The 288,358-nt window shown below is 40.5% G+C and overlaps 15 protein-coding genes across 21 annotated transcripts; 7 read left to right on the top strand and 8 right to left on the bottom strand.

Moving 5' to 3' along the window:
* Positions 1–13,781: 13,781 nt before the first annotated feature.
* On the bottom strand, positions 13,782–14,852 carry LOC135475044 (carbohydrate sulfotransferase 11-like). The gene has a single exon (XM_064754783.1). The coding sequence runs from the start codon at positions 14,850–14,852 to the stop codon at positions 13,782–13,784; it is 1,071 nt and encodes a 356-aa protein (XP_064610853.1).
* Positions 14,853–24,950: 10,098 nt separating this feature from the next.
* On the top strand, positions 24,951–35,337 carry LOC135475491 (uncharacterized). Its single transcript, XM_064755417.1, has 11 exons — positions 24,951–25,771; positions 28,427–28,552; positions 29,119–29,239; positions 29,572–29,672; positions 30,177–30,297; positions 30,681–30,739; positions 31,291–31,365; positions 31,663–31,783; positions 33,186–33,286; positions 34,373–34,496; positions 34,949–35,337. Exons 1-11 carry the CDS (start codon positions 25,672–25,674, stop codon positions 34,971–34,973), a joined length of 1,074 nt encoding a protein of 357 aa, XP_064611487.1. The 5' UTR covers positions 24,951–25,671; the 3' UTR covers positions 34,974–35,337.
* An 8,411-nt stretch (positions 35,338–43,748) lies between these two features.
* LOC135475203 (plasmolipin-like) lies at positions 43,749–64,436 on the bottom strand. 2 transcript variants are annotated; one of them, XM_064755010.1, is made up of 5 exons: positions 64,246–64,436; positions 50,177–50,306; positions 47,957–48,130; positions 47,296–47,415; positions 43,749–45,967 (listed from the first exon to the last, which is right to left on the bottom strand). In XM_064755010.1, the coding sequence occupies exons 2-5, from the start codon at positions 50,267–50,269 to the stop codon at positions 45,818–45,820; spliced, it is 537 nt and encodes a 178-aa protein (XP_064611080.1). In that variant the 5' UTR covers positions 50,270–50,306; positions 64,246–64,436; the 3' UTR covers positions 43,749–45,817. The 2 variants fall into 2 exon arrangements, with proteins under 2 accessions (XP_064611080.1, XP_064611081.1); XM_064755011.1 differs by lacking the exon at positions 64,246–64,436 and adding an exon at positions 64,085–64,231.
* A 2,437-nt stretch (positions 64,437–66,873) lies between these two features.
* LOC135475239 (interleukin-6 receptor subunit beta-like) lies at positions 66,874–112,853 on the bottom strand. The gene is made up of 17 exons (XM_064755055.1): positions 112,535–112,853; positions 98,032–98,289; positions 95,820–95,946; positions 95,148–95,183; positions 91,783–91,970; positions 90,181–90,341; positions 89,113–89,269; positions 88,250–88,338; positions 84,963–85,170; positions 81,111–81,268; positions 80,695–80,848; positions 78,633–78,797; positions 75,366–75,521; positions 74,281–74,350; positions 72,814–72,859; positions 72,284–72,352; positions 66,874–70,546 (listed from the first exon to the last, which is right to left on the bottom strand). The coding sequence occupies exons 2-17, from the start codon at positions 98,090–98,092 to the stop codon at positions 70,019–70,021; spliced, it is 2,373 nt and encodes a 790-aa protein (XP_064611125.1). The 5' UTR covers positions 98,093–98,289; positions 112,535–112,853; the 3' UTR covers positions 66,874–70,018.
* A 12,628-nt stretch (positions 112,854–125,481) lies between these two features.
* On the bottom strand, positions 125,482–126,063 carry LOC135474703 (histone H1-delta-like). Its single transcript, XM_064754264.1, has one exon. The coding sequence runs from the start codon at positions 126,061–126,063 to the stop codon at positions 125,482–125,484; it is 582 nt and encodes a 193-aa protein (XP_064610334.1).
* A 2,467-nt stretch (positions 126,064–128,530) lies between these two features.
* LOC135474704 (CKLF-like MARVEL transmembrane domain-containing protein 7) lies at positions 128,531–152,287 on the bottom strand. Of its 2 annotated transcripts, none has more exons than XM_064754265.1 (5): positions 152,215–152,287; positions 141,988–142,157; positions 140,990–141,157; positions 134,864–134,962; positions 128,531–133,038 (listed from the first exon to the last, which is right to left on the bottom strand). In XM_064754265.1, the coding sequence occupies exons 2-5, from the start codon at positions 142,117–142,119 to the stop codon at positions 132,895–132,897; spliced, it is 543 nt and encodes a 180-aa protein (XP_064610335.1). In that variant the 5' UTR covers positions 142,120–142,157; positions 152,215–152,287; the 3' UTR covers positions 128,531–132,894. The 2 variants fall into 2 exon arrangements, with proteins under 2 accessions (XP_064610335.1, XP_064610337.1); XM_064754267.1 differs by lacking the exon at positions 152,215–152,287 and adding an exon at positions 143,231–143,369.
* LOC135474701 (uncharacterized) lies at positions 149,575–168,024 on the top strand. Of its 3 annotated transcripts, none has more exons than XM_064754263.1 (6): positions 149,575–149,593; positions 160,695–160,923; positions 164,664–164,802; positions 165,362–165,501; positions 166,440–166,617; positions 166,921–168,024. In XM_064754263.1, the coding sequence occupies exons 2-6, from the start codon at positions 160,715–160,717 to the stop codon at positions 167,548–167,550; spliced, it is 1,296 nt and encodes a 431-aa protein (XP_064610333.1). In that variant the 5' UTR covers positions 149,575–149,593; positions 160,695–160,714; the 3' UTR covers positions 167,551–168,024. The 3 variants fall into 3 exon arrangements, with proteins under 3 accessions (XP_064610333.1, XP_064610332.1, XP_064610331.1); XM_064754262.1 differs by lacking the exon at positions 149,575–149,593 and adding an exon at positions 155,267–155,423; XM_064754261.1 differs by lacking the exon at positions 149,575–149,593 and adding an exon at positions 159,366–159,423.
* A 4,693-nt stretch (positions 168,025–172,717) lies between these two features.
* On the bottom strand, positions 172,718–180,418 carry LOC135474828 (uncharacterized). Its single transcript, XM_064754438.1, has 5 exons — positions 180,216–180,418; positions 179,450–179,588; positions 175,952–176,157; positions 174,396–174,573; positions 172,718–173,948 (listed from the first exon to the last, which is right to left on the bottom strand). Exons 1-5 carry the CDS (start codon positions 180,416–180,418, stop codon positions 173,316–173,318), a joined length of 1,359 nt encoding a protein of 452 aa, XP_064610508.1. The 3' UTR covers positions 172,718–173,315.
* Positions 173,785–189,656, top strand: LOC135474829 (proteasome assembly chaperone 2-like). Of its 2 annotated transcripts, none has more exons than XM_064754440.1 (7): positions 173,785–173,891; positions 181,858–182,029; positions 182,425–182,483; positions 183,737–183,855; positions 184,528–184,725; positions 186,248–186,365; positions 187,223–189,656. In XM_064754440.1, the coding sequence occupies exons 2-7, from the start codon at positions 181,915–181,917 to the stop codon at positions 187,331–187,333; spliced, it is 720 nt and encodes a 239-aa protein (XP_064610510.1). In that variant the 5' UTR covers positions 173,785–173,891; positions 181,858–181,914; the 3' UTR covers positions 187,334–189,656. The 2 variants fall into 2 exon arrangements, with proteins under 2 accessions (XP_064610510.1, XP_064610509.1); XM_064754439.1 differs by lacking the exon at positions 173,785–173,891 and adding an exon at positions 180,751–180,854.
* Positions 189,657–193,684: 4,028 nt separating this feature from the next.
* On the bottom strand, positions 193,685–206,365 carry LOC135475016 (targeting protein for Xklp2-A-like). The gene is made up of 12 exons (XM_064754745.1): positions 206,173–206,365; positions 205,150–205,215; positions 203,436–203,535; positions 202,274–202,717; positions 201,182–201,479; positions 200,348–200,513; positions 199,876–200,023; positions 199,065–199,281; positions 198,333–198,608; positions 195,871–196,026; positions 195,127–195,238; positions 193,685–194,336 (listed from the first exon to the last, which is right to left on the bottom strand). The coding sequence occupies exons 1-12, from the start codon at positions 206,276–206,278 to the stop codon at positions 194,029–194,031; spliced, it is 2,397 nt and encodes a 798-aa protein (XP_064610815.1). The 5' UTR covers positions 206,279–206,365; the 3' UTR covers positions 193,685–194,028.
* A 324-nt stretch (positions 206,366–206,689) lies between these two features.
* On the top strand, positions 206,690–215,833 carry LOC135474897 (anamorsin homolog). The gene is made up of 7 exons (XM_064754565.1): positions 206,690–206,837; positions 207,379–207,550; positions 208,235–208,461; positions 210,892–211,051; positions 211,243–211,386; positions 213,375–213,511; positions 214,797–215,833. The coding sequence occupies exons 1-7, from the start codon at positions 206,763–206,765 to the stop codon at positions 214,908–214,910; spliced, it is 1,029 nt and encodes a 342-aa protein (XP_064610635.1). The 5' UTR covers positions 206,690–206,762; the 3' UTR covers positions 214,911–215,833.
* Positions 215,834–222,243: 6,410 nt separating this feature from the next.
* On the top strand, positions 222,244–232,929 carry LOC135475483 (malonate--CoA ligase ACSF3, mitochondrial-like). Its single transcript, XM_064755395.1, has 8 exons — positions 222,244–222,327; positions 223,439–224,217; positions 224,801–224,992; positions 229,874–230,052; positions 230,357–230,502; positions 230,709–230,828; positions 231,238–231,354; positions 231,806–232,929. Exons 2-8 carry the CDS (start codon positions 223,471–223,473, stop codon positions 232,186–232,188), a joined length of 1,884 nt encoding a protein of 627 aa, XP_064611465.1. The 5' UTR covers positions 222,244–222,327; positions 223,439–223,470; the 3' UTR covers positions 232,189–232,929.
* Positions 232,930–234,553: 1,624 nt separating this feature from the next.
* On the bottom strand, positions 234,554–240,751 carry LOC135475311 (programmed cell death protein 5-like). Its single transcript, XM_064755159.1, has 5 exons — positions 240,490–240,751; positions 238,670–238,775; positions 237,374–237,465; positions 236,748–236,819; positions 234,554–236,404 (listed from the first exon to the last, which is right to left on the bottom strand). The coding sequence occupies exons 1-5, from the start codon at positions 240,553–240,555 to the stop codon at positions 236,366–236,368; spliced, it is 375 nt and encodes a 124-aa protein (XP_064611229.1). The 5' UTR covers positions 240,556–240,751; the 3' UTR covers positions 234,554–236,365.
* A 60-nt stretch (positions 240,752–240,811) lies between these two features.
* LOC135475362 (cyclin-D1-binding protein 1 homolog) lies at positions 240,812–253,189 on the top strand. The gene is made up of 10 exons (XM_064755222.1): positions 240,812–240,890; positions 242,666–242,728; positions 243,964–244,043; positions 244,780–244,861; positions 245,929–246,022; positions 246,267–246,337; positions 247,299–247,375; positions 250,939–251,250; positions 251,844–251,890; positions 253,062–253,189. The coding sequence occupies exons 1-10, from the start codon at positions 240,812–240,814 to the stop codon at positions 253,165–253,167; spliced, it is 1,011 nt and encodes a 336-aa protein (XP_064611292.1). The 3' UTR covers positions 253,168–253,189.
* A 4,773-nt stretch (positions 253,190–257,962) lies between these two features.
* On the top strand, positions 257,963–286,083 carry LOC135474774 (terminal nucleotidyltransferase 4B-like). 2 transcript variants are annotated; one of them, XM_064754369.1, is made up of 11 exons: positions 257,963–258,425; positions 270,524–270,647; positions 271,974–272,020; positions 272,322–272,442; positions 272,872–272,967; positions 279,025–279,165; positions 280,890–281,103; positions 282,043–282,166; positions 282,681–282,854; positions 283,612–283,738; positions 284,917–286,083. In XM_064754369.1, the coding sequence occupies exons 1-11, from the start codon at positions 258,055–258,057 to the stop codon at positions 285,610–285,612; spliced, it is 2,235 nt and encodes a 744-aa protein (XP_064610439.1). In that variant the 5' UTR covers positions 257,963–258,054; the 3' UTR covers positions 285,613–286,083. The 2 variants fall into 2 exon arrangements, with proteins under 2 accessions (XP_064610439.1, XP_064610438.1); XM_064754368.1 differs by having other exon boundaries at positions 283,609–283,738.
* Positions 286,084–288,358: the final 2,275 nt, after the last annotated feature.

The raw sequence follows: 288,358 nt of genomic DNA, 5'->3' as shown, positions 1-288,358 counted from the left end.
ACTGATATACTGCAGCTTTGGGGAGCTACTTCCAGGTGGAGCAGAAGAAAGGATAGAGAGTAGCCTTCCATGACTGTGTTCCATCATTTACAGTTGTCTGGGATGGTGGGCGGTCCAGGTGTTAACGCCACAAGTACATCGTCTAAGAAGGTGTTGGACGGATAAACTTCTGTATAAAGGTGTACGGAACAGGTCATGTTTTATTTCAACGGCTGGCATGACACACTGTGCAGACAGTGGCAGTTTGAACACTAGTGTGAATGAGGGAAGTATCCAATATCACAAATCAAACTGTCAACCAGTAAAACAGTACCCCAAAATTCCTGAAAAGCGTTAGATAGAGTATCTTTGACGCACTAGTTTTGGAATCAATGACATGCGGACGTAGATTAAAATCATCACAATTTACACAGGATCTGTGTCACAAATGATACAGAAGCCAGCTATGTTTATTTATTTATTTATTTATTTATTTGATTGGTATTTTAGACCGTACTCAAGAATATTTCACTTTGGCCAGAATTATGGTGGGCGGAAACCGGACACAGCCCGGAGGGAAACCCACGACCATCCACAGGATGCTGGAAGAACTTCCCTCGTACGACCGGAGAGGAAGCCAGCATGAGCTGGACTTGAACTCACAGCGACCGCATTGGTGAGAGACTCCTGGTCATTACGCTGCATTAGCGCACTAACCAACTGATAGGTTAAAGGCCATTCTATCTAACCCTCCTATTTGACAGCTCCAGATTTCAGCCGTCTGTTTAAGATGGCAGTGGACACTAGTGACTTCGGAGTAGGAACTGTTTTACTCCAGGAAGGAGAGTATTAGATAGAGCAACCTGTGAGTTACTTCTCTAGGAAGTTAAATAAATATCAAAAGAATTCCACCACAGAGAAGGAGACCTTTGCTCTGGTGTGTGTTCATACATCCCTAGTAATGTCATTTTGTCATTATGTATATATGTGTTATAACTTAGTGATTGTAAAGATCACCGTACTTATGTACATCTATCTTTTCTTTGGCGAGGGAGTGTTACGAATCCCGTCTTTAAATATTATATTATATTTTTTATTTGTTCTTGAGCTTACCTGATCAGTGTCTGACCTAGATTTTTCCCTTCGTCTACTTTACAGACTGCGCTGTAATTCAATCGAGTGTTCTCGAGGCTTCGGTATTTATGAGTTTAGTGTCATTGTAAATAGAGTATACATTCTGGAAATATGTATCGGTGTTGTAAACATGTTTCCGATAAAACCATCCAAAACGGAGTTGCTTGCAATCATTTACTCAAGTCCACTTGAGAGCAGTCATTTAATCGAGTCCACTTGAGAGTAGTCATTTACTCGAGTCCACTTGAGAGTAGTCATTTACTCGAGTCCACTTGAGAGTAGTCATTTACTCGAGTCCACTTGAGAGTAGTCATTTACTTGAGTCCACTTGAGAGTAGTCATTTACTCAAGTCCACTTGAGAGCAGTCATTTACTCGAGTCCACTTGAGAGTAGCCATACTTATTGTCATCCACTGTCAAGGATTTTGATGGGTTTGGAGATATCGGCTTTAACGCCATTCTTCATTTGTACCCTATTTTCTGTACGTAACACTCTGTAAGCTTGTGTTTCGCCTCATGCTAATTTTTTGAGATCTTATTTTGGAGCTTGTATTGCTCGTTGTCTCTTTGTGCGATTACGTACATTTCATCCCAGTTTTCCATGAAAGTGACTTTGTGTATATTTCTGGGGGAATGAAACATATATTGCCAGCTCGGCATCACGAACGTTACTGTCAACCCCTCCTCCCTGAGAAGTTAAACCTTCAGAGGCAATTGGTGATAAACGTCTGCCTACTACATCCTCGTAACAGTGTATTCTATGTTACGTGCACTGATTTCCATTTGGAAGCGGGAATATTCCATCCGGATTTGTACGATGTCATCAGTAACAGACTATATATTTTGTAATCATTTGTATTGTTCTCAACATTATTGTCGAGTGTATGATTTGTCTGTTTTGTTCAAACATATGTATTTCATCTTATTCAGGCGTCCTCGTGTTTCTTTGTTTAATCTTGTGTATGGCCTACCGCTGATCTGAGAGTTGAACAATCCAGTCGTTTCCCTTCTTTACTCTACGATAGTGGTACCCGTATATTTTGGGGGCTTGTCTGAGAGCTAAAACCTGCTTGAGCTAGATTGTAACCCGTTATTTGTCAGATTGTTCAGCGGTATTTTGGTTTCTGTTATCTCAAACAGAGATTCACATTTTGTACAACTATTTACATTGTTTCTTTGTAAACTATAGTATGTCATTGTGACTGAAGAATTTAATGTAGATTCATTCCTTGATGGTGAGGATTTGTCAGTGGGTAAGCTGTCTGAGTGATTTAAGGCAGATTTAAGGAAAACAGCTGACAAATTTGAATTAGACTTATGCCAGAGTCCTAGAAAGAGTGAAATGCTGAATGCCATTAACAGACAATTGGGCTTAGGTAATACTTACCTGTTACGTGCCAAAGTAGTGACATTGAGTTGGCTAAGCTTTAGATAGAGATGGAAAAGTTGAAGTTGGAAAGGAAGAAAGAGAAAGAAAGAGAGAAAGATTTATTTGATTTATTTATGTGATTTTTTGTTTTACGCCATAAACAAGAATATTTCACTTATAGGAAGGCGGCCAGCATTATGGTGGGAGAAAACCAGGCAGAGCCTGGGGAAAACCCACGACCATCCGCAGGTTGCTGACAGACCTTCCCACTTACGAATGGAGAGGAAGCCAACAAGAGCTGGACTTGAACTCACAGCGACCGCATTGGTGAGAGACCCCTGGTTAGCGCGCTAACCAACTGAGCCACAGAGGCCCCAAGAGAGACAGAGAAATTTATGAACAGATATAGATCCAAATAAGATGTACCATCAGGACGATTTGTTGTCTCCTTTAAATCCAATGAAGGCGGATGGATTTCCTTCACCGCTTCAGCAATATGGGGGTTATTTAACGCCAGTAGATCATCAATATACCGCTTGGTAAATGAAAAGTATCGAGCTTTAAAGATATTACTTTTAAGTAATTTCTGCATATAGTCGTATTCATATGAAAACAGGTATAGGTCTGCCAAAAGACCCATTGGTCTGTTGCTAAATGGTATCCCCGAATTTCACATATATGTTATTGATGAGAAATTCAAGTAATTCAATAAATAATGTGATATCTCATGAGTAGTAACCTTTATAAATAGTAGAACTAAAGAAAGCCTTATTGCTTCTGACGTTAATGTAATGGTGATCTTTTTTAGTAAATACCGAGACAATTAACGACGATATTCTTTCAATAAGATCTTTGTGGGGAATTGCAGTATAGAGAGTAGAGAAATCTCATGTGGATACGTCTTTGTACGGTATATGCATAAGAGCATGAAGTTCTTCTGTAAGGCGTTTGGAGTTGTTAAGAATTTACATGCAGTTGACACCTTAGGAAGAGCATCAATGTCTATACGGTGTACAGCTAAACTAACCTGGAACTCCATGCTGAAGATGCCCGTTCCCACAGAGACTGTATCTGCAAGTTTATGGCCCTCAGAAACATTCAACCTTCAGAAAGAGAATCAGAAACTTATATCACTGATCTAGGACTTGAGGTTGTCTTCAGCTTCATGTTGGAGAACAAGCACAGTCTGTGGAATTCAGTTGAACTCTACGATGTCTACAGTAGTTGTAGTATTAAATCCTTGTCACGCCCAAGTGTCACTGAGAAGGTGAAGGAACGATTCTCTAATGATGTCATTATTTTGCCATCCCCTGAATATGCGAGTATCGTCGCATTCAAGAGCTGTGCTTCTTCTGTTTCGAAGACTGTAAAGGACGAGTAAAAACACGATAAATTGGAACACAGCAAAATTCAAGCAGCCGGTTGCATTGAACGGGAATGCGAGGAAATGAAATGCAAAAGAACACATCATGACCTTCACATTAACAAGTAAAAGACGGACGACATGGTTTCTCACACTATTCTCTCTGTTGTCCCTGGTCTCTCCAAAGTTGAATAAGACATTGCCAGTTGAAATGGTAGGGAATGTTGTTACCAGCCAGGTTACAAATCAAGCTACTGACCAACAGATTGCCTAGGTTTACTCACGCGGGATTGTGAAGAAGGTTGTGAACCAGCTGTATGACTATCGAGTAACCTGCAGCTATGATGAGGTTGTGAGATTTAAGAAGTCAACTCCACATGTTTCTAGTGCAGACACAAGTGTTCAGGGAATCTCTGACTCAAGTGAGGGCCTCATCCAGATCATTGCTGACAACTTTGATGCAGACATTTCTCCCCCCAATGGTAAGTTGTCAACCCACGCACTTGCAATGATGGCCATTCAAACTTAAGTATCTCAATCGTCAGAAAAGGCTGAGGAAGAACAGATCAGGCGAATAAAGAAAGAAGAGATGTCTCAAGAGCTTCCTGAATATGATGACCTTGTGAATGTGACCTACAAGTGTACACAAAAGCCAGCTATGACTGAATATAAGTATAAGCGTCATGTCCGACATTCATATACCATAAAAAGGCGTTCCAAGTCGATAATCGCAAGATCCATTTCCAAAACAACGTTTAACACCAGCTCCCAAAGACAAAGGTATTAAGAAATTATACAAATGAGAAATAAAGCCGGTAACACACAAGAGAGAAGCGGTCATCAGTTTTCAATGATGCCAGGGAGACAGTGAATATTCCAGGCATGAATTCCATATCAAAGTTCAAATTCGTAGTCCGTGAATGAGTGAATAAACTCCCATGCCTAAAGGTTTCTCAGAAGATGACACAGTTTCAACACGTCGCAAACTGAAGAGCTGAGGGAATGATCGTTATTTCTCTGAAAAATTGCCCTGAGTACAATGGTTTTAATACCAAGCTATGTCGGGAGCAAGAGCATTCCACGAAACCGAAAACCCAGGTCGTGTACTTACCTCTGATGGACAGTTCACCACCAGCCCCCCCAAAAAAGGATGACTTCAATCATGAAAGCCAAGAGGATTACAGCAGAAGATGGTCAAGATTTTGTTTTATATACTGCAGATCAGCAGCTGTACAGGGTAGCCCTTCATCACACTCGGGATAACCCTGACCTTTGTTACAATGTTTTCCTCAGACTGGGAGGTATACAATTCTTGGTGAGCTACATTGAATGTATTGGCTCTTTATTGGTTCAGACTGGCCTGGAAGAAGACCTGTGTCAGCAGATTGGCGGAGTGAAAAAAATATTGCTAGGCAAGAAATTTCCAGAGAATGTCCGTGCATTCAGATTACTACTTGAGGAGCCTCTTAAAGGATACAGCTGAAACCATGTATGATCTGAAAGCAGTCAAAAATCACCTGTCCTCAAGAAGCAGAACAGCAAGGCTCTGGATTGACTGCTTTGTGAAGCCTATGTTGAGTATTCTGAAGTAAGCTGGAAGATCACTTCATCAAGAGACAGCACACCATGCATGATAAACCTGGCATCTTCAATGGAATCTGGTCAGGCATGGCTATAGAGACAACCTACATGCGTAATGGGCATGGTCACAGCGGAATCATTGGCCTTACTATGAGACCAGAAACCCTGAAGACGTAGGCCATGAGTATCCACGCTATCAGCACAGTCATGTCTGATCTGAACACCACTGATGACAATAAAGTCGTTTCCTAAAGCTATCATAGGGAGGAATCCAAGGAGGATGACAGATGCCACCCACAAAAATGTTCTGAAGGAGAAGATCGACATGAGTATAAATCCCCTTGATCCAGAACAGCTACCTGAAGATGGCCTTGTCAACACAGTGGCCTTGTCAACACAGTGGTCAGTGATCCAAAGCTTAATGTCGACCAAGCCATTACCATCGCAACATCTGAAATAACCAGCTTTGAAACTGGGTGGCCGGCATCATTTCATGGCCCAGTTCAGAAGAAGGTCCACACGATGGCCAAAGCAGACAAGTATCACAATCCTGAGTAGAGGGTGGTTGATACAGAAACACTATATGCCAAAGTCATGATATTACATGGCAGATCAAATGACCTTGATATCAAGTCCTTGATAAACTACGAACTTGCCTCACATCCACCATCCATGTTTTCCAGTGATGGCCAAATGCGGGGATGCACATCAAAGCCCAACTTAAAGAATGCCATCACAGTTGAGACCCAAATTCAGACTCGCAACCTCACTACAGATGCAAGATTCCTTGGTGGATGTGCTGTCTTGTGGGTCGTGACCTGGCCAGTGTCAGGCACAGTGAAAGATTTTCTGGATGATCTGCTGACTACATCAGATGTTTATCTCATCTTCGACAGGTAGTTATTAATAACTGCACTATTATGTAGATTCAAATACACATTCTTGTTAAGACTAAATGACTCTATTATACATTCAGCTCTACAAAGGCCAGACAATAGAGAGAAGAGATCTGGAGACCACGCATAAAGAGGCTGATACCAATATTACCCACCAGTTGTCAGTTGTCAAACCACACTCAGCCTAGTGGTGGCAGACGACACAGCCTTTGTGCTGATATGTCACTTCTGTCATCCTGGGATGATCAATTCTCAGGTCTGGAGAGTGTCACCAATCAAAGGGCGGTGAGTGATTGACATCCTTGCATCTGTATCTAACAATGATGAGATTATGGAAGACCTTCTTCCAATGCATGGTTTGTCAGTATGTGACACAGTGGCACCATACTTCAGAATTGGAAAGGGAGTTGCCCTCAGAGTTCTATGAAGCCAAAAGCATTCCCTCAGTGTACTTGGTGAAGTCAAAGTGGAGCTGAAGCAATGTACACGCTTCGTCCTGGCTTGCTACGGAGGGAAGGACACTGATTTGGTTAGTGATGCTAGGTTTAAACTGTGGATGAAGGAAGTGAGCCAGAACATTGCCAATCCTCCCAAGCTACAATCTCTACCATCATCTTTGTCAGAATGTGGCCTCTGCTCACATCCAACTGGCAATTTGGAGGAACTTCCTGGAGCAAAATCCACCAGCAGTTGACCCAATAGACCATGGGTGGAAAATGGAGGATGGATCTAGGGGTGCACTCATACTGCCCCACAGCACAGCGCTGACTCCTCATGCCCTGCTCAAGGTCATCAAATATTCCTGCAAGGGGGAGAAACCTTGCAATACACAGAGATGCAGCCGTAGCACTTTAGGCATGACGTGTACGGTCTTTTGTCACTGCAAAGGGAATGATGAATGCTAGAATCATCACCCTAGGATACATGATGCAAAGGTGGAAAATGACTCTGATGACTATTGAGAAGCTTATGGTTATTTCACGTGATTACTATTTTGTTTGAGTGTCTGTTCAAACCTGTGATTTTCTAAATCATCATGTACCTGTATTTTAAATTACTGCATATAGTTTCCATGTTTCATGAGCATATTTTGCAGTGGAATGAAAGATTATCATTAGCACATGACTGAAATTATTTTTTTAAAACACTGATATTGTAGTTATGTAATTGTAATAGTAATAGGTTTGCAAGGGTATGTAATACGTAATTAATGGAATAGTGCAACATGCATATATACATTAAATTATACATACTGGTTTAACTTTGTTATTATCGTCATAACTCTTATTTATAGATTTGTTTATGTGACTTTCGAGAAGTGCTTGTCAATTTTAGAATCTTTCTGAAATTAGTTTTAAGTAGCAGATTGCAGAAATAATTATCTTACGATTGGTTATATTTATTTATTTAGTTAGTTGAGTTGTGTTTTACGCCGTACTCAAGAATATTTCACTTATACGACGGCGGTGGGAGGAAACCGGTCACAGCCCGGGGAAAACCCACGACCATCCGCAGGTTGTTGCCAGGCCTTCCCACGTACGACCGGATTTGAACTCACAGCGACTGCACTGGTGAGAGGCTCTTCGGTCATGACGCTGCGCTAGTGCGCTAACCAACTCAGCAAGTTTGGTTATAATATTGCATCATAAAGCTCATTTATGTTCTAAATCAACTGAGACACCTGTATTATGTATATTCTTGGGGGGAAATATTAAACTTTTAGAGCCAAAATTGAGTTTCTCACCTAATGAAATCCCTATTTTGATGTATCACATGCCTGACTAGCATAATTAGAAGGCACTATAGCAGTTTTTCTATAAGCGGAAGCCATATTGGCCGCCACCTGGAATTTCTAGAAATGCCCAAGGGTGAGAGTTTTACACCCACCCTAGGATGTTAACATATATCCTTTACAACAATAATCCACAGAGAAAAAAACTTTATCGGAGACTTTGAGGTTAGGGTAAAATTTATAGTTTGGCAGACAGACTAGAGGACCGCACCCAACCCGCCACACGAAGCGTCAGTATGGAGAACGAACGGTTTACTAAAGTCATGATAGGCCAGCATTTCCCCCTGGGCTAACGAGTCTATCAATGCCTCCAGAGTTTGTTGGTGTGCCTTTGTCCAGGCCACTGGAGTCTTCAAAGGCGTTTGCCCAAGTCACGTTTATTCTGCTTTAACTTTGAAGGTTTTCGTCTGTCAAGATTCTTACTACCCGGTGCGTTCAGAAAATCATAGATGACTTTTGCCTTTCTCGAAAAGTCACGAATGTATTTTCGGTAATATCCAATAAAACCCATTAAACGCCGCATATCGCCAACTGATTTCGGAGACATTTCCTTCAATTTCAATGTTTCCCAACAACTTCACTTCATTCCTAAAAAAAACTACACTTGGGAGATTTGCGTTTGATCCCCGCAGCTTTCAACCGCTGTAACACTGTCTGCACATCTTTCACATGTTGGTCAAAAGTAGGACTGAAGACTATGGCGTCAGCTATGTATGGTAAGCAGATCTTGTCTCTCAACTCTCCCAAGAAATCGTCCATGAACCGCTGAACAACTACAGGGGCGTTGGTTAAGCCAAATGGTATTCTAGTCCATTCATAAAGGCCCCAGAGAGAGACAAATGTAGTACCGGATGCTCGGTTTTAGGAAAACCCTGGTGGTAGGCCTTTCCCTGGTGTAGTACCGGCTCGAAGAACAGAACCATGCCTTCAGTCAAATCACCTAGAAGCGCATTACACTGTACCAACGCTGACCGGTTCGGTGGACTGCAAAGCGTGGTTACCTGTGATTTCTGTTCATTGACTTCTAAGGGTAGGGTTCTTTTTGCTGGCTTACTTTCCCTTTTCGCCCTTGTCTATTGTCTGATTGGTATGTGTTAAGTTGTATCTCACTTACATTGGCCTTTGTCCTAGTTCTGCATGATCCGATTTTCTGTTGGTGTTCTGTCTCACGCGTTACAATGTCATATAATCGCGCGATCAAGTCCCCATCGCCGATGGCCTCGTCGTCTAAGTACGGTCGCATTTCTTGACGTGTGATGCTGTCTCGAAAACCAGAAAGCACAGATGTGCGGAATGTGCTTTCGACCAAGCCTTCATCATGTTACAACGTTTTGCTCTCGATTAGAACCCATCACCATTCGCTGTCTGAGGTCCATTGCTCTGATAGTGAACGACTGTGGCCCTTGCCCTTTAGGGCTATAAAACACAGTTCATTATAAAGCTCCCGGGCACCCTTTGGCTTGTAGTATGACGTCAGCATGCCACGAATAGCTGCCGGGCTGACTTGCTTAACCTCGAAATAACATTTCAATCCCATTTCTGCTGTATCGAAGTATGGCCTGCACAATTTCATCTTCTGGGTAGCCCTGTTTCAACCATTGTCCACTTGAGAGTTCAAACGCATCAGACTCAGCAATCAAGGAATTTTTTCCAGTATTCTGCTCAATTTTGTTCGTCCCTTCTCAATTACATGTTTACCTGGAACACCTAGGTGTAAGTTGTATTGCTTCCAACTGTATTTACTTGGTAACATGCAAGAAGCATTTCTCTTCCTCCGACCATGACTGGGACCATTTCAGCATTCAGATAATAGAATCGGTTTATCCATCCAGACAGATGTCGAATTTGAACGTAAAATCCGTGACCTTTTCTGGATGCTAGAGATTGGTTCAGTCTTCCCGTAAGGGTTGAATGATAACGTTATGGGAATCGGCATTGTAACATCCAGCCAACCACATGACTCCATCATAACAAATTTATTCAAATACCATAAACATAGACCTCCCCGTCATGGTAGGAGGAAGTTCAATAGAAACATGATTCACAAACACGTTACAGTTAGCTATTTAGTAGGATTGTCGTATGACACCACTAGAATGGATGATCTACGCACAGTATTATATGCACTGACATTGAATTTGCTAAAACAGATAGTTCAAGACCTATCCAGTAGCATACACAATTTTAATGTTCCACCTCACCGTGTACGTTTGTGTCAAGACATATCGTATTTTCGATTGTATCGCCCTGTAACTACAATTGAAACTCAACACGATCGACTCTTTCTGAAGATAAAGTATTTAGACAGAGGCCTTGATTTAATTAACGTACCACGCATCTTTAATGAACCTAATGTTCGTAGTGCTGTGCCTAATTATTTTAATATCCAAGAGTCCCCTTGCATATTCTACGAGTATACAAAGTTTATCGCTTTATCGAACTATAAGGAGTTCGATTTCGCGACCTATACTTCTCGCGGCTATAACTGTGAATGTGAATCCTCAGTTTTTGCCTCCGACAAATGTAAACATGTCCTGACTGGTGACCTTAATTTTATTAAGAATCATGATCTAAGGAATCTCTTTGTGAGAGGTCCTAAATATACAGAAAAGAGAAATGTCCACATTAGATCGAACATGAAAAATATCATCACGGCGTTTGAAGAAAATGTTAAAAAATTTTCAAAACGGGAGAAAAGGGAATCTTCGGAACTTAACGATTGGCTGGAGACTGTCAAAAAGAGGGTTAGTTTAGCTATATACCGTATAAACATTGATGCTCTACCTAAAGTTAAACAGGCTCTGAAGGATCCCACTGTGCAAGAAACACTCGCTGAACTTAATAGCAAATTTGTCATCACTGTAGCAGACAAGGCTCCTAATAATGTCATCTTTATTTGCAAGAATTATTATTATCAAATTCTTATTCAAGAGCTATGTACATCTACGGCAACATCCACGTATTCTGCTACTACATGTACTTTGAAGGAACTACTTAATAAACACACAACCTTTCTTAAAGAAAGGCGCATAAATACCTACTCGTCATACAGAAATACCACAACTTTACTGGATTCCTAAAATGCATAAATCCCCACAAAAGGCTCCATTTATTGCGGGTTCAAGAAATTGTACCAACAAACTCTTGTCAACGGTACTTACGACAGCGTCACAAGAAGTAAAGTCATTTTGGAATAAGTATTGTTGTGCAATAACAAAAACTTTAGGTGTCAGCTGCATGTGAAGTCTTAACTACAAACGCCTTACAGAAGAACTTCATGCTCGTATGCATATACTGTGAAAAGACGTATCCACATACGATTTCTCTACTCTCTATACTACAATTCCCCACAAAGATCTTATTGAAACAATATCGTTGTTAATTGTCTCGGTATTTACTAAAACAGGTTACCGTTACATTAACGTCAGAACCAATAAGGCTTTCTTTAGTTCTACTATTTATAAAGGTTACCACTCATGGGATATCACATTATTTATTGAATTACTTGAATTTCTCATCAATAACATCTAACTTAAATTCGGATATACCATTTACCAACAGAGCATAGGTATTCCAATGGGTACCAATTGTGTGCCCCTTTTGGCAGACCTATACCTGTTTTTATATGAATACTTAAAAGTATGATAAAAGTAATATCTTTAAAGCTCGATCCTTTTCATTTACCAAGCGGTATATTGATGTTCTACTGGTGTTAAATAACCCCCATATTGCTGAAGCCGTGAAGGAAATACATCCGCCTTCATTGGATTTAAAGGAGACAACAGATAGTCCTGATGGTACATCTTATTTGGATCTATATCTGTACAAAGAGAAACAAGGTCTCCTTTCACGCCGCCTTTACGACAAAAGGGATAATTTCAATTTTGATATAGTAAATTATCCTTATTTGGATAGCGACATAACAAAGGGTCGTGCATATGGCGCAGACATACCTTGTAGCATTTGTCAGATCTTGTGTAAATTGTGATGAATTTAATCTGCGTCACCAAGCTGTTAGTTCAAAAACTAGTTTGTCAAGGATACTCCATCAAACGCCATCAGTCTAAGTTTCTCAAAGTTTACAGTGAGTATAACACTCTCATTGGCAGGTATGGACAGAGCATTCAGAATCTCTGGCGATCTGCATTGTGATCAACCACATAGACGGCGCTGTTATCCTTATGTACATATCTCCCGCGTACATGATATTTAACAACACGGATGGCGCTGGTGGCCGAGTGTAAGCGTCTATCTTGTTGACAGCTTTTATACAGACCAGCATCTCATGTGTAATATCATAGACGGCGCTTCTTGTAGTATGACATCCATACATATTAACGGGAAAGACGTAATCGTCCGTTACTTTTGAATCACAATCTGTTCCATTACGGTCTGTAGCGCCCGTCATTTTCGAACTGTATCTAACACCGCCAACTTGGTGTTAGGGAGCGTAAAGGCAGCCATGCTCATTACATCAGCATGATGCCTTTATGAACAATCAAAGCGCGACTGAGAGACTTTGTTTAATTGTTATTTGACCTGGAACTCATCCATGGACTACAAATTTAAACTTTGATATGGAATTCATGTCTGGTATATACACTGTCTGCCCGGCATCATTGAAAAACTGATGACCGCTTCTCTCTTGTGTGTTACCGGCTTTATTTCTATTTTGTATAATTTCTTACTTACCTTTGTCTTTGGGAGCTAGTGTTAAACGTTGTTTTGGAAATGGATCTTGCGATTTTCGACTTCGAACGCCCTTTACGGACTACGAATGGTATACGAATGTCGGACATGACGCTTACTTTTAACAGTTGGACAAGTTGTGGTGCGTCTAGCGAGTACACCCTGCTATCTGCACAACCCGTGAAGTCACAACTGCGGCATACAAGAGGTTCAGCTGCATTTTAATATATGACTTACGGTACTCTTGTATGCAACTTACATCTAGAATTTCAACAAAACCACAGTTCAATGCAACTCGGTTTAATGGAGTTTAACAGAAATTAAAGACATTTAACTGCTCAGATGTGAAGTTATATCCGTACAGAAACCATGTGTCGTGCACTCCATGAACTCATATGACTTCTTACGACATAAGTAAGTAGCAGTCGTGTCTACTGTTCCTGAGGTGATCGTTTAACATTTCCTCTGCATATTTAACTCATCAAATCACAGTTAACATACCTGTAACGAGAGGTTTATTCAAATAAATAGTGTGTAGACATCCCCATGCATCAGCTGTCTGCACAACCCGTGACGTCACAACTGCGGGTTACAACAAAAACCTGCGGCGTCAAACGGCTCATGAATAAACAACAAAACGAACACTATATATATATATATATTTATATATATATATATATATATATATATATATATATATATATATATATATATATATATATATATATATATATATACCAAAATTTGGTCCCAAATACCCACTTTACAAAAATTATTTTAAAGTGCCTTATTCTCCGTAAGGAAAAATTGAAAAAAATAGACCACATTTGGGAAGAATTATTCAAAGTCTTTCATCAGAACTTTATGTCATATTAATGTTTCCTCCACTTTTAAGTGTGAAAGTTAAGACGATTTTTTTAATGCTGTGATGTTCAGTCAAACTGGGATATACAAAGTGCGCTGATTTGTCAGCCAGAATTAACCATGGTCAAATAACCGTCTATTCTGGTAAAGATCTTTGGGGGTTGTGTTGTACCCAAAGAGCAAGAAGTCGTATTTGAAGGCTTCCCTCACTTTTATCATGAGTTCTGTAGGAATTTTACTATAAGCCCTACGCAAGGCCTCCCTACGTCTCCGGTGAAACTCTTGATGTTTAGGTGCTATATTTCGGAGAGAACGGACAACTGCTTTCATCTCGTTGAAGTCCGAAGGCCAAGGCACAGGAGAGGATATGTTCAACGGGAGATAACCCTGGAGTTTAAAGGCTGTCCACAACCTCTCCATGACCAGAGAGATGTTACGACATGGTGGTTTCGGTTGAAATGTCCATGCCACAAAGATCGATTGTTCCATACTGTCGACCATGACGTCTTCCCATGGCATCTCAGCCGGGCGAATGTCAGGTATTCCCAACCACTGTAGGATCCAATCCCGATCCGAGGAAAATGTCTCTTGTTTGCCAATTATGTCATATTTGAGAACACACGGGTGACAGAGTTTAAACGCCGGGTACCAGTGCTCATCACCCATAATGGCAAAATCCTGTTGAGCCTTGATCACAACACGCCTCAAGAACTCCTGGAATGTGACATCGTGTCCACACTGCAAGGCCCATGGGTCCGGGTTCCGGCGGTTCTGTTTAATGGTGTCCTTGCCGATATCGGTCCAGAACTCCGGTAACACAAGTTTGTCTACATACGCGGAAAACAGACGAGAATATGGGTCTCGAACAAACATCATTTTTGTGCTCTGGCTTATGACCTGATACTTCTCACCAAAAAAGGCGATGTCCCTTAGTCTCTGTAGAGGTTTGTAGTGGACCAAGATCTTATTTTTGAATATTTTTGCTGGAGAGGAATCATATTTGTCTCGAGACTGTAGAGTAAAGAACACTTGTTTCCAGAATGTACATCCGGTTTTTGGCACGTAGCACATAGCAATTTTCCTAGGCTGGTGGATAACGAACCTATACGAAAGATCGGAGTACTTGGGAATGGTATCGTTCACTGTCCGGCAGATGTTCTCCACAGTTTTCTTCCGCTGTATCATCTCACTGTAGACATCGGATTTCGCATTCTAGAGCAGAGATAAACCATACTGGAGTTACATGTGTAACATCTCTACAGGGTTCATGTTCATCCAACGCCTTAAGACTTACGTCCAAATTTCAAACACAGCTACAATTAGAATGTTTTGCATTGGGAAATTTGTGTAATGGTACCGATTCTGCAAAGTAATTTCTTACTTAAACAGCTTGTTACAATGCCTAGTTTTTGGACCCGCAAAATGAAATTCTGCAACATTTTTCTTAAAATAGCATTTATGAGAAAATCAAAATTTTAAGGCCCAAAAATACACCCTGGAAAATGTATTTCAAATTTTGTGACTTAATCAGAAATAGCTTTGTGAAATCGGCCCCTGATTCTTTACTGTACAGCAAAGTATCAACCACAATCTTTCCTGTTCTTAGTTTGGCTTTTTAGCACTAGCAATTGATGACTTAAGTGTTAAATTGCTTGAAATTTACGACCTATCAAAATTTAATTCTTCAAACTATACGTCATCAGTTGTATTAACTTATTACTTGATTGACTGGTTACATTATCCGAACAACTCCTCACCAGATCATTATCTGACGAAAGACGGTCTTCTTTCCATAGATCTAAAATTGAAGAAACGAAAATTAAGCAAGGAAACCAAAGTTAAAGGGACATAACTCTAACTTCATTGGTGCATATTTCTATATTTGATACCAATAAATAATTACATGTCACAAACATAGACTGAATCTAACTTTTTTTTACCTATTATAATCCATTTTATGTAAATATGAATAGGCTATAACCCGGGTCTATTGCTGTACGCTGTAGTGTACTATGCGTCGAGTGCCTGACTGACTTTACAGTAAATATGTAAAGCAAGAGAAATTACTCAAAACATGTCCACATGTGTTTCAAATTTCCACGAGGGAAGATGCATAATTAGAAAAGTCTCATTTTCACATGACATTGACATTACATCCCTTGTCGTTGTAATTACCCCAGGCGCTGACGCATGGAAACCAAATGCCAGATGAAGCGGAATAAGTCTCACATAATGAAAAAACCCCAGAGCCTGGATGTAGTGTGCATGAGCTTTTGACACTACTGCCCTGTATAACGTGCTGGACAGTCTATCATTTAGCCTTTAATTAGGTAAACAATTTAGCAACAACACTCAGATATATTTGTATGCGTTTTGGTCACGATTTAATCTGTCATATGTATGGAAAGTGACTGAATGTAAATTTCGAAATGCACAACAACATCTCAACTTATACCATGCAAATCGCCCAAATGGTATTGGTCTACATGTATTAATTACGATTATCACGACGCGTCATAGACAGCCCACATGCACGGTATTGGTCTACATGATTAATGACGATCATCACGACACGTCGTGGACAGCCTACGCGCACGGTATTATTCTACATGTATTGATGACGATCATCCCGACACGTCGTGGACAGCCCACGCGCACGGTATTGGTCTACATGTATTGATGACGATCATCACGACACGTCGTAGACAGCCCACATGCCCGGTATTGGTCCTCATGTATTAATGACGATCATCACGACACGTCGTGGACAGCCCACGCGCACGGTATTGGTCTACGTGTATTAATGACGATTATCACGATACATCGTGAACAGCCCACGCGCACGGTATTGTTCTACATGTATTGATGACGATCATCACGACACGTCGTGGACAGCCCACGCGCACGGTATTGGTCTACATGATTAATGACGATCATCCCGACACGTCGTGGACAGCCCACGCGCACGGTATTGTTCTACATGCATTGATGACGATCATCACGACACGTCGTGGACAGCCCACGCGCACGGTATTGGTCTACATGTATTAATGACGATCATCCCGACACGTCGTGGACAGCCCACGCGCACGGTATTGTTCTACATGCATTGATGACGATCATCACGACACGTCGTGGACAGCCCACGCGCACGGTATTGTTCTACATGCATTGATGACGATCATCCCGACACGTCGTGGACAGCCCACGCGCACGGTATTGTTCTACATGCATTGATGACGATCATCACGATACATCGTGAACAGCCCACGCGCACGGTATTGTTCTACATGTATTGATGACGATCATCACGACACGTCGTGGACAGCCCACGCGCACGGTATTGGTCTACATGATTAATGACGATCATCCCGACACGTCGTGGACGGCCCACGCGCACGGTATTGTTCTACATGCATTGATGACGATCATCCCGACACGTCGTGGACAGCCCACGCGCACGGTATTGTTCTACATGCATTGATGACGATCATCACGATACATCGTGAACAGCCCACGCGCACGGTATTGTTCTACATGTATTGATGACGATCATCACGACACGTCGTGGACAGCCCACGCGCACGGTATTGGTCTACATGATTAATGACGATCATCCCGACACGTCGTGGACAGCCCACGCGCACGGTATTGTTCTACATGCATTGATGACGATCATCACGACACGTCGTGGACAGCCCACGCGCACGGTATTGGTCTACATGTATTGATGACGATCATCACGACACGTCGTGGACAGCCCACGCGCACGGTATTGGTCTACATGATTAATGACGATCATCCCGACACGTCGTGGACAGCCCATGCGCACGGTATTGTTCTACATGCATTGATGACGATCATCACGACACATCGTGGACAGCTGAACTATATTTCCTGTTTTCTTATACATTCACATTTATACAAGCATATATTTTCTGGAAATGTCATGCATCAAGAACTGGAATACCTCTTACTGTTTCATTGCTTCTTCTCTGGCCGTACGTGGGAAGGTTTGCAGTAACCTGCGAATGGTTGTGCATAGCTTCCCCTGGCTCCGACCGATTTTCTTCTACCATAATGCTGGCTGTTGTCACATAAGTGAAATATTCTTGAGTACGGCGTACAACACCAATGAACTGAATAAATAAATACTGCCTTACACCTGTCTGCGGTATTTTCATGGGTGGTTATGCAAAAATGCGCCGACCCCAATAACTCATTTGGAAGAGCATCCGTTTCGGAGGCAGGAGGCCCAGGGTTAAACCTGGGTCGAGTCACACCTAAGACTTTAAAAGAGGGAGTTGTAGCTTCCTCGCTTGGCGTTCAGTATTAAGGGGATGTGCACAATTTGACCCGTATCAGTATAATGGCTTGGTTGAGGCGGCTTATTTTCCTTCGCGAAATCGTCTCAGTGAAGCAGCACTAGATAAAAAAGCGGTGGAAATCCTACATTTCATGCACTCCAAGGACTCTTTTGTCGTCGTATGACTGACAAATTGTTAAGCACGACGTTAAACCCAAAGCACTCACTCACTCAGTCACTCACTATACCAAAAACCCTCATTATAAAATGACCATTTCACGAAATGTTATGGTTCAAAGCCATGTTCTCATTTTTGCTTTCCACTTCGTTTCGTCAAGACAAAATACTACCGTAATGGCAACAAGAAGAAAATACTCTCGTAATGGCAATAAGAAGAAATACTCGCGTAATGGCAATAAGAAGAAAATACTCACGTAACGGTAATAAGAGCAAAATACTCACGTAATGGTAATAAGAACAAAAGACTCACGTAATGGCAATAAGAACAAAAGACTCACGTAATGGCAATAAGAACAAAAGACTCACGTAAGAACAAAAGACTCACGTAATGGCAATAAGAACAAAATATTCACATAACTGCAATTAGAACAATACTCACATAATGGTAATAAGGAAATCGTTGAAACAACCAGGCACAAGGCGACGAGGCATCGGAGTTTTTTTCGCAAGATAAGGGAGCTGAACCCGTGAATGGCCATTAGATGAACATCTTCAATCAGAGTAAACATGCTGCATCAAATAATACATCTACTGCATGTATGCAACGACGTCAAATTGGGAATTTTCATTTGGGAAATTGTGTGAAAGTGGCCGAATGTACATGTGTAATATCGCTGGCTTTTCAATAAACGATGCTGCATTTTTTTTCTGTAGTTGTATTAATAGTATATATTTAAGATTTTAGCGAAACGCAGGGCCAGTGCAATAGTCCCAAGCCCAAAAAACAACTGTTGATTTAGTTGTAGGACCCGTCGTCTACCGAGTGCATAACAGTCAAGCTGCTGGGATCCCTCCTCTACCGAGTGCACAACAAGCAGTCAAGCTACTAGGATCTCTCGTCTACAAAGTGCACAACAAACAGTCAAGCTGCTAGGATCCTTCGTTTACCAAGGGCACTACAAAGTCAAGCCGCTAGGATCCCTTGTCTACGAAGTGCTCAATAAACAGTCAAGCTACTAGGATCCCTCGTCTACCGAGTGCACAACAGTCAAGCTGCTAGGATCCCTCGTCTACCGAGTGCACAACAGTCAAGCTGATAGGATCCCTCGTCTACCGAGTGAGCAACAGTCAAGCTGCTACGATCCCTCGTCTACCGAGTGCACAACAGTCAAGCTACTAGGATCCGTTGTCTACCGAATGCACAACAAAGTCTGTTTCCATGGTCACGATGATAGATCATTCTGTTAGTGTAAGGATTTGATCAACATACCTTGTTCAACAAAGTTTCTTTACGACTGTCTTGCTCTGTTGACAATTTTAACGTAGTCTGTGTGCTCAGTACACAGGGGAAAACTCAGAGCTCTTCGATCAACAATAATACAGCAATTCAAACCGCTGACAGCTGCATCAACCTTCCCCCAGTGATGTTTTTGGTTACACGAATAACCCACATCGCGTTTATTAAAATGTTTATGCTAAGCCATCAAAAAATTCAGATAAAAGAAATAAAATTGTACACAGTACTCGTACTAATTTAACACTGCTTAATATGACTGACTTCTTTATTGCAAACTGTCTCGGTGATAAGGTACACGACTGCAGGGATAAACACAGGCTTTGTTATTGGAATTTCTAAATTCCCATGCTTTTATTGTTATTACAGCATTGGTGGTATTAAAGCGTGCCAACGACGGTCGTGTGGTTGACAACTCATTCAAGGGTTGGCTTTCTATTTGATAAATATTGTAGGAGGAAAAACATTATCCACGGGATATAGGGATTTAAACCCTGGGTGTGAAAATTTCACCCTCAGCCCAGACATTAAACATGTCTGTTTGTTTTGTTTCACTTTGAATGTTATTATCACACCAAAAACCATTCACAGCTTCCTGATTTAAATAGGTTCTCTCGACAATATGGCTGAGATATTGCTGACGTGGTGTTAACCGGTAATCAGTGATTCATTCTTCCAGAAACATGGCCCGCTAATTCTACGTCACACGTGGAAACGTTCGTATATGACTGGCCAAAGGTGACGGTTAGCCATGAGGGGCCTGGTTTTTGTTTCTGAAAAACAGGTACTCTCAATACAACTTTATTTAGAATTTCACCGCTTTACGTGCTGACAGGCAACTTTACTGTGAATTTTGTTCTCAAATCATGATTACTTACACATGTGCATTAAATAATAGAAATTCAAGTGCTTCACTTAAATGACTGGGTAGTTAGCATCATGCGATATAAAGCCAGCACCTCACCCACATCCGGAACCAAACAATACGACCCCCAGTAAGTTAAGTTAGTAGTGAACCTTACTCATGCGGTGAACACCGTATCTGTACGCTTGAGAAACCAGACCGGACATCCCGTTAGTAAAGTTTTTACGCACGTCCGCCACAAAGCAATAAAAGGCGAAAACAGTAAATCCTCACGAAATAACCTAACCTTTTTTAATCATTAAATTTGGTACATGCCGTTCATGGTTTGTATAATAACTTACTCAGAATTTACCTTGTCAAGCAATATTTTGACTTCGTTATGACAGAAACAAAAATTTTATAGTGATGTGAAATTTTGACTTAAGTCTGAGATCCCTTCGTGATCCCAGGGCCAGGCCTTCTACAGTATACACTCAAAGCTAGCAAAATACCGCACAGCTAAAGGATAGTGAAGTATGCTGGGAACCATGAGCACATTATAATTTATCACAAGACTGTGTGTGAATGTGGTAATGAGGCAGTTTCATAGAAATTACAGAACTGATACCAGGTTCGCTTGCATGATTTATTCATGAAAATGCAAAGCCACTGATTTAATAGAAAGGTTACGACAGATTGCTTGCGGAAGTGTGTAAAGTAGGCTTACCCCAGTCTTTCTCTTACTAGAATCGTGTATGCACACAGAAATTTCTTTATTTTGTTAACTGGTGTTTAATGCCGTAAAGGTTGTTTCGTATATATCGCGAAGTGAGTTTTATTTGTTGAGGAAGCCAGCGCGTGCCCTGGGTAATTCACCACAGTTTGTCATGTACAGATATAACCTAATCCTGGATGACCCTCCCCCTGAGCTTCGTCAATGAGCTCCGACTGGTGAGTTGGAAGGGAAATCACCGCTGTAGTTAAGTATGACGTTCGCGGCCCCAAAATAGCACAAATTTTAATAGCTTCTTGATTGATTTATTTATTTATTTGATTGGTGTTTTACGCCATACTCAAGAATATTTCACTTATACGACGGAAAAAATCATCCAGGAACGTACCTGTAATTAGTTGACACTGCATATGGCAATTCTGTTCACTATATACTTCATATGCGTATTAAAGTTTGTATTACCATATGCGTATGACAGTTTGTTATTACCATATGCCCATTACATCCTGTATTACCATATGCGTATTACGGTTTGCATTACCATATGCTCATTGCATCCTGTATTACCATGTGTTTGTATAACCACTACTAACGATGTATTTGGATTCATCTCTAGTACCGCAGGTAAATTTAGTAAGATAAACCTACACCTAACAAGTATGGGAAAGTAAGAATGTAATTTTCAGTCTTTCCAAGCTGAAAAATCATACACCTTACCTGTTGTAATACGGTTGTAAGTGTAAAGGCCCTCGGCAGATGGTAGCCCTCTAATCAGGTGTTGTTGCATCGCTAGACTGCATATGGGGGCTGTTCAGGTGACGAGATAAGCTACGGTTCTCAGAACGCCATCTGGTTATCTATCTCAGACGGTTAAAAGCATAGTTTAAACAAATATAACTGAATCAATAGTTCCATCCTTCATGGCAGTCACACGCGGTACTTTCCTTACACATTCATTTGAAATAATGAAACAAAGGAATATCAATCGCTCCACACCCCTTTGCACCATATGTTCAATGTTTGTTCATCCTATTCAACGTAAATGCGCTTGTTATGTGCAGACAGAGTTGAGGGATGCTGCTGGCACGTGAACAGGTCCGCCGTTTCCATCTGACCAAGAACTCTTGCGTCATGCCTTAGACCTAATACCGCCAAACGCAGCACATCGCTGGCGCTACCCTGCAGTGCATTGGGATAACCCATGGCAGCTTTCTTAAATGTAGAAAATGAACCTTTAGCAGATTCTTTTCCAACTGTAACTTTTTATAACCTCCCGTAATCTAATATTATGATACAGCTTGATGTTGGCTCTCCTGTTTTACTGCATTTAACATATTGTATCATTTTAACACTTAAAAACGGTGACATTTTAACACTTGTATTTTAAGTGTGAACGTTTGCATTTATTCACAAATGACTTCCTGTTCTCCCGTGTTGTCAGTGTTAATACCCCCTGTTTTTTGAAAGTGTGTGGCCGTGCAAACATCTCGCAGAACATTGCAATTTGTCTACGGCTCATGGCGTCTCTACGTTCCGCCAAGAGATTACCAACAGTCCCTACACGTTTATAGATAATCTCTGACTCGTCCGGAAAGATAATTCCTGTTTAACTTCAAGCTTGAAGAGCTCACATGAATACAAGTGTCCGTGTGCTCGGCGCTAAAACCCGTTATATCAGACCACGCAGCCGCCTCTGTATTAGTGTGTACCAGTGTGTTCTCTCGTTCTTCTTCCTTTACTACGGTGGCCTGTTAGAGCAATTCAAATTTTTAACATTTTCTAATGATTTACCGTGGTTCAAAGTTTTTCTAATGAAATCCTATAGTTATGAACAAAGCATTTAAAGTTCATTGAAAAGAGAACGCAAACACAAACAAATTTTGGACAAAATTGATAAATTCAAGTGTAAACTTCGAAAAACGGTTAAAAACGTTTCCACACATGAGAAAACGTTTCCGCCACAGAGAAAACTTTTCCACCGCAAAGACGGTTTAGACCGCGGAAGAAGGTTTGTAGTGGAGAAAAGGTTTACACCGCAGAGAAAACGTTTACAGTGCAGAGAAAAGGTTTGTAGTGGAGAAAAGGTTTACATCACAGAGAAAAGGTTTACATCACAGAGAAAACGTTTGTAGTGGAGAAAAGGTTTACACCGCAGAGAAAAAGTTTACACTGTGGAGAACACTTTTCCTCTGCTTTTTCGAAGTTTTTAGTTGAATTTATCAACTTTGTGTGAATTTTTTTTGTTTCTGCATTAATTTCCTTTTTCCTACACTACATGATAACATGATATGGTTTTCGAGTTTTTTAAAGGTTTAGTTCTTTTAACCGGTCTTAAACATATCTGTCTGTTTTATTTCATTTTGAATTTTCTCATTATCACCATTCACAGCTTCCTGATTTAAATATGTTCTCTTCACGGAAATATTTGTTGACATACCGTTAAGCCATGATCATTCATCATTCTTCCACTCCTAAATCTTAACGCTGCCAAATCAAAATGTTTGATTACGACGATAAAACGCCAATTAACGACATTATACTACAATTGAAATAATATAAAACAAGAGCCCATGTACATACCGTTATCGTTTCACAAGTGAACCAAGCAGTGGGTACCTACAAAACGGAAGAATAGATGTTTTCTACCCATAGGAAGGTTTATCTTCCATTTCCATTGATCAGTTAAACTTTTACTAAATATTAGTGCCAAGGTCTGACAGAAACCTTCAGACGGTCGTGCTTTTTTCAGGGCTCTGTCCGTTTTCATCCGACCATAATGCTGGCGCCTAGCGCAAAACACCCATAAATAAAAGAATAAGCCGACTTGAGCCTACAAATTGCTTAATTGTGAGACACAGGTAAATGCAATGGCTTTTGGTTAATAATGAAAATGTATTCACCTTTTACTTAAACACATTCTGAACTGATACAAACGGATTACTTGAGATACATATAAGTTCAATATCTTTATTCAATAATAGAGTCGAACAGAAAAAGTGTACACAGACTTGAATATACAAAAGAAATGACACAATTGTTTCGGTACATCTGCTCACAAGATGTTTAACTTCATGTGTTCAGAGTATTTAAAAAGTACAATTGAACACAATATTTATATCCACACATGTGCTGGAAAAGTGGTTGACTTTTTATAACAATAAGTCGTTGTTTATTTTTCTTGTGATAGTTTCCGTATATATAACGCCACTGGCTTGTTTGCACGTTTGGGCCGCAAATAGCTGTTTGACGTCATAAATAGGTCTGTGCTCATCTCAACCGTGACATGTGTTGCGTATATGGTGTGGGGAGGGAGAAATGAAAGCGGTTATTGGTGAGCAGAATCCAAGACCAAGATAAAATGTCTAGTGTCATTCACCCTTATTCCCGGATCTTCCTCATTCACGTAGTACCGTAACATTTTTCTAACATTTTTTTCAGATGTTTCCAACCATTAATATATTAATTAAATGGATTACTTTTGTATCTGACAATAAAGAGGCCTATGCTTTTCGCGCACACATACTTATGTGTGTAGATTATGTTTTGTATATTGAACGAACACAGTTCACGAGGTTGAGATAACCCAGCGCTAGTTTTTATTCCCATTAAACATGCTGGTGATGATTTATACTCATTTCAAACATAATACGGATTCAGTTATATTCTAGTACAGTTTACTTCCGGGTTGTGGTTACAGTTTTACCAGTCGCTTCACAAATATGCGTATAAAAATGATGAAGATAAATGCGTTAATTATTCTAATGACATACATCGTGACGTGTCCGGGACAAGAATTCCCCCCGAGGTAAACCCCGCACTTGTTGTGTATCCGACACGGACTCCACCAGCGAATATTCCGCTGACACTGCCCGCAATGTAGTGTTATGCCGCCACAATTAAGCCTACTTTTTGATCTGACTCATCTACAGCCGTTCCCAAACAGTGTATGATATTTGTGATACTCGGCTCCTTCGTGTACATATACATATAACACGCCCATACATGTTACTTTGGCTTCATTACAGATCTGTTCACCGTGAAAGTCAGCGGTTTCTGTCCAGATACCAGCTTATGCGAAAGAGAAACGTATTATTCTGAGCTTCGGCCAATCGTCATCATCACAAAACAAGACTAAGGCGTGATCGTCCTGTCCATATGATTACCAGTGTCAGCCCCACGGCCGGACGGATGTGCTAGTGGTCGAGACGAACAACCCCGCTGTCTCCCAAGAACAATTACTTGAGGGAGGTAAACTAAGAGCAGATTTTAAAAGCGGTTAATTTAACTGAAAACTGTCCTGGGCGAAAGAACGGAGCTGTGCCTCATATCCGCTGTCCCAGGGTTCGAGAGGAAACTTTCCCGACGGGACACTCAGCACTGGTTACCCTGTCCCTTGAAAATCAGAGTGAAAACAATCCAGAAAACCCAGGTGAAATAATTCTGAAAGGAAGGAGGTGACAGTGTTTCGAACGGAAGTGCATTACATCGGCTGGTTAGGGCTGACCCATATTTTCTCTATATATAACCCCCTTGACAAATCTTATTTTAACGTGCTCATTATTGCGTTCGTCAATCTTCGGTAAAACCGTATTTACAAGCGTCTAATCCGCTTAATCCGTATCGCTGAGCGCTGTTCCTACCAGGACCATGATGGCGGCGAACTTTCTCCTGACAGTGGCTATGGTCATCGCTACCGACCTATCCCGTGGACCCTGGGTTGCCGTGGCCGTGCCTGTCACATACACAGGTAAGTTAGAAACCACAAAAAACTTATTATTTACACCAATAACCTAAACAGCTTGAAAAACAGGGAAAGAGAAAAGATGTAAGGAATAATATAAACTAAAACACTGCTATTTGTTAGTTTTCCATTGATCTGCAGGGTAAAACAGGCTCGAAATGCGATTGATTTGTATCACGTGACAGCTTTCAAAGCTACTTGTTCAGCGTCGTATAATAAGTGAATAATTTTCATTTCAAAAAGGACATTTTGTATTATTTGCTTTTGTTCACCACTGTGCGTAATTTTATCATGATGGGTGAAATAAAACTTAATTATTTATATAGAGTTTCTTTCTTTATTGTGTACGTGTATGTATAGAATCCTCTAGATATGACATTAGAAGAAATGAATGAATGAACCAATATGTCTTCACACCACATATTACTGCTATATAATTATATAGTGGCGATATGACATTCGACTCGGATATATACAGTAATTATCACAGTGTTTCATTTACAAAGTATACCAGAAATATTTGGCCCAAAAAATATTTTTGCCAATCAAATCAAATTTTTGTATTTACCAAGAATAGCTCAAGTTGTTGTCTTTCAATAAATATCAGACTCGTGCCTGTAATATTTAGAGTGTAAACATGATTCTAATTTTAGAAAAAAAGTTATAATGAGAATAGCGTTATACATTTTGGGAACTTTTTTACCGATAATTATTTGAGAGGTAATTAATTTATTTTGTGAAACGTAATTATTAATAGCAAAAATTCCATAGCATTTGCACTGATCGATTTTCTTCCAAAGGTTTTAAATGCTCTTTAATTAAGAGCATCGTGGATAGAGTATTTCGGTTAAACAGGAGTCTTAAAGTTGCTCTAAAGTTAAATAAAGTTCAAAGTAGATCAGTGATAAGATTTTTTTAAAACATCTAGTTTTTATACATCCGTATCTTTTTTTTCTGCCAAGCGGCATGGCTTAGCTATTATTGCGGATCATGATTAATGATAATAAACGCGCAACATGACCAAACTGACTTCCTCCAAAAGATGAGTCTCATGGGTGGTAGGGGGCGTATACATTGCTACTATTTACACACATATATCAAACAGTCAGAATAGAGAAAAATTGACGAGAAGCCGGATTTCATAGCTTAGTTGTGAACATCTACTACGTACAATAACCCTCACCACCCCACCACCCCACACCCATCGCTCCTCTCGTTTTACTTTCTATGTTGTTAGAACCTATATTACTCAAACAATTGTAGTGATAAATGTTTTGTTGATGGAAACTGCCACAGAGCGCAATTCACAATTTAGCATGTGGAAACTATCTATCATACTTTGCAAGCACACATTTTATTCCGCTGTATTCGCCACGATATGACTGAAATATTGCCGGTGTGGCGTTAAGCCATAATCATTCATTCATTTATACCGCTGTTCCGTGTATGTCAACTACAAAAGCCACGAGCCTGAATTCTTGATGTGCTACTGTATACGCCAAAGAGGCGGTATATTGGCCTTGACATCCCACTTAAGCTTATGAGGTGGGATCGTGGTGTGTTCTGCTATGTGCACGTATTTCACTGTGGAGACGAATGCGGCTGACCTCAGCTGTGGTTAAGACTAAGCCTTACATTAACAGACTACAGGACTCGACGGTTTAAACCTGAGTGCTCTGTTGGGTCGGGGTCGTCATCAGTCAGGGTATTGCAGAGTACATTTGAACCACTATTAAAGCGGGGGTATGAGATGCTAGATGTTATCTCCACTCAGATTAACGCGGAATGACACAGTATAGACAAAGTGTGCACCAAAACCGTACACAACGAGTGCAGTCATGCTTAATCGCACGTTTTCGATTAAACCATAATTTCACAGCAAATTACAAAAAGAAAATTGGCAAGGAAAATTGATGAAATGAAGGATTGGCACCATATCTGGTGTATCTGGTAAATGATGACGTACGGCTATTTACCCAACTGCACATCTAGCTGTGTTAATTTCTGATGATATCTCAAAATTACCAGTTACCAATTAAGTAACTAGCTATAATAGTTGTAGGTGGTATATAGATCTGGCTTACATAATAGTTAGACTCAGTTTTCCAAATGTACACCCTGACACACAAGATTCACAGTAGGTTTTAGATGTTTTTATATTTTTACATTCTACTTAAGGCCTGGTGCGATTGGGCGTATCATTTGCTACTGTTTAGGTTGATTTAGATGAACAGGATGAAACCGTTATCTGAGGTAAACTGACGAGAGACCGGATTTCAGAGGTTACAAGTGACCATTTGTCAACTTTTACACTGTATAATCAACACTGATAAGCTTATTCCTGCTCAGGAATTGTTACAGAAATGAAACTGTAGTTATAAATATATGTATGCAGATTGGCCGGTTGTTTGTCTTCCTATCATGACCATATTTTACCTTTTATGTCTTTGCCACAGGTCACATGACTGACCCCGAAGAATCCAATGTTTCAAATGTTTCATCGGAAATACATGTGACTTTTGTGTTTTCATTTGCCTCTGAAGCTCTAAGTCTCAACAGTGATATCACCTTATATACATGTCCAGTTATTCTGGCAGTACACTCAGTAACAAATGCTACTGCTGCGATAAAATCTCTTTTTTTCTGTCTCCGTGTTTAAAGTTGAACCCCAACTGTCCAGTAGCGGAGATGTCATACCGGAAGTGGCCAGTAGCGGAGATATCGGAAGTGACGTCACTCAAGATTTGCGGGAGGGTGCTTTAGTCACAGATCTCCATCATCTCGGCGGTACGTTTGATTCGCAGATACCACCGCATTACACAAAAACGCATGGTCACTAAGCCTTTTCACTGATTTTTTTTAAAGTTTCTAGTATTTTAGTTCATTACAGAATCTGTTTCATTACAGACAGTTTGATTTTGATCATTTATCTAGATATTTAAAAATATGATATTTCATCTAAACAACCAGGGTCGGGGAGTAAGGAAACAGCAATTCACACAGGTTACTTCATCATTTTATTATTTTCGGATGACAACGTTGGAATATACATTGTTTTAATGTGCTGGTATATTAAATGTGATGAAAACACAGCATTTAAAGTAATTCTACACCAGTAAGTGTTGCAACTAACATCACTGCATTTTTACCTAATTCTGCCACTGTCGGATCGACCCAATCGGTTAGAATAAACTGAGGTAAACTGACAAGAGGCCGTGTTTCCCCAGTTAGGTGTAACCATTTGTCAACTATCACACTATGCTGTGGTTTTACTCTCAATGCTGTAAGTCTTTCGCATATTTCAAAAGATGTTGTTGTTTTGTATGTGGGTTTTGTTTTCATTACCTGTATAGGCTGCCTGGACAACACGGGAGAGGTTCACTTGACGGGAACGTCGTGGAACATCGGCTGTGATCAGACCTGTGAATGTGTAATTACACCGGAAGGACCCATACAGGATTGTTTTCCTCCACGGTATGTTTAGGGGGGGTTACGTGAAGATGTCACACATGTGCCAATACCTCTTTTCCAACCACGCAGTTTTCCACCCCGAGCCGAAATATGTATGTACGGTATGCATACAGTTCGTTCTTTTATGTTTTCTTTAGTTTTATTCCGTAGGTATGTGGATTTCACAAGAAGATCTGATTATTCATCACTCAATAATATTTCACTTATGCGACCAATTCAGCGTGACTGACAGCACGCAACTCGGCAACGCTGATATCAGCCTTAATTGTTGACTGTTATAACTTTTCCAGTGATGTGTCCATAAATTGCATATATAATTCTCTGTTTCTGGATAGATGTGCCATCCCTATGTTGTCTCCAGGATGCCAGCTAGTGAGGAATCCACAGCGGAACGACAGGACCGGGGAAAACTGCTGTGATGTGGTCGACTGCAAACGTTAGTAGAAACTAAAACATCTGCGCATGGCAGATCAAACCATGCAGCAGTTATGTATATAAGCTGCATAATATAATATCGAAGAGGGTTATAACGATCAACATTTTTGAGGTAGCGTCTAAATCTATCTAAAAATATTTCTGACTATTGCAGGATAAAGTAAGACTATTTTGGTGTAAAACTGGGGACAGAAAATAGATGAAGTAGTGATTAAACCATCAAGCACCTTAGATACACAAAAAACTTACGGCAGAGAGAGTGCGACCAGACAGATAGTGCTTACTCATACGTAAGCGGAGACATCCGGCCTCCTGTTAATTTACTTAAATAAGGGTTTTATTCCAACTGTTCATGTAAATGGTTAAACAGCACCCTATAGAAAGATACGTTAAGCACAATTACGAAAATAAAAAGTTACCACCACAATTTTTAATGTATGGGACCGAGTCATTTTAACCGTGTCCTATTTTTGCGCATGCCATAATATCTATGTTCTTCCTACAGCCTTACACTGTGTGGACAACAAGGGCGGAAAACACGAAGTCTACACCTCATGGACTGACGGCGAACTTGACTGCTTCTGTCAGTATAACTATCAACAGGACACAGTCGAGCCTTCTTGCATGTAAGTGGCTGCAAATGAATTGAATATGACCAACGAGGTGTCGGCTAAAGGCGGACAAATGAAATCCTTGCAAAGAGATTCAGGACTGAGCTGTGCTATCTTGTTCATTCTTACCTTTACAATGACATTTTGCTGCGCCGTACTCATTACTCATTCATGTCAAGAGAACAATGGTCAGTTTGGTTTGGATTGAAGTCGCCAGAGCACAGGACTAGGTATCCCATAGTACTGTTATGGAATATTTGTTCTTTTCCATTGACAGTGAATGGCATATTCACTGATGCAAAAATATAAACTTAAGAATAAAACCAAATCAAAGAGCAGCATTCACTTTGTTATATTTGCTTTGCTGTACTATATTTTTTGGATTTTCGTTTTGCCAGCTTGTTGCAGTCTGAAACTTCCGCCACGGTTCCTCCTGCCCCTCCCGCCCCTATGGAATGTAAGTGGTATCGAATCGTAGTTTTCTTAAGTTGAATTTCTTGAAGGTGTCCTTTCTTAGACCTAAGTCGGCATCCCAGTACCAATACCAGGTATTGTTACAGATTTAGTACTTTATACCGGATGAAGAAAGTTACACAAATAGAGGCTTGCAGGTGCATCTTGAAATATTGTTACTGCCATGTGTAGAACATAAATAAAACCCAACGCCATCTTTAAAATGAAAACTTTGGCAATGTGGTAATGTGGTTAAAAGGAGTAAATCTGTAGCTTCTACACTGGTTTTGACGCATCTGTTATTTTTGAGGCACATGGTGCCATGTATGGCAATTGTCAAGCACTGACTTTGACAGATCGTTATACGACATGCAAAAACTTGGAAATTCATATCCAAAAATGTCAGATGTAACAGTGGTAATTTTAGTATCTGTAGCCTAATTCATAAGAAAATGACTGTTCCTTTGTCTCACGACTTGATTTCAAACGATGATCATGCCATGCGATAATTTGTGTTTTTAGCTCAGTGTTGAAAATGCAATTATTTATTTACAGTACGTTATGAAGAGCAGCCTGTGTGGGAAAGGGAAAGTGAAAGTGGTGTCAACGAAACAAACGAGATAGTTGAAGGTAAGTTTATATATTTTTTAATTCCATTGAGTGCTTTCGTTAATCCTGACCATCAAGGTACATTGTACTGTATATGAATTGCTGTACGTAAAGTTATGCAAACTGATCACGTTTTTCCTGTGGGTTAGTTATCATTAAATAAGTAATTGGAGAGGTGGGAGGGGGGACAAAAACTAATATAAAGATGTCGGTGAAAGTTTTTACCATTTTACGTATATATAAAACCATGGTTAATCATGAGCATTTCTAATTCTCCAATACTTCTGGTAATGAACTTATTGTTTCTGTTTGCGTCAGTTTGCAAAGATAAGCAGCAAAATACGCACAGTGTAGGCCAAACGTGGAGAGTGGGTTGTGAGACAGAGTGTGTATGTGTTCAACAAGGGGAGATAACTTCAGCGCAGTGCTCACCAATACCGTAAGTATTCAGAAACTGCAAGACAATTGTCTATTTCTTTTAGAGAGTCGCCTAGTTTCAGCTGCCTACCAAAATTGCCTTTAGTCAGTGACACGTAACAACATAAGCTCTACACATTGATATGCTTGATGCTCATTGCGTGGAAAATGATGTTAGAACACTTTTTCTAATTCATAATGTTAAAGCCCATACGCCCCGTTTGGAGGGCAAGAGCCCGTTACTTCGAGTGACGATGTAATTATCAAAAACCAGTGGCATGCTGGGTATTCGGCCGAGTTCATCACGTTTTGATGGAGGACGACACCATTTTCCTAAACTGCTATCGACCTTACTTTAAACCCTGTTTCTGCTTCTGCCATATTTGAAAGTGTTTACACGTTTTAGTATAATATAACCTTAATAAATGAATATAATTTTATCCGTTGTAGTATATTATCTCTTGGCAGTATGGTTTTAAAGCTGGATTTATGGAAATTTTGATATAAAAAACAATGTGGTCTATTCGCTGAGGGTGTAGTGCAGGATGTGTTACTGCGTGGAGTTTGTTCTGATCGCATGTTGGTGCGCCTAATGTAAAACAAATTACTTTCCACGCCCACTTTTTTAATAATTATGACGTCATACAAGGCAATGGGCTCTTGCCGTCGAAACGGGGCTTATGGCGTTTAACATTATGAATTAAAAAATGTGTTCTAATTAGATTTTCTTTGCAAAATGTGAACTTCCAACATATCCATGTGTAGAGTGAGTGAGTGCTTGGGGTTTAACGTCGTACTCAACAATTTTTCAGTCATATGACGACGAAGGAATCCTTAGGGTGCATGTACGTGTAATGTGCCTCCTTGTTGCGAGACGGATTTCCACCGCTCTTTTATTTAGTGCTGCTTCACTGAGACGACTTACCGAAGGCAAGTAAGCCGCCCCGCCCGACCCATTATACTGATACAGGTCAACCAGTCGTTGCACTTTTCCCTTCATGCTGAACGCCAAGCGAGGAAGTTACAACTTCCTCTTTTAAAGTCTTAGGTGTGACTCGATCAAGGATTGATCCAGGATCTACCGGTCCCGAAGCGGACGCTCTACCAACTGTGCTATCCGGGCCGGTCCCATGTGTAGAGCTTGTGTTATTACGTGTCAGTAACTAAAGGCAAGTTTGGTAGCGAGTATGACTGATTTCACAAAGAGCTGAATATAGGCGACTCTCTAAAAGAAACAGACTATGAAATGCGTAGGTAAAGTTATATTCATGGTAATATATATGGTGGGATTCTTTGAGTTCTTGTCTCTTTACACCTTTCTTCTACACCTTTTTTCTACACCTTCTAATGATAATTTCACATAAATGACTAGCGATAATATATCCTACATGTCCTAATACTCTCTTACTGATTACCATTTACAGATGCCCTGTACCAGCCATTTTGCCTGGCTGCACAATTGTACCCAATCCTGACAGGGATGTCGCCAATAGTCTTAACTGCTGTGATAAAGTCGTGTGCCCACGTGAGTAACTCGTCATCTTGGGTTACAAACATCACAGGAACACTTGATCACAACGCCAACACCTGAGCGATCACCACACACACCCGTCAAATGATGGATTCTCACAAAAACAGAAACGATTACGTAGATGTTATTCCCAACCTTGAAACTACTCAAATTGCCTAGATTAAGCTGTGAGTTCGAGCCTCACACCAGCCACTCTACACTAATGTGTTTAATGAAGATGATAAGATTGAAATGAGTCGATATTTTGTAATAATTTTACATCTTGTTCCCTGCAAATACCGCATAAGGCAAATAATGTTGCAAAAAATCCACCTCCGAAGACCAGTATACATACCCTCCGCTACCCATCACTCAGCCGCCCCTCCCTTATCCATCACTCATCACCCCTCCCCTACGCACCGCTCACACGCCCCTCCCCATCACATATATATATCGGGTGGGCATAAAAAAATGGGCCGTACTTTGACACTCAATATCTCCAAAACCCTCTAAAACCCGTCAGCTTCGAAAAATTTACACACTCAAAACCCATTATGTCCTAAGGATACAGACCAAACTTAAATTTCATCCTTTAAGATTTCTGTTCATGGAACAAAAATCAACATAGAATCAAAAACGCATGTTCCGGACATTTCAAAATGATGTTCTACTTTGTTTTAATTGAAAAGGTGATCAATTCCTTGTCCGCCGCAGATGAAACCATCTTGATTCAGCAAAACTGGTGCCTATCTGGCAGAAGGGTTTCTCTGACACTAGAGCCAGACAATTTTTCCAGACGACACTTGATTGACGTGTGTCACACAGGTGCAGCGCGTGCTCTACTCATGACACCTGACAGGTGATGCAATGTGGGTCACCGGAACGTGTGTTTTTGAGGCTATGTTTTCATTTTAACCCTGTGTACATACTGCTCAAGCTATGGCCTTGAAAATTGGTCAGTATCTTATATCATGCCAATTGAATGTCAAGAGTTTGAAAGGGTTTGAACAAACGATAATGGAGCAATGCAGCATCAAAGTACGGCCCATTTCTTTATGCCAACCCGACACATGTACATTAGGAAATGTATTGTCGTTACAGATAAGCTATGTATTGGCGAGGATCAAATCCTTCGTGAACTGTACAGTGTATGGACTGAGAGAGGGCAGACGTGCACGTGTGCGCTGAACTATAACGTTAATCAGGCCATGAAGAAATGCGGCACGTAAGTACATATTATCAGCAACCTGGTTGCTTATCAACGAAAGAAGCTTTAGACGTATCGTCTAACCTACAAGTGTGTTTTTCCTAATACGAATTTAGGAGCAAGTGTAATTCTAACGTAGGCTGCATTGAATCTTTTCTATCATAGTTCCACCACGTCCCTAATCTGAAACCACCAATGACGAGTCGTGGGTAAGTTTATTTGTGCGAATTCATCTCCCGCTAGTTCCACCATTAAAGCTCGCCTGAGGTGTTTGCGACACTTTCCTTGGAAAGTAAGATGGTTTCTATCGGTTGCTTTTGGTATTCTCCACCAATGAACCAAACCGTCATTGTGTCAGTATAACATTCTTTGGTTCAGTACACAAACACCAAACAAACTAATTCACAACTAATTCTTGATTAATTTTTAAAGTCTCAACTGTTTGTTGTTTTTTTTTCTTGTACTTGCAGTGCTGAAGAAGTAGGATACCTTTAGTTTGTCACTGGACGTCCCGTGATCGGTGATGGCTCTCTCCATCGTCATTTTAAGCATCTGTAAATTTATCAGTATGCATCTGTCATACCGCTTTTTGTATTTAAATGGGTTGTTCGTATTTAAAAATTAAGTTGTATTAAACACACAGAGACACTATTATTTTTTGTTGATGCGTATTTCCATGGTAACATAGCTGAAGCCACATGGTTCATTTCACACCCAAACTCTAGTCCAAACTCTATTCCCATGTCCAGCGCAGTTGCTGATCAAACCATTTTCTCATTGGCTGTTGATCTATCTTTCGGAAACAGATTCTCTCATTGGCTCGATCCCGGTGCATCTGCCAGTATTATCAGTGCCAGACTTTGTCTTGACTTTGTTCTCAAAACGAAATATAAGACTCTTGTCAATCAACAAAGCAGGAAACGCAGAATTGTAAACTTGGCAGCTTTCCCCGAGAAAGCGAGTCGGCCTTTTTCAGCACAGGTATGATGCTTTGAGTGCAATCGCTTTTCTTAGCAGCTCTTGTCTCTGCATTTATGACCTCTGCCTGGTGCATTGGTGGCAAAATTTACTGAACCCGACAACAAGGGTCTACTAATTGCACTATTCACATGCGGTTGCTGTGATAAACTGCTGAGTGGTCGGATATGGGCCTCGCTGGTTAAAGTGGTAAAACCGCTGGCTCGCTGCTATTCCTTGACCAAAGAGGTCGAATGCTCGAATCCAGTCTTGGCTGTCTCAGAGACAATCGATGGTTTACTCCAGGCACTTCGGTCTTCTCCGGCCCTATACACCTGACCACAGTGAATAATGATCACCATGCGGTTACCTTTCAACAGACGGAGTGCGGGTTCAAACACGGTCTTGTACAAGGAATTTGAAGATTCCCTTTTCGTCACTGCTTTGGGGCCTAGGTAACAATAAAGTCTTAGACGATGCCGATATCGTCGTTTGCGTTGTCTAACGTTGGGTGAAGAACATTTGTTTCCCATCAGTGTGGTGTACATTTCTATTTGTGTGGCACATGTCGAAAAGTTCATCAGTAATTTGCCAAAGATTGGTGGTTTCCTCCAACGATAAAACCGATCGTCGTCATAAAGGTGAAAGGTTTTTGAATGTGACGTTAAATAACAATGAACTAAATCAATACATAAAACAAAGCACATCAGATATGTTAGCATTGTGAAGGTGTTAATGTCTTGCCAGTTCGAGATTTCTTTCCGTCTGCAAGTGAAAACCTAGTTCATCCAATCACAGCTACGTGATCAGACATAAAGTAAACTGATGTATACAGCTAATGACAGGCACACTCAATTCATATACCTGCCTGTCGTGAGGTGTATTTTCAGCTCTAATTCTTTCCCGGTATGCTAAGGTTTTGGCTCGAATAAACATAAATTCGAACGATGATTGTGGTATATTTACTTTATATTTATCTTTGTAACAATATTTACAAAAAGCCACTATGAGATTGGCTTTTGTAATAAATTCTTGGCCGGAATAAGTTATTACAAAAAACACTCTGGGAGTTGCAATATTGGAGTTTCAATTTTGAACCCTTTATCGATGAAAGTAGAAAAAGTCCAGCTGTATCAGGTGACCTGTCAAAAATATTAGGCAACTATTTTTGATCACATTTACTATAACATATGGGCCATGTTTCGTGAAAACTGATTTAGAGTAGACAAAGGCTGGAGGTAAATGTGGATCTGAGCGTTGGTGAACTTGAGAAGCGCGTAAAAGAAAATCATTTGTGCCTTTGGAAAAGGGTAAGACAGGTGATCAGTAAACTAATATCAGAAAAGGTGGCCTAACATTTTCACAAGTCACATCACACCGTAGGGCTGTTTGTAGGTTGATGACAAAAGGGTTCCAACTTAGAAATTGCCTTTTGTAATAATTCATTATTATTAATGAAAGCAACACCCTGAGTTATGTTCATACTGGAACCCGTACCTTTCATAGAATAATATGAGAGATTAGATTCATATATAGGCTTATTAAGATTGAAAATATGTCCTCTTGCTACATAATGGTTGACAGTAGACTGTTTAGACATATAACTAGTGAAACTTAATTGTTGATTTGTGATTTGTTCTGGATGATAGTAGAACCTGTGCGTCAGTAATAAGACAGAAAATACATTCAGATCAAAAAGAGGGAGGATTTGCATATCACGAAACAAAGGAGAGGTGTGGTCAAGGCGATTAGACAATGAGATGGCACCAGTGGAGCGCTTCTGGGCAAGCTGTAAGGGTTATAATGGATGGGAAATGTTTGCCCAAGATAGTGACTCCATAAGAAAGATAAGGATAAATATTACAACAATAAAGGATCAGTAGTGTTTTTTGTTTACACAGTATTTTGATTTATATTTTTTCATTAAAAATTATTCCGTGAAATTTAAATTTAGAAACTCTTTCAATCGTTGCACCAAGAATAGTAAGTTGAGGAAGCGAATTTTGCCTTAGTTTTGTTGCCGGTAGAAATAACATACGTTTGGTTTTGCATATATTCAAGGACAAACGGTTGTAAACAAAACCTGGTGTGGAGCTCGTCCAATTCTCTTGACATCGTACTGATAGAGCAGAGGCATGATTAGAAGAGCATATAGTACTAGTGACATCTGCAAATAAAATAAAAAGGAGAATACTACTAACGTTAGAGATGTTAAGATTAAGAAGGAAAAGAATGAGACCAAGAATAGAGCCTTGAGGAACACCATGTACTAGAGTTTCAGTTAGAGAGAGAGAGTGTCATTAAAAGATACTACTTGACTTCTGTTGCATAAATATCTCCTAAACCATTCACTGGACACCCCTCAAAATCCATTATGCTCAAGCTTACGTAAGACTACAGTGTGATTGACCATACCAAAGGTCTTGGATAGGTCTAGGATGGTGACCACGCTATATTGTTTATTTTCTTTTGCATTACTTAGTTTGCTGCAAAAGAGGTAGAGTGGTTGGATCTCAATCCATATACTGGTTCATGTTTCAAATAGTATTAATGTTGGTATACGTAAGTATTTACAGACTGTCATAATTTAAAGGACTTTAAAGCAGTGAGGAAAAGAACCTGTAGAGAATGAAGGATTAGCAATATGGGCTAATGTGACAGAGACGTAGTTGAATACAGTCTTGAGAATAAACATCCGAGATGCCATCAAGTCCAGGTGCAGCAGATGGTTTAAGAAATTGGATGACACGTTCAACATATGTTTGTGTTACAGGAACGAAATTTCTAAAGGAGCACCAAGGTAATCTGAAAAACTACTGTCAGTTATTGGGGTGTGGGAACCGAGGTCCATTGCTACATAACTAAAATACTTGTTGAATTGTTGGGCAATAGGTTCGGCGTCACCAATAGTGCAATTTATGCTGAAGGAGGAGGGCAATTTATATTTTGTCCCTACCCATTAGTTGGTTCAGAGTTTTCCATGTTTTTTGATATTATAATAATAATTAAAGTTTTCCTCAAAATATTTTTTCCTTGCGTAGTGCAAGGTTTTGTTTACCTTGTTCCTATATGTTCGATGCTGCTTTCGATTCTCGTAGGTGTTAATCTTAAGTCGCTTACGATAGGGACGATTTTTTTCATAAGCGGAAGGAAGAGGTTGAAATGTGGGAACCCCGTTGGGACCCCCATTGTCTACGCTGTGGTTTCCTCATTTTTGTTATAATGTTAAATTTGTTTAACTGTGCCAGTTATCTACGACAAGCATTATGATTTAATTTGTGTATGTGAAAATTGTAGTAAGAAGAGTGTGTGTGTGTGGTGGGGGGGGGGGGGATACACATTGTGCATTCTCTGTTTTGTCGCATGCCGATAAGTGGCTTGAAATGGCCTGTGCTCGTCGCCATCTTGCCTTCTTCCCGGATGATACACGATTCACACCAGCATGTATTTTGTTTGTCTCTTCTCCAGGTAAGCAGTTCCATGTATTGTATACAGCAAAGTAGATTGTTATTTCAGAAACATCCGTAAGAATCATATGTGCCAGATTCTGATAAGTCACAAATAACGGTAAATTGATGTTTCTGCGTGACGTCCACCCCCATATCGCTCCCATCACACAAACTGTACAAAAGTAGTGTGTACGTCATGAATCAGCATGTACAAGTAAAGATTGTAAAGTAGTTCATTCTCATTAACCCATTCAAAACTGTTAATTATTTAAATATCATAATGTAAGACCATTTATAAAGATAACAGTAGTTAAGTTATAGTCTACACACACACACACACACACACACACACACACACACACACACACACACACACACACACACACACACACACACACACGCACACACAGTCAGCACAAACGATTCACACATGCAGATCCTAGTGTAAGCTGTATGAAAAACAGTTGATAGATAACATGCATCAATTCCATAGTGGAATGCAAATTGCTTGAATGAGCATGAGCTGCTGTTGCTACTCACAAAAAAGAGTTGTTCACAGCAAAACATTCCACAACAAACGTACGTGGAAATAATAAAAAAAAGAACAAGACAGGTAGAGTGGAGGGGCTCTTTCAAAGAAAGCAGGCTTAGAGTTGAATAAATTGTCTCTACCCGCTCTACCAGCTGTGCTATCCGGGCAGGTACCAGTATAGAAATGATACATACAGGTACAGTACCAGTGTAGACGTGATACATACAGGTACAGTACCAGTATGGACATGGTAGATACAGGCATCGTATTAGTATCGACATGATAGATACAGATAGCACACTAGTATAGACATGATAGATACAGGTAGCGTATCACTATAGACATGATAGATACAGGCACCGTACCAGTATAGACATGATAGATACAGGCACCGTACCAGTATAGACATGACAGATACAGGCACCGTGCAAGTATAGAAATGATAGATACAGGTGCCGAACCTGTATAGACATGATAGATACAGGTATCGTACCAGTATAGACATGACAGATACAGGTACCGTACCAGAGAGCAGCTAGGTTTTATAAATACAAGCTACATCTGAACATATCACAAGACAGTTACTCAACAGTCATACATAGCACACATGGTTTACAAAATACAGAAGGTAAGGGATTTGGTCAGGATTCATGGGATATTCAAGGGAGGAAGTAGGGATGAAATGTCTACCCATCTGCATATGACTTATGACACTGTGAACTTCCTAACTTAAAGTCGAGATCGAACTTCCAAACTCAAAGCTGAGCTCGAACTTCCTAACTCAAAATCGAGATGGACCTTCCTAACTCAAAGCTGACGTCGAACTTCCTAACTCAAGGCTGACGTCGAACTTCCAAATTCAGTGTCAAGGTCGAACTTCCTAACTCAAAGCTGAGGTGGAACTTCCCAAAAACAAATCCGAGGTCGGGCTTCCTAACGCAAAGCTGAGGTCGAACGTCTTAACTCAAAGCCCAGATGGAACTTCCTAACTCAAAGACGAGGTCGGACTTCCTAACACAAAGCTGAGGTCGAACGTCTTAACTCAAAGCCCAGATGAAACTTCCTAACTCAAAGACGAGTTCGGACTTCCTAACACAAAGCTGAGGTCGAACGTCTTAACTCAAAGCCCAGATGGAACTTCCTAACTCAAAGACGAGGTCGGACTTCCTAACGCAAAGCTGAGGTCGAACGTCTTAACTCAAAGCCCAGATGGAACTTCCTAACTCAAAGACGAGGTCGGACTTCATAACGCAAAGCTGAGGTCGAACGTCTTAACTCAAAGCCCAGATGGAACTTCTTAAAACAAATCCGAGGTCGGACTTCCTAACGCAAAGCTGAGGTCGAACGTCTTAACTTAAAGCCCAGATGGAACTTCCTAACTCAAAGACGAGGTCGAATTTCTTAACTCAAAGCCGAGGTCGAACCACCGAGCCGCTACATGTAGTATACAGTCGTTGAGATCGTTTGTTTCTTTGTCTGAATGGTGATTTAAGCCGTATTCAATTATATTTCACTTATATGACAACAGTGCCTGGGAGAAACTCACGACGACTCGCAGGCTGCTGACGGACCTTGTGTAGTACGAACAGAGAAAGTGAGCATGAGCTGGACTTGAACTCAAGGCGATTTCTCCGTAGCTGCTTTTAGTGTCCACATTGGGTCCAATGTAGACCTTTCCGAACTATCGACCTTTCTATCAAGAACATACATAGTCGGTATCAGTTGTCGCAATTTAACAGGTGAGGTCACAGGTGAACATTGTCCAGACGGTTCTTTTCACGGATTCCCATTTTCCACCGAGGGGCAGGGTGACCACGTGACATACGCGACCAAAGCTTACACGAGCGCATTAATTTTCCTTACTGTTGAGGTAATGAATTTGTCACCATCAGCGTCCAAAATAAGTATCCCATTCGCGTGGCACCATGCCATACCACTTCACATGCACCTTGCACTTTTCTCTCCAACATATCAAGTAATCAACTTAACATGACTAGCATTTTTTCGCTGTGGTTGTTGCAAATGAAGTTATAGCATTGTCCATAACACTGGAAAAAGGGTTTTTAGTTCTAACTAAAACAGGTAAAATGCGATAGATTTTAACTATGCGAAAATAGCAGTGAAGAAATTTGTTCTGTATCAACAAGCTAAAATGTCTGTGTTGTAGTGTTATCTAAGCAGTGCTCCTTCACTCTTCAGTTTAGAGACAATTTTTAGTCCATTAACTAGATTCTTGTTTCCTCTCCTGTTGTAACAATACAGTGTCTAGTAAAGATTACCTCCATTGTTTTGTTTGCCGCTATTTCATTGGCTAAAATGTTCTCTAGGCAGTGGCGGTACACTCAAAATTTACGACTGCCAGGGAGAGAGCAAGTGCTTGAGACTTTTGCGCTATTACTGTGCTATGATATCACATGTGCTATGGGAGTGAGTGCCGTTTGACACAGGATTGACATGTATGTCTGTGTGTATGTCTGTCTGTCTGTATGTATGTATGTATGTACGTATGTCTGTATGTCTGTCTGTCTGTCTGTCTGTATGTATGTATGTATGTATGTCTGTATGTATGTCTGTATGTCTATGTATGTGTGTGTGTGTGTGTGTGTGTGTGTGTGTGTGTGTGTGTGTGTGTGTGTGTGTGTGTGTGTGTGTGTGTGCGTGTGTGTGTGTTTGTGTGTGTGTGTGTGTATGTCTGTATGTATGTATGTATGTATGTATGTCTGTATGGATGGGTGGATGGATGGATGAAAGAAGGAGAGATTTTCCGTTTCCCGTTGGTGTATTTCCCGTTGGTACAGCAATGTAATCCAAACACACCTTCAAACAATTAACTTGTTTGGGTTGAAGGAAATTAAATTCCACGTTTCTTACTTTAGGATTTATTGTGCAGATTTGCACAGACTTATTTTAGCTTTAATTAGGTGGAAGGACAGCTGTAAGGTCACGAGAGGATGAATCTGACAACAATGATAGGCTACTGATAGTTTGTCAGGGCCAAATGTCTGTTAGGGATTCATAAATAACTGACCTGTTACCGAGAACTGTCATGATTTAAGAGAGATTAGCCAACAGCCAATCAGAAAGCTACCTCGGAAGCAAAGACGGTGGTGTGTACTACATGTCAATCGGGTCAAGCGTCTGAACTAAGGTACATGTAAATCTTGGATTCAATGCCCGAATTGCGCGTGTAACCTAAAGCGCTTTTTTCATACTTATCCGTTGAACAACAAAACATGCGATCCTACACCAACCATCCGATCATACACCAATCATTCGAGCCAACACACCAAACATCCGAGTCAACATACAAATCATCTGAACCAACACACCAATACCCCGAGTCTACACAAACCATGTGGCCTTACACCAATCATGTGACACTACAACAATCACCCGAGCCAACACACCAAACATCCGAGTCAACATACAAATCATCTGAACCAACACACCAATACCCCGAGCCTACACAAACCATGTGACCTTACACCAATCATGTGACACTACAACAATCACCCGAGCCAACACACCAAACATCCGAGTCAACATACAAATCATCTGAACCAACACACCAATACCCCGAGCCTACACAAACCATGTGACCTTACACCAATCATGTGACACTACAACAATCACCCGAGCCAACACACCAAACATCCGAGTCAACATACAAATCATCTGAACCAACACACCAATACCCCGAGCCTACACAAACCATGTGACCTTACACCAATCATGTGACACTACAACAATCACCCGAGCCAACACATCAATCATCCAAGTCAACACACCAGTCGAGAATTCACATTTAATTCTCATCCGACTAGAATGATTTGATTAGACTGGAGTTTTTTAGGCCATATTCAAGAATATTTCACTTATATGGCGGCGGCCAGCATTACGGTGGGGGGGTAAACCGGACAGAGCCTGGGGAAATCCACGACAATCCGGTTTCTGGAAGACCTACCACGTACAGCAACATGAGCTGGACTTGAACTCACAGCGACCGCATTGGTGCACACGAATTTTACACGTGTGATAGAAGGTATCACGTGATATAGAACGTCCTTAGTACAGGGATTTTGGGCTCATTTTGGTCTTTCTTTTATTTGCTATTAAAACTCCGGGAGAACTAGAGGTATGCGCATAAAGTGTTTTTTGAATTGATCACACTAGTTTTACAGTAGAATGGAATGCAAAAGTCATAAGCATTATACGATATCATCTCGTCCATGGACAACATTGGTGTTCTCTTGTCTCCATGTAATTTGGGTTGAATCTGTACAGTCTTTGAAGATAAATCCGCGCATCCAAAAGTAAGACGTTCACAAAACATATCTGTATTTTCTTTATTACAAACACAGGGACTGAATGATATAATGAGATTTATTATGATTTATTGCCAAGAAAAAAACTTTATCATGAACACTAGAGTAGTAATATCTTTAAGTCTTATGGCAAGAATAACTGTAAATCTGTGGTTTTGACGAGATCAAATACGTCCTTCTATTCTCCTTAGACAACACAGCGTGATCTGACGAGTTGGACAGATTACGGTAGACTGTTTGGAGAAGGGTATCAAAAATGGCTGCTTAAATACGTTCGCCTCCCATTGTTTTGTTTTTTTTAACTTGCCCGTGATACTGAACTGCCTGGGCATTATATCCTGATACAGTCCATCAGAGTGAATTTTGTTTAAAATAATAGGACAAGCTTGAGTCATCATCCCGCATCTGGCAAATTCTTCGGTTTCCATTGGACAGCAACGGTAACGTGAGTGACGTAAATATCCTGTATCTTGCTGCCGAAACCATGTGCGTTTGTGACTAGGTTATCTTTCGGCCAGTACATCAGCCTACGCTGAACTAATGGGTCTTTCGCAGGGTAAGGAAATATATGACGTCAGTGACCTTCATATTGGGCGCGGCTTATGCTTCGACTAATTTGAGGGTGACAGACACCATATATTTCGGTATCCTGTCACTGAGTAACCGTGTATCTAATAATCAGATAACATGCAAATCACGCCATTACATCATCACAGAGAAAAATAAGAGTCCTCCACATGACAATGACTTAACTCAGGTATTCGCGACTAGAATGGCTTAACTCAGGTCTCTGTAACTACAATGACTAAAACTACTTCAAATCCATTCCCATGTCATCTTGGCGGGTAGAGTTTGCAGCATTTCGAGCATTCGCCTCGCATGATAACTATATTTAATATCAAACCTTCAAATCAAAGCATAAGATAGCGACTGTCGCTGCTTTTCTGCACATGCTATATGGTATTTGTCAGAACAAAAATATATTTCAATAATATAAAAAGCGAGGTATATAAGTAAGAAAGTACAAAAAGGATACATATAATACAAAATAAAGTTAGAGTTAAGACACCTGTCTCTTATAGAAATTTGCAACGCTTTGTTCACAAAAACATATGTTAGGAAAACTTAATCGTCATTTGTGTTCAGAATATATTTAACATGTGTGTTATATACTTACCGTATAACTGAAATATTCTGGAGTACGACGTAAAACACCAATGAAATAACTAAGTGAAGGGTTTTATACCAGCATACACAGTACCCTCATACAAACATATTTGCACAGCTTTGTGTTTATCTTAACAAACACTTTATGCAAATTAAAATCATCCGTCGACATGAAAATACCAAACCAATTTAATTGATCACATATTTCCACTATACTTATGTTTTATTTTAATTTAATTTTAAAATTTAACAAGCCAGTGAAAATATTCTTGAACACTGACATCAAGCCTAGCTTATAAAAGGCTACAAACCAAAGTACCTGAGGGCGACAAATTAAATTTAGATGTTTTGTTACAAAAAATAAACATTTTGAGAGGTCGATATTTTTGTTGTAAGTGTTGATTTCAGCCAAAAGGCACAGGATGTACATGTGACAACTTGAGAAATTTTTCGAATAGGTTTGCAGAGGAGGAAACCTTCTTAACACATGAACCCCCAAACTAATTCGTCAAATTGTTCTCAAAACATGGGAAGACCTGGTAGAAACATAGCAATACCTGACACATGGTAATAGCTGACAGAAGCATGATAATAGCTGACAGAAGCATGGTAATACCTCACTGGAACATAGCGTTACCTGACAGAAACATGGTAATACCTGACAGGAACATAGCATTACCTGGTAGAAACATAGTATCACCTGGCAGAAATATGGTAATACCTAACAGAAACATGGTAATAGCTGGCAGAAACATAGCATAACCTGACAGAAACATGATAATAGTAGGCAGAAACACTGCGTAAACTATCCCAGAGAAACGTCTAGAATCAGTACACAGTTCACATAAAACCTCTGTATCGTTTGCACATCAGATACAGTTTAGATGTTATATTTGCTATAGTTACATCCTAGGCCTTTGTCACGTATGAACTGTGTGTGGTCACAGTTGTTCTCGTCGTCGTTGATGATGAGCCACCAGACGTGCGCACGATTCGCCATCCCTTGAACTGCAAGTAGGTGTCGATAAGGAAGGCTATCAAAGCAAAGAACACGAAGGCCTGAAACAAACAGAAACACCACATAGGCTATACAAATTGGCAGTCAAAGTCAGGTAAAACATAATGTGAGTGAGCGTCCATTATTCTAAAAAACTTTACAGGCCTACTCTTTAAAGGAGAAGAAAATTTTAAAGAAATAGCAGTATAGGCTGAAAAGAGCAAAATTTTTTCTATCTGGTGGTGCCTACTGCATAATTTTGCAATTTTGCAAAGAAGGCATAAATCTGAGCTCATCGAGTCCTCCATCTTTCACACACTGTAATTTATACTGGGGGTGTGATGGCTCTCAGCCAATGGGAGTCGTTAAAACTGCCGACTTGTTCGTGTAAACTCGGAACCTACCTCCAACATCCCGGTTTCCCGATCGTCACGCAGAAAACGAACTGTACTGTTCGCTACCTTCTGGGAGGAAGACTTTATTTATAATTTATCAACTTGAGGTACAAATTAGAATTTTTATGTTAGGCACCTGCGAGGAAATGTCTTATTATGATTGTTGGATTTGAAGTATGCTTGACTGACCAAGTTTTCCCGATACCACTTTGCTGGATAATTCTCCTCGAACACGCGTCATGATGCCACATATTGCTTAATGCGTCAGCGCGGGTTTTTCCGCTGGTTTTACGTCACTGTCAGCACTAACAAGTTTTTTTTTTTTTACAAAATTCTTGAACAACTCCAAGAAAGTGAAATGTTCGGAAAAATGAGTAAAATTTCGACACTTCAAAACAGGCCCTTCGGAATCCCAATAGTTTTCTGAGACAACTGTAGGTACATAAGCCCCTCAGTATAAGAGCCCAAAGAGTATAGCAGTTCTGTACATGTAAATATAACCATCCAAACAAGGGGTAAAGGCGAAAAGTTCAGTTCGCCTTCGGGATTCATTTTCAGTAGGCTCTAGGTCAATGCTAGGTACATGCACACTTTTTTAAAAGTGAAACGGTTCTGTAGACATATAGGCCTACAATATTTGTTTTAACGATATAGAAATCAAATACATCATCAAAAGGGGCATAACTCTGTTGGCATCCCTTTTCAGATGCTCTTGTGTGCCAGTGATAGATGCATAAACATCACAAGTTTCTGTAGAATTGATGATAACGTCGAAAAGTTTAAGGACGAATGGACGGAGAGAAAAACAACACCGTAAAATAACACGACCAGGCTGGGCGATAAGATTACCACAGTGAAAACAAAAGGTCTTTGCACAAGCCCCTCTCAGTGCATACAGAAATCTCGCTCGTGCGCTGAGGAGCTTGCCTCCTGGTCGTTTTCAAAACTGATGATAACTTCCACGCTGTTGTGACATATGTGAAACTCCCACTTACCGCTGCGGCGGCCACCGTTTCGCTTCCATAATACCGTCCTCCGTACTGAGAGGCCTGGACAGCCGCGAGGATACCAGCCACCAGTAGGAATATGTCATAGACGAAGTAAAATATTAGCACCTACAATAACAACACAAAAATATAGTCACATAAAATTCCTTGATGCCCAGTTGATTAGTTTGCCATGCTGCAAGCTGCTCCTAATTTTATTATTTCTGTGGTTATGTAGTAACAGGATTATGAAATATATAGGGTCAGTAACCTTCATGTGTTTATGTACCCTCTCAAAGAGTAGACCCCAACCGAGGAATGGATATATCTCCCTGAAGGCCCACAATTACACTCAGAAGACTAGGCAACCTCGACGGTCGTGGGCTTCCCCAGCGCTCTGTCCGGTTTACTTACACCATAATGCTGACTGCCGTCGTATAAAATATTCTTGAGTACGGCGTTAAAACACCGAGCAAACAGATAAATAAATAATTCAGGCCGCTGTACCAGCAAATCTCGTGGTTCATTGAAGTGAGAGCTGAACAAAGGGACATAACCGAGTCAACAGACGCCCATAGCATCGCTTTCAGAATATAGTGCTTCATATCCATCATCCATCCGGTGGGTAAGATATTTTGTGACTTGTATTCCACCACACAAAGTAACTCACCAGCAAGGCAAATACAGCATGGAGGCGATCCACAATGTGGAAGACGTACAGAAAGAAGATAATCATGACGGCGATACAGGCGGAGATGGTGACAAATTGTACCCAGCCAAGGCCTAGTGCGGTCCAGTGCCGTGTGTAGATGATGGCACAGATGAAGGCGATAAGACACAAGACCTGAAAAAATCACAGTAGCAACATAGCACTTGTTTCTATTAATTTAATTAATTCTTAACAGTGCGGGTGATATACAGTTCTTAGCGATACTGATTATGACACACACGAAGGCGATAAGATATAAGCCCTCAAAAAATGACTGTAGTAATGAAGCAAAGCACATAGAGTTCTTGACGGCACATCTGAAGACGATAATACACAACGCGTGGGGATGTAATACACCACACAGACATGTGACCAAGTGACCTGGATGTCAAACGACAGGAAGCGCCTTCTGATTTTTGCTGATCCAGCTCTAGAGCCAGTATATGTGTAATCCAGCTCTAGAGCTAGTTTATGTGTAATCCAGCTCTAGAGCTAGTTTATGTGCAATCTAGCTCTAGAGCCAGTTTGTGTGTAATTCAGCTCTTGAGCCAGTTTCTGTATAATCCAGCTCTAGAGCCAGTTTCTGTGTAATACAGCACTAGAGCTAGTTTATGTGTAACCCCCCTCTAGAGCTAGTTTATGTGTAATCCAGATCTAGAGCCAGTTTATGTGTAATCCAGCCCTAGATCAAGTTTGTGTGTAATCCAGCCCTAGAGCCAGTTTCTGTGTAATCCAGCTCTAGAGCTAGTTTATGTGTAATCCAGCTCTTGAGCCAGTTTCTGTATAATCCAGCTCTAGAGCCAGTTTCTGTGTAATACAGCACTAGAGCTAGTTTATGTGTAACTCCCCCTCTAGAGCTAGTTTATGTGTAATCCAGATCTAGAGCCAGTTTATGTGTAATCCAGCCCTAGAGCAAGTTTGTATGTGATCCAGCCCTAGATATAGTTTGTGTGTAATCCAGCCCTAGAGTCAGTTTGTGTGTAATCCAGCTCTAAAGCCAGTTTATGTGTAATTCAGGTCTAGAGCCAGTTTATGTGTAATCCAGCACTAGAGCTAGTTTGTGTGTAATCCAGCACTAGAGCTAGTTTATGTGTAATTCAGCTCTAGAGCGGTTTCTGTGTAATCCAGCACTAGAGCTAGTTTATGTGTAATCCAGCTCTAGAGCCAGATTGTTTGTAATCCAGCTCTAGAGTCAGTTTGTGTGTAATCCAGCTCTAGAGTCAGTCTGTGTGTAATCCAGCTCTAGAGATAGTTTCTGTGTAATCCAGCTCTAGACATAGTTTCTGTGTAATCCAGCTCTAGAGTCAGTTTGTGTGTCATCCAGTTCTAGAGCTAGTTTGTGTGTGATCGAGCTCGAGAGCTAGTTTGTGTGTAATCCAGCTCTAAAGCTAGTGTGTGCAATCCAGCTCTAGAGCTAGTCTGTGTGTAATCCAGCTCTAGAGCTAGTTTGTGTGTAATCCAGCTCTAAAGCTAGTTTCTGTGTAATCTAGCTCTAGAGCCAGTTTCTGTATAATCCAGCTCTAGAGCCAGTTTCTGTGCAATCCAGCAATAAAGCTAGTTTGTGTGTAATCCAGCTCTAGAGTTAGTTTATGTGTACTCCAGCTCTAGAGCCAGATGTTTGTAATCCAACTTTAGAGTCAGTTTGTGTGTAATCCAGCTCTAGAGTCAGTCTGTGTGTAATCCAGCTCTAGAGCCAGTTTCTGTTTAATCCAGCTTTAGAGATTGTCTGTGTGTTATCCAGCCCTAGTGTCAGTTTGTGTGTAATCCAGTTCTAGAGCTAGTTTGTGTGTAATCCAGCTCTAGAGCTAGTTTGTGTGTTATCCAGCTCTAGAGATAGTTTATGTGTAATCCAGCACTAGAGCTAGTTTATGTGTAATCCAGCTCTAGAGCCAGTTTATGTGCAATCTAGCTCTAGAGTCAGTTTATGTGTAATCCAGCACTAGAGCTAGTTTATGTGTAATCCAATTTATTTATTTATCTCATAGTTGTTTACCACCAAACAAGCAAAATTGTTAGTAATTATCAGGAGGAGATAAACACATTTACAACTAATTTTTCGCACTCTTTCATCTGAATTTTATGTTATGTTTTTTTTCCGACCTCTTGCTGGATTACACAGAAACTGTGTATAGGTCTATAACATTTGAGTTTTGAGGGAGAACTGGGACATGACCTACTCACCGCCTCAACAATCTTGAGTATTCCAGGTACAGAGCGCAGGTATCCAGCGTCGTACGTACAAAACGTAACAGTTGACGTTGTTGTTGTAGCCATTCTGAACAATGCTTAGGTCACAGCGAGACGTTTCAATCTGAACAAATGATGAAAAACTGGTATTTAAACATTCTCAACGGCTTATCGATATCATTTATTTCACTGGTTATTTAAAGCCGTAGTTTAGAATATTTCACTCATACGACGGCGGTCAGGTTTGTGGACAAAGTGTCTGTGTTTATGTGTTTATGTGTTTTGCTCGCGGTAAAGCCCACCGCCTTTGTTCTAAATCCCTGATAAACCGCCTGACTTAATGCAGCAGCTGATGTGGCGTTAGCTACATTCGATCCAGTTACTCTATTGGCCAGGAGGCCGATCAGGATCGACATGTTTTCAAAATGGAATGATGATATTGGATCTACCGCTGGCCTTCATTGGGCGATAAATGGGCTGAAGATTAACCTTGTTTTTGACGAACAAAATAACATATGCAAGGGTAAACTTCAAAGTACACTTATTTTATACACACTTCTAATGCCTTATTTCTCTTTTATTTATTCTTTTATCCTCTTTACGTATGAGTTGCAATGCACAGAACTCCCTTGGGATCTATTTAAAATAAATACAGACTATTGTAACGTTACCTATATTGTAATGTTACACCTTGCATGTTACAAATATCCCCTTGTAAAAAGTATCTGGCGAATCAGTACTAGATAACCCACTGGAGACGTTATCTCAAACACTTGTAGTACTCTAGGGGTTTTATTACATGGATAAGGACGCACAGACAGGGCAAAGCAGAACCAGTATTCAAATTTCGACCCTCTGCCGGAAGGATGAAATAGGTAGTTTATCTGGGTTAATTGACAGAGAATGACACGCGTATAAAGATATAAGTCCATGACGCTTTCGTAGTGTACGGGCATTTCCCTCCTAATTGTGCAGCAAGATTTCTTTACATCTGCAAGGCGTGAGTTCGTAAAAAGATTTAACTGTACAACGAGAGGTGTACATATAGACATAAGTGTCCATTTCACTGGATAAGTCGTGCTTACCTCTCTAAGTCCGATCAACCAAATGCCGGTATGTGCGATTCAAAGAACTTGGTGTGGTAAGGCGGGGAATCGGCCCCAATGCAAGAAACTGTGCACTCAAGAAGCGAAACTGACTAAAGTCGAAAGTGACAGCTGCTGACACACTCATAATGCACCAATCAATTAAATACATATATAGCAAATTTCAGCCTTATACTTCGGCTACGCATGACATGTTAATGTTAGTGATAGTCAAAGGACCACATGCGTTCTCAACCAGAATTCACGTATGATTTCGTTACTCGTACGTAATACCATAGCTTGACAATTATCCATTCTGATTCACGATAACACTTATTTAATGCAAGACATCCTTTTGAAATTTACACTTTCTCCTCGTACCCCTCTGGGGCCGATTCTCCGCCTTACCGTACCAGGTTCTTTGATATTTTGTACATGCATAATGTTTTGCACGTCGTCTGAACGGAGACAGAAGGGTCGATTCTATTTTAATTCTGTCCCATGCATTCGTCATTTGTATCTACATTTCATTCAGTCACAAATACAGATACACCGCTGTCAGTGCATAGTACCATATCAGTGTCTACAAATGTGCGAAACATCTTCGCTCTCACGGCAAGCGTTTCCATGGTTACCAGGACAAATATCGGTCGGTTCATGTAAAGTCCAGATGCTGGTTGTGTGGAGGTATATATAGAGAATTGTTAAGCTCTGTATAGCTCTCTCTCTACACTGTATCAGACCGAATTAATCGGCCCACTCTGTATTTTTTATGGATCGATGAGAAATAAACCTCATAAATCGAACCTGCTGACTGACAGCCGTAGCGCAGTACAATGCGACTTTGCTACACTGCTTGGACGTGCACACGTAAACTACCTAGGTTAGTAGGGACCGCGCTCACAATACACGGTCCACGACGCTCATGCCGCCGTTTGCGCTGCCTGGCGCTCGTGTCGCCTTTCGCGCTGTCTGACGCTCATGTTGGTGTTTGCGCTGTCTGACGCTCATGTCGCCGTTTGCGCTCTCTGACGCTCATGTCGCCGTTTGCGCTGTCTGAGGTTCGCTGGAGACTAGTTGTCTTACACCGAAGCAAAGCTCAGTGATTTACCCCATCCATAAAATGGCTTTCAGTCTTTCATTTGTCATCTTCATCTGTTTCAGCCTGGAAATTCGTCAACAAATTGCAGTTCCACAAGGGCCACCTAAATGTTAACTATAGTATACGAAACTCAACTTTGCCTTTGCTTTTTTTTCACAGTTTTTATTCATGTGTTTAAGTTTGGCGAAGTGTTCAGCGTTACAACTTGGACCTCAGCAAGTAAAACAACTCTAGCAAAGGTTCATTACGTACATGTACTTGGATATAAAACTCCCCCAATCTACGACAAAAGTCGACAAAGTTGTACTGTTGAAATTCTACTTTCTGGCGAAATGCACTTTCATGCAGTTCTGTCTCTACCAGCCTATTGACACCCTCTTGAACGGGCAGCCTCGAACTCGTAACTAACTGTTAAACGGACTATTACATGAGACTTCATAATCATGAGAACTTTCTGTATAGTCGGGTTATGCATGCTTTTCTCTTTATCTAAACAAATAGATCAATAAATCTAAAATTATAGCACAGATGGTGACAGCATATCCAGCATATAAACTCATTTACTTTTCCTGTGGTGCGTCAGATTAATTTCCTGAATCATACTTGAGGTTACATGGCTACATGTACATACTGACTACTTGTGCAACTTGCTTGGGCGTACACATTGCCTACACGTAAGCCTTTTCAACCTGTACACCACGCCTGCGAGCAACTTGTGTCGGCGTACATCATCACACGTACACTGTGCCTACGCATATGTCTTGCCTACACAGACGCCTTCGGTGCACTTGCACGATACATACACACACACCTTACTTACACCTTGTCTACATGTGTACGTACATGTATACCTTCCCTACACCACACCTTGTCTACATGTGTACCTACATGTATACCTTCCCTACACTACATCCTGTCTACATGTGTACGTACATGTATACCTTCCCTACACCACACTTTGTCTACATGTGTACGTATATGTATACCTTCCCTACACCACACTTGTCTACATGTGTACGTACATGTATACCTTCGGTACACTACATCTTGTCTACATGTGTACGCACATGTATACCTTCCCTACACCACACCTTGTCTACATGTGTACGTACATGTATGCCTTCCCTACACTACATCTTGTCTACATGTGTACATACATGTATACCTTCGTTACACTACATCTTGTCTACATGTGTACGTACATGTATACCTTCGTTACACTACATCTTGTCTACATGTGTACGCACACGCATACCTTCCCTACACTACATCTATGCCTACAGATACACCTTGCCGAGGTACGGGAAACCGCGTGTCACAGCTCTTCTCTGGCATATTTCACCGTCAGTCATGTCCTCACCAGTAAATCACACCAAGTGTTATTTTTCCTGAACACACATTACGTCTAAACGTTCTCATCTACTATGCTCCTTCTCAGGCCTTCGACTAGGCCATAAACCATGATAATGAAATGACAACGGGATAACTCCACGCAAACTTATTCAGTTCGGTTAAATAAACAAATTAATCAGTTAAGGAACTAAATAGGAGGAAGTGATTTTTTTTTGTTTTGTAATACACATGTACCTTTTAAGGTAATAACATTATGGAGGAACACATGCAAACGCACAAACGCGTATTAATCAGCTTGAAGTCGCCAACAAGGAAGGTATTTAAACTGGTTTTCTTATCTGTGTGCAAATATCTCATCCTGGTTCCACTCTAAAACAAGAACGATAACTCGATCTCCGAGACAGTACCCAACAAAGATTGTCGATATCTTATTTATCTCCAGCCCTTGACCTGTAGCCTATTTTATGCAAACGCTAAGATATAAATCAGTTTCATACCCGCGAACTGCCAAACGCACATGGAGAAAAGGGATACACATGTTCCATTCGCCATCAATGTATGTAGTTAACGCAAGCTCTTCCATACCTTGCTATTGTTGCGGGGTTTTATAATAATGTTTTCCATATAGTCGGAATTCCAACATGCATGGCGTTCTTTCACTCATGCTCCAATATGGCCTTTGGCCAACAGACATGTTTTGGCAGGTGAAGTGTATCAGGGTCATTGATCATGGGAACAAATACAAATCTGTGAAAGGGCCAAATCAATCGAATCCCTTACATCTACTTCTTAGGTACATGTAAATGCTTAGGTACAGCAAGTGCGCGAAAGACAGTTATTATTATCCTTCAGACGCGACAGGACTTTACCTCACCCTATAGCTGCAGCTTTATTATGTTTAGGAAAACACGATGCAATGTAATCAAATACATTCCACCTGTGAACCCTTGTACTGATTTCCATTATAGCTGACTGAAAAGTTTTATAGATGACAACGATCTGTGACCAGAAGAAGTAGGTCACGGATCACTCGAGCTGACCACAGGACCTGTCACTGGAAGCACGCCCTAAGTTTCCTTGAAGTTGGGTCATTACTTTTAATGACTGTGTACAGCATTTTCATGCCAATCATAAACTCTGGCCTGAGAGAGTAGGACATTGTCAATGTCAATATAATATTGTACCTATCATTTGGCACAGGATTCGTATTCTAGATGAGATGAGTAAGAGAATGAAATTTTAGGAAAGTTTCAGAAAATTGCAATATGTCGCGTATATAAGTTTGCAGTCCTCAGGTGGAATATTTCTTACCTATGAATCAAAAGTTATTCCTGCCTTCAAACCAGTTTGAATAAAACCTATGGACAAGAGAGAACGTAATACCAATTGGTCTCATACGTAGACGCATTTTCCCTGGTAGCACGCGACTAGTCTATATACATATCTGGAAGTCAAGTCTTGTCCAAATGTACCATAGGACTATATACTACCCATTAATCATTGTGAGACAACTACAACCACAAAACTCAACATCAAAACCACGCACTATGCTTTGTTAAATGACGGTTAAATGACCCTGAAAAAAATGAATCGGCTCTGCACAACCCAAGACAACAATTATAATAATCCTGAAAAATACCATTATCAGCCAATCCTGCAGAGCCAAAGAAAGTGATCAACAAAGATCAAAAAAATCCTGAATACGACCAAAAACGTCAGTTAAAATGACTGAAAACAAAGAACGAACTCTCACAGCCTTAGGCAACCTTAAGAACAACGCTGAAAATCACAAATCAATTCCACCCAACCAGACAACCAACCCAAATGGCCACGAATCATCGAAATTTTCAGTTCGCAAAATTCTCATGTTGCGATCTGATATGTGCCTTTCTGTTTACAAATAGAAATAAACCCCTTTGAATTACCGCTTTCCACACATATTTATACGCATATTGCATCAGCCAGACATAATACTTGGTCAATTTTAACTATCCCGTTATAAGGTTATTTTAGACGAAAGTCGTGTTGGTGGGTTTCAGCAGGTCGTAGTTCAAGATTAACATCCATTATCATGAAATATTCTTGAGTACAGCGTAAGACAGCGATCAAAATAAATAAATAAATCTAATAGCCCGTCGTATAGAGAGTATCTGTTGATATATAGTCGTGTAACGAGCAATATTTGCGTCACATCCACTGAACTTCAAAGATCAAGCCACAAGTGTGGGTTGAGGTAAAGTATAAGGCTCATGATGAGATGGCCCACTGCCACACCGCCTGAAGTCTCGAAACTTGCCTGACTCCGTATGACCCGGTTTAGAAGTGGTATGACTTACCATCACATCAACTCCTACCCATATTGCGCCTGTCGTGCATACTGCAGTGAACACCCACGCAAACTATGGAGGACGGGGTGACCACTCGCCATACAAACCAGCGCTAGTGGGTGAACGGTTTTAAATGAGTTTTAGCGCATGCGTATTATAGAATTATTTCAGTATCCAGCAACAAAATACAGACTACATTTGTACGTTTAGTTTAAAACAGGATGGTAAATTGAACATCTACTTAAACAGACATGTTTCCGTTCATGAGGTTCATATCCCAGTCTTACACAACTATTAAGAAGTTATTTGCTCAAACAGTTTGTTTTGGACCCAAATCAAAATATCCGTAAATGCAAACTCGTAGTGCTATTCTTTAATATAGGCGCCTGCTGTGAATACATAGTATTAAACTTTGGTGGCCATCTATATTTCATCACTGTCATCAAGTGTTTGAATATTTTCGCAAAATAACATTTATACTTGGATACAATACATCCACATAAATTTCAAATGACAACATAAAAATATGAGCACTGAGATTCCACATCTAGATATTTATAACGTAACGCTTGTAACAGGAAACGCTTTATTCCTTGATGCTATGATGCTAACGACCTTAACAACTATTTTGACAGTTTGAAATAAATATAGACCAGAATATGTTTTATCATAGCCTGATTCATCTAAGCAGAGACTTCATGATAAATGTATAATTCAGAGGGTTGAATTTTACAAAATGTATGACAATTCGTGCGTACAGAGGGTTGAGTTGTACAAAATGTTGTGAGCATTTTCCCACCAGCTGAGTTATACTATAGCCGTGACGATAGAACAACTATGTTCTAGACCCATACTTTCTCATTAATTATCTTCAACAAATCGCTTAGTAATAAAGTTAATGAGATCACGAGAAAGGTTATAATATCTTGCTGATAGCAATTAAGTCGACTGTGTCGAATAAAACTTATAAGAAAGAAAGACAGCCTTAAAGCACACTGACTTCGGTGTCTGTTAAACAGGTTTATAATACAATGTATGCACTGTAAGATACAATGAATTAAGAAAATGTCTTACATTGCTTCCTGTATAACAAATAAAATGTTAAACTTAAAAACAAGATATCCTTTCAGCTGTGAGCACAGACCTATAAGTCGTACTGTGTGTTCTGTTCGTCTGTCTTTCGGCCAGTCATAATTTGAACATCCTATCTTTTAACAAGTTCAGCAATTAACAAGGGAGCTGTGTGAAAGACGACATCAACCTTTTGCGTGATGTCGCATGCAGCTATTTGCGAATTTGTGCTAGTTTTTCACATGATCTACATAATGCTTGTGCCTTCGCGAAATGAAAACTAAGCTATTAAAATTCTTACTATCTCAGACTTTTAGACTTTTCAACAACTTAGGCCTTCGTTAATTCCCACTCTCACAAAGTCTTGACTTTTCACCAGCTTAAACCTTCCTTCAACAACTTAGGCTTTTGTTAATGTTTACTTTCACAGACGCTTTTGAACTTTTCATTTTTTTGACATGTGCTTTATACAACGCATTCAAGAATACTCCACTTTGATTTTTAACACCATGTGCTTTCCTTCCTGATTGTCAACTTGTGTATTAGGGCCTATATCTGAATTCGAAACTGTGGGATGTAGGGGGAAGGGGACGAAGCGGAGAACGGATGTGCGGCGACAGACCAGAGTGGGAGGAGTGAGTGAGTGAGTGCTTGAGGTTTAACAAGGTACTCAACAATTCTTCAGTCATATGACGACGAAGGAATCCTTATGGTGTATGTAATCTGCCTCCTTGCCTCAGGACGGACTTTCATCGTTCTTTTATCTAGTGCTCCTTCACTAAGACGACTTACCGAAGCCAAGTAAGCCGCCCAGCCCGAGCCATTATACTGATACGGGTCAACCAGTCGTTGCACAATCCTCTTCATGCTGAACGCCAAGCGAGGAAGTTACAACTTCCTCTTTTAAAGGTGTGGCTCGACCCAGGATTGATCCTGGATCTACCGCTCCACCAACTGTGCTATCCGGGCCGGTGAGAGGGAGGAGAGTTAGGCAGAAGCGTTGAAGCGCTGTGTTGTGTCGTTTCTAGCTGTTGTGTAGTGTGTGTACTCTGTTTTCTCGGAAATTAGATTGACTATAATGTGAAGTGGTTTTCACCTGTTTTACACTCATCTGAGAGAAACCTTTTGATTTTTCAAAGTACAAACTTTCTGTTGTTCTCCCAAATAGACTGCTTGGCTTTTAACAAGAAAAGCTTGCATGAGTAATCTCATCCAGCCTTTTAATAAAACGAAAAACCATAACAGTTTGGAAACTGATTTAATCGCTGATAATTAAAACGTGTGATTTAGCAGGCTAAGGAATTATACTTATATTTGCGACTCAGCGTCTGCTGTTTAGACGCCGATACGTCTGAAGAAAGGACGAAGACACTACATGCAGTGTTGCTGCAAGTGTGTCAGGCAAAGACGGGACACTGCGCTTAATATGTTACTGTGGCTGACATAAGCGCATTATTGCTGCTTAAACACACAGTGAACTGCCTTATCTACTCGAGTTTTTGTCTTTACTTTTACGAATATTACGCTGAATGCATGGGAGCAGGAAGAGGCGGCAGAAACATCTTCGTGCTCACAAGTGCAGCCACTAAAGATAGCGAATGTACAAAACGCTTTTTTCTGGAGGGTAGAATAGGGCAAGACTAAAATACTCAGCGTTTGTGCCATAAGAACAGAGATGGATCAGTGTAATGACATCAGCTTAGACTGGAGGCTAGAGGTACTCTTCACGCTTACACGTTGTATCGTCTCGTCGTTTGTACAGTTCATTTCCACTTACACGATATATCATCTCGCCGCATGAACAGTATATCCTGTCTTATGCAAACCGCTACAAATACCACTCTGACGTAGGAGAAATGAAACCGCTATCGCCTACACAAAATCGAACCATCCCACTGTTAAGTGTACACCGGCAACCCCACCTATCTGATAGGCTTAGAGTGGCTTTTCCAAGCCACAGGCCGTTAGCGTTACTTGCGATAGTTATTCAGGTTCATCTTGACAATTGTCACCAATAGACGGCACCTAACTGTTACCAACACAGAGCGCATGTCAAACACCTGTGCGAGTAAGTCGGTCGTGCATCTTTTATAGTTCAGGTAACACACTCGCTCAAACACCCTGAACTGATCAGATATGTACTGCAGTTCAGTTCTGTGTAGTTCAACGCCTGATGTAACCAGTCAAACAAAGGCAGTTTTAGGTGTGGCCTATCACGATTTGTGGCAGAGTTTTAGAGTTGGCGTGAGGGTATGATTTAGAGACAGTCAACCGACTGGTTGTCATGCATGGTGAATAAAATAAGTCAGGCTACAATTAGATTATCCTCTTCAATGAATTTACGGGGGATTTTCCGCATATGAATCCCTGCATGCATGACATTCTTTATCGATACAAACTTACAGTTCACAGTTACAATTATTGACCTAAAAGATACATTATGCTTGAAGAATGGTTTAGACTATGAAGCCGAGATTTGCCGCAACTTGAAGTCATGCACGATTTGAATTCATACAGATTTATCGGTTTGACATCCATACTGTGCAGATAGATGTATACGTTTTTTCTTTTTGACTGGTGTTTTACGCCAAACATAAGAATATTTCTATTACGACTTTGGTAACTCTATAAGTCCCCTTTTAATCCGGAATTCTTACAAGGTCACGGGATAAGTCATTTTGGAGAACCAGAAACACGATGTGGCGTCATTCGTACCCTACGCTCTTCAGTATTAGAGGGAAGGCACTCCTTTGCCATACGAAGTATGGTCCCCCTTATCACTACAACCGAATGCCACGCATTGTGGTTTCCTTGGAGAATAACTTTTCTAACTTTTCTTTTAACAGCTGAATGGCATCCATACACAGCTGACAGTTGTACGGAATCTATACACAGTTGAAAGCTGAAAGCGATTTTAAGCTGTTAACTTTAATTGTAATTAACGTTCATGGCAACCCATATCTTGTGTACACATATCATTATGTGTAGTGGTGGCAGTTACAGTGATATATGGAACAGACAGGAGACCTCGAGCACTGGGGAACTCCGGACAATGCCATATTTTCACAGCAGATTTGAACAGCTATAATGGCTTCTGGTCTACTCCTAAAAGGAGATGTACAGGTACATAAAAGACACAGAGTTCAGAAGGATTCAGATGGGGCTCGGATGGCCCGGATACTCGAACTCACGAGTGAGTGCTACCATTGTTTGGTTCTAGCGTTCTTGCCCCGCATCTGGTTATCGTATGTGCCGGCCTTCGGCGTGCAAAAAAGGCAGACAAAGTAACGTACGAAGGTTGACCTCATTCCATGTACTCCTGCAGAAACTAGAACATTTGCAGAGCCTATTCTCGTTACCCGTTTAACACTGCGGTGATATCGTGTTTGAGAAGGGATTGACAGGACCTGACCATGGTTTTGAAGGATTTCCTAGACGTGATGGGGGAGGAGATCCCAAGGCGGCCTGTCTCACCGGCGTTTTCAGTTCTTATCAACAAGAACTGAATACAATTTTAGTTGAAGGAAGTCGTATATGGGACCCTGACGGTCATCTCTTGAAAATCGTCGTGTTAGGCCACGCCCAAGCGCTGTTGTCTATGTTAACTAAGTCGAAGGGCCATTTTCGCCTCTGAACAAATCGATTAGCAAAGTCTTATTGATTTGCAAATACAACTGTACAAAGGACGGGCACTTGAGTTACACTAAAGACACCAGGTAGCCATCAACTCTGTACGGATGCCATAGAATTGTCACCTGTGTATTGATGCTATACATTTATCAACTGTGTATGGAAGTCATAGAACTGTCAGCTGTGTATGGATGCCGTACAACTGTCAACAGTGTATGGAAGTTATAGAACTGTCAGCTGTGTATGGATGACGTACAACTGTCAACAGTGTATGGAAGTTATAGAACTGTCAGCTGTATATGGATGCCATACAAATGTCAGCTGTGTGTGGATGCCGTACAACTGTCAGCTGTGTATGGATGCCGTACAACTGTCTGCTGTGGATGGATGCCGTACAACTGTCAGCTGGGTATGGATGCCGTACAACCTCGACATGGCACCCACGTAGGTTTTTCTGGGTCGACATATTGTCAACTTATAAGATCTTCCACTCTATCTACACTTACTGGTAACTACACACAATACAATAAACTTAACTCCTCATCAACTCGATAGTATTAACTGTGCATACTGCAGTTAGCTCCAACCTTCAAACTCATAAACTGGACACTATGCTTAAGCATTCCAGACTGTGCAATAAGCTAGGTTTCCCGTAATGTGGACAATATGAAATATACAGACTATGCAATATCAGAACCTGATAAGCTTGACACTGTGTACTTTCTACGCTGTTCAGTACACTTTGTATCCCATACACTGGGCATTACACAAAATCCGCGAACTACTGACCAAGTATCTCTGCACGCCGGAGCCCAGTCATCGTCTCTTATATAAAAAAAAATCACTTTAATTTATTACTGATATTGACTTTTAAAAATGACATAAAGATGTCCGTCGAGTTACGACAACGAGTTCGATATGGCCGGGATTCGCCATTGTCAGCCTGTGGACGAATTACTAAAAAATTACTCGAGTAAACAGTATTCATAGACCAGTAGGCCTATGTCAAAACGGGCGTGTAGATAACGCAACTAGACGTTTAGTCTCATCTACAGTTATTCTTAGAACAAATCTATAATGAACATTCATCAATAAATAATGTTGTGTCGTACCTATTCTGGATAATCATGAACGTCTGGCATAGCCACAATGTGGCGAAAATATGACATATGCATGTTACACATTTCGTCTACGCGCCAATACTTTGGATATTTGAATATCCGAGAGCGCCATCAATGCAAAGCAACTGTATCGCATTGGTCCCTTTACACACACAATGCATACGGCACTAAAAGTCACTGCAACAATGTACTGGTACTACAGTACTACTACATTAATCATATTAATGAGAGCACCCATGAATTTCATTTCATATAAAGTACATCTCATGACACTGTAAACGTGATCAAATGTCCTCATGCCCGTCTATCAGCGATCCGTCGTGGCATTAGACTGTATGTGTATGTTTGTTTACTATGTAGCTTAGTGAAAAGTGCAATATCCCCAAAAAACACATGTTTCAAACATACATCGCATATTATTAAGAATGAAGTAAAGCTGTCTACCACTGGAAGTTCAAAACAAGCTATCCACGACCATCCAGTGACCAGTCCGTACGTCAGGACAGACACATACGCCTCGTGTGGTAAAAGTTACAAATTAAGGGAAGTGTTCTGTCTCTACATTCGTATCTCATCAACCAAGTTCTTCACTCTCCCCTCACTCGACAGAATGCGGGCCATAGACGAGCCACGGCTTGATTGGACCGTAATTATGTATAAGCCAGCCCCGGGGCCACTGCATATGTTGCAAAACAGGTTGAGGCAAATCTGCCATCAACCACCCCAACCCGAAACGTCACAAAGCTACAAAACATTTACCTACCTGAAACCATCGAAATCAATTTAATGGGCGTCAAGCGAATGACCTAAACCCAACTGCCACTCAGTGCTCCAAATAACAAAACAAGATCCTGAGATAGGCCGAGTGAATTTACCTTGCAGGATAACTTTAAGGTTGAATTCGCATTGTTGAAAAAGTTTAGACAGTCACAGCGACAACTGTCTTTTAAAGTCTGGGTTTACTTGTGAAATTGCCACAGAAACTGTAGTGACATATGATGTGTGAGATTAAATGACTTGATGACGAACATTCTGGGCCGCATATTTGTTGGGGTTTTTTTGGTTTTTTTTTTTACTGATCTTACAGTATGAACATCACGCGAGCACACACAGCCTTCCTGCACTCACTCTCTTCATTTACTTCTAATTACGGTCCAACCTAAAAGTGAACTAAGCAGCCTGTAAGTGGTAGACGGGTCATTTGCCACAGGCTTTGAAATCAGTTATGTGGCTAAATATACTCCACCTTCGGTGGTTTACGCTCAGCTGAATCTCCGGGATATTCCAGCTATGCGATCGGGACCTCTGCTACGCGACCGAGTGACCCCAAATCTGCACAGGTTACGCCGCGGTCCAGGCTAAGCAATAGCTCCCAAGAGAACTAGTCCGACAGGTCGTGCTCAGAGACAATGCTAGCTCCGCCACTCACCCCTGTCGGAGAATACGCTCGTGGGACTCCGCCAGCCTTTTACTATTTATATCTCATCTCCGCGGGTTTTATTTCTGGAAATTGTTCATTATATCAAAGCCACCCGTGGAAATGCCACGTCCGCGCGGCAGTACTCAGGCTGACGGTCAAAATAACAATGTTGTCCGTGTGTATATACTGGTGTAGTAAGTCTGCTAAACCTGGATCCGCCTATATCAACTATCACACGAGAACTGATGGCTACAGCGTTCATACACCATGGGTATATGACGAAGCCTGCTATTGGGGAAATACAACAGTGGGCGCGAGACCCGCGTCAGTAGTTTACAACTCGGTCATACTGCATAGCGGTTAACGGCCTAGCCGGTCGCATTCCATACCACACCACCATGTTCACCTAACGTTGACAGGAATATACGCATATAATTACCCCACTCCAATCCAACGGAAGATTACACATGTAGTGTTAGGGTTATCGTAAATCGTAAAGCACTATATGTATGTTATCTTTATGTCATAGGATATGTGCCCATTTTCAGGGTATCGTGCATATGTTGAAAACTGGAATTGACTTTCAAGATACCAGATTTGGCTTAATTTGTATAGGAACACTTACGCTGTGTACTGTTACAGCCAACTCGAGTTCAACGGTAAAGAGCGTATATATGAGAGTCTGCCGTTGAGCTGCATTCCCTCTCAAATATGTCACAAAGATATATATATATATACTCTAAGCTTAATCGCACAACATTGCAAAATCGGACAGCTTACAGCGTTAACTTACCTGTATTGGCAGAATACTTATGAACGTATATATTTCCAGTTCTCCGACACCCTCAGTATACATATAGAGATGACTGTAAATTTCAGCACGGTAAAGAAAATAACCCCTTTCTGTTTAACGACCGTAAGGATTAACACAACACATGAAATGAGGTAACCCACCGTGCGTGATATACTCGATCCTTGGTAGTGAGGAGAGCGTGAGCCTGGGGCAGAGTAGTTGTACAGGCACTGATGTCAGTCGGCCGGCCAGCAGAAGTTAGGATTAGATGAAGATCCGAGTAGGAAATCCGAGGTATCCGCTCCACGCCCGTTTGTAACGGCTGCTCGAGTTCATGAAAGCGCGGTTCAGCCCAAACCACTATACGAGTCACTGACACAGTGTCAATGACACACAGACTTGCAGCACACTGAGTCAAGCGCACGGAGAGCACTCGGCGATATAACGTAGCCCAGGAGTACATAGGCTCAGCATACAGCAGCATGCATACCCCTCTCCCCCGCGTAAAGTGTCCAGCCGTTCAGACACGTGTTCATGCAGTTTTTGTTTTAAAGGCATTGAAAAAAAACTACAAAGCGTGGAATACAACTTGATATAGCTATATATATATATATATACATATACATACAAAACATTCACCTGTGTTTGGTTAATCGAAGTCGTATGTCACTGTCTTTAGCTATGTGAATAGTAGGCTCTATAAATATAAATCTTTAGCACATGAATTAGAAACAGGCCACGTCACTCACCTCAGTGATGACAAGTCAGTTAAGTATTTCAAACGTGCAGCAAATGTAAGTAACGTACTAGGAGGCAGATTCATGGTAAGTCCTACAGCAAGGCCTTGGCCAGGATTCGGCTGGTTGACTCATTATCCCCGAGGCCTTGTTGCATTGCTTTCATGTGATTGTTTATTAAATGTGATAACAACACAGCATTTTAAAAATTTCTGGTCCACTGACGTCTAATAAATTACACCTAGGAGTGTTAGACACAAAAGTTTAAGTAGATAATTCTGTTTGATGTTAGAGGCTGTTTAAGTGGCAATTTTATGAGCCTTTATACATGAATAGTAAGAATAAAGCTGTAACTCAGGTAAACTGACAAGAAGCCGAACTTCACCGGTCACATGTGATCATTTGCCAACTATGACACTGTCGTCGCTGATCTGGTTTTACTATATGTGATGTAGCCTTCTATATTATACCAGGTGACTGAAGACTTGACTGAAATAAACTTGTTTGCTTTGTTGATATAACTGCACGATGGCCTCCAGTGTCAATGTAAATTACCAAGAGAGGTTTATGTATATGACTGTTTATTACATGTGATGACCACACAAACAATTGAGTTGAAATTAGCATCACAGCATATTTGTTGCCTAATTCTGCCTAAGTCATGATGTCATACTGTCGTTGCTTCATGCCTTGTATAGCAGATATATGAAATTTGGACGAAAACCAAACTTATCGATTTTCCTGATTGCGATATTGTACAACTTGACCATAGGTAAAATAATCATGTTTGATTATGAGTGCAGTATTGTTTTGTTTCAGAGTGTAATTGTCACGCTGAAATAGACCCTGGCAGGTTTTCAATGTGATTTAATTATATGTTCATGTGCGTTCGTATATTTGCGTTATATATTCACATGTATATGTAAATTATAGATGAAAAGTTTTAACTTGCTAAATCCATTTTTACAGTTTCGTTATAAGGTGGATTTGTAAACTTGCGGTGAGTATTTTTAATAACATGAAAACAAGCCAAAACCCGAATATTCGATCATAAATAGTCCAAAAAACATGACAGACAGTGCTCAAATTCCCCCTCAGCAACATTCTCCCATGTCACCTGGGCACTTCCTTCTGAAATTCAACCTTCAGCTCAGCGAAACACACAAATCAGGTCAAAATTTCATTAAAACCAATAGCCTGAAGATCAGAGGGCTGTTATGCAATGGTCAATGTTCAAGTATACCTATGTGGAACACAAAGACGAAGCTTCCGTTCTGTAAATTCTGTTAGACTACACCGCACATGTGTAATTCAAAAAGGGGCCTCCTTGGGTCAGTTTGTTAGCGCGCTAGCGCAGCGTAATGACCCACGAGTCTCTCGTTGTGAGTTCAAGTCCAACTCATGCGGGCTTCCACTCCGTCTGTATGTAAGAAGGTATGCCAGCAACCTGCGGATGGCCGTGGTTTTCTCCCGGGCTCTGCCCGGTTTCCTTCCACTATATTGCTGGCCGCCGTCATATGAGTGACATATTCTTGAATATGGTGTAAAAGACCAATCTATGCTGGCTTCCTCTCCGGGCGTACGTGGGAAGGTCTTCCAGCAACCTGCAGATAGTCGTGGGTTTTCCCTGGGTTCTGTCCGGTTTCCTCCCATCATAATGCTGGCCACCGTCGTATGAGTGAAATATTCTTGAGTACGGCGTAAAACACCAATCACATAAATAAATAAATAAATAAAACACCAATCAAATAAAAAAGTAATTCAAAAATTTCTCACCGAGTATCAAAGGAAAGGTAAAGAACTGATTGGATGAAACTGTCACCAAGATGGTAAGTGTTAGTGATACACCATAAATTTGTGTACCTTTACACTGTACCCAGTTAAATAAGTCACACGTTAGTCTTTGGAAATGCTTTCTACCCGTTCGTAACATCGGCTTGAGTTCACTTCCTGATGTGCTGTGGGCACATGTTTGAGTCATTTTGGTGAATAAATTATTTTATTGTTCTTTAATTCTATACTGAAGGCATAGTTTATACAATAGCGGTGCGTGAAAGGGATGAGGGAAACCGAATTGCCTGGGATTGTCCAGGATACAAACAAACCCTTCCACCCGTCTCATGTAACTTGCGACCAAAACTGCCTTTATTCAGTGATACGTAACACAAGCTCGACTCATGGATATGTTAGAAGCCCATATCTTTGCAAAGAAAATCAAATTAAATTAATAATGTTAAACTGCATAAGCTCAGTTTCGACGAATAGAACTCACTGACAGATGACACAGCTTGCAGGCGTAAAACTAATGTAAGAATATTGACAGAACATGACATCCCTGAATTGAAATAAAAAAATGACACAGAATGCAGGTCTAAAACTAATGTAAGAATATTACAAAATATAAGTGATAAGGTAAAAAATACAAAAAAGTAGATACAAACTATAACATAACTTGAGTTACTGTGAAAAATGATCATAAATATATGAATATATATTGTTATGTGCACGACTGCCGTCAATTTCTAAATTTAGCTTGCCACTGTTTACATACGCTGAGTTCAGCGCCTGCTGTCTGCCTCTACCTTAGAATATTCCAGAATGCGCTCAGTTCGGTGCCTGTTTGTTCACATCAAGTGTTCAGGAATTTTCTTATTCTAGACAATTCCACCAGGCTATATAAGACCTATGGAAGCAGGTCAAAAGAAGAGGAACGGAGAATTATTGAGAGTTTGGATGCTTTGGCTGTGTATTACTTTAGTAGGCCTTTTGTGCTGAATTTTGGTGTCTTTACAGCCTCTGGCTTTGTTATACCTCCACCGAGCACTTGTTCAGTCCAAGCTTGTATGTTTGATTCGTGCTCTTGTGTACACAGTGCTTATTAGTACACGACCCTGTCTGTGGAATTTTGTGTATATTTCGTCATACACTCAGTTATACTGTGGATTTTCCCTCTTATGAATTTGCCTCTGAGCATTTATGCCTGTGTGGTATATATTGTGGAATATATGCGTCCGTTTGCACTTGACACCGTAAGTACTTTAGTATTTGTATAGATACTGCTGTTCTTTCTTGTTAAACTTAAGTACTTTAGTATTTGTATAAGTCTTATTATCTGTTCTTGTTAAAGCTCATAAATTGTTGTAAAATAAAATCTGCTGGTTTTGGTTACTTTTTTGTGCGGCTAAACTTTCGTGTATTTCGAACAAGCCATCTCTGTATAATACAGACAGTTTGGGTCGTAACAATATGTACATATATGCTTGAGTTTTTACATCATAAATATATCAGTAATGAATATATGAAAGTATTGAACATTATGAATAAATGATGACGCAGCATCAAATCGGAGGATAATTCGGAGGATAATGACATATTGCGCATGTGGATAGTAACATAACACAGAACTAATGTTCCAGCTTGTAAGACATGTCCAGGCCAATGTCAGCATTACGCCACACCAAAAGCAAGAACAATGACAAAAGCTAGCATTATGTATCGATGCATCGAAACAGACTATTGTATAGCAGCTGTCAACCATTAAGGACGCTCCGGATCAATAATCGCATGGCCAATAACACAAACCACCAAATTATGTGTGTGAATAGTAACACAACATATGTTCTAGTAGGCCTGCTAATGTTCCAGAATGTAAAGCACGTCCGGGTTAATGTCACCATTACGCCGCACCAAATGTCAGAATGATGACAAAGCCTGGAATCTTGGATGACGATTCCATGATGACACGGCTTGCTGAGCTAAGAATGGTATAGAATGGCCACCAGGTTGATGTCTTGAACTGATGTCCTGGAATTTAAGAACGTTGATATAACCCCGAATCCTTGATAATATCTGCATGCTAATATAGACTTACATGTAGGTTCAGCAAAGTAAGAATGACATCACAGTTCATGATATTGTGTGTACGATCACACAGTGACCCGGATACCGTGTTCCTGATGGCACATTATGCCGGACTCTATACACAATATGTGGGCAGAGTCTATAATTATGCTCCTATATTTGTGTTAAATTAGAGTTATCTCCCTGTGTATACCTTTATGTAATGTTGTATTGGCCAAGCCCACAGGCGGCCTTTTCTGACCTCAAGGTTAGTGTGTTTGGTGGGATTGACGCCATCATCGTTCATGTTTTGACGCGAGCGAGTGTCCGACCAATATTGTTGATACACGATTTAGTTGGGACTGATAGTACTGAACGTCACTCTTATGATTCTTGTATTCGTAATGTTCATGAAGATGCTAAGTATCATTAGTTTCATGCGAGTACTTAAGTCAAAATCAGCGGCTTGTGTTTATCTATTATTCGAAAACGTGTAAAAGGGTAAACCTTAAGTAATTCTGAAGTCATGCTACGTCATCTGCAGTCGCACGATCTTGTTTAGGTTAAATCACATCAGTGTTACGTTGAAATTGGTGGTAATGTCTGTTAATCCCATAAGATGATTGATCGTTTAATTCAGGTTATTCGTAGTTGTTTGATTAATTACAATTCTAGAGTAATTACGAAAACAAGACTGCTGGACACAGTTGTACATTACTCACAGTGATGGGGAATGCTGGTTACTTACCAGTTTGGAGTGCTGACCTGGGTGTTCACAGATGTTTACTGGTTGAATAGCACACCTGATGAGACACATAGTCGTTTTGATTACTTTGGGAAACTGATACCCAGCTCTGAGCCCTTTTCCTTGCCTTTGACTCCTTCAATACTCAAATACGTAACTGTGAATGTCTGCGAGGAATATTCAGCCTATATCTAAATAATTTCCATTAAAGAAGTGAAAGTAGCATCTTAACCTTGATGTTGTGGAGTTATTTCTACTTTCTACACCGAGGACTATAGTTATTCTGGATGCTACATATCTATAATCACACATCATTCTGGATGCTACATATCTACAGTCACACAATATTCTGGATCCTATATAGACAATCACACATTATGATGGATACCCAAAGACAAGATGATGTCAGATGGAATCCTAGATCTGCTGTCCTATAAATTATATGTCCATAAATCAGAAGTGATTTCTCACTGTGTAATAACGGTAGCAGAGCTTAAAATCGTACAGCGAATGTCTCAGGATCGAGTATCAGAATGTACAAACAATACTGTCTGGAATCAATGGATAAAAGGTGCAGCGATAACATTGGCTTGCAGTGTCCTCTGATGAAGCTTAGTCTGAGATAATAGGTGCTTTACGGTACGAAATACTATCGATGTCGTCAGCAAACTCATTTGTACAAGACTCCTCGTCGTTTTCACACAGGTCTTCAGCATGTCTCGTTGTTGTTGAACTAATCTCACCTAGGTTACAAACTTCTGGCTTTTTTAAGTTCGAAACTTTGGTAAGTATATCACTGCCTGTGGACCTGTGTCGATGGGATGTCGTATTTACCTCTGAATGCTCCTCAACTCTGACGGAATCGCCTGTACTGGTCTCTCGGGAGATCCGACCATTGGACGTCGTGCTCGCGTCGGCCTTAGCAAGTTGGCTATACGACAAACACGGTGATACGCCGTTTGCCATTGAATCTGAGGATGTTTTGGCATCCGCGTGTTGTGAGAGGACAAGGGGTCTATCGAGGATCGCAATTGTGCTGTCGGAGGTCACAGACAAGTTTCTGGAGACCACAGGGCGATCGTCAGTCTTGAACCCAACGTTTGGATTACCCTGAACAACAGCCCCATTACACAGCAAAACCTGAAATATAAATATACGCGATAGGAGGTAACAGACAGCAATTAACTCACTGTCATATTGTCCAAGTTTTTGTATACCAGTATATTAAATAAGTTATAAGGTACAACAAGAGCAAATTATTTTTTCATTTCGTGTAAGAAATACATAAAATAGCTAGACGAAAAATTTGCCCAAAATGCGCATACACCAGCTATGAAATGTTGACATTGGAAGAAAAGTTTTTTAAGAACCGGTACATTGTACTGCCCATTTATATTTCACAATGGTTTGGGCAAATCTTGGCTTTTAAAATGCTTGTTAACGCTTTCAGTCCAACATGATAACACACACACTGACCTAGTCTACTCGACCCAGCAAAATTCTCACCTTGTAAATTAAATGAAAGTTCAATACATGATTTAACCTGACTCCAACCAGGAACATATTTCCAAATGTCTAATGAATACATATAAAACCACAGATATCAGATGGTTTGAGGCTTACAAGGTACGTAATGAAACTGTTACCCCCATTGGCCACATGCAAGCAAGTTTCGAGTGAATCAATAATCGCCTGCCCTGGTCCAGAATGCGCTTTGTACACCATAGGTGACGAGTCCATGCAGTAGTTCCTACAATTCTTTCTCACACAAATCAACCTTCAGAGATTGAATATTGCCAATATGGGATTAAAGCGAATAGGTAACCATTCAGATCATCGTTACATAGATCACCGACACCAGCATGCACGAGTTAGGACACACAAGACACCGACACAAGCAGGGAACAACCCAGGAACGTATGTAGCGTCGGACAAACATTCATCTCTACTCCTCTCGATTCGACGCGTGTGGTGATGTAATGTCCCGCTACTCTACTACATGTACATTTTAATCTGTAGTTTTTTTCTGTATATATTATTTTACAGACTGACAGATGTGATGCAATCTGATACGTGGACCAATTGTAGGATTCGAAATACTGATCCAAAAAGTTGCCTAGAATACAAAATTTGTTTTACGCTTTTCTAGAACCTGCCGTGTAGCTATTGTTTTAAAGTTAAGAATGTTGGATGAATTAACAAAGGCCCTTAGGCTAACATGAAGGTCAAGTGATGTGATTAAGTTAATCACAAAACGTGAAGAGTCCGCACAGATGTAATATTGAGACAAACTATGTGAATAGGAAAACGCCGGGCTACCACAAGCGCTAGACTACGGGAATGATTTACCTCTCTGGTGTCCCTGATTGTGTACACGGAGTTCTGCAACAGGTCAGGTCAAACGTCAATTTAACACATTAATTTAATGAGGATTTATTGCTTTCAAAGAAATGAAAGTTTCTAACAAATTTCTCTCTTGTACGCATTCTGCTTGTGACGTACAAACCTACAAAACTACGTCACAGGGAAGAGGCATGGGACTGTCCAATTACAAGGAACTTCCGGATTCCTCTCAGTCCGACAACTTCCGGTAGCACAAATATTTCCGGGCAACTTAAGAAAGCAGCACAAGTCTTAAAAATTCTTTTTTGTGGTGTGTGTGTGTTCTTGATTTTCTTTTTTTTAAGCGACAAATAATTTATCTCGGTTCCCTGTAAATACATATAGTTTGTTTAGGTAGCCTTTTACATTATCGAGGTGTTAACCAGTTGTAAACTCTTGTAAGGTAAGCCTACTCATTGTATCTTTTTAACTCACAGTTAAACATTATAATATGATTTTATATGCGCAGGCGCCTGACCATCTGCAATCAGTTACCTCTTGTTCCGCCGAGCTGTACCGATGGGAATAAGACGTTTGGCAAGCGCTATATTCATCTACCACTGGCTATGAACAAAAAAAACAAAATAAGACAAGTCAAAATAGAATATTTATCTTCAGATCTCAAAAAGAGGCCCTAAACTATTAGTCCGTACAAGTGATGTATTCACAAGAAATCAAAACATTTATAATGGCCTTGAAGGTGTGAAGAACATTTGAGATTTGCATTTTAAGTTCTGTATTTATTCTTATTCACTAAATAAGTTAGATTTTAATTTAATTATTGAGGGGGGGGGGGAGGATTTCTTCCAGCCAAGCGATATATATGGAGATCTTCTCAAAATTTCTTAAGGATTGAACAGATGGGTGTGGCATACGCCACATATTAAGGCCTACCGCTCGTGCACAACTTCATGCCTGGAGTTTTCACAAAAAAGATACGCTACCAGTATTGATAACTTCATTCCCGAGGACTAATTCGCATGTGCGCTTAGAAAAGTTAGGGTTAGAAAAATTAAGGAGCTAACCTCAGGAACGGTGATTGTCATAGGTGACCCCAATTGTCTGCGTACACTGAAAAACAAGCACAGGTTATGATTGAACGATGCTGTATTTCATACCTGTAATCTTGATAATACACCTCAATCCACTTAATCTGGGATAAACTTCAACAATGTCGCGTTGCCCCTGATAAACTGCCTCAGTGTGACATCTGATGGAATAAAATGCAATAGCGTGACACCAGATGGGATAAAATGTCACAGGTGACCGGATGGGATAAAATGCCTCAGTGTAACATCAGATGGGATAAAATACCACAGCATGACATCGGACGGGATGAAATACCTCAGTGTGATATAAGTTGGCATAAAATGCCTCAGTTTGACATTGTATGGGATAAAATGCCACAACGTGACATGGGATGGGATAATATGCCACAGCGTGACATCGGATGGGATAAAATGCTACAATTTGACATTGAGTGGGATAAAATGCCTCAGTGTGACATTCCTCGAGATGGCAGAAATTCTAACGGCAGTATTGTGAGACACATTGGTGAGGGCAATTTAGGGGACATCATTGACAATATAAGCGTCATGTCATAAACCATTCATAGGCCATTCGTAGTCCGTAAAGGGCGTTCCAAGTCGATAATCGCAAGATCCATTTCCAAAACAACGTTTAACACTAGCTCCCAAATACAAAGGTATGGAAGAAATTATACAAATAGGAAATAAAGCCGGTAACACACAAGAGAGAAGCGGTCATCAGTTTTTAATGATGCCGGGCAGGCAGTGGATATTCCAGGCATGAATTCCATATCAAAGTTCAAATTCGTAGTCCATAAATGAGTTCCAGGTCAAATAACAATTAAACAAGGTATCTCTGTCGCAAGGTATCTTTGATTGCAACTGTTCAGAAAGGCATCATGTTTTTTATCATAAATGGCTTTTGAGCTTAAGATGCAAGTTGTGAAGTGTAATCATTCACTTCGAAAGTTATGTTTTTGACGGCGTTTATTCCTTTGTCTGTCTGTCGGGAAATTTACAGAAAAGGTTATGCACAGATTTGGATAAAATTTTATACATAGGTTAAACTTGGACGAGGAGACAATCCATTAAATTTTAGAATGTACCGGGGTCGGAATTTAGGACTTTTTCAACGATTCTCCACCATTCAGGAAAGAAACATAAGTATTGGGCCTTTGTCCATATTGTGGGAATTTGTCCATTTCGCCGTGGCGGAGGTTTGCGCTCTGTTGATTCCTTTAAGTTTCTTTATTCATTTATCCAGCTGGGCGGTCTTGCTATGAGATCACAGCGAATCTCTTGCCATCATGCAAGAGACTGGATTTGACGCATGCATGTGACTTCAAACCGGCATATCATTTATGTCAAGTCAGAAATGGGACTCAACATTTACCTGTGTTTCCACGACATTATTTGCTTATTTGTCTATATTTATCCAATTCTTATGAGGAAGGGTATACTTACTAACAACACAGAAAGAAACCCACGACGAACACAAACACCAATACTACCACAATGATAACGATTTCTTCCACTGTAACCAAATAAACAAAAAGCGTTTAGAACTTAACCATGGAAAATGGTTATATGGAGACAAGCCCAATAACAGGTTTACAATTTCAACATCAAGTCCATCTGATGGTAGGTTCGGTGTAACGCATATCTGAATTAAGGCATAGATGCTTCAACTGTGCAATTTATATCGATTTCAAAAAAGGGAGATAGTCGAATTCAACTGAGCAATATTTTCGGAAGGTTTTACAATTTTGGAGTTGTCTTTAAAAAATATGCATCTTATTATTGCTATAAACCTCTAATAATAACTAGGGATTCAAGCTTATCATTCTTGAATGCCTGTTGTATCTGTTGGGATTATCATTATTCTCACCCAAAGTTGTAGAGCATTTCAGACAATTATGAAACTTCATTATGTTTTAGGTAAGGACGTTAAGTTGTGTGCCTAAACTTTTGGAAACTATTGATCTCATGACCTGTCGACCATGTTGGATTTTGTGCAAAACGAAAGAAGTCTTTTATCCACAACAGCTGATGCGCTTGAGCCGAAATTCAAACTGTAGGTGCACAACGCCAAGGCATGCTCAGTTTGTTCATCAGAAATTTTTTGGTTCAAAATTGTACAAGTTTGCTATTGTGTGAAAATGTCATGTGACAAAAAAAACACGTTTGGCTACCGAGAAATACCCAGTTTAAATATGCAAAATGTGCAACTGCAGTTTGAAGTTTATCTCGATCGCATGAATGGTATTGAGAAGATTCTTACACCAGTTTTTGCTGCAGACGTGATAAACATTTATTTCCATATTCTGTGTTAACAGATGTCTCTTCCGGTTTTGCAAAAATTGCATATTTGGAATTACCGTGCAAAAATGCCTTATACTGGACTATTTTCCACAAAAAATTTCAACAATGTAGAAATTATTGGCAAACAACCAGTTTGTGATCACATTCAAGCTTGAATGGCTTGAACCCCCAAAAGATTATGCAGACAAGAAAGAGCCATACGCCTACAATACCAAACAGAGACGCACCGTTCGCTTTCGTCCGTATATCGATGGCGTCACTCCACTGACCGGGGCCGGCGGGAGAAACAGCCCTGACGCACACATGGTACGGTGTAGACGGGTGCAGCTCATTCAAGGACGCTGATTCCAGTTCCCAGTCCCCTGCAATTTCTACTGTTGTACCTGGAATAGATGACAAGGTACCCAGTTTCCTTTACAGAAATGATCTAATAAAGTGACTGATGATTTGTGCCAGCGTGATAACTACTGAAGGTATAGACAAAATCGTATGGATCACATCTGTATCAGGAATGCATCGGCCGTGTCATTTAGGATAACAAATGCGTTTCAAAAATAACACAATTCTGGCAAACAACTTTCACCCACATGAATGAATGAAGTGTAGTCAAGAAGCAGACTTAATTTTGCTCTCACTTCATCAGCTTTCATTCCTCCACACATCCATCGGCCTATCCCGACGAGCCGGGAATATGATACACAGCACAGAAATAAGCTTATGAATAATAAGAATTGATTGTTTAAATGTTCGAAATGGGAATGTCTTGGAATAAACTTGGAATATCTTGTCCATTTCCTACGGGACCCATTTTGTCAACTGCGTTGGAGATGATTATATGTTTATTGGAGCAGACAGTAGTCCAAGTTTGCCAACTTATGACCATGGTCAAAACAACTCCGCCTTTTGTATGGTGTTGGTCTCAGTCTGTTATGATCATACTCAAGTCAACTCTGATGGTGGCATGGTGTTGGTCTCAGTCTCTTATGGCCATACTCAACTCAACTCCGATGGTGGTATGGCGTTGGTCTCAGTCGCTTGTAGTCATACTCAACTCAACTCCGCCGGTGGTATAGTGTTGGTCTCAGCCCTTTATGGTCATACTCAGCTTAATTCCGCTGGTGGTATGGTGTTGGTCTCAGTCTCTTATGGCCATACTCAACTCAACTCCGCTGGTGGTACGGTGTTGGTCCCAGTCCCTTATGGTCATACTCAGTTCAGTTTCGCTGGTGGTATGGTGTTGGTCGCGGTCATTTATGGTCATGCTCAACTCAACTCCGCTGGTGGTACGGTGTTGGTCCCACCCCTTTATGGCCATACTCAACTCAACTCCGCTGGTGGTACGGTGTTGGTCCCAGTCCCTTATGGTCATACTCAGTTCAGTTTCGCTGGTGGTACGGTGTTGGTCCCAGCCCTTTATGGCCATACTCAACTCAACTCCGCTGGTGGTACGGTGTTGGTCCCAGTCCCTTATGGTCATACTCAGTTCAGTTTCGCTGGTGGTATGGTGTTGGTCGCATTCATTTATGGTCATGCTCAACTCAACATCACTGGTGGTATGGCGTTGCTCTCAATCTCTTATGGCCATAACTCAACTCCGATGGCGGTATGGCGTTGGTCCTAGTCCCTTATGACCATACTCCGCCTTTTGTATGGTGTCGGTCTCAGTCACTTATGGTCATACTCAAATCAATCCCGATGGTGGTGTGGTGTTCATCTCAGTCTCTTATGACCATACTAAACACAACTCCGATGGTGGTATGGTGTTGGTCCCAGCCCCTTATAGTCATACTCAGTTCAACTCCGCTGGCGGTATGGTGTTGGTTCCGGTCCCTTATGGTCATACTCAACTCAACTCCGATGGTGGTATGGCGTTGGTACCAGTCCCTTATGGCTGTACCCAACTCAATTCGGCCGTAAGTGGGAAGGTCTTGCAGCAACCTGCGGATGGTTGGTTTTCCCCGGCCTCTGCCCAGTTCCTCCCACCATAACGCTGGTGGGAGGAATGCAACTCCTCCGGTGGTGTGGTGTTGGTCTCAGTCATTATGGCCGTACTCACTTCAAATCCGCCGATTGTATGGGGTTGGTCCTTTATGCTCACACCCAATCAATTGCGCTGATAGTATGGCGTTGGTCTCAGTTCCTTATGGTGATACTCAAATGAACTCCGCTGGTGGTATGGGGTTAGTCTCAGTCACTTATGGCAGTACTCAACTCAACTCCGCTTGTGGTATGGTGTTGGTCTCAGTCACTTAAGGCCGTACTCAACTCCGCCAGTGGTATGGTGTTAGTCACAGTCACTTATGGCCGTACTCAATTCAATTCCGCTGGTGGTATGGTGTTGGTTTGAGTCACTTATGACCGTACTCAACTCTGTTCCGCTGGTGGTATGGTGTTGGTCTCGGTTCTTTATGGCCGTACTCAACTGAATTCCGCTGGTGGTATGGGGTTAGTCTCAGTCACCTACGGCCATGCGACTTTGAACCGGCATGCAGGCAGAGAGGAGTGAACCCAAGTTGAATCGCATACACGAGCCCTCAGGACCCGACACAACAGTCGAGTACAGTCGAGTTATGTCTTAATCTATGGTATATGTTAACCAGGTAGTGGTCACCTGAGTCGCGTCGTTATTCGGATACTCGAGCGCTTATATGGCCATATAATACCACCCAGCGCAATAATCTGGTTGAGTTGATTGGAATATAACAACAGACTATCAACGATCTAACCGAATTTCTTTAGACGAGAAAGGATATCCATTTCTGGAAAATGGCATTTACGTTGTGGAAAACAACACAATGTTGGTCATACGACAGACAGGCCAGTTAGCATCTAGAACTTTTTTCTCACCAATCAGAAGACAATATCTGTGATATCTGAATAAAAGGCTATATCTAATACATTTATTCTTCTATTTTTTTTAACCACTCCCATTCATTCATCTCAAGCATTCATACCTGTTTTAATCAAAGTGTGTTGTAAAATAGTAATGAACTTTTTTCTATTTGCCCTTAATATGTGTCTCTTTTCCCTGAGATATTTGTAATATTTTTTTTTACTTTATAGTATACTTTATAGTATTCTCTCAATTTGTTAAGAAAGCCAGTAATATGTAGGGCCTGGTTTATTTTCCACACTTAAAAATATATTTCTTCGCCAATTCTGTTAATAGATTAAGAGCAGATTGGCCATTTCCCAATCCTAAAATAATTTTTTTCTCATGTTAAGATAACGTTTAGTTTGGAACTATCGTTTATCGTTTCTTCAAATTATTTCCAAAAATTCTTTACAGTCGGACATTCCAGAAAAAGATGTTCATGTCATCGTTATGTATTTTTCATACGCGGGGTACAACAGTCATAAAAACAACGATCTATTTAATTTGTGTTTCGTTAGAAGTTGAAAAGATATCGGAAAAGTTGGCGAGTAGTAATCAACATTGCTTTCTTTTGCTGTAGCTTGGATCCGTGGTTTAAGAAGAAGTATCAAGTACTTACCGATGTCACAGCTTGCCCGGGATTTTTCTGGTACAGAGAAGTAACTGACTTCAAAGCGCAGGACTTTGCTTGGTGCTGACTGGCCACATACAAGGCGCGTCCATACCAAGTCCACAGACTTGTGCCATACCTCTCTAGCTTTCACTTCCATAATCTTACTAGGCACTGAAGTACAGATTAGACACACGGTTCTTAAAGTCAAAGACATCACCTGGCTAACATTTATGTCCACTGAAAGCATACCATTAAAAGTATCTTGAACCGGCATTAAATATTTTGTAGATTTTTTTCAACCCAGTAAAGAGTTTAGTGAAACATCGTCTTGACACGGCTTCAGCACGTCTCCATTATCGAAGGGAAAGGTGACGTAACGTTTACTCCATCTCTCTAACGTCGAAGGTATTTTCCCTGTAATAGTCTAATCAGTGACCTGTGACAGATAAAAGTTGTGGACTTTGGCGATGGGACGGCCCAAGTGATAAATATAGTTTTCTATATTGGACATAGTGGAAGAATATTTCTTCCACTGCTTAAGTCTCCTTAGGTGTTGTGCTGGCTGCCTCGACTCACACTAGCCATTTGTACAGTGTTGTAATTTTGTTCTATATGTTATTCGGTGAAATCTCATTAAAATAATCAAGTGTCATACTTTTTAGAAAAGGTGAGTATCCTGCTTTCGATTGAAATATGTTTCAGCCAGGCGCTGTCTTGTCCTTTAAATGCTCCTAATGGTTACAGTCACACTCCAATCGCCATCATGTATGTCAGTGTATTAAATGTAAGGGGGTCAATGACCTCGCACTTTCAAAAGTAATCCAATGTTCTCCCCACCTCACCCACTTTTCAACCCAATCATATTAAAGACAATATACTACACTCAATATTCAATGTTCGTCTCATTCCTCTGGAATCCATCAGAATAAAGGGCTTTCGTTACATTTGTTCAAAAGATTAAGGAATTGAATTAACGAATTTTACACTCCGCTATATTAAGACAGAATATTGTTAGCAAGAGGCCCTTCTGAAGCCGTTTTCAAACGGTGTTTATTTTGACCTTTCAAGTCTAGAAGCAGTTACCGAACATGTATGTAAAATACTGTAAAGTAAGTACATGAATTGTAAAAGCGATCCAGCAATTAAATTTGTGCTAATATACATGCAAGGCTTAAATCACGTCTTTGAGGATGGATACTTTTCCGTTTAAAACATGCTCATATAATATTTTACTTATTCGACGTCGGTCAGCATTATGGTGGGCTGAAACCGGGCAGAGCCCGGGGAAACCCATGACCATCCAAAAGTTGCTGGCAGACCTACCAACGTACGGCCGGAGAGGAAACCAACGTGAGCTAGACTTTAAGCGACCGCAATGGTGAGAGGTTATCTTGTCATTGCGACGTGCTGAATGTTTGTTTCTAATAATACTTTTTACACGTGCATTACATTTATTTGTATGTGCAATATGATTCTAAGCAAAACCTGAAACAATTTTATTGATGAATGCTAAATAAATAGCTCTGCGCGAGGACATAATTGGTGAACCTAAGCTTAAAAAATACGTACGTGCGTCTGGACCGGGGGTAGACTAAAACACTTGGCTAGAGACATATAATTTAAGAACAGGGGTCGATTCGATTCGACAAAGATATTTCTGACTTAAATCAAAGCTTGAAACGTTTAAAGAGGTTCAGTTTTCGGTGATGGAAGATGAAATGTGGATATATTTGTCTTACGATAACATTGGTGAGTTGGTCAAACTTTTAATTTACATGGCTCAAAAATAAGCTTACAATCTTATATTAAATGTTTGACCTTAAGTCAAAAATGGCTTTGTGGAATCTCCACCAGGTGATAAGCTAAGCTGTTTGTAACTGTCCTGACAGCACAGGTTAAAGCATGTGTTACTAAGTAACACGGAATAATAACTACGGTAGACTAAGTCAGTTGCAACTATACAACTGACTTAGTCTACGGTCACTTAGTGAAACGTGGCCCAGGCAGATTTGAGATCAAAACCAATAAAACAGTAACCTTTGATTGAGTTTTTTATTTGTCAAACTACCTTTTCCTTTCTGGAACAAGCAACTGATCCACTGTATACCACTTGTTTGATCAGCGGTTTCCACGGACACTCCAAATACGTAGATTCTACGATTGTCAATCGCAACAGACCACGACTTTGCAGACTCTTCTAGCTTCACCCAGTTGTAGGAATCCTTCACAAAACAAAACAATAAACAGTCAGTAAACATGGATGGTTTTAGGGTACAGTCGTCAAGATGGATATTTTTGACATGTTCCAGCATCGCCTGACGACGGCAAGGCTTCAAACATCGCTCCAGTTTGCAGGAAATATCCATCGAGAAACCAACTTTATCAAAGTGTGACACTAGATTATCGCTTCTGGAAATTCCAAGAAATAATTATATAAATGAGTTTGAAATACAACTGGTATGTTTACTTGCGTGCGATACCTACAGAACAGTTGGCCACCACTTTACTCGGCTGCATGACGACGCCTACACAGGAGTGCACGGTCACCGACCTCCTGCTGGCATCGGAAGGAAGTAAACCCCACGTCACGATCACGTGAGTGCCATTTTGTTCCGCCTCCGGCTTCTGGACAGGGGCCAAAACTGAGTGAAAAAAGACATAGGCAGTTTCACCATCGCAATTTTCCAGTTATCGTGACAGGTCAAGAGATGGTGTGGTAGGGTCGTAGGAGGCGGATCTTACTGTGGAAAGAACAGCAATTTTTTCCAGCTTTATCTTACTTCAAATAACGGAAAGAAATCTTAAACGTTGGTGCTCAAAATCTGCTAAAACGTGTATGAGGTTGCCTACAGAGTCAGGGTATAGGCGACTGACTATTTACTATGAGATAGTAGACCCACCCGGCCCACCTCATCCCAACTCCACCTCATCCCAACTCCACCTCATCCCAACTCCACCTCTCCTGTAGCATTTGATTAGATCCTGACTAAAACATATTTCAGCCGAAAACAGGATACTCACGTTTTCTAAAAAGTAAGTTGAAGTAGCCATCTTGAGAATTTTATCCAATCAAACACGTTGCTATCAGTTTGAGCGGTGTAAGCTGTGATGTAGCCTTTACCCATTCACTCCATGAAGTGAAATATGATAACACGGAACTACTGCATTCCGCACCATCTTGAAGCCGAAGGTTTATGGGAATGAGAAGACTGCATCTCACCAGAAAACGCTAAAAATTCATTTAAAAATTTTTGATATAATTGTTTCCTCTGAGTATATTACAACTGAAAATTTTTGCTCCTTCGTCTTTTTCGCATAGAAAGGATGTCTTTTATAAAATACAGTAAAATTACTGAAACGCACTGTTCAAGCCGATGTTTTTTCTCTGACATTTGCGATAACTAGGCCAGCACAGCTCTCACCTTAGAAGCCACCACTACAAAACTGAAGCATAAAATCCAGCGACGGTCGAATGCCTAAATCTGCCTCAGTGGTACTTAGATTGATTTCCATTTGTTTAAAAATTGAGCATGAATCTAGTTGTACAACAATCCTATTGTAATTTTGTAAACATTTAATTGGTGTCAAAATTACCAGTACAACCCCTCTGGAGACTACGAGCTGAACCGGGATTACACCGGCAGCGCATCAGCATCTATAGCTAGGCTATTGAAACCGGTCGCTGGAGTTCCTTTTAAATGATATAGTGGGCCTGCTGTATCAACAGTTTAAGCAGTGGAAGAAATATTCTTCCATGTCCACGTTATAAATTACATTTATCACTTGAACCGTCACAGCCGAAGTCTACAACGTTTATCTGTTGTAGGCTACTGATTAGACTATTATACGAAAAATACCTTCGACCTTAGAGAGCTAGAGTCACCTTTCCCTTTGATAATGGAGACGTGCTGAGGCCGTGTCAAGACGGTGTTTCACTAAACTGTTACCGGGATGAAAAAAATCTAAAAACAATATTTAATGCCGGTTTAAGATACTTTTAATAGTGGTCTTTCAGTGGACATAATCATAAGTCAGATGGTGTCTTTCACTTTAAGTCAAAATTTCAATCATCAAATTTGGTATGTTCCTTTCAATTATTTTAGGTGGAATTTGGTCTACAATAACTTACCCAGAACTTACGTTGTCAAGCAATATTTTGACCTTGTTGAATAAGAAATAACAGTTTAAAGTGATATGAAACTTTGACTTAGTCTAAGATTGCTTCGTGATCCTGGGGTATCCCATTATTTTCCAATCTTTATTCCCACTCGCGCAAAGCCTTTGCTCAGTGTGTTTTGTAAGATATTCTCTTTGCTCTCTTCGTGGTGCTAAAGCGACTCAAGAGCAAAACTGACATTCGTGATCACGCAGATGACAGTCATCTTGACTCTTTCACTGAGTGCCATGATAAATGGGGTGATGGGGTGATAACAACACTTTACTCTTAGTAATTCTAAGCCAGTGACGTCTAAAAAATTCCTATTGCCGATGTGGCGTTAAACCATAATCATTCATTCATTCTAATAACTTCCAAGTAACATTATTGGATTCCTTTTTTACCTAATACTGCTTTAGCCAAGGCCCAAGGGTCGTTTCAGTTTGCTACTACTGAAGCATTTACATGAACAGTGAGAATAAATCCTAACTGAAGTATTTGTAACGAGGCCGTATTTCACTGGTTACGTGTGGCCAAGTATTATACTGTCGTCGCTTCTCTGGTTTTACTCTCTATGCAGTATGTCTGCATACTCATTTATGATTCCAGCGTTTTATGTCAAATAATTTATTTCTGCACGTCAGCTAAGGAATTACAAATACTGAGTTTTTAACTATACAAGGCGCATCATGTGGAAATTCCTGATCTAATCAAGGTGCACCATGTAGAAATTCCGGATCTAATAAAGGTGGGTTTCCACCCACCATAATGCTGGTCGCCGTCGTATAAGTGAAATATTCTTGAGTACGGTGTAAAACACCAATCAAATAAATAAATAAATAATGACGGTGCACCATGTGGAAATCCCTCACCTAACACAGGTGCACCATGTGGAAATTCCTGATCTAATAAAGGTGAATCATGTCAAAATTCCGGATCTAATAAAGGTGCATCTTGTGGAAATTCCGGATCTAATAAAGGTGGGTTTCCACCCACCATAATGCTGGTCGCCGTCGTATAAGTGAAATAATCTTGAGTACGGCGTAAAACAGCAATCGAATAAATAAATAAATAATGACGTTGAACCATGTGGAAATCCCTGATCTAATAAATGTGCATTATGTGGAAACTCCTAATCTAATAAAGGTGCACCATGTGGAAATCCCTGATCTAATATATGTGCATCATGTGGAAACTCCTGATCTAATAAAGGTGCACCATGTGGAAATTCCGGATCTAATAAAGGTGAATCATGTCGAAATTCCTGATCTAATAAAGGTGCACCATGTGGAAATTCCGGATCTAATAAAGGTGAATCATGTCGATATTTCTGATCTAATAAAGGCGTATCTTGTGGAAATTCCTGATCTAATAAAGGTGAATCATGTCGATATTTCTGATCTAATAAAGGTGTATCTTGTGGAAACTCCTGATCTAATAAAGGTGAATCATGTGCGGAATTCCGGATCCAATAAAGGTGAATCATGTCAAAATTCCTGATCTAATAAAGGTGCATCATCTGCAATCTGTGACCTAATAAAGCTCCATGATATGGAAAACTCATTATGTTTAACTGTCCTGACCTAATAAACATGTAGCTACATGATATTAAACTCCCTGACCTAATAAACTTATAGCTACGTGATGGATCCTGACCAAACAAATATGCAGCTGTGTGATATGAAATTCTCTGCCCTAATAAACCTGCAGCTACATGATATGGAAAAGTGGGAATCCCGAATATAATTAATTTATAGCTCCACCTTATAAAACTCTAGCTACATGACATGAAATTATCTGACCTAATAAACCTGTAGGTACATGACATGAAATTCCCTGGCCTATTAAATATTCCCTGACTTAATAAATATACTGTATGACATGGAATTCCCTGACTTAACAGACCTGAAACTGTATGACATGGAAATCCTTAACCTAATAAATGTGTGGTTGCATGACATGGAAATCTCTAACCTAATAAAGGTGTGGTTACATGATATAAAAATCGCTCACCTAATAAATTTTGGGTTGCGTCACGTGGAAATACATAATGATACAATATCGGCTGTAACGTCAAAGTTACACTGGGAGCCAAGTCCGAAATTCGCATACCACGCGCAAACCATGAAGGGATCGTTTGAAGTCTGGGAAGTAAAGGAAACATGTATAAGAGTACTGACCTTCAGATGACCTTGGCAAAAGAAGACTCGACTGACTTCGGCTGACACCAGCGTTGTTCAGAGTTTTGATGTCTACCTTGTACCTGTCAACTCTCTCTAGCCGTAGTCGACGTCCCGATTTGGTATTGAACACCTCCTGTGTGTCCAAATTTGTCACGGACACATCATAACCGGTGATGTGGCCGTGGGTTTTGCTTGAGTCAGGAGCCTTAACACAGAACAAATATGACCAATATAAACCAGACAGGCAAGAGTCTGGCTATGATAACGTAAACCAAAACCAGACAGGAAAGAGTCTGGCAATGATAACGTATCAAAGTGTGACACTAGATTATCGCTTCTGGAAATTCCAAGAAATAATTATATAAACGAGTTTGGGATACAACTGGTATCTTTACTTGCGTGCGATACCTACAGAACAGTTGGCCACCACTTTACTCGGCTGCATGACGACGCCTACATTCGTGTACCTATAGTAGCTGTGTACAAGTAGAAGTATACAGCTATGGCAGTGGTGTACTGGAAGCAGCCAGTAGGAATACATGGTTACCTTCCAGTAGGAGTATTCACCCATGGCAGTGGTGTCTGGGGAGTAGCCAGTAGGAATACATGGCTACCTTCAACTAAAAGTATACAGCTATGGCAGTGGTGTGTGGGAGCAGCCAGTAGGAATACATGGTTACCTTCCAGTATAAGTATACAGCTATGGCAGTGTTGTGCGGGGAGCAGCTTTCCAGTAAAAATATACAGCTATGGCAGTGGTGTGTAGGAAGCAGCCAGAAGGAATACATGGTTAATTTCTAGTAGTAGTATACAGCTATGGCAGTGGTGTGCGGGGAGCAGCCAGAAGGAATACATGGTTAATTTCTAGTAGTAGTATACAGCTATGGCAGTGGTGTGCGGGGAGCAGCCAGTAGGAATACATGGTTACCTTCCACTAAAAGTATACAGTTATGGCAGTGGTGTGCGGGGAGCAGCCAGAAGGAATACATGGTTACCTTCCAGTAGAAGTATACAGCTATGGCAGTGGTGTGCGGGGAGCAGCCAGTAGGAATACATGGTTACCTTCCACTAAAAGTATACAGTTATGGCAGTGGTGTGCGGGGAGCAGCCAGAAGGAATACATGGTTACCTTCCAGTAGAAGTATACAGCTAATGGCAGCGGAGTGCGGGGAGCAGCCAGTAGGAATACATGGTTACCTTCCATTAAAAGTATACAGCTATGGCAGTGGTGTGCGGGGAGTAGCCAGTAGGAATACATGGTTACCTTCAAGTAGAGGTATACAGTTATGGCAGTGGTGTGCGGGGAGCAGCCAGAAGGAATACATGGTTACCTTCCAGTAGAAGTATACAGGTAATGGCAGCGGAGTGCGGGGAGCAGCCAGTAGGAATACATGGTTACCTTCCACTAAAAGTATACAGCTATGGCAGTGGTGTGCAGGGAGCAGCCAGTAGGAATACATGGTTACCTTCCAGTAGAAGTATACAGCTATGGCAGAGGAGTGCAGGGAGCAGCCAGTAGGAATACATGGTTACCTTCCAGTAGAAGTATACAGCTATGGCAGTGGTGTGCAGGGAGCAGCCAGTAGGAATACATGGTTACCTTCCACTAAAAGTATACAGTTATGGCAGTGGTGTGCGGGGAGCAGCCAGTAGGAATACATGGTTACCTTCCAGTATAAGTATACAGCTATGGCAGTGGTGTGCAGGGAGCAGCCAGTAGGAATACATGGTTACCTTCCATTAAAAGTATACAGCTATGGCAGTGGTGTGCAGGGAGCAGCCAGAAGGAGCACATGGTTACCTTCCAGTAGAAGTATACAGCTAATGGCAGCGGAGTGCGGGGAGCAGCCAGTAGGAATACATGGTTACCTTCCACTAAAAGTATACAGCTATGGCAGTGGTGTGCGGGAAGCAGCCAGTAGGAATACATGGTTACCTTCCAGTAGAAGTATACAGCTATAGCAGTGGTGTGTGGGAGCAGCCAGAAGGAATACATGGTTACCTTCCAGTAGAAGTATACAGCTATGGCAGTGGTGTGCAGGGAGCAGCCACTAGGAATACATGGTTACCTTCCAGTAGAAGTATACAGCTATGGCAGTGGTGTGCAGGGAGCAGCCACTAGGAATACATGGTTACCTTCCATTAAAAGTATACAGCTATGGCAGTGGTGTGTGGGAGCAGCCAGTAGGAATACATGGTTACCTTCCAGTATAAGTATACAGCTATGGCAGTATTGTGCGGGGAGTAGCCAGTAGGAATACATGTTTACCTTCCGCTATAAGTGTACAGCTATGAAAGTGGTGTGCCGTGAGCAGCTAACAGGCGTACATTGTTACTTTTCAATATAGGTATATAGTTATGGCAGTGGTGTGTGGTGAGCAGCCAATAGGCCTACATGGTTACCGTCCGGAATGGATATACAGTTATGAGAGTGGTGTGTCGTGAGCAGAGAGTAGGAAGTTACATACCAGTATAAGTATACAGCTATGATATTGGTAAGTAGTGAAAAGCCTGCAGGCCTACATGGTTACCTTCCGGTATAGATACACAGTTGTCAGAGTGGTGTGTCGTGAGCAGGGAGTAGGAAGTTACATACCAGTATAAGATTACAGCTATGACATTGGTGTGTAGTGAAAAGCCAGCAGGCCTGCATGGTTACCTTCCGGTATAGATACACAGTTGTGAGAGTGGTGTGTCGTGAGCAGGGAGTAGAAAGTTACATACCAGTATAAGTATACAGCTATGATATTGGTAAGTAGTGAAAAGCCTGCAGGCCTACATGGTTACCTTCCGGTATAGATACACAGTTGTGAGAGTGGTGTGTCGTGAGCAGGGAGTAGGAAGTTACATACCAGTATAAGTATTCAGCTATGATATTGGTAAGTAGTGAAAAGCCTGCGGGCCTGCATGGTTACCTTCCGGTATAGATACACAGTTGTGAGAGTGGTGTGTCGTGAGCAGGGAGTAGGAAGTTACATACCAGTATAAGATTACAGCTATGACATTGGTGTGTAGTGAAAAGCCAGCAGGCCTGCATGGTTACCTTTAGGTATAATTATAAAGCTATTGGTGTGATGTGTCGTGAGCAGCCAGCAGGAATACACGGTTACCTCGCAGTATAAATATACAGATATAGAAGTGATGTGCGGGGAGCAGCTAATAGGTCTGCATGGTTACTTTCCGGTATAAGTATACAGTTATGGGAGTGATGTGTCGTTAGTAGCCATTAGGCCTACATGATTAGCTTCCAATATTAGTACATATGTTCCAATATTAGTGCTTACCCTCCAGTATAAGTATACATCTCTAACAGAGGGGTCCGTCGGGCAGTCTGTGAACGAGGACAAACTCACACCAGGACCGACTTCAGGATCTGTGAGTGTAAAACCACGGAATTCCATGGAAATCTCATGGTAGCGAAAAAGATGGTATCATTTTAAAGAGTTTTTATACTTCTGAAAATGCATGTTTATACACCAAACTTTAGGTGAAATAGAGTTATTTATGTTGTACCAGACTACAATTTCAAACATCGCAGAATTAGAAACAAAGTTAGGCTAAAAGGTAAAAGGTGTCAATCTCAAAACATACTTCCCCGATGATCAAACCTGCTATATCGTTTTTATTAAGAAATGACCCATGGCAATGCAGTCTAAGTTTCAAAAACAATCCTATAGAGTTTAACGTTATTATTTAGACAAAGTTTGCTGTCTTTTATTTGCAATAGTATGGACGTCCAACATACCAGTTTGTTGAGTTTGTGACGTTTCGTGTCACGGATCAAAGCCAATAAGCCAAGTCGACATTTCAGGGATCTGGGGAGTTCACGCCAACAACGCTCTTGAGTGGACAGACAGATGTATGTTCAATTTAGGAACTACCGTAAAATAAAACCTTTTAACTACATTAGTTTGCCTCGCCTATATCTGCATGACCTCACAATACCCATGAAGCGTCGACTGGGCTTATTTTGGTAGTGACATGATAATTTACTTAATAACATGAATGTAGTCGACAAGTCAAAAGAAAAGGACTATAGTGTACAACCACGGCATGTCAGGGATTAGTGCAGCATGGTGTGTACTTTTGGTAAGGAAAAGCCAATAGTCGGATTTTCTAGAGACAGTTAGGGGTGCCTTATACTCACCAACTTCCGGAGTTCTGATTTCGAAATGACGGTCCTCGCTCCAGAAGCCACCGAGCTGCGGTTTGACTGTGACGGTGAAAACGTAGTCAGTGAAAGGCTGAAGTCCATCCACAAGAACTGTGACTGGCAAATCGGATGCCCATGGATTCGTACCAGTCTGCGGGAAAGAAGTTTTAGTTCATAAAATATCATGTTTCCTATATTGAGCAAGCTGACTAGTCGGTGATATGAGCAGCCTGTTCATGTTTGTAAACACGTTCGTTTGTTAGCCATTAAGCTTGGCCGTTTCAAATTTTCGCTTTTCTATGCTCGCTGAAACCGTGATTTTTGCCTCACTTGTGGTCAGATGACATAACAAATGTTCAAGGTTTTAACGGGCAGGCGGTGCACGATAAATAGAGCGCCATTTTACGCCGCGAATACGGAGTTTCTGTGTTCAGCTAGAATTTGGTATCATTGCGCGTGCGACACTTTTCTATTCGTACTGCATATTGAGTCCTAATTACCAATCCATGTAGTAACTGACGCCTATGCCCCTGCCTCACTGCTTGCGCTGAGGCGGCGACCTCATCATCCTATAGTAACTGACGCCTATGCCCCTACCTCACTGCTTTCGCTGAGGCGGCGACCTCATCATCCTAAAGTAACTGACGCCTATGCCCCTGCCTCACTGCTTTCGCTGAGGCGGCGACCTCATCATCCTATAGTAACTGACGCCTATGCCCCTGCCTCACTGCTTTCGCTGAGGCGGCGACCTCATCATCCTATAGTAACTGACGCCTATGCCCCTACCTCACTGCTTGCGCTGAGGCGGCGACCTCATCATCCTATAGTAACTGACGCCTATGCCCCTACCTCACTGCTTGCGCTGAGGCGGCGACCTCATCATCCTAATTCCCACCTGAAACACATACTTGAAAACGGAATAGTTTGTTTTTTCTTAAAAAGAACATCTCATGAGTTGACCAAAGTGACCAAACTAAATACCCATCATTGAGAGCCTACGATAGTCCTCAATGATGGAGAGGGAGTGGTCAAAAATATCTCACGGTATCGTGATTTTTTTACCTTGGTGACTGTTACATCCGCATCACCGACTCTAACAGCTGTAATTGAGTATATCAGATGATCTCCCGGAAATCCAGACGGGAATACCACGTGCCATGTCAGCTGAACGCTGGAGCTGTTCACTGGAACAGATGACACGTTGTACACAGGCGCCGGTTTCACTGTAAACGTGGGTAGAAAGTAGACAACTTATGTATACATGTATCATGGTTACTTGTCTAAATTTGATTTGATTTCTGAGAACGCCATACTCAAGGTCGACTGATTAATTGGTGTTTAACGCCGTGTAGTCAAAGGATTTTATCTGATCAGTGGAAGGACGGGAGTGTTCGAGTTAACCATCGATCTTCCCCAAGTTCCTGACACACCTCCTAATTTAAAGCCGCAGCCTAAATAACTAGAGCTAGATTCTACCTCATTGGTTAAGGGGCTAATAAATATGACGAGCCAGTGTTTTAAGCATCTGAGCCAGGAAAGCCACCGCGAATAATGAGGAACTTCCCGCACTACCATCATTCGATTTAAACTGTGTAATCTATTGTTCATTACTTCGCCATGAAGATATGTAGGCAAACTCTTAACTTGGCCATGACGATTTGTGGGTAAACGGGTAACTTGGCTATGACGACTTGTGGGCAAACTACTAATTTGGCCATGACGATTTGTGGGCAAACCGGTAACTTGGCCATGATGATTTGTAGGCAAACTCTTAACTTGTCCATGACGATTTGTGGGCAAACTGGTAACTTGGCCATGACGATTTGTGGACGATATTTGGGCAAACTGGTAACTTGTCCATGACGATTTGTGGGCAAACCGGTAACTTAGCCGTTACGATTTTTGGGCAAACCGGTAATTTGGTCATGACGATTTGTGGGCAAACTGGTAACTTGGCCATGACGATTTATGGGCAAACTGGTAACTCGGCCATGGCGATTTGTGAGCAAACTCGTGATCTGGCCATGAAAATTTGTGGGCAAATTGCTAACTTGGCCATGGCGATTTGTGGGCAAACTGATGACTTGGCCATGACGATTGGTGGGCAAACTGGTGACATGGCCATGAAGATTTGCTCAAATTGGTGACTTGGTCATGACGATTTGTGGGCAAACTGGTAACTTGGCAATGAGACCTATTACGAGGAAACAACGGTGAATCTGGCTCTAACCGGAGTCGCTGGGATCCACTTGCTTCAGACGGCACACCCTAAACTAATCAGGGCGCCGGTTTCTTGCTCGTATCCTACATATCTAGACAACTGTTTGGACTAAATGAGATTATATTGATCTAATCTGTTTTACATATTACAATCTGGGTTCCTTCTCGATTCAAAGTTTGATATTTAGTTTTAACTTTTTGAAGCTCCTTGACACATTTAGTAGTTGTACCACATGGCAATTTCTGTAGTTTTCGAGAAGATGGAAATATAAAGCTGCATCGTTCTGCGGAAATTGCCTCCATAGCATGTCTGGAAGAAAATGCATTGTTAGAGATTCTTCGTTTCCTCTGAAATAAACAATGATCCAGTGAAGGCCGCGTCACTGAATCACATATAAATACAAGCATTTCCTAGTGGTTAAGCTGAAAACAATTCGGTCTTACCTATTGCCGTAGTGTTGACCTCCTCTTGCGTCACGGCCGTGTCCAATCTGTTCTTAGCCGAAGCAATTACAGTGTAGATGAAGCCTGGCTTGAATGCATTTCTGACATCAGTTTCATCTTTTAACCATACACAGGTCAGTGGATTCGGATCCCAAGATTCACACTTTTTCGTCGGGGGGTCAAACGAACTGCAAATAATTATTTCAGCTATTTTTCTCAAATAATAAAATACTAAATTGTAGAAATGAATTTCTTTCCTTTCTTTGTTATGGCCACAGTTAACTGCAAATCACCAATTTCTTATTAAGCGCAAGGACCGATCTGTTAATAACAAGCGCAAAGTTTTATCCCAGTACTTGCACTGTTTAGTCATAAAAAAGTAAATGTATGCGAATATATCTACCTCATTTGTAAAATATTATAGACCCCTTTTTCCATTTTTGACGTTTTTCATTCACACATTATCATTATCATTATTTGATTGGTGCTGGAGTATGCTTACTGAAGAATATTTCATTTATACGACTGCAGCTAGCATTCTGGTAGGAGGGAACCATCCACACATTAATATCCATTTTAAAAGATAAACAGGACCGCGTTAAGGAAATATACCACCAAACGGCGATCTCACAGTGCAAAGGGACGTCACTCTCGTGTACTCCGTGAAACTGAAACCTTAACCTTGTCCATAAAAAATATACTCCATCGTTTTTAACATAATCAGATGATACCCCACCCAGTCAGATTATACTGACACCGGGCTGGGCCATTCCTGTTTCTTTGCTCTAACCTCTCACTGTTGAGCGCCAAGTAAGCCAGCAACAAAAGCCATACTTAAAGTCTTTGGTATGACATAACCAAGGTTTGATCTAAGTAGCGAAAATATAAGGCATATCCATGGCTTATACGTAAACCAAATCCTCATAAAAAAGGAGATATTTTAGATAAAATGATATAACCTTGTGCTTCTGAAAAGTAAATAGAATTCGCCACCTAAACGATCAAAGAAAACTGACAGATTTAAGAACGAAACATTACATGAAACCCAACATAACAGAACAGAAAACTGTAAGACTTACTGATAAGGTATGACCTTGTCCAAGCAAACGAAGATACTTGAAATGAAACAATATAGGCCTAAACCTGTATTTAATAATTGAAAATAAAACCAATCAAACCTTGAATTCCCAAGACAAAGTGCGTGTCTGTTTTACCTAACGGAATAAAGTAAACGGACAGCTTTTCACAAGGAAACATTGCAGGAATATACATGAACATGTATACAGAACAAAATCAGGAGTGAGAGTGGTGAGTGTGGGGCGACAATACTTACATATGGAAGCTATATATGATACTAAAGTCTGTTTCATTTCGCCAGTCGTTTATACTCAGCAGTCCGTAAAAATTCAATGCCACTTGTTCTTGGATAATCATAACGTCGCCCGAGAAAATGAGTTCTTGAGTATTCTAACTGCATTTTCCGTGCAATAAATTAAACGTATAACATATAAGTGTGTAGGGCTTATACACTGGTAGCGAGTGTGACTGACTTTAGAGATATCTGAATATAAGCGACTGGCTAAAAGAAACAGACTATAGCTATTACATGCTCATATCTTCCGTGAGAGGCTTTCAGCCCTGGATCACTTTAAACTAATTCCATACCTGCTTTCCGGTAGCATCAAATTTATAAACTTTTCTAACTAAATGCAAACGGTGACAATAATATTGTATGCAAAACCGTTTCGGTATTTATTCTCTAATTATGTATATTACAAAACAGTTGTACTTGTACATGTCCAGTTCTTGCCGTTACAACCAAGATTCCGTGATATGTTATCACAGCGGCCGCAAGGTCACATTATCATACGACAAAATGTAATGTTTAAGTGATGGATACAGAACAGGTTCTATTTTCGTTTCGTTTAAAAGACAATCCATCATTGTCAGGACTGAATCGACTACTTAGGGTCATTTAGTTATCTTCTTTTGTTAAAAACTGCCGTTTCAAATTCAATTAAATTATAATACCGCTTACATTTTTATATGTATGAATATTTTCTTCTTTAAAGATGTTGTTCTGTGTAAAATACATGCAATGAATACCCCAGCGACGTACATATAACATTTAAATCACTGACATTTAATCAGAAATGACTTCCATGTCAGGTACATGACAAACCACCTGACTTATAACCACGATCAAAGAAGCAAGAGCTAGATTTGAACCGGGATTCTAATGGTCAAGGATGTGAAGATATTTCTAAAGAATGATGATGGCCTAATACCATTTTCTAGAAGCGACCATTAGGCCTTCCAGTCAGGAAAGGACCCCCGGGCTACATTTGCATCAAAAATATTATAAGAGTCATTTGTATAACAGTGACTATTCACTCCTGATATAAGGGGGTCTGCATGACCGAGCGGTTAGAGTGCAAGCACATCACAATAATTCAGGAGCCTTTCACCAACCCGGTCGATAAGTCCAGTTCATGTTGGTTTTCTCTCCGGACCCACATGGGAAGGTCTACCAGCAAACAGCGAATGGTGGTGCCTCTCACCAATCCGGTCGTAAATCCAGTTCATGCTGGTTTCCTCTCCAGACGTACATGAGAAGGTCTACCAGCAAACAGCGGCGAATGGTGGTGCCTCTCACCAATCCGGTCGGTAAGTCCAGTTCATACTGGTTTCCTCTCCTGACCCACATGGGAAGGTCTACCAGCAAACAGCGAATGGTGGTGCCTCTCACCAATCCGGTCGTAAATCCAGTTCATGCTGGTTTCCTCTCCGGACCCACATGAGAAGGTCTACCAGCAAACAGTGAATGGTGGTGCCTCTCACCAATCCGGTCGGTAAGTCCGGTTCATACTGGTTTCCTCTCCGGACCCACATTGGAAGGTCTACCAGCAAACAGCGAATGGTGGTGCCTCTCACCAATCCGGTCGTAAATCCAGTTCATACTGGTTTCCTCTCCAGACGTACATGAGAAGGTCTACCAGCAAACAGCGAATGGCGATGGAGTTTTCACCGGGCTCTGCCCGGTTTTTGGTACCATGCACAATGCGCATGGTGTAAACGTTTGGTGTATAAAATCAATGAAAAAAATAAATAGATAAATAAATATCCATGATACCAACCCTGTCACTGATGCCGAAATATAAATAAATAGGGAAACGGATAGAACAGAAAACATTGTCATTTTACTTGATTTCTTATCTGAAACGGAAGGCAAAATGTACCATTCCCAGGTGCTAAGCTCCATATACACATTTGTGCATATATATGAAAACACAATGACAAACATAAACTATTACTAAAACCCCTTGCCGCCCAGTACCCTGTGAATGGACGTATCGATACAATACCTGGTCGTCTCATTTATAACCCCTCTTATGTCAAGTCTATTAAAATTCAAGGAGGTCAAAGTTCAGACAATGTGAAACGCCGTCATTTAAAATGAAAATTATGAGTAACGTGCCTAAGTTGAAATAAGATACACTTTCTTTTGTTTTAAATGGTATTTAAATGGCAAATTACCCATAATTCCTCATAATTGAGCTAATCGTCGTCGAAATACATTTCATAGAAATACAAAATTCAAACGAACGTGGTACAAAACAGCGAGGGCATACAACGGGGTAACAATGCCAGAGAATGTGGGGTTTTAACTTAGTTCAAAGCTTGCTGCTTATATCCTCCGCCGGCTAGTCTAGCTGTACGCACAATATTCACTGATGGCCAAATAGCACGACAAAACATAACACAAACGTCGTGATAATCTGTGTTTTCTGAGATTAAACACTGAAGGATATTTTATTGTGCTGATATTAATATACTTTTGATGCGTTGATATTGATATACTTTTGCTGCGTTGATATTGATATACGTTTGATGCGTTGATATTGATATACTTTTGATGCGTTGATATCGATATACTTTTACACCTTGAAATCTTGGTATTTTGCAATGAGTTGTATCACGAGGGCTATGAAACATACCCTTGAAAAACAATCTTGGAGATGACAACGTCTACTTACTTCACCGTATATTCGACTGTCCACACAATGGGGATACACAATTCAGTTTTCCTCGGATCCCACTGACATGTCATATTTTCAAAGTTTTCCGAAACACAGCTGATAAAGCGAGGGGCTTCTGGTAAATCTGAAAATGGAGATGAAGGGCGTTAGATTAATGTAGTTTGTATCTAAATCATGTCCTCCACTTCTAGACCGACCCGTCAGGCATTATTCGCCAAAACAACTCTCGGTTGTGATGACAGAAATTTTTACTTACCATTTTGACCATGTGAATTATCCTTACTTTGATAGCAATACGCCGAAGGGCCCTGTATATGGCAGGTGTAATTCAACCTGTAACAATTATTAGATCATGTGTGTTGTCTGACGATTTCAATGAACGTTACAGTTAAGGAATTATTGCAAAATGTAGTGTGTCAAGGACATTTTATCACAGGCCTTTTTGAAACTTACAATGTGTACTATTCTTTTGTAAGTACATTTGTGCGGAGTATTCAGTATCTGGCACTCTGTTTCATAACTGTGTCTAATTTGGCTTAACCCGTGGCTTGGCGTGCGAGGGTGTGTACATCGTCTTGAACAAGATCGCCTTTATACATGAACAGTTGCAATTAAAGCGCACCTGTGTTTTTTTAATAACGAAAGCGTATGTTTTTTCATGGTGCACGAATTGGATACTGACTTACTTCATTCGCCTGGAACATTCCTTGCATCGTTCCGTTGAAAACTGTTGACTGCTTCTCTTTGCATGAATCTGCCCGAATGTCTTACAATTTGCACTTTCTTAGCTCTTATAGACGGTTTGCGTGGGACGTTTTGTATAATGATCCAAGCGATTATTGAGCCGAAACGTCAATGGTTAAAGGCTGGTATACAATTGTTTCAACGCGTAGATTCTCACATAAAAACGATGGGTCTGGAGGTGCCTGCTAGGCAGTGGTGACCAAAGCGTTTGTATCCGTCCAAATGTCAGTTAGTGGCATACAGTGCACTTCTGACAGTTCACCTTATACCTGTTTTCGCGCAGGTAAACGAAAAAAAACCCAAGACAAAATATCCCATAAACAATTTTCCTTTCGGAAGAAGAAAAGAACTTTTCTGAGGAAAGCAAATCTTACAACCCTAAATATGGATTATTCTCTACTGTACAAATATATACAAAACATGGTTACCTAGAATACATATGATCGCCTTCGGGTCAGCCTAGATGGAGGTATAAAGAAAGTACACGCGGTTTATATTCCTGACTTACAAAGTGGAATAACGTGGCCTTAATACCTGAACGACACAAACTCATAACGAACATTACGGCTCCTTACTTTCTGCTTCTTACTCTGTCAAGTTCGTAGCCACAGTAAATGTGTACTAAGTGACGTTAACCTTGTGAACTTCAGTAAGTGCCATAATCATTCATCAATCCACAACGTAAACTTTTGTACTGCTTGCTGTTCATCTTTGATTCTGTAGAAGCCTGTAAGGACACACAAAAGGGAGGCAAATTTTCTAAACATTTAGATTATAAATGATATATGAGGATGTCTATGGGTATCTACAGTAGGTGAATAAATGAGTTAAAATAAGTGACTGTGTGTACAGAGTTAAAATAAGTGACTGTGTACAGAGTTAGAATAAGTGACAGTGTGTACAGAGTTAGAATAAGTGACAGTGTGTACAGAGTTAGAATAAGTGACAGTGTGTACAGAATTAGAATAAGTCACAGTGTGTACAGAATCAGAATAAGGTGACAGTGTGTAGAGAGTTAGAATAAGTGACAGTGTGTACAGAGTTAGAATAAGTGACAGTGTGTACAGAGTTAAAATCAGTGACAGTGTGTACAGAGTTAGAATAAGTGACAGTGTGTACAGAGTTAGGATAAGTGACAGTGTGTACAGAGTTAGGATAAGTGACAGTGTGTACAGAGTTAGGATAAGTGACAGTGTGTACAGAGTTAGGATAAGTGACAGTGTGTACAGAGTTAGGATAAGTGACAGTGTGTACAGAGTTAGGATAAGTGACAGTGTGTACAGAGTTAGGATAAGTGACAGTGTGTACAGAAGTGGAATAAATGACAGTGTGTACAGAGTTAGGATAAGTGACAGTGTGTACAGAGTTAAAATAAGTGACAGTGTGTACAGAGTTAGGATAAATGACAGTGTGTACAGAAGTGGAATAAATGACAGTGTGTACAGAAGTAGAACAAATGACGTACGGCCAACGAGAATATGCGCTGAATCTGGTAGATTGTTGTGGATGCAGAAGTACATGCCCATGTCTTGACAGGTGACGTTATGGATGACTACTCTCACGTGCGCCTGCACCTTGGGGGGTTTGTACTCTACACTCAGATTGACCTCATTGTGAATAATCCGAATGTGGCCCTCGTCGCCACTGGTCACTGTACAGTTCAACTCTAGAGTTTCACCCACCTCCAAGATATCAGCGTTCGTAACCAAAGTTACCTCCTGAACTGAAAAACATTTCGAGAAGACAAAACCATAAGTTATTTACCAATTAGCAACTTGTTATGCCATTTTCTAAGCCGATTCTTCGTTGTGTCAAGTTGGGGTATGATCTTACACAACTGTAAATGTGGTCTCATTTCAATGAGTTTTCCCAATCCTGATCCCCGTCATGGCGCCAGGTTCACGGTTTTCCGGTTTACGCCCACGGTTTTCCGGTTTCCAGTCTAACAATTCATAGAATTGTCCACCATACTCCATACTTGAACACATGTGAAGCTCTCAGCGCTCGATTTACAACACCAACACCACTAGAACTCCGTTTACCGTTTATAAACACATTTCTGTTACATTTTGAAAACGTGGCCTGGTTTATAATCGTATAAAATATGCTTCATAACAACAGAGATGTAATTTTTATACTAAATTATATGAAATGTTTAAATAGCAATGTGGTGGATATTTTCATGTAACACAAATTGTTGGTAATCATGACAATGAGATTGCTATTTAAACATTTCATGTGTTTAGTATAAAAAAAATACATCTCTGTTGTCATTAAACATAGTTTTCATATGATTATACACAAGGACGCGTTTTCAAACTATAACTGAGAGATGTTTATTTTTACAGAGTAGATAAGCTTGAACAAAATAAGTTTGAGAAGCGTCTGCGCTGTAAGGAATATGGCTCGTGCACCGATAGTGTTTGTTGAGGCAGTTACGCGTATACAGAGTTGACACTCATTGGCTGTTTGTGGAGATAGCAGATGCTTGGATAAAGTTTCTATAACTTGTACACATTTTAGTGCACAAGAAATATATACTGTTCCAAGAAATCAACTTATCTGTTCCACACACAGGGCAGCCGATCAACATCTATTCTGGTTCAGCTTCATTTTTCACTGCTAGTGTTTCAAGTGATAGCACCAGTAAAGATATGATGAATGAGACTAGATCTGAGATCTGTCTTATTCTTCCCAATTTAGCTTTCAGAAATAGTATTCTTCCATTCACAAACATTCTCCGGGCTCTGTCCGACTTCACCATTACACCATTCAAAGAGCGATGGACAACTTGTTTGGGAGTCTTAACATTAGTTTGTTTAAATAATGATCAGTGTGAACTACAAACAACTATTATGGAAAAAAGATGATCTTAATTTTGAGAAGAGCAGCCGATTCCGCGCTATAAAATGAGTGACGTGATTTTAACATAGTGGTTTGCAAATGTAACGAGTAAGGGCGGTTAATGAGGAAGCCGAGCTGGAACATGGCTAACATAGCTAGATTGAGATTAAAAATATAACATAGTAAACTCTTAACAACAAGTAATGTCCATTCCTTTGCCAAAATCTCTCAGTTCATGGCACACTTCTATAGACATAAATGTATTTTCTTACTACCTATTACCTATTCAATCTACATATAGAACGCCTAAGACTCGATAACTTCTCCATAATTCTATACACAGATACAAAACAACTGTTTTCACATTAGCTGGAAGTTGTAGAGAATGTTGCAAACGTGTCGCATTGGTGAGGTGGGATTGGGGAGGTGGGGGGTTGTCGTTCAGTCCGCGCTCCCCTATACTCATGCGCGTGACGTCAGCGCATGCGAAAAGTCACGCGAGGCGCGCCAACGGACAAATAAGCGCAGCTCCTTCAACTCCATATCCCGCCAAAACTGACCAATGGGTGAACTCCATTCGCGCAACGAGCGAGAGTAGCTCCTTTAGCTCCATTTCGCGCCAAAACTGACCGATAGGTGAGCTCCATTTCGTGCCAAAACTTCGACAATCACGCGGTCTTGGTATGTTGGGGGTTGAGCAGCCCCTTGAGCGCAGCTCCTTCAGCTCCTCGGCGCCAAAACTGACCCATGGGTGATCACGTGGTCGGCCTTGGCACTTGAATTTTTTGGACAAATGCATGTACACTGCATAATATATATCAGCTATCTGGGATAGCTCACTATACATGGACCTAGGGACGACACTGGACTATGCCTCACAACGGCCGCCACTCATGTCAGCAGCGGATGCAGCGGAGGGGACGAAAGCGGGGTCAGAGAACGCGAGCGGGCAGAAACTCAGGCCCGGTTGATACCGCTCTTCGCGCATTGTACTACGAACCCGACAGTCCAGCGGCTTACAGCGGCGTTCAGCCCTTGCTCAAGGCAGCCCGACAACATGGACTCAAAGTGAGTCGGGCTCGCGTGTCAAGTATACGCTGCACCGTCCCGCTCGAAACGGTACCCTCGTAACCGAGTTCTGGTTGGGGGTATAGTCAATGACAGGCAGACCAGGTCGACATAGCAGCGTTTGCCAAAGACAACGACGACAACCGTTACCTACTTACCTGCATCGATGTCCTCTCCAAGTACGCCGTTGTACCTGTAAACGGACGAGGGCAAAGAGTTCCTGAACAGACCGTTCCAGGCATTTTAAAGGACAACGTGGTGTTTTTCTTTCACACTTTAACGAGACAAAAGCGTCCGTGGTAGAACGGGTAAACCGTACTTTGAAAGGACGCGGGTACAAATATTTCACCGCTCACAACAGTGGGCGGTACCTGGACGCCTTGTAGGCGCTGGTCCCCTGCAACAAAGAGCGTATCACCGGAGTATACGGCGGACCCCATCGGTATCACCACCCAGAACAAGAAAGAAGTGCGTCAAGCCTTGTGCGGTCCACCCGCGTCCAAACGATCGGTGTACCGTTATCGCGCCAGCGATCTCGTGCGTATAAGTAAAGTGAAAGGGAAATTCGAAAAATCGTACCTCCCGAAATGGAGCACGGAAATGTTCCGCATCGTCCGCACCCACCGTTGTCAACCTGTCGTGTACACACTGGAGGACTTGAACGGGGAACGGTTGAACGGTTGAAGACGTTTTACGAGACCGAACTGGAACCAGTGACAGTCGCGGCAGACAAGTTTTATTAGGTTGAGAAGATCTTAAAAAGGGAACGTCGCCGAGGAAAACTGTACTATTGGGTGAAGTGAATCGGCTATCCACCCAGCTTTAATTCTTGGGTGCCGGCCACGGACCTCAAACCCCGGAGGGTGACGGGGTAACTATCACTCCCTATCGACCTACATCAAGGGATGGATCAGTGGGTACAAGGGATTAGTTTTAGTGGGTGGATTGGCCGCATGACTCAGCGTGCAGCTCATCCAAGACCAGTCAATCTTTCAATATCTACAAGAGCAATTGAACAAGACGCTCTTCCGTGGGTCAGGGAAGCCACCACCGCCACCGTCATCACCACCATCACCACCGTCGTTGCCGATTGACATCTCACGTTGGCTTGACAGCACTGCCCCGGGTGAGGACCTGAACTCCACCCCTCTACCCACCACGGCGTTTACCGCCGAGCAGGACGCGTCCACTGACCAAGCCATCACTCCCCGGTTGAAGTTTACGGAATTTCCCAGTTCACCCCAACTCCGCCGGCGTCACCAACCATCGCTCCCTAACAACACTTCGGTACCGATCACCGTTTCCACACCCGTCTTCACCCAACACGGCGCGGCGCGGCAGCAGCCACAGCAGCAGTAGCAGTCCGTCTACCTCGCGCCATCAGTCTGAAAGCACACTACTTGGTGCTGTTTAAAAACCCGCGAGACGCGTCTCAAATTACCACGATCGCTAAACGGATAGCTCCAGGACGGACGCAGTACGTGCCGAACCTCACGGGTATCTGCTGGTGAATTTCAAGCAAGCCACACCCGACGTTTCCACGTCAGCCACCCGAGATGTCGCGCTGTCTCTTACGTTACGGCCGCTTGCTGTCCCTGCTGGCTCGAACCACCCCCGTCATTCGACGCGCCGTGCTGCGCGCCAACGATCGGGGTTTACTTCGGTGTTTGTGTAAATGTGCCAAGAATGTGTTAAATGGAAAGGTTCAATACCAAGCCGCTGAACAACATGACCGTCCGCATCCGACTCTCTCGTCTAAGGAGGCGTTTGCCTTGATGTCCGATGAGGAGGGTCCCGAATACAAGACCAGCTTAGAGGAGGTGATCTTTGTGCGCAAAGTTGAAGTCACCAGCGGCGTTAAACTGGGGCATTTGAAAGCGTTGAACAAAGCCCCTGACAAGTACCCTATCAGCCGCGTGCTGACCAAGTATTTCTCCGTGCCCAAAGACCACACCCTCATCAACGAACAAAATTTATTTCTGTGCAGCTTACGAACACGTTTAGTGACGGGATGTGTGAGCAACACGACTTTTGACGGCAGCTACGCTAAAACCCCGTTCCATTTCCAGCACTTCTACTCAAACTTCGGCGCCTTGCATGTCGGCGAAAGTAAAATTCCTGCCAAGGCCCTGCCACCCGACTTCGAGACCCGGAATTTCGTCAGAACGTACATGAACCTCTTTATCAACACAGGAAAAGTGTTTCACGACGAGGGGGCTCCATCCTTCGCACCGCGTTCGCCAAAGCCAACACGCTGTTTTGTTTCGACTTGACCCTGGTCCAGAAAGGAGATTTGCTCCTGGAGATGCGGTTTGCCAGGTCACTGCCGTAAACCATTGACGTGGTGCGCTACGCCGAATTCAACAATATCGTAGAAATGGACAAAAGCCGAAACGTGCTCTGTGACTTCGCCTCTTGGAAAAAACAAAACAACATAGACACGGGGCAATTGCGACGTGTGCTACAGGCGGACGTATTTACCTGCTCCGTGCTGGGGGATGTCTACGCTCGAGACCGCCTCCCTCAACAAGTGACCAACCCTGGGCCTGCGGTATCAACACAGACACGTGCCTCCGCCCGGGACAATATTGGGTAGCCGTCTTCATTGACGTGTGCCCAGACCCGCCCCGTCTCCGGGAAGGATATTTTGATTCGTACGGACTCCCACCCCTCTACACCAATATCAACGCTTGGCTCAACCGGAGAACACACCACTGGACGTGGCACGTCCAGCAGCTGCAGAGTCTGGACAATGTGTTGACACTAATGCGGGCTCGATGTCGTCACATGGACGCTATTGTACATACGCTGAACACGTCGTGCACGACGTACGATAACGACTTAATGGTGTTAGTTTGGGTGGACCGCCAGTTTTGGATCCAGCAACCGTTTTTTATCACTTCACCAGCCAGTGGGCTGTAAAATAACGTTCTTTTCATGTTTTTTTCCTGTTCGACATGTTATGAAATAAAAATGAATGAAGAGAAAATGACACTCGCATTGAGTGGTGTTTTGACTTGTAATTTTTTTTAACCTTCAACAGCAACACATTATAAGGGCATGGTACATAACGGTCGGGGATAATCCGGTCAAATATCCAGGTAGGTGGTTCTCACACCGTGTGTGAGTACTTTACGCTTTCCGTAAAAACAGGTAAAAGCGTCTTTGGTCTGGGTATAGCAGTACATATTGTTCCTCTGCATGCGCATACCTTGGTTCACACCACTCGCGCTTTGGCGGTCTCGCAACACGGAGAGGTAAACGCCCTTCTTCACTCGCCGAGCGCTAACGCCTTTGCAGGAGAGCTTGTATTTACTGTTTGACTCCCCGCCGTAGCAATACTATGGCTTAGAACACAAACTGACGATAGCGTCACCAGTCCACTCGACTTCGAAGAGCCCCGGCGAACGTTTATCAAAGTCGTAGTGGTCGCGTCGAGGCAACCATTTTTCCCGTTCCGCCTCGTATACCACCCGCAGCTCAGGTTTAACCAAGGATTCCCAGTCTGGGTCAGACCAGGCCATATAGGCGGAGTCCGTGTCCATCTTGCAGTAGTGTCAGTCCGCCTTGTTAAAAAAAACCAGTCATGACATCATAGTAAAAGTCCTACAGACGGAGTTTTGCATACTGGTACACCATACATCCTATTTGCAAGGGTAGGTTGTAATGAATGATCCTCATGCTGCTCACCACCTCGAAGGTGTCGTCATCAATTTGGTCGACGGTACGGCACGGTACACTCTCCAGTAGCATGCCGGTCTTGGTTTGTCAAGATTTGCCCCAGTCGGACTTTCCCAAAAAACTTCATCGTTTCCCCGGTAAGAGTCTTGGAAGGGTCCGCGTCCGCAAATGTTTGAAAGGCTCGCTTGGGCATGTACTCCATCAATTGGTAGACGCGGGTCACTACCAACCCGTGAGCGAAATACCATTGGAGTAACGGGGTAGCCAGCAGGATTTCCGTGCCGAACATACTCCCGATCAGCATTTGCCTGGAACCGGGCTTGATCTCATTTACCTGCGCGAACGCCGCCATGGTAGGGCCTATGTCCTCCCGGCTCAAATCGATTTTTTTTAAATATGGGTGGACATTCCGCAAAGTCCACTTTCAGATGGTCCGGCACGTGGATGTCGCATTCGACGAAGCCAAACAACCGGCCTTGGACGACAGCTTCCACCAGCTGACCCTGCGTCTTGGGCTGTCGCTGTGACGGGGTGAGCTGTACTGCTGCAGGAAGGCGCGCAAGGCCCGGTTCGTTTTCCTCAGGCGAAAAAACTAGCACTCCCATATGGATATTATCTCGTATCTCTGTCCCCGACCGTAGGCCTCGTTCGTGTCCACTACCTGGCGCAAGTCATGAGGTGTCAACCCTCGCCGGTCGTTATAGCGCAGCTCACCCTGGTGTGGGTGATTCAGGTGACAACCGTGGTAGTGGTAATAGCAACCATGCAACTGGAAGACGGTGGGACGTCCGCCGATGTGGGCGAACCCGTCAACGGAGAGTTGGCGATCACCGATCCGTTTCTCCGTGTGGTTGAGCCAGACGCGTCGCGGTACCGAAGGGAAGCCACTCAAGTCGCTATCGATGTAATGACCCGCCGGCACGTGTGAGGCCAGGTAGGCCAAGTACAATGCGTTAGCACTGAACCCAACGATCCGCTGACAGAACTTACCTCCCCGTAAACAAGTCACGCCTCTTTCGTGGTACCGACGAAAGATGATGCTCGACCTGCCAACGATGTTTTTTTTAGGCAGTCGTGCATACATTGTCTTTCCCATCGATGAGCGTGAACACGGAGCGCAAATCGTGAAACAAGTAGCAGAGGGTGAGCCCTGTATGCTAATACAATATTTGTCCCTTCACTTAACCTGGGGCTAGGGCCGTAAAGATAGCCATGCCCATTACATCAGCATGATGCCTTTATGAACAGTTGCAATCAAAGCGAGACTGAGATACCTTGTTTAATTGTTATTTGACCTGGAACTCATACGCGAACTACGAATTTGAACTTTGATATGGAATTCATGCATGGAATATCCACTGTCTGCCCGGCATCATTGAAAACTGATGACCGTTTCTGTCTTGTGTGTTACCGGCTTTATTTCTCATTTGTATACTTTCTTACATACCTTTGTATTTGTGAGCTAGTGTTAAACGTTGTTTTGGAAATGGATCTTGCGATTATCGACTTGGAACGCCCTTTACGGACTAAGAATGGTATACAAATGTCGGACATGACGCTTATGTATGAAGATCTTCTCCGCCGCCTCCATGAAGGGGATCACATCCAGTTTGTTATATCACCGCAGCAAGTCTTTTACGGTACACATGCCATGCTTCCTCCACGTCTCCTGCAAGGTCTTGTACTCGGCGTCCGTGCACGGCTGGTGGATCAGATTGTTATCGAAAGCGTGGCGGGGTGGAAGCGCCGTTTCCTCCAGCCGGACGAGGGAGTTTATGTAGCTGTAACAAAATTTCCCTTTGGTGACGCGGCAGTCATAAGCTTTCACTCACTTGTTGCAACTGTAGGGGCCAGGTAATTTCGAATGTCCAGAAATTTCAGCTGCGGCCGGCCATGACAAGTTGGGGGTAAAGCTGTTGCTTGATCAAGTTCAGGTCGTAGTTGCCTGAGTTGAAGCCGAAGACTGGGAGATGGTTGATAAAGGCGACGAATTTGTCCCGCACCCGCCGAGTGTAAGACGGCTTGGTGTCGTTGGGATCGATGTGCTCGTCTAACTCGTCCAGAATGTAGGCATAACGCTCTGTAAGACAGGCGATACTGGTCTCGCTGATGGTATTGAGGTGTGCCCTCATCCGCTCGACGAGCGCGTGGGGACGAAGAGATGAAGCACACGGGCTGGTCGTAGTCGGGCACATTGGAGTTCACGCTAAGACACATGGGGATGTATTGGGATGTTCATTCGGTTGAGCCGGTCATCGCTTCATTCACACGGGCCAGGTAAGCTTCGAAGTCGTAACATGCTGTGTAAGGGAATATTCCATCGTCACCTTCCCGCTCGTCGAGCGGAGGTAAATACCCATGTCCCCCAACACTTCGAAAATAGTAGGATGAGTGTGGAATACAACCCTCCCCCTTACCCCGGGTACTTTCGGCGAAAGGCGTCGGTGGATTTTTGACCGTGCCGTCGTAATTTCCATAACTTATTAAAGCTATTAGAACACACTTGTCAGGTGAAAGATTGGGCTTAACGCCTCATGTCCTTGATATAGCTGAAATGCTGATTGTGCAGGTTTAACCGCATGGTGGGCGAAGTACAGCGCTCTGCACTGCGATGGATGAGTTGAGCCGAGTACAACTTGTCCATGGGAACGAGCTGGTACTCTTGAATGCTTACGTTAAATAGGCTCTCCACCATGTCCAGCGCACTGAGGGGTACACCGTGGAAATACCTGGGCTCCATCTCTACCGCCTCCAGATAAATTTTATGGTGGTGTTGAGCCTACTCGTCGCAGTTTTTGAGGTCGACCTTGTCCATATGACCGGCCAAGCACCGGAATAAACATAAATGGTCCCTGTAAGGGCCATTAGCTCCTTCCACCAACGTGTGCAGCCCTTTGTTCCCCGCCAGGTAAGACGGCAACGTTACCCCACCCTCACCGATGGACTGCTGGGGTAGTTGGTGCACAAAAATCAACACTCTCGTGAGGAGGTCCACGATGCATTTCGTATCGGGGCGTTGTTATTGCGCCTAGGTGAGTGGATCTTGGCTGGGGAGAAAATCAGTCAGGAGTTCACACAGGTCAGCCCGACTCGCCACGTCGGGTACCTGAGTATTATTGGTGCTGGGGTAAAAGTAACGCACTTGCCCAGTCTCTTTCTGGCGAAGGATATACCCAATATAAATATAGACGTCATGTCCGACATTCATTTGTAGTCCGTAAAAGGCATTCCAAGTCGATAATCGCAAGATCCATTTCCAAAACAACGTTTAACACTAGCTCCCAAAGACAAAGGTATGTAAGAAATTATACAAATGAGAAATAAAGCCGGTAACACACAAGACAGAAACGGTCATCAGTTTTCAATGATGCCGGGCAGACAGTGGATATTCCATGCATGAATTCCATATCAAAGTTCAAATTCGTAGTTCGCGTATGAGTTCCAGGTCAAATAACAATTAAACAAGGTATCTCAGTCTCGCTTTGATTGCAACTGTTCATAAAGGCATCATGCTGATGTAATGGGCATGGCTATCTTTACGGCCCTAGCCCCAGGTTAAGCGATATTAGATACAGTTCGAAAATGACGAGCGTTACAGACCCTAACCGATCAGATTGTGATTCAAAAGTAACGGACGATTACATCTTTCCCGTTAATATGTAAAGATCTCATACTAGAAGAGGCGCCATCTATGATGTTACACATGACATACAAGATAAATGGTTACACTGGGCAACCAGCGCCATCTGTTATTAAATACCACGTACGTGATAGATATGTACATAGGGATAACAGCGCCGTCTATGTGGTTGATCACAATGCAGATCGCCAGAGATTCTGAACGCTCTGTCCATACCTGCCAACGAGAGTGTTATACTCATTGTAAAATTTGAGAAACTTCGAATGAAGGCGTTTGATGGAGCATCCTTGACAAACTAGTTTTTGAACTAGCAACTTGTGACACAGATTAAAGTCATCACAATTAACGCAAGATCTGATAAATACTACAAGGCGAGATATGTATACGTCATATGCACGACCCTTTGGTATGTTGCTATCCAAATAACAATAATTTACAATATCAAAGTTAAAATTATCCCTTTTGTCGTAAAGGCGGCGTGAAAGGAGACCTTGTTCGTCTTTCTACAGATATAGATCCCAATATGTTGTACCATCAGGACTATCTGTTGTCTCCTTTAAATCCAATGAAGGCGGATGGATTTCCTTCACCGCTTCAGCAATATGGGGGTTATCTATCGCCAGTAGATCATCAATGTACCGCTTGGTAAATGAAAAGGACCGAGCTTTAAAGATATTACTTTTAAGTAATTTCTGCATATAGTCGTATTCATATGAAAACAGGTATAGTTCTGCCAAAAGAGGCGCACGATTGGTACCTACTGGAATACCTCTGCACTGTTGGTAAATAGTATCCCCTAATTTCACGTAGATGTTATTAATGAGAAATTCAAGTAATTCAATAAATAATGTAACATCCCATGAGTGGTAACCTTTATAAATAGTACAACTAAAGGAAGCCTTATTGCCTCTGATGTTAATGTGACGGTGACCTGTTTTAGTAAATACCGAGACAATTATCGACGATATTCTTTCAATAAGATCTTTGTGAGGAATTGTAGTATAGAGAGTAGAGAAATCCCATGTGCATACGTCTTTGTACGGTATATGCATGTGGGCGTCCAGTTCTTCTGTAAAACGTTTGGAGTTGTTAAGAATCCACATGCAGTTGGCACCTAATTTTTTTGTTCTGGCACAACAATACTTATTCCAAAATGACTTTACTTCTTATAACGCTCTCGTAAATAGGGTTGACAAGAGTTTGGTGGTACAGCTTCTTGAACCCGCAATAAATGGAGCCTTGTATGGGGATTTATGCATTTTAGGAATCCTGTAAAGTTGTGGTCTTTCTGTATGATGGGTAGGTATATTTATGCGCCTTTCTTTAAGAAAGGTTTTGTGTTTGCTAAATAGTTCCTCCAGTAGCAGAATACGTGGATGTTGTTGTAGATGTACATAGCTCTTGAACAAGAATTTGATAATAATAATTCTTGCAAATAAAGATGACATTATTAGGAGTTTTGTCTGCTACAGTGATGACAAATTTACCAAGGTCAGCGAGTGTTTCTTGCACAGTGGGATCCTTCAGAACCTGATTAACTTTAGGTAGAGCATCAATGTCTAGACGGTGTATAGCTAAAACTAACCTTCTTTTTGACAATCTCCGGCCAATCGTTAAGTACCGAAGAATCCACTTTCTCCAGTTCTGACCATTTTTCAACATACTCCTCCAGCGCCGAGATGATATGTTTTTGTTAGATCGAATGTTGACATTTTTCTTTTCCCTATACTTAGGACATCTCACAGACATTCCGTAGATCATGATTCTTAATAATATTAAGGTCACCAGTCAGGACATGTTTACATTTGTCGTTGGTAAAACTGAGGATTCACAATCACAGTTATAGCCGCCAGAAGTATACGTCGCCAAATCGAACTCCTTGATGGCCTGGGAATAACTGAAAATATTGAAAGCAATAGACTTTGTATACTCATAGGATATGCAAGGTGGCTCTTGGATATTAAAATAATTAGGCACAGCACTACGAACATTAGGTTCATTAAAGATGCGTGGTACGTTAATTAAATCAAGGCCACTTTACTTACTTTACTTTATCTTCAGAAAAGGTCGATCGTGTTGAGTTTCAGTTGTAGTTACAGGGCGATACAATCGAAAATACGATATGTCTTGACACAGACGTACAAGGTGAGGTGAAACATTAAAATTGTGTATGTTATTGGATACGTCTTGAACTACCTGTTTTAGCAAGTTCAGTGGCAGTGCATGTAATACTGTGCGTAGAGCATGCATGCTATTGGTGTCATACGACAATCATACCAAATAGCTAACTGTAACGTGTTTGTGAATCATGTTTCTGTTGAACTTCCTACTACCATGACTCCGAGGTCTATGTTTATGGTATTTGAATAAATTTGTTATGATGTAGTCATGTGGTCGGCTGGATGTTACGTTGCCGATTCCCATAACGTTATCATTCAACCCATACGGAAAGACTGAACCAATCTCTGGCATCCAGAAAAGCTCACGGTCAGGGATTTTACGTTCAAATTCGACATCTGTCTCATTTGTTGATGGATAAACCGATTCTATTATTTGAAAGCTGAAATGGTCCCAGTCATGGTCGGAGGCAGAGAAATGCTTGCCTATGAGGAATTGTTTCTTGCGCACGGGCACGGACTTAAGGTGCCCGTTCACCCGTAGATGTAGTTTCTGGGTGGTCTTCCCAACATACTGCTGACCACACTTCTTGCATGTTACCAAATAAATACTGTTGAACGCAATACAACTTAAGTTAACGTAGGAATTTACAGAATAACATTTACCAGTCAGTGAGGAAATAAAATTGGCGGATGTATCAAATGATGGACATGTAAGACAATTGGTATGTCCACATTTGGAAATAGTTAAATGTTTAGTTTGGGAATTCAGTATCAAACAATCGTTCAGTTGGATAGAACATGGTTTGGTGGAAATATCATGTTTAATGTTCTCAAATATATCCGATATTTGGGTGGAAATGGGTCTTAGTGCAAACGAATCATTTATTGACTCGCCCTGGGAACAAGCACCACCTTTCCCAGCGTTAGTCCTATACATATTGTTGTAGTTCCTAGTTATTGGTATAATTGTGCAGGGGCCTCGCCTAGGGTCAAAAACCATCAGCAGAATCGGGGCATGCACAGGTAATAAATATAAGCGTCATGTCCGACATTCATATACCATTTGTAGCCCCTAAAAGGCGTACTAATTAGATAATCGCAAGATCCATTTCCAAAACAACGTTTAACACTAGCTCCCAAAGACAAAGGTATGTAAGAAAGTATACAAATAAAAAATATAGCCGGTAACACACAAGAGAGAAGAGGTCATCAGTTTTCAATGATGCCGGGCAGTCAGTGGATATTCCAGGCATGAATTCCATATCAAAGTTCAAATTCGTAGTCCAAGACTGGGTTCCAGTTCAAATGACAATTAAACAAAGTATCTCAGTCGCGCTTTGATTGCAACTGTTCATAAAGGTATCATGCAGATGTAATGAACATGGCTGCCTTTACGGCCCCTAGTCCCAGGTTAAGCGGTATTAGATACAGTTCAAAACAGTTCGAAGGTTGTGGGCTGGTCCTCATAAATCGCGTTCAGATACGCAGAGATGGCTCCAGGGCCGCTGAGCCGGTAATTGTACAGATCTTGGATGGGCCTCCAGCGGTAAAAATGGCTCCAAATCGAGCGTCAATGCTGCCGATACAGTTCCCGTAGATCACTCTCACTGCTGGGCAGGAGAGTTGGGTCGAGCTGGAATTTCTCGTCCATTGCAGGGACTTCCGGTTCGAAGCGGCCCACTGGGGGGTTGACAGTCGAGCTGGCATTGGAGCTGGCTTCGTTTTTGTTTGCGGTGGTGGTGGTGGGAAAAGCGGGTCTCTGTAACACGGGAGCGTGTAGAGTAGAGACACCCCGCGCGCAGTGTGTCAGCCGGGGTCTGGGGGGGCTTGCCGAATATTTATAGTCTAGTATAGCTATAACATCGCATAGTATAGCTATAGTATCGTATAGTAGATTACAATATAACTACCGTATAATATATTTATTTACTTGATTGTTGTATTACGCCGTACACAAGAATATTTCACTAAGTACAGTACAGTATACTACAGTATATCTATAGTACAGTATAGTAAAGTATGGCTATAGTACAGTATAGCTATAGTACAGTATAACTATAGTACAGTATAGCTAGTTATCCCCCCCCCCCCCCCCCGCAATTCTCTCCCACAAATGATATTGCTTATTCTGATGCACGAAATACGGCATGGGTTTATACTGCATCGTATGATAAAGTTTTAGTCGACGGCCCTCAGATCTAGCGTTATGTAGTACAAAAATCATCAATTGAGTACTGCAAAAAAAACACCCAGGCTATCTTTAAACATGTGGGCTTAGAGGAGCCAAATAGCACCATTTATGATGCCTAATAACTATTATTTTAATAATAATTTTACATTAAAAAGCACCAAATCCAGAGAATACGACCACAGAAACGTGTTAGGCAAAAAAATAAGCTCATAACTTGGAAACATACGGTTATGTAACATTCGCTGTGCCACTGCGCAAGCAGTTCACCAGTAAATCCTATGTATCGAAAATTGGACCATACATAGTACGAAACTGGACAGCTGAAAATGACACAAATCCAACGAATGCACTATCGATGACATTGATTTGACAACAAGCATTGCCCTATGTAATATTTTTTTGTGAGAAGAATTTCTTCACCCACCCTGTTTGCAAATAGGAAAGTCACGTGGTCTCTAGCGTCGGGATTGTCTGATAGAATAGCTTGTCACGTAACACAACCATCTGTTGGTATCGGCAGTCATACCTTTTCATGTATGTGCAGAAGCGAATAGCGGCTGGTGATGACCTAGAGAGGATAATGGCAGGTGGGCATAGATTAGAACTGCAGCACCATCTATGATGTCCAATAATTATTGTTCTATTCAATTTTACATAAAAAGAGCACCAAATCCAGAGAATACGGTCACAGAAACGTGTTAGGCAACATATAAGTAAAAAATAAGCTTATAACTTGGAAGCATACGGTTATGTAACACTCGCTCTGTCACTTCGAAAGTAGTTCACCAGTTAATCTCAAATATCGAAAATTAGACCATTCATGGTACGAAATAAGGCATGTGTTTATACTGCATGATCGTATCGCGTAGGTCTTGTCACAACCTTCGTATGGGTACGTTTTTTTCTTTTTCTCGTGCACCTGCTGGTGCGGCAGCAAATCATCCCGGCGGAGAAAACATCCGTCCGCAGGTCAGGCACGTAAACCTCGCTCCTCCCTTCTTCGCGTGGTACGTTCTCTCATTGCGCAGCTAGTTTCACGCGTGAACGTCACACGCATGATCGCACAACGACACGCCTGCTCCTCCGAAATACGACACGAAAGCTCCATACTATACTACTGCTAGGCTTTTCACTTATTCCGTCTTACCAACAGCTAATGTACTTACTCGATGAACGGGGAGCACTGTCAAATCGGTGGGAAGTCTAGCTCGCTACCCGTGTCGTCAGGAAGAGCAATGCAGTAGAGGGACAAAGAGAGAAGAACCAATCCGAGTGGTGGGGCGTGGAAGCTCATAGTGTCTGAAATACAATATGACAACATCTGAGCCAACAGAAACATGGACTGACGTTAAATAAAATATTCGAAGCAGCATAAAAGCATTGATTGTACAAGCTGTAACAAACAGTTTTGTCAGTGGTTTACAGAGTGTCTGTTTTTCACCCAAGTATATCGACTGCCCTTCGCCTTCTCTTTGCCCTACAACGAAAAAGAACAAAGCGTCTAGACAAAACGAGAATCTAAAAATGCCTGACAAACAACGCGAGATCAACTTTTTCCCTCGACATCAACTATCGTACTGCTCTTCTGACAACTAGCTTTGGTCATTTTCACAGTTTGTGACCTCACCCTAAAGCCCGATTTAGAGCAAGTTTGTGAGATCTGGTGTTCTGGAGCTGTCCATGCTTTACCTGGTATAAGTAATGATAAGACGCTGTACCTGAGCCAACAACGTTGTAGCTATGACACTGTAACAAGTATAGGCTAACAATGGCAGCAGGAATGATCATAAAATAAACAATGCGTGTTTGATGAGAGAGAAGTATATGGGTTACCGTTTTATAAGAGAGGGCTTGAGGATGCCAAGTGAGAATAAAGCCGTACGCCAGGTGAGAATAAGCCGTGACAAGAATCGGTGTGCCTGATAGCCTCCATTTTTGAACACGACCTTCGCAACTGCCTTTGTCGTCCATGGGTTGCAAAGATCGACATTTGTGACGCCCGCGTATTCTGCACCTTCCGCTGTTTTTTACGTATTTTGCACGGACCACGAGGTCACATAAAAGTAGTTCTCAAAACGCCAGCGCGCCTTAAATAAATTCGTGAAACGTGCTGTGGTTGATGGAGTTTGTGTAACTTTGGCCAAATTATGTCTAAAATACGATGCACACCAATACATCAAGTCAACGACCTGGAACGAGTTAGTTCCTTCTGCGAACGGGATGAATGAAGTACAAACGAACACCACGGATGAGCACATGTACTGCAACTGACCAGCACGCGCCTAGTAGGATCGAAGTACGGCAATTCCGCTCGTAGTACGTCCATCTTGATTTAAGTATGTTGTCGCTTGGTCTAATTGCAGAACGGGATGGCCGCCAGAAAATTTTTAGCAGGCTCGAAGTTCTACAGCACCTTCACGTCCCGAGCACGTCCCATAAGTTCGTATAAAGATCGTAAAAAGTTGCTAACACCCCCACTGCCGTTTTGCACGCAGTTTTAGCCCGTTCGGTAGCAGTTTTTAGAACATAGTGAAAAACTTGTTTGGTGTGATGGGGGCATAAATAAACGACCCCGGCGTTGTAGTTAGCCGTATGAATGATTAAGGACACGGCGCTATAATTTATGTCGGTTTTCAGACATCGTGTATTTAAAGTGAAACAGATGTCCACGGTCCCACAAAGACACCTTTGTAGTTCTACAAGCTATGACTTAACACAGGTTGTACATATCGCAAATATTCCACATTGAATTGACAGCAGTGTGACATCAGCTTGTTGTTTGTAATTTTAAAATCGATTTTCGATTAACTGTTGGTTTTTCCCATTCAAGCAGGCGCTACATGTGGTCGATGAGGCTATCACGATATCATCATACGAGCTAGGAAAGCTGAACACTTGGTTCTGTGCCTTTCACTAAATGTTAACAAAACAAAGTATATGTTAATCCTTGACTGTTTCCTTAACTGTTTCTGGACAGAGGTTAAACGAGGTCAGGAGTTCAAATTTCTTTGATCTACCATTATTCTTCCTACGGGGAATATTTTGTGGGCAAACAGGTATAAGTCTCACTTGCAACCTCTGTAAATATTGCAAAAACGCGCTATTCGAGTTGTGACTATGTCGGCCATTAGACCTGTATCAAAACCTCCTTTAAAAGTAATCTGCCCTATCGATCATTTATTAGTCTGCTTGCCCTCGGGAATGGAACAAACTTCATACTTACGCAATATTCAGTCAATTTTCTATTCAAATGTAAACTGAAATCGTATATGCTGCAGCACTTATTCTCCGTTTAGTCTAACACACAATAATATACTTGATAGTCGTAAGCATAAGCACCTGTATGTATTATTTATTTCTTTACTCTTTTTTACAGGGAACAGATAATCACGATGTTTATAATCACCATACTTCACATGTCTGTATTTATATACAGATTGTATGTTAATGGGATAGAGCAAGCTCCATGGAGCTTTAGTCCCGCCAGTATGTTTCTGTATGTTTATCTTACGTTTTGTGTATTATATTGGTGAATAAACAAAGAACAAACAAAGCAAATGCTCTCAAGAAACACGTACCTGTGAATATATCCGGATGCTGATGAGTTTAAGACTTTGACAAAGAACCTCACAACCGCCTCAGCTCCCGCACTACATAACATGACTAGTTAGGTCCCATGGACAGTGCACTGTCTATAACTTACATTGACTGCAGGAAGCTTTGATATGCGCGTGACGTAGGTATTGTCCCAGGTAAACTATTTTCCCAGATGAATCTATCGAGAGATGGTCATATGTCATACACTTGCCATATGTCACCGGATGAGAAGAGTGAGCACAGACCTCCCCTCCCTCCTCCCCCACCTAAAGCATACGTTTTCACTTCTCAACCAAAAAGTTTACCAGTCTCGTGTGTCAAAACCCTAGATTCGGATCAGCTATTGTATCGTAGTTCACAATGATATAAATCATCTGGGTATGGCCTTGGGAACTGTGCCACCTGTCGTTTCGGATAGTTGAAATACTCCTGGTGAAGCCCGGTAACTGTTAGGCAAATCGCGTAATCTTGTGGATGGCGGGTTTTAATTTACCTGTGACCCACCCAGCTGCTTTCATCATACTCTCAAATTCAACAGTGTACCAGGGCTTACCCATCTATAACCGGGCATTACGGACAATGCAGACCGAAATATCATTCTGTAATACTCCTGATTAAATGAAGACATTTCCAACTAAGGTCGTATTACGATATCTATTATGTTCCTTCATACACACTTTCACACTTCTATCGTCCATTTCATGGCAATATAAAAAAGAGGTTTAATCTTTTAAATATGGTATCTGTGTTACTTTGTAATATAAACTGGTGAGACCAAAACGCAGCAAGCTTTGTCACAAAACAATACAGTACTGTATAGCTGATGCATACCCAAGCATCGCCATTTATCATCCAAGAAAATGAAAGGAAGTGTCATCTCGTAATTAATAATCCAACAAAAGTTAAGACACTAAAATATTTATGGTTGAAAACTCGATACCTTTGCGTTGTACATGAGCCGTCGTTGCCCAAACAGAGTCCATGCGTTTAATCAGATATTCGTATACCAGCCGTAAGCCGTGGTAGAGAAAATTGTTGGGTGAAATGAAGTGGCATCTGACCACACGTGACCGGTGAAATGTGGCCATTTGACAATCTTACAACTGGCGTCTGCTCACACATAACCCTTGAAATACCGCCACTTGAGAATCGTATAATTAATATCTTGTCGCACATAACCGGTGAAATACAGCCACTTGGCAATGGGATAATTGATGTCTGGTCACGGTGAAATGTCCTTAAGTATAAGTAAATAGTCTTATAACTGCATCAGCTGACACATAACCGATGAAATACTTGACAATGTGACAACTGGTGTCTGATCAAGCATAGCCGGTAAAACAAGAACACTTAACAACGTAGCAGTTGGGGCTTGGTCACGCATAACATGAGGTGATGATAATGTGGTAATTGGAATCCACTCACGTGTAACTGTGAAGTAGTGACGGCAGTGTGATCATTATATGGATATTTGACAATGTGATCACTGGTCTCTGGTCACACCTAACCTGTAAAACACACACAATGTGATCACTGGTCTCTGGTCACACCTAACCGGTGAAACACAGACACTTGACAATGTGACCATTGGTCTGTGGTCACACCTAATCTGTAAAACACAGACACTTGACAATGTGACCATTGGTCTGTGGTCACACCTAACCGGTAAAACACAGACACTTGACAATGTGACCATTGGTCTGTGGTCACACCTAATCTGTAAAACACAGACACTTGACAATGTGACCATTGGTCTCTGGTCACACCCAATCTGTAAAACACAGACACTTGACAATCTGACCATTGGTCTGTGGTCACACCTAACCGGTAAAACACAGACACTTGACAATGTGACCATTGGTCTGTGGTCACACCTAATCTGTAAAACACAGACACTTGACAATGTGACCATTGGTCTGTGGTCACACCTAACCGGTAAAACACAGACACTTGACAATGTGACCATTGGTCTGTGGTCACACCTAACCGGTAAAGCACAGACACTTGACAATGTGATCACTGGTCTGTGGTCACACCTAATCTGTAAAACACAGACACTTGACAATGTGGCCATTGGTCTCTGGTCACACCTAATCTGTAAAACACAGACACTTGACAATGTGATCACTGGTCTGTGGTCACACCTAACCGGTAAAACACAGACACTTGACAATGTGACCACTGGTCTCTGGTCACACCTAACCGATAAAACACAGACACTTGACATTGTGATCATTGGTCTCTGGTCACACCTAACCTGTAAAACACACACAATGTGACCATTGGTCTTTGGTCACACTTAACCTGTAAAACACACACAATGTGATCACTGGTCTGTGGTCACACCTAACCGGTAAAACACAGACACTTGACAATGTGACCACTGGCTTGTGGTCACACCTAACCGGTAAAACACAGACACTTGACAATGTGACCATTGGTCTCTGGTCACACCTAACCTGTAAAACACAGACACTTGACAATGTGACCATTGGTCTGTGGTCACACCTAATCTGTAAAACACAGACATTTGACAATGTGACCATTGGTCTGTGGTCACACCTAACCGGTAAAACACAGACACTTGACAATGTGACCATTGGTCTGTGGTCACACCTAACCGGTAAAGCACAGACACTTGACAATGTGATCACTGGTCTGTGGTCACACCTAATCTGTAAAACACAGACACTTGACAATGTGGCCATTGGTCTCTGGTCACACCTAATCTGTAAAACACAGACACTTGACAATGTGATCACTGGTCTGTGGTCACACCTAACCGGTAAAACACAGACACTTGACAATGTGACCACTGGCTTGTGGTCACACCTAACCGGTAAAACACAGACACTTGACAATGTGACCATTGGTCTCTGGTCACACCTAATCTGTAAAACACAGACACTTGACAATGTGACCATTGGTCTCTGGTCACACCTAACCGGTAAAACACAGACACTTGACAATGTGACCGTTGGTCTGTGGTCACACCTAACCGGTAAAACACAGACACTTGACAATGTGACCATTGGTCTGTGGTCACACCTAATCTGTAAAACACAGACACTTGACAATGTGACCATTGGTCTGTGGTCACACCTAACCGGTAAAACACAGACACTTGACAATCTGACCATTGGTCTGTGGTCACACCTAACCGGTAAAACACAGACACTTGACAATGTGACCATTGGTCTGTGGTCACACCTAACCGGTAAAACACAGACACTTGACAATGTGACCATTGGTCTGTGGTCACACCTAACCGGTAAAACACAGATACTTGACAATGTGACCATTGGTCTGTGGTCACACCTAACCGGTAAAACACGTGATCACGCCTTTGAAACTTACGGTTACTTGATCCTCTGGGAAGCTACAGATAAATTGAATACTATGATCTTTTCATTTATAGATACATCTTATACATATTGTTAAAATTTAGTTGTACTGATTACTGCCGAATCTACATTTACCTATACATCATAATTTACATGTATTGGGATATAATAAACAACTTGAGGTTTCTTTTCGCGCCAAATCTGCAAACAAAATAAATGAGTTTCATAAAATAAAATCAAATCAAGAAAGCAACATATCTGTAAGCTGATTTGGGTGTGGCTACCTGTATTTTAGTTATGGGTTTTCTCATGTCTCCTGTGTGACCTTATAGGGCCCCAAACGCCAGATACCAGTTTTGACTGTATAAATGTTCCTCAGCATCTGTGGTTAACGTGAACAGAATACACATTACACAGAATAACGTGAACAGAATACACATTACACAGAATAACGTGAACAGAATATATATTACCCAAGACTTGCAGGTCGATACTGTTACACAGCTGTAATCGATCTTGTAATTTAGGTCACAAGAAAAACCTGTCTTGTTGTAGGCCTACAGATTACCAAGCTTTTAAGGTCTACAAGATATGCTGCTCTGACCCAACTCAATTAGACAAAATAGATCGTCGTTCGCGTCCACTGACTAGCTTCCTGTCCAAAATCGGCGGTTTGGTAGTAAGAGATTGCTCGTACATTAGGTTTGGCAAAATTTTGTTCGGCCAAGGATTGCCCCAAACTAGATCATTCTTACCAGTTTAACTTCCAGAAATACAGCGCAGGCGGCAGAACGGAGTTCCAGGTTGGTGAATGTAATTGTTCAGAGCGGTTAATGTGGAATCTAAGCTGGGAACATGGCTAACCGGTCTCAGTGCTGACCCCAAACCAACGTCAGAGCGCTCGCCATTTCGAAACTTGACGCATTTACCTGCCCTATCAAACATGTCACAGCTGTAAGCACAGCTGTTCGCTTTGAGCAATCTCATGGGGCTCAGAAAATAACAGATTTACGTTGTCCTCGCGATAAATTGACAGACCTTGACCTTTAGAGCCAGTAAGACGACCACAGTTTCTTTCGACTTAGCCACACCACTGGTTTTCTCGCACGGAACTAGTTAAACAGCATTCTGGAATAAAATTGTCTCAGATGTTGGAATCACGTAGTGCATAGATTAGATAAAGTGAATGCATGCATGTGGATAAAGTAGAAACACATGTTGACAAAGTTTTTGTGTTTTTTGACATCACTTCCAGCTTCATATCCGTGACTCCACTGACCTCGGCGTTGTTCAAGATTTGTGTGCAAAATTTGCTAGTGGTGGCAGTGATGTAGGGAGCCTCGCATGCTAACTTTCCTTTCCAGGTGTCTTGCTATGCGTATTCGTTGATCTGATGGCGACAAATTCATTTTAAAAAAGTATTTCATTATGCTTTAAACGGAAAGTAATCCACGATGACAAAAAATTATCGCATGCATTTCATTGGATAAGATGTCTACGCCTGGACCTGACCAATTAAAGGCACTACCGTTGATTAAGGAGGGGCTTCTATGGGGCCTCCCACCAATGCGGTCACTGTGAGTTCAAATCAAGCTTATGTTGCTTTCTCTCAAGCCCTATACGTGGGAAGGTCTGCACCTGCCTGTGGATGGTCGTGTGTTTCAGCCTGGCTCTCCCCGGTTTCGTCCCACCATAGTGCTGGCGGCCGTTGTATGAATGAAATATTCTTGAGTACGGTGTAAAACGACAATTAAATAAATGAATAAATAACAACGAGCGGCATATAGTCATTAAGTGTGATCAGTATTATTGCACTGCAAGTTTTTTGTACGTCTATTCAGTGAAAAATGGCGGCTGAATAACTAAAAAATGTCCACACATATTTCATGCATGAATTATTAGTGATCTCTGTGCTTACACACAAGCCCAATACAACACACAACAGTGTAGCCGTTATTAGGGCCAACAACACATGTACACGTCGATAAGGGGAAACAACTCTTCGCGGCATTTTACTGAGTTTCAGTACAATATTCATAAATAAGAAAATATTGAATCCAATGTACAGAAGCTAAGCAATCGTTTAAATGTATGAAGTGAAAGAAATTTAGCATATTGTGGCAAATTATTCCTATGGAAGATCGAAGTTCTTTCCAGATTGGTATGTCAGGCTGGTGTGTTAGCTGTTCATAGGGGTTACTGTAAAATCAAATCAAATCAAAAACTGTTCAAGTTTATATGAGGTAACAAGAAGGATAAAATTAAAAGAGCAACCATGATAAATAAGTCGTCGGCCGGGGGGGGGGTGTCAGTGCAGTATACATTAGTATTATGAATAAGGCTTTAAAGCTCTCGTGGATAAGGCGTTTTTTTGTGGGGAGGGGGGAGGGGACGAGACAGATTACAGGGAATTGATGATGAACGATGTGTTTAACCAGATTGGTTCTGTGGGATTCCTTCTTTATTGTAACTATAGTTCATCTAAATTAAATATAAAGTTACCAGAACTATAGCAAACAAGTGCTAGATGCTTAGAAGGAAATTATTACTGGAGATGTTGCACCAGCTAATCAAATCCTTTGGAATGATAAAAATGTCCTCTATTCTAGGAACTCGTTATATTTTGATCCTTGGAAATCAGCAGGTATATTGTGTCCATCAGAGATGTTCTGAACAATGACGACAAAATCTTATCTTTAAGAGACAAATATTAAATATAAAATTGGTATTGATTATGACAGTTATATTTTATGGAATAAGCTGGACAAAGCATTGAGCTCTTTCCTAGCGAATGAAAAGGTAAACTTAAGTACCATTAGACCTAAGGATAAGGTTAAAATTCCAGCTGTTGGAAGGTTATCAAGAAATGACCCCAAAGTCTGTACAAAATACATTTATTCAATAAAAAAGAGAAAATCGGCAACTAGTAAAACTATAGCTAACGTTCCAAGTGGAGAACCATGGAATTACGAGTCACTATGGCTTCTTCCACATAGTGAAAAAGTTACAATTCAAAATTCTACACAATATATACCCATGAAGACAGTTATTATGTAAATGTGGTATTCCGAAAATAAGTCATGCTCTACTTGCGGCAAAGAAATTGATATAATACAACACCATTTTCGTGGTGTGTAAAGCTTCCATCCATTTGGATGTTTTCTAATTGGGTGCCTTCAGTTCTAAACACGGAGATAGCTCTCAGCTTTGGCCATGTCATATTCGGCTGTTTTGATGAAGGAAATAGTAATAATGAAATCTGGAACTTTTGCATTTTGTATGCTAAGTATTTCATTTTCATGAGATACCACAGCGAAACCTTAGTATATTTTACGGGCTCTAGGAGCTATGTATAGAATGTAGCAAATACTATGTAGAAACTTATGCATGTGTACGATTTTTTAACCCCATAGTATATATATTGTTTGTTTGTTTTGGTTTTTTTGTTGTTGGTTTTTGTTTTGGTTTTTTTTTGTTTGTTTTTTGCCATTTTTGCCATTCTCGTCTATCCTTCTTATGAAGATCCTGACCTTACGGGAGTGGTTTGTGTTGTCGAGGAAGGGGTGTTACATCGAGTTATATATTGAGTTATATCACTGTATTGTGAGCCATTCTGATTGGGTTCGTGTTGTGTTACCTTGTGCAACAGATTTCCTGACAACACTGCAAGCTTCGCTAGATTAAGCGATTGACAGTTTTTGCGTTTTCAAAAATAACAAATGTATACAAAAAATGTATCTACATATATCTATTGGTTTCCTCAACCCACAAACCTGATAGCCTTCAATTGGGTGAGAAATATCAAAATGAATTGATCAATCAATAAATTAGAAACGGCCGTACCATGAAAAGCCTTGTATTTTATGGACGAAGCCTTTTGGAAGGAAAACTATACTATACAGACATATAAAGTGTGTGTTCATAGCGCGGGAGAGGTTTGCTGCATGGTACCTTCTGTATTTATTCATTAGGTGTGGCCATTTTCAGCACCGTACTCATTATAGCTTTTCACTTACAAACTGATCCACGTCGATCAAGTTTATGGGTTAAAGGAAAAGACCTCTAAATATAGAGGTAGGCCTCCCTAAATAGGCCACATAAACTATACGTAAATATACCTCCATTTATTGTTTTAAAGAGTTAAAGCGCTCAAACATTTGAATTGTAAGTTCGGCTTTATGGACGATAATATCAGAGGTCAGGAACTCTGGCGTCACAGGAAGTTGGTTCAACTCTAACTCGACACTGAATGTCGGAATAACTCTTTTTACCCATGAGTGAAAGATTGCTGAAATAATGTTCCCAAAAATTCCTTCCTTCTGGTGAACACTGGGAAAAAGATGATGTGACGTCAGAGTTCCTAGATACCGTCAGTGTGGCTCATAAAGCTCATCTTAGTTTTACGCATAGTTTTTCAGTTGTCTGTATGAGGAACCTTACTTCATATTTTATCTTACTTTACTTTATGGAAAACGGGGCCTATAGTGCACTTGTTCAGTTTTTTGTTGTTGTTGTTTTTTTTATTTTTTTTGTTTGTTTGTTTTTTTCTTCTTGTTTTTTTTGGTCATTTTCTAAATATCACGTGCAGTGTCTACTTTTAGTATAGAACGAATTCACATACCATATTTACAGTGCTATCTTATTAAAGCATATAAAGCTGAGTGCCATGACCGGGATCGAACCCCATATCTCTCCCACACAACATACACAATGATTATACATGAAGCTGAATAAAACACGACAAATGAATGTGTATCACGTAATTAATAGCTATCTACAAAACTTCGCATCATGCCAGGGGACTAGTAAGCTTACCTTTATTGAATGTAGATATTAACAACATTAGTTAGCTTTCAAACTTCAATGGCTTAACTATGGGCTTTTAAAGTTTAAATAATGTCCATGCCTCTATCATAATGTCGGCACTGCTCTGGATTTACTTCTTCTGATAGTCTTTTATATCACATTCACTTAACACGATGCACGCAGCGAGACAGAAGTCATATGCGACTAAACTTTGCCGCAGGCAACTGGTTCCTGGCTAACAAGGCCGCAGGGTCAAATCCAGCTTTCGTCACTTCGACTGAGATTTAATTAAATTGTTATAGGGCTATCGTTTCATCCAGCCATTCGCCTGACCGCCGTATAAATAGGGTTCAAATAAACTCTAAAGTTTTGAATTCTTCCGCTAGTTTTGCGACTTTCCTGAAATCCGTCTTTGTTGTAATTAATATACTATACTAATTATACTTTCAGATTTTTCATAAATTAATAAACAACAGTTTCACCCATAGTTCATTGATGTTTGGTGGTGCTCCAGAGAGCATCACTGATGGTGTTTCATATTTGAATGAGAAAAATGCAGTGTAAGATCTCTATGAGTGACACCTGCGTAAAAAACTTTAATTTGCGTTTTTTTTCTTCTTTAATTTTGAGATAATTCAATGCATTTAATATCTGAATATACAATATTTTTTCAAATCTTTCATTTCTCATTACGCATGAGCTATAATGACAGGATTACACAAGCATTCATAGTTATAACTTTCAGCAGTTTATCTGGCGATGCTTTCTTCTATTTTGAGTTATATAATTTCTATCAAGCAGTCAGATTTACACATCGACGATCGTTTATAAACAAGTCATTATCTTGACTTTTTTACGACGATGCCACTGAGTGAGTGAGTGCATGGGGTTTAACGTCGTACTCAACAATTTTTCAGTCATATGACGACGAACGATGCCACTGAAAAATTGTCACTGCTTGCACAGGTACCAACATACGTTTGTTTTTCTTTTGTTTGTTTTTTTATTCTGTTTTTTTTTTCCTTTTTTTCCCCTTTTTTGCTGTTTAGCAAGAAAAGTGAGTATGTCACACTGGTTGGAATGGAAGATTTCCTACATTACTTTTCAACACTAACGTCATAAAACAAGCCCCGGGATCACGAAACAATCCTCGACTTAAGTCCACCCTTCCAATCCCATTAAAGTTATTTCTTATGTAACAAGGTCACAACATATATATATATATATATATATATATATATATATGTAAATAATCCGTAAGTTATTGTTAAACAAATTTGAGCTAAAGTAACAGAAGGAACATAGTAAGTTTAATCACTGAAATTTTAACTCAAGTCTAAAACCGCTTCATGATCCCGTGGCCAGATTTATTAACGTGAATTTAACGGCCTTTAGCAAGAGTAAAGGAGTCAGAATATGTACCCTACACATTACGCGGTTTAGTCCGTGAACATATATAGGCCTGGGCCTAGCCCTATGGCCTACACTGCAACATTTACCTGTGTTTGTATACAACAACAACGATAACGTGCTCAGACTGAAAGCCCCTTTCGGAAGATATGGTTGGCCCTGAAAAGGGCCTTTGGAAAAGGGATTGAAATCCCTCGTATGGAAGACAGATCGTTTACTTCTTGGCAGCAGCCTTTTTGGGGGACTTCTTTGTCTTTGGCTTGGCGGTCTTGGGCTTGGCGGCCTTTGGCTTGGCTGCTTTCACCTTCTTTGGGGATTTCTTGGCTGCTGGCTTCTTTGGTTTGACAGCCTTCTTCGCAGCAGGCTTCTTGGCGGCGGGTTTCTTGGCCTTTGGTTTGGCGCTCTTTGCCTTCTTTGGTGATTTGGGTTTGGCTGCCTTCGGCTTCTTGACTTTCTTCAGTTTTGGGGCGGCCTTCTTTGCAGACTCTCCGAGACGGAAAGAACCAGAGGCACCAGTGCCCTTGGACTGCTTTAGAGCGTTACTCTTCACACCAGCCTTCAGGGCCATCTTAAGATGGGTGTTGACAGTCTTCTCATCAGCCACTTTGTAGTTAGCCATGATGTACTTGAGGATCTTTTGACGGGATGAACCTCCCCTCTCCTTCAGGTTGGCGATGGCTGCTTTGATCATCTCGCTGTATTTCGGGTGATCTGCAGGCTTCTTGGGCTTACTGGCTACCTTCTTCTTAGCGGGTTTAGCCGCAGCTGGAGCGGCAACGGGAGCTGTATCTGCCATTGCGAGGTCGCTTAGTGTGAGAGTTGTAAGCCGTCCGCTGTGAGTTCAATAATAAGATTGCCCGGCCAACGGCTCGGCCAGGGTTTATATAGTGCGAGCGCGGACCTCGTCGAGAGCACCCAGTGAAAAATTCTCTCGATGACTTCGGGATGGCTGATTTGCGTTTCCTTGCATCGAAATTATTTGCTATAGCTTTTTATGTACTACAGATTTAGACTTGAAATTTTGAGGTCCATTCATTGGAATATGTGTCTAACTTCAGATAAATTTTCCTAGCATTTAATACAGACTAAAGTACGTAAATTTTATGTTGTAATCACGGATGTAGTTCAGCAAAACATTATCATTGAAGAAATAAGACATTATTTAAGACAAAAAATGAATCAGTTGTGAAATTGGTAACATAAAATCATATCTTCATTTGTTAAGTTTAGACACTTCACTTAGGGTCAAAGATTATGGGGTCTGAACACACAAATTAGCCTGCTGAAGTGAAGCACATAAGCACACTACAACCGCCATTTCACCTCCTAGCACTGACAAGTAACACATAAACAAACTCGACAATATCAACTGTAGTCATGTTTAATACTTAAAAACCAACTTTTGAGGAATTAAAAAAGTGTCGTAAAGTGTAAATGTAATACATTCAGGTGATTATTGCCTTACTTATGTCAGCAAAAGTAGGCAGAAATTAAGACTAATGCTAATAAAGCTTTGGCATATGGCCGTTCACAATGAACATATGGCCGGCCTACGTGCCGCACAAAACATGACATGATCAGTATGTTCTGTCTATTTATGTTTTAACTTAACAAGACCGCATATTACAAATTTACATAGTCTTAGTCTGTCTACAGTTACATGTACCTTATTACAGTCTACATACAGATAAGAACAGGCCTATTATTAAAAGCTCCAATGTATATGATTTTTTTTTTTTTTTCTTTTAGGATTGGCGGGGGCCTCCGTGGCTCAGTTGGTTAGCGCGCTAGCGCAGCGCAATGACCCAGGAGTCTCTCACCAATGCGGTCGCTGTGAGTTCAAGTCCAGCTCATGCTGGCCTCCTGTCCGGCCGTACGTGGGAAGGTCTGTCGACAACCTGCGGATGGTCGTGGGTTTCCCCAGGGCTGTGCCCCGTTTCCACCCACCATAATGCTGGCCGCCGTCGTATAAGTGAAATATTCTTGAGTACAGCGTAAAACACCAATCAAATAAATCATAAGTAATTTTAGGATTGGCCCACGAAACCACATATGCAGTCTACTCTACGTACAGTACTAGTCCCAGTTATACGGCCGCCGTCTCATGTTACTGAGGTACCAGCGAAACTGATAGCTGTACATTGAAAATACACAGCAAGAAGGCTTAATCAATGCCCAGTTAGTTAGTGAACATTCGCTGTTTAGCAAGTTATTTGACTCATTGGTGTTTCTCGTCGCAATCAAGAATTTTTTACTTAGCGAGTGGAGCGAGTGGCCGGAGTAAAGCATACCAAATTCTTCACAAGGTATACAGCAGCCCTCCTGACACAGTTAATTACCCAACCAGCAGTTAGACAGATAGATAGATAAATATATACTTTGTTAAACATATCTGTCGGTATTCCAATCAATAGGCCTCGCAATGGAAACTTTATCAACATTACATTTACGACAAAATGTTTAAAAAGTTGTGAAATATTACTAAGTTCAAAAAAACAAAACGTAATTATAATGTAATATGTACGTATTCATATTTGAATATATGCTTACTCCCGTTAACACTTATTATGGTGATAGATACATTTGATTTTATTGTTACATGTATAACGTTTTTTCTGTACTTTTTGGTTTGTTTGTTTGTATTTAAAAACAAAAAGCCAACTGCCTATTCACTGTTTGATCGGCTGTGATGTAAATGTAGCTTACGGCCAAATGATCCGTCAAGGGCCCGATTTCTTAGGTTTGTTTAAGACGACCTGTAATCCTCCAATATATAGACTGCAATTATGTACGTCACACGCTTAAGTTCACCCCGCCCGATTTCCTCCACTCGTAAAATTAACTGCCATGGTGTAGGTGAAAAATTCTTCACTGAAGAAGTTCATCACTCACTTGCCCGATTTCCTCCACAGAACTGACCCTTATCGTAAACGTGAAATACAACGAAATAAATAAACATGGCAAAAAATGGCCATGGTGCTACAGGGGACGTGTAATTGTGCGGCTGTTTAAGCATTTATACATAACAGTGAAATAAAACCGAGGTAAATTGACAAGAGGGCGTTGTTCACCGATTACGTGTGATCATTAGCCCACTATCAGATGTCTTCAGTGCTCTGGTTTTACTCTTTATGTTGTAAAGTCTTGTTACATCGCACGAATTATACGATGTAAATTAAAGAATTCCCCACCATGCAAGCCTGCAGCTCGATTATTTCTGAGGGCGACCTGATATATAGTTGATGAAAACGAGCAATACCGGAAGTCCACCAACATATATTTTATTCACAAGATCACGTGATGAACAGCACATTCCCCGTACATGTAACAAATTTATACATATATCAACATTTATAGGGCCAATATTCCTGATTTATAACAAGATTTTTAAAAAATTTTGATACTCATTTGACCAGTTGTGGAACAAAGACATTATGTTATTACTCGCTTTTAGTTCACAAGTGAATTGTATAGTCGTTTTATTATAAACGTAATTTGCATATGTATGGGTTAAGCTGGTAAATACTCTTTCCTTCATTACCTTTACGGTAAATTGCTCATGCACTGAGATTATGACACAGAGCGAGCAGACATACATCTGGGAAAATCATGTAGGGCAAAACTGAACAGCAAGGGTCAAAACGCTTTTCGCCATCATCCGCTTGAAATTCCTGTAAAACGAAGTCATGACTGAGAGCGAGATTTGCACCATATCCGACGGATTTGGGGTCACCTACATGTCAGTTCTAGAAGTTTGAAGACAACTGCAGAACAATGCATGTCCACACTTCCTTCGTAGTTATATAACCTTAACGATGTCGGAGATGGTGAAAATTTGGTTCTGCATTTATAGATCACAACTGTAGTTGTTAAATTTCTGTACGGAAGTCCCTTCACTTTCACTCCCAAAATATAGGTAATGGGAAAATGAACTCCTGCTGTTCCTGTGGCTGCTGGCCCTATAGAGTTTATTAACTTCACAAGTCGGTTCACACCAATGCAGGCACTGTATGGTACAGGTTTTACCGTGGACAAGGAAAAATTATCAAAACTTGAGACCAATAACTAGTTTGTTCTTTTCGGCACCACATATAGGAACACAGCCATGTGAGGTACATGTGTAAGCCTTTACACCAGCCGATACACCTGTCACTGTTGTGACCCTGCCCCCGGCGGACGCGGACGATGTGAATGGGCCGACCAGCCGTGGGTTTAACACGACTATCAGTCCACCGGGGTAGAACACCCAATTGGCTGCCTTGGTGCATAATACAAGTTAACATGGTACCACTGACTGTGTTCAACTATCAGCTGATTCAGTGATGACTGGACATATTTCACAACATAAAACACCACCATCATCTCTATAATCACTAACAGGAGTATCAGCGATTATTTCTACAAACGATTATCCATATTTACGATCACTGGACAAAACATGTACGCTACAGTTGGCGGTTTTTGCAAAAGTCTAATTCAAGATTACAGCCTACAGTTAACAATTATCATAATAATACAATTGCTAAAATACGCGGGGGTTCTATTTACAGAGATTCCCTATTAATTTTAATGTCGAGTACAAAATACGACCTACTGACACGCTTTTACAAGAATACAGCTCTATAATAAGTAGGTATCACTACAAAGCTATAGAGGGTCTAATACTTGAGGACAATCAGCTCGGCAGTTGCACTAGGAGGTCTATATGCACCACAAACGACAAAAGGTAAAATCAGGCACCTTGCAAGAATGGACGAATGGTATCAGCAGAGTAACCCCCCCCCTTCCCCACAGTCCTGTCCAGATACCTTCAGTGTGACGACACGAAAATGTCAAGTTGTCGCCAATGTTTAAACACACTCTTCACCCTAGCAAGAACAATATCGACGTCTAAAAGAAAAGTTTAACGCTTAAAATCCATACGTCATGCTTTTATGACACGAAAAAACCTGTTGATTTTGCATCTCCAAGCAAGATAACCATCCACTCTCAGAAAATATGAAAAAAGATATCAAATGCATGAATTATCAGTTCAAGAACAAACTATCAGATTTACGCAATAAGATCGACCAAGAACCCACAATTAATATTTCTTACACAGTGTAATTGGATGAGTGCAAAGTAAATCCAGTTGTCTTTCTAACAGATAAAATTATGAAACAGCTTATTAAGGTTGACACAGTTTAAATGAAAAACAATATTCTACCTGCTTGGTTAAAGAAGCGTTAAATGCTAAAAAAAAGTGTATAAAATACTAAAACACCTTGATTACATTGTTCAGAAGTAAATGACGAATCCTCAATAATCATGACAACTTTGAAGAGGAGGGATTCTGACATTGGCTCACAGGTACAAGAAGCTGGCTTCTGCATTATTTTCTTACAATGTTACATATTCTGTTACCAGTTTTGTAGATATAGCTTAAAGTAGCCCACAATTCAACTGCACTACAGATGAAGTCCATCACAGATTAAGTGCACTACAGATGAAGCCCATCACAGATTAAGTGCACTACAGATGAAGTCCATCACAGATTAAGTGCACAACAGATGAAGGCCATCACAGATTAAGTGCACTACAGATGATGTTCATCACAGATTAAGTGCGCTACATATGATGTCCATCACAGATGAAGTGCACTACAGATGATGTCCATCACAGATTAAGTGCACTACAGATGATGTCCATCACAGATGAAGTGCACTACAGATGATGTCCATCACAGATGAAGTGCACTACAGATGACGTTCATCACAGATTAAGTGCACTACAGATGACGTCCATCACAGATTAAGTGCACTTCAGATGATGTTCATCACAGATTAAGTGCACTACAGATGATGTCCATCACAGATGAAGTGCACTACAGATGATGTCCATCACAGATTAAGTGCACTACAGATGAAGTCCATCACAGATTAAGTGCACTTCAGATGAAGTCCATCAAAGATTAAGAGCAGTACAGATGAAGCGTAGGCCTACCACACAGAGCCTATCAATCAAAATTTGAGGCCTTTTTTGCTCTTCTTCAAAATATTCATTTAATTAATAAACCTTGCTACTGAACTATCATTATAATATTGCAACAGAACTGTTAGTAGTACATACAACAATTTAAAATGTCAACTGGATAATGATCAACAAACAAAAAAAATACATGGAGACTAAGCTATTTAAAGGTGTTAAAACAGTGGCAAAATCAAAATAATCACACGTAACAAGATTTCTTTAACAGCAAAACTCTGCTGCCTATATATCTTATGTTAGTATGACAGTTGGACAAAGACAGGTACAGCATGCCACAATAGCTTCATACACATATATTTACATGTATCATCACATAGACCCAAATACGTGTATTTATATACTGTATGTACTGGCCTTCAGATCTTGAAAAGAGAAGAGTGAAAATGGCTAAAATAGCAGAGCCTAAGGTCAGAAGATAACTTAAAAAACAAATGATACTGACATGCAAGAAAACAAACTTGGACATCAGATCTTCCCAACACATCAATAGTGAATGAAGTCGCTGGAAATGGGTGGTTAAGACCTCTAAAATAGACCTCAGATAAAACAAAAAGCTCAACATTTAAATCACACTCCACCACAAATATAGGAATAATCTTGTGCTGTAGATGTTTATGGCCCTACAACAGTGCACCACCATTTCATATTGTTCAGCTATGATTTCCATATAATAAATCATGCTTATTACATGTATATACATAGTTATTATTTTTTGTTCAATTTTTTCTTTCTTTTTTCACTCACTTTGAATATGTAAATGAATTATTTTCCCACTAAAATCCTGGAGTCTAACCATTAAGTATGATTAAAGTTTGAATGTCAATCATAACTAAACCATCAGGCCTAATCTACAAGCTATAAATTCCCATAGTTATTAACATAAACTTGTATATGTGCATCTTTAATGTTGCTCAGGTGTAAAACAAACACACAAGCAACCAATAAATAAGTCACATACTTACAAAAGTATGAGGTACATAACCGACATGTAAATGAGCTAATAACATTTCATCCTAAAATGATAATAAACAAAACTTCTTTTGTTAGAAAATTCCCGACTCCCACCCACACCCGCAAACCACAAAAAAATACAGCTTTCATAGTAGCATGCTTACACAGCGCGAGATCAGAACTCCCTGTCAACAAAACACTAAAACTGACAAATTCCACAGTTCACTAAAACTTTTTACTTCACAACTGCAACTTAAAATATCAAGAAAAAGCGAATCTGCACCTCATTTCCGTTTTACTCATCATGTCTTCCAATATGTGTATCAACTGTGCATTTCAGGTTCTTAATTAGAGACTACTTCAAACAAAAACAACCCAATCTTTTCCTTTCAACTGCCATCCAGCCTGTATTTATATAATGGGTGGCTTGCTACACTCTTGTGTACCAAGATGCTGGTAGACTATGTCAGTACAAATGAAGCCAACTATTCTTTATTCTGTAGCAACTACCCATGAAACCCCTCTTCTCAGTTTGCAGATCTGACACAGTTAGTAGCCTTGAACATCGGACAGACCCCACAGATGGACAAGTCATCACCATTTTAAACATCTACCATGGAATAGTTCCCTGTGTATATGAAGATGTGGTTTAATATTGTTCTCTGGTGGTGGTGGTGGTGGTTATGGTTGCAGTGTTAGCTGACTGTCCGCTTGATTGTCTGCCTGCCTGCCATGTACGGAACATCATGAAGGTGTCCACTGCCAGAACTGCCAGAGCAGCAAAACAGAAAAACTACAAAAAGATAAAAAAATACACAGGTCAATCAAATACTGTGAATGAGTCTATTATACATATTACAGATACAAATCTTGGCATAAACTGAGTGGACAAAAACAGGAGACCACATTTATATTAAGTACACATCAACTGAAAGGACCTTTCATGCAGATTTCCAACATAATTTTTCCGATTTTTTTTTTTTCCACTGAAGAAAATGTGCATGGTAACTTCACAGGTCCTCTTTGGTGCCGAACAGACTCCTGTAATATTACAGAGGTTGTAGTACTGACAGTAAGTGCATACTGAAGGTGGGAATACATCAATAAATGTTGTTTAGCAGCTAAAGAGAATCTGCGACACCACTATGCTTCTTCTTCAATATGGTCAAAAAAATCAACCACAGAAGCTCCATCAATCTACATTTTATTCACTGTAAAAAAACTATAAAACAGAAACCATGAAGATCATATTTAGAATCAGGATGAAAAAGCCTTTTAGACAATGCAAACTTTATTCAACAGAGCTCTGGTCCTTCACCTCTATTCTTTTAACATCTTTAAATATCAATTTGTTGCCTCCGTTGCTCAGTTGGTTAGCACGCTAGCACAGTGTAATGACCCAGAAGCCAAGCCAAGCTCATGCTGGCTTCTCTCCAGCCATACGTGGGAAGGTCTGCCAGCAACCTGGCAATGGTTGTGGTTTTCCTCTCGGCTCTGCCCAGTTTCCTCCCATCATAATGCTGGCCGCCATAGTATAAGTGAAACATTCTTGAGTATGGTGTAAAACACCAAGCAAATAAATACATAAATAAATTTCAATTTTATTTCCAACATGTGCCAATTACCAGGCTGAAATTTTCACTACTTTGTAAACTAAACAGCTTAAAATTGTGCTTTCATGTTTCAATTGAGAACCTCAGATTTTCATTGCATGTTGAATAAACAATCTCAAACAGTCCGTGCTTGTTTCAACCTAAAACCTCAGACTTTCATTCTTTGGCAGATTAAACAGCCTTATATTGTCATTTAAGATTTTTAAATGAAAACCTTAGATTTTCTCTACTAAGTGAACAAATAATCTTTGTCCTTTCACACTTAGATTACAGCCTTAGATCTTGATTCCTGGAAAGATTTCATAAGTGGATTAACAGTTTTAGGTCTTCTGTAGGCGGTTCAACAGCCTTTGCTTTTCCTCTCATGAGCTGATGAACTAATATAGATTATCCCCTCTCTTGTTGATAGAATTAGCATTTATACTTACAGTTTTTTCTCAACAAGTTTGGCATGTATCTGAAGCCTACCATAAACATATTCAACACCTTATAGTCAAATTCTGGTACTATTCTCACTGATTTTCAGTTATCTATTTGATTGAGGTTTCAAGCAGCAATCAAGATTTTTTTGTCTTGAATGAAGCAGATTCATGAGTGGTGGATTAACTCAAATAAACAGTTTACCCTAATTACTCAAACTTTTCGCATATGGAAGTTAAGAGCAACTTTCAGTGCAATTTTTGCATATTTTGAATTTGATTTTTGAGACAAAACTACATTGGTCAGTTTCCGTCAAAACAGAATAATGCCTTCAGATTGCGCTTGAATAAACACCATGCAAACATGTGAAAAAGGTTGAAGAATTACAGTACATTTAACAGCTGGCAAGGATATTCGTCACTTAAAATTGTGCATTAAATTGTAATAGTTTTAAACAAAGCTTTACAACAATTCTGTCACCCTGTAATATCATAGACAAGCAGAGCTGTGTATTTAATGCTCGGAAGAAGTAGACGCAAAAGAAAACTATCACATAATATAAAAATTCTGAAATTCATCACTCACCGCAGCTGCACCGATAGACGCGTCCCGCCATCCATTTGCAGCTGCAACAATTGCTGCGATCAACATGAAAAGTGTATACACGCAGTAATAAATGAACTCCTGTGAAAACAAGAATAACATAAGAAAACAATAAAATACTGATGCTCATAAAATCATTTTATTTCTAGCCTATAAAACAAGAATTAAACATTTTCTCTGAATGACAGCTGGTAAAAATCTGCAATGAGCCTAGGCTTAGTAAGCCACAAAACTTTACAGATTTACATGAAGTTGAACACAGTTATGTTTGACAGCATGTTCAACATAGCATTGTTAGATGGGGGAGTAGGGAAAGACTAACACAACAGGGGTGCAAATCATGGGAGCTGTTTGACAGCATGTTCAACATAGCATTGTTAGACGGGGGAGTAGGGAAAGACTTACACAACAGGGGTGCAAATCATGGGAGCTGTTTGACAGCATGTTCAACATAGCATTGTTAAATGGGGGAGTAGGGAAAGACTAACACAACAGGGGTGCAAATTGTGGGAGCTGTTTGACAGCATGTTCAACATAGCATTGTTAGATGGGGGAGTAGGGAAAGACTTACACAACAGGGGTGCAAATCATGGGAGCTGTTTGACAGCATGTTCAAAATAGCATTGTAAGATGGGGGAGTAGGGAAAGACTTACACAACAGGGGTGCAAATCATGGGAGCTGTTTGACAGCATGTTCAACATAGCATTGTTAGATGGGGGAGTAGGGAAAGACTTACACAGCAGGGGTGCAAATCATGGGAGCTGTTTGACAGCATGTTCAACATAGCATTGTTAGATGGGGGAGTAGGGAAACACTTACACAACAGGGGTGCAAATCATGGGAGCTGTTTGACAGCATGTTCAACATAGCATTGTTAGATGGGGGAGTAGGGAAAGACTAACACAACAGGGGTGCAAATCATGGGAGCTATTTGACAGCATGTTCAACATAGCACTGTTAGAGGGGGGAGTACGGAAAGACTAACAGAACAGGGGTGCAAATCATGGGAGCTGTTTGACAGCATGTTCAACATAGCATTGTTACATGGGGGAGTAGGGAAAGACTAACAGAACAGGGGTGCAAATTATGGGAGCTGTTTGACAGCATGTTCAAAATAGCATTGTAAGATGGGGGAGTAGGGAAAGACTTACACAACAGGGGTGCAAATCATGGGAGCTGTTTGACAGCATGTTCAACATAGCATTGTTAGACGGGGGAGTAGGGAAACACTTACACAACAGGGGTGCAAATCATGGCAACTGTTTGACAGCATGTTCAACATAGCATTGTTAGATGGGGGAGTAGGGAAAGACTAACAGAACAGGGGTGCAAATCATGGCAACTGTTTGACAGTATGTTCAAGGTAGCACTGTTAGATGGGACAGTAGAAAAAGACTAACACAACAAAGGTGCAAATCATGGGAGCTGTTTGACAGCATGTTCAACATAGCATTGTTAGATGGGGGAGTAGGGAAAGACTTACACAACAGGGGTGCAAATCATGGGAGCTGTTTGACAGCATGTTCAAAATAGCATTGTAAGATGGGGGAGTAGGGAAAGACTTACACAACAGGGGTGCAAATCATGGGAGCTGTTTGACAGCATGTTCAACATAGCATTGTTAGATGGGGGAGTAGGGAAAGACTTACACAACAGGGGTGCAAATCATGGGAGCTGTTTGACAGCATGTTCAACATAGCATTGATAGATGGGGGAGTAGGGAAAGACTAACACAACAGGGGTGCAAATCATGGGAGCTATTTGACAGCATGTTCAACATAGCATTGTTAGATGGAGGAGTAGGGAAAGACTTACACAACAGGGGTGCAAATCATGGGAGCTGTTTGACAGCATGTTCAACATAGCATTGTTAGATGGGGGAGTAGGGAAAGACTAACACAACAGGGGTGCAAATCATGGGAGCTATTTGACAGCATGTTCAACATAGCACTGTTACATGGGGGAGTAGGGAAAGACTAACACAACAGGGGTGCAAATCATGGGAGCTGTTTGACAGCATGTTCAAAATAGCATTGTAAGATGGGGGAGTAGGGAAAGACTAACACAACAAGGGTGCAAATCATGGGAGCTGTTTGACAGCAGGTTCAACATAGCATTGTTAGATGGGGGAGTAGGGAAAGACTAACAGAAAAGGGGTGCAAATCATGGGAGCTGTTTGACAGCATGTTCAACATAGCATTGTTAGATGGGGGAGTAAGGAAACACTTACACAACAGGGGTGCAAATCATGGGAGCTGTTTGACAGCATGTTCAACATAGCATTGATAGATGGGGGAGTAGGGAAAGACTAACACAACAGGGGTGCTAATTGTGGGAGCTGTTTGACAGTATGTTCAACATAGCATCGTTAGATGGGGGAGTAGGGAAAGATTTACACAACAGGGGTGCAAATCATGGGAGCTGTTTGACAGCATGTTCAACATAGCATCGTTAGATGGGGGAGTAGGGAAAGACTAACAGAACAGGGGTGCAAATTGTGGGAGCTGTTTGACAGTATGTTCAACATAGCATTGTTAGATGGGGGAGCAGGGAAAGACTTACAGAACAGGGGTGCAAATCATGGGAGCTGTTTGACAGCATGTTCAACATAGCATTGTTAGACGGGGGAGTAGGGAAACACTTACACAACAGGGGTGCAAATCATGGGAGCTGTTTGACAGCATGTTCAACATAGCATTGTTAGATGGGGGAGTAGGGAAAGACTTGCGCAACAGGGGTGCAAATCATGGCAACTGTTTGACAGCATGTTCAAGGTAGCACTGTTAGATGGGACAGTAGAAAAAGACTAACACAACAAGGGTGCAAATCATGGCAGCTGTTTGACAGCATGTTCAACATAGCATTGTTACATGGGGGAGTAGGGAAACACTTACACAACAGGGGTGCAAATCATGGGAGCTGTTTGACAGCATGTTCAACATAGCATTGTTAGATGGGGGAGTAGGGAAAGACTAACACAACAGGGGTGCAAATCATGGGAGCTGTTTGACAGCATGTTCAACATAGCATTGTTAGACGGGGGAGTAGGGAAAGACTTACACAACAGGGGTGCAAATCATGGGAGCTGTTTGACAGCATGTTCAACATAGCATTGTTGGATGGGGGAGTAGGGAAAGACTTACACAACAGGGGTGCAAATCATGGGAGCTGTTTGACAGCATGTTCAACATAGCATTGATAGATGGGGGAGTAGGGAAAGACTAACACAACAAGGGTGCAAATCATGGGAGCTGTTTGACAGCATGTTCAACATAGCATTGTTAGATGGGGGAGTAGGGAAACACTTACACAACAAGGGTGCAAATCATGGGAGCTGTTTGACAGCATGTTCAACATAGCATTGTAAGATGGGGGAGTAGGGAAAGACTAACACAACAGGGGTGCAAATTGTGGGAGCTGTTTGACAGTATGTTCAACATAGCATTGTTAGATGGGGGAGTAGGGAAAGACTTACACAACAGGGGTGCAAATCATGGGAGCTGTTTGACAGCATGTTCAACATAGCATTGTTAGATGGGGGAGTAGGGAAAGACTTACACAACAGGGGTGCAAATTGTGGGAGCTGTTTGACAGTATGTTCAACATAGCATTGTTAGATGGGGGAGTAAGGAAACACTTACACAACAGGGGTGCAAATCATGGGAGCTGTTTGACAGCATGTTAAACATAGCATTGATAGATGGGGGAGTAGGGAAAGACTAACACAACAGGGGTGCAAATCATGGGAGCTGTTTGACAGCATGTTCAACATAGCATTGTTAGACGGGGGAGTAGGGAAAGACTTACACAACAGGGGTGCAAATCATGGGAGCTGTTTGACAGCATGTTCAACATAGCATTGTTGGATGGGGGAGTAGGGAAAGACTTACACAACAGGGGTGCAAATCATGGGAGCTGTTTGACAGCATGTTCAACATAGCATTGATAGATGGGGGAGTAGGGAAAGACTAACACAACAAGGGTGCAAATCATGGGAGCTGTTTGACAGCATGTTCAACATAGCATTGTTAGATGGGGGAGTAGGGAAACACTTACACAACAAGGGTGCAAATCATGGGAGCTGTTTGACAGCATGTTCAACATAGCATTGTAAGATGGGGGAGTAGGGAAAGACTAACACAACAGGGGTGCAAATTGTGGGAGCTGTTTGACAGTATGTTCAACATAGCATTGTTAGATGGGGGAGTAGGGAAAGACTTACACAACAGGGGTGCAAATCATGGGAGCTGTTTGACAGCATGTTCAACATAGCATTGTTAGATGGGGGAGTAGGGAAAGACTTACACAACAGGGGTGCAAATTGTGGGAGCTGTTTGACAGTATGTTCAACATAGCATTGTTAGATGGGGGAGTAAGGAAACACTTACACAACAGGGGTGCAAATCATGGGAGCTGTTTGACAGCATGTTAAACATAGCATTGATAGATGGGGGAGTAGGGAAAGACTAACACAACAAGGGTGCAAATCATGGGAGCTGTTTGACAGCATGTTCAACATAGCATTGTTAGATGGGGGAGTAGGGAAAGACTTACACAACAGGGGTGCAAATCATGGCAACTGTTTGACAGCATGTTCAACATAGCATTGTTAGATGGGGGAGTAGGGAAAGACTTACACAACAGGGGTGCAAATCATGGGAGCTGTTTGACAGCAGGTTCAACATAGCATTGTTAGATGGGGGAGTAGGGAAAGACTAACAGAACAGGGGTGCAAATCATGGGAGCTGTTTGACAGCATGTTCAACATAGCACTTGTTACATGGGGGAGTAGGGAAAGACTTACACAACAGGGGTGCAAATCATGGGAGCTGTTTGACAGCATGTTCAACATAGCATTGTTAGATGGGGGAGTAGGGAAAGACTAACAGAACAGGGGTGCAAATTGTGGGAGCTGTTTGACAGTATGTTCAACATAGCATCGTTAGATGGGGGAGTAGGGAAAGACTAACACAACAGGTGTGCAAATCATGGCAACTGTTTGACAGCATGTTAAACATAGCATTGTTAGATGGAGGAGTAGGGAAAGACTTACACAACAGGGGTGCAAATCATGGGAGCTGTTTGACAGCATGTTCAACATAGCATTGTTAGATGGGGGAGTAGGGAAAGACTAACACAACAAGGGTGCAAATCATGGGAGCTGTTTGACAGCAGGTTCAACATAGCATTGTTAGATGGGGGAGTAGGGAAAGACTAACAGAACAGGGGTGCAAATCATGGGAGCTGTTTGACAGCATGTTCAACATAGCACTGTTACATGGGGGAGTAGGGAAAGACTTACACAACAGGGGTGCAAATCATGGGAGCTGTTTGACAGCATGTTCAACATAGCATTGTTAGATGGGGGAGTAGGGAAAGACTAACAGAACAGGGGTGCAAATTGTGGGAGCTGTTTGACAGTATGTTCAACATAGCATCGTTAGATGGGGGAGTAGGGAAAGACTAACAGAAAAGGGGTGCAAATCATGGCAACTGTTTGACAGCATGTTAAACATAGCATTGTTAGATGGAGGAGTAGGGAAAGACTTACACAACAGGGGTGCAAATCATGGGAGCTGTTTGACAGCATGTTCAACATAGCATTGTAAGATGGGGGAGTAGGGAAAGACTTACACAACAGGGGTGCAAATCATGGGAAGTGTTTGACAGCATGTTCAACATAGCATTGTTAGATGGGGGAGTAGAACAGGGGTGCAAATCATGGGAACTGATGGGCACAGCGCAATATTCAATGTATTATTCACATGTTGACAATATGAGTGTGCGCATCTGAATGTTTATGCTGGATATTTTTATCTGTAGGCCTTCGCATACGACGTCTTGTATGACGAGTCTCACTGTTACATGCTGTGAGAATGTTTAAGTGAGCTAAACCTGCTACACCTCACACTGGAATGTCATGAAACAAAATGTTTCTTTTCAACATCACAGTCCCTGGGTGTGAAATATCAAAATGTAATTACAAAAGTGAGACCTACTTGAATGAAATATGACTTGTATGAGTGAAGGAAATCCTGACATTTTATCTTTACATGAATAATAATCTCTATTTCCAATGCTGTAGTCTGAAGGAGTGATGTACTCACAATCAACATCCAGGGCCCTGGTAGCCTGCTGATGATGTGCATGAAGTGAAAGATGAAGAGGACAAGGACACCAACAAATGTTGATATGGTGACAAACTGTACCCAGCCACCACCCCCGTATGCCCATGGGTACACCGTCGCGCAGATGAAGGCAATAATACTCAGCACCTGCATACACAAAACAAGAGTCATAATGTAAGAATGATTTGATTTGATTGTAACTTCCTGTTTAATGCCACAGCCAAGAATTTTTCAATGAACAATCAATTGCAATCAGTTTTCTAGGTGGAGAAATGCAGAGCGCCAGGAGTAAACTAAGTGGTCTACATCATGCCACGTGAAGTTTGCCAACAGATTACTGTCATCAATGCCAACTGTGAGAGCATGGTAATCTTCAAATTCTCCGTCCAACGGCGGCATCAAACCCGCACCTCGTTTGCTAATGAATGACTGAGGTACATGTAACACTGGGTGACTTCAAACCTAACAAGGTAGTAACTGCTGGACACATGATGAAGGTGCTGGTCTTCATACGCTAGGTCATCTAACGCCTTTCAATAACATTTTTGGTCAGGGAATTTCCACAACTGCTCTGCGCAGTTCTCAGTGCAAATTAAGGAGCTCTCTTAAGTCATCTTCCATGTTGTTGTAAATAAAGACTGCTTGAGGCCACTAACTTGTCAAAGGGTGTGGTCTGAATTCGAGCACTTCCAATAAACTGGCCACCACCATGTAGCAATAAATTCAAGAGTATGGCATTAAATATCAGTGGAATAAATCAATCAAACATAGCAAGATAAAGGATACATAATAAAGGATAATTATGTCAAGTTCATATACATGTACTGGTGTTAGCAAAAATTGTTTAGCAGACGGCTGTTGAGATGTTTTAACTTAATGTGGCTAGGAAATGTACAGAAAGAGAACCATGCAACATGCACACGTATGCACTGAGCTCTTCTGACAAGAAATTAACACAATGGCCCCTGGAGACTCACAATTTCGGCTATCTTCAAAATCCCAGGAAGAGTTTTGATGTAGGACACGTCTGGCCCGATAGCCTGACTCTCTGCTGTTGGTGAAGTCGTCTGAGCATCATAGCTATACTTGTTGGGCATGTCGTCCGCCATCTTGATGCTGTTTTGTTGATGATTCTAACTTTAACCCCCTAGAAACAGAGAAAACAAGGACTGGAGTATTATTCAATCTTTTGATTCAGCCCATACAAGTAATTAACATGTAGAGGCATATAGCAAAATAGATTCTAGTTGTACTAAAAAAAAAAAGTTTTAAATTTAAAGTTTTAAAGTTTCTAATCTTTCACCTGAACAGATGATCCTAGCTACACATACCTACACATACCAAAATCTATCTACTTGTAGTTATCATAGATGCAGTGGTGCTTGGCAAATTTGGAAATTTCATCCTGGGACTAAGACTGACATCTACCTTAATCCAATTTTCAACTTAAGATGTTCAATGCTTCACTAAGTATTAAGGATTCCTGTTTAATACATATGTATATAAAGATGAACAATGTGTGTTGACTATCAGGTAGTGATGGCATTTTGTGTGTACACAAGTGTCTACAAGCATGTAGACGTCACCTCCTAGCTGCACATAGTTGACTAGGTGCACATACATGTACATGTATCTTAAACAGTGACAAACCATGAACCAGCCCCAACCTGTGTGAGGATCCCTCACAACTTGTTTGTAACCAGTACAAGTATACATGGGCTGACAAGAGTCCTGAACTAGCCATTCCTGTTTGTGTAATGCCATACACACACACAGCATAGCCAAAAAAGTACAGGTAGAACACCACCGACTGCATGTACATGTATTCATAATATTGTAAATGTGTAGGGCAGGTAAAAACATGAAAAGCTACAGTTAGAACAACATACACTGAGGACACAAGTTAAAAGGCTGGTTGTTTGCTGTACCCACAGGAAAACACTGTCTAAATTCTTTTTTCCTTTCTTTTGAAAGGATTTATTTATTTAAACTTAAAGCTTACTGCAACTGAGATATTATTCATAAAATTCAAATCTGTATAATAACATATTAACTGATTTTGAAAATTAGACACTGTCACTAAATCACATATTCTGAGGGCAGTGATCAATTCCTTTATAAATAATTTCTAGAATAACTTTCACAAGTAATACCTGATAGTCAGAGAATAAAATTTAAAAAAAAAAACAAGCTGCCCACCTACACTGTACACATACCTACCCTGTAGTCACAAACTGACCCTGTGACCTGACAAACACCGTTTTAACATTTCCAATCTACATGTACCTAGCTACTGACACAGGCACGACCTGATCCAGTTGAGAAATGCTGAGTGTTACATATACATAAGCTACCTCTCCTCACACTTCCTCAGCCATGTGACCAGTGTCAGATCACAAGACAATTCTGAGATGGATAGTACCGTTACGACAACAACACACAGAGACCTATATGTACGTGTATACAAAATCAATAATCCACAAGTATGAATTAGTCAGAGTTGCACACTGACAGTCACGTGCTGTGCGTAATATATATATATATATATATATATATATATATATATATATATATATATATATATATACAGTTCTTCACAACAACACCTATGCCTGTACAGGAATGCTGGCCATACATTTGTGTGTCACGGCCACATGTACATAGACCGCCTGCAAGTTTGTCTGCCCAGAATAGATGGGAGGCTCCTTACTCACTGCCACATGCCTCATTCGCTCACTCAACCTGAGTCTCATTCAGCCACTATAAATATCCTCCTGGTCACTTAACATGCACTGCTGAACCCATCACATGAATATGTATACATACACATGTGCACAAACATACACACCAACACACCAGCAATATGGTGAACATAGTGAAAGTTGAGAGGCTGGGTCCGTGACTTTTGACATCACTGTATGACATACATGTATGTTTAAAAGTAGATACGATCACTCTGGCGGGTCAGTGCAGGTGGAGACTTGCATACCACTTGTAACATATCTCCAGTTTAGTAATAGAAATGATGGAATCAGAGAGAAGGCAGTTACTTCTATCCCAATGTACACCTGTATGCAATCAGAAATGAATGCAAAACAAAAATGTTATTTTTTTCATGGAAGCTTTTTCCTTTTGCCTAGTAAAAGTACAAATTTATGTACAAACCAGCATGCATTTAAATTCTACATCTAGCCCCTGCTGAATGCTACACGAATGCATGTACAACATTTTCCTGCCAGACACAGATACATCCGTACCCATTAATGCAGGCCTGCATGCATTGTTGTTGTACACATAGAATTGAGATTTGAAACAAACAGCAGCAGTATGATTTTCAAAGAATTGCACTTAAAGGTCTTAAAATGCCTGCCTGTGAATTTGGCTTAGAAAAAATGCTACATGTACATGGATGACTTACATTTAGTATTTCATTAATGTATGTACTGATTGTTTAGTACATGGTACATGTTGATACATGATACAAAGCAGCAGCACACCATACTTCACACACCAGATGTACATGTAGGTGCTGGCTAGAGTCCATGCTGAGCTACATCTTCCCGCCATATACACACTGTACATATATTCACCCTAGGAAGACTACCTTCAGGGGGTGTTGTCATGGTTGGAGATAGAGCACCTTTATTAACTGTCACTTTGTCAGGTAAATAAGGGCAAATGCTGTAAGTGACCGCTTCATAGGTTGCACCTCAGTGCATAGAATACTGTACTTGCAATAAACATACCTGGCGGTTTCTTTAGCAGATAACATTTTTGTGATGCGACACTCATTACATTACCACACAGATCCACCTGCGGCAGCTTCACAGAGATGGCAAGTCAAACAGGTTCTTCACGCTACAGTGACTCTTGTATAAATCAACAAACTGTGCTGCTGGGGGGGGGATGCACCTTTGAAATTCTTTGCTTGTTGATTTTATATGTTAAGCAAAACAAAACATTTTTCCATACTGAAAAAACACTTACACGGCTTCTAAGGCAGACTCCCACATAACATCCGTATAAACATGTACAAAATGACTCAAAGCAGTTTAATATTTTACGCCCCTTTTATTAACATACTCCCATCTTAAGGCATACATGTCATTTTTATTGTCTTAGCCTGTCAGAGTGTATAAACTGCTGTACCAAACTGTACCACATCTCAGTGTTATTGTCTTAGCCTGTCAGTCTACAAACTGCTGTACCAAACTGTACCGCATTTCAGAGTTATTGTCTTAGCCTGTCAGAGTGTACAAACTGCTGTACCAAACTGTACCTTTCAGAGTGTACAAACTGCTGTACCAAACTGTACCACATCTCAGTGTTATTGTCTTAGCTTGTCAGAGTGTACAACCTGATGCACCAAAGTGTACCACATCTTAGTGCTATTGGGGGGCCTCCGTGGCTCAGTTGGTTAGTGTGCTAACGCAGCGTAATGACCCAGGAGCCTCTCACCAATGAGTTCAAGTCCAACTCATGCTGGCTTCCTCTCCGGCCGTATGTGGGAAGGTCTGCCAGCAATCTGTGGATGGTCGTAGGTTTCCCCCAGGCTCTGCCCTGTTTCCTCATGTGAGGAAAATATTCTTGAGTACGGCGTAAAACACCAATCAAATAAATAAATAAATAAATAAATAGTGCTATTGCCTAAACATGTCAAAGTGTACAAACTGCAGTACCAAACTGTACCATGATTGGACACACCACCACAAATAAATAATACAGGCACTGAATCATAAAAAATCAAAATTTTTTAAACTGCATCAAAAATACCTTTTATTCATTATTCTTTCAATCAATACAATGGATCCAGTCGGCGTCCAATCAGCCATACTCTGTGTAGAGCATTAATGAACAGGTATTGAGGCCTGACAATTGATTTCCCTCAACCTGTCGCTTGTCCCTCAGCACATGCTGGCTGACTGACAAAGATATGGAGGATGTGAGTGGGCTTTGTCTGCACAGACACACACCATGAAACATCAGGTGCTATCACTGGTCATCCCGCTAATGTCACTTATACCTCTTAGCTGTACACACTTAGCTACGATACATTTACAAGAAAGGAACAGAAATCTTTAAATGTATGCAACAACATGTGAAGTCTCTTGATACACACTTCACATATAGGTAAATGCACAGTAGCATACATCTACTTGCCTGGTAATATTATTTGTACATGTCCAACACAGGGGTGGAAACTGGAAACTGGAAACTAAGCCAACATGGCAAGTTCAAAACTCGCACATGGAATGACTTGAACTGCCCTGAATACAAAACATCATTACACTTGTAACCAGTTAACTCCCTGTTATGCTGTATTGTACCTACTTAATTTGTTTGTATTTGTAATTAAAAATCATGTTTTGTTGGGTAAAGAATTAATGCCTTAATGCGGAGAATTCTCCTTCAAACAACATGCATGCATGTTTTGATGGTCCACAACAGTTCAAAATGACCAAAAGTTTGTTAAAAATGGATACCTTAACATTCACACCTGATCTGTAACATGTCAATGTGAAGCTAATAATCAAGTTTTAATTTTGCACAATTAAGCAATTTTGAAAAATAACTGGAAATTGGAGAAGTCCAAGACGGCCTCATTTTGTCCCAAATGGACCTAGGGGTCCCAAAATCGGACTTGATCTTTATCTTGGTGAAGCCAAGTAGAAATTTTCAGTTCAGTATGATGAATCGTTTTCAAAAATGTCCAGAAAATGAATGTGCTGGATTGACATACACCACACATCTAACTTACCTGAAAGCTTACCAATAACACAGGTAAGTACAGCCCATAAAGAAGTACAAATGTATTTACCCATATCAGTAATTAAACAGAAACACTGTCCATGTATGTGCAGGTTATTGTATCATCCATTATCCTGTGTTATGATACATAAACAATCAATGTATTGTGAACATCATTAGTACTGGGGACAAGGGAATGTTGGTAAGAAGCACAAGTATGCTTAATTACAGACATTCCCCACTAAACGAGGCTGTTTATTCCCCACTAAACGAGGCTGTTTATGCCTTTGGCTAAGACTTTTTACAGCAGATGTACATGTACATGTTCACTTGCACTGGTAAGCACAAAAAGAGGTCTATACAAACAGTTGAATAGCAGTCAGTTGAGAGCTACACACATACACAGAAATCTGAGCAACCTTCTACACCTCATGTGGTATTCATATGTGCACCAATTTGCTTAAAAGAAAAGCAATGGAGCATAAACCTAAAACTGAATAAAACTGCTTTGAATCTGCTTTTGCAGTCAAATGAAAATAGGACAAATCACACTTCATTCGTCTGTAAACGCGGCTTACAAACCAGAGCTTGTCTTATTTTCATTTGATGAGTTCATACCACAAACCCCTATCTTGTGAAAGAGGTTTTAATGGATTATATTACAAAACTTGGTGTACATGAATTGTTCTGTGGAGTTAGGCTACATGTGTCTTTGTTTCTCTGTACTTACAACATACCATGTAGATACACTGAAGGCCAGAAAGTACCTTAAGATTAGCCAGTAATATGTAATTCTAAACTGCTCAAACTACGATTAATCCTATACAAGCACAATAAAGCTGAGAAAAAAAAAGACATCTGAAACCACTTAATCTGCTCTAAGTTAAATCCTAAACATTAATTTTCACAACAAATCTCCATATATTAATTACATATTAGCTCATTACAGGTATATGAAGGCTCATATTACCTAACGTATTTCACCTAAAGTTTAGCATGTTTCAAGTCACACATTCTGTTTGATTTGGACTGATTGATCCAACTTAAGAGATTTTTGTTGGCCCAACAGAAGCATCATTTTAGGGCCCTTATGTTCTTCTGAAAGTACACTTTTTTTTTAAAATACCAAACAGGTGAAATACTGTATTTGTTTCAACTTCAAGTTTGAACTAACACAATGCAGTCGATCTTAACCTGAATAGTTATAATGTATATATCACCTGGTATAAATGATCAGTTTTAAAATGTTACAATTGGTGCATTGCTTAATGCACCTGGTAAAATTCACAGTAGCCCTAACCCTAACCCTAACCACACTGACGTGTAACTACAAATACAGTAATGAAGCCTGTAAAATCACCATAAAATTCATATCCAAGTTATTCCAAACTGGAAACCAGTGGGGAAATCCATTACATGGCTATAATGTTCATGGTTATAGCTTTAGATGCCTACAAAGTTTTGTCACAGGTCGCAAAGTGAGACTGTATTAGGCCACAAAATCTAGAACATTTAGGCATAAGGTCCTTCTCATTAACATGAGGGTAAATCCATTCTACCAAGGGGAATATGCCATGCACCTCTTCTACCACTGAGCATTGCTATTTAGAAAGGATGCCAGAAGTACAGAAGTAGCTGTGATTGATGCCATCAGAAAAGCGGCTGTGAGAGGAAGGAGGGAGCCTGAATACAGTACTTGTACAAGTAGTATGTACTCCTCAAAGCTGCTCTAAACTGATTGTAGCGGATGTACTAACACTGACTAAGCTTTTCTCATTACCAGACAAAAAAGCAGGAATTTCCTGCCAGGCTGTTTTAGGCGTCCATGTACTGCAAACATCTAAGAGTCTAAAGACTACTAACTGTACATGTACCACAACAGCAACCCTAGGAAGTCATCTGAAAACATATGCAAGTTCTGCAAATTAGCAGTAAGTTTTCTTGGTACATGCATTAACATGTATGGGAGTATTTACAATCCACATACCTTGCATGTAGAACTTGTACTATATACCACTGTACATGTAGCTATTTAGATAAACTTTGATTATCCTAACTTCAATGTACATATATCCCTCTAAATTTGAGCACTCATTGTGGGAATGACAAATTGCCAAAGCTTGACTTTGATAAGTGATAAAAGTGTTGCAAATGCACGAAGACATCAAAGACGTCAGGATTTTGGAGGTGCTTCACAAGAATATTCAAGAATATTGTATTTAGATGAATATGACAGTGGTCACAGGGCAGAGCCAATAGAGAACCATGCCTCCTCACTGGGTGTCTTACAAACCTCCTGGCATCAACTAGGTGCAGCCAAACTACATGTTATATGAGGTGAATTACAACATGTAATTTCATTGGTCAGGACGCAGTCAACTTTTGGGAGAACCTGTCACATAGCGTGTACCCTTTATTTTAAGCCAGCTATCGGGTACTTTACGACACACTTAGAACTGAGTGAGTGCATAGGGTTTAACATTGTGCTTAACAATTTTTCAGTCATATGACGATGAAGGAGGTCTTAGAGTGCATGTACATGTAATGTGTTTCCTTGTTGCAGGACAGATTTCCACCGCTCTTTTATCTAGTACTGTTTCACTTAAACCAAAGACAAGTAAGCCGAACTGCCCGAGCCACTATATTTATATGGGTCAACCAGTCGTTGCACTGTCCCCTAAATGCTGAACGCCAAGGGAGGAAGTTACAACTGCCTCTTTCAAGGTGTTAGGTGTGACCCAGGACTGACCCTGGCTCTACCGTCCCAGAAGCGGACGTTTTACAAACTGTGCCATCAGGGCCGGTCATTGAGGGATCTCCAAGATGGATATCTGTGTAAGTTGTCCACTACATGATTAATACCGCTAAACATCCCACCCTGGCTTGTATACCAAATTGTTTCAATAGTATTTACACATTTTAGCAGAGACATCTTGGCTGTGATGATTTTGATATTTGGACCCATCATCTCAGTCAAGTACACTTCCACAGTTAAATAGCGATATAACTTTCAGCCTACTGCCCCAAAAATCCACGGCGCATATTTAATTGCTGAAAATGGAAAGCTACGCCAATCATCTTAAGTGCATATACCTAGAATAACTTAACAATTTTTGAACATATTGGTCCTGATTAGCATGCCCTTGTTACTTACGTTTGAGCTGAAACATTTATGTGGATGGAGCATTGGCTGTCCACATGGTACATGTACATGTAGTTAGGTGATTTGGACTTCTTTCAGTTTGGTGCCTCTCATGGAAGTAAACTGCTTCTCTGCTTACTTTTTTAAAACTTCCACATTTGGAAAGCAATATCTGTGCAATTCAGTAAGAGATCCACATAAGTTTGGATCAGAGATGAACGTTTGAGTATTTCTTTGATTTAAGCGATCACTACATGGCTTGTATTGCTCCCACAAGTGGTAACCTGGGCTATAAATGGCCAAGAAGGCCAAACATTGGCAGTAAACAAACTCATTGTTCAGGCTAATAAACATGTCTGTGTAGTCTACAAGTCTTCTGTGAAAAAAAACCTATCAAATCTCAGTTATAAAAGCGATATTCTTTTATTACACCTGAAATGTACATTTATCATACACATACAATACGGAATAACGCAGGGTTACCACTATCTTTTATTACGAAAATGAAATCTAAAATATTACTTCTTAAGTTTCATTTACATACATGTATAACATCATTCTGAAGTACATTAAGATATACATATCTCCTCATGTGATGACCATACACTCTAACAGATTTATAGTTATTCAGATGAACTGCCTTGTGGGTCATAGTGGACAATGTGAATTCAGCTTGATGAGACACTCAGAGGAGGATGCTTAGCCACTAACTTAAGTGTAACTACATGTATGTATGCTGTGTTACCTCTTCCAGCAAACTGTGCAACCACAATCCACCAATATCACGTACACAAATAAACAAAAGGAAATGCAGCATACTGCAAAAAAGTTTGTGCGAATAAATCACAGTGTCATCAAAAAAGCTGGAGACAAAGTAAGACAATGTCATGAAGTGTGTAAGACACTTGTGCAATATGTCATAATGTACAATAATAAGCTCACCTGTTCTATTTGCCTCACTCTGCAGAATCAGTAGCAAGGCACAACATGATACTTTAGTCTTCCCACAAATGAAATATTTATGAGTAATGCATAAAAAAAACTCTACTCATATAAACAAAAAAACATTCCATAGTAATTTTCCAGATCAGCTACTTCTCTTGCCTGCAGTAGTTAACAAACTATAGTTTTAGACTTACATGTAAATGTATGTTACCATGAAACTGAGTTTTGTAATTACTTTTATGTTGCATTTATTTAGACAATGTTTTCAATACCACATCACATGAGTAAAGCATCCATTTCCAAGTGAAAATGGCAAGTGTCTAGATGTCTGCAGTCTAAAGTTCCAGTACATACACGAAATGTAGTCCATATCTACATCATAACCTCACATCACATAGTTTTGTGCAAGAGAGTTCTGTGGAGAACTGTGCTTAATTATTTCGCTCTTTAGGGCTGTAATATATTTATATGCCCTATTTTATGTGTAACACTCCTGTCTTATTCCATGTGCCTGGAACGTCTTTGTACTTCACAGCCGCAAATTGATAATGCTGCAAGTAAAATAATGTGTCTGTGTTGTATGGATCCATGGCAGTTAAAGTTGGAATTTATCCAGTTTCCACTATAGTTTCATGCCTGTATGGATTTACTAGTGATGACACATGGGAACACCTACCTAGAATTGATGGCTAAGACGACTGTGACTACGGACAGACCCATTATTTGGTGCCCAGCAGTATACTGAAGCCAGCAGGGGAAGTACAGAGGCGTTCAAAGTAAGCTTATGGAACAAGACAGGGCTGTGATAGTATACGTAATCAATGCCCTACATAGCTGATGGGCAATGTATGACAACTGCCAAAGGTTATTCAATCTACAAATTAAGTCTAATCTTTTCCCTTTCCCAAGTGGGAAATTCACCTAGTATTCTATGCATGAACATGCAAAATACTCCCATGACCCTAAAGATTACGAATTTCCCCGTTACTTGTAGTGCACAATCTCAATTACCCTCAGAATGGTGTTGTTGTTGCACTGCATGGTTTGCGATCATGATAATTTGTTCACCGATACCTGTGAACGATACACTTTCATTCAGACGTTATGAAATGTTTTCTACTGGAAAATAGCGACTTATCTGGAAAAACTTCCTGACACTGGAATCTCACGAAAACTAATACATTATCAGACTCTGACGGAGGGGGCGTTGGGATCGCCATTTTATCGCAGCCTAAGGAAGCAAGCACTTGACACCGAGTTTGACATATTGCAACGAGTTCCAGAAACCAATGCTATATTCCTCGTTCTGTAAACGTGCAAGGTGTTATTAAAGTGAACACAGCCATGTGGAAATGGTGAAAACCTTTACCTGACAAGGAAAATATCTGGCGAATTCCAACGGCAAATATTTGTCTCCACAACCCAAAACCGGAACATCCAGTCATCGATCGTAATGGGGAGATAAGCCGGACGCTTGTATAAAAACTGTAGTGTGGTCATTCCAGTTACCCCCCTTTAAATGGTGATTCACTAGATCATATATTAAGAAAACTGTGTTGACTTAGGCTAGATTTAATGATTTTCCTACTGGATTATTTGTTCAACAATTTCAGTACCAGCCATTCTGACCGTTTTTAAGACCTATTTTTATTCTTATTTTCCACAAGTATACTTAGGCATATACTTGCACGTGTTTATACCGTGTTTGTATCAGTGTGGAGATCACGTGGTCTGGTCAGTAAGCAGGCTTATATACACCTCGTCCTGGGACTAACATAACAGTTATAGTAATCACTGTATACAGAGTTACTAGACGTACATAGACCTATATACATTGGTTCTATGTACATGTACATCTGGGCTAGAGGCCTAACGACAGAATACCCAAATCTTGTGTACAATATGATTGACATGTTTGATTGACATATTTAATTATAACTAATGTACATGTAGTCTCGAGATTAAAGCATTGCATCCAAAATGGTTTAAATTGTACTTGACTTTTCGGAAGAAAGCCTACATGTACCAGCATTACGTACGTTCAACGAGATTAAAATTGAACGTTAATTGATGTGTAAAAATTTATCCATATTACGACCTTCCACTTGCATACCATGAATATTAATACACTTTCCGAACCATCACCTATTTACCGTGTTCCATTTAAGAATAGTATGGCAAATATGTTACATATATTTATCATTCACTTAGTATGGAGTGACATATGTATGTATGTATGTATGTATGTATGCGTGTGTGTGTGTGTCCTGTGTATGTATCTATATATGTATGCACGGGGTTTTACGACGTTTAACAATTTTTTTTAGTGATATGACGACGAGGAGTCACTACAGGTGTGTATACATATCTTCTTGTGGTATAGGGCGAGTCCATGAATTATGGAATGGTACAGTATTCTGATCGAATGATCCCATATCATTCGCTTTGGTATGGAATGGCATTCCGAAGGATACCATACCATTCGCTTAAGAAATGGAACGTTATGATACCATTAGCTTTAGTATGGAATGGTATTCCGAATGGTATCATATATCATTTGCATTAGTATGGAATGGTATTCCGAATTTTACCATACCATTGGCGTTAGTATGGAATGGTATTCCGATGAAGCATGTCATATATATGGCTTCGAGTAATGGCGTTGATTTTTTTTTTTTTTTTTTTTTTTTTTGATTGGTGTTTGACGCCGTACTCAAGAATATTTCACTTATACGACGGCGGCCAGCATTATGGTGGGTGGAAACCGGGCACAGCCCGGGGGAAACCCACGACCATCCGCAGGTTGCTGGCAGACCTTCCCACTTACGGCCGGAGAGGAAGCCAGCATGAGCTGGACTTGAACTCACAGCGACCGCATTGGTGTAAGGCTCCTGGGTCATTACGCTGCGCTAGCGCGCTAACCGCTTGAGCCACGGCGGCCCCAGTAATGGCTTAGCGAAGTGGGTATTGCGAAACCTGTGTGCTTACACTATAGGCCTATATTCGCTATAGGACGCCTGGCGCATCCAAAGACCGCATGCAGCTCGCCTGTCTCCTCGGGTCATTTGTATTAATAGTTTCACACAAAGGTCACGGGAATATAGACCTACACATTATAACACTGATGTATACTTGTAAATAGAATAAATTATAAGCAGCGTATAGGGTTTGATGAGTCGGTTTTTGCTGCACGACGTACCGTGCGTTATATGTAAGATGTAAATATTGAGAATTCCAATATAACACAAAACAATTCACAAACAACTCAGTCCTAATGTTTAATTATAGTGAACTTACACCAAGCAACCAATCAGTCAGTCAGTCGCATCGTGAAACTAGGACCATGTCTCAATCACTTGCTTTTTCCTAATCTGCCTGTCCTATTTATCAGTTACCGCTGCCGTATAAGGGAGTGTGTTTGATGCATGGAAGAGCCAGTTAATCAGGCAGGCTGAGACACAACATTGCCATGCAAGAAGAGAGCAGACAGAAACTGGAATATGTAGCACAGCTCCTTGTTGATTTGTTATCCATTTGATGTCTGTTTAATGTCTGCATACTGAAGAATTGTATGCACCGGTGGAGGGAACTGGAGAGCCTGGATAAGGCCTAATCCACCAACCTTACACAAGTCCTAAGCTTTTCCTGACCATATCTTGTCAATATTTTCTTACATGGGGAGAAGTCAATCTCAACTGTGGATAACAATCAAATGTTTGTATGCCTACATATTTTATATTAAGATCAAAAGCCAGCCGGAATGTAGTCCTAACTAAGTACAGGCCCGAAAAAATACTGTATTAATTAGGCCTATATGGTAGAGCAAATATAACCAATAAAACAAAATTATTTTTGCGCACAATAAAATGGCAAGTACCGTATATATTTGGCAAAATTTAATACCGTATAAATTAAACCTTGCAGTGTTATCATTATTAAGTAGTTGATAGAATATACTAGTATATGTTTGATAGATTCCAGCTCTTAAATCCCCACTTCGTGCAAGATGGACCGTTTACATAGTACGTGGACGGACTGTCTATATCATAGAAATTATAATACATGTATATACAACCGATCAGGTAAATCCATGTGCATGGAAGGGATTTAGTTTATAGGCCCTGATCCAACACTAACCGCGATTAATTAGATTGGAATTGGATTGGAATCGTTAATTCCAATCCCCTATCCATTATATCACCCCTTTATATGTATGGCTATAAGGTAAACTTAACAAGGCTCTGCAGACCGTAAACATACATGTACATGTGTATTGCGAGTTCGCATGACTTAATTTAATGGGGTGAGTAAGATTTTGTCCGATGCATCTAAGATCAGCCCCCTTCTCGCGACCCTCCTTGGGGGAGAATTTGGGGTACCGTGATGGATAGGGAAAATATTCCACTAGATGTGTATAGAGCGAAGGATCCTTAGACGGCATCGCTGATGCTGGTACATATGGGCGATGCGTCACAGATTCAGTTATTCCTGGTCTCACCTCAGAACTGGACAGTCGTATATATGATTGGCATGTAATTAATGACGGACAACTAATTGGATAACGGGAAATTCCGCGCGGTGAGTGTTTCCTTCATTTGCATGTATATGTGATGATCTGGGAAGTATATACATACATTGGTAACATGTATATATTAAGGCTGTATTTGTCTCTTATATAGCCTACTATAGTTCATGCACGTGCATCGCTTGTATGTACATGGAAATTATAGGGGCGTTCAAGATGTGGACATATTTAAGGACATTGTCTACACCAGGAAAGATGTGTTTATATTTTGTTGTAGCACATAAACTACCCTTGTGGCGCTGGAAAAACACCAGCAGCCGCTCGATTCAGGCAGGTGGCCTATTGAGTAATCCTTACCCCGGTGTTTTTCCATAACATTTACTGGTGGCGATATAAGGTCAAGGTTATCGCCATAGTTATTCAGTGTAGTACTATTTATATAGTCCTGCCCCACATCCTCAAAGACGATACCCCTTAATACGCATTAACCAAAACGACAAAGCTGACATTTTCCATGGCAACATATTCAACAATCATTATTTGAAGCATTCACCATTTTCTCAATGGTAAATAAATTACGATACCCCACTAGCGTTCAGTCACCATAAAACAGTGGATAGTGATTACGTCCTGATTGGGTCATGGTATTTAAGTTTAATCTCACCAAGCAACTAGTATCTTTTTAATCGTTATTTGTGAGTGAGTGAGTGAGTGCTTGGGGTTTAACGTCGTTCTCAACAATTTTTCAGTCATATGACGACGAAGGAATCATTAGGGTGCATGTACGTGTAATGTGCCTCCTTGTTGCAGGACGGATTTCCTCACTGAGACGACTTACCGAAGGCAAGCAAGCCGCCCCGCCCGAGCCATTATACTGATACGGGTCAACCAGTCGTTGCACTATCCTCTTCATGCTGAACGCCAAGCGAGGAAGTTACAACTTCCTCTTTTAAAGTCTTAGGTGTGACTCGATCAAGGATTGATCCTGGATCTACCGGTCCCGAAGCGGACGCTCTACCGACTGTGCTATCCGGGCCGGTCCGTTATTTGTGTGTTTCAACTATTATCAATATGACCTAATATAGGAAAGTTCCTGAAACATACCTCATATGACATGACCAATAAATAACCTCTCATCGTTTTCTCCTTAATTCTGAAGATACAAAACTTTATAGAGCGTGCACCTGTAGTCACATGTGAAGAACTCGTTTCATGAATGTAGAGCGTGTACCTGTAGTCACATGTTAAATGATCGATTCATGGATGTAGAGCGGGTACCTGTAGTCACATGTTAAAAGATCGATTCATGGATATAGAGCGGGTACCTGTAGTCACATGTTAAAAGATCGATTCATGGATATAGAGCGTGTACCTGTAGTCACATGTTAAAAGCTCGATTCATGGATGTAGAGCGGGTACCTGTAATCACATGTTAAAAGCTCGATTCATGGATGTAGAGCGGGTACCTGTAGTCACATGTTAAAAGATCGATTCATGGATATAGAGCGTGTACCTGTAGTCACATGTTAAAAGCTCGATTCATAGATGTAGAGCGGGTACCTGTAATCACATGTTAAAAGCTCGATTCATGGATGTAGAGCGGGTACCTGTAATCACATGTTAAAAGCTCGATTCATGGATGTAGAGCGTGTACCTGTAGTCACATGTTAAAAGATCGATTCATGGATGTAGAGCGTGTACCTGTAGTCACATGTTAAAAGATCGATTCATGGATATAGAGCGTGTACCTGTAGTCACATGTTAAAAGCTCGATTCATGGATGTAGAGCGTGTACCTGTAGTCACATGTTAAAAGATCGATTCATGGATGTAGAGCGTGTACCTGTAGTCACATGTTAAAAGATCGATTCATGGATATAGAGCGGTTACCTGTAGTCACATGTTAAAGAAACATGTACGAAAGGTGGATAACGATTGCACCTTGTCATAAGCCAGTGTGTACACTGTAAATGTCTTTCATTGCGTGTGGGGGTTCCTGTGTCATAGCAAGTCTGTATTTTTACAGCAAAATTTGCTGGCAGTTTGAGCTACATGTAGTTTCCCTCTTCTAGGCTTTAAATTTCAAGCCATATGCATATAGATACATAGACAAGGTGTTGTAAAAGTACACTATGGTGCCACGTGTTTTTGCACTACAAATGTGCTGTAAAAGTGCTAATGCCAAATGTCAAATGTAAAGCCAAACAATGTAAACGTACAGCTAAAAATGAGAGTATACGCAAATCGATGGTAAGCGAATTCCGTAAACTTCCCTGCTTTTGTTTTTGTAAATTATTTATAGACCAACGCTGCATTTATTTTTCTCTGTCATAAAAATCAATCAAATATAAAACACGTCCTGGCCGGATGCATGCTTGGAGCTAAAACTTCAGCAGCGAAAAGACTGAGTGTTATGCGCGAACCAGGATCCGAAGTCCAGAGAGTATACATAGCCGCACCCACAAGTCACTTCCCAAATGTCTTTTATAATGACATATTTTGAGATTTGTTGTAGGCTACCGAGCAACTTAGAGAATTCAACAAAATCCAAACGTGTGAACTGTCTGTCTATTTTAATGGAAAAGTGCAAATCGCGTGAATGAGAGGTCTTCCTATTTCCATTCCATTGTCGCGTTGGACGATACGACAAATGACGCCACATGAACGCGTCTTTAGATAGGCAATTGTTGACCTTTAATAATTTCTACCTATCGTCGTCTTCATACGAGAACAAGTATTCGTCAATCTCTAAAGGGGTTTACAATTTGTAATCGTCGGATTACATATATTGTGTCAATAAGAGGTTTCTCCGAATTTCGTATAGATGTTATACCAATGGAAAACTCAAGCAATCATCAACAACGAGACATTTCATGAATGGTAACCCTTGTATGTATATAGTGAAACTGAAGAAGCCTTTGTTGCCTGGCGTTAATGTCTCGGTGACCGCTTTTATTAAACACGGAAACAATTATTCATGAAACTCTATCATTTAGCCTATGTCTTTGTGAGGAACAGTAGTATAGTGAGTAGACAAATCCCAGGTGGAGATAAGTCCTTTGTATATACGGTACGTTTATTTATTAGTTCTTCAATGTCACAATAGAAAATAATAATATGGCCTAATCGAACATGTACATGTATGTGGAGACTGCGTGACAGCAGCCATATTGCTCCACCTACACCATCGCAAACCCAGAAGATGAATAAATTCAAATTTGATGTGCGGTTTTAATGATCTGTTGGGCTAATGTTTACATTCCTATTCCTATGAAAACTGCATGGATCTAGGCATGGAAACATTCCTATACCAGTCGTCAACAAAAATGGACTTCCCAGGTCCATACTTGCAAGGTCATTTCCCTGAAATACGTTCAACAGAATCCACCAAAGAACTAAAAAAGCATATCAAGCACGAAATTAAGACGAATGCATGCAAAAAGAAGCAATCGACGGTTTTCAAAGGATGTTGAAAAGATGCCATGAATGTGCTAGGCGAATGAATAAATCAGTATTCAAATCGTAGATCATTCATGCATGTTACATATATACATGTAGTTTATAATTTTTTGATAATCAAAATACCTATCTCAGTTCTTCATTGATTTCAGCTGTCAATCAACACGACCAATATACTGCCCCTATCCCATTCTAGTCAAAGTTGTGCATTCCTTGGCAGGATAAAACTGGGTAATACTGACGCTGAACTGGATGTGCCACAGCGCCCCGATAGTATGCACAGTTGGCAGAGCGTCCGCTTCGGGAGGCGCTAGATCCAGGGTCAATCCTGGGTCGGGTCACACCTATTTCTTAAAAGGGGAAGTTGTAACTTCCTCGCTTGGCGTTCAGCATCAAGGCGGGTATTGCAACAACTGGTTGATCCGTATCAGTATAATGACTCGGGCGGGGCGGCTTGATTGCCTTCGGTAAGTCGTTTCAATGAGGCAGCACTAGATAAAAGAGCGATAGAAATCCATCCTGCAACAAAGAGGTACATTACACTTACATGCACTCCAAGAACTCCTTCGTCGTCATATGGCTGAAAAATTGCTAAGTACGACGTTAAACACCAAGTACTCACTCACATCTAGTCTGCATGTTTACTCCTACATCTTCACGGCGTATATGATTCGTACTGTAATACTGCAGCTGCAATTAAGTTCGTCATTTTCCATCGGGGTTATAGGTCTACATACTAAACCTAAGGTATTTCACTGCTTATAGAGGCTATCCCGGAGATTTCTGGGAAAGAAATCCATATTCGCTAATCAAATCTAATTTTCTGTGTTTACCAAGAATGGCTCAGATTATTGCCTTTCGGTAAATATCAGACTTGTATACCTGTTATATTTATAGTGTTATGATGATTTTAAGTTTGAAAAGGTGTTTGGAGTGTTTGGAAATAATAGCAAAAAATGAGCTGGATTTGCGCCGATCGACTTTCATCGCGGAATATAGCCTTTTCAATAATACTGTGAGGTTACGACGTGCATGTGGGGGGTGATGTTATAATTGTACTCTATTTCATGCCTTCCTCGCCAGTTAACTACCTACATGTACCAAGAGCTGGTACATAATGAGATTAAATAACTGATAACAATCTTTTTACCTATTTGTGAAAATAACTAAACGAGCGAGCAAGATTTTTTGCCCTCTGATATATCTTTCTGTCCGATGGATGTGGATATACCCTTATTGTGTGCTGCCTCAAAGGCATAGTTCAAAGGACGGTATAGAAGATATACATGTATGTCAATGGTTATCACAGACTTATACACATCAGCTTACGATATAAGGTAATTGTTGTGACAAACATGCGCCAATCCAAACAGCCTATACCTCAAGGTCAAATGTAATGGGTCTATTAGTTGTATAGTATAGCTATTGAGTACATTGCGTACAGTCAGATGCATAAAGCGCTGGTTTACTGCGACTGACCTGGACCAGTGAGATCACATGTTCAAATCCAGCTCTCGCTGGTACGGTCGGTCATAAGGCTTTTCTTATCAACTATCTGGGGTAAGGCGGTGATTTACTTCGCGCAACCCTGTTTAATCCACCCCATAAACCTGACCTGGCCTTATGTATTCTACCCAAGTACAGTTAAAATAGCACTGCAGTAAATTTTGAAAGGCATTAACGTGACAAAGGCGTGGTATTTCAAGAAACCATGCACTTTAATTTCATAGGCATCCTTTGAAAATGTGCTATAAAAACATCAGCCGATATTTCATCACGTTGAAACTCCGCCTCTTTTGGCAATAACGAAACCTGATTGGTTAAAATGCGGAGGTTTAAATAAGGCGTCTCTTTCGTTTGTTTCAGTCGGACGAACTGGTAAGAAGATGGACACGACACCAAAAAGAGTTGCTGTGATCGGGGCGGGCTCTGCCGGACTCTGCGCCCTCAGGCACTACTCCTCCAGACCCGAAGATTTCTCCGTGGTAGCTTTCGAGCAGACGGATACTGTTGGCGGGACCTGGGTCTACACAGATCAGGTCGGCACCGACCGGTTTGGTCTACCGGTTCATTCTAGCATGTACAAGTCACTCCGGTGAGTTTTTTTTTTCTTTCATGTGTTTGACACCAGGCAAAATTCAAACTTCCATTCAAGTTGATTTTTAAAAAGTAGAAGCAGATAGTGTTGCAGTTTTGTATGTATGGAATTTATTACAGTTAGTGGATATACAAGACGCCTGAATATATTTGTATATAACCTGGAGTGGTGCTGGCGGTCCTATAGGCCAATACGCTCTACCAGCGACTCATACGGGTCTATCTGCAAGTTTTATATACTTATGCCGATATGGGGTTCATGGTGTTATTTTTGTCCATCTGTCGATTCAATTTCAACCAAATTATTAAACAAAATAGACCTAAAATCAGCTTATCAAAGGATCGAATGTATACTTTTGTGTTCAGCGAGCACTAATGCCTACGGAAGAAAGGTAGGCATATGATACACCTGTGGGGGTTTTGATTATTTTATTTTCTGAATGGGAGCTTTTTGCATTTGTGGTAGGCCGAAATAACCCGAACAGCGATTGTCCTAAATGAGGAGCTGGTTCGAATCCAGCTTAGATCTGGTGTCCGTCCTGTATTTATTTATTTATTTCATTGGTGTTTTACGCCGTACTTAAGAATATTTCACTTATACGACGGCGGTGGCCAGCATTCTGGTGGGAGCAAAACGGGTAGTGCCCGGGGGAAACCCACGACCATCGCCAGGTTGCTGACAGACCTTCCCATGTACGGACGGAGAGGAAGCCAGCATGAGCTGGACTTGAACTCAAAGCGACCGCATTGGTGAGAGGCTCCTGGGTCATTACCCTGCTCGAGCGCGCTAACCAACTGAGCCACTGCCCGTCGTGTAAGTGATCCGATTTTGTGTGCAGATTCAAACAACAATCAGTTAAATAAAAAAAATATGTGTATTACTTGCATTAAAAACAAAATAAACGATGTTTTTGACGAAATGCTCCCGTCTGTATTTTTGACGAGGAGGGGATACGACATCCATGTATGTGATTTGCCATTTAGTTGACTGGCCTGTCGCTGATCTCACTAAAAGGATTCCTTCGTCGTCATATTGCAAAATGCAAATACTGCAAAATTGTTAAGTACGACGTTAACCCCCAAGCACTAACTCAGTCACTCATCTGTCTTTTATGTTACTTTTATATCACTTGCAAACAACATAAATGAAAATATGCAATCCACAGTATGCAGTCTGAACCCAAAACCCATTAATAAGCGAGATTATTATGACGATATGAAAGACTACATCATAGTTAATGTTATAGTTAGCAAATGATCACACGTATAAACGGGTGAATCCGGCATCTTGTCTATTTTGCTCAATTAGGGCCTTGTTTTTCATGTAAATGCTTAAATAGTAGCCATTTATACAACCCCTACAATCTTGGCTTATGCAAATTACACATAGCGGTATACAGTGATGTTATTTGTAATATTTTATACGTTATTTGATGAAGAGCTCAAAATGCCGTGTTTTCATAACATTTAATACACATTTACGTGGAAATAATGCAGAGGAGCCGGACTTCACGAATGCATAGTCCATTCGCTGAGACCATTATTTAGAAATGACGGACGATTGAAAACTGGAGTTGTATGATCGAGTTAAAATGCAACAACAGCTAACATATTCACGATCCAACTCCACTGAATTCGTTTCACATGTACATTAAATAACAGTTTTAAATAATTGTTGTGTTAAATAACTGATATATAGGTGCATCCCAACAAGTGTTATTTTTGCCTTGTTCACAAGTGGGGTTTTTTTTTCTGTGTTTATTTTCCTGTGGACATAAAGAATAAAATATCAGGTGATGATATATGTGTTTATAGCACCCCTCAAAAATTTCTCTGTCCAATCCATTTCTGATTACGAATCAAAAATATTTGTGCATAACTTTATCGACGCTCATAAATGATCTATTGTGTAAATATAAACAAACGGGACAGCTGGTGAAAATACATCTTCCAGGTGTAAACAATGTGACGTTATTGGTGACGTGGCACACTGTCCGATAACGGAGTCTCGAGATAAGATCACGTGGTGAACTTTTCCAGACAGAGAGCATACATTTCTATATTCAGTCAGTGATACTTGATATCAAGTGGTCGTAAGGGGTGTATAACCTAATTTTGTCTATAAATATCATTATTCAAATCGGTAAGAAATTTTCTACGCTGCAAAAAGATCTCCACTAGCCATCTGGTGGAAGGTTTCAAATGACAAAATGCGTTATATTTTAGATAGAATTTTTATCCCATACACGGGTGTCCATTAAGCTGTCCATGTGAATACATGGTTCTGGATAACACGTGATCTGAAGGTGTCTTTAGCGTGATCTGTCACAGATGTCCCGTTACCTCGGCTTCTTCGTGCATTATGTATGTGTGTCAGTGTGTCAGTGTGTCACTGTTACTCGAAAATTCACCTCACCTCACCGTAAGGATAGGAGATAACAGCCATTTTCTCGTTACATTTGTACTTACCACCCCCGGAGATCTCAATATACGAATATCTGACAAGACGCATAAGGCGATATATTCTGTTATAAGGCAACATACGAATTTCTGTCATGAAGCGTATGGCCATTTACGAATGTCTGTTTTAACTCGTATGGCAGTATACTGTACCAATGTTTGCTATGCCCATTTGGTAATATACAAATGTCTGCTGTCGCGCATAAGGTAATATACGAATTCTGTTTTGTCCCTTAAGGCGGTATACGAATATCTGTTTTGACCCATTTGGCAACATAAGAATGTCTGTTTTGACGCATTTGGCAGTATGCGAATGTCTGTTTTGACGCGTGTGTTGGACAACATACGACTGTCTGTTATGACGCGTATGTCAATATCCGAATGTCAGCTGTGGCGCATAGGGCAGTCTACGAATTCTTTTTTGATGCATAAGGCAGTATACGAATGTCTATAATGACGCAATTGATAATATACGAATGTCTGATGTAACTCATAGGGTAATAATTTGACGGTCAGTATAACTCTTACTTATTTTCCTCATGTAGAAATTAATATGTATTGAAAATACACTTGTTTTGAACTGTTAGTTTAAGCTGTTCCTGTACATTCCCTTGCGAAAGTATGAATGTATGCCCTGCCTTCTAGATTATAGTGTAGACTTTATATCGGGCTGCCCAGCATACATATATTTATGTTTGTCTGATTTATACGTCCCAGTTCAAAAATCTCAAGGCCAACCTTTCACACAAACCACCAAACAACTGAGAAGGCTATTGAAGTAATGCCACGGATGTGTGCACATAAGGTTTTTTCTAATACTTAGCTCTGAGATCAGTTGACCACATTAACCCCTCTGCATCGTTAGATGCACTAATCAGAAAACGGGACATGTCCCCTTTGCTGTCCTCAAAGTGTGAGATGTACGCGACGAAAACGGATTTTCAGTTGTGTAAAGTAATTTCAAGTTTACATCTCGCATTATGCAGAGAAAATATAACCATAAAATCGCAATTAACACAAACATAACCGACGCATCCACTTGGACAACATCCGAACTTCGTAAACAACTATTTTTGAAGAATTTCTAATGAAACATTTGTAGCGTAAAGCTTTGACATGTTGAGAACGGAACGCTTGAAAAGTTCAAATTCTACGTTAGTGCGTGGAAAAGTACAGATCTGTATTTCTTAAACTTATAAAGCTGGAAAGAATAAAACAGATCTCAAATCAATCTAATACTGATTTTCATTTCTTAGATTGCAACCTTGATTTTCACAGTACAAACATTCCCAAGGAAGTGATGGCCTTTCCAGACTTTCCGTTCCGGGAAGAATTGCCAAGTTTTATTAAGCACTCGGAAGTCTTGGAGTACCTTCAGGAATACGGAAAGCATTACAACCTGGAGCAGTATATTAAGGTATGTATAGGACAAAAACAACTGGATTGCGCATGCAAATGTCAACATATATTAAAACTTGCCCCAAAGTTTTTTCATTGGGCGTGATGTTAACTGTCATTTTATCGACACGAGATTTCTACACAATCAATATTAAAATCTTACTAGAATGTTAAGGAAGATTTGTTTCCCTGACATGTTAATAAAATTTGTACTGGTACAGGCTTCAGATAATTGCTGATGTATTTGCATGAAGCAATTTTGGATCAAGTGTTTGTAAACTGGAAAAACCGTAACAACTTAATGTTGGTTCTCTGTACAAAATTCAACAAGAACACGATACAATTTTATTATATTTCTTCATATTTTGAAATATCAATGTTGATTTGAATCAGGCATTCATAAGCCGTCAACCGTCAACCAGAGTTCCAGGTCAATAACCACAGGACCAATTTCCAAAACAAAGTTTAACACAAAGCACCAAAGAATTAAGAAAGTATGTAAAATAATAAATTAGAACAGATTATTAAACACAGACAGTAATTGTTTTGGTCTTAAATGCCACACTGTATACCTTCAGTTTAACACCTGTGTAGAGGAAGTCAAACCAATCCAGGAAAAGAACTGCTTCAAACACTGGCGGCTAACGTACAGAAACCTCCTGGACACTTCCTCCCCTCTGCACACAGAAGAGTTCGACTCAGTCATGGTTTGCAATGGGTTGGTCCATATCTTTGCCCAATATCTACTTGATTACGTAAGGCCATTTTCTTTGCACGTCATTAAACGTTCTGAACCATGATATCACTCATCGGCGATGTTTGATAACCTAATGGCTACTTTTCAGGTAATAGGGTTCTTCATTGTAAATTACATGAGGCATATCATGCGGCACAGTTCTATAGCGTGTCTAGTGGCTAGAAAATAAATTTATTTGTAAGTCTTTAAATCTGATGACCTTCGCTCCACGCAATGTGCAATGTTTTGTGATCTTTTGACTGATGAAAGCCATGGCTTAATTTGGGGATAAAGATAATGTTAATGACGTAATTTGCGGAAGCATCCAGGGTGCAGGGATAAGTGAGCTCATATGAATATAACGTTTGCAAAATTGTTTTTATATTATTATGATTTATGTAGCACTTTTCAACCTTTATCATCAGGGCTTCGTCTAATTGATTTAAAATCTCTTTATTACAAACATTGCAAATGCACGTCCCGGTGACTACGAAGACCGAGGCTTAAACTTCCATGACACCGCTTAAACTTCCATGACACCACAGTCTAAAAATGGTACTTGTTCCTGCCTCGGTTGGCGCTCAGCAGTCAGAGGTTAGAGCAAGGAAACAGAACTGGTTGTCTGGTGTGCGGCATAATACATCAGTGTCGGCAGCACTTTTTTTAGCGGCATGAACTCAATCTGTTACAAACTAGAAGACACGGTATACGTACACGCACCTAATGAGTCCTCGCCTCATATGACTGACAAATTGTTCTGTGCGACGTAAAACCTCAGGCATGCGTTCTTAAATACATTTCATAGAATCTTCTGCTTGTAAATGTCCATAGTATTCTCAGCTCTTTTACGATGAGAGGCGCTTTGGGGTTATGCTGATCAAGAACTCAAGCCCTTCAGTTCTATGAACTGTCTTCCTTAGGCATTACTCCACTCCCCTGCTCCCAGATCTGCCAGGGTCTGCCGACTTCCGCGGTCTAGTGATGCACAGCCATGATTTCCGGGAAGCGGACCCCTTCCAGGACATGACAGTGGTTTGCCTTGGTGCAGCTTCTTCCGGTCTGGACATCTCTATTGAGATTAGCAAAGTGGCAAAAAAGGTAATTTTTCACCCATCAGTTGATTAATTATCATTACTGAAGCATGCACAAATAAAGCATAACGTATAAAGAATATCACTTATACTTTCTATCGATTGCTTACAGCTGAAGAATGTTACCTTTAATAAACTGTAGGCCTATCGATCCACATTTACATAATTAAATCACTTTCTTATCTGCATCTTTTGGACGGTCCGTAAGTACTTGGATTACGATCTCCGCTATCATTTATATGATGATGAATTTAGTGTATTAAATTTGAGGAAGTCGTCTTTATTTATAGAAAATGCCTTGTTCTTACAGGTTCTGTTGAGCCACAACAAACCACTGGTGGAAAGTGAAATGCCATCAAATCTGGAGCAGGTGACGGGCATTGACCACCTGGAACAGAACGCTGTTGTGTTCAAAGACGGCAGGAGGGTCGTCGCTGATGCCATCGTCTACTGCACAGGCTACAAGTTTTCATTCCCGTTTCTGTCAAAGCAATGTGGCTTAGAGATTAAGGATGAGAGAATTACTCCCCTTTACAAGCACATGATCCACACTACCTTCCCCACCCTCTTTTTCATAGGGATGTGCAAAATCATCTGCCCCTTTCCGCAATTCCATTGTCAAATTCTGGTTACCATGGCGATTCTAGAGGGCTCTGTTCAGCTGCCGTGTAAAGAGGAAATGGATGCCGACACCGAGGCTGACTTCCAGCGAAGATTAGGGGAAGGACTTCCGATCCGCCATGCGCACTTGATGGGTAAACGACAGTGGAGCTACAACGATGAATTAGCCGTCATTGGTCATTTCCAGCCCATTGACAAATCTCTGCAGAATCTATACAACCATGTCCATGCCACCAGGGTCAAAGATCTGATGAACTACAAGAAAATTTGCTACGAACTGACCGACTCGGAGAACTTCAGAGTTGTTGGAAGTGTGTAACTATATTATGATAACTAATTAGGACACTTGTTATGTATATAAGCTAATTCTGCTAGGTGTGTGATTAATTTAAAGCTAAACTAAAGACATCAAATACTGTTGATTTCACATCGCAGTGGACTGCTTCCAGGTTGTCCGGGGATTCCTCGTCCGTTGGAGCAAGCTTCGGAAAGACACGATCGGTGAACAATTTTAAAGACATTTTGGTCTCTAGGGGATTTTACTCCAGAGATTTACACACTCTATAGTAACAGTTCCTCTTTGTGCACAGCTATACGCTCCGCGTGGGTATAGGTCGAAAGGGTTTTCTCGGAATGTGTCATAGGGTTGTAGGCGTTAATTCGCAAAATTTTCAATAACAGTTTTCACATAAATAGGTTGATTTGATGCCGAGATGTGTTGAGGGTTTTGCCGTGTTTACTATAACTCACCGTTAATTATTTAACGGTGTACTCTGGTTCAATAAAGTAGATATGTGACAACTCACTTGAGGTTTCCGTGCATGTGAATTTCAATAACTTAGTCCAAGATTATACTGTAACGTGAAGTTTGGCCAGTGTCAAAGACGGCAAAAGTCCTCTTTGGATGGGAAGATCCTTGGCCGATAAGAACTTTGCCATACCTAGGACAACAATCTCGGACCATCATGGGCCGGTTGAGAGTATAGCGATGTAGTATGCCACCGTTACATAAAGGACCTACACTCTAAGAATTGTTGGTTCTTCAATGCACCTGACTAAGTTCTTTGGCATGCTTCACAGGTGAGACCAAAGTTAGAACCAACCATAGAACCAAATGTTAATCTTTTTTTCGCTGCACCGAGTTCTTCGACCTGCAGCAAAGCGCAAACACGGTTTACAGACCGTGAAACGTCACTGGCCTGTACAGTACTTTCGGCCATGCTGATTCTTCTCAACCCACACCATCAAAAGGCCATTAAGGTTGAACCAGAGCCACCTAACGACCGCCAGAGTACCTGTAGGCAACATTTATGGTTAGATTTCACGTTTCCAGAGACGTTTATTGTTTACCCATGTACTAAATCAAATATTTTGGATTATATTACATATATACCAATAGGTTCCATAGAGAACCAACTATGAGAGCAAAGAACCACGCGGTTCTCTGAAGAACCGTGAAGAATCAAGATTTCTGAGAGTGTATATGAAAGAATGGATTAGTTAACTACAAATCACAAAATGAATCTAGGCCAACGTTTCTATTGCAAATCAACTTCCGTCAAGTAATCAATGTTTTACCGACGCCTCTGTTTCCAGTCTAAGCATTGCTATTTCCAGGTAGAGCAGTCATGGAGGATGCAGGGTTCTGGTAATGTACATCATTATACAAGACACAGGCGATTCCACAATGATACGCACCCAGCTCAGTTTGAATCTCCCGCCCAGCGCTCACTGTATAGTTAGCATGCGGCTATTCATCTAGCCTGTATATATATAAACTATGTATGAGAGCGTGAGTTCCGAAACATGGCGTTTACTGTGTGCTTGCCTGTGCCTGTGGTGTGATCTACATCTGTGTGATACAGGAATGCATCTAATCACTTAACTAGCGTGTAATGTTCATGTAAATCTCACGCCGTATCACCTTATTACATCAGATGTACCAAAGTACAAACATGGACAATCCACACCGACTGTCCTTCACATGGGCAAAATCACCTGTACTTGTACTCACTTGTATGGCCGGTTCCAGTCCACTTCTGCTCCCGTAGGTAACGTTATATAAGATGTGCACGTGACACACTGCATCAGTCCCACAGCGGTGATAGGCGTAGGTACCGTTATATAAGATGCGGTGTGACACACTGAATCAGTCCCACAGCGATGATAGGCTTATATGAATGTGAAGCGCAACTTTCAATCGATTATTCATAAAATAATGGATTGCTTTCGTTTAAAGCGATACTCAAGGTTTGCTAGAGGTAAACCACAAACCCGCGACAAGCTAATGAGGAGCTTTCGTGCGTGTGATATACAAATTTGTACGCTATATAGTGGTGGCTGTATAACTGGTCTTCAACGAACGCCCCCACCCCTGCCCCCTCCGTCCCCTTCGAACAGTGAGAAAATGTAAGGAAATTCACCAATTCCCTGCCCAGGTTTGGGATTATGCTTGCTTCTCGTATGCCTCCTGTTTAGGAATCACATTAATCCCTATACAATCCGTTCCCCGACGAGATAATGCAAATGTTTACTCGATTTGAAAACTAGAACCATATGATATGGGGACAAACTCACTTAAAAATGTCGCTTAATTATGTCACCATGGAATTCACAAATTTACCTCGAATTAGCCCCTTTCCAAATGGGAATGGTCAGAAGTGTACAGACAACGTCATGATATAATGCTTGAACAGCTCAACATGACAGTGGGAATCATTAATGTAATGGCCCTTCAACCATGTAATGAATCCATTCAATGCTTCCAATTTTTCTACCCAAATACTTGGATTTAACTTATACACACAATATCTAAAACGCAAATATTAAATGAGTATAACGTTAGACTGTAGGATTTGTAAACATTTACAACACGAAAGTGTAGTGCAAACAATATGCATCTCAAAGCTATTAAGATTAAAAGCCAATGACTCAGGACCCTCTTACCAGTTCGGTCGCTGTGAGTTTAAGTCCAACCCATGATGGCTGGTTTCGAGAAACCGGCGGATGGTCGTGGGTTTACTCCCACCATATTGCTGACCGCTGTCGTATAAATGAAGTATTCTTGAGTACAGCGTAAAACACAAATCAAATAAATAAGATAAAAAGCAATAATCACGTGCTGGTACCTGATAAACCATCTGAAAGAGTGCAGAGTAAACCTGTGGAGGCAGATGTAACGTTAACTGTTCTCTCGGAATGCCGGCTGGACCGTTAGGCCTTCCCACTACCAAATAATACATGGCTTATTTATATCGGGTGGGCATAAAAAAAAAATGGGCCGTACTTTGATACTTCATTGCTGCATTATTTTGTTCAAACCCTTTCAAACTTTAGACATTCAGATGGCATGATTTTGTTAATATACTGACCAATTTTCAAGGCAATAGCTTGAGTAGTCTGTACACAGGGTTAAAATGAAAACATAGCCTCAATAAAGCACGTTCTGGTATCCCACATTGCATCACCTGTCATGTGTCATGAGTGGAGCACGCGCTGCGTCTGACACGCGTCAATCAAGTGCCACCTGGAAAATTTGTCTGGCTCTAGTGTTAGAGAAACTCTTCTGCCAGATAGGCACAAGTTTTGCTGAATCAAGATGGTTTTCTCTGCGGCGGACTAGGAATTGATCACCTTTTCAATTAAAACAAGGTAGAACAGCATTGTTAATGTTAATGCGTTTTTGACTCTATTTTGATTTTGGTCCCATGAACAGAAATCTTAAAGGGTGAAATTGAAATTTGGTCTGTATACTTAGGACATAATGGCTTTTTAGTGTGTAAATTTTGAGAAGCTGACGTAAGAGGGTTTCGGAGATATTGAGTGTCAGAGTACGGCCTATTTTTTTATGCCCACCTAATACTTGCTGTTTTGTTGGAACATCCTATTTGACCATCACGTGTGTAAATTGGTCTAAACCAATCCTATATAACTGCCGCATTTGTTTAGTTCTTCCACAAAATTTCAATCTTATCATGCATGACGCTGTCTCAAGCAGGTCAGGCCCAATAGCGATTAAAACTAATGTTCTCTCACCTGGAACTGAATTTTACCGAAAACATCAAACCGCAACATGCCGCAGTATATGGACAGTGATCCGAACATGCGGTGTTTGGCATATCCTTGTATCTTGGGGAAACTTCATGTATTTTGATTGTGTTTAGGCATGGTCCAACTCTAGTTTACAACCACCGAGAGCGCTCCCATACCTAGACCTGAGCCCTGTTTCATTCTCTTCGAACTATCTTTCAGAAAGAATTGAAGTTATTGTGGAAGCTTAGCTGAGAACATACAGCCAACCGATCCTAAAGCTAGCTCTTATCTTCTATCTGCCCTAGTATCTCCAACTGCACTGGATTTAATTCTTGTCTTTATTAAATTGATTGTTCTTTACGTCACATACTCAAGGGTAAACCACCGACCTACTTAAGAGTTCCGCCATACTGCTGGTATGACCAGTGTTGTCAGTGAACAGTGAAAATGTTATTGTATGCTAAATGTGATGACAACACAGCTTTGTGAATATTTCTACATCAGTGACGTCTAATATTTATTTATTTGTTTGTTTGCTGTTTTGCGCAGTACTCAAGAATATTTCAGTTACAGGGACCGCATTGGTGGGAGGCTCCTGGGTCATTGCGCTGCGCTGGCGTGCTAATCCCCTCGGGGACGGGAGCCCCAGGAGTGTATAATACATTGCAATTAACATCACTGCATTTTTTTTTACCTCATTCTGCTTAAGCCATGGTGACAGGAGGCGTGTAATTTGCTATTATTTAATCATTTACATGAAGAGTTAGAATAAAACCCTGTATAACTGAGGTAAATTGACAAGAGGCTGTATTTCACGGGTTACGGGTGGCCATTTGCCAGCTATCGTCGTCGCTGCCCTGGACTTACTCTGTATGCTGTACGTCTGCAGTTATATCTAATGAAGGAAACGATTATACGGACAAATTTTTGTTGTCATTTACTCAGTCAAATGCTTACACGTTTTCATGCAAATTTTGATAACAGCCAAAGTTTAAATGAGCACTTTCGCTTCCCTATGATAACCCCAAAATAACTTTAGTACATGTAATACAATCCAAAACGATGTTTCCTACGATTGGATCTTCAGTGCCTTCTACTGATTAAATATAAGAACAAGGAAGTGAAACAAGTGCAACGTCCCACAGGTTGACCGCTGAATATACGGGCCGAGCGGGACAATGTCGTAAATCATAATAATCCAGTTAGCAAATGCTCACAAACTTGGCCCTGTCGTCCTATCCGCAATTCCTGTCTGTTACCGAGTCACATAAATGAGGAATTAATTGATTTACTGCGAGCCCGTTCGTTAATCACCTCCCTAAGGGTTTCATGAAGCCTTCGCAATCAGGTCCCAAATTAAAAAATAACATGTTGATAAACCCACGGTGCACTTATAAATCTGTTTACTTGATGCTATAAACAGACACTGAGCTCCAAAGCGCTAAGAAAGACTGAAAAAGCAATAGAAAAAAAAAAGAAAAAAACATAAGTTTGAAAATTCCATAAAGTTTTATAAATTAAATCCCAATCATATACTTTTACGTACTAACTAGACCAATTCTAAATAATCAACATACATTCCTGAGACACTGAAGGCGAGATGATACAGCGGAACACTTTGTAGTATTAAGAAAAGATTTATATGCCCATGATACAAAAAAAAATAATGCATTGTAATAAAATCTCCTTAAAATCATAACAATAAGCAGTCAGAACTAAATATTACAATGTATCTGATCACAGAATATAAAGTTGGTACACGAGATCACATTATTTTCCTGCAGGTGTAAACAGTTCGAGGTGTAAAAATTTACGTGTATACCCGGGCCGTTGTTAAAAATACGTTCCTTGGGTGTGACCTGACTGACCATACACAAAGGCAGACCAATCTGGTTTTTAATTAGGTTTTTTATTATTTTTGAATATTTTTTCTCTTAATGTTCATTTCTTTTTCATTAACCAGAATTTTAAAAAAAACCGAAATCTCTCCCAACCGATCAACCTAACTTTTTAAGAATGCCCAATTAAATTGAATATAGCACCCAGTCACAATCATGGCGCCCCAAGTGTTTTAAAACTCTCCTGGCCTGTCAATTCGTACCTCTCCTTTTTATAACCAATGAGGTTTCTCCCTCTGCTGTTATGTACGACACTGTATAAATTCTCCACAACGGGTGCTATTGGTGTGAATCCGGCAATTCTGGCCAGCTCATTATTGTAGTTCCACTGTCTTGGGCCCATGTGATGTGCATAGCGAGGCAGCAAGCCATCTTTGAGTCGTGCCTGAAAATCAGCCTTTGTGTCTTCATCCATCTCCTCTTTTGACGGCAGTTTCAGAGACCCATCGAGAACTGCTAAGGCAAACAACACCTGACAATGGAACTGCGGGAAAGGGCAGATAACTTTGCATATCCCGATAAACGAGAGTGATGGGAACTGCGTGTGTATAAGGTGCTTGTAGAGTGGAGTCAATCTTTCGTCTTCGATCCTTAGCTCGCACTCCTCAGATAAGAAAGGAAAACTGAAGTGATAGCCAGTACAACACAAAACCAAGTCCACGTCATCTACTTCAGAGTCATCGTTGAAAACAACTGAGTTTTTTTGGAGTTTTTTAATCCCTGGAGCTTGGTACATATTCTCGGGCAGGGGGCATTGGATAAAACTTTTGTTGTGACTCAGTATAACCTGCAACAAATAATTTGAAAATTGATCATGTGTTTATGAATATTTCACTTAATATATTGTGGATGTCCTCATTCCATCCAAACTGGTAAAACTGGCATCTAACAGGTTTTCGCATTGGTCAAGGTCAAGTGTATTGTAACCATAACAATGATGTTAGCTTTTATCCACATTCAGGAAATTTTAGCCAGGAAATGCATTTTACAAAAAAATTCAATCTTTTTCTACATCAGTAGAACTTATATTTCTTAAAAGTTTATAAAGTTTTGCATGTACAGCACATCGTTAAGGCAACTGGAAAATTACACCAAGGCGTCCACGGTCCCATTTACTGTAGCTGCCACCACTGTCCACGATAACTGCCAACCTTTCCCCTACTAACCTCCTTAGCTGTCCTGATTATCTGTCCTCTTCATGCCTCACCCCACCAACTTCCACCCAAAAACTCACCTCCTTAGCTGTCCTGGATAATTCTAAGGCAATATCCTGCCCCGATGACCCGGCACCCAAGCAAACCACCTTCTTATCCCTGAAGTGTTCTGGGTCTCTATAGTCATGACTATGGAGGAGACACCCCCTAAAACTATCAGCACCCGGAATTTGGGGAAACATTGGTATGGAATAATGGCTAAAAAGAAAAAATCCAGAAACACAATGAATGAATTCTTGACACAATATAGCATAGGATACTTTCATCATAACCTTACTTTCTGTTTTTATCACTACGAATATTTGCTATTTACAAAATTCATCTTACACATGTATATTTCCACTTTCGGTGTACTATAAGATGCTGAGCTTTCAGTACTTAATACGAATTATAACAAGGGAATGCAACATAAGACTGTGTAGAATATTGTTTCAGAAATACGAGCTAATACGAAAAAAAATCTGACAAAAATATAAGATGAATATCTGACCTATTTTTGACAAAATGAAAAGTGATATTACAGATGAAGCCTGCATATATACACCTTACTAACCAACTTTATTCAAGGTCAGCCTATTCACAAAGTGTCATGTAGAGGAAGAGTGGAATGCCACAGAACTTGTCAGAGTTATGTCAAAAGCATGGTAAACTCTACCAGGAATGGTCATGGTTTACCATAAAGCGGAGTGGTTGACTGGACAAAGCTGAGGTTCAACTCCGCACACTACAGCAGAAGAGCACATGTTGCTAATACTGCACTGAGCTAAACATATAGTAGCTCCACGAGTGAAGCTGACACCTGATTTGACAATATACTAAAATACTCAGCAGGTCAGTTTCACCTACTCCTCGGATGAAATCCCAGGCGTTGGAAGAAGAAAAACATGCTTCCTGACAGCAAGCTTTAGAAATGCATTATAACAAGGACTGACCTGGTATATTTGTATGTCAGTGACAAGATCAAACCTACTAGTATTTGAACATTTGTGTGTCTTCGTTTCGTAGATTCCGGTCAATATATAGTGTAAATCCATGTGTTTTCACTGCCGGGGTCTCCATCTCCGGAAACGATAGCCTTGTTTCTATTTGACAGAACCGCGCAATCTTCTGTGATGTCGTGTGACATGTACTCGCAGATCTTACCAACTTAATTTTGCACACAAAACTTACGAGGGACGAAGATGTCAGCAAACGGCCAACTTCGTTAAGTTGTACTGCCGATAGTTCTAACAGGGTCGCTTTGTTTAGGATCTACAAGCCATGTATTTCAAAACAGTCCGAGTTATCCACAAAGGGGTTGGCACTGGGGCGTGTGTGCATTTTGTGTGTGTGTGATGCTGTGTAATTACCTGAAGATGGAAAACCCCACGCTATGTGACTGTGAGAACGGGCTTCTAGGTCCTGGCTGATTTCTTAAAGGTTTAGGTGTGGCTCTGTACTGTTTGGTATGTTAGTTCATCGTCAGATCAGTTGAGCCAAACATGTGTGGCTAGACCTATAGTGGACAGTGGAAGCCCTGATGATGCTAGTGGCAATCATCACTATTATACACCCCTATTTCCTAACTGAGACTCACCCATTACACACCATAACAGCATCAAAGATCTCTGTCTCTGCTGGAGATGTATTCTCTGATGGGGGTGTATTCTCTGATGGGGGTGTACTTTTTGTCGGGGGTGTATTCTCTGATGGGGATATCTTCCCCGTAACTTTACTGTACTTCACTTCCCATCTCACAGGGTTACCTGGGATTGGCTTGACTTTATCCACAGATGTTCTGAACTATTTTGAACATAAAACAAAATATTTTTCATTCTTTTCTTCTGCAATCAAATGTAGGGTGCTAGTTGAGTGGGTATCATCTAGCTCACTTATAAGTTGTATGTATCAGGCACTTTCGACTAAAATACCACTGACATATTTACAGCGCACTTGGGCCCAATGTGAACAACCGTAAGCCATCACATCAACCAAACAGTTTGCCCATCAATCTGGACCATCAAGTGGGACAAGTCTGCAGGAATATCAAGCAGGCCACAAAGATGAGCCACAAAAGCAGGACTTGCCTGCTGGAACATCAAGCAGAGTCATCTTGCTGGACACAACAGCTGGATCAACCTGCTGAAACTACTGGACACAAACTGCTGGAACATCAAAGATCTGCCACCAAGCTGAAATATCCATCAGAATCATCCAGCAAAACTCGCCTGCTGGAACATCAAGCAGAACCATCCAGCAAGATCTTCCTGCTGGAACATCAAGTAGAACCATCCAGCAAGACCTGCCTGCTGGAACATCAAGCACTACCATCCAGCAAGACATGCCTGCTGGAACATCAAGCACTACCATCCAGCAAGACCCACGTGCTGGAACATTAAGCAGAACCATCCAGCAAGACCCACCTGCTGGGAAATCAAGGAGAACGAGGCTGTTTGAACATCAAGGAGAACCAGACTGTTGGAACATCAAGGAGAACCAGCCTGTTGGAACATCAAGGAAAACCAGCCTGCTGGAACATCAAGTAGATCCAGTCTGCTGGAAACATCAACAGGGACCAGCCTGCTGGAAAATCAAGGAGAACCAGCCTGTTGGAACATCAAGTAGAACCCACCTGTCGGCACATCAAGGAGAACCAGCTTCCCGGAACATCAAGGAGACCCAGCCTGCTGGGACATCAAGGAGAACCCGCCTGTTGGATTATCATGGACAACTAGCCTGTAGGAACATCAAGGAGAACCAGCCTGCTGGGATGTCAAGGAGACCCAGCCTGCTGGAACATCAAGGAAAACCCGCCTGCTGGATTATCACGGACAACTAGCCTGTAGGAACATCAAGGAGAACCAGCCGGTTGGCACTTCAAGGAAAACCAGCCTGCTGGAACATCAAAGAGAACCAGCCTACTGACATATCAAGGAGAACCCACCTGTTGGCATATTAAGGAGAACCAGCCTGTTGGAACATCAAGTAGAAACCACCTGTTGGCACATCAAGGAAAACCAGCCTGATGGAACATCAAGGAAAACCAGCCTGTTGGAACATCAAGGAAAACCAGCCTGCTGGAACATCAAGTAGATCCAGTCTGCTGGAAACATCAACAGGGACCAGCCTGCTGGAAAATCAAGGAGAACCAGCCTGTTGGAACATCAAGTAGAACCCACCTGTCGGCACATCAAGGAGAACCAGCTTCCCGGAACATCAAGGAGACCCAGCCTGCTGGGACATCAAGGAGAACCCGCCTGTTGGATTATCATGGACAACTAGCCTGTAGGAACATCAAGGAGAACCAGCCTGCTGGGATGTCAAGGAGACCCAGCCTGCTGGAACATCAAGGAAAACCCGCCTGCTGGATTATCACGGACAACTAGCCTGTAGGAACATCAAGGAGAACCAGCCGGTTGGCACTTCAAGGAAAACCAGCCTGCTGGAACATCAAAGAGAACCAGCCTACTGACATATCAAGGAGAACCCACCTGTTGGCATATTAAGGAGAACCAGCCTGTTGGAACATCAAGTAGAAACCACCTGTTGGCACATCAAGGAAAACCAGCCTGATGGAACATCAAGGAAAACCAGCCTGTATTATCAAGGAGAACTAGCCTGTAGGAATATCAAGGGGAACCAGCCTGCTGGAACATCAAGCAGAGCCAGCCTGCTGGAACATCAAGGAGAACCAGCCTGCTACAAAATCAAGGAGAACCAGCCTGTTAGAGCATCAAGGAGAACAGCCTGTTGGCACTTCAAGGAAAACCAGCCTGCTGGAACATCAAAGAGAACCAGCCTATTGACACTTCAAGGAGAACCCACCTGTTGGCATATTAAGGAGAACCAGCCTGTTGGAACATCAAGTAGAACCCACCTGTTGGCACATCAAGGAGAACCAGCCTGATGGAACATCAAGTAGAAACCACCTGTTGGCACATCAAGGAAAACCAGGCTGATGGAACATCAAGGAAAACCAGCCTGTATTATCAAGGAGAACTAGCCTGTATGAATATCAAGGGGAACCAGCCCGCTGGAACATCAAGGAGAGCCAGCCTGCTGGAACATCAAGGAGAACCCGCCTGCTACAAAATCAAGAACCAGCCTGTTAGAGCATCAAGGAGAACAGCCTGTTGGCACTTCAAGGAAAACCAGCCTGCTGGAACATCAAAGAGAACCAGCCTATTGACACTTCAAGGAGAATCCACCTGTTGGCATATCAAGGAGAACCAGCCTGTTGGAATATCAAGTAGAACCCACCTGTTGGCACATCAAGGAGAGCCAGCCTGCTAGAACATCAAGGAGAGCCAGCCTCCTAGGAAATCGCAGAGAACCAGCCTGTTGGGACATCAAAGAAAACCGTGCATCCGAACAGCTGGCTGGGAAATCAAGGAGAACCATCCTGTTGGAACATGAATCTGAACCAGCCTCCAAAATCATTAAGCAGGACCAGCCTGCTTGACCATAAAGCTGGACCATACATCAGGAGCGTCAAACAAGACAAGCATACTGGAACATCAAATAGGACCTGCCTTTTAGAACATCAAGCCAGGCCAGCTTGCTGGGACATCAAGTAGAACCATCCAGCAAGACTAGCTTGCTGAAACATCAAGTAGACCAATCCAGCTTGATGGAACATTCAGCAGAACCATCCAGCAGGAAAAACTTGCTGGAAAATAAAGTACAACCAGGCTGCTGGACCATTACGCACAACCACACTGCTGGACCATTACGCACAACCAAACTGCTGGACCATTATCCACAACCACACTGCTGGACCATTACGCACAACCAAACTGCTGGACCATTACCCACAACCACACTGCTGGCCCATTACGCACAACCACACTGCTGGACCATTATGCACAACCACACTGCTGCTGGACCATTATGCATAACTGGACACCTCAGAGTGCGAGACAAAGGCATTAGTTGTGTGTGGCTGATCTGTCTAGTGAGAGGAAGCTTAACTGGGAGCTTCATTCAATCAAATATAGCCTTATAACAACTTGTAAATGTACATTTAGCCAGGCTAGAATCTGCAATGTTCTTACTGCTCTTTAGTTGACCAATACTGTATTATGCAACTGCTAACCTTAATAAATTTTAGCAGATCAAACATTTTGGCATAAGTCTCTAGATAAGCCTGGACATCCTCGTGTCTGATGAAGCTGGGGAGTTCTTTATCAAACGGGAGATCGGGGAAGGCCATCACCTCTTTAGGAAGGTTAGTCCTGAAAGTATACGACATAGGCATTGTGTCAATGGGACTATCTAATTCCACTCTCAGCTAATGTCCGTAATGTATGGAAGCCAACAGAGAACCTTTTGCTACCTTGACCGTTTTAATACAAGGCAGTGAGGTAAAAAAGTAGCGAAGTCAGGTAACATATGAATCATCTTGCTACCTCGACTTTGTAAAATAAGGCAAGGAAGCAATAGGGCATCTACTGGCTTCCATACAAATCTGGCCTATTCAAATTTCAGACTTGTCCTTCACCAAGGCCCACATATTCAAGTTACACCTCTAGAAGGTGTGTGTACGTGCCTGAGACTGGTTGACCTTGTTAATGTTAATACACATAATGACAGCTTGCAGAAATATTAATAGCCTAATAAATCAGACATGAATAACACAAGTGTATCTGTGGTGTACCAAGCCTTATTTATTGCAGGCTGCCGTATATAGGCTTCTAGATATACATGTAGGTAGATACAGGCCTTTGTACATACTATATGTTCATGCAGGATTCGTCTCACATTTCAAGCATCAAACTGACACATCAGCCTTGTCAGCACATGCAGTTTAGCAATGTCGCTTAGCTGCCAGCGCTTGTGTCATTCCATGGTATTGAACAGACCTGAGGTTTTTGTACATGCTGGAGTGGATGGGCAATCCGAACTGGTCGGTACCCACATCGTCTGTGTACACCCAGGTTCCTCCAACTCTGTTCGTCTGCTCGAATCCGACAGCAGTAAAGACTGACGGTCGGGCTGTCAGGTGGCGGAGAGCGCACAATCCTGCTGCCCCGCCCCCTATCACTGCAACTTTGATCGCTGGCATCACCTTCGATATTAGTCTCGACGGTCTCATGTGGTTGTAATGCTTACGATGACCTTTGACCCAATATAGGCTAAACCATTAACCGAGTTACTGTGAATGTAACACAGTGTTTTGTTTCAGTTTGCATCCAGTTTTGTGCTAAAAGGCTATAGATCTTTAACCGATGACCTCTTGTACGGAATTAGGGACACGCATTTGTTCCTTTACACAATAAGCCAAGCTTTTAACGTTTTAATCACATCTTTTCTTTTCCTGTCCCTCCTCTCGTTAAAATGGGAAGTCCTTAATCCGGGCACTTCCAATATGGCAGCCCCCATCAACTGACATGATATAGCGTTTTGTTATTGATTTAATTGGGCAGCTTCTCGTTCATTGAATAATGTTTTACTTGATAGATCCAAATCAACAAGACTGGAAGGACTATACTCTCATAGTGGTGGGTTAGGTGAAGAAAGAAGTCAATTTGTATTCGGCTCGCCAGCGGTGTTAACTTTATTTGTTTATTTGGACCGAGGACTAATATAACACTTAACAATAACAGATTAGTTCTGTTATCATTATATTTATTCTTATTGTAGTCCCAGTTTTGACCGAGTGTGAGTTGCATTTGTCCATGTCATGTCATCTAGTATTCAGTTATCCTTCTATTTTATTCCACTTATTGATTTAACGCTGTGAGAACATCTATGGCATTTATTTCTAGACATATATTAAAAATGAGTATAAATAATGCTGCAGGGATGACTGGTTGCATTTAAGTAAAAGTGTCTGTAGTTTTGTACATACAGTGCTAAATATTACATATGATGTAAAGCATTAATGATGTATACATACTTTTAATTAAAGTTGGCTCATGCTGGCTTCCTCTCTGGCTGTAATTGGGAGGATCTGGCAGCAACCTGCAGATGGTCGTAGGTTTTCCCTGGACTCTGCCCGGTTTCCACCCACGATAATGGTGGCTGCCGCCGTATAAGTGAAATATTCTTGAGTACGGCGTAAAACACCAATCAAATAAATAATATATCATTATGTGTTTATGTAAACTTATGACCATGAATAACAATATGTATAAGTTACATGTGTTAATGTAAATCCTCAACCATGCAGTTGTTGTGAGTTCAAGTCCAGCTCACCATGGCTTCTTCTCCAGTTGTGTTTGGGAAGGTCTGCCAGCATGTGGTCGTGGATTTCCTCACACCATAATGCTGGCCGTCGCATAAGTGAAATATTCTTGAGTATGGTGTTAAACACTAATCAAATAAATAAGTAATGTAAACCCTGTACTCCTATATAAAGGGCCCAGTTTTTATCAGGAAGTAATTTAACTTTTCAATATCTGTGAGTGGAACAAGTAAGACTATATGAAGACTGATATAGTCATTATGCAATTCATTAAAAATCCATTTAAGTAAAAAGCCTCTGATTTTGTCTTTGGACAGCCAGCAGTTTCTGTGGGCAATGTGGGTCAGTTGACGACAGACCTGATCATATCCTCAATGGAGATGACAAGGATGGGTTACAGTCACGATGACAGCATACTGCCCATGGTGGGCAATGACCCATTCTCCAGGCTGGATTCAGAATCATGTCAGCTGGTCACCAGTTGTGAGAGTAAGATGAAAGCAAGGATTCTTATCCATGTCTCTGTGTATTAAAGATAAAAAGATTCTTCATGAAATATAAGTGAAGGATTTTTAAGAAAAATATTATACATCTATGGACATGTATATATGTATGTAAGGTACGTGCTGTGTCACTTTTGTTGAAATATTTTTTTAATGCATTTATTTTTCAGTTGTTATGTTGCCAACTAGAGCTACATGTAAATGTGTGAGATTTCAACTGGTAGAAAGTTTAACAGTCATTTAAAGATTTTTTGTTCCATATAAAAGTGTCTTTTCCACAGCATATATTCAAACTTTACTATTGTGTTATGATGTGTTTATGTCGTAGGTAAATAAATTTGTCTTTGTAGTACTCCTATCTGTATGTTATTGATCTTACAGTTTACAAGTCTTCAAAGGACAAAATTATCATCATCCAGCAGAGAGCGCCTTTTGTGAAGGTTAGTCTGTGTTTTTATTTGGGGCCTCCATAGATTAGTTGGTTAGCGCGCTAGCGCAGCATAATGACCCAGGAGTCTCTCACCACTGCAGTCACTGTGAGTTCAAGTCCAGCTCATACTGGCTTCCTCTTCTGCCATGAGTGGGAAGGTCTGCAAGCAACCTGCGGATGGTCATGGGTTTTCTCCAGGCTCTGCCCGTTTTCCTCCCACCATAATGCTGGTCCTCGTCGTATAAGGGAAATATTCTTGAGTATGGCGTAATACACCAATCAGAATTAGAAGTGTTTTTATTATTATTTTTTTGTTTCTTTCTTTTGTTTTAGTAGCTTAGTGGATTTTATATCATTTTAGGCGGGTCTCCATGGCTCATTTGGTTAGCACGCTAGCGCAACGTAATCTCACCAATGCTGTCACTGTAAGTTCAGGTCCAGCTTATGCTGGCTTGCTCTCGGGTCGGACGTGGGAAGGTCTTCCAGCAATCTGTGGATGGTCAAATAAATAAATAAATAAATATATCATTTTAGCAATTTCTATTAACATCCAGGTATTCTTGGAGGGCTTGGTTAAAGTGAAGGTTTCTATCAAATGTAAAGTGCAACTGTATATTAATTTACCTTGAAATGTTTGTTCTGATACCCACTTTGGCCCCTTGGGATATAGAATTAATGTGGTAACATCACATTTTCTAGGAGCCAAACCAGAAATTTAAGAAAAGGAAGTCAGTGTTAATTTGTTGGATTGGTATTTTATGCTGTATTCAAGAATTCCACCAGTACATTAGATATAGACACCCAAACTAAAATGTGTTGCATATTTGAGGGTTCAATGTATTTTGTTCAGGAAGCCTCTTGAATCTGTCCAATGTCGAAACTGATACTGTGTAGAGTACTGGTAATTCGCAGAAAGTAAAAGTACTTATACTCATAGTTGTTGAAGGAGTATCTGTAATTATTGTACCTGTGTTTCATGTAAGGTAAGATTACAGGTGATAATTGAAGAGTACAGGTACTTTTAATTATTATAAGAGTATCTGTAATTAAAGTAAGGTAAGAGTATCTGAAATTATTGGAGCACAAGAGTCCTCATAATTATTGCACGATACAATTACCTGTAATTATTGCACGATACGATTACCTGTAATTATTGCACCATACAATTACCTGTAATTATTGCACGATACGATTACCTGTAATTATTGCACCATACAATTACCTGTAATTATGGGATGATAAGAATACTTGTATTTTTTGCAGGGTAAGAGAAGATCTTTCAGAAGAAAACTGGTGGAGTGGATCAAAAAGTGTGGGTTTGACCAAGTGGTTATACTGACCAGTAGTTATGCTCATGAGAGAGTGGACAAGCAACTGTCAGGGTAAGCTCATCTTATAGTTCTACAGTCAGCTGTCTTCAGATGTAGGGGCACTCGCTGGCTCATTGTATTTAAGCTTTGTTATCACCATAGCCATCCAGCCAGTCAGCCAGCCATTGACCATTGTGGTCACAGATTCAAATCCAGTTCTTGCTGGTACAGTGACAGGTTTAACTCGAGATTTGGCAGGTAGCTTGTGAATGACAGTGGTTTCTCTCAAACACTCTGGTTAGTTTCACCTATAATCTTGACCACCATTGCATCATGTAAGTGAATAATTCTTCAGAAAGGTCTAGTGAGTAACAGAGAAATTAAATAAAACTTCGGACTGAAGGAAAGATAATATATTGGCATATGAAACTGTTTACAAACAGGGAGTGTTTACAGTTCAAGTCCTTAATGCTAGCCATAATGTCATCGGGCTGTAATGTATTAAACTATAGCGCAGTCAGAGAGAGCAAACCTCGACTGCAGCTAATAGTAGAAATTTATCCATTAATGACAAAGGAACAGTACTATTGATTTCTGCCACATCAGCACATGGTGAGAAATTGTTTTTAAAAAACTTCCTTTTGTCTCTATCATCTCCAAAATTGAATGCACGAAATTTCAGAAGACATCTTCTTTGAAGCAGGTAATAGACAAATAAATAAGTAGGTTCTCTCAATGTTTCAGTTCTCAGCAAAGATACTTAGCTTCTCCAAAGATGACAGATAGATTGGACAATTTGGTGAGGGAAAAGCTGCAGTGGAAGTGCTTAGAGAAGAGGATAGCTTTTCCTGCACCGTCGTCTATAGACCAGGCTGACACTAGAGGTCAGGAGTCAGTCTATATCCCTGGGGGAGGCATTGCTAAGGCACTTTTTGAGGATTGGTAAGCTACATATATTTGTTGTATTTCACCTAATGTTTGGTAGGTAAAAATGCACTTTCAGAAGCACAAAGCCTGAACATGCTTTGATGACAACATTCAGGTGAAATACAGCATATTTGTTTGTGTGTGTTTATTACATAATACACTGATATACGTCTGTTCTCACACTGTGTATTTACCAAGGCAGGTAGCCTGAGTCAACACATGGCCTCCATAATTCCAGATCTATTCTCCTTCTAATTATTTATCTGCGTCTGCATTTATAAAGACCTCCAGTGTTGACCATTTGTCTATAAAATACTTGTCAGTCTGCAAGTGCTGCAATGTTAATGGTATATTTTATCAATACCACACATGATCTGTTTGCGACTCTGACCAATGGATCACTTATTTGATCAATACCACACATGATCTGTTTGCGACTCTGACCAATGGATCACTTATTTGATCAATACCACACATGATCTGTCTGCGACTCTGACCAATGGATCACTTATTTTATTTTATCAATACCACACATGATCTGTGTGCGACTCTGACCAATGGATCACTTATTTTATCAATACCACACATGATCTGTTTGTGACTCTGACCAATGGATCACTTATTTTATCAATACCACATATGATCTGTTTGCGACTCTGACCAATGGATCACTTATTTTATCAATACCACACATGATCTGTTTGTGACTCTGACCAATGGATCACTTATTTTATCAATACCACACATGATCTGTTTGTGACTCTGACCAATGGATCTCTCATTCTTTAGGATCTTCTACATGTCAGACATCCCAGTGTCCCCAACACAAAAACTCTGTCGCAGCCTTGGTTTCTAATAATACTTTATGCACATAAATTCTCTATCTAAAGTATGCATAAGACCTAAAGCAATTTTATTGCCGAATGTGGTTTAAATACTTCTGCAGGAAAAGACCTGTGGTGAGACTGTTTAAGCAAGTCAACATGCGCTGCATAGGCTCCTAAAGTCAAGCTTCTTCAGTGGTGATAGTGATGCAAAGCGAGCGTATAGAGCGTACCTTTAATTCTGTTTACAGGTACATGTACTTGGCAATATGCCATGTTTCCTCTGAGCTCTACCCTGTTTCCTCCACCCTCTCACCAATGTCATATAAGCAAAATATTCTTAAGTACTGTACAACATTAAAACGCATGCTGATGTGTATGCATGTCATGGCAGAGTTGTTAAGGCGCTTACCTTTCGTTCACTAGGTAAGCTGATGTATTGCTTCAATACCATTCCCAGATGGAAATTTTTAAGATTCCTCTGAAGTGTACTGGAGATGACTTGCACTATTAATCAGCATGACATATGTCACACATGGAAAAGTTTGGCAGATGATCTTTCCAAAATATTGGTGATTTTATTCCCCCATAGGACATTGGCAGTCATCACATAGTATGACATTAAGTGAAAAATTACTGATGCTGATGATGCAGGACAATCAAACCAAAACATCTTGGCTATTCTTGGAACATTTCCTCATGTTTATTTTCAGTTACAATGATGTGGCGGTGTTACTGGTCTTGACATTCTGTGCAGAGGGCGATAATGCTCCAGATGCAGTACAATTAGCTAATTACATCAACCAATATCTACAAGTTCTACCTCAGGAGGTAAGTCATCACATCAACCAATTTCTGCAAGTTCTACCTCAGTGGGTAAGTCATCACATCAACTGATATCTACAAGGTTCACCTCAGCAGATAAGTCATCATATCAATCAATATCTATAAGTTTTACCTCAGCAGGTAAGTCATCACCACATGACATTATTTCATATCTGTACTGTATAGTTAGCTTGCTGTGTTGGGAGAGGGATAGATGACCTGCCTCAGAACAAGGAACCAAGGTGTATATCCAAATCTGGTAATTCCTGAAGACTTTATAATTAACAATTTCCCTTGCTCAACATTTATCCTTAACAGATAGCTAGGCTGGTGTTAGTACACTGTGACTGGGCAAGGTGTCATCTCCGGTGCCTGCAGCACCTTAACTATGCCAGCTGCTGGTAGGTGGGCAGGGTTAGGAAGCCAAAGTCACAAGTTACCGTCTCAGTTGAGCCAGTATTTCCAGTAGGAAATTGTATCAATCCGTACTCAAATTTCACTTTGTGGAATTGGCAGCTGGCAGAGTGCAGCCATGTCTGTCTTGGTGTGCTCGGTTTCCCTTACCCATATTAAAGTCTGATTGCCAGCAGAGAAATAAAATATTCTTGTTAAATTAGCACATTTTTTGAAGGAGTCATCCAGGTTATATGTATTTATTAGAATTTAGCTATTCATGCTAATTAATGGCTCCATTTCTAATTAAAATTATTAGGATGGTAAAAATGTGAAGATGTTCTACATATGTATTTACATATGTACTACATATGACCACATTCTGTATTTAGTACAAAATGGTTGTCTTCAGATATATCTAAAAATATGTCTTAAAGAGAATTAATTGCATGAAATTATTCACATTTCAGGAGCCATCTGCATCTGAGACATCAGAAGGGCAGAGATCGCCCATGTGGAAAATTCCTAGTTCATGGAGATTGACATTTGGAAACCAAGCTGACCCAATGCTGTTCCATTGATCTCACAGCCAAGTCATCCTAAACCATGAGCTAATCTTGAACCCTAGGCATGTACTCAGCTATTAGCTCATCCTAAGCTAAAGATCATCCTGTGACAAGCTCATCCTGAACCATAGTTGTGTGCTGTGCCACAAGCTCATCCTGAACCATAAGCTCATACTCAGTTATAAGTGTATCCTGAGCCATAAGCTTATTCTGAACCATAAGCTCACACTCAGCTATAAGGGTATCCTTAGCCATAAGCTTACTCTGAACCATAAGCTCATACTCAGTTCCAAGGTTATCTTGAACCATAAGCTTATTTTGAACCATAAGCTCATAGTCAGTTACATGTGTATCCTGAGCCATAAGCTTACTCTGAACCATAATCTCACACTCAGTTATAAGTGTATCCTGAGCCATAAGCTTATTCTGAACCATAAGCTCACACTCCGCTATAAGGGTATCCTTAGCCATAAGCTTATTCTGAACCATAAGCTCATACTCAGTTACAAGTGTATCTTGGGCCATAAGTTTATTTTAAATCATAGGCTTATCCTAAGTTACAGCATATCTTGAATCATAAGTTTGTGCTAATGCTCATTGTGATTTTAATTGGAACAAGACTGTTACCCCAGTCTTTCTGCAACAATCCACAGCTAGAAAACAATTTCATGTTTCTCTCATTGGCTCAAAGTACGACATTAAAACAACAATCAAATAAATAAATATCTTAGATAAGGTGATAAAAAGTGTTTGGCAATAGGCCATGTAAACATGTGATTATGGTGGGAGGAAACTGGGCAGAGGCCAAGGGAAACCCAAGACCGTCCATAGAATTGGGGGTGGTAGCCTGGTCATGTGTTCCCAGTATGTTCATCATTGATCAAGACCATCCATAGAATTGGAGGTGGTGGCCTGGTCATGTGTTCCCAGTATGTTCATCAATGATCAAGGCCATCCATAGAATTGGAGGTGGTAGCCCGGTCATGTGTTCCCAGTATGTTCATCAATGATGAAGGTCAACCATAGAATTGGAGGTGGTGGCCTGGTCATGCATTCCCAGTATGTTCATCAATGATCAAGGCCATCCATAGAATTGGAGGTGGTAGCCCGGTCATGTGTTCCCAGTATGTTCATCAATGATGAAGACCAACCGTAGAATTGGAGGTGGTGGCCTGGTCATGCATTCCCAGTATGTTCATCATTGATGAAGGTCAACCATAGAATTGGAGGTGGTGGCCTGGTCATGCATTCCCAGTATGTTCATCAATGATCAAGGCCATCCATAGAATTGGAGGTGGTAGCCCGGTCATGTGTTCCCAGTATGTTCATCAATGATGAAGACCAACCGTAGAATTGGAGGTGGTGGCCTGGTCATGCATTCCCAGTATGTTCATCATTGATCAAGACCATCTATAGAATTGGAGGTGATAGCCTGGTCATGTGTTCCCAGTATGTTCATCAATGATGAAGACCAACCATAGAATTGGAGGTGGTGGCCTGGTCATGCATTCCCAGTATGTTCATCATTGATCAAGACCATCTATAGAACTGGAGGTGATAGCCTGGTCATGTGTTCCCAGTATGTTCATCATTGATCAAGACCATCCATAGAATTGGAGGTGATAGCCTGGTCATGTGTTCCCAATATGTTCATCATTGATCAAGACCATCTATAGAATTGGAGGTGGTAGCCCGGTCATGTGTTCCCAGTATGTTCATCATTGATCAAGACCATCCATAGAATTGGAGGTGATAGCCTGGTCATGTGTTCCCAATATGTTCATCATTGATCAAGACCATCTATAGAATTGGAGGTGGTAGCCCGGTCATGTGTTCCCAGTATGTTCATCATTGATCAAGACCATCTATAGAATTGGAGGTGGTGGCCTGGTCATGTGTTCCCAGTATGTTCATCATTGATCAAGACCATCTATAGAATTGGAGGTGGTAGCCTGGTCATGTGTTCCCAGTATGTTCATCATTGATCAAGACCATCTATAGAATTGGAGGTGGTGGCCTGGTCATGTGTTCCCAGTATGTTCATCATTGATCAAGACCATCTATAGAATTGGAGGTGGTAGCCCGGTCATGTGTTCCCAGTATGTTCATCATTGATCAAGACCATCTATAGAATTGGAGGTGGTGGCCTGGTCATGTGTTCCCAGTATGTTCATCATTGATCAAGACCATCTATAGAATTGGAGGTGGTAGCCCGGTCATGTGTTCCCAGTATGTTCATCATTGATCAAGACCATCTATAGAATTGGAGGTAGTGGCCTGGTCATGTGTTCCCAGTATGTTCATCATTGATCAAGACCATCTATAGAATTGGAGCTGGTAGCCTGGTCATGTGTTCCCAGTATGTTCATCATTGATCAAGACCATCTATAGAATTGGAGGTGGTGGCCTGGTCATGTGTTCCCAGTATGTTCATCATTGATCAAGACCATCTATAGAATTGGAGGTGGTAGCCTGGTCATGTGTTCCCAGTATGTTCATCATTGATCAAGACCATCTATAGAATTGGAGGTGGTGGCCTGGTCATGTGTTCCCAGTATGTTCATCATTGATCAAGACCATCTATAGAATTGGAGGTGATAGCCTGGTCATGTGTTCTCAGTATGTTCATCAATGATCAAGACCATCTATAGAATTGGAGGTGATAGCCTGGTCATGTGTTCTCAGTATGTTCATCAATGATCAAGACCATCTATAGAATTGGAGGTGATAGCCTGGTCATTCGGTCCCAGTATGTTCATCAGTGATCAAGACCATCTATAGAATTGGAGGTGATAGCCTGGTCATGTGTTCCCAGTATGTTCATCAATGATCAAGACCATCTATAGAATTGGAGGTGATAGCCTGGTCATTCGGTCCCAGTATGTTCATCAGTGATCAAGACCAACCATAGAATTGGAGGTGATAGCCTGGTCATGTGTTCCCAGTATGTTCATCAGTGATGTCATTTCAGAATGTTATTCAGAAATATATAATATGACTCAAAAATGAAGAAAAAAATTCTCATTTTTTGGGGCATATATTTTTTTATTTTACTATAAACTCCGCTTTATAGTAATTTTTCATGTATCATATAATAAATATATCATAATTTAAGACAGCACAGGCCTAATGATTGGTTTTTGGTATGAAACTTGTAATATATGTACATCTGCATTAACATACATTACTTATCAGATACTCATAGTTTCAAGTTCTATAATCCAAAAATAAATTTTAAAATTTTCTTTATAAATTTCGAAAAACAGTTTTGTGAAATCTGCACCAGACCCTGGGATCACAAAGCGATCTTAGACTTAAGTCAAAATTTCAATCGCAAAATTTGGTATGTTCCTTCTTGTTGTTTTAGCTGAAATTTGTTGTATAATAACTTACCCAGAATGTATGTTGCCCAGCAAATTTTGACCACATAACATACAAAACAACAATTTTAAAGTCATTTGAATGAATGGCCAGGACTACAAGACCAAGTATAAGCCAGCCTCTTCAAGCCTGAAGGGTGGGGACCGCAGGCCGCAGGTTCCAGCTAGCCTCATCAAGCCCGAAGGGTGGGGGACCACAGTCCACAGGTTCCAGCTAGCCCCATCAAGCCCGAAGGGTGGGGACCGCGGTCCGAAGGTTCAAGCCAGCCTCTTCAATCCTGAAGGGTGGGGACCGCTGTCCACAGGTTCAAGCCAACCTCTTCAATCCTGAAGAGTGGGGACCTCCACCCGCAGGTTCAAGCCAGCCTCTTCAAGCCTGGAGGGTGGGGACTGCAGTCTGCAGGTTCAAGCCTGAAGGGTCGGGACTGCAGTCAGTCCTGTCATGAACAAAGGGTAGGGACTGCGGTCTATGGGTTCAAGTCACTCCTGTCATGCACCGTATGCAGAGCTCACCTTGGTGTTGGTGTGCTGTCACTATGTGGACAGGCTCTCCAGTCGTCATGAGGGCAGGTGTCAGCAACTTTGGATGATCGTGGGTTTGCCTAGGGCTTTGCTTAGTTTCCTCCCACCATATTGATGCCTACCGTCATATAAGTGACATAGTGTGGCATTAAACCCCAATTAAATAAATAAATTGGTGGATATGATGTCTGGATTTTTCGATAAAGGCAATAAAAGAGTGAGCAATACAGATAACATGATAATCCCCTGCGTTCTCATAGAAATTTGCATAAACAAACACATATAATGATGCCCCGAAAAATGAGACAGTATGTGTGTGTAGATATGTTAATGTACAATTTTTCAGTCTTATGAAGAGAAAATTGGGGGGTGTACATACATGGAGTCCATCCTGCCAAAACGCTGCTGCCACTGAAGAATCGTGCCAAAGCAAGGCAGCAGCAAGCACCATTTTCAGCTCACCTGTACTTCCTGAGCGTTGACGTCCGTATATTCTTGAGTACTGCATAGAACACAAGTCAGCAAGCAATGCATTTATTCAGCTCCGGTTTTGCACAAATGTAGAGCACAATAACATGAGGGGGATATTCCATCATTGATCCAGTGTATACATAATAAATACTGTAAATCGCTGAATTCCTAACTTTGTGAATCAAAATCAATGTTAAAACAAAATATTGGGAGTGGTATCTCAGAAAGTCCAGCATGTATTGTCCTGAAGTTTTACATTCATTTAAAGCACAATGATAAAATGGGGATGTTCCATTGCTGATGCTGTGTGTGCGTAATAATTACTGTAAATTTCCAAATTCACGGTTTCAGAACTTTGTGTCTCCTACAGGCGAGGTATGGTATAAACCGACCCAGGTTTCACCGCGTCTCTCATCTCTGAGGTGGACAAAATGGACAGTATTTATTTGATTTGTGTTTTACGCTGTACTCAAGAATATTTCAGTGATACAACGGCAGCCTACGTTGTGGTTCGAGGACATTAGGCTGGGGAAACTCACAACAATTTGCACCGTTTACTGGCAGGCCTTCCCATGTATGACTGGAGAGGAAGCCAGCATGAGCTGGACTTGAACCCACAGCGATTGCAGTGATGAAAGGCTCCTGGGTCAGTATGCTGCACTAGCACACTAACATCCAGGCCACGGAGGCCCCAAACAGGAGACAGGAGACCATGACATTACCAACATATGTACATGTTCCATAATACTGCATACACATGGAACTCCCTTTGAAGACGAAATATTTGTCACAAGTCCGAGGTAAAGCAGCTTGTGTCATCAGGCACTTGACCAAGGTGGTTTACTCAGCCTGTGAAACTGACTGTCATTGTGTCAGTGAAATATGTGAGTGCAACGTTTAAATGTCAATCAATCAATCGACTTGTTGAGGTCACCCTGTCTTGTATTTTCACTTGTCACTAAGCTGAACTTTTATCCACAGATCTGCACTAGATAAAAATTCACAAAGAACCAGTGAGAAGTGGACTTGAGTGGACATGTGCTACATGGCAGTAAGAAATCCTCAGATTGCAGTCAGTTAAACATTCATCTGAGGAATATTTAATTCTCATTCAATGAAATCTAAACAAGATTTGCCTAAACATCATTTATTATAAACATCATAAATGTGAACTGTTCAGACTGAACTGCTGGAAAGGAAAGGCAGTTGATACCATATATGGAAAGTGGATCAGGTTACATACCCAAAATTAAGAACACAAGATAAAGTGCCAATTAAGAACCATTTTACAGTACTAGTACATATGGAGAGTGGATCATGTTACATTAACAAAATTAAGAACAAGATAAAGTGCCAATTAAGAATCATTTCACAGTACTAGTACACTGTGTACAAATACACATGTACAATCATATAATTCATACATACCAACTAGGGTATCACAAGATGTTGCTAATGAGGGATGTGCATTCATGTATTATTATTTCTTTTCTCAGCAGCCATATAGAATATATCAAACATGAAAGAAACAACCCATTACAATGAAGTTACCCATCTGCTTTCCAATTACTGATAAAACTGATACACATGGTAAACGTCAAAATGTATACCTACAGCGCACCACCCTGCCTTCATGCAATGCCTTGTTACCTTAAAAAATCTGCTCAAACGGCCAGGATAGCTTAGTCCAATTTTACTGCTGAACCAGTAAATAAATTCCACTCCACTATAAACACCTAAAGCATACCTGCTAGCACCTAAAAGTGGCAATACCGCACCATTATTCTGTAATGCCTGGCAAAAGATCTTTGCAAAGGTATACAAGTATCGCTTTTATCCACATTTTTTTTTTTTAATCAAGAAGATACACATTATAAATTTTAGGAACCAATTCACCAATTTTGAATGCTAACGTGCAGAGATGAGACTGGTATTTTGTGAAAGGTTGGTCTATTCTATTTAAAATAACAGCAAAAATTTGTTTGTTTACATGTATATGCTGATTCTGAATAGTCTCTTTAAATTCTGGACAAGAGTGTCCATTTTGAACAAGCAGTCCTGGACCAATATCAGATTGGGTTTGGCTGAATAACTCTGTAAGACATTAATATATTTGACTGTTGTTTAAATGTCACACTCAAGAATTTTTCATTCTATACAAATCACCATCAGTTTTATAGGTGGAAGAAACTGGACTCACTATAAAGACATACCTATAAAATACTGAGTACATAGTAAAATGATGTGATGAACTGACAAACACCAGAAACCATGCTGTGAACATTAAAAAATGACCCCTGTACTAAAACGCAAACATAACCAGGGATACAGACAGTTTCAATTTGAAATGCTATTGTCGGTGTTACTGCGTAGTCTGCGGGCGGTGCACAGTTTGGGGGTGAGGGGCTGGGTGATGGGTTTGGTGCATGCCTGAATCTCCACGGCCTTGTAATGTCTGATAGGGTTAGCTCTGTGCACCATTTCCTGTCTCATCTGAGAAATTGCTGCCTTCTCCTCATCCATCCTTCGCATCTCCTGCTCTCTCTGGCACGCATCCATGTACATCTGGCGGTCCTTCTTACATTGCTCGTAGTTCTCACGAGCCTTGGCACGCAGCTCTGTATTTAGCCGGAATTCAGTAATGTCTGGCAAAAAAACAAAAAAAAACATGTCAAAATTTAGCCTTTGCACAAAGAGATATATCACCTCCATCTATTGATGGCTATTTATTTTTTCCTTTTTTGGAAATTAAACCCATATAATAAATGAACTAACCAAATGTAAGTGTAGCTAAGTTTTAAAAAATCGGAACACTGACTGTAAATAGCTTGAACATCACAGATGCATTTGATAGATTTGCTTTTAAATTATTTTAAGAAGATTGCAGTATGACTAAACATTTGTCAAGTAATTATTCCTAACTCTCTCCCACCTCACAAATAATTTGGCAGAATGTTTATCAAAAGTCACATGTACAACTGACATTTAAATTTCTCAGCCACTTGATGGAACGTGAATCTGAAAGACAAAGCATTACAACAACACAATATACCACATGAAAGCCACTTGGCACAAGCTGTAACGGCCCTCAAACTACTCATTCATAAACAGCAAACTGCTTTCCTCAAACTTTCATCACTGAACGGCTAAGGTAAACAATATTCCATTTCTCCCCAAAAAGTACATTTTTAGATGCAAATAATTGTCATAAAATATTAATTTTAGTGCTGAAACGTCGATTTTGAGAAGGATATCTTACCATTCAAGCAAACCTCGACACACTGCTTAATATCTCTGACAACTCTCAGAATCTGGCAAAATGTCCAACTTACTCATGGTTTTCTGCTGGAAAAAGTTTACGAAAAGAAATATTTCATGGCCTTTATTAATCCATTAAAAACATTTTTCAAGCTAATTATTTCTTCGCAAGCTTACCACATAACTGCCTGCCAGTTTTCTTTGGCACAAATGGTTCCTTGTGAATTACAGAGCTGTCCTGAGCTTTGAATTTGGTCAACTCTTTCAGATGATGCACCTCTTCTTCAACCTGGATAACACACAAAGATCATCAGTTTTACATCGGCACCAATTTTCTTTAAACTTACAAAACAGTGGCCATTTAGAAAGAGAATATTTTCAAAAAAGGAAATCTTGCTTCACAAAATTTCAGGCAGTTGGAACCAAGCGCTATTAAATTTCAAGGTCACCAATAGGTCGATTTTTTAAAAAAATCAGTTTCTCCTTTTACTTGTTTTAATCAGTATACAAGTGTATAAAAGTTCTCTGTAAATCTGGTATTACACCAAAAATAAAATAAAAAAATGAAGAAATAAAGTATTGATATACCATATATCAGCTTAAACTCAACTATCTATTCATTTATTTATTTCTTATTTTTTACGACCTGTTAGGTTCACCACCTCTTAGCATTCATGATTTCCATTGTTTTGATTTAATTTTAGCATAGATATGCACACTATGAACACTAGACAGAGCTAACTGCCAAACACCCATCTCCAACCACGTATTGTCACCAACAAGCATTGAGAGCAAACCAAACCTGTTGACTGTGGGTTTACAACACGGCCTGTTCACCCAGTCAACTTCACAGAAATTTTTCAAACTGCTGGGATAGATACTTGCAATGGGTAATCAAGGAAGTGAAGGTTAGGTACATACTTTGTGTTTGAACTCCTCTTGTCTTTTCTTTCCTCTCTTGTCCAACTCTAGGTTAAAAGGCTGAGGAACTGTGGCAGGTTTTGGCTGTTTAGCAGGCAGGGTTATCTCCCTTGATATCACACTCTCAGGCAATGGGTTGGCAACGAAGTCTCGGACCTGAAAATAATATTCCTGTTTTTAAAATCTTAACAGCATTTGTGTACTTAACCACCAAAACAACAATGAAGTCATTTCAAGCAAAAATAAACGCATGCTTTCTCAGAAATGGTAAACCCCCTGTTGCTTAGGTTTATCTTATTATTTCCCAGCAATACTTGTTTAAATGATACCTGCAACACTTAAAAATAAGGGTTATAAGGGAAACGGAGAAAGTTATGCCACAAACTTTCGTTTTTCAGGCACATTTTATATCTTTTTATTACCCTCTTTTTGGGGGACATACATGTATTTTCCTTAAATGGTCGAAAATAACACTATAAATGAACTTAAGGGGAATGAAGAACCAGCTTAGTGACTCCCCCCACCTCCCCATTCTGACTCTTCCTCCCACAGAGTTGTTTTGATATCACAGGGTTCGTGCAGGCATATGAAAATGAAATTCAAGGAGTTTTCCAGGCATTTTCCAGGAGTTTTGTCATTTTCAAGGCTAGTTTAAACATACCATGGTACAAATTATAGAATATATTTTTAGTCTGAATAATAGATGCTCTTATTTGCATGCATGTATATTGAATAGTACGCTTGCTTTTGCAAGAAATATCTGCCCTTGACCTCTGTAATACAACACATTCTTTGACCCGACCTTGGCTCGATTAAATAAATGATATATCATTATGCAGGGCTTCCTCTGGGTCAGTATTTTTTTTAGCCAGTGACTTTAGCCACTCAGATTTTGTAGTAAATACTATTTTTCTTTAGCCATACTTCCTTAGCGCCCATGACTCTTGTAGGTCTCCTTCTGTAATTCATTTTTATCTGCCTTGGTGTAGCTGCAAGAACCAGTTTGGTCTCTTCCAGCTATATCTGGAGTTTATCAAAAGTTACATTTAGAACAATTGCCCTCAAAATAATGGACCACTGCTTGGCAGCATGTTTTTGTTTTTCGAAAGAAAAAATCAATCCTTTTTTCAACCTATCCATAGGATCCTAGTAAAATGTCATTTCCTCTATCAAAAAATTTGTTACGAAATTAATTTGTAAATTAAGCTCATTTAAATGCAACATTATGATCAGTACACTGGAGTAACACAGTCTAAGACGAGAAAACCAGATGGGGTACACATTTATGTAACGGCACAGATTCTGAAACATTTAATTTACTTCGGATCCCAAAAAAAAAAAATAGTTTAAGTGGAAAAGTTTAAATTTTTCACGGGAGGTAACTTACAGGTGTAACTCTACCTTGATTTATTTCCCTTGATAATTTGTTTTTTCCTTTTTAACAACTGGCGATGAAAGGCATCCCCCAAAATGCCATGATTTTCATTTGTTGTTTAACAAAATGATTTCAAGCGTTATTTAGTGTAAGTCAACTTGCAACAATATTGAATCCCCTTTATAGATTTCCATCAAGTAATTTCCATACAACTGTGTTGCTGTTGTTTCCCCGATATGTTTTTTTTTTTTTTTTTTTTTTATTGGTGTTTTACGCCGTACTCAAGAATATTTCACTTATCCCCGAGATGAGATTCATGGGAGGTAACTTACAGGTGTAACTCTACATTGATTTATTTCCCTTGATAATTTTTTTTTTCCTTTTTAACAACTGGCGATGAAAGGCATCCCCAAAAATGCCATGATTTTCATTTGTTGTTTAACAAAATGATTTCAAGCGTTCTTTAGTGTAAGTCTAACTTAGTGTAAGTTTTTTTTGATTGGTGTTTTTTGCGCCGTACTCAAGAATATTTCACTTATCCCCGAGATGAGACTGTCTGAAATGAAAGTGGATTATTTTCATAAGAAAAATTCCGAAAATCTGCTAAAAACCCCAGAAAACTCTCATGACAGATTTTGTATAACGTTTTTTCTTAAGTAAATAAATTTGTCGCCAAAAACATTTACATTTTTTCAAATCTTATGGCCATTTCAAAAACATTGTTCTAAATTTGTGACAATGGCGAGTGCCAGCAGAAGCCCTGATTGTGGGAGAATTATCAGCGAGCTCCCGATATACAGATTCGGCGGCCAGCAGACAATATTTTAGTCCGGACAAACTAAGACTTTCAAGGAGTTTCCAGGAGTATTTGTCCTTCTTAAGGACTTTCAAGTACTTGAAAATGAAATTGTATTTTTCAAGCACTTTCAAGGAGTTTCAATGACTGTGCGAACCCTGTATCAGTTAAGCTGTACTATACGCACACAGGCCATCGGCAGAGCATCATCAACATTTATCACAGAAACATTACTTGCTCACAGGTTGCCTTGATATATTCATCATTACATTTACATCAACAAAATCCTACCTTATTTTGTTCTTCTGCAATTTGCTTCAGCTTCTCTTCCTTCTTTGCCCATCTTTCCTTGTCTCTCTCATCAAACTGGAAAGGTTCCACTACACTGTGTTTATGAGGCAGATGGGGTTGAAAAGGTACCCCTGTGTGGGGGACAGGGCGCCTGAGCACAGCCACACACTCCTCCTCCTGCTCGGGCTGGAGGCGGGGCAGGCGAGCGCGAAGCTTGACCGAAAGAGCAGGCGAATGTGGCACTGTTGGCACAACCTTCTTTGCTGGCTTCACTCCCTGTGCAAATACAGCACTGCATTAAGTCTGTATCTCATGAACTGAATTCTACACTGTCTACATAATTAATTTACCTGACTGCTGCATTATGCCATACTGAATAATTTTCACTTCAACAAATGTTAGACTGCGCAAATGGCCACACAAAAGTTGTTGATTACTTGTGACCGTGGCCCCACAGTAACTTGGGGGAAAATGTCGTACTCTCAATACAACAGTCAGTTTCTTCGGTGGGAGAAACCAGAATTCACTGGGTAAACCATTACTCAAACCAACTTCCAAACTTTTGTCACACAGTGACAACTTATGCCAAAGTTCTCTTTGGAATTCTCCAAGAGTGATTTTATGAACTACAGTGTTTACATGTATGTATACATCCCATCTAAAATGTAACAATGTAAGTCAGTACCCGCTATTAAAGTATTAGAGATTACATTGTTTAACAAATACACATACCACAACACCCTCAAGGATTTTTGCTGGGGCAGGTCGAGCATGGAACTCAAATTTCTCCTCCTTGTCTTTGTTGGTGGTGGAGTTGACCTTGACCCTTTGGTCAGAGGTCAGGCTGAATTCTTCCACCTGAGTGACAGGCTTGCTCTCCACCTTCTTCAGTCCTAGGCGACCATGTGTGAAGATCTTCGGGTTAACTGGGTGAGCCTTAAACTGATTCCTGAGTCAACAACAACACCAACAAATACATGTATTAAACAAGACAAAAATTAGGAAGATCAGGTGTTGGTTTTCATCAGTCTATATGGGTTTGCGATCACAATCTACTCTCCTGAGACAAGAAACATCCAACAGTCTACAGTTGTGTTGATCTATGCAAGCTTAGGCAAAGTTGAGCACTGTACCCAGAGTTGTTCATTGTGATGCATCACATGCAACAGGGAAATGTTATCACCTCTTTGAGAACCAGGCCCATGTCACCAAAAGTGTAACTGCTACTTGAGAGCTGACAGTTGTTGCCAGCTATAGTTGACAAAAGATGCTCATGACAGCAAAGGTTTTCTCAAACATTTTGACATAATCATTATGGTGCCGACTATGCAGACCACCCCACATACATGTAAGTATCACCCGGGGCAGAGCAAGTGGGGGGAATCTGCAAATTTTTGTCCAAAGCCAGGACTGAACCTATGCCTTGTTTTACTTGTCATTGAAAAACAAGTGCCTTTAACCACCCGCTTCTCGACCCACTCCCTTTACCCAACGAAGAATATGGTTCTAACTTAAGTACCATGTTACAGGGACACAGACTTACTGTTTGATCATTTCCAGTTCCTGCTCCTCTAGCTCCTCCTGAGATGGGGCGTGTACAGGTCTGCTCCTAGACCTGGTCTCCAGTGATGGCGTCTTTGGAAGGGTTAGTTTGTGAGGAGGGGATTTAGATCGCATTCTTGGACTGGGATCTGTTGATAAAGGAAACAGTTCACATCTTCAATGAAATCCACTCTGTAAACGCATCCAGTCTATAATGCGTGTGCAAAAACATCCATTGTACAAAAAAATTCCGGTATACAAAACAACCCAGTCTAGAAAGCAAGTCCTATCTAATTGTGGTACATGTATATTAGACATTCGCGTCATTGCCTGTTAAGACTTGTGTAAGTGTACATCTACAAATATTGGTTACGTGAACCGTAATGCACAAAAAAAAGAAGTACAATCTATATAACATCACCCACTGTGATGGTTTACATTTCCTTTAAATCTGAGCTACATGTATGGTGTACCTTTTAATTTTGTCCTAAATCTATCAGGAGTTCGCCTGTGGAAATCTTTGATGGTCTCTGCCATTGACTTAAATACACATGCTCCCGTGTTTTCTTCAGGCCTTTTTTTACTCTCTGTCAAGTTGAAAGGTTGTACAACAGTCATGCATCCTTGAGGAAGTTGCTTCTGTCAAATGAAAACACACATTCAACAGCATAGCCTCATGGCATATTTGTGGTGCATGCATTTGCAATAAACTCGGTGTATTGAACATTTCAAAACAGTTTAAATCTAATGGAGCCTAATCCATTTTATGACTTAAAAGCAGCCTTAAAATGTTTACTCTTCACGAGGACTGTTACATTCCCGATGCTTGTCTACTGACATTGTTGTGAAAAATCTAGGTACAAGTATTTTGTAAATCATTCAGAAAGTGACAGCATCTGCTAAATAATAATTATTTTGTAATAAGTATCTGGAGTTTACAAGTTGAATTAAAGAAATAATCACTTTTCTTTACCATTTTTTCATTAGCCAGAATAAAAAAAATAATTTCAACCTACACAACCTACTTTTTTGGATAGGGTCAGGAAAAAGAATTTTTTATGGATGTTTATTTCATTGGTGCACTTCACCTGTGTGACAATGGTCATTTTTGAAGAGAAAATCAGGGAGAGCCTTGAAAGAAAACACTGCACCTGGTCTGACAGCTGACAGATATCCTGGCTTACAGCTGACGCCAGAACACTGGAAGCAGCATCAGAACCTGGCAAGCGGGCCAGTAACGAAAATCATTTGGTTGCTTGGCTAGAGAATATACTTTCATGCAAAATGAAACTGGGACACACATGTACCTGATGAGGTTGAGAATTTGATCGCAAGGTCTGAGCAAAGTCCTTGGTTTCACTTCTGGTTTCCATTGTGTGTGTCCTCACTTTCTTGTCGGTGTGGAAGTGAAACTCCTGGACAACAGTGTTAGCAAGCTGAGGAGCAGCAGACGGAAAAGCCGGCAAAGCTAATGCCTTTTTGTAGCCATGCTGATTTTTCTTCAGTTTATCCTGCAAAGCTTTCCTCATCATGGCAGTTTGCTCTATCTCAATTTCTTCTGTTGTTTTCGTCTGAGCTTTCCCAGCACATTTCTTGCGTAGTCGACTAAAACAAAAGCAGAGAACTTTCCACTAATTTTACAAAGAATCACAGGGTTGTTTCCTTATTTTATTTTTAGTCAAATGAAAAAAAAAAAAAATGCCAACAGACAAAAAGTAGCTTCCACTGACATCCCTGCAATGATTCATGTGGGAAGGAGTATAAAATTCATATATAAATGGGTTAAGAAACATTCAAAATATAATGGTGGCAAATAATTTGATTGATTTACATCCATCTGATTTCCACCCATTTTTTTGGAGACCTATTAAAGAAAGCAAGGAGTCCTTAAATCCTCCCACATATAAACTGATATGGTCCTCTGCTATCCAATGAAAACGCCATACCAGGAAACCAAGAGTTTCAAAGCAATTCACTAGATGAGGGTAAAAATAAGTCTGTATGCCTCAGGCATATGGTATGTTTTGATGGTAGCCCCTGGGACAAGTGGTGAAGAAAGCCATTTTGGACCACAGCTTGAACAAGAACATTAATCTCATTTGATTTATTCAATTGGTGTTTTATGCTGTACTCAAGAATATTTCACTTACATGATGGCGGCCAGCATTGCAGTGAGAGGAAACTGGGCAAAGCCCACAACCATCTGCAGGTTTCTGGCAAGACCTTCCCTTGTACAGCTGGAGAGGAAGACAGCATGAGCTGGACTTGAACTCACAGCGATTAGCCTGGTGAAAGGCTCCCGAGTTAATGCACCATGCTGAGGCACTAACCACCTCAGCCATGAAGGCCTCAAGAACATGAATAATTAACACTGCCTTCCCTAAGGTCCACAAGCTTACCTCAGAAAGGTGGGAGATGTAGCAACAGTCAGTGTGGCCATCTTTTTTTCTCTGTTTGCAGTGGGTTTTACCTCGAGAGAGCGATCTCTTACAGAGCGATCCCTCAGTGAGTCCCTTGACGTGGTGCGTGTAAGTCTAAAACTGCTAGACGCAGGTGCCAAAGTGCTGTTAGAGGTACTTCTGGTCAACCTCTTCCTAGAGGCCAGATCAGAGGAAGAGTTGGAACGCTGAAATGACTTGGCGTCCGACAGGCTTTTCACAGAGTTGCTGCGCTTAATCGACTTAGCTGCTGGTGAGGGACAGTCAATTTCCTCCTGCTGTTTGGTGTTTGCGGAGGAGCGACTGCGTTTTAGAGAGTTTCTCCCATGTTCCACTTTCTTTGAGGGTGGATGTATCGAGGCCTGTTTTACTAGCACAGCCTTGCCTGAAGACTGGCCATTTATCCTGTAACATGTACATGTATGTAACAAAAGTCAGATGCATTGTGGCACGTGTCAGTTGCATTGTGATAAGGGTCAGCAACATGGTTACAAGAATCAGTGACCTTGTGACCATTCTCACATGAAGACTTCACTTTCGCTGCTGGTCACAACAGCACACAAAGATTATTATAAATCAGGCTTTTGAAGCCAAACTAAAAATTGCCTACATGTAAATTAGAGCAGTAATGCTGAAGGGGAAATAAAGCATTAAGAATTACTTTTTCGGGAAAACCACTTTGAAAACGCATAACTCACAAACAACCAGTGGAAATGGGACTGGGATGTATTTATTTTTGAAGGAAAACAGATTTTCAGTCTACAAACTGTAGAAGAATATTGCCATGTGACCATAATATGTCTTTACCACTCACAAATGTTATGTTTGTCTCACCAACTTCTACACTGTGCATTTTCAAGGTGTGAAAGTATATGTTAATGACACTGCTCACAGCAAGAGAAGCCTTATTTTTAGAACAATTTTTACCTCCTAAAAAAAAAAAAATTATGAAAAGCTCATTTGTACTCCTCCAAATAATAAATTAAAAGAACATCAGATTCTATAAATCCACAAAATACCAAATCCATAAAATTTTTGAATTTTGCAACATGATGAAATCTTCTTACTTCAAATCCAAACAAGGTATTCTTGAACGATACAGATCCAAACTTAGCACACTGACCTTTTATCCACAGCCACTGGTTTGGAGGAATCAGTACTTTTACTGGCTCCCGTCCTATTCCATGCGTCCAAAGAGGAATATACGTTACTTGGGCCAGAATCTGCAACCAGAGACGGACTACAGTGTTAAAGTCAATCTCTTATATGATCAAGTTACATTTAATAAATTTACAATGAAATTCAATGAATCATGAGATTACACATGTGATGTATTAAGCTCAGCTGGATTCTTAAGCTCTGGAAGTAGTTGTGCACATATTAGATCTCAAATATTCTCTGCCATTTAAGGTGTAGTATTACCAAATGTCTTCTGTTTTAAGCCTCTGTTCATAATTTACCCTTACTGTAGTTTCTCGTGATCCTGCTTATGAAAACAGAGATGTTGAGAGTGATATTTAATTACGTACATGTAGTGTAATATTAATATAATAACAAAATGGATGTGAAATTGAGCAGAATTCTATTTTAAAATACTAATCCTGCAGGTATACTTATTACTTCACCTGGAATATTATAATAAACAAAAGGTCATGAGAAATACATGTAAGTAAAAATGTTGTACTTGTGCCATCATTAATGCCATCATTATAAGTTACATCTGAATATCAAAGTGCTTGTAAATTTTAACCAACGTTTAAATCACAACGCAGAGCATGTACTGCTTTATGTCAGTATGTGTTACTTTTTGAAACCACATTTGAATACATAAGGGTTGAATATATTAAAGATGAAAACAAAAAAAATTTAAATTAACTCAAGATTGTAGAAAAGTAGATGTTAGGTGCAATGCAACCAACAAACTTGAATAAGTCAGTCTAAACAAAGACAAGTTAATAATGTATGATCTTAATTTTCGGGTATAATTTCTGAAAGTAAATAACGTCAACACAAACTTAATCAAAATACATAACTTTCAACAACTCATGTGCAGCAAGAAAATTTAAGTAAACCAAACTTAGGAGGAGGACTAAACAAAATAAATAAAACAATGACAATTGACACAGATGTGCAGTCTTGCTGTGGGATGGTCTTCTACGCATTACACCAACTGTTGACAATGTCCTCAAATGTTTATGTTACTGTACATGTATAAACAAGTCATTAACTCATGACACTATGCACAGGACTGCTTATGAACTCATTAGGGGAGATCAAAATATGCTTAAAATTTCCCTAAAGTGCACATTACCTAGGCTAAAAGGTTCCAAAAATACGTAACATTAGAAACTGTACTTTTTCACATCAGCTGTCATATGGGTGGAGGAAACCGAAGTGCCCTCAAAATGACAAACTTGATGACCTCATTACCATTAACAAAACACTTTAGAAAGGCCAACTGAACTAGTCGTTGGAAAACTGATACAAATTCAAACCTCTGATTCACTGTTCCAAACGAGTTTCCTTACTATAACTTAACATTACACTCAGCATGAAATTGTGAACAAGCACATGGAGACACAAGTCTAACATACATGTAACAACTTCGGAAAACTTAATTCACTTTTATGCCTATTTGATTTTTGTTACCTGAACCAGGGCCCACTTTCACAAAATTTCATAAATCAAAATTTTGTAACTTTTCTCAAAAAATGACATCGCCTTATAGATCCATAACCTAGACAACTTTTACTCAAAAAAGTTACGAGAAATGTGACTTTTAGAGTTTTGTGAAAGTGGCCCCTGAACCCGCAAAGTAATCTTGAAGTAGTACTTACTGGATGTAGCCTGGGGTTTTTCACTTGCTACAGGAGCCGTAAAGTCTTCCTCCTTGACACTGGCAGCTAAATGTACCAAAAATAGAATGAATGAATGAATAAATGCTTGGGGTTTAACAGGGTTTACAAGCATGCGGCAATTAACACATAAAGAACCTAGTCCTCACAAATCCCAAGATCTGAACAAGCACTGACTTTTCTATTTTTCAAAATCTCAGTTTGCAGTCAACACGCATTGGGTGTATCCAAAATCCAGATAGTATCTGAAGCCAGGACCAGAAAACATGGATAAACATAGATATCTGCAAGTTGACTTTTCTCTCTCGATTGACTGGGCAAATTCTTCTATTTTATTCTACCTACATATTCTACCTACATGAAACCAACTTGAAACTGGTCATTTAAGACTGGCAGTATGGTCTCATTTTGTAAGGTTGATTTCAATACTTTGTCAGTGCGTAGTTTCGAGACTTCAGTACATGACTCATCATGACAGCACAAAAGTTATTAAGACAGAGGGGAATATTTCTGTGGATTTCAACAACATTGCGACTCAAGAACTGGTTTTTGCTTGCAGGAGAGGTAATTAAGGTTAAACTCTTTTCAATCCACACCAGAAATTGGTGCTACTGTTTCAGTTCAGTGATTAAGCTTTCAGGTAGGTAATTATCAGAAATTGTTGAAAATAAACCTCAGTGTTTAATTTAATTAAACTAATGAAACAAGATTCTCACGATCTTCATCGACAACTGTCACTGATAGTCATACCATAGCATTATATAATTTCGAGCATCACTTCAATCAAAGTTGCGTTTTTTCATCTTATTCCACAAATAGAAGCAAAGGAATTGTTACATCACTTTGAAATAAGAGTAATTATGGCATTTAATATTGAGAGGAGGGTGAGGGAGAGAGAAAAAATTACAAACAAACATGTGATAGTCACTGCCCGAAATATTCAGCATGTTAGAAAACGTTTCCTTGCAAGATCGTTGCACTTTCAGATCATTTTATTGAACTTACCAACACTGAAGAACTCTTTGTCATCTGCTTGGGGTAGTGCATCCGGATTTGAAAAATCTACAAACTGGGGACAGTTGTACTCCCAGGCGTTCTCGTCCACATCCATACCTAAATAAAAACACTTAACATCTAAATAAAAAAGAGTATTTTGGAAAACATGGACCAACGATCTAGAAAATCGAAATGGTTCTCACAACAGCTAAATTTGACTTGTCCGCTAAAATACAGGAGCCAATAAAATGAACTGTCACAACCTATTTTGGCTAAAACGAGGCTGGAGAGCGTTTACGTTAATGGTCATTGGATGGATGCTGCATGACAAGCAGCGCCCTCTACCGATAAAGGCGGTCACGATATGATGCAAAATAAGACATCTTGGGGAAAATTGGACGCACGCGTCAGACGTCACAAAGTAAATCAGTTGAGGATGATATCTAAGCAGTCAAGCTATTCTTAAATAAATATTATATGATTTGAAGAAGGAGAAGTTAAAATGACTTGGTTGTCGTGAATTTTTTTTTCTTCTAAGACACAGGCCTGTGAGATGTGTGAGCGTACGCGTGAAAGTATGTGCGCCATAAACCTTCTACATGACGTCAGATCCAAAGCAACCCAAGATATCGTATACTGCGCATGTTATCCATGATACTGCAGATAACAGAAGGGTAAATGCGTGACGAGAGAAAATCATTTTAGAACAAAAATTGTGTAAATTTCGGAAATTGTGCTGTTGTGGTTATTTCACCCTTCCGTTCTCCATTTTCTTGAATTGTTTTCTGTGTTAAGATGCCGATTTATTGATATTTTTGTTGGGTCTACTTATGCCTACTACTAGAAGTAATATAGTTTGGTATAGTAGGAATACATGTACATGACATCCTGGTGAAAACTTAGTGTGTTTACTCTGATTAGGTCAGTGCCCCTGGGAACAACAAATACATACATTATTATATATACATACTTGAGCCTCCCAGGGTATTGGTCACCACATGTTTTAATTTACATTTCAAACATGAAATCGTGAACTTATGTGTCCATCAATGAACTGATGTCACTATACCGAATTACAGCACCCTCAGCTTGACAGCTCCGTGAAAGTGTCCAGCATATTCTTTTCTTTGATGCATATGTTTATTTATCTGCATGTGCAGAGAGAACCTGTCATTACTCAGAATTAGGGAAATTTTCTTTTTATTTTTTGCCCAGATGGGAATTCCAGAGAACATAGAGGATTTACCAGTGAAGAATGGGGACAACGTACTGGTGTTATGGGGTGGCTCCCAGTCCCCTGAGGTTGTGAAGACACTTGTGGAAAACTTGCAACAGAAAGTGGGCACAGGAAAAGTCCAGGTGGAGAATGTGGAAAGGTTGACTGTGTGTAAGTAACTAATGTGACCCCTCAAGTTTGATTGTGTGTACACGACTAAAGTTACCCCTTTAGGTTGACCTTGTGGCAGGTGTACGTAACCAAACTGACCCCAACAGGTTGTCCTTGTGTATACATATACATGACTAAAGTGACCGCTCTAGATTGACAATGTATATGTAAGTAATATGACCCTTCAAGGTTGATAGTGTGTACACGACTAAAGTTACCCCTTTAGGTTGACCTTGTGGCAGGTGTACGTAACCAAACTGACCCCAACAGGTTGTCCTTGTGTATACATATATACATGACTAAAGTGACCGCTCTAGATTGACAATGTATATGTAAGTAATATGACCCTTCAAGGTTGATGGTGTGTTCTTGACTAAAGTGACCCCTCTAGGTTGGCAGTGTGGCATGTGTATGTAACCAAACTGAAGGAGTTTCAGTGTGCTGGTAATGTCTTGGTTTTGACATCATAAAACCTAAATATATAACTGATTTTCTAGTATACAATATTAGTGTTATTTTATCTACTTCTAAAAATGTCTGCTTTTGTGTAATGTTTTTATTGCCGCATGAAAGGTCATCTACTGTCTCCTAGTTTAACATGTTCACACCACCATATGGCTGCTATATTGTTGAAGTGACATGAAGCCATAATCTTTCATTCACCTTGGAACCTTTGTGTTTCAGCTTCACATGGAGTATCCACATTTGACGTTGTGCTGTCAGGAGTTGCTTCCCCTTGTTGCATACAGCATGATGTTGAGCTTCTGGGTGAAGTGTGTAGAATACTGCGACCAAGTGGAGTTGTTGTTATTAGAGAGCCAGTCATGTCAGCTGAAGGCACATCTAACATTAAAACACAAGCTAAATTAGCGTCTGTGATAAAGCTGTCAGGATTTGTTGATATATCAGAGGTAAGTAACAGTATTCATTTTGTGCTGCTAGCCCCTTGGCCAATAAGTTTGTAGGCATTGTGGCTCAGCCAGCTAGGATTTGTTGGTGATTGCCGAGTCATCATATAAATGAAATATTCTTTAATATTGTGTTAAACACCAAGCTTGGCATGGTTAGAAGTGAGTGATTTAGGCTTTATTTTACCTGGCCAGACAATTGGTGCAGCACTCGTTCTATCTTTACTTATCTGAATTACAAGTAGAAATCTCTTTTACCAGCTGTTTTCAGACTTGAATAACTCATCCGGTGAGAGGGGAATTGGCAGTTTCAGGAAAGTATGAAATGAAAGAGGATCCTGGCAGCTTTGTTTGATTGCCATTCAGTGTGATTACAAGGCCGCAGAGATAGATGATATGGCTGTTTCACTGTCCATAATGTCCAGTAAAACAAGGCTGTGTTTTTCACTGTTTATTTCTATTTCCTCATGTACTACTTCCTGCACAGGGCTTTACTTTCGACAGGAATTCAGAAATCCGATTCTCGCTATGATTCCTGTAAATCAAATTTACAGGAATCTGCTTGGATTCCCGTAAGAAAGTCACAAAAGTAATTTTCAAAATGACCAGTTGTTCTCAAATTTTCAGTTTTTTCAAACTTTCAAAACATTTATTTATTTATTTGATTGGTGTTTTACACCGTACTTAAGAACATTTCACTTATACGACGGTGGCCAGCATTATGGTGGTCAGAAACCGGGCAGAGCCGCATCTTGCTGGCAGACCTTCTCACTTACGGCCAGAGAGGAAGCCAGCATGAGCTGGACTTGAACTCACAGCAACCGCATTGGTGAGAGGCTCCTCGGTCATTACGCTGTGCTAGTGCGCTAACCAGCTCTTTCAAAACATACAAACATGAACTTTTATACTGTTGAACAGAGATCAAAGTACATGTAAATTGTGAACTAATTTTGTAATTTTGATGTGAATCATATTGCAAGCAAATTTAGCATAAACTAACTGACAAATAAAGTCTTTGACGTGGTGGTGAGAGTTGGGATAACAAAGTCCAGTGGGTCGAGTGGGCCTAGGGACAGGAAGCGGGGAGAGTAGTTGTAAGAATAAGGGGCTTTAAATGTATACACAAACTCTGGTGAATTAGGGTGTGGTGGGTAAACAAAATGGGAGTTCATGTGTGTTTAGTTTGATCGATCTTCGTCATGTCGGTGAAAGTGAAAGAAAAGTAGCTAACAAAACGTGCTGGTTTCTAGTGTGGTTATGATACAGGCTATCCCATTGGCTGTGTCGCTCCTGTGGACCAATGAGTGAGCTTGTAACAAATTGTAGGAAATGCCGCTTGTGTACAACAAGGCAATGGCCGTTTGTCAGCTACAGCAGTGGTAGCAGTTCTGACCATCTACAGAGGACGATTAAAACCAAAAAATATGTTGTTGGCTATTAAGCAGATATGAAACACCGGAAGTGGCGGAACCAGAATCACTTTAAACAGTTTGTTTGTAAATTTGATCGCATCTACACTAAAGTTTTGGAACTAAAAGAAGGATTTTATTGTGACTTGCTACTGTCAAATGTCACAGTGATGTAGCAAATCTATTAGAAATGTTAGCAGCTCGATCTGCTACAGCTGAGTTCAGTCTTCTGTACCTGATAGGTTTGGTCTGAGGATGGTTTATATTTTACTAATAGGGCCTGTGCGAGGTTTGCTGGTTCCCCCAAAATCTTACCCAATATGAAAAGTTCACAGCTGATTTCTTTGTTACAAACCTCTAGTACCTGAACTTCTTAAAAAAAAATTGTCAGGTCATCAGTAACCAGTAATCTTGTAATTCTTTGAACATAAATAATAATACACTGTATGTCTCAAATCAGCCTACAATGTTAAAACTATATTGGCGTAGTGCTTTTTTCTATTATGAAGGGCCTTAAATAATTGGGGAAGGGCCAGTTGATTTCCAAGTCAACTGGCCTTGCTAGCCTTATGATTTGAGTGGCTTATTTCTATCCCTGTATAATGATGTGTCACCCAAAATCCCCAAACCGTTTGATTTTAAACAGCCCATATTAAAACTTAGTAAGTAACTGTATACCTTGTGGTACTAGATTTGACCTAGATTCTAATGGATTCCCGCAAAGCAAACCTATGGGAATCCGTTTAGATTCTGGTACGAAAATGTCATTTACACACATGTACGTGTACAAAGCAACTATCACATTTCAGAACAACATCCTACAAGATATACTGTGAGTGTAATTGGTGGTTGGAATAATCTCATTGGTCTGGTTAAACTATAGAGGTGGCTAATTCTGGATAAGAAGTCTATGGCAGTATAGCCATGTAAATGTACCACTTTCTTATAACCCTGGTCAATATTTTTGTTGCTGAAATGTATTTTTCCTTCAATGTGTCCTTTGGTTTATGTCTCTGTTTCTCAGGCCAAAACAGTTAAATGTCCATCCTCCGAATTGAGCGAGATACAAAAGATTTTAAAAACAGACCTGCAGTTGACAGTTGCCCACTTCAGTGCCAAGAAACCAGAGTATGAGCTTGGGTCCACTTCACAACTGAAGCTTTCATTTCCTTTAAAATCTTCAGGTCGGTTAATCCCATTTAATTTCTTACATTTTTCTTTTTTATATATGATTAGCAGCTGCTTGGCATATAAGATATTGAAAATATTTTCAGCAATTGGAAATTTTCAACAACTGTTTTGTCTTTCCTTCTTAAATTACACATTAAACACATAAGAAATGTGCTGAAAACACCTGTTTCCTTTTACTCTTTAGCAACAGCCAAAGTTGATGCCAGTGTGGCCAAGGTGTGGACCCTCTCAGCCAATGATGTGTTAGATGATGACTTGGATATCATGGACTCTGATGACCTTTTGGATGAGGAGGATCTGAAGAAACCTGATCCAGCTTCCCTTAAAGGTAAGATGTTGGGGCCTTCACACAAACCTGATTCAGCTTCCCTTAGGGGTATGGTATCTTGGCTTTTTACACAAACCTGATCCAGCTTCTCTTAAGGTTATGATATTAGGGGTCTTCACACAAACCTGATCAAGCTCCCCTTAAGGATATGATCTTAGGGGCCTTCACACAAACCTGATCCAGCTTCCCTTAAAGGTATGATATTAGGGATTTTCACACAAACCTGATCCAGCCTCTCTTAAGGGTATGATATTGGGGGCCTTCACACAAACCTGATCCAGCTTCCCTTAAGGGTTAGATATCTGTGCTTTTTACACAAACATGATTCAGCTTCCCTTAAAAGTATGATAGTGGGGGCCTTCACACAAACCTGATCCAGCTTTCCTGAAGGGTATAGTATATGAATTGTTCACACAAACCTGATCCTCCTTCCCTTAAAGGTGTGATATTGGGGGTCTTCACACAGCTTCCCTTAAGGGTATAGAATCAGAGTTGTTCACACACACTTGGTCCAGCTTCCCTTAAAAGTATGATATTGAGGGCCTTCACACAAACCTGATTCAGCTGCCCTTAAGGGTATAGTATTTGAGTTGATCACACAAACCTGATCCTGCTTCCATTGAGGGTATGATATTGGGGTCCTCACACAAACCTGATCCAGCTCCCCTTAAAGGCACCGGCCCGGATAACACAGTTGGTAGAGCGCCCGCTTCGGGACCGTTAGATCCAGGATCAATCCTTGATCGGGTCACACCTAAGACTTCAAAAGAGGAAGTTGTAACTTCCTCGCTTGGCGTTCAGCATGAAGGGGATAGTGCAACGACTGGTTGACCTGTATCAGTATAATGGCTCGGGTGGGGCGGCTTACTTGCCTTCGGTAAGTCGTCTCAGTGAAGCAGCACTAAATAAAAGAGCTTTGGAAATCCGTCCTGCAACAAGGAGGCACATTACACGTACAAGCACCCTAATGATTCCTTCGTCGTCATATGACTGAAAAATTGTTGAGTACGACATTAAACCCCAAGCACTCACTCACTCACTCACTCCCTTAAAGGTATGATATTTTAGGCCCTCACACAAACCTGATCCAGCTTCTCTTAAGGGTATGGTATCTGGGCTTTTTACACAAATGTGATCCAGCTTCCCTTAAGGGTATGATGTTCGGGACCTTCACACAAACCTGATCCAGCTTCCCTTAAGGGTATTGTATCAGGGCTTTTTACACAAACCTGTTCCAGCTTCTCTTCACAGTATGATATTGGGGGCCTTCACACAAACCTGAGCTTCCCTGAAGGGTATAGTATCTGAGCTGTTCACACAAACCTGATCCTGCTTCCCTTAAGGGTATAGTATCTGAGTTGATATAGTATCTGATCTTGCTTCCCTTGAAGGTATGATATTGGGGTCCTTGATACAAACCTGATTCAGTTTCCTTTAGTATCTGAGTTGTTCCCACAAGCCTGATCCTGCTTCCTTTGAAGGTATGATATTGGGGGCCTCACACAAAGCTGATCCAACTTCCCCTACAGGTGTGATATTAGGGGTCTAGCTTCCCTCACAGGAATTGTACTGACATTGTACACCTTCATATCCCGTCCTGACACAGCTTCACTCCAACATACATGTACATCACAGTCATATTCCAGCAAACTTATCTCTGCTTTCACTTAACACACAAGGTTTAATCTGGCATCTGGTATCTGTATAGTATCTGATCCACAGGTAGCTATTGTATATCATCTGATGTACTTGTAATTCTGTTCACATGTAATGCTTGTGTTTCTGGTCAGCATGTTTGTTTCTGACAGCACCAAAATCTGTGTCAGCTAAATTTACATGTAGTTCTGTAGTCAAATGGGATTACAGTTTTTCAAGTACTGGTAATCAGGTCGCTGAGTCCTTACAGAATCTTAGCTGCACTTATGTTCATTGTGGGAATGTTGTTCAAGAAGGTAATGTATTTCTCATTCTGCATGTGATCATTTCAGCGGAATGTGGCCCAGGCTTGGGAAAGAAGAAAGCCTGCAAGAACTGCACCTGTGGCCTAGCTGAGGAACAGGAAGGGGAGAATTTAGGAGTGGTCAAGGCTAACACCAAGAAGACCGCTACATCGGCCTGTGGAAGCGTAAGTCTGATGTTCCATAGACACATCATGAGTGATAAATGTACACTAGATTGATGATCGAGCCTGTGGAAGCGTAAGTCTGATGTCTGATGTTCCACAGAAGACAGACCATGAGTGACAATTTACACTAGATTGATGACCGAGCCTGTGGAAGTGTAAGTCTGATGTCTGATGTTCTACAGAAGACACATCATGAGTGACAGGGTACAATAGATTGGTGATCGAGCCTGTGGAAGTGTAAGTCTAATGTCTGATGTTCCACAGAAGACACATCATGAGTGACAATGTACACTAGATTGATGATTGAGCCTGTGGAAGTGTAAGTCTGATGTCTGATGTTCCACAGAAGACACATCATGAGTGACAATGTACACTAGATTGATGATCGAGCCTGTGGAAGCGTAAGTCTGATGTTCCATAGACACATCATGAGTGATAAATGTACACTAGATTGATGATTGAGCCTGTGGAAGTGTAAGTCTGATGTTTGATGTTCCACAGAAGACACACCATGAGTGACATTGCACACTAGATTGATGATCGAGCCTTTGGAAGCATAAGTCTAATGTCTGATGTTCCACAGAAGACAGACCATGAGTGACAATTTACACTAGATTGATGACCGAGCCTGTGGAAGTGTAAGTCTGATGTCTGATGTTCCACAGAAGACACATCATGAGTGACAATGTACACTAGATTGATGATCGAGCTTGTGGAAGCGTAAGTCTGATGTCTGATGTTCCACAGAAGACAGACCATGAGTGACAATTTACACTAGACTGATGACCGAGCCTGTGGAAGTGTAAGTCTGATGTCTGATGTTCCACAGAAGACACATCATGAGTGACAATGTACACTAGATTGATGATCAGGCCTGTGGAAGCGTAAGTCTGATGTCTGATGTTCCACAGAAGACACATCCTGAGTGACAGTGTACACTAGATTGATGATCGAGCCTGTGGAAGTGTAAGTCTGATGTCTGATGTTCCACAGAAGACACATCCTGAGTGACAATGTACACTAGATTGATAATCCAGTTGTGCTATAATTTATGTAAATCTTTATAAATACATGTTGCATCCAACTACAGTTTTATCTCTGGTAGATTGGCAGGTATTTCCTGGGTCATGATTAGATTTGCACTCCTGAAAATATGTTACACTTTATTTTACCAGGGTAACCCTTTGAAATTGAAATGGGTCTTGAAACAAAATGATACGAAGTATGTTGAGGTTTGAAAAAAAATACAACAAATAAACCTGCTGATTATGTTGGTACATTTCAGTGTTACCTGGGAGATGCATTCCGTTGTGCCAGCTGTCCTTACTTGGGAATGCCGGCCTTCAAGCCCGGGGAAAAAGTGTCGCTGACTGACAGACAACTGAAGGCAGATGCGTAGCATGGGTCTGTTACCATGACAATGAACACATTTAGTGTTACAGAAAACTAGAAGTGCATGCAAATTTTCAAGGAGACCCAGAAGATATATTTTCGAGGAGTAGCAGATGCGAGAAGTTAAAACATTTTCTTTATAAATAGGTTTGTATTAATTTATATAAGGTTGAATAATCAAGATTGGGTATGGTAATTGAGACTGAAAAGGAACGTATCATAACTTGTCTTGTCCTTATTAGCTGTTGTAAGGAAGCTTTTCTCTTCTGGTGAAGTACCAAATAGGGCTGGTGTGAGGAAAGCTATATAAAGCTGGCTAAAGTGTCAAGGTCCAAGGTTGTGCCCAGGGTAAGACATGGGTAACATATTTTGATACCATGAATTTGATGTAACATAATAATCTTGTCTTAAAATAAAGATCCAGTCACGGTAAGTAATTTCCCTATGGGCCCCCGGTGTGAGAGGGGGAAGGTGGATTTTGTTACAGAATGATCCATCTAACTTCATCATGAAGAGTTACATGCCAAGTTTGCCAATTTTCAACAAAATTATGGCCATTTTTATGGCCAAGTTACTATTATGATGGATCTAACCTTTTGGGATCATGTATTGCTTTCTCTATACTTCCAGAATGCATGTTTTGTAAAAGATTAGATTAGCTTCACGATATCAGTCTGAATATCCTACTTGTTTTCAAGCAAACGTCAAGTGCCTAAAATTAGCCTGAATTTACTGCGGTAAAGCAAATACTTTTCTCCAACCTTTTGTGAGACAGATGATCTTAAATTGGCAGGATATGCTTTGTAGTTTTATTCTTCCAAGGCAGGGATGTTCATACCATGACCATGTTTAAACTTTCAAAGATAAAGATACATGTACTGCCAAACGTTTGATATCTTAAGAAACTGTACAGAATGTTTATTAAAGATCGGGGTCATGAACCGTTTTTGTGTCCGTTTCTGTCTTTGAACCTCGAATCGATAATATCATTTCTCTGGTGAGTTTCTGTGATGAAATTTTTCTAAACTTATGTGTCCCGTTTTATCCCTCCTTCCTGTCATGACTTTGGGCACCAGAAATTATCTAAAACGCGTCTGGGCTGTCTGAAACACCAGAGCATTCGGGGCTTAGGCTGCGAATGGGCCCATGAGTGCTTGGGTCAAATAACATTTATTTTCTTTGTGAAAATTTTGGAGCTTTGTCTGTTGGACAAGGATTGCCTGCCCTCTCTAGAAAATGTCGGTAGATGCCGTTGAAAATAATTCACACTTGGCACTGCTTGGGTTCAGGAGATCCCAGGGATGACTGTTTTACTAGATTCTTGCATTACGCGTTTCACTAGATTCTGCAATACACAAATACACGTGTACATATTTATTTTTATTATACATCTTCAACGTTTGTCTGTCTTCTAACATTTTGGCGATCGTGCCACATATTTTTCGTATTGCAGCAACGTGACGTTACATCATTCAGTGACACTGTCTTCTCTCCATGTACAGATTCTTGTGCCATTCAGAAAAATAATACGAGTCTTGGTATCTTACATTGTGTCAAATTTTCATTTTCAGGGACTAAATTTTGCTACCTAGTGAAATGATTGATATTTAGTGTATAATAAATAGTTTATTTTCTCGAGCTCGTTCCCGCGTCGGTTCCACGCAACAATAGAACTCGCTCGCATCAGCCCGTATCCATTCAATAACCTATAAATATGTCAGAGTACCATTGTTCGCGTTGCCATATACAACAGCGAAAACGTCACATAAACGTCACAAAGGCTTGCGATTGTGTCGTCTATGGTATAAACTTGACAAAGCCTTGCAAGTCTGACAGTTGATCCTCCAGGCATGGGTGAGGATGGAGCGATCAGGCTGAACCCAGAGGCCAGCTTTGTGTTGTGGACAGGCCTATAACGGGAATGTTGAGAACCATTCTTCCGATGGTAAGCAAGTAACATAACCTTGTCGCTCCTCTGTTAATCTGTCCATTTATTTATCGTGTGACAATAATCTTATTTTCAATTTAAGATCGAACGGGAGCGGTAGATCCAGGGTCAATCCTGGGCCGAGTCACACCTAAGAAAGTTGTAAAGTTGTAACTTCCTCGCTTGGCGTTCAGCGTGAAGGGGATAGTGCAACGACTGGTTGGCTCGTCTCAGTATAATGGCCTGGCAGCTTACTTGCCTTTGGTAAGGCGTATCAGTGAAACAACACTAGATGAAAGAGCGGTGGAGATTCGTCCTGCAACAAGGAGGCACATTACATGCATTCTAAGGATTGCTTTGCCGTCATATGACTGAAAAATTGTACAGCTTTAAACGCCAAACACTCACTCAATTTAAGACTACAACTTTAGCCTGTATGCAGTGGACAACGTGCAGATCAAGAAGGGCCGCATCTCTTGCCTCGCGTAGATTGTAGACTTTAACCTCACTTGACGCAATGTTAAAACTATAGTTTCCTGGACGAAATTGGCCACATGACGATGTCATGGAAGACGTTCGAAGAGGCGAATCTGGCCTCCCGTCGGATGTAGAAAGTGGCACTCGCTGTTGCATGAGTTTTCTTAACGCTATATTGACCGCCAGATGGATGGAGTGACATTTCTATGAGATACATGTTCTACACCTTACAAAACAAGGTAGACAAATCAGATAACCGTCCAACCTTAATGGGGTATAGGGGCCTCCGTGGCTCAGTGGTTAGCGCACTAGCGCAGCGTAATGACTCAGGAAACCTGCGGATGGTTGTGGGTTTCCACTGGGCTCTGTCCAGTTTCCTCCCACCATAATTCTTGCGGACGTCGTATAAGTGAAATATTCTTCAGTACGGCGCAAAACACCAATCAGATAAATAAATAATGACCTAGGATCCTCTCACCAATGCAGTCGCTGTGAGCTGGCTTCCTCTCCGACTGTAGGTATGGGAAGGTCTTCCAGTAACCTGCGGATGGTCGTGGGTTTTACCTGGGCTCTGCCTGGCTTCCTTCCATCATAATGCTGGCCGCCGTTGTATAAGTGAAATATTCTTGAGTACGGCGTAAAACACCAATTAAATAAATAAACAAAATAAATAAATAAAACGGATTTAGCTAGTCATGACATATGGTTGCAACATTGTGTGTCAACCATTAAAACTATTTAATGTATAGTTATTACAAAGCGCCAAAATATATTTTTTTATGTGTAGGCCTACATCTGCAGAAGCCCTGTGTATAACAGTCGGTCGGATCCGCAAGTTGTTGTCGGAAGAGTGCAGGGAATTTAAAGCCGACGTTCTGCCTGAGGCCCCGTGTTTGGAGACCACCCGTCACAGCCAAGGCATTCGGCAGGTGTTGCTTGGTATCACCTCTGAAGTCTTCATTGTGACCGCGGAGAGATCGCTGAACTACAAAAGAGCCCCCACGTATTTTACACCACAAACATCGAAGGGATCCATACTTCATTGGGTAGTGCCACTCTGTTTTGTCAACATTTCTTCGAAATGTACGTTACGCTTAAACGTCGAGTGCAGATGGCGATAGACGAAGTATTTTGAAATGAACAAGAAATGAACAACAGAGTCCCTCGCCGCCGGATGTGGCCGGATTGGACAGCCCAGATCGTTCTGTTGAGAGAGGAAGGTTTAGCAATGAACCGGATGCTACGGGTCAAGTTCGGTCTCCCGAGTCCAGAGGACGCGGATCTCCGGAGCTCTCCGGTTTACCGACAGGCGGAACATCGCGAACCAGAGCCGAAAAAAGACACAGGCTTGCTAAAATCTTTATGGAATCGCGTCTTTCACCCCAAGAAGACCCAGTCAGTGACAATATCATCATTTCCGCACCGTCCGGCGAATTCCATTTTGAAATACCCTCACGACCCACGGCCTCGTAGGAAACAGAAAAAGAAACACCACGTTAGATTTAAGAAAAAGCCGCAGAAAATATCCTGGTAAACTTAATAGATTTTCTGACAGGGTCTGAATTTAAGTCCTAATTCAAAAGTGATTACGAAAAATAAATATGTATAAATGTAAGCGGATTTTAGCTAGAATATGTCACATGGATCTTTATCCCATTTTTCTTCGTTTTTGTTGCGTTTGTCGTAAAATTGGCAATGTATGTAGAATGGTTTTAGTGTCCACCCTATTTGTAACGAAGTCGTGATTTGGTTCGTTGTCGCTGAATCAGTACCTGGGTTTCGGCAAAAACTGCGTTAATGTCTGATATTCACACTAAAGCAAGGCACTCTGGCAGCTTAGACCTCCATCACAGCTAAATTAAGTTTTAACTTGACTGGTGTTTTACGCCGTACTCAAGGATATTTCATCTATACGACGGCGGTCATGCAGCATTATGGTGGGAGGAAACCACGTACGGCTGGAGAGGAAGCCAGCACATGGAAGTCATGGCGACCCCATTGGTGAGACGCTCTTAAATCATTGCGCCGCGCTGGCGTGCTAACCACCTCAACCACGGAGGCCCCAACTACATTTAAAGTGTTTGGTTAGTTCAGAATGGGTAGTTCTCTGCTTGACACTATTACAAGGTAAAAGGAAAATATCCATTTGTGTCCTGTCAAAAAATGGTGAAGAAAATCACTATTAAAATGTAACAGGTTAATTGGCGCTTGGCACAAAACGAAGTTTTCCTTCAAACAAAATTTCATCCAGACGTGTGAATAACTTTCACCGTATAAATCATCTGACAGACTGCCAGATAAATTAAAACTGGCAATAATACAATCACCTGGACTGATATATAAAGTGCAGGTGCAGGGCTCTCCCTTGGAAGGATTTGGCGTTGTTTCTGCCTTAAGTGCATGCAGAGCAACAGGCGACTGGTAAGAGGTCGCCTTGTATTTGGTTGGGATGGAGCCCTCGTTGCTGGTGGCCTAAAGCCAAACGTAGGTCGACTTGCGACCCTAAGCAACTGGGTCCAACTGGACAAAGTCGACCTACACGTAACGCTTATGTCGAAAAGTTTGGCAAAACCTTGTTGTCGTCAGCAACTCTGACCAACTAGACACAATCAAGCTTACATCGACGGGTATAACTGGATGCTTCGAGACGCAGCAAAGTAGACCATGTTCATTTCCGAGCAGTCAGCAGTTGTCGGTGATTGCAAGCCGACGTAGATCGACTAAAATTAATGCTCGGTCGTATGTCCCCTGTTGATCATTTCCAGTTGCTCCCAGGTGCTTAGGGTCACCTAAAACCCAGTTACTTTGTCCCAGTCACGTGGTTGAGCTACGCCCTACTTATAACATACAGGGCAACACACGATGGTTCTGTGGATGCCTTGTATATGGTTGGATGGTGTTTGTGTTGTCGGTGGTCTAACATGCATGGCAACAGGCGCCGGTTTAGCTGGGTGGCGCCTTGTACATTGGTTGAATGGAGTTTGCTGGGCAGCGCCTTTGTATATTGGTGGGATGGAGTTTGCTAGGCGGCGCCTTGCATATTGATGGGATGGAATTGGCTAGGCGGCGCCTTGTACGTTGGTTGAATGGAGTTTGCTGGGCAGCGCCTTGTATGTTGGTGGGATGGAGTTTGCTAGGCGGCGCCTTGCATATTGATGGGATGGAATTGGCAACGTCTTTATATGACGTTATTTTTATGTGAGTTGTGCTTTTTTGACTTACCTGAAATAGATAGAAAAGCAACAAACAATAAAAATACAATGTAAGCATAGACCACTGAGAGAACATCAGAAAAGCGAAAATATACATGTAGATGAGTGTGCATGCTAATACTGGTCAAGTGTAATTGTAGTTAAACTGAGTTTCCTGATAAAGCCTATAACGCATGCATAAGCAGGGGAGCGGGATTTGGCCCAGTGGCTGCCTTTCTGTCGCTATATAGGACACACGGGAGTCGGGTTAAATCCAGGCCTTGGGCAGCGAATTTGCAGATTTCTCCGCTCTCACAACTTGTGGGGCGTTGGTGACGTAAGCGTTCGACATTGCCCTTGGGGCTGTTTGCGCAGTCTACAATGCTCGCTGAAGTTCACTCGTCTTCTTACATCAATTTGATGTGTGTACTTGTATATCTATACCTCTATATGTGGGGAAGTTCGTCATTAACTTGTCAAAGACGGGTGCTTTATCCCGGGTAAAGTATACAGATAATTTGATATGTGACGTTAGTATAAGTTGCCCGAAAAGTCTCACAAACGCGATGACAATTTTCTTTTTCAAACAGGTTTACTTAATTTTACCTATTCCCCTCTCTCTTATTGCTCCACTGGAGTTAAAGGCAATAAGCGGTTGGCGGATCTCGCAGGGCCGTTTGAGCTCTCGCAGGGTCGTTTGAGCTCTCGCTGGCCCTTTGAGCTCTCGCTGGCCATCATTTAGGCCAATAAGCATTCCGAATACTTTTTGCACAGTTAAATCCCGTAAAGGCTACTTTAACCAAAGTTCTGACTTTACTTTGGTGGTTAATTTTTGGGAATGCGAACTGAAATGCACTGCTAGCCAGTGCATTTTACGGCTCCGTAACATTGAGATAGAGAACTGGCGACACAGCGTGACTGATCCAGTAAGGGTGCACTACAAAATTACATGTGGATATTGAAACAAGGAGACACTGTTGTGAAATGATCGAAATAATGTCGAAAGCGACCAAGTAAACAAGCACAGTGTGTGTATTTGTGTTACAAATAGAAATGTGCTCGTCATTTTCAAACTGTATTTAGGCCTAATACCGCTTAACTTGGGGCTAGGGGCCGTAAAGGTAGCCATGGTTATTACATCAGCATGATGCTTTTATGAACAGTTGCAATTAAAGCGCGACTGAGATACTTGTTTAATTATTTGACCTGGAACTCATTCACGGAATACGAATTTGAACTTATGGATATGGAATTCGTGCCTGGAATATTCATTGTCTGCCCGGCATCATTGAAAACTGATGACCGCTTCTCTCTTGTGTGTTACCGGCTTCATTTCTGATTTGTATAATTTCTTACATACCTTTGTCTTTGGGGGTTAGTGTTAAACGTTGTTTTGGAAATGGATCTTGCGATTATCGACTTGGAACGCCTTTTACGGACTACGAATGGTATATGAATGTCGGACATCATATGCACACTTCTCTTTTATTTAATATAATATGTCAAATCAAATATATATATATATCCACTGATTGTGTACATGGCACTCATAGGCGCAGAAAAGCTGTGGGTCTCATGTATCTAAGAAACAAACATATATATACTTAGGGACATGAGACCCACAGCTTTTCTGCGCCTATGAGTGCCATGCACACAATCAGTGGGCGTGTCATCGCTCCCATAAAGCAACAGCCAAGATGTCTGCGCCCTGTGCGCCGGTTTCGCTTTACGAGGGTGTAGTGGATACAACTTTGCCTCTGTCCTTTACTGTGCAGAACTAAGTACAGTTAAAACAGTTGATGACAGAGCACTCGAAGGAAGTTATACATGTACGTGGATATAATACATTTTGTAAGAGAGCGGCTTTTGTATTTTGGACTGCCTTACATTTAACGGCCTTGGCTTTGCACGTGAATTTGCATGTGAATTTGCATGTATCGTAGCCTTGTGTATTTATGTAGTCTTGTACTTTGTAGGCCTATATTACACAGTACACTAAGAGGCAGTAAGTGAAAGGTGTACTCCAGTAGGTGTGTGGAGAAAGAGATTACCTCTGGTTGTCATGATAACGAGATAGTGTTTACTGTTCTTCAGTTCAGTAGTACTGGCATTTGATCTAAACGACTAGCGGGGTTTTCCTTGCTGCATCCTTGGGTTTACATTAGGCCTACACAGTACGCTAAGAGGCAGTAAGTGAAAGGTGTACTCCAATGGGTGTAGGGAGAAAGAAATTTCCTCTTGGTTGTCATGATAGCAAGATTCTGTTTACTGTTCTTCAATTCAGTAGTACTTGCACTTGATCTAAACGACTAGCGGGGTTTTGCATGTTTATCGGGTTATCATCTTTGGAGGGCATAAAATCAGTTTAAAGGCAAACTCATGTTTGCTAATTCTTAACCTGTTACATCCACGAAAGATGTATTCTTTTCAAACAGCTGGTGTTCCTTCCAGTGTCAGACTCTCTCACTTGATCGGTCATTGTCATCTCATATTGTGTAATGTTTAGTGTATAATAAATAGCTAGGAGTCCATTCATTCAATGATTAACCCATGTATGGTAAACAAAACATTCAACTAAGGGGCATTATTTATAGTTAAAGTCACTTGGCTACTCGAATCAACTTTTTGAGAGATTTCACCCTGCTTTTGCTTGGCCCACAATGAGTTATCCTCGCCAAGAGGCCACGATGGCATTAGGTGCTGTGGATGTGGCTTTTGGTAGCAGATCTGGCAAATATGTGGCCAGATACAGATGGTTGTTTACCTCTAAGATCTCGGGACTCCTTCCAGTCATAAACCTGACCAGCCATATAAATACATATATAAATGAAATATTTCTCAGTAGAGTGCTGAACACCCATCCATTCGATAAATGAAGTATTGTTTTGCTGTGATGTCATTTTTTAATGTACATGTCTAACTTTTTTTCTTCCTTTTTAGCTTTTACAAAAATACATCCAGTCCTGAACATTATGATGTTGCATGGCTCTAAGAGGATGTGTGGATATCAGGAAATGTGCTTAAACATTCTTCGTCTCCTGAAATGTGATAGACCACACAGACTTGTTCAGCCATCAGCGTGTTTAATTTGGGGTTTCCATGGAAACCAACGTGGCTACAGTCGGCCAGTGTATAGCACTAAGCGACAGAATCTGGTTACTCCTGTATTTTTGAGGGCAGAAAATTTCCTTAGCAAAACAGCTTTGATAGATTGTCACAAAGTCTTCAGCTATGCTGATTTGTTACACTATAGTGCTGTCTTGTCCAAAGAAGTCCAGCAGTTGTATGGCAGAGAACATCTGACCAGTGACCGTGTCGCATTACTGTGTGGCAATGACGGCTCTTATGTGATTGGTCAGTGGTCAGTTTGGATGGCTGGGGGCGTGGTGGTGCCACTGTGTAAGACACATCCGGTTAGCGAACTGGAATATTTCGTGACGGACTCTCAGTGTTCGTCGATAATCGTGTCAGAAGAGTTCACAAACATTGGAAAGGAACTGGCCCAAAGGACAAACATACCTATTAAAGTTTTGTCAACAGCTTCCATAAGTTCAGGTTATCTGCCAGCAGACAATGAATGGTTCCAAACTGATGTGGTTGTGAAAAAAGTGCGCAGATTACGCTTGAAAAATAGATTTGATGATTTGCTGATGAACAATAGTTACAAACGGATTCCAGCAATGATTGTTTACACCAGTGGTACAACTGGAAGGCCCAAGGTAAAGTGGAGTCAAAAATATGGAGTATAACTAATAAACAACCTCATGCCACATGTAAGATATATTTAGTAGTTCCCTTCCTGTACTGCAGAGGGCAGTAGGTTTCTGTCTCATCTGTCAGTCTGTCAGTCAGTCTGTAATCCGTTTTCTACACTTTTTTTACCTTTCAAAACTTTTTCATTGATTCTTATTGAATTGAAATCCATGACCTGCTATGACCATGTGTCTGGTGCATGGTTTTGCCAGGATGACTTACATGTCAAGTTCAAGTTTTTGGCCATTTCATCTGTTTTCAGTAAAATGATGTCCATTTTGTCCGGGCCTGGATTAACACCAAAATTTAATATATTGGTTGTAAGCCCAGTCTGTAAAAAATATTTTATTAAAATTTATTTGTTATGTATTATTTGTTCTGCAGAGCTGCCAACAGACAAGCACAAAGAGACATTCAGGCACATAAACACTAGCAAAAACGTAACCTCTTTGTAGGAAGTAATAAAATTAGCCTTGTAAAGTGAAGCTTTTCATTAGACTTTCAAAATACTGTGGTTTCTTTTTATTTTAATTTTGTACCTAATTACAGGGTGTAGTATTGACTTTTGGAAATGTGTATTCAGCGGTAGAGTCCATGATACATGCCTGGGAGTGGAGAGCATCTGATGTCATACTACATGTGCTGCCTCTGCATCACACCCATGGGATAATTAATACCTTGGTCACCCCTCTTCATTGTGGAGCCACCTGCATAATGCTGCCAAAGTTTGATGCTAATATGGTATGTCCTGTGGAAACGATTATTATAAATTATGTAATTAATTTGTATTATTACATATTGCTTGTGTAATGTGAAGAAAATATGAGGAAAGGTTTTGATCCCTGTATTGAAAACAGCTCAGATAATCTTGAGAGGACAAGTCATGTTATATTATAATTCTTCGACCTTTCTGTGGGGGCCTCCATGGCTTAGTTGGTTAGCGCGCTAGCACAGCGTAATGACCCAGGAGTCTCTCACCAGTGCGGACACTGTGAGTTCATGTCTAGCTCATGCTGGCTTCCTCTCAGGCTGCATGTGGGATGGTCTGTCAGCAACCTGCGGACGGTTGTGGGTTTTCCCCGGACTGTGCCCGGTTTCCACCCACCATAATGTTGGCCGCTGTCGTATAAGTGAAATATTTTTGAGTACGCTGTAAAACACCAATCAAATAAATAAATTAATTCGACCTTTCTACATGTTTGCAAGGTGTTTATTCAAGTAAATTCTAAGGGCATTATTCTGTGTAGACTGATGAAATTATACTTCTTGTGAATTCCTGAAATTGGGGTGGTTTTGTGTCCTGAAACGAGCATAAATTTAACTGAAAGCTGCTCGAAAAGGTTGAAGAATTAGGGTAGTAACATTTCATCTGGTGATTGTGTGATGTATATGTATCGCTGTCTGGTTGTTTTGGACTTACAGGGACGGAGTTCTCTCCCTGTTTTATGGTTGTTGCACAAGACTTACATTTATCTCCCTTGTGTTTTCATGGGTATAATCCATTGTTCTCAGGGTCTTGTTGGCTTGAAAGGAAAAAACATATAAAAATCAACGTAGGCATCACTAAATAGACCATTTAAAACTATGCATAAATATAATTTCATTTATTTTTTTATAGATTTTTGTGAAGCGGCATTCAAACATTTGAATTCTACGGTGGGCTTTAAGGACCATATTATCAGAGTTTAGGAACTCTGACGTCACAGGAACTTTTTCCAACTGTAATCATGACACCGAATGTTGGAATAACTCTTTTACCTATGAGTAAAACATTGCTGAAATAATGTTCTCAAAAATTCCTTCCTTCTGGTGAACATCAGGAAAAAAAGGTGATGTGATGTCAGCGATCCTAGATACCGTCAGTATGGCTCATGGTAAGCTCACCATAGTGCTGATGTGATGTCAGAGATCCTAGATACCATCAGTATGGCTCATGGTAAGCTCACCATAGAGCTGATGTGTTGTCAGAGTTCCTAGATACCATCAGTATGGCTCATAGTAAGCCCACCATAGAGCTGATGTGATGTCAGAGATCCTAGATACCATCAGTATGGCTCATGGTAAGCTCACCATAAAGCTGATGCGATGTCAGAGATCCTAGATACCATCAGTATGGCTCATGGTAAGCTCACCATAGAGCTAATGTGATATCAGAGTTCCTAGATACCATCAGTATGGCTCATGGTAAGCCCACCATAGAGCTGATGTGATGTCAGAGTTCCTAGATACCATCAGTATGGCTCATAGTAAGCCCACCATAGAGCTGATGTGATGTCAGAGTTCCTAGATACCATCAGTATGGCTCATGGTAAGCCCACCATGGAGCTGATGTGATGTCAGAGATCCTAGATACCGTCAGTATGGCTCATGGAAAGCCCACCATAGAGCTGATGTAATGTCAGAGATCCTAGATACGGTCAGTATGGCTCATGGTAAGCTCACCATAGAGCTGATGTGACGTTAGAGATCCTAGATACCGTCAGTATGGCTCATAGTAAGCTCACCATAGAGCTGATGTGATGTCAGAGATGTCAGAGATCCTAGATACCGTCAGTCTGGCTCATGGTAAGCTCACCATAGAGCTGATGTGATGTCAGAGATGTCAGAGATCCTAGATACCGTCAGTATGGCTCATGGTAAGCTCACCATGGAGCTGATGTGATGTCAGAGATCCTAGATACGGTCAGTATGGCTCATAGAAAGCCCACCATAGAGCTGATGTGATGTCAGAGATCCTAGATACCGTCAGTATGGCTCATGGTAAGCCCACCATGGAGCTGATGTGATGTCAGAGATCCTAGATACCGTCAGTATGGCTCATGGTAAGCCCACCATAGAGCTGATGTAATGTCAGAGATCCTAGATACTGTCAGTATGGCTCATGGTAAGCTCACCATAGAGCTGATGTGATGTCACAGATCCTAGATACCGTCAGTATGGCTCATGGTAAGCCCACCATAGAGCTGATGTGACGTCAGAGATCCTAGATACTGTCAGTATGGCTCATGGTAAGCTGACCATAGAGCTGATGTGATGTCAGAGATCCTAGATACCGTCAGTATGGCTCATAGTAAGCCCACCATAGAGCTGATGTGACGTCAGAGATCCTAGATGCCGTCAGTATGGCTCATGGTAAGCTCACCATAGAGCTGATGTGATGTCAGAGATCCTAGATACCGTCAGTATGGCTCATGGTAAGCCCACCATAGAGCTGATGTGATGTCAGAGATCCTAGATACCGTCAGTATGGCTCATGGTAAGCTCACCATAGAGCTGATGTGATGTCAGAGATCCTAGATACTGTCAGTATGGCTCATGGAAAGCCCACCGTAGAGCTGATGTGATGTCAGAGTTCCTAGATACCAACAGTATGGCTCATGGAAAGCCCACCATAGAGCTGATGTGACGTCAGAGATCCTAGATACGATCAGTATGGCTCATGGAAAGCCCACCATAGAGCTGATGTAATGTCAGAGATCCCAGATACGGTCAGTATGGCTCATGGTAAGCTGACCATAGAGCTGCTGTGACGTCAGAGATCCTAGATACCGTCAGTATGGCTCATAGTAAGCTGACCATAGAGCTGATGTGATGTCAGAGATGTCAGAGATCCTAGATACCGTCAGTATGGCTCATGGTAAGCCCACCATAGAGCTGATGTGATGTCAGAGATCCTAGATACCGTCAGTATGGCCCATGGTAAGCCCACCATGGAGCTGATGTGATGTCAGAGATCCTAGATACCGTCAGTATGGCTCATGGTAAGCCCACCATAGAGCTGATGTGATGTCAGAGATCCTAGATACCGTCAGTATGGCTCATGGTAAGCTCACTATAGAGCTGATGTGATGTCAGAGTTCCTAGATACCATCAGTATGGCTCATAGTAAGCCCACCATAGAGCTGATGTGATGTCAGAGATCCTAGATACCATCAGTATGGCTCATGGTAAGCCCACCATAGAGCTGATGTAATGTCAGAGATCCTAGATACTGTCAGTATGGCTCATGGTAAGCTCACCATAGAGCTGATGTGATGTCACAGATCCTAGATACCATCAGTATGGCTCATGGTAAGCCCACCATAGAGCTGATGTGATGTCAGAGATCCTAGATACTGTCAGTATGGCTCGTGGTAAGCTGACCATAGAGCTGATGTGATGTCAGAGATCCTAGATACCGTCAGTATGGCTCATAGTAAGCCCACCATAGAGCTGATGTGACGTCAGAGATCCTAGATACCGTCAGTATGGCTCATGGTAAGCTCACCATAGAGCTGATGTGATGTCAGAGATCCTAGATACCGTCAGTATGGCTCATGGTAAGCCCACCATAGAGCTGATGTGATGTCAGAGATTCTAGATACTGTCAGTATGGCTCGTGGTAAGCTGACCATAGAGCTGATGTGATGTCAGAGATCCTAGATACCGTCAGTATGGCTCATAGTAAGCCCACCATAGAGCTGATGTGACGTCAGAGATCCTAGATACCGTCAGTATGGCTCATGGTAAGCTCACCATAGAGCTGATGTGATGTCAGAGATCCTAGATACCGTCAGTATGGCTCATGGTAAGCCCACCATGGAGCTGATGTGATGTCAGAGATCCCAGATACCGTCAGTATGGCTCATGGTAAGCTCACCATGGAGCTGATGTGATGTCAGAGATCCTAGATGCCGTCAGTATGGCTCATGGTAAGCCCACCATAGAGCTGATGTGATGTCAGAGATCCTAGATACCGTCAGTATGGCTCATGGTAAGCCCACCATAGAGCTGATGTGATGTCAGAGATCCTAGATACGGTCAGTATGGCTCATGGAAAGCCCACCATAGAGCTGATGTGATGTCAGAGTTCCTGGATACCATCAGTATGGCTCATGGTAAGCCCACCATAGAGCTGATGTGATGTCAGGGATCCTAGATACCGTCAGTATGGCTCATGGAAAACCCACCATAGAGCTGATGTGATGTCAGAGATCCTAGATGCCGTCAGTATGGCTCATGGAAAGCCCACCATAGAGCTGATGTGATGTCAGAGATCCTAGATACCGTCAGTATGGCTCATAAAACCCACCATAGAATTCAAATATTTTAATGCCTTTCAACACTCATAAAAATTAATGAAAGTATTTTTAGGAATAGTTTTCAGTTGTCTGTATGATGAAACGTACTTCATATTTTAGCTATCTTTTACTTTAAACATTCTATGGTATTCTCTTGGGTGACCTTGAAAGGGAGTTTTCCATACAGTACATGCCTTTCACCAGTATGACATAGATCACTAGTAACTCACCAGCGGTTTGTGGTTTACTCTGGGAACTGAAGTTCCTCCACTCACAAAACTGGCTGCCATAGCTGAAGTGAAGAATTCTTCATTATGGCATTAAACAACAATCAAATAATATTTATTGATGTATTTGATTGATTTTTTATGCTGCTCTCAAGATTTATTTTACTTATATGACCGCAGCCCCCATTGTGGTTGGAGGAAACCAACCACAGCCCAGGGGAAGTGCACCACCGTCCACAGGTTGCTGGAAAATAAAGAGTATATATATTATTGATATATACCTGACAGAATAGACCTAACTGCATGCACGTAAATAATTGCCTGCTTTCCTTCAGGTATGGTCAAGACTGCTGAATCCCGTGGCGGGCAACAATTCCCAGCGAATCAACCTTTTTATGGCTGTGCCCACAGTGTATGCCAAACTGATAGAAAACTATGACACACGGATTAATCGGGGTCGTGGGTCACGCTGGATGAAGGAATACGTCAGGTCTTCTTGCATGTCGCGGATAAGGTAAACACAAAACTAGCATTCCAAATCCAAAGAAAATATGTATAATAGGTACCTGTATGTAAATGAAGAAAAATTATCTCAAATGTGTTACCCTCCAAAATTGTATTTATTGAAATTTTCATTAGTCAGGATAAATAAATAAAATTCCCTTTCGCATTTTTTGGGTAGGATCTATAAAGAATTTTTTAAGGATGGCATTGAAAATTTCCCCCAAAATTCAAACTGGTTTGGCCTATTAGACACTGCTGTGGTGTATAATTCCTAACTTGTGGGTCTGTCAATAATAGTCTGATCCTGTGGCCAGGTTGATGGTGAGTGGATCAGCTGCCCTGCCTCAGCCAATCATGGACAGGTGGGAGGAGATAACAGGACACCGTCTGCTGGAGAGATACGGGATGACGGAGATAGGAATGGCCCTCAGTAACCCCCTCCATGGACCCAGGGTCCCAGGTAACATTCACATACCTGTGTGCTTTGACAGGTGATGTCACAGGAGAAAATTTAGCATCATGTAAGAAAGCAAAGGATTGCCTGTTTTAAGAAGCAGTGAGCAGATAAACAGGCAATGGTGTTGCTTGAAGCTGCTACAAACCCTGGTGTCCAGACACTAGATAAAAGGTGTGTATTTTGCTGAAGTGGATGTTGTGTACTTTCAGGTTCCGTTGGGACACCCATGCCTGGGGTAGAGGTCTGCATAGCCAGGAACAACGTGTATGCGGAGTATGGATATGATGTCATCACGCGAGGAAACACCAGGGGGAGTCACACCATACCAGGTACAGCCAACTTGGGTGTCAGGCTAAAGTTTTAAAACAGAACTAAATGAGGTGTTATGTCTGGGTGGGTGCATTGTCTGAGTGGGATGTCATGTCTGGGTGGGGTGTCATGCCTTGGTGGGGTGTCGTGTCTGAGTGAAGTGTCATGTCTGGGTGAGGTGTTGTTTGGATGGGTTGTCATGTCTGGGTGGGATGTTATATCTGGGTGGGATGTCATGCAGGATGAGCTGTTATGTCTGTGTAGGGTGTCATGTTTGGGAGGGGTGTCATGTCTGGGTGGGCTGTCTTGTCAGGGTGGGTTGCCATTATTAACAGGTTTGTTTTTCTTGTTCATGATTTTTCTCAGAGCTTGTATCTTTTCATCAGCTATAAGCACATTAAGATAATAGTTGTATCACTTGTTTTGTAGGTTTTGAGGGCGAGCAGGGGGAACTGTTGGTGAAAGGATCTGGGGTGTTCAAAGAATATTACAACAGGCCTGAGGAGACCCAGGCAGCCTTCAGTAAAGATGGCTGGTTTAAAACAGGTCAGTCGTCTCATTACCAACAGAAAAGGTTAAATACCACAATGGACACAACACGAACACCTGGAGCCACTTTCACTAAAATTTGTAAACTAAATTTCTTTTGTTAATGTTGTCTAAATTATTTTGTCTTTTTGTGACATGATTTATGAGCCAAAGGCCATTAAAATTTATGTCAGCCTTTGGGTTTGACTTGTAATTTGTTTCATGCACTCATTGGCTTGGACAAGTTTTGTCTAACACTGAGGTTCGACTGAGGTGGTAACTTCCTGTGCATGTGGCCTCTAAACTTGATTTTCAGATAGCTTTAGCTCGTGGAATTCTCACCAGATGCCAGGTGTGACTTCTGTCATAATCTCACAAATGAAGAGAAATAAAAATGGAAAATTAATTTGTTGTTACCAACGAGATGAGTTAAATGTAAAAAATGTTTTATGTCCACTCAATTTTGTAGGTGATACCGCTGTGTTTGAGAAGGGAGTGTACAGAATTATAGGCCGAACTTCTGTTGATGTCATCAAAAGTGGTGGTTATAAGATCAGCGCATTAGACGTAGAACGCCATCTACTGGCACATCCCAATATTATAGACTGCGCAGTTGTGGGCCTGCCGGATATCACATGGGGTCAGCGAGTTGCCCTGGTGGTGGTGTTTAGAGATGACACAGTTATCTCCCTCGAGTCTATCCGAGAATGGGCCAAGGACAAGATGGCAGCTTATCAGATTCCAACTGTGATGAAAGTCCTGCCTGCGATGCCAAGGAGCCCTATTGGGAAAGTGAACAAGAAAGAACTTCTCAAGGAATTGTTTCCAAATGAAATGAAGAGAGTTATCTGATGAAGAATAAACCAAAATCATCCAATTATTGTCCAGTGAAATTTTAATTTTTTTTGTTGTTATAAAATTCAAGAGTGGCATTTAGGAATTAAAAGCAATGCTTTATTTTTTTTGTCATTAGCTTTGAGAGAATCCATTTGAATGTAATGCAAATTTAATACCATGAATCAGTTGGTCCAAATGAATGTTTAAAAATGGTACTTGTTGCTGGCCATCAGCAAGGAAGCATGATTGGTTGGCCCAGTGTCATTATGATGTGACTGGGTGGGTTGTCATGTCTGGTGTCATGAAACTTTGGTAGTATGGACTCAAGATACAGTGAACACCAGAAAGATTACTAGTCTTAATATTCCTGAAAAGTTGTTAAGTACGACCTAAACTTAAACATACACACATACATACACATGAAAGTCAACAAATTTGGGGAATTCCATGTTCAGAATGCTAATGATCTGAAACAAGATATTATTTATTGAGATAAAAAGTTTAATTTGAATGTTAATTTTTTGTATGGAAATCAAGCAGATCTTCTAGTTGTAGTTATTGGAGTTCTAATTCCTGAATTCTCAGTGGAAAGTTAAGCTCTGAAAGGTGTGAAGAACATTAATGGATGAATACAATACTTGATTTTTTCATGATTCAGGATAGAAGTTTAATGAATGATATAATAAATTTATCTTTTTAAGCTGATTATTTTTTTTTTTAAATTTTATTATGGTAGCTATTAGAAACATTTTGAAACCAAGCTGAAAGAGGTCTCAGATCTTCCAAAATACTTTCTTCCAATGCTAGAATCTGCAAATTGCCCCCAGAAACTGCTGTAAAAATGAACATGGTAAAGAATTGACAGGGCAGACCCACAACTGGACACAGATGTCCTCAATTCAATCAAACCTCTTCTGACAACCAATATTGTTATTTGACCATGTGTATGTATTTATTTGATATGTGGTTGATGCCATACTCAAAATTATCACTTTATTATACAATGGCAATCAGAATTTTCCACCTGCGAGATGGCTGTGAAGTGTAAGTATGGAGGAAACTGGAGTGTGGAGAGAAAATCACCAGCCTTCACCTGTTACCCAACATACTGTCGGACTTCGGTTTGGCAATATGAATATGTGTATGTTTTTGATATACACACTGTTAAGTTATAAACATTATATATATAGTGGAATATCCACAGTTCAGGTACTGTGTTCTCTCTTATAAAATGTAACATTTGTCTCCTTTTATAAATGTTTTGTAAAAATGGAATGTTTTGTAAAAATGGGTCAAGGTGAAGCAAAAGTGTGATAAAGAAATTTAAATAAAATAATTTCCTTAACATGTCTGTCTTTTTTGGCTTTACATTGACATGTTCTATTACATTACAAATCAGTTGTATGAAAACCTTATATAACAATATAGGGGGCCTAGTGGGGAGTGTGTTAGTGCAGCACACTCAGTCTGAGTTTAAGTCCAGCTCATGCCGGCTTACTCTTCGGTCGTATGTGGAAAGTCTGCCATCAACACATTGATAAATGGATGTGACTGTAAAAGCAGATATATTACTCAAGTCCTGCTTCCAATTGATGGAAAATTTTCACACTTCACAACAAGGAATCAGGCTGTTATTAGCCTAAAACCTGTTTCTTGTACAATTGGCTGCAGACCATTGAGCTGGCTACAGCCGGTGACTCAAGTGTTCTCATTGTAAAGTTCACCCATTGGTGGTTAACAGGTCATTGCTTTTGTTTTGTAGGTTTTATTGCTATTCTTTACATGCACAGAGGCACAGATCAGGTGAAATATCATCACACTTGACAGCTAGACAAAGCAACCAACTTCACCCGCGAGAACCAAGATACTCCCGTCAGTTAAGGTTCAAATGTCTCATTCAAGCATAAGATTGAACAGCAACACAAAAGACAGTATTACTCATCATCGTGTTGTGCTGCATCTTTACAGTAATTGTCACTTTCACTTGAGAAACCGATGTATTACTCGCTGCTTTATGCCATACTCAAGAATTGTCCATTAACATGTATATGATGGTGGGGCAGTTTTGTAGGCTGAGGAGTGCCCGAGGGAAACCCCATACAGCTACAGACAAACTTTCCCACACGACACACAGGCTGTGACTTTGTAATAGCTAAGGACAAGTGTGGCTCGCAAAGACTGCACTAATGGCCTCATAAACATTGCTGACCACTTGTTGTCTCCAAAGTCCCTTAGCACAATGAGTGCAAGGAAATCTACAAATTGTGTGTTGCAGGCTGGGGTTGAATCCCTGTCTTGAGGGTAGTTGTAGATCCTACTCACTGGGCTACACCCTACAACCCCTTTAGAAATGGTCATGTTTGGACCCCAAATTATCACAAAAAGCACAATTTATTCCACACAAGCCATACATTTACACAATGTCTTACACATGGTTACAGACAACAAGTTGTGAAAAAATTTACCTTGACATTGTAATGATCTAAAATAAGAAACCTCAATACATGATGTGAAATTAGAGTCACCTGAGCTATTATGAGACGCTTTGACGGACACTAGTCAGCCAATTCAGCTATAGTAACTCACATAATTTAAAGAATTTTTTCACCAACTGAACGCTTTAAGATGTGAAATTTTCTGACAAACAGTAATTCACATATAACTTGACAAAATTTTTCACCAAATAATCACTTTTTGTACTACAGTTCGCAATGTTAAGTGAGTATAGGTGATATGTGGTATGTGGCTTCCTCTTGGTGGGCACACCTTCATGTAGGCATGACACAATAACCAGACCAATATACAGCTGTTCATGTAACAGAGTGATACATAAGCGCTATCTACCTCCCAGCTGGAGGTAATTTCCCTTCAGTTTAGTGGTAGAAGCTTAGACTCCAAACCCAAAGATCGCTGGTTCAAATCCTCAACTGGTAAGTCCTGTCACTTACATACATGTATATAGACTTCAATCTCATAACTTGATCCTGTTTATTTATTATCTTCATTCTCCTAAAGTACATCCCTAACAACACTTACAGGCAAAGAAGACACAAAAAACATGAAGTATCTACCAGACGATGATCATCAAACACCGTCTGCAAGATATGGATTTATTTTTTTTTTTAAATGCATTTGAAACTTGGGATTCTAAGGTGGCCTTTTGTGACCAGTGACATCACATCAGTTTTTTGCCACTTAGCACACACAGACTGCTAGATTTCATCATTATAAATGCTTAAATATACAGATATGTATATACAGTGTATGAATACACTGGCAAAATGGTTGTTTTAATGAACACTGTCAAGCAAAAAATATGGATGTGACGTCACTTACAGCCTCTGGGTCACTACAGACCACTAGATTCTAATGTATCACTACAGACCACTAGATTCTAATGTATCACTACAGACCACTAGATTCTAATGCATTACACATTTTAGACAATTGGAAAACTCAAAAAAATACACTGAATTATTTTCCTGGGCCATGTTTAATGGTCTTTCATCTGATATATACTTCATTTTACTGTGGTTGGTTTTTTTTTTGCCTTTAACCTGCCCCATCTTCCAGTAAAGTTCGTGCCTGGCTTCTAAATTTGAAAGTTTTTATTTTCAGCTTCATGATGATAATACCGGTAATTACCACTGACAGAGTGAAAAGTGGGAATAAACTGACAAAAGAAGAATAATATGGCACAAGTTAGAAAGTATCTCCAGTTTTCAATTCAATCAAAAGTACCTCAAAACAAAAAATAAAAACGATACACATACTTCTTTAAACTGTCATTACAAATTTATCGAATCTCAAAGAAGCTTTCAATCCAGTTTAAGTCATTAACTTCTTGAAAAATATGCCCTGCTACACAAAAAATTGAAACTTTATTTCAGTTCCTTTTTTGAATGGCCTTGGGTCACATAACCCTACATTTATAAAATATGATGCATTAAAACATGCACAGATGAACGATTTGTCATTAAAGTTTATCTCTGCTGGAAAACTGTTTTATAACCAAACACATCAAAATGCTGACAACATCATTCATAGTCACACTAGAGTGCTGATGAATCGGGATGTACTCCTTCAAATATCTCCAGCATGTCATTTTGCATAGTAGCACAGTTTGACACCCGCATTCACATTCCAATGAGAATTCCTGAATGGTGTAAATTTGATTTGATATTGGGCTACATCAGTCGTCATCTGAATCATCCATACGCCTTCTGTTAAACTAAAACAGAAACATCAGGTTAACAACCGTCAACTGCATTTCTTCACATTTAGCTTCATTTGTAGCTAGGGGTTTAATGTCGTTGGTCTGTTGTCATTTCACAACAAAGCCAGTGAAATGCCAAACATTATGATTGTCTTTCTTGGATAATTATTCTTAGATAACGCCAATGTGACCTAATTAAGGACAAAAACAGACAGCTTTTAGCAGCCTGCTACAAGTTTACTCTGCCCGTTCCGTTCTATAGCCTAATGGCATCTGTGCAGACCACAGACCTGAGAAAGCTTAGCCATATCTGACACAACAGGAACAACTTGTGAATTTTGGAAAAAGTAAAACTCACCTTAACTGTTGTTTTCTTCTGTGTTTTTTCACTGATTTGTCCTAATAATCCCTTCAGCTGATCTTCATTGAGCTGAAAATGATAATTGTTAAATCCTTGCTTTTACACAGAACATCAACACAATCAAAGATCATGCAGGTATATTTATGCAATTTGTTTTATCAATACACAAAAAAAAACACTTAAACCAGAAGCCTTTTCATTCTACACAAAAACTAGATTCATTTGGTTGCTGTTTTAGGACATGCTGACAATTTTTTAATTATTAAGCAGGTGACCCTGTTTTATAAGGGTAAGGGAAACGGAATGGAGCCCCGCCAAGGTCTGGATTGAACCAGTGACCTCATAGACTTAGGTAGTGACGAACACATTTAGTCTCCCTAGCCCATGGCTAATTTTATAACCAGAGGACAGGGGAATAACCACATTGCACATGTAAAAATCTGTAAATGGGTCACAACATATATGTATACTAGAGTGCTGTATGTTCTTTTTCTGTCTGTCTATCTCTTTGTTCCTATGTACACAACACAAATATACAGGTATATCTCCCTGGTCAAACATAGCTGGACCGCAATGTAATAAATTGTATAAATATAGCAGTTGATGATTTGGGTGACTCTTACCTTCTCCTGTATCTGACCCATTCTTGCCATCTGTACCAACATGTTCTCAACAGCTTGTGCTTTTTCTGGCTTTGCCAAAGAGATCGTGTTTACTGCAAAAAAACAAAACAAATCCACAAATCTATGATATACGGTGCTCCTGCAAAATTTTAAATGGTTTTGTGTGAAAAGATTAAGTCAAAGACAGCGTTTTGGAGTAAATACAACTGATCCACAAAAAGGGAAGAGGAAACGATTCATCAACTTGGCTCATATGCTTCTCAACCTGTAGCTGTCCGCCAGATAAATCAATACACACTGTATCAGGGCCTATTCTAGCCTTATAAGGATGGGGTGTAAGTAACAACCAAAGGGCACCTGATCTGATCTGATTTACGTACCGTTTTGTCAGGGGTTACACGTTCAGTCTACAGATAGTGCTAGCTTCTAAAGATGACGTAACATATGTACTGTGATGTGGAAACTAGCTAAAGGAAAGTTACATATTTCTAAGTAATGGACTTCTGATATTACTTATCACAAGTATGGGGAAAAAAAAGTCCAATCTTAAACAGCAAATTAGTTCAGAACAGACATGCGGGATGGGGCTATAGCTTGATGTTTGTACCATCTTTTTGGGGGGTAAAAGGCATTATAGGCAACTGGAGCGTCCATTATAAAAATCCGCTGGACAAGATCCTGGGTATCTCAGGGCTGGCTTTCTGCTTGTGAGGTATGATTGCTTTCTTTGATTGTGGTTTTACATTTATGTACTCAGGAATACATCGCCTACACAATGACGGTCCAGTTTATCTCTGTCACAAACCACCTGTCAAATACCAGCAGATACAAATACCTGACAAATTTCCTGAAAAGCTACAACAAATGAGAACTGCTTCAACTTTAGATCACTTCCATAAAATCCTTGGGCCAGCTTTGCAATGCCATTTATTGCTTGAGTCCAAACCTTTTATCTTCATTACAAGGCAAATTATTACCAAACTAAACATCTACTATAGCCTAGAATCAGTGGTCAAAATTTTATAAATTTGCATTTTAGACTTTAATTTGGATTCCCAATTTAGGATAAAGTCCAAAACCCCTTACTTAAACTGTCCTGCTGATGTGTTTCAAAGCCTGGCATACAACAAGTCAGTAGTGAACCATTACATGGTTCAAGGTTCAGTTGATCCCAGTAAAATTGTAGCAAACACACACTACAGCAAAGACAAGTTTTCTCACAAGAAATGTTGGCACATGTACAAGAATGTCCCCAACATATTAACCCTGTGTTTTTGAATTTTATATTAAACTTACATCTTGCCCTTGCAGACTGGTCTAAGACTTGAGACAAAATGTTATTTTTCATTTCCTCTTGCCTTGCTCTCTGTTGTTCTTGTTGTTCCTTGGATGGACCACCTCCCTAAAAAGTACAGAAATTTTATCATGAAACGAGATGATATAGTGGAAGCCTCGGATTAAACCTTGTATTTATTTATTTATTTGATTGGAGTTTTACGCCATACTTAAGAGTATTTCACTTTTAAGACCATGGGCAGCATTATGATGGGAGTAAACTTGGTAGAGCCCTCAGGAAGCCCACGACCGTCCACAGATTGTCAGCAGACCTTTCCATGCATCACCGGAGAGGAAGCCAGCATGCGCTGGACACACAGCGTTCACATTGGTTAGAGGCTCCTGGGACCAAAACATGTCAGCAGTAAGGAATACTTAGCACATCTTTCCATGCACATTAAACCTTTCCTGGCATAAACCTATGTCAACTGTGTGGTCTCTGTAATAAACTAACCTGTTGTGAGATTCGCTGAACCAAAAGGGTCCATGGCAATCACCTCTGTTTGGAAATCACATTTTCTAAGCAGTTTACGAGTTATCAAGATGGTGGCCGCAGTAGACCCTAAAATTGTCTTTTTTTGTCAACAGGTTAATTAATATGTAGGAACATTCAGTGGGAACATAAATTTATGACGTGGAAGTTTTAATGCACGTGAACAGCCGTAAATGTTTCTTACCATCACTTGTGAATCTTGCCTTCACAAGCACCTGATGAAAGTTCTGATATAATTGAGTGGTGGCATATTTTATAACTCTGTACTGAGGTGCTAGTGTAAAACAGAACTTCAAGCCACTGTTATGTGAAAAATTCATTGTAGAGAAATGTGTACAATGTCACAATTTACTTATTTATTTATGTATTTGATTAGTCTTTAGATTAGAATGTTTCAGATATACAATGGCGGCCAACTTTATGGTGGGAGGAAACCGGGCAGAGCCTAGGGAAAACCCATGACAATCCGCAGGAGACACATACAGCCGGAGAGGAAGCCAGCATGAGCTGGACTTGAACTCACAGCAACCACACTGGTGAGAGGCTCCTGGGTCATTACGCTGCACTAGCGCGCTAACCTACTGTGCCACGTAGGACCCCAATGTCACAAGGTATGAATTTCTACTGTAACTTCGTAAATATTAGTAGTCGTTCGAAGACTTCTCAAATGCATTTCATTGCTGTTAGGAGAGGACGACATGAAAGGAGATGTGTAGCTAGTCAAACTTTATTGGTTTATCATTACAAAATTTTGTGTGGCAACTGAAAGGGGAGATGTTAATTACAATGTGGATTTGACCAGCTAGAGGTAAGCGGAGTGGTTATTTGGGCCTCTGCCTGTTCCCCACCAATGAGACAACATTGTTGAGCTGCCATGATTATGGCATATCCAAATATTCCTCAACAAACCGTCAGTGTACTCGGACTATGTGGCTACAAAAAGCATGTTGAGACTTTTTTTAATTACACATATGTTGTCGTTAAAGCTTCTATAGGCCTACTACTCATTTATGTCACAAAAGTATCCCTAATGGTTTTGATGACCAGCAAATTAAAAGAGTGTTGATGATTAGGTTAAAAAATGATAGCTGAAAACATGAGAACATTTTCATTTTGAATGAAACTCACTTAGAGTTCTAGGGTTGGTCCTCGACGTTAGAGCGATCTCGGACCAGGTTATACGAGGTCCAGATATCGTGTTTTGTGTAGCATTGACATGTTTCGTTTCTTAGAAAACAAACGAGAAATCCGTCTTGAAATGTACAGTGAATATATGTCATACACTTACGCCCATTTGTGACTGGAGTTCAGCCATCCTTTTGGCACGTATAGCTTCCAAATCATCGTCTGCCATATTCAATGAGTGATGTTGTTGTCGTCACGGCGTCAAGCAATGTTAAAACTCGTACCTAATTGTACGATTCCGCAACTCACCAAAAATGCTCGTCTAGCACGCTGTTTGGACAGGGTATATCGTTAAGAAAATCTGTTAGTTCTGTAATCATTAACAGTTTCTTGTGGTATACACTGATAAACTACAGAAAAAAAAGCTGTTCAGGCATGTCTGTTTTCACTCGTACATTGCTCGCGATGGCACACTTGGGCAAAACATGGCTGCTAGACACACGTTGTGCAATGTTTTCTCTGCTTTTATCGACAATTTACGTCTTGTTGAAAGGCAACTATTAGGTAACTTTCGGTTTTCAGCTTGCTAATACATGTAAATTTGGATTTTGTGCCCCCTTAACTACATTATTCAACTTATTGACTCACAATGTAGAATTATTTCCTCACCTGAATTGAAGCAGACGACACATGTCATTGTGCACCACCGATGGTCCAGTTAACAGGACTTTTAAGTTAAAATGTTAAGCAAGGTTAGACTGGCAGTTGAATAAATCCGAGATAAGTTAAATGTGTCTGAAGTAATGTTTGATTACCCGTGGACATAAAAGAGTTAAAACTTTAAGTTAACGGAATGGTTAAAATGGAGTACATGTATTTACAAATTGTTTACCTTATTTTCTAATATGGCAAATCAGAGTGTTGAGTGTGTATGTCACATCCAGGTCATATACAGTTAGTGAGGGTCTGTCTCCTATGCTAAAGCATTGTAACCCTCGACAGCCTCACAAATTTTGTTCATTAATTTTGGAGTCAATCTTTGTGATTCTTAACGGCTAAACATGGGTGGACTCAACGAAAAATTGAGAAAAATATAAGTATATTAAAAAAAAAAGCTAGAACTGAGCTAAATCCTGGGCAGAAGCCAAGAGTCTGCAAAAGGTTGTAGTATAGGCATAAGTCAGTGAGGTGTGTAATGTTATTTGGCCACTGAGTAGGCCTATATGACCCTTTTAATGCATTTGATGCGGTCGCTGTGAGTTCAAGTCCTGCTCATGCTGTCTTCCTCTCCGGCCGTAAGTGGGAAGTTCTGCCAGCAACCTGCGGATGGTTGCGGGTTTCCCCCGGGCTGTACCTGGTTTCCACCCACCATAATGCTGGCCGCCGAAATAACTGAAATATTCTTGAGTAGGACGTAAAACACCAGTAAAATAGATAAATAAATAAATTTATTTTACAGATTTTAAGAAGGGCCCACGATTGTGACCATGCCAATCTTTCTGTAAGCTCATGTTAAAAAAAAGAACAGTAAAAAGCTTATTTCATAAATTGTCCCAGTTAAAAAATAAAAATATAGTAAAAAATCAGGAAAATTGTTAAAGTTCAGATGTGAGGTCATTGGAAACAAGCCATGTTTTATGAGGCCAAAGAATTCATAAAATACAAAGTCAATACTCTATGATAATTTAAATTGGAGCTGTCTTGGTGGATGAGCAGATTCTGGTGGAATTCCACTAACCCTTGACCAATGAGATTACAGGATTAAATACATGCAGGTACCAGAACATTTGGTTTGTGGCTTTAGGTCTGGAGATACATGTATGTCAAATAGCTGTCAAGGTAGCTGTTACCTTGAGCATGGGCTCTGCCATTTTTCCTTCACTCAGTATGAAATGAACTACCATTATGTAGGAGAAGTAGGTTTGTTTGAGTGAAGTGTTAGCATTGTTCAGATGAATAAATATCTATATCCAGCAACTAGTTTTCCCATGGTAAACAAAACCAAATGATAGACATTGTATCTGTGTGACTTAACATAACGAGTTGTTTACATCAGTGTAACTTCTCCAGGTGGTTGTTCTGTATTATTTTTAAACAGATATTACAAACATGCCAACTGTGGCAGACTATCCTTTCACATGTATCTGAATTACCCAGTCACACAAGAGGAAAGGCTTGCAGACTATGCAAACTAGGATTTCTGTTGTAAAATGTGGTTTCAAAGTTGTAATAAATTGTGACTTGAAGAGTCCCTTGGTTAATGAGACTCTTGTGGCAGTTCATACTTGCTTTTCAGAAGTCCCCATCACAAACAATGCTGTTCAAATTGTCTTTCATAGATGGAGATACCAGTAGAGGTGACTCAGCAGACTTTGATAGGCAGGCATTCTGGGATAGGTTAGGTAGGTATGATACAGGGTCTTTCAGGAGGACTCCTACAAAATATTAAATGACTCAAAATTGATAAAAAAAAAATATATCAAGCTCTGTAGTTAGATGTACACCAGTAACATTTTGATGGTTTAATTTGCACTGTCAGACTGATTGACTGTTAAAGAATGGTCTTGAATGTGATGTCTGCAAATTCTACCTATTTGCCCTAAATAATACCTATTTCTAATATTTATTAGTATTAGTATTTCTAATTGTCCTTTTGTTAATTCTTCTATAACATGAAATAATAGTTTTTTACTTGGTATAATTGGATTGTGCTAAATGTTTTGTTGTTTGTGTTCACATTTGGGGGTGCTTTAACGGCTAATTTTTAGGCCAGATACAGAAGTCAAGTAAATAAATATTTGGATACCTATTGTGGCTTTTATTTGTTGTGATAACTTATCTTTCTGAAAATAAATTTCAAAGTATACTTCTGATCAGACCCAGTATATCTGTTCATCAGCAGGTTGTTTAGTGGCCATAATTCTACAAAGGCCGTTTATAACATGACGTTAAAATTTATATACTCTTACCTTCTATCCTTACACATTCCGGAATTGGTAGGCAGCAATTCCAGATAGCAAAGCAATTAACTGAAACAACTAAAGTTGGCGTACAGCCATAAGTAATGAGAAAGTAGCTTGCGTTTCTTCTGTATGCTGTGACAGCCACGAATTTGTAACTGTTTTTGTTTTTTGTAACTCTGCTGATACAGGTTCTGTGTGAGTTTCCACTGTAGGTCATGCCTGATGACTGTTTGTCCCAAGCAAAGATCGGTATCGGCTTGGTATCGGATTATATCTAGGCACCATTTTAAATACTGATACTTGTCTATTTTTGAAAAGAAGCAGTCGGTCAGACAAAGGATTGATTCACAACGAGCGTTTAAAATCGTCCAAAAGGAGACAGCTGTCTGGTCTTCTCAGATAGCTGAGTGAGATATTTGAATGTTTTAGAGCCTTTTGTTCGTGGGTTTGAATTACGGACTGCTGTAAAGGTGCTCTCAGTTACAATTTGTCACCCATCCCAACTCACACCACTAACTCTCAAGTGTGGATTCTCGAAAAATAATCAACTGCTCAGGAAATAGCAAGGCGTCACTGCATTCGTTTGAGTGTGAAGTAATTTACATGTATATATTTCCAAATTTAAAACTTCTGTGGTTGCCTCTTTACTTTTTGTAATGTGTTATTTTTCAAAGGAACATCAGTCCAGGCTGTATCTGCAGAGGTAACCAAGTTGTCCATGGTATTCTCTAAGCCTCCAGTGCCACCAGTGGAAGTAAGCATTGTTTTCTTTTATTTATTTCTTTATATATTTATTTATTTGCTCAGTGTTTTACACCGTACTCAAGAATATTTATACAATGTTTTCTGTTAAGCATAAGTTTAACAGCTGTGACAGTTCACCTGGTCTGCTGATTGGTCAACTTTTGACATCCTGTGATAATAATAGTAATAATGTCTTTATTTATCAAAGGCAGCTTGTTCAGTTTACAATGAAACTGTTCTTCCCCGAGGCTTTCTCAGAGAAAACAAATATTCAGGAAACATGTGTACTTCAGAGTATTATCAGAAAATACATCAATATATATAAAACAAGACAAGGCAACATGTAGTTTGAAAAGAGAAGCTATATATATTCATACATGCAACAAGGAATGACACAACCAGTAGCGATGTCCCCGCAGCTGTCCCATTTAGCAGGGAAAGTAAGGTTGTGGGAGATGGCATTATGTTTTAATGTGGGCTGTTCTCTTACCTGGCTTAGTACTCAGCGCAGAGAGGTTAGAGCAAGGTAACGGGAGTGATTGACCCTGTGTCAATATAATGTGACTGGATGGGGTGTTACATTGGAGTCCTAGTCACGATACTTCAGTGGCTGCATCATTTTGGTGGTATGGATTTGCCTTACCACTAGAAGCCACAGTATATGTACACACACACACCTAATGACGTTTCGTCGTTGTACGGCTGAACCTCTAGACTGACTAATTCTATGTGATCCTGTGTTTCAGCATTGTGAGCAGATCATCGGTAGAGTAGAAAAGGCCACTCTGATGATGGTTTCTGCGTTCTACTCATTACCAAAATCTCAAGGTATTTCACCGATATGTAGATATACTGATTTGTTGACCCTGCTTCCTGGCTGTTCAACTTGTGCATTATTTCAACCAAGTTAAATAAACAAACTAATCTTACTCGTTAAGCAGCAGCTTCTAGTCAGGGTGTGTGTTTATGTGTATTGTACTTCTTGACGAAGGAAACCGGCCCGGATAGCACAGTTGGTAGATCCAGGATCAATCCTTGATCGAGTCACACCTAAGACTTTAAAAGAGGAAGTTGTAACTTCATCGCTTGGCGTTCAGCATGAAGGGAATAGTGCAACGACTGGTTGACCCGTATCAGTATAATGGCTCGGGCGGGGCGGCTTACTTGCCTTTGGTAAGTCGTCTCAGTGAAGCAGCACTAAATAAAAGAGCGGTGGAAATCCGTCCTGCAACAAGGAGGCACATTACACGTGCATGCACCCTAAGGATTCCTTTGTCGTCATATGACTGAAAAATTGTTGAGTACGACGTTAAACCCCAAGCACTCACTCACTCACTCACTCTTGACGAAGGATGATTCACTCTTGGAACTTCAATTTCTTCACCAATAAGCCAAAATGAAGTTTCTATTAAATAACAATAAAATGGTTAAATAAAGAATTATAGTTTAATATAATATGATTTACAAATTTGAGTTTATTTTCTCTACATAATCTGAATACCTCGTACAATACGTTTGTTAACTATTAGGCAACAACAATTTTATTTTATGTTTTACAGGCAAGTCAGCACTAAAAAATCCAAAAATGATATTAACAAAATGAAAATCTGCCTTATATTGTGACTGTTCTTAATTGTGTTTTTAGTGATTCTGTTTTGTATTTTTTTTCAATGCTTTCCAATAACATAAATATGACTTTAACAGAAACAATTGCAGGCACAGTTCACATTTCCTACAAAATAGGTGATTTTTCAGTTTTATTTTTATGACCTCCTTCGACACGGAGAAAAAAGTAATTCTGCCTATAAAATGAAAATTTTAATTGCTGTGACCTTATTCCCAATTCCGTTAGTTTATTCTGTAATACTACAACTGGACTTGTTTGCTGTTAATAGGACTGAGGTTGCGAAGGTCCATCAGGAATGCTGTGATAGAAGTGGTGCAGTCTGTGATAGGCTTAGGTCAGGTTCTGAACACCCAATCACTTGGGTAAGTCTTGTGATATACACGTAATCTGTCAGTTGTCAACCAGCTACAAGTTGTTTTTTTTTTCTCATGTTTTATTGCCTTCAAGGTTAATGCACATTTTATTTGATTTAATGGTGTTCGTTGTATAAGAAGTGTAGAGTTGAAAATGTTTTTCATAATTCACGCATTTATCTACAAAACTTGTGTGGCTTGTTAGGAGGTTTAAAATGTCTTATTTCTTACTCCTTAAGTATGCAATTTTCAGATCTCCCGATCAGTTGAAGTCCACAGCTTGTGTTTGGCAATGCACAGACTCCTTCTCATCATTGCCTAAAGGTAAGGAATCGATAACGTTACAGCACTTGTTTGGATTGCAAAAGAAAATCTGGATAATTGACTGGCTAGCAGGCTGCCTTGTTGGGTAGTGTGCCAGCTGTCTGTCTGACTGTCTCACTTGCTGGCTGACTGACAGGTTGGCTAGGCAGTTTGCTTCTTGCTTGTTGAGTACTTAGCTGGCTCAGTGAAGTGCTGGCTGGTTGGCAGGCAACATGCTTGTTGCTTGTTGGGTGCCTAGCTGATTGGCTGACTGACTAGCTAGCTGGTTGGCTGGCTGACTGACTAGTTGGCTGGCCAGCTTGCTTGTTGCTTATTTGGTGCCTAGCTGGCTGTCTGACTTAGCTGGCTGGCCGGCTGGATGTGTGAATGAGTGGCTGATAAATGACTGGTTGGCTCACTGACAGGCTAACTTGCTGGCTGTCTGACTAACTAGCTATATGGCCGGCTGGCTGAGTGAATTAGTGGCTGATGAATGACTGGTTGGCTCACTGACAGACTAACTTGCTGGCACTCTGGCTGATTTGTTGGCTAGCTGTTGACCTGGTAAACCAGACAACCATCATATAATATATTTGAACTAAAATTTTGACCCCGACTATGTTAATAATTTTGCCTTATTCCAAGAGTTCTATTCATTTTAAAGACATATGTTCTGGTTTGTATGGAAGTTAGGATGATATTCTAGTGTGAAAGGGTGAATTTAGCACCTTAAGTAACAGTTTCTGACCTTTGCCACTAAAAATCTATTTTTTTTTAATTGAAATGTTAAGGGAAAATACTGCATATGATGTAGTCCAGGATAACGTATTATACCAATAAAATAAATCAAATATAAGGTCTGCACCAAGTCACAAGTCCCCTAAAGCTAATTTCTGGTGTGGTTTTGTGAGTCTTTGACCTTAGTCTTAGTGAAATATTCTTCAATGTAATGTTTAACAAAATAAATGTGCATTTGTTGCAGATAATCGTGAGTTGGTTCTAACACTACTGGGTGACACAGCCAGCCTAGTAAAAGATGCAGCTGATGAACTTCAAGAAGTAGGTGTTGTAGATACAGTTGACTTACTGTAATAAGAGATTTGGAGAAGGAATATCGCTATGCATGATCTTACAATTATGGATCCATGAATTGAGTTTGACCACTTCATGATGCAGCTATTTGAACTTACAGATCTTTATCATCTATTACAATCTCTACCCAAACTTGATGGTGAGCAACATCATTGACCTCTGCAGACATATGGCAGTACTTTATCATATACCTATGCATGCTACCCGCCTGATACAGAGCCCCCTGATATTTTTTTTGTATCACCATCCTCTGAACATTTTGCACGCACAGAACTACATTCGCACCGAGTGATCTTTCCCTGGGAAAGCCCTGCAGTCCTTGACGGGGATTTCCACGCAGTGCTAACCTATTTACACGAGCATGCAATTTATTCTCCCTCAAATTAAGACTCATAAAAACTAATAAAATTTTTTCTACACTGTCTACTACATTCAAATATTTTCGTCATTTTTTTTTTGTCATCTGTTTCGTGGTTTTTGGTGTCAAATTACATTCCGCAACACTTAGAGCTGTTGATGTTAATTCAGGCCAGTTTCCTAGCTTGAGACGTTTGCAAGTCATCTGTATATTAAGTTTTCTCCTGTAAATATTTAAATTCGCCTTTTCCTGTTCGTTCTCCATTCAAAAGTTTGTTGTTGCTACTCAGTTACTTCGGGATTTCTGAACTGTTAAACTGTTTACCTTTGGAACTGTACTGTACTGTTAGTGTTACCAGTGCAAACCACGCCATTATGGAAGCTGAGGACAGCAGCGTCTCAGACATGCCAAATTTTGACGTCGGATTTTGGTCGGACAGGGACAGTGAGCAACTATCCGACTATGACGGTGATTTTCTTGCTAGAGTAGATGCTTTCAAACAGGGAATTTTGGCGACTGACGCCCATAACAACCACTTAAAACGGGTTTCATTTCCGAATAGGAGGCCAACTTTCGTGTCAATGAGAAACAAAACCACTATCCGGAAGATGGAAAGTGTAGTCAGAATATTTTCTTGGTTCCTGTAAACCTTTCCTCGCGAAGATGATCGGAAACTTGAGGACATACCACCCGTCCAGTTGAACATTTATGTTGGATCGTTCCTTCTTTCCCTGGGAAAACATGACGGTAGTGAGTATGAACCAGACACCCTAACCAGTTACCACAGGGCCATAGAACGCTATCTACGTGAGCATAACTATGCATATAGCTTGATTTTTGACAAAGAATTTCAAACTTCGTGTGACATCCTTGCTTCAAAACACAAGGAGCTCAAACAGAAAGGCAAAGGGAACAGACCAAACAGAGCTGAACCGCTGACAGAAAATGAGGAATGTATACTGAAGGAGAAGAAAATCGTAAACTCAGATGGGGAGATGTGACCTTAAAATGTGATGAACAGGGGACAATACCTGGACTACAATGAACGTGACACTAAAACTAGGAGTGGTGAAAACCCAAACATGCATGTCCGCCCCTTCCAGCCGAAACCATTTTTCGCTCGATAACAAGGATGACTGCCCGGTAGAGGCGCACAGTCTACAAGGACACCAGATCACAAAAAATGGGCACAGCCGACAGTCCATTTTACCTTGGCATCAATTACCAAAGAAAAGCTTGCAGTAATGTATGGTACAAATGCCAACCAATGGGAGAGCACGCCCTAAAATCAATTATGAAAACCATGGCAAAATGATCAAACTTACCTGGCTTTTTGACAAACCACAGTGCCGCAAAACAATATGTACCCATCTCCTTCATGCTGGCGTAAGTCCCAGGACTATTATGCTACTCACTGGCCACAAAAATGTTGCAAGTATGAATAATTACGCTGTTGCTTCTCATGGTATGCAGGAAAAGATGAGCCATATCATTTCAAATGCACCAGTCACACAGCCCTCCGCTACGAGTGTTACTCTTCCTCCCCAACCCAGTACATCCACAGAAATTGATGCAGCTGTCCCATCGTCTTCCACAGTGCAGAGTGGTCTGTTTGTTTCACGGAATTTTACACAGAATGTAAAGCGTGCCACTAGAATATGTACAACTGCTGGTATTTTCCGGGGTGCATCCTTTTCAAATTGCACGTTCCACCTCAATTTCTGCCATGGTTCAGCTTCCTATTCACTTTGTTGAAAAACTCTTTCAAGAACTCACAGAGACATCCACATGTAATTAAATCACTTCTTCACTTCTAAAACTGGTGGTTGACCTGATTTTTTTTAGCGCACTTTACAGCTGCTATACTCAATTTCAAATGCCTCTTGTCAGGTCTGAGATAATGTTTTTATAAACATTACAGCTCTTGCATTCAGATAGCATCTATGTTTTGAAAACGCAGCTACACTTATTTGATGTTGTATAAAAAATATTTCCACCGTTTTTTGAGTCTTTGTTTTATTTTATTTTCTTTGTTTAAGCAAAGTAGTCTGAAGAAATATCTGGATTTTAAGGACCCAAAGTAGTGTCAATAGAAGGTATATGGTAAATAGATTCTCACTACATTGTGCAGATCTGCATCGTTGCATCTGCTCTTATTCTTTGTGGTTGCCTCGGTCTGTCGATACGGCGATGCAACTGCAGAGAACTCGAGCAGATACGACCATGCAGATCAGTGTGGTGATAATCTCTATATCCATGAAGTATTCAACCTCTCCATCTCCCATAAAGTGCTACACAGTGTAAATGTGTAATCATCTTTGCAGCAATACTTGTTTATCTCAACAAGCTCAGTACTTGTTCTCTTGAACAAGGCACAATGTATTCATCCACAATCACCATGTGTTTCTCCACAATGACCATGTGTTTCTCCACAACCACCATGTATTCATCCACAGTCACCATCTATACCGCCACAAGCACCATGTTTTCCTCCAGAGTCACGATGTGTTTCTCCACAACCACCATGTATTCATCCACAATCACCATCTATACCTCCACAAGCACCATGTTTTCTTCCACAGTCACCATGTATTTCTCCACAACCACCATGTATTTTTTCACAATCAACATGTAATCCTCCACAATCACCATGTATTTCTCAACAATCACTATATATTCATCCACAATCACCATGTATTCATCCACAATCACCATGTATTCATTCACAATCACCATGTATTCATCCACAATCACTGTGTATTAATCCACAATCACCGTGTATTCATCCACAATCACCATGTATTCATTCACAATCACCATGTATTCATTCACAATCACCATGTATTTCTCCCATAACAACTATGTATTCCTGCACAACCATTATGTATTCTTGAACAGCCAACATGTATTCCTCATCAACCATTATGTATATCTGAACAACCACCATGTATTTCTCCACAATCACCAGGTATTCATCCACAATCACCAGGTATTCCTGATCAACCACCATATATTCCTGCACAACCATTATGTATTGCTGAACAAACGACATGTATTCCTGAACCACTACCATACATAAAGCTGATGTGTAGATGATTCGTGTATAATTTATGGCTTCAGTATTCTTGTACAACTGGCTACATGTGTTTATAATTTCTGTTTGTATAATCAGGCTGTGGACAGTGGTCTGGAGGATGATTTTGGGGATTCCTCAAATGAGCAGATCCTGGCAGAGGACAACAGTAACAAATGGTCAGATCATGACAAAGCTCTGGTCAAGGCTTGTTTAGGACTGACCAAAGTGTGTCAGTCAGTGCTGAAGAAATCCAGTGAAGCTGTAAGACGGAATGGTCATTGTGACAGTGACGCTAACATTGCTCAGTTTGATGACCTAGCAGACCAAGTGGAACGCCTGAGCCCACAAGTGGATGAGCTGGCCTCAAATCTGTATCCCCCAATCAATGACAGAGTGGCTGAGGAAAATGTGAGTGTCCTGATATTTAAGAGGTGTCAGGAGTCAGCGTCAAGTGCACAGACGTTTTAATATTCTTTGCAGGTGCCCAAAGTACAGCATACTGTCAAAAAAAAAGTCCATTTCATGGGCGTATTGCCTGATAAATTTAGCTTCAGTGATTGGAAAAAATCCTTATAGTCACAAAAATTTATAAGTAATTTTGCCTCTATATTTTGTTATAAAAGGCTTTTAAGTTCAGGTTTTGTAATTTTGAAAATTGGATAATTGACTGCTAAACAGGTGCCCAAATTAAAGGCTGTATTTGGCTCTGAAGGTTGAAGATGGTTTGTCCTGTTCCTTGTATGGAGATAAAAGGGACAAAGGCGATCATCTTGGTGTATCCTTTTGCCTGTAGAGGTATGATGGCAGTTAAGAGTTGGAAGGTGAGCAGCTTACAGCACAACCATGTTACCTGTACAGAGATGTATGGCTGTAAAGAGTTGAGAATGATCAACTTGTGTTATATGTTCAGTCATGTATGGAACGAACTTTATATAATATTAAATACTTAAAAAAAAATGCCACATTTTACATGTATGATTATGATTTATACTTTGTTTCAGTCCCAGAAATTAGCCGAAAATCTCAAAAGCTGTTTACTGTTTTTAAGGTAAGTTTAGTTGTAATATTTCTATAATTATTTCCTATAGAGTGAAATTCTAATTACAATTCCTGTGAGTAATGTGGAATTCTTCTTTAAATTCCTTCATGTGATGTGAAATTCTGATTACCATCCCTCAGGATAGATGTGGAATTTTTATTTCAGTATCTCTGGGCTGTGAATAATGAGGAATTCTTATTCCAATACCTGTGGGCTGTTGATAATGTGGAATTCATATTTCAGTATCTCTGGGCTGTGAATAATGAGGAATTCTTATTCCAATACCTGTGGGCTGTTGATAATGTGGAATTCATATTTCAGTATCTCTGGGCTGTGGATAATGTGGAATTCTTATTCCAATACCTGTGGGCTGTTGATAATGTGGAATCCATATTTCAGTATCTCTGGGCTGTGGATAATGAGGAATTCTTATTCCAATACCTGTGGGCTGTTGATAATGTGGAATTCATATTTCAGTATCTCTGGGCTGTGGATAATGTGGAATTCTTATTCCAGTACCTGTGGGCTGTGTATAATGTGGAATTCTTATTTCAATACCTGTGGGCTGTTGATAATGAGGAATTCTTATTTCAATACCTCTGGTCTGTGAATAATGTGGAATTCTTATTTCAGTAGCTCTGGGCTGTGAATAATGAGGAATTCTTATTCCAATACCCGTGGGCTGTTGATAATGTGGAATTCATATTTCAGTATCTCTGGGCTGTGGATAATGTGAAATTCATATTTCAGTACCTCTGGGCTGTTGATAGGCTAATGTGGAATTCTTATTCCAATACCTGTGGGTTGTTGATAGGCAAATGTGGAATTCTTATTCCAATACCTGTGGGTTGTTGATAGGCTAATGTGGAATTCTTTTTTCCATACCCATGGGTTGTGGATAATGTGGAATTGTTATTGCCATACCCATGGGTTGTGGATAATGTTGAATTCTTATTTCAGTACCTCTGGGCTGTGGATAATTTGGTATTCTTATTCCAATATGCGTGGGCTGTTGATAATGTGGAATTATTGCTACACTGGAATTCATGATGTATGGGCTTGTTCAGAATTATGTAATGAATTGTTTGGTCAACTGAGGTATGCATAATTCTACTGTAAGAAATAGTATTGTTATTGATAGGAGTACAGAGTTGACCCTACACAACTATCTGTGTTTCAGAAAATCTCATGTGACCACAGAGGATGATGCCCAGTGGGTAGACTTCCTCCTCACAGCAGGTCAACATAACCTGGACAAAATATTCGCAGCGACAAAAGATGGCTGACACGGCCAGATGTTTCCAGATTGAAGTGTCTGTACAAATGTCTTTTCATCTGCGGCATGCTTTGATGGATTTTTCTGTTTTATGGATGTTTATATCTCCCAAAAATGACAGTGTTAAGTCTAACAAGTGTGTTTTTCCAGGAGTTAATGAGATGAAGTCATTTTAAACTGCTATGAAGTTATTTACATATTTCTTTGTCAAGAAAATCATGACAGTGTGTTTCAAAACCTAAGTCCTTTCAAGAGCATGCCAGTGGGTGTTGTGCTTACATTTCCACATCCATTTCACCAAATCTTGATGATCTAAACTTGAATTTGAACATTCATTTAATTTGTGATTAAGACACCTCTTGAGGTGTATCTTATTGTATTTCGTCTAAATTAGAAACTGAATCATAAACCTTACAGAAGGGAGGTAATCCTCACCCCCATGGTTTCTGGTTTTAATATTGTGACAACCATACCTATTAGAGGTATAAGAATTTCTCTCTACTTTCCTTGTAACCCCCTTAACCAGTTACTGAACTCGGTGTGTATAGTTGATGTGAGTAGAAATTACATATAGCCTAGATCATGCACAGGAGTTCATAACCCGATGTGTGCTGATAACTGAAGAGGTTGATCTCAACACATTTCAAACATACAGTAGAATCACCTAAAATTTCACCCAAGAAAACAATCATTTTTAGAGACAAATAAATGCCATAAAATATTTTGTGCTGAAGCATGTGGACATTTGTAGGTCATTTACTGTATGTATATCTCACTGTTAATGATACTTTCTTTGTGTGAGTTCATGCTTTGGATTGTTTTAAAATATAACAAATAAAATGATTACCCTTTAACAAAGGAATTGCTTGTTTAATTATTATAATTGTATTAATTGCCACTACAGTCATAATATCTTCCTGCTCTACCCATGTTTCATTCTTAACTTATAACAGCTACTGTGTTTGTAGACATGAAAAAAGATGGATAAGTCAAGCACAGTTGAAATAAATGCATAATACACAAACTCTGCTGTTATTAGAAAGCTGTATTTTGTTCACTGATAAAAGAGTGGTGGAAATCCGTCCTGCAACAAGGAGGCACATAACATACACCCTAAGGACTTCTTTGTCATCATATGACTGAAAAATTGTTAAGTATGATGTTAAACCCCAAGCACTCATTCACACTCTCACGCATGATGGTATTGTCAAGGGACGTAACTCTACCTTACATCAAGTTTGGTCTTGTCAGTGAGTGCCAATTCATGTCGGACAATTCTTACCCATAATTGTCTATAAATATGCTTCCATATATGCTCTTATATTCGATGAAGACCGCTTGTCTTCCATCGTTGTGGTGTGCATCACATGTAGGAAAGTGCATGTATTTTGTCAAAGGTTCACGGTTTACTCCAAGCACTTCGATTGCCCATAAAACTGAATACGAAATATTCTTGATTATTACGAAATGTAACAATTTGCAGATATTCAAACTTACCCACCTTTTGGCATGACTGGTAAAATTCCTCCACAAAGACAAAATTTAACATGAAAATAATTCACTTATTTTTTTTGCTTCTCTGTGTAATATTATACAAGCTGTTCAATTTACATTGCTCATCCAATGCCTGGAAACTATCAGACACTTGACCACTGAGATTTTATGTTTTCATTCTTTTAGTTGCAGCTTTTAGTCAACAGGGTGGCCAGCTACCTGACAAATGTCAGTGGTTTACTCCAGGCACTCAGGTCTCCAGAGCATATATCAGAAGTATTCTTGATTAGTTCAAAACCAAATACATAAATACATCTCTCTTTGTTATCAGAATGTTGTGATGTTGTTGTGCTTTCATTCATGAGTCATGTTTCATAAAATTTAACAGTCTGTGAGACATGGTCCACGGTCGCTAGATGAATGAGTCCGCATTGCGTAATAACAATTCAAAATTAAAGGGAGACAAGCCAGGCATATTGTGAAATTTTAACTCTCCAGATTTGTGCTCATAAATCTGGCCGCAATAATGGGGAAAATCTACTGCAATCACAATTTCAGTAAGAAATCACAATAAGAAAACCTTGCCTTTTACACTGAAATCAAAATTAAGGAAACACTACAAGGTTTCTTTGATTACTGGACATTTATGAGCTGCATTATAGTAGTTTTATATGAATAAATCTGGCACTGATTTGCTATTAAGGCCACATACTAATTTTTGTGATGCAGTCGCCATGAGTTCAAGTCCACCTCATGCTGGTTCCCTCTCCGACCATACATGGGAATGTCTGACAGCAAACTACGGATGGTCGTGGGTTTCCGCCAGGCTCTGCCCGGTTTCCTCCCACCACAATGCTGGCCGCCGTTGCATAAGTGAAATATTCTTGAGTACAGCGTAAAACACCAATGAAATAAATAAATAAATAATTTTTGTATTATGGGCAGAATGATTCTTTTTTTATGTTGGAGATATTGTATAAATATAAATTAAAGCTGGAAAAAAAACCCATTTAATTTTGTTGTGCCAGCAATTATTCCTGGTAAAGTAATTAGATGTAACTGATTACAAACAGATACAGAGGCCTACATGTATTGTAATATTAACATCAATATCAGAAAATACATAGGCTGATTTCTGATTTCATTTTTATTCTGCGTTTGGATTTTTTTGTGTTCCATAATTTAACACAAAATAACATTAGTGTTGCCTAAGCAGGTTATAAAGATGTCAGGCCCTGAAAAGAACCACTTGGTTCCAGCCACAATTGAGGAGTAGTGTGCCAGGATGGAAGCTATAATGATCGCTGATCACCCCGACAAGCTTTAACTTGGTTAAAACCTGATATCATAGCTGAACCTTGTAACTCAGAAAATAGTTATGGATGCTTTGCATAACCATCAAAGTGGTGTTCAATGATTTCAAGAAATCCTAGTACAACCATTCCATTCATGTACAAGCAGCAAGGTAAAAATGAATGAACAAGACAAATAATATACACGTATGTGACCAATACGTTCTCAAACTGAAGCAAATGTAACAGCCATTATGATAAGATATAATAACAGTTGTCAATATATACAAAAAACACAATGTACCCTCTGCATTCTATGGGCATGGCATCATCACATATAACTAGTCGGGATTGTTTCGTTGGCTCAACACGCATTGTCTGTACATAACTCCCAAGGAAATGTATTTGTTACTGAAGGTGATAGCATGATCTCCTTGGTCTACATGCAGCTGAAAATTACAAAATTGTGGGTGATGACTGTAGTGACATCGTAGTCCACATTTAACAGTGAAATATACATAAGCACTGACTATCGAGAGAACCAATCTTGGTGAGCAACCATCTCTCTCAGAATCACAGAACCAGACAGAAATAAGATTGGCTACAGGTACATGGAGATGGTACAGCACATCTTACACAAATATTTTCAGGCATGGGAATTTTCCTCCACTTGGTGGATTTCAGACTTTTTTGTTTAACATTGAAAAACAAATTTCAACAAGACCATTTGTTTAATACAAATACAAAAAACTTCAGGCTTTTTTTCTGATCATCAATTCCCACGCTTGCAAATAGTTAGGCCCCCGTATTAAGGATCACAATATGGGCTTATAATAAGCACCAGGTCAATTTTAACAAGCTTCTTAATTTCAACCCTCTGGTCAATATGCTTCTATATAGGACTGTATATATGGTACAGAGCACTTAGAATTGATATTTGGAAATAAGAAATATACCTAACTGTGAGGAGAGAATTAATTACTGTAAGTACCCAGCACTTGAAAAATTTTAACACAAAATATACCATCCTTGGATTAAAACCATATAGAATTGTTTAAGCACAGTTACAAAGTAATATGGTGTACTCATGAAGTACATGCATTTTATCATTCGCAACAGTTCATTCTTTAAATACTATATTCCTGTTAAGTACAAGTAACATTCACAGTTTTCATGCATTGTCATCACACAAGCTCTACAGGCTGTACATGTATACACATATGAATTGATAAATGCCGCCAGCTGATTTCTTGCCTATAGGGGTCTACACGTGATCTTTTGTGTTAAATTACAACAAAGTCAGTCCTGACAACTTCTTTGATTGGACACCGGTCAGTCCCAAGCTGTGAGAGCAGGGGAGGTAAGATGATGGGTGGGCCAGAAAGGGTGGGTTACAGAGTGAGCTTGGCCGAGGCACCGACCAATGCTCTACGAGTGTGTCGCAGTGACCCCGGGTTGACACTAGGAAAGCCGGATGAAAAGATAATGACTTCTCCCTGACTCGAGCCTGAACGTTCAGCTGGAAGGCGGCCAGGGACGACATGGATAGGTTGTACTTCAAGGTTTTGGGAATTCTCTTCGACAGGTAACAATTTATTTTACACCAATGGGTGATCCGTCGCCTTCAGATTTTCTCTCAGAACTCACGCACCGCTCGATAATTTTCAGGAATTTTGACATTTTGTTTTGACATTTTCTAAGCCACCGCCGTGTGCCTGTCACGTTGGTGGATTTTAACTGACCGCCCGGAAGCCTGTATGTTTAAAATATCGGCCTGTTCGGTGTAGCAGTATGTGTTTACCTGGGCTTTCGCTGTGAATTGTACAAACCAGACGTAATTCTTAGAGGTGTAGGTTAAGTGATCTGTGATTTTCTTGCAAACTTACACGGAAAACAGAGATACTTACCTGCGAAACATAACTTCTTTGTGCGTGTTTCGGGGCCACCGGGATCGCCGCCTCTTATCGCATGCGCACTTGATATATCCGGTAAGTGAAATTTGAAAGTCGGCCATCGGATTCAGACAGAGGAAGGTGACCTCCGAAAGCTGGGTTGGTTTAGGTTGGAAATTTCGACCCTGGATTTTAGGTGACAGTACCCCAGCCAAGTGCATGGATCCGAGAATATCTTGGTATCCTCCGGAACAACTCGGATCGGCACATGATCTTTGGACAAGGATTTGGGAGGCGCAGCTAGGTGTGGATGCTCTCAACATCAATTCGCCAAATATGGAGTCCACCAAACACGGTGATAATTACTTACCACTGGATATATCTAGTGCATCGACTTTCGACCAAAAACAATCATATACTAACCGGAACAATTGCACCATGAACCAAATGAATCATTACAAAAGGAAAAGAGAAAATCGTGCAAGTACATATGGCCTCAATCACTCGTCGTACAAACATTTGCTTGGTGAAAACGGAGGTCTTACCCCGTGGAAACGAAAAGACAGTAAACTGAGTGTAGGAGTTTGTGGGTATGTATATCAAACGTATAACTGTGCCACATAATCTCTCTGTTAATGTTGGCACACAAGGTATCCGTATTAATCGCACCTTCCATCAGAATTACGAAACATGTTCTCAGTGGTTAAACATTTTTACTCTGCATGCGCATGTACATGTACTCAGTCGTAGAAGCCTACTGTCATTAATTAGTCTTGTGTTGAATCATGGATACAAAACAGATCTAAGTGTGTATGGCCTTATCAAAGTGACTTGCACATGAAGGTCAATTATTTAACTGGTGTGTCACAAAGTGCATCAGTCTGATAAACTAACTGTATGAGTTTTGACTAGATATAGAACCCTCTAGAAAGGTCAGGTCATGCTGTTCAACATGGCTGAACTGTATGACTTTTCTGAGATGACAGATGGCTTTTCAACAGTCAACCCAGACTGTTGAAAAGCCATCTGTCATCTCAGAAAAGTCATACAGTCACAGAAATCTTTGGACTCGTTTGTCAGTTGGAATGACTGTTTCATGAAGTTATCATTGACTGTACAGTGTCAACTGTACACTGTACAGTCATGTACATGTAGCAGTATTTCTTCTTCTTGGACATGCAAGAGAAAGTTGCACAATCAGCACATGTGACCTGTGCATGTGGTCATGCTCTCCAAGTGCAACTGACACCAAGAGCTCTAGGGAACACAAACAGTTCTATGATCAGAACTTGTGTATACCTGTTGTGAAAGTGAAAGCTTATACTGCTGTGAATTCTAGTCTAGTCTCGTCTCTGATCCCATCCATCAAAGACTTCAGCCTCCGATCGTGACCGTTGATATGTAAGTGAAATGTTCTCCAGAAAAAAAACAAAAAATCTGAAAAATGGTAATTACGTCAATATTATGTATTGTTTATGCTGTATCTTGAAATGAGGGTATGGTTTACTTTGAAGTTGTAATTAATGTACATGTATCTGAGAAAGGTTTAGTGTCGTGGTTTACTACGGGCATTGCCTTTTCCTATGACTGCCTTCATACAAGTGAAAGATCTTTGGCACAGCTTTAAACGTCAATGAAAATATAAACAAATAAAAATGACAACTCTCATGCCAGTAGCAAGACATCCTTTGAAAACCTCCAGATGCTTTTTGCCAGGAGATGATCATCTGCTTTGTGAGTTTAAAGTTTAATGTTAATATGCCCCTTGCCAGTAGAAATTACTGTTTACACATAGATAGAACCAGACTTCAAGAGTATATGTGAAATTCAAAAATTGAAATGTAATTTGATAATGGAGGATTGGGACACACATGACCTTACAATAGCTGGGATTTGACTTCCATGGAAATCTTGTAAGAGCCACAGGATTTTGCAAGTAAGGTTAATAAGGGTAACAGATTTCGGATAGACATGGTACTTCACAAGAGTTGTACCATTTGATCGTCCCTTTTTGCTTTACACTTAATTGTAATCTGCCAGCGCATACTAATTACCAATATAAGAATTCATTGGGTACCTCATAGACACATGTGGAAGGAAGACTGATGATTGGACAGCTGGCATCGGTTCATAACTGAACATTACATGTACATGAACATTCATGTCAATCTAAAAGTACAGGGACATGCCTTCCTGCAATCTGTTTTAGTTATCTCCTTTCGGAAGTGAGATCTTTTCTTCACATTGGATGGATTGCTAGGGCTAGTCAAAAAGTGGATTTTGTAAGGTTAATTATAGACTGTTATGTGAGCAAACTGTGTGTTAATGTATACACAAATGTTCCAGGCCTCAGAGCTTTCCACTTTCTTGGTAAGTGAAAGGAAATATGTCAAGTTTTGATCAACCCAGACTGTGACTAGGTGGGGTGTCATGTTTTGAGTTCACTCTGTTTTACAATGTGCTCCAGTGAGGCTGCGCCATAAATATATCAGTATTGAACATTTGGTACAAGTCTGCTGCTTATAACAAGAAACTAACATGTAATGACCAAAATAATGTTGACTGTGAAGTGTGATTATATGCCTAAAACTAACAAAAGAAAAACACAGAAACAGATCTGCTGCTGTCATTTTCAGTGTCTTGGTTTTTCATAAGAAACTCCCTGGTACATGTACAGTGTTAGAGTTGCAAGCACTACTCAGTGTACATATATGTTGATGTAGGAGGAAAATAAACAAACTCATTTTTGTAAAGTTGTCTTGCCTGATTCATCATTCGATTCTACTTTGTGTTCGCAATATTATACATTCTGTTTTTTTTTATGGACTATTATGTGATGTGTTGGTAACGTCGGGAGTAGTGGATGGCCCTTTTCAGGTATGAAATCTGAAAAGTTCAAACACTTGTTACAGCCCATTACCAGAGTGTATGTAAACAGATCAGGGTTTTAGTCATGAGTTGTGGAGAGTTGTGGACAGTATATAGCATTGAATAGTAAAGCAACTGTGTGTTTACGTGGGGGAGTATAGCTGTGGAATGAGTAGAGGTATAGGAATGCAGGTCAGCCAGCATTCTGGTGTTTTCCACATTCTGCCAGGGCTGCACATGGGCTGTAATGTGGGATGGAGACAAACATCAGCTGGGGTCAATAGCTCAAATGTTATTTATGCCACAGCCATAGTAAACAAATTTTTTAAGTGACAGTAACTGCATCTAGGTCATTATTTCCCATCTGCCCTCTCATTATGCAGCTCACTGAAGTGTATAAAGTACATGTATCACTCTGAATAAAGTTCTTCAGGTTGAGGAAAGTAAATGATGTTTTCTTTGCTCATATCTAATTGCTAAACCCAGTGAAGTACATCTGACAGGATACAATAACATGGTGGCTCAAGTATGAAGTCCATTGTGGTGGTGTCTCTAGTACAAGTGGATTAAAATACTAGCAAATAAGTAAAGGTGGAAGCTTTTTTAACACATTCATATGCAGTACTCTATGTGATTAATTTTTGGCCTAAAGGGATCAAAAGATAAAAATAACTTTGCACGTCACCTACCTGTAAATGCTCAAGGTCTGAGCCACGCTGTTTTCTTTGCTGTCCCCAAGATGAAACAACCAAGACACATTACCAGCAGATGGATGTACTTGTAAGCATATTTAATATCAGACTTTTAACATTCTTGTCTTTGTTTATTGTTATGTGTCTTTCAGGGTTGATGTCTGGACATCATTTGGTCTCATTTATGTACGTACATTTCTATGGTTGCAGCTTACTGAGAATTTATTTGAAGAATTTATCATCGGCTCTTGTACACATTCTTTAAATCCTGTTAAAGGATTTACAGGCAGTGATCCATTTTCTACAGATACATGTAGAAATTACATGCGTATCTAACGCTTTAGTTTAATTGCCTGGACAAAGTTCCTACTTTGTATACAGTTAGCTTGTGACAACACATCTGTGGAATGTCTAACTATATACATAGTGTTTATTCTTTATTCCATATCCATTTTGTATTTGTACATCTTGACAAAACGAGTGCTAAGAATTGTTCAGAAAAGTCCTATGAATTAAGGTATTGAAAATGCATCTTCCCATGCGAAGTGAAAGTGTCTCAGCCAGTAAGTGTTCCGATCCCATTCCTCCATAAGATAATTGATCGCACTCAACTTAAATTGGTTTGGACAGCCAACAATTTCTCAATATACAATTTTCAACAGACCAATGCATGCTGGCAATCTCAAGCTGATTAGAATAGGTCATTGTTTCTGATCAAATCAAACCAGTCACAATACTGCCAACATGCATAGCTTTTGATGTGTTAAGATTAATGTTGTATGCAGGAATAATTATTGTTCAAGTGATTTAGCTCATAAATATATGAACATGTATGTCCATGGAAGAAAAGGGTTATGCATCTATTTTAACAGACATGGTGTAAAAATCTTTACATGTATATTATCAGAATAGGCACATGCAAAACTTTAGTATTGATCAGGTGCATTTCATTCAGTAGTTTCACTTTCGGTTTGGCTATTTCTGAGAAATACTTGAAGGTATTAGAGGGCTTCAGTAACTTTGAACTTTGCACTGAATATTGCAGAGGTCATTCCTGATGTGCTTGTACATACATGTACGTGGTATTTGTCACTCGTACCACTACTGCACATGAATGGCATAGGAGTGTGAATGGATGGAAGGGAATGGCTAAATGGAATGAACTGAAGGTCATGTCAGATTGGTTTCAGCTGAATGGTAGTGAGTGTTAGACAGTATATTGTGTTATCTCAGTAGAACACTGTTTAATCATACACATTATATAAATGTTCCAGGATTTTTCTGTATGCTGCTTCATTAATCTACATCTAACAGTTTCTGTACATGTGCTTGCTGCAATATTTAGTGGCTTGAGTGAGTGAGTGAGTGCTTGGGGTTTAACGTCGTACTCAACAATTTTTCAGTCATATGACGACGAAGGAATCATTAGGGTGCATGCACGTGTAATGTGCCTCCTTGTTGCAGGACGGATTTCCACCGCTCTTTTATTTAGTGCTGCATCACTGAGACAACTTACCGAAGGCAAGTAAGCCGCCCCGCCCGAGCCATTATACTGATACGGGTCAACCAGTCGTTGCACTGTCCCCTTCATGCTGAACGCCAAGCGAGGAAGTTACAACTTCCTCTTTTAAAGTCTTAGGTGTGACTCGACCAAGGATTGATCCTGGATCTACCGGTCCCGAAGCGGACGCTCTACCAACTGTGCTATCCGGGCCGGTTTTAGTGGCTTGAAGTTAAACAATTCTTTAAATTTGAAAGAAGTTTTGAGTTAAAGACATTGAAGAGTATTAGGTATACTGTATGTACATGTATATACATATTGTATGCAATTGGATGTGGATTGCAGACTGTTGTGACATCCATTAACACAATTTAGTCTTTGGAGCCTTCATGTAAGTTACATGAACCAAAACTTACAGTAACTGCTTTGCTGTTCTGCAGGTGTCATGTAGAGAGTTTAAGAGTGTTTTTACTCGAACATGAAGGTGTTTTTTTACTTAAAGATGAAGTTACATTTTTCTTTACATGAACTTTCTAGAAGTTTGGCAAATTCATGTGCTTGTGGTAGAGCACTCAATTATTATGTCGGTCAGTATAATGACAGTACGTGTATTATGGTTTGTATTATGGTATGCTGTCTGTCCATTCAAGCATTACAAATACCACTATGTCTGCAGCAGCGTACAGGTATAAAAGTTGTCCCCTTGGCTTCAAAAAGCTGCTGGTGGTGTGTTAATGATTATGAAGCTGAGTGGTTTGTTAATCTGAGATAAACCAGACAGGCAGGCTTAAAGGCTAAGTACAAATGTAGGATACCTCCAGCAGGTTACTGAAGCTCTGAAGTGACTAGAACAGCTTTTGCAGCATGTGACAAAAATCATTTAGCTCACAAATACACATCTGTGTTAGAAGTTTGTCCAGGAAGTGGTACATTTACAAGTACATGTCTTGTGAATCCATGTTTGCACACACTCTGCACGTACATGGAAATTAATTTAATAGAATGACATCTGGGTTTGTAAGTTACATGTACTTTCAAGTTCAGAAAGTACTAGTAGTGATTACAGGTTTGTAGAGTGTTTATGTCAGGCCTGGATGTGTTTTCAGGCAAGCTGTGTGGTGGTGATGCTGTGGTTGATAGCCTGGAGACTAATAGGCCTGTGGAAATAACAGCTGACCTGGGAATTTGGTAAACATCCCAAAAAGCCGACATGCACTTAACCTAGTGTGAGAAGACCTAGTAGAATCTTAAGAACTGAGCTGAACATTACTGAACCGAACACAGCTTTACTACTGCATCTTGCTGTGAGAGGCTATAGCCTGATGGATAATCAGTGTCAGCTAGATAGGGGCAGTTAGTCCACCAGATATGTTGGATCAGACAGGCATTTGTTGTAGAACTGAGTAGCCTACTGTTCCCCTCCCAAGTGGAAATGTACCAATCATGACCACAGATATGTCATTCACTAACTTTGACCTACATTTTACTCTCCCCCCCTCTTCCCTCACCACATATTTTTGTTTCCAATGGGTACATGGTGCAGTAATTTTCTTAAAATTTCCTGTTATTAGTAAAAACATATACATGCTACCTATACCTTAGATGATCTCAAAATTCGACCGCAAAGGAGCATTTTTAGAGGCAAATAAATGTCATAAGACATTCGTTCTTGTGCTAAAATTTACATTTTCCCAGTAGGATATAATCCTACCTTTCAGGCACCTTTCTAAAATCAGTAAAACTCTCAGAATCTGGAAAAATGATCAGCATACAAATGGACGAAATTGTAGGTCATTTGGAGTACATACACATCCTCAGCCTGTAGGGGCCAGCATTCACTGACTTAGAGGTTGTTGTAAATAATTGTTCTACTGCAAACATACCATGTACATGAGTAACCTGTTAGTAACTGACAATGGGGTATAGGGCATACGATCGGAATATACATGTATGTTATTCATGTCAACACTCTCCTTGTTCGATTTTTCTTATGGGGTGGGGGGTTGGAAGTCCAGTGAAAGCTGAGAAAGGTGGCATTATTGTAGTAAAACAGTGTAGTGGAAGTGTAATTCAGGGATGTAGTCACCTACTATACAAGTGCTGCAGGTACAGAAGGTTAATTCATGCAGATGTGTAGGCTGCTACTGATGAACGAGCCAGTGGTGTATGTGACACCAGAGTATGATACTGATCTCTGCAAACTGTGAGAAGTGTGCCAGTGTGCCAGCCTCTCTTACAGGTACAGCTCCATATAACTGTATATTCAATCACCTGGTCATGTCTTCATTCCAAGGTGCATGCTGTTCATTATAGATTCATTTTTCAGCTAGGTCAAAACGCAGAGTTAAAGTAGTACTGTCTGTTTCATAAAAACACAGTTTGTACTTTGCTCTAACTGTACATATGTACATGCAGCCACAGTGTTTATCTTGCTGGCTGAGTGACTGACTTCTACCCAAAATTCCTTGACAAATTAGATTTGGGTCTTCAGACATGTTTGTTAATTTTGCATTTTAGGCTGAGGGGTGTTTTTTGTGCTGACAAGTAGATTTTCCACTATGACAGCTGCTGACGCAGGTTGATGTTTGTTGAGCCGGCCCATAACAAAGATGTCATTGACAGGTTTTGCACAGGTCTGCCCTCTGGGGTCTGAGTGAACTCAGTGGGGTCATGTTCCCTCCTTGCTTGGCTAATTCCCTTTCACTGGTGTTTGGTTTCATCTCTACAAATAGGAACTCTAATGGCCTTGCTTGCTACATACAGTAGCCCATTGTCACACTTCATTTGCTCCACCATATTGTCCTCTTGTTGTAATGTCTAATTGTAACCACTTCTTCACCCTAGCCAGTAGTGGTCAGCCAAGGTTGACTTCACAGCTGATACATTGTCACATTGACCTAGACACAGGTCAAATGGTGGACTTTCAAGATGAAATATCCTAGTGTATTGCACCAAAAGGGATGAAGGGTAGAGTGCACTTGTTAGACTTGCTAGACTGCAACCTTCACCCTTTAGGGCATGGCCATGGTCAACGAACCTGGGGAGAAGTTTTATAATTAAATCTGAAATACATATACGCCCCCAAGAAAAGAAACTTGTTTTGCATATTTTATGATTATTGACATCCTACATCCATGGGTGTAAGCATTTGGCCTAGTTGGCTGTACAGACATGAGGGAATTTTGCCAAGCAACGCTGGACATTCTAATTGATAACAGACCCTTTCATTCAGATTTAGGGAAGATTCATGTATTTTCATAATAAATCTGACTTTGCTAAGGAAAATAATGCTAAGTCACAAAATTTTTCTTCTCACTTTGACAAGTTACTGCAGTATCCTGCCCAACATGTATGCATTGTGACATGGGCAGCCATTCTCAGTTCATAAATGTGTGGTTCAAAATGCATCAGGTTAACACTTAAACTGACCGGAAACTTTAATTTTTTGCATCGATATCTGTCTGTCCACAATAAGAAATCACACTGACAGTCAATAGCTAAAAGGTTTTTTTTGACCGCAAGTGCTTCTACAAGATGGCTAGTCGGAGTAAATTGTCCCGCAGTGGCATATGCCCAATGCTGAACTTCATCTTTTCGACTTTCAAAACTTTATAGAATTTTTTACATATTATTCTTTGATAACTGTCCTATATCATTTTTTCTTTGTATGTATAGTGGGAAACTTTATGTTCACTTTAAGGCATTTCTGCATATACTGAACATATAAATACACCTCTTCCTCATTACAACACTGTTGTTCGGGACAAATCTGCCTACTGTGTAATAAGTGAAGCAAGATGTCTGAAGTTTGCAAGCTGCTTATTCATAGTATTGAAACACAGTGTTAAGCAAAATTAGCACAATATAGTGGTTTTCATTTAATAATTTCATGATAACTAAGGTTTTCTTTGCTGAAGCTTTTGTGTGTACAGATATGAGCAACAACAAATCTGTAAACTTGTGTGTACAGATATGCGTAACAAGAAGTCTGTGAAAACGTTTGTGTGTACAGATATGCACAACAAGAAGTCTGAAAACTTTTGTGTGTACAGATATGCACAACAATAAGTCTGTGAAAACTTTTGTGTGTACATTTATGCGCAACAACAAATCCGTGAAAACTTTTGTGTGTACAGATATGTGCAACAACAAATCCGTGAAAACTTTTGTGTGTACAGATATGCACAACAACAAATCTGTGAAAACTTTTGTGTGTACATGTATGTGCGACAACAAATCCGTGAAAACTTTTGTGTGTACAGATATGCGCAACAACAAATCTGTGAAAACTTTTGTGTGTACAGATATGCACAACAACAAATCTGTGAAAACTTTTGTGTGTACAGATATGCACAACAACAAATCTGTGAAAACTTTTGTGTGTACAGATATGCACAACAACAAATCTGTGAAAACTTTTGTGTGTACATATATGCAAAACAACAAGTCTGTGAAAACTTTTGTGTACAGATATGCACAACAACAAATCTGTGAAAACTTTTAGGGACACATTTGTGACAGTTTTATTTTAGTCTTGTGTTGTAATGAAGTGAGCAGCCTCTTGTTTCCTCCCACCATAATGTTGGTCAGCTGTGGTATAAGTGAAATATTCTTGATTATGGCTGAAGCACCAGTAAAGTAAATAAATAATAAATAGGAAAGAAGTGTTTTATAGTGAAGAAGGGTGGATGTGGGCACCCTCTTTAAGTTCAACTGATCTGTATAGAGGAGTGCTAGTTACTCCTGTCACTCCAGTTAACTGCTCTGTTTTCATCCCCATTTCACATTCTATAGGTAACTAGAGCATGTATCCAGTGTCAAATGTCACATCCTGTAAGCCTAGTGGGTCTACAGCTTCCATGTACACATGCAGTATTCTCCACAGTTGATGGTAACATCGAGTGTAAGTGTCTGCTAAGTGGGTTGTTCTGTCCTGATTTATCACCAAGGCCCACATGGCAGGGCTTTATGCTACCCCATACAAGTAAGCCTGTTCTACCATAGTACACAAGTACATGCACACTTTTTCCTGTTGCACACTTATCCTGCACATCCAGGTGATATGCTCAAGTCTGAGGAAATAGCTGGTCATCAGCAGTCTACATGCACATGTGTGTACATCAGCTGATCACCAGATTTGATTCTCTCATCCAGGTGTATAATTGTCTGTCAGCAGATAGACATGGATACAGTACATGTATATCTATGAACAGAATGCATAATTACCTGTACAAACAGGGTTTCAAACAGATGCAGAGGACCTGCTCCTCATATTGTACAGCCACGGTACAGGGACTCATAGCAGCCGTCTGTACGAGCAGGTTTCCTGTCCTTCGATTGAATGAAAAATTCAATAACCAGTTACATTTATTCAATTTGAGGTTGTTTTTTGAAAGAAACATTCAAAATTTTACATCCAAAGTTGATTGGATTAAAGAGAGCAATTTTTAAGAAGCTGAGGGGTGTATGAAATCAAACACGACACATAGTTAGCAAATCTGTTCTCACAAATAATTTTGACATCAGTGTAGCGCATGTGACTGCATGTGAACACATGCGGTCTGACTGATTTCCTCCCCCTGATGTCAGGTGGAGCTAATATCCACCTGCCTCCAGGCTTCGTTTTTGGGAGTCTGAAGTTTGATAAATGGCTTATTGCAGCAAAATTAAAACCTTCTGTGCTAGATATGAACATTTACCTGCAACACTGATTTGCAATAAAGGCGTGTTTTTTGTTCAAAGACTGAACGCGGAGATTTTTTTTGTGTGCCAGACAGAACTTTAGACCATTGATATCCAGCGGTATTCCTTGTTGAAAAATTGACAATTCAGTGCTAAATAAAGTAATACAAGCTTAGCTCACAGCCCATCTGCACGTCTTTTAAACGGACAATTCCCGCAGGGAGACGGGAAAAATTCTGAAGCCGGGCGTCAAAAAAATTACAGGGAATTCTCTTCTTAGCACTATAAAACTATGTGTATAGCATTTTAATAGTTACATATTAATGATATCATGATGCGTATTATAATCGAGTCGAACAGAAAATGGAGACAGCATGGTGCCTTGTCTCCTTTATTTGCTGCTAGGAACTGGAGAGTATAGCCCAGGGAGATAATATGCATAGCTTATTGCCATGCGGGTGTTCATTCACGTGATAAAACGTTGCGCAAAGTGTTAATGTCGGCTATTATCGCCTGTATTTGTTCCTCTGTTTCGTATTATGTGTTTACTGAAAAATATTAGTGTGCATGTAATTCCTGAAGGAAAAAATGTTTAAAAAGATGCCTATTATGTTTCATGTGTGTTGTGTACCTGCATGAAAAATACATACAGGTACTCACTACTCACTGGACCAAGCCCAGTAATAAGTACATGTGAGCTTGGATGAACTCGGTGGAATTTCAGACGAGTTACTGTATTATTGATTTTAAACATTTTTTATGTACACGTACATATTAAATGACATTTATTATCTGGAACATTTTCCCTTGTTATTTGTTAAGCAAGGGAATAACAGCATTTAAAATGGTTGAGTTACATGTATTTGGAAAATTAGATCCAAAAAATGCTTAGAATGCGTCTTTGACGATCTTAGTCTGGCCTGAGTTGGCTGGGATAGTGGACTGGCACTTTTTCAGTCCTGGCTAAGCCACTAAAGTAGCAGTGTATTTTATCTCCCTGAATATGTAGCCTCTCTGTTTAAAGATCATTATAGTTAATACCCCATGGGGTAATTCACTATTTGTCGCTCTCTTAATTCTCTCATTTGATTAGTACTCTGTCAGTAAGTCAAATCAGACATTGTTTTTGAACTGCTTTTGTTGATTGGAATCTTCATTTATTTTGACAAGTAAGGATAATATTTCAAGAGAATTTGGATAATCCACGGAACATTCATCTGGATACACTGTTCAGATTAGTTTCTAGTATACATGTAAGGTGTTGCTTGATGTTTGATTTTTTTTTCTTTAGATCACTTTTGAAATGTCCCTTTACAGATTGACAGTGACAATCACATATTCCTTAAACCATTAATGCATGACCATTCTGTCTTGATTCTTGTCAAGAGCAGTTGCTGATGTTGTGAGTTTCAGTCAATCTAGACTGATGCTGTAGGTTGTAAGCTTTCTGGGCAGGTCTTGCACTTCACTGGACTGGTATCCTGAAATACACGTAACAGTAACTGCATTGTTCGCTGATTATCAGTTTGTAGTATCAACTAGGAGGCCATTTTGAGTTCAGTGATAATTACTTTAATAAGTGAAGGATACTAAAGTAAAACATATTCAATTTTAGTATCTCAAACTGTTGGTTGAAACCAGAAAAAGAACTCAAATTTTAGTTGGAAGAAAAGCTCAGTTGCGCCCAGAAAGTGGTGGTCAGTACGTGGAAAAACGACTTCTATGAACACCTGCCACCTGGTTATGTGATCTGCAAAAATATGTGCTTACCTGTTGGATACATATAGTTAACTTTGACTAAATCTGGAATAAGCAGATTGTTTTAATAAGAGGTGTCATGTAATCTTTCTTCCATCGAAAAAACATGTGCAGAAAAGAATTAGTATTCAACTCTGCTTTACTCAGTCTTCCATTTAGCAAGTATAGAATGTATATTGTGTTTCAGGCTCCATGAAGAAATCAAGGATTTTTACCTGTACATGTCGCCCCAACCCGAGGAGGCCGTGATGAGGCAGGATGTGGTCCAGAGGATCCAAGAGGTGGTGGTCAAGCTCTGGCCAGAGGCTAAGGTAAGGTCCTCACCAGTCCCCACCCTACCAACAGAAGGGTAGAGAACCTGTCACATTTTGGAAAATTGATGTTGTTTGCAGAACATTTTTCATTTTCCTGATTTTATGACATCTTTTCTTACCTTTTCTGGCAAAAGGAATGAAATACTGACAAGGATTTTAGTAACATGCGAATTGGTCCTAGTTCTACTATCCTCTATTCTTGCACACTATGGCATTTAATTGTACATCCTGGGCAAAACCATGAATGACCCTGTGATGCATGCATACAGATTGACAACATGAACAACTGCTTTAAGTGCCTATTTTTTGTGGATCAGTAGATAACCTGCATTTACATGTACAATAAAATAGTCAGGTGTCCTACATCCTAGTCTTAGGATACTTTGAACATATGGTTTAAACATTATGTGTATAGGATGAGGAAATCAATTTGGTACTTGTACATGTAGATGCAAGCCACTTTTCAGTGTCCATGTCTTTCAGTGTAATTGATGCATGTTCATTCTAGTTGTGAAGTGTCCCAATACTTGGTTAGTGTGGACATACCTGTAAAACAGTCTGCTGAAGGTCTATCCACTCTAGCTTACATCAAATCCGACAGCTTCTAGTTATTTATGGGCCAGTGCAACAGAACTCTCAGCTTTTCACCCTTCTAACAGCCTGTGTAGGAAAGCATAGCCCAAGTGATAATGTCTTAAAAGTTTCCCCTAAAAATACCTGAGATTAGCATGTACATGTACGTATATAATTTTGGTGGTCAACCATTTCATCTTAAGGCTCATTTCAGTTTGTAAGTTTTGTTTGTTCAGCAGTTATTTATATTTCTGTCTCACAACTTGTCCTGTCTAGATTACATATGTTGGACGAAGGTTGAAAGACTTACAGTAATTGTCTGATTGAAAAATAAAAAAACATTGGTAAAAATTTTGTTTGTGTCATGCATGGGCTTGCTGTGATTTCCCGTTTCAAATTTTACATTTACATCACAACATATCTTTTGTTGACTGGTAAAATAAACATACTTCTTTGATAAATTGGTCTTTCAGTCGCCAGGACACATGATGATAAGGTTCAATCCGGCGTTGGGCAGGGAATTTGTAAACTCATATTTGTTCCTGACTACTTGGCTTCCACCAGTATTATATTGTATACATATGTCGGTATATCTATGTCTGTCACTTGTGGGAAAGTTTGTCAGTTAGTTGTCAAAAGGTTGGTGCTTTACCCTGTACCCCTGCTTGTTCCACCAATAAACTAACCGACTTTAAGTGTACAATTCTTGAGTATTCATGGATAAATAATCATTGTCGACTTTGTTTTCAGGTTGAAATTTTTGGCAGCTTCGAGACAGGACTATACTTGCCTACCAGGTGAAATATTTTTCTATTTTACTAGCACAAACATATTGTAGTGTACACATACATGTACATCAAAATAGAATAGTTGACAAACACGTTTGTTGGATAACCCTCAAACTTGAGTCGTCCCGTCCAAAGATAATTGCCCAAGCCTTTGCAAGTAGAAAGACAATCATGTACTTGCTTTTTGATGACATGGTTTATTCACTTGTGGTCTTCAGCTGGAACAGATACCTCCCTGTCAAATCTTCATTTACAGGTTACTAATGTGACACAAGCCCATTGTCATGAATTTATTCATTCTTTTCCACAGTGACATAGATCTGGTTGTTTTTGGAAAGTGGAAAAACTTACCTCTGTGGACATTAAAAAAGGCTCTGCTTGACCGCAAAATTACAGACTCTGACAACATCAAAGTTCTCGACAAAGCTTCCGTAAGTATTGTCAAAGTTGAAAATGGTAATAATTGAACATGTTAAAGGTGTCCTTACTATTTTGTACAGTGATTTTTGTTTGCAAGATCACATAGTCATTATTGTTTCAATATGGTATTAGAATCCGGAACTTAATAAACTCGAGCCTGCCTGTAATAAAACGAGCGCAAAGTTATGGGCTCTTCTCTTCATTCCTTTATTACGTCACAATTATCGTTCAATGTGTGCTGATATAACTGCTCAGTAGTACAAAAGCATTGCATCGTCATGGAAGAAAACAACATATTTTACTGCAGTTGGACTCTTTTGTGAAGCCCATTCGCAAGTCTCCCATTACATATATGTACCAATATATCAGTGGTAACACTTTGCAATATTGTTTCATTTATACTGTGAAATTATAAAGGATTTTGTTTGTCTTTTGAAAAGGTCCCAATTGTCAAATTGACTGACACAAAGACAGATATTAAGGTTGACATCAGTTTTAATATGTACAATGGCGTCAAGAGTGCAAACCTTATCAAGGTAAGTGGTTTTCAAGCAGCAGTGCTGTGGCAAGATTGGATGTGTGCTTTACCGGATCAAAGCTTTTCTGGGCAGATTGGGGAAATTTTGCTCTGCTGTCAGCAGGAAGAGGGGAAATGATAGTGGACAACATCTTAGAAAAAACACACATATCTTTAGACAAGGGTTTTTACTTGAAATATGTTGCATATATATTCAGTATGTATGTTTGGTATGTAAAAAATTCTCTATAGGTGGACATAAAGGCCTTTAATCCTACTTTTTGATACCAGTACTTAAGTTTTTGAGATTTTAGAAAAGTAATCTCAACTTCACAAACAAAAATCTGTAAGTGGGCCTATAAAGTGGAAGAGTCAAGCAAAATGTGGCACTTGAAAAATGATAAACTTAAGGTGAAATTGATATATGCTGTATGAAACTGATAGGATTTTGCTCCTTTCTCAAGAGTTGTACTGTATGTGTACACATGTAATTTTCGTGTGCATTTCTTTAGCAAATGCACCATTCTAAAGCTGCCATTTGTTTGGGCTGAAGGGGACTGTACTAATGGTTTGTGGAAGTCGTTCCTAGAATGGGAAGCAGGTCTTGTCAAAGTGAAACTGTATACCTATCACTCCCATTAACTGCAGTGTTTTCATCCCGATTTCACATTATATAAATAACTAGAGCATGTATCCAGTGTCAAATGTCACATCTTGTAAGCCTTGTGGGTCTTCAGCCACCATATACATGCAATGTATTCCATAGTTTATCAGGGTTCCCACGCGGTTTGGAATTCGGGAAATGGTTGTGAATTTTATTTATGACTTTCAAGTCCTTGAACTGGTTTGGTATTTTGGTTCATGGTTTGGAAAAATCAAATATGTGTCTTGAATATTATTTACAGCCCCATTCGTAAATATTTCGTGGATACATGTCTGCAAAGGGATAATTTTAAACAAAAGTGACTTACGCGTAATAAATTCAACAACAACATCGGTTGACAACAAGACTGAATTAGTACATGCGTCCTGATTTAAGTTGCTGTCCACACGGCCATGAAAGAAATGCATGGTTGTTGAAACGACGATTCTGCGCATGCGTGTATTCAGCTCAGGCACATTGGCTCGAATTTGTTTGGGACAGGTTACACTGTTAACATTCTCATAAGTGTTCATACGTTTTTCTATGCATCACAACTTGTGTCTTGAGTTAAATTTATGTAAAGAATTAATTGTCTTTAGGAAAACAGTGTCAGTCCAAAAATGAATCGGCAAGTTAAAAACTAAAAATTGGTGCCATCTTTACATTAAAACAACGTGGAGGAGTTTTCCAAGGGAGGTACTGTTAATGCCTTTTTATTCGCTGGCATAAACTTTGGCTGATTTGGTAAGAAGACACTTTCACAGGGATCAACTTTTGCAGAGCTTAACAGAATTTTTGGACAACTGATAAACGAAAATCAATGTTCAATACAGAAACGTCAAGTATTAAAACAACTCAAGCATTCAAGTAACAGTGTTATCATTTAAACTTGTTTGTACCTGTAACATGTGAAAAAAATTCTATGCAATACAGTAACTTGATCAGACAAAGGAAGTTAGTCCTCGTAAGCTTTTAGTCTTTTGAAGGCTGTTAATCTTTATAAGAAGAAGCCCTTACATGCATCGTATGTATATTGTATCACATACACACGCCCAGTACAAATTATGGATTTGTATGTCTCTGACTGCGGCAATCAACAACAACAACGTTGCATTGTGGCGATACCTAGACGGAGCTAAGCCTCCTTAAAAGAAAGCAAGATTAACTGACAATCAAAAAACTGAACTTGTGAAAGCTGGAATATTTAATGTTACTTCTGAGAAATTGTATGTTTTTTTCTAGGAATTTCCTGCAGTTATGTCAATGTTGGTGGCAAATTATTTGTTTGTATCTTGTGGCTTGATTTCATTCCAGTAAAAATGACTTGAGAGAAAACAAATGTTAACTCTGTGATTTTTATAAGTTCTTTTAATTGTAATTATAAGTGTGCTGTAAACAGTAGACAGGAGACGCCAACTTAGGGTTTTGGATCCTATTATTGTCAGACCATAAGTGGACAGAAACTTGCCACTGGTTGACGTTTTAGATTTCTGTCTTCTTCCACCAGTAAGACTGCAGTATTTTTGAATCTAGCATAAACACATATCGGTCAGCCATGCTTCATACCTGGACCCAAATTTGTGATAAACTTAAATTTTAGTCTCAAGAAAAAATAAAGTGCATATCAGATATGGTGAAAATGTCATGCCAGCTCAGGGTTTGTTGACCATAAACCTGTGGTTCTGTGACTCTGTGGTTGATGGTAACGTTCATTGAGTTCCTCCTTGTACATCATGTTACTGTCGCAGGGTGACAATGCTAAAGGGATAGCAATAAAACAATCTACCACTGTTATTTATGGGTTTGGAATTTTGAACTTAAGGTTTGGAAATGGTTTGGAATTTTATGAACTTATTTGAGCGGTTATGTTAAAAGTGGGTGTAAGTGTCTGCAGAGTGGGTTGTTAAGGCCGGATTTTGTGAAAAAAAGTGCTCTTCATGTGGACATAAAGACCTTAAAGTCATATTTTTTTTTATACCAATACCCAAGTTTTTCAGATTATAGGGAAGTAAACCCACTTTCACAAAGGAAACCCTCTAAGTGGCCGTATAAAGTGAAGGAATCAAGCAATATGTGGCACCTGCTGGCTTTGTCAAAGTGAAACTGTAGCCTGTACATGTATGTGTTAACAGGGAGCATACTATATTTGGGTCCATTCATTTTGTACATCTGTTTGATATTCAAACATGCACATATTTATCGTATGCAAACGTGTGCATGGTCATGTTTCATATGCCAACATGTACTCGTATTCCCTGTGTTTCCTATGCGGAACTGGTCAAGTCTTTAAGCTGCAAAGAAAGCAAGTATTGCGTCACTGATTCTGGCTTCATGCCACATCAGAGGGAGCCGCTTCAGCAATTTCTTATCCACCTTTGGCAATGCTTCAGACTGGTCCAGAGGCAGGCACATGTAGCATGACCCATTTGCTGCTGGTTGTTGACATGTCTGGGGACTGTTTCCCTCATGCCCTTTAATCTTATGTGATCCACTAACCTGTCCCTGCTCCTCTCTCATAAGGGGATCAGTATTTCACCTCCTGTAGATACATCTCTCTTTTATGAACAGATCAGCTTACATGTCTGTGAGTGTGTGTGTGTATATATATATATATCTATATATATATATATATTTACGTATTACTATTTAAGGTCGTGGACTCAAATTGGTTGGGGGGTCTCAGTGGCTCAGTTGGTTAGCGTGCTAGCGCAGCGTAATGACCCAGGAGCCTCTCACCATTGTGGTTGCTCTCAGTTCAAGTCTAGCTCATGCTGACTTCCTTTCCGGCTGTATGTGGGAAAGTCCTTCCAGTTTCCCCCGGGCTCTGTCCGGTTTCCTCCCACCATATTGCTGGCCGCCCGTCGTATAAGTGAAGTACGGTGTAAAACACTAATCAAATAAATAAATTAAATTGGTTGAACTTGCTGTGGGTTGCCTCATTTAACCTTAGTTAACATCACTAGCCGTTAGCAGGAATCCCAGTGCCTCAAAGTGACAAAAATATCTGTTGGTATCTGGTGGAGACTTTAATTTGTAAAGATCATGTAATCATGATATAACTATGATGTAGTAATGGACGAAATTTTGGGTCATGCAGTAGGTGTTTCATGTTGCGTGTCTGGTGAGATTATGCAGGTAACACTAAGCCTGTAATCATTTCACTGCCTGTTAATAATACAGCTGGTTTGAGGGGAAACCACTGGCCTGATTATTACAAGCATAGGGCATATGGTTGTCAGACACACCCACACTTGGCCTCTGTAATCTGACATAGCCAACACATCAGCAAACAGATCTTTGAAGTCTGGCATACACATGAGTCTATATTCAGCTGGATGAAAGACTAGATGTTGTAAGCGAGGAGTTCTGGAGGATACATGTATCAGAATTTCCAAAGATTATAATACATGTAGATGTACCTGGGACACGCAAATACATTTAAATACAGAGAAATATTACGCTGGAAATGGCCAAGAGTAAAGATACAGTGGTTACCATTGCTGGAACTACTTGCACAAAACCTACTACTTGTAACTTCTTGTGATCTAGATCTTTGAGAAACTGTTTGGTGATGATAAGCCGTTAAGCCGTTGATGACAGTCTTGTGCCATTTGCACTGTCGAAAGTTTGTGGAAGACCACTTGGCTTTCAGCAGCGTGCATGTGTATGTGCACATGCCTAGGTTACATGATTACATGTCCTATGATACAACCCATAATACTGACCACCATCTTGGAGTGGTAAGCAACAATGAAATAAATGAATGCTACAAACTAGTTAACAAAGTTTTGTGAAAGAGGGCTCAGGCGCTGTTTGACTACAGGAATAAGGATGTTGTTTAACTATTGTGTGTGAACGTAATTGTTATATAGCACATGGCTGTCCGGACTCGTGTTACATACACTAGTTAGTATTCAAATGACAGCGAGTGGAATTCTGTAGGGAGGGCACAGCAACAGTTTCAAATGTAGGAGTAGTGCAAACAGCACTGCCCAAATTGTTCTGTGTAAGCCCATTTTTATTAGGGATCCTTTTCATAATGCTGTGAGAACGCCATGTTGGGCAAATTTACCATGGTGACATACATCTAGGTCTTCGTTCTTTGTTGGGTTGTGAGTTGCACCACAGGCGCAGGTTGTGGCTGCATCATAAAATGGACCCTAGGTGTTAACGACGCAATTGCAGCAGCAGCAGCAGCAGACACAAAATAAGCTGTTAGCTCGGGGTGGGTGTGGGTCACATTCCAGACAATGTCACCCTGATCTCAATACAGACATGTTTCTTTCTATTCCCCCCCCCCTTCCCAAATCACCTTTTTATGGGAATAAAAGTTTCACTGAGAGTTTACATGATGCAGGACTTCTTGCATTCCATAGTGTACAAGAAAGGGGAAAGGTGGAGTGGGAGTTGTGGATGGTATGGTTTAGTTGCATTCCATGAACAACTAACCCTGTTGTAGGGTGCTCTAAAGACTACATGTATATGTACAGTAGATTCTCTATCAAGCCCACTTTTCTCACAGCATCAGCGAAACAGCAAATAGCCTCAACACTATATCAGTAGCGTTCTGATAAAATAAAACAAAAAGTGGAAAACAGTCGTACAAGATTTAAAAAAAAAACAAATCTAATTTGTTAGGCTTAATGCTGACAAGTCCTGCTGGCTTTACACATGCCTGCTGGTTGTTCTAATCTTGACAACTCAAATATTGGAGCAAAGTTAGCCAAGGCAACTTCTTTACTGAGGGGGTTCCAGCTTCTGGTTTATGGTGTGTACAGCATGTGGATGGATCACAGAAATACTGATTCTTGTCTTTAATCATAGTCCTATTAACCAACTTGTTCACAAGATTTCTTTTCACAACCAGAATACAAATTGGAGCATGAAAGTGCATGTAGTGACAGACTGGTTGACATGTACAGAGATTCCCTATCCCGATAATGGTTTGGCCCAGTGTTGAAGCATAGTGTCTTATGGGTCAGAGGGTGTGAGTGGACCCAGTGTGTAGGACAGAGATGTTGATATTGTAGCATTGCCCATAAATTTATCCCCTTGTCATGTATGTCATTCAGTTTTCTCTTTGAAGCACGTGTGTATTGATTTGTTGTGAAATCAGTCAATTGGAATTACTATCATTATGAGCAGAAGAAGAGAACACTTCTTTGAAAGTGTCTGATATTCTTAATAACCTTGATAATATTGCTGTCAAATATTTATTCAGAAACACACTAAGATGTACAAAGTTTTAAAATATGTCTTCTGTTATGTATATGCATTAATTACTTCAATTTCTGGAATTTAAAAGTAACTTATTATTCATATATGCTGACATGAGGTGAATTTGAAATTTGCTGCTTATTTTTCATCTCCATTGCATGCTGATTTTGTGACACTGAAAGATTATTGAGAAAGTTTGCCTGATTTCTTCTGTAGGAATACATCCGGGAGTTTCCAAATCTTCCGTACTTGGTGCTAGTGCTGAAACAGTTCCTCTTACAACGAGATCTTAACGAGGTGTTCACAGGTGGCATCAGCTCTTACTGCCTCATCCTGTTGGTGGTCAGCTTCCTACAGGTAAGTCTCTACACAGGGGGCTGATTTTACAAAGCCATTTCTGAGAGGAAGTAAAGGTTTAAAACCTCATTACAATGATTAGATTTTGGTGCTGGGAGTTGAAATTTTGATGAGTTTGTACAACACCCCAAAATAAGATCAAAAAGCGTATTTCAAGATTTGACGTTTGTCTGAAATGGCTTTGTGAAATAGACCTCAGAATATTGGCACGTGTAGTTGTACTAGGCCGAGACATTGCTACAGTTTATTTAGCGGAGCTTGTAGAAAATCTGTTACATCTATCTCATATTATATTATTAGCAAACATATCTACAGGCGCTGGGTGTTCAAATCTGTACCAAATGTTAAGCAAGGCTTCAGTCATAATCCCAATCTGATCCTGATTCAAAACTGATAGAACTAGTCCAGATTAAAGTTAATACTAGGGTCAGCTACTTATGCAACTGGGCAGTTTATGTGGCTAATGTGTAGTGTAAGTGAACGTAAAAAATCATTTTTGGACCTTGCCTGACTGTATAAAATGGTCAGTAGGGCTATTCCCAATGAACATATTTTTAACGGTGGCCAAACATACATTCTCAGCATAGGAATAGATACAGTTCAAAACTTTTAACACATGTAAGTTTCAGTGTGAACTTGATGGTGGTTTTGGGGGATACATTTATGACCAAATTGTGTTGAATTGAGTGTGTTATACTGTAAATGCCTTTTTATTCACGTGGTACTAACATTTGCGGATTTCGCGGCAAACACATTCCCATGAAAATAAGCGGCATCGAATATTAAACCCGTGTAAGTAATTTATTAATTTAGCATGTGTTACAGTTATATATTCGTGGACAAGCAATACAGTTCTAATACTTTTTCAAACACGTTAATTAGAAATACCTAATTCGAATGTATTCCGGCTTTCACAAATCCAGCTTAACTAATCTTGATTTCTTTTAAGGAGGCTTAGCTCCATCTAAGCAGTGCCAAGACTTTGTTGCGATGTTGTTGTTGATTTATTGCTGGGGTAAGAGACATGCAAATCGATAATTTGTACTGGCCGTGTGTAACTGATACAAAATACATACAATGAGAGAGGCTGTTTTTTTATCAACTGTACTTGCCTTCCAGTCAGATCACCTTTCTGAAGCACCCAATACATCACTTGGGGGTTTCCGCACTTCAAACTTCATTTTCATAACGATGATTTTTGAGAAATTTACTCAAATCTGTCACTCGAAGTTTCACTCACACTTCTTATGAATGAGAATTAAACAGTGGGATTTCTTTATATCACATTTAATTCTTCTTGAGTGACACGAGTATTATCTAACACAGCAGGTAAGGGCTTCGTCTTCGTGAAGGTTAACAGTGTACAGAAGATTAAAAGCTTAGGAGGATTAACTTTCTTTATCTGATCAAGTTACTGTATTGTATAGAATTTTTGTCACATCTTACAGGTACAGTTTAAAGTTTAATAATAACATTGTTAATTGAATGCTGAAGTTGTTTTGTTACTTCACATTTCTGTATTGAAGTTTGATCATAAATTCTGTTAAGCTTCGCGAAAGTTGATTCCTGACCAGATCGGCGGAAGTTTATGCCCGCGAATAAACAGGCATTTACAGTAATGAGCAAGAGGTGTGTGTGTATGGGTGCTATATGTACATTGGCTGACCCCATGAAAGCATTGTGTACGTACTACATACAGATGTGTGTTGTTCTTTTCCTTTCAGCTTCACCCACGAATAGACGCGCACAGCCCTGAGGCTAACCTGGGGGTGCTGCTGGTAGAGTTCTTTGAACTGTATGGCCGGAATTTTAACTACTGGAAAACTGGGATCAGGATAAAGGATGGTGGCTCGTATGTGCCCAAGGATGACATTCAGAAGGAAATGGAGAATGGGTACCGCCCCTCAATACTGTGTATAGAAGATCCACTGGTCTCAGGTGAGTGATATTGTTGTGGGAAGGATTTTCCAACCCACATCTTTTATTTCTTCATGTTGTGTTTGATGATCCCTTATTTCTTCATGCTGATCCTTTGATTTCTGTATGTCTTGTCTGATGGTCCCTTTATTTCTTCATGTTGTGTCTGAGATCCTTTTATTTCTTCAGGCTGTGTCTGAGATCCCCTTATTTCTTCAGGCTGTCTCTGTTGATCCCTTTTTTTTTCATGTTGTGCCTGGTGATCCCTTTTATTTCTTCATGTTGTATTTGATGATCCCTTATTTCTTCATGTTGTGTTTGATGATCCCTTATTTCTTCATGTTGTGTCTGCTGATCCCTGTATTTCTTCAGGTTGTGCCTGATGATCCGTTTATTTCTTCATGTTGTGCCTGATTATCCCTTTATTTCTTTATGTTGTACCCGGTGATCCCTTTTATTTCTTCATGTTGTGCCTGATGATCCCTTATTTCGTCATGTTGTGCCTGATGCTCCCTTTATTTCTTCATGTTGTGCCTGATGATCCCTTTATTTCTTCATGTCTTGTCTGATGATCCCTTTATTTCTTCAGGTTGTGTCTGATGATTCGTTTATTCCTGTATGTCTTGTCTGATGATGCCTTTATTTCTGTATGTCCTGTGTGATGATTCCTTTATTCCTGTATGTCTTGTCTGATGATGTTAACAGCTTTCTGATAAGATACATGTACATATACCCCTGCTCTCCTGCCGTCTTTTGTTTGGGTTTTTGTTTGTTATGGATAAAGTGGTTATCAGATAAGTAAATATGTGAAATGGAGGTGTGGATTTGGAATCCACTTTAAGATGTTCCACTATTATCAAAAGCTGTTAGCTGTACTGTTAGTTGGTCATCTTGAGTGACCTTTTATGCTTTGAGAAATAGTGAACAGGCCTTTGAAGAGTTTGGCTTTATCCTGCACAGGTAATGACATTGGACGGAGTTCATATGGGGCTATGCAGGTGAAGCAAGCTTTTGAGTATGCCTACTTGGTGCTGAGTCATGCCGTCGCCCCCCAGAACGCTCATCTCCTACGAGGTAACCAAAGGTAAGGGCTACATCTGTGACGCAGAGGAGTGTGAATGTGATGTAGAGAAGATTATTAACATGATTGGCCTTCTCCGGCTCTTTCAATCTAGCATTTCTGTGGCAATTTGCAGTTGGTACCAGCAATTAGTACGGTACTCTTTGAAGTTAAATATGTGATCTGTATGTTAAATTTCATACAGACATCAGGTCATTGTGTTACGGTAACTGTCCTAAAATTTTGCCTTAAAATTGCATTTTTTTGCTGGCAAGATGATATAAAGTACTTCTTTGGGTGCTGAAATGTTTATTTTTCTACCAAGATGTTATCTGACCTTCGAAAGAAAGCACCATTCTAAGATCAATAGATCTCTGAGAATGAGGCTAAATACATGTAGTCAGATTAGTCAAAAGTTTAGGTCATTTACTGTAGGTCAGAGGTAATTTCTCTCTGCATTTTCAGGGTTTTAGCTTTCAAGGATCTATGCTGAGATAGTCTATATGTGTACCAATTGATTGATGTTATCTTCATGTAGCATACTGGGTAGAATCGTGCGAGTGACAGATGAAGTGGTGGAATACCGGCGGTGGATTGCGGAGAACTTCCGTCTGACCGACCGAGCCAGCCCCAGCAACCTGTCCCCTGAGGGTCGTACTTATGCAAGCGTCACCAACACTGTACCCCAGTCCACAACAGCCAAAGATGAAAGGTACGCCCATCCATGTGTTCAGCTGATTTGTTTGATAATAGTCTGGTCTTGATCACTACCTTGATACTTCCCCGTATTAAGGCTGAAATGCTGTTAGTGTTGTGTAATGCCATAATCATCCTGTTATTATTGATGCAACAAGACATCTAAATTAACAAATAGAATTCTTTGCTAGATGTTACAAAAAGAAAATTGAACATGTATATAATTTATGACAAATCTTAATCTTCCATGCATATGATGTATAAACATTTCAAACCATTGCCAAAGGTCTGGTGTCATTTACCCATAATCCTTATCACCATCATTAAAGGGAAATATTTTTCAGTAGGTTGTTTAGCACCTTTAGAATAAAGCGACTGGATATGTTCATAGATTTTGAATACATGTAGGGTTGAGCGGTTTATCCAGTGGCAAGTTATAGCCTTAACAGCTTTACTGCTTTTCCTTTCTTTACTAATCCAGGAACCATGTCCATAAAGCCATTTGTGCTTGATATCAAAATTTAAAATGTCATTGCAATGTTTAGGTTTTCGTGCTGGAGGTTCAAATTTTACACGTTGTCTTAATATAAAACTCATGAGGGGGTCTAGATTTTTGTGTCTTAGGGCCCAAAAATAAGCTCTAATGCCATATGTCAAATTTTGACTTCATCACACATGGCTTTGTTGGAATCAGCCGCAGTGATGTGCAGGCCATAACTGACAGGACATGATGTGAACTATCTAATCTGATTTTCTCTGTTCTCCTGAAGTAGGTCAGACCAGAAAGCTGAGAGCGAGAACTCTGACTGTTCCAGTGGTAACAGCTCTGTCTACTGCAAGTCCTCCAGTTCTACATCACCCGATTCTACCAGCTCATCCTCCAGTTTAGCCAGTGAATCGGTAAGTCATACAGTTCCACTCAAGCTTTCATGTCCCAACACTTTAAATAGTCTTTATCTTCACACACCTAGCATAAATAGTAAGCCATACCATTCATTTCCTCATGGGACATTTTTTCTCCAGGAAGGTGTTGCTTTGCGTATGAAAAACACTTCTCAGTTGTAATTTCATTGTGCCTGTTAGAGGCAGCTGTCTGTATTGTCCTGTTAGGGGTCTGTATTGTTCTGTTAGGGGTCTGTACTATCTTGTTACGGGTAGCTGTGTGTACTGTCTTTGTTTTCTATGATAGAAATATGATGCACTCAAATGTAAGAAATTAACTCATTCGCTCCCGGGAGCGGCTTAAGCCGCAGCCTAGCCATACCCCGTGGTCCTGGCAAGCGGCTCAAACCGCACATTTGACGGCGCCTCATTTCCCCGCAGGGGGCTTAAGCCGCATAAAACAATGTCTCTGACTGGTCTATTTTGGCACGGAAATTGGGATTTTTAGGGAGCTAAACCAATCAAATACTGCCTTATTAGACCCGATGGAAGCCACACGAACAGTGTTCGTAAATTTTCATTGGTTGCAAGCGATAAAAAGGCGCGAAAAAATGTGGAGAAGATTCGACGACTTTCTTTGAGGCGTTGCCAAAATAGCGAACTCGAGTACAGACGATGATTTCAAGGGCTTTATGAATAAAGACATTTGAGAGGATTTCGATTCAGATATTTCGGTTTCAGATGTTAGCAGTGACATGGAAGAGTCTTCCGACAAAGAGGAATTAACTTTAGGTCAAATACGCTCCAGAATTAACGGGAGACGCGAACCTGAACTATCGGAAACTGTACTGATAACAACAACAACAATTTTACTCAAATCGAGAGATACACTGTTCTAATAAAGTGATTAATCTTATGTTTATACGCTTCACAGAGCAAAAATACCAACTGCCACCGAATATCTGATGGTGGAATTATCCAAAAATCATATAACAAAAACTTCGAATTTTTAGTGCAAAATTGTATTTCTGCTGTGGCCTGCTGAGGACCAGGCGGTGATCAGGGTTGCAGTAGTGAGGGCTGTATGGTGGTAGCGAATGAGTTAAATTTACCAGCAGAAAACCTCCACCTCCACAGCCATGCAATTTGACCTGAATGTGAACACTGCTTGATGGACTCTTGTGTTGTATTTACAGGATACAGATTCCAACCCTGACATTTCTCAGAGGAAGGGCTCAGCAAATCGAGGTGGCAGCCAAGGTGTCCATCATGCTCGCGAATTCTCACGGGGGAGGGATCTGAACAAAGCACAGGCAGCTGGGAAATCTCGTGATGCAAGTTCTAGCAGTGTGGCCTCTAACCGCTCAGTAAACGCTCACACGCGATCTCCCATGAACAATAATAGCCATCCACATCATCATCATCATCATCCTCCTCACAGTCAACATCAGCAGCACAATCCTCACAATGGCCACCCCCATCATCCTCATCATGGCCAGATGAATGGTTCCCATCCCCCCGGTCAGACCCCACCCCGACCTCTCAGCCACCAGTCTAGTCTCCCCAATCCACCTCACCCCCACAGCCGTCAGCCGGTCGCCCATAACCACAACAACAACAGCAATAACGCGCCTACCCCCGTGGCACATCAGCCCACCGCATACTACCACGAGCCCCGGGGTAACCCGGGCACCAACAACAAGTTTCAAGGGGGGCCAAATGGGCACAGTAAGACATACCATGGACAGCACCACAGTGGCAGCAATACGAACAGTGGTGGTGGACACCACAGTAAGGTGTTCAGTCGCTCCAGCTCAAAACGACGGAGGAACAGCACACCACGCAACAACCGTGATTCTCAGAACAGCCACATGTTTGCTGCTTCGAGGTAACGACACAGTGATGTGGGCAGAGTGACCCACCAAGTGACACTCGTGTCAGGCCTGTATGTACTGCTCACTGGGGGCCCAGGAGGCTGTGACACTCACCTGTCCCCACCCCTGCCCCCTCAGTGTGCTGACTGCTCTGTTTAACCCAGAGGCTGCAGGCTGTGTTTGGGCCTGAACTTCACCCCCATCTTCACCTGGTCTACCATGGCTGTATATATTTGTAATGACAAGTGTGATAGGCGTGAATGAGAACTGGCGTATGTGAATGAAAAGACATCCCGTGCCTCAGAGCTTTTATTACTGTTTGGGGGATGGAGGAAGACAGTGCATATTCCCAGCATAAATAATTCACCATACGAAAAGACATCTAGCAAAATAAAGGGCATAAAGTGATTAATTGTGCATATCATAACAGTATTGAGATTATTTAGCATAAAGCAGGACCTGGTCGTGTAATCAAGTGGTAACATATTTGCCCACCTTTCCTCTGTTTCTAGTGTTTTTTTTTTTTTTTTTTTTTTTTTTTTTTTTTTTTTTTTTTTTTTTTTTTTTGGTTATGATAACTGCTTTTAATTTCTCCTGTTATGTTTATTTTAGTCCAGATATGTATCATTATCTTTTATATGGATTGTTTTTTTCTTTGTTTTAATTCCTTGGTGGCTGCACAAACATTCCAGGTTTTCTATTTGTTGATACACATGTCGAGGAGCACTTGTTGAGTGTGCATTATGGGAATAATGACTGCTTCCACTGGCCAGGCTCTCCTTTAATTCATAGTGCAAGGGAGGTAACTTGTGCATAACCTGTATTTCGAACCACATTTAAAGCGTGCGAGTGTGTCTCCCTAGAGGGCCACTGTACTACAGTGGCTCCTTTGTCAGCATCATTCCATAACAACACTGCAGTGAGCACATCACTGCCTGTGTTGTTGTTTTGTTAAATATTATCTGATCAACAAAACCCTCCATGCCTGATCAATCCTGAAATCAAGATGCCTGGCCAGAAAATCATTTCTTCTTTTCTTCTCTAAGTGTTAAATCAAAAGTATATAGGTGCTTAGATGAGTTATTTTTGTAGAAGTGTCATATTTAGCTTTAAGTGCTACACATGTGATGCAACATTCTCTTCCTACGCCAAGCTACATTTACTGTATTAATAAATACTGGTGGCTTATTTCAGTTGTGGGATGTCTACAAACTTACCAAAGAGTTTTCTAGCCTTTGATTTGTAAGATGAAAGGTTTTTTTTTTCGTAAAAGATGCGATATATCGGTGAGTATGTAACCAGTCATTTTTGTCATTAGGCTGTGTGTAGAAAGCATTATACCTCAGGAATCTTTGCATTATTTCTTTGCAGTGTCATTGAGATAAACAAGCCGCAGATGGTTTGGCATGGCCTGTTTTTTTGCGTCCAAAGAATTGCACAAAAGTCCTCCATTATTTGCTTACACTCTTGTTACTGAGATTTATTTCCGACTCGTCCATGTTGGTAAATTTGAATTTTAGTCCTTGTCTTAATAGAGCTTCTCGCAGCAATTCCGGCTTTCAGTGGCACACCTTGCCACTTGCCATGGGACAGCAGTGTTTGACTTTACATTACTGGTGAGGAAAATATCATGTGGCACACTGTGAGTGATCACATTTAGCCCTGGATATCATAGCTATGTCACATGGACATAAACCATGTAGCGTTTTGTGTTATGGATGTCTCACAGTGTCTCAACTCATTGCAAACGGGTCATTATGCTTTATTCAGTGTTTTGCCTTATATGGTGCTCTGTACACATTTGTGCCTCCTTGAAGCTTTGTTCATGACTCAAGTACATGTACCATTTAGCCGTGATCCTTTTCTCCTCTGCTCTGACTTAAACCTGGGAGAGGGCAGGGGTAGGGTGATTGGGGTGGGGATGTCTGCACATCTCTGTAGGCCTTACTGGTGCATGCTCTGTAACTGACACCTTGCAATGGCACTCGTGGACTCGCAGCTCGGAGGTGTTGGCTGAAAAAGCGTACAGTATACAACCAGAAATGGAACTCCCTACCCCCATGCCTGTGGCATTTTCTCTGTCACTCAAAAGACCATCACAGATGACAAGGTATAGATGGTATTTGACATATTTTCCTATTTGAGATTCATGGGATGCACCTACAAATGGCTTGCCATTTATTTTGTGTTGTTGCTTGCTGTTTTCATGAGATTTTCAGCAACGTTGTATGGGGATGACCTCTTTCAAAGTGAATAATGTTGTGCAAGGTTACACATTTCTCTACATTGAGAAGATTGTCACTTCTGGACATTCACCTGAGTCGTGTATTTGAACATAGAATAAATACTCTACAAGTATGTAAGTGGATGTTTGTAAGGGGCCTTTGCTCATAGTCGTCTCCATACCATATCCTTTACCACTTGATAACCTCTCTGCTATGCAGCATTATATGTTATTTTTGGATGTCCCCCTCTTTTCCCCCCTTGGTCATGCCCATACTTAACTGCTGCTGGCAAGAATATTGTTGTTTGCCTTGTTATGATACTGAATATGTTGTTATATTTATCTCTGTATATGTGGAGTATACATAATCATGTATGTTCTGAAGGACACTAGGTATTGGAAGAGGTTATTTTGTGCAAAAACTATGGGAAGGTTGTTAGGATCACTTCGCTGGAAGTTGTGTTGCCAGACAGTTGTTCAGAAGTAAAATCCACCAAGGTAAATAAAAAAAATGAAATTGGTACATGTAATGGGAAAAAA

The sequence above is a fragment of the Liolophura sinensis genome, chromosome 9, assembly GCF_032854445.1.
Source record: "Liolophura sinensis isolate JHLJ2023 chromosome 9, CUHK_Ljap_v2, whole genome shotgun sequence".
NCBI classification, from domain to species: domain Eukaryota; kingdom Metazoa; phylum Mollusca; class Polyplacophora; order Chitonida; family Chitonidae; genus Liolophura; species Liolophura sinensis.
The sequence above is the reverse complement of the archived record's forward strand: the minus strand, read 5'-3'. Positions and strand labels throughout refer to the sequence as shown.

Bases quoted from the DNA above. Each gene is read 5' to 3' on its own strand.
- LOC135474774 (XM_064754368.1), top strand. From the start codon at position 258,055: ATGGATCCGAGAATATCTTGGTATCCTCCGGAACAACTCGGATCGGCA. The intron at 282,167-282,680 runs GTAAGGGCTACA...ATCTTCATGTAG, and splicing joins CTCCTACGAGGTAACCAAAG to CATACTGGGTAGAATCGTGC. The intron at 282,855-283,608 runs GTACGCCCATCC...GTTCTCCTGAAG, and splicing joins ACAACAGCCAAAGATGAAAG to TAGGTCAGACCAGAAAGCTG.
- LOC135474701 (XM_064754261.1), top strand. The intron at 164,803-165,361 runs GTATGTATAGGA...GTATACCTTCAG, and splicing joins ACCTGGAGCAGTATATTAAG to TTTAACACCTGTGTAGAGGA. The intron at 166,618-166,920 runs GTAATTTTTCAC...TTGTTCTTACAG, and splicing joins TTAGCAAAGTGGCAAAAAAG to GTTCTGTTGAGCCACAACAA.
- LOC135474897 (XM_064754565.1), top strand. From the start codon at position 206,763: ATGACGTCAGATCCAAAGCAACCCAAGATATCGTATACTGCGCATGTT. The intron at 208,462-210,891 runs GTAAGTAACAGT...TCTGTTTCTCAG, and splicing joins GATTTGTTGATATATCAGAG to GCCAAAACAGTTAAATGTCC. The intron at 211,387-213,374 runs GTAAGATGTTGG...TGATCATTTCAG, and splicing joins TGATCCAGCTTCCCTTAAAG to CGGAATGTGGCCCAGGCTTG.
- LOC135475239 (XM_064755055.1), bottom strand. From the start codon at position 98,092: ATGGGCATGTACTTCTGCATCCACAACAATCTACCAGATTCAGCGCAT. The intron at 88,339-89,112 runs GTGAGTATAAGG...TTACACTCACAG, and splicing joins AATCAGAACTCCGGAAGTTG to ATCCTGAAGTCGGTCCTGGT. The intron at 75,522-78,632 runs GTAAGTACTTGA...CATCTATTCCAG, and splicing joins CCGGGCAAGCTGTGACATCG to GTACAACAGTAGAAATTGCA.
- LOC135475483 (XM_064755395.1), top strand. From the start codon at position 223,471: ATGATGTTGCATGGCTCTAAGAGGATGTGTGGATATCAGGAAATGTGC. The intron at 230,053-230,356 runs GTAAACACAAAA...TCCTGTGGCCAG, and splicing joins TCTTGCATGTCGCGGATAAG to GTTGATGGTGAGTGGATCAG. The intron at 230,503-230,708 runs GTAACATTCACA...GTGTACTTTCAG, and splicing joins CCATGGACCCAGGGTCCCAG to GTTCCGTTGGGACACCCATG.
- LOC135474704 (XM_064754265.1), bottom strand. From the start codon at position 142,119: ATGGCGGACGACATGCCCAACAAGTATAGCTATGATGCTCAGACGACT. The intron at 141,158-141,987 runs GTGAGTCTCCAG...TTGTGTATGCAG, and splicing joins TTTTGAAGATAGCCGAAATT to GTGCTGAGTATTATTGCCTT. The intron at 133,039-134,863 runs GTGAGTGATGAA...ATCTTTTTGTAG, and splicing joins CGTCTATCGGTGCAGCTGCG to TTTTTCTGTTTTGCTGCTCT.
- LOC135475016 (XM_064754745.1), bottom strand. From the start codon at position 206,278: ATGGATGTGGACGAGAACGCCTGGGAGTACAACTGTCCCCAGTTTGTA. The intron at 200,514-201,181 runs GTACATGTGTGT...TTCATTTGACAG, and splicing joins CAAATTCTCAACCTCATCAG to AAGCAACTTCCTCAAGGATG. The intron at 198,609-199,064 runs GTATGTGTATTT...GTATTTGCACAG, and splicing joins AAATCCTTGAGGGTGTTGTG to GGAGTGAAGCCAGCAAAGAA.
- LOC135475311 (XM_064755159.1), bottom strand. From the start codon at position 240,555: ATGGCAGACGATGATTTGGAAGCTATACGTGCCAAAAGGATGGCTGAA. The intron at 238,776-240,489 runs GTAAGTGTATGA...TGTACTTTTTAG, and splicing joins AACTCCAGTCACAAATGGGC to GGAGGTGGTCCATCCAAGGA. The intron at 236,820-237,373 runs GTAAGAGTCACC...TATCATTTTCAG, and splicing joins TGGGTCAGATACAGGAGAAG to CTCAATGAAGATCAGCTGAA.
- LOC135475491 (XM_064755417.1), top strand. From the start codon at position 25,672: ATGATGGCGGCGAACTTTCTCCTGACAGTGGCTATGGTCATCGCTACC. The intron at 28,553-29,118 runs GTACGTTTGATT...TTACCTGTATAG, and splicing joins AGATCTCCATCATCTCGGCG to GCTGCCTGGACAACACGGGA. The intron at 31,366-31,662 runs GTAAGTTTATAT...TGTTTGCGTCAG, and splicing joins AACAAACGAGATAGTTGAAG to TTTGCAAAGATAAGCAGCAA.
- LOC135474828 (XM_064754438.1), bottom strand. From the start codon at position 180,418: ATGCCAGCGATCAAAGTTGCAGTGATAGGGGGCGGGGCAGCAGGATTG. The intron at 179,589-180,215 runs GTCTGTTCAATA...GTATACTTTCAG, and splicing joins AGCATGTACAAAAACCTCAG to GACTAACCTTCCTAAAGAGG. The intron at 176,158-179,449 runs GTTAGCAGTTGC...TGTTCAAAATAG, and splicing joins ATCTGCTAAAATTTATTAAG to TTCAGAACATCTGTGGATAA.
- LOC135475044 (XM_064754783.1), bottom strand. From the start codon at position 14,852: ATGATACAGCGGAAGAAAACTGTGGAGAACATCTGCCGGACAGTGAAC.
- LOC135475362 (XM_064755222.1), top strand. From the start codon at position 240,812: ATGGCTGCTAGACACACGTTGTGCAATGTTTTCTCTGCTTTTATCGAC. The intron at 244,862-245,928 runs GTATTTCACCGA...TGCTGTTAATAG, and splicing joins CTCATTACCAAAATCTCAAG to GACTGAGGTTGCGAAGGTCC. The intron at 246,338-247,298 runs GTAAGGAATCGA...CATTTGTTGCAG, and splicing joins CTTCTCATCATTGCCTAAAG to ATAATCGTGAGTTGGTTCTA.
- LOC135474703 (XM_064754264.1), bottom strand. From the start codon at position 126,063: ATGGCAGATACAGCTCCCGTTGCCGCTCCAGCTGCGGCTAAACCCGCT.
- LOC135474829 (XM_064754439.1), top strand. From the start codon at position 180,798: ATGTTTTACTTGATAGATCCAAATCAACAAGACTGGAAGGACTATACT. The intron at 182,030-182,424 runs GTAAGATGAAAG...TTGATCTTACAG, and splicing joins GCTGGTCACCAGTTGTGAGA to TTTACAAGTCTTCAAAGGAC. The intron at 182,484-183,736 runs GTTAGTCTGTGT...TATTTTTTGCAG, and splicing joins AGAGAGCGCCTTTTGTGAAG to GGTAAGAGAAGATCTTTCAG.
- LOC135475203 (XM_064755010.1), bottom strand. From the start codon at position 50,269: ATGGCTACAACAACAACGTCAACTGTTACGTTTTGTACGTACGACGCT. The intron at 48,131-50,176 runs GTGAGTAGGTCA...TGATTTTTTCAG, and splicing joins TACTCAAGATTGTTGAGGCG to GTCTTGTGTCTTATCGCCTT. The intron at 45,968-47,295 runs GTAAGTGGGAGT...TGTTTGTTTCAG, and splicing joins AAACGGTGGCCGCCGCAGCG to GCCTTCGTGTTCTTTGCTTT.